This window comes from Lemur catta, chromosome 13, assembly GCF_020740605.2.
Source record: "Lemur catta isolate mLemCat1 chromosome 13, mLemCat1.pri, whole genome shotgun sequence".
In the NCBI taxonomy this organism is placed as follows: Eukaryota; Metazoa; Chordata; class Mammalia; order Primates; family Lemuridae; genus Lemur; species Lemur catta.
The window spans coordinates 83,430,369-83,710,802 of NC_059140.1; the positions used below are offsets into that span (position 1 = coordinate 83,430,369).

The following is a 280,434-nucleotide window of genomic DNA, read 5'->3' on the forward strand; positions in this document are numbered from 1 at the left end:
AGTGAAATGGCAGAGTAGGAGGCTCCTAGAGACGCCGGGAGCAAAGCTGGCTCTGCAATTCCTGGTGGAGCGTCAGCCCCTCCTTGTGCCTGGGAGGGTCTGCATGTGGTGCCTGCTCGGCCCTGCTGGTCCTCCGTGTCCCGGGCGCTCTGGCTCGGCCCTGCTGGTCCTCCATGTCCCGGGCTCTCTGGCTCGGCCCTGCTGGTCCTCCGTGTCCCGGGCGCTCTGGCTCGGCCCTGCTGGTCCTCCGTGTCCCGGGCGCTCTGGCTCGGCCCTGCTGGTCCTCCGTGTCCCGGGTTCTCTGGCTCGGCCCTGCTGGTCCTCCGTGTCCCGGGCACTCTGGCTCGGCCCTGCTGGTCCTCCGTGTCCCGGGCGCTCTGGCTCGGCCCTGCTGGTCCTCCGTGTCCCGGAGGAAATGCCTGGAAATGCGCGCGGCCGGAACACAGTGTGGGGGTTGGGGTTAAGAACAGTGGAATCTCGGTGTGGCCCTGGGAGCCTGGGTGGCTCTTGAGTGGCCCCAGGGAGGTGCCCACCTGCCGAGGGCCGGCGTGCTCCCTCGGGACCGGTCGTGCCGTAGCTGCTTCCCCGGGGCTGCGCCCCCACTGCCCTCCCAGCCCCCGGGGCTGGCAGGGTGCGTCTCCACAGCCTTTTGTGGGGCGTCATGGCTCGCTGGGGCCCAAGAGCACCCGTGACCACCTGCCCCCCTTGCAGACGAGGAGACCGAGGCACGGAGCAACCCACCAAAGCGTCTCCTGCTTCTGGCACGTTCCAGGCCAGACTGGACTTCGCTTCTTAAACAGAAAACACGGGGCCCAGCTGGGGCACCTCCTCGTTCTCAGAGACGCCGCCTGGGGCGGCCCGGCTCTGCGCCTGCGGCTCCCACCCTGAGTGGGGCAGGGCTCCGCGCCTGTCCTTGGTGGGGCCCAGGGAGCAGACCCCTGACCAGCCAGCGGGGGCAGCCCTGGCATGGAGCACAGGGTGGGTCTGGGTGTGGCTGGGGCAGGAAGACGACCTTCAGCCGTGGGTCTGCTGACCCCAAAAGCTGTGAGTGCCAAAACCCGTAAGGAGCCGATGATGCCGAACACAGCGTAAAGTTTTCTGTAAATATTTTATTTTCCATGTTTAGAGTCAGAAAGAAGCATTTGGTAATAAAAATAACAGCATGATGTCCTTCGAGTCTGCCCTGCCACGCTGTCGCCCGCGCCGGGCGGGCTCTCTCGGGCCCCCGCAGCGAGTGCGGGTGCAGGCCCCGTCTCACTATGTACAGGTATTTACAGGGGTCAAGCCCCTTCTCCCTCGAGGGTCCTCGGCAGAGGGGCGTGAGCAGTCCTGGCGGCAGGCCTAGGGTGTGCCGGGCGCGGCCGGGGGGCAGGAGTGGGAGGTGATGTCGCTGTGCTTGTATGCGGCCTCGTCCAGGTCCAGGGGCCTCCCGTTCAGCTCCAGCGTCATGCAGCCGCGGTAGAACGCTGTGACTGGCGCTGAGGTCACGGGCACGTCTGGGCCAGTGGGGAGAGAACAGACGGGCTCAGTGCCTACCACCCCGGTTCCCGCAAGGGCGCTGTCCCTTCCCGTTCCCGACCTGCCCACAGACGGGCGGTGCCAGCCCAGGGGCACATGGAGCTTGGACCAAGTGTCGTCTCCTTCCTGGCCCAGGGGTGACCCCACCGCAGGGCGCCCCGCTCTGATCCTCTCCAAAGCTCTGTTTGCTAAAACTGGGTGGGGTTCGAGTCTGGCAGCCGGGACAGACCCGCCGTTCATGGCAAGTGCAGACCTGTGCTGAGCTGGGCGCAAGGAGGGCGTCTCCCAGCTCCGGGCCCCGTGTGCCCTCCAGCACCCCTCGTGGTTCCCGGCCGTGGGCGAGGACACACTCAGCTAGACACAGGTCCCACCTGGGTTTGCGTGAGCCGGCAGGACCAGCAAGACATCCTTGCCGGACACGGGAGGGGCTGGCGGTTTCCCCGTTAACTGCCCACAGCTCCTGTCTAGCCCCCTGCTGGGCTGACGGGCTGGGAGAGACACGGGGAGGTGGTGGCTGGCTCGGGCCAGGGCCTGCCCTGGAAGCGTTTCCTCAGCCTCGGCCGCTAACCTGGGGCCATCAAACCGGGGCCTCATCATGGCCCGACGACCTCCCTCCCGAAACACCCCCACAGCATGGAAGCCCAGCCCTGTCCGGGATCGACTGGGGTGGGCGAGCCGGGGCCCTACCTGGCAGTCCCCCGGCAAAGGTGAGCACCGGGCCCCGCAGGTGCCGTCCGAGCGCGTCCAGCCTCTCCTGCAGCTGCGCGGCGCTGGCCTCGCTCCAGCCACGGGTGCCGTCCACCTCCAGGGCGGCCGCCCCCTCCTGCAGGGACACGGAGACCACGTGCTCCTGCCCGTCACACGCCTTGATCTCCACCAGCGCCAGGGCCACACTCTCCACGGCCAGGACCACCAGCTGCAGGGACACCAGGCACAGTCACGGCGACCGTGGGCTGCCGGGGGGAGCCCTGGTTCCGCGCTTGCCGACTGCAGGTGACCCCCTGCCTGCCTCAGTTTCTGCCTCGACGAGGGGCTGGCTGGGAGGGGCCTGCAGAGTGAGTACAGCCAGGGACAGGGAGGCCAGGCACTGCCTGTGCCGGCGTAGCCAGAGGGCGGCTGTACCCCCAATAGGGGCTGGGACACAGCCCTGGGGGAAGCCGGTGGAGCGGCCAGGCAGTGCAGCTCGAGGCACCACGGCCTGGCTGCCCAGCTCCCGACCGGGCACCGTGGTACCTGCCGCTGCTAGTTGCAGATGCTGGGATGGGCTCTGGAAGTGACAGGTGTGGGGCCTCCTCGGGGTCTTGCCAGGTGACCAGAGGGCTCCCACCCTCGGGGCAGGTGGACGGGGGACCTGGTCCCTGGCCAGACCTGTGTTTCCTCCTCTGCCGGCACCTGACTGTGACCAGGTTGACCTGCTCCTGGCCGCTGGTGGGCACGGTGGGGCAGGCGGGCAGGTGGGGCAGACGGGCACAGTGGAGCAGGTGGAGCAGGTGGGCAGAGCGCCGCCTGGAGACAGATGATGCTGGGGCAGGGGGTGTCAGCAGAGCTGACTTTTCCAGGGAAACTGGAAGCCGAGTGTGCAGTGACATCCCCTGACAGCACGAGCAGATTGCTGTGGGGAACCCACGCCCGGGCGCCCACTGTGGCCCGCAGGCGCCTGGCTTGTTCCAGACTCCCGTGGCTCAGAGGCTGGCTGTGCCAGGCTCGCCTGCTCGGACCCATCTGGGGCTTTGCCGGCTGGGACAGATCATGGAGGGCAGAGTCGGACGGGGGTGTGGGGGGGAAGCCCACGCAGGCCTCTGGGCGCAGGGGCCGCCGTACCTGTTTCTTGAGCTTCTTGGTGGAGTGGTAGTCGACCAGCGCCACGGACAAGGGCACGGTGCGGTTGTCGGGCGCCCAGAGCGCGAGCAGCACCCCCGTGTCTGTGGCGGGGCGGATCCGAGCCATGATCTTTATTTCCCAGGTGGTTTCTGTCCTGGCGTCCAGGGAGGTCCGCACTGCCATGAAAGCCGCGTGTCACAAGGGGGCGCGAGAGGCAGAGAGGCAGGCGTGAGCCGCGGGCAGGGAGGCTGCCGATGACTTGGTGCTGAGCTCTCCAGACCCACCAGCCATGTCTGTGTCTGGCGATGACAGGGACTCGCGCATTTGGGTCAGATTCCGCCCACAGCAGGCCACACGGCACCCGCTTCCCAGCGCCCCTCGGGGGCTGCCAGGCCACACGGCACCCTCTTCCCAGCGCCCCTCGGGGGCTGCCAGGCCACACAGCACCCCCTTCCCAGCGCCCCTCGAGGGCCTGACAGGCCACACGGCACCCGCTTCCCAGCACCCCTCGGGGGCTGCCAGGCCACACGGCACCCGCTTCCCAGCGCCCCTCGGGGGCTGCCAGGCCACACGGCACCCGCTTCCCAGCGCCCCTCGGGGGCTGCCAGGCCACACGGCACCCCCTTCCCAGCGCCCCTCGGGGGCTGCCAGGCCACAGGGCTGCCAGGCCTCACAGCACCCCCTACCCAGCGCCCCCTCGGGGGCTGCCAGGCCTCACAGCACCCCTTCCCAGCGCCTCTTGGGGGCTGACAGGCCACACGGCACCCGCTTCCCAGCACCCCTCGGGGGCTGCCAGGCCACACGGCACCCGCGTCCCAGCGCCCCTCGGCGTCTGCCAGGCCACACGGCACCCTCTTCCCAGCGCCCCTCGGGGGCTGACAGGCCACACGGCACCCGCTTCCCAGCACCCCTCGGGGGCTGCCAGGCCACACGGCACCCGCTTCCCAGCGCCCCTCGGGGGCTCACAGACCACATGGCACCCGCTTCCCAGCGCCCCTCGGGGGCTGCCAGGCCACACGGCACCCGCTTCCCAGCGCCCCTCGGGGGCTGCCAGGCCACACGGCACCCACTTCCCAGCGCCCCTTGGGGGCTGCCAGGCCACACGGCTGACATGCCACACAGCACCCGCTTCCCAGCGCCCCTCGGGGGCTGCCAGGCCACACGGCACCCGCTTCCCAGCACCCCTCGGGGGCTGCCAGGCCACACGGCACCCACTTCCCAGCGCCCCTCGGGGGCTGCCAGGCCACACGGCACCCGCTTCCCAGCGCCCCTCGGGGGCTGCCAGGCCACACGGCACCCACTTCCCAGCGCCCCTTGGGGGCTGCCAGGCCACACGGCTGACATGCCACACAGCACCCGCTTCCCAGCGCCCCTCGGGGGCTGCCAGGCCACACGGCACCCGCTTCCCAGCACCCCTCGGGGGCTGCCAGGCCACACGGCACCCACTTCCCAGCGCCCCTCGGGGGCTGCCAGGCCACATGGCACCCGCTTCCCAGCGCCCCTCGGGGGCTGCCAGGCCACACGGCACCCACTTCCCAGTGCCCCTTGGGGGCTGCCAGGCCACACGGCTGACATGCCACACAGCACCCGCTTCCCAGCGCCCCTCGGGGGCTGCCAGGCCACACGGCACCCGCTTCCCAGCACCCCTCGGGGGCTGCCAGGCCACACGGCACCCACTTCCCAGCGCCCCTTGGGGGCTGCCAGGCCACACGGCTGACATGCCACACAGCACCCGCTTCCCAGCGCCCCTCGGGGGCTGCCAGGCCACACGGCACCCTCTTCCCAGCGCCCCTCGCGGGCTGCCAGGCCACACGGCACCCTCTTCCCAGCGCCCCTCGGGGGCTGCCAGGCCACAGGGCACCCTCTTCCCAGCGCCCCTCGGGGGCTGCCAGGCCACACGGCACCCGCTTCCCAGTGCCCCTCGGGGGCTGCCAGGCCACAGGGCCGCCCGCAGGGGCCTCGCCGGCCTCCTCTGGCTGCTGCAGGAAGAGGCAGCTCCTCCCGCAGAGCCTGCGCCGCCCGTGGCCTGAGGGTTGGAGACGCAAACGCGCGGGAAGCTGGGCCGTGGGCTCCGCACACTCACTGCGTGCAGCCCTGCACTCTCAGCTGCGAGGTTTTGCTGTTCTGGGGCCTCAGCGGAGGGCTCCTCAGTCGTGCTGTGTGTGCAGGTGCATCACATACGTGTCTCACGCATAGTGCATCGGAATGAAGTGTGTATGTGACAGCCACGTCTCACACACACGGTCCCATAGGGTGTGTTCGGTACAAAGGGCCAGTTCCGGTTCTCCCGGGGCAGATGCCGCCACGACGGCTCCACACTTGAACCCCTGCCGACTAAGAAGCCAGAGCATGGCCCCCACGCCCTGGGTGCCAGGCAGGTCCCAGTCCTAAGGCAGGAGTGAGTTTAGGCAAAGTGACACTGAAGTGATGTTTGCACAGGTTTGTGCAGACACCGCCCGCCGGGGGCCTGTGCTCTTTCCCACTGACTAGAAGCCCCTCCAACCCAGTCACACGATGCCCTGTGCCTCGCGCACGTGCACAAGCCCACAGTCGTGCCGTCTCAACGCTTCCTGCAAAGGACCTTCCTGGACCACCCCCCCCCCCCCAGCCCGGGCAGCAGCCCGATAGGCACCTTCTCTGCACATCTCTGTCGTGTCTTCACAACCACGGGACACCAGCAGGGCCACCCTGAGCACCCGGCCTGTCCCCAACACTGCCCCGAGGGAGGAGGCAGCATTCGGGGCTGTCTGCTCATTTTAGCGTAAACTGGGGTGAAGGTGCAGCCGCGGCGCCTGCGAGACTCACCGTAGTCCAGGCTGTAGAAGGCAAAGCCGTTCCCGGGGTAGAAGGAGCCCCTCTCCGTCACCGCGAAGCACTGCATCCTGGCGTTGGCCCGCACCGTCTCCTGGATGGCCGAGTCCTCCCCGTTCAGCCAGTTCCAGCTCCGCATGCAGCCGTCCAGGCGCGGGTTTATCTGCGGAGACAGAAACCGCAGCAGCTTCCTGGGAGCCACACACGTGCGGGGCCACGCGGCCAGCGGGGTCTGCTGCAAAATGGGTGAGTCGTGTTTGCAGCGGTGGTTTCACAAAAGGGCTCAGAACACCCATTTCCATGCGGGGCTCGGCGGCTGTTGCTCCAGAAATGAAGCTAAATTCTGAATCTCTCCAAGGAAAAGAATGGAAAAACACGAGTCCAAGGTCAGACAGTGTGAGCTGTTTGACCAGACTGTGACACAGGTCACCCGATGTCCAGCACGGCTGTGAGCGAACCAGGTGCCTCAGCCTTTGCCTGCGGTCGGGCCGGTGTGAGCTGGGCAGGGGCTGGGCCGGTGCGGCAGGACTTCTGCCCCCAGCGCGGCCTTCGGGACCCAGAGGTGCACGCCCCTGCCCTGCTTGGTGTGGAAGCCACACTCCCGACACCGCGGGTTCTGGCGTGGGCGGCAGCGGGCACACGGAGACTCCCCGGTGCGGCACGAGGACTGTGGTGCAGGGAGGCGGGAGGCAGGACCAGCACTGGCCTCCCCGGCACCGTGGAAACCCTGGCAGGGTCAACAGCCTGACGTGTTCTTGGGAAAGAAACATCTAGAAAGTTGATATTTTTGGTGAAGGAATAGTAATTTCATTGTGTCTTATCTCTACTGCAGTGACATTTTTGTCACCAATTTAGATGAAGGCTTCAGCGAGTCTCATAACAAGAGGAGGTGAGGCTAACGCTGCGGCCCCTGTGCGTCTGCCGCACTCTAGGAGGTTCCCGTCCCCCGTCCTGTGCCCCATGGCCGCCGTGAAACCGTGAGGGCCCCATGCCAGCGCCCGGGGAAAGGGCGGGACTCACAGGCTGCACCAGGTCCTTCTCCTTGAAGGGGATGCCGCCCACGGTGAGGTTCAGGTGGTACAGGCCTCTGTCCCGCTGAAACAGGTCCCCGGCCACCGCGATTTTCATGACGGCGTCCTTGTTCACCTTCACCACCACGTTCCGCTCCAGCTCCTCCACCGAGATCTGGGAAGGACGGAGCTGTGAGGACAGGTGGGAGCCCACCTTCTGCAGGGGCAGCCCACCTGGGGGGCCAGGCTCTTCCCACCTGGGCCAGGAGGGACCTGAATGAACCAACCAAGTTGTTCAAAACTTTGCAAGCAGAAACGTCAGTCTGTCACTGTACAGTTGATGTATGTCCCTAACCTTCCAGAAGAATGTCTAACTCCTCTCAGCTGAAGTGGGAGCCGTGGGACCTGCTCTCACCTCAGGTGATGGACGAACGTGGCCTGTCTGGCTGACGGGGGCAGGGCCCACCCGTGGCTGTCCACGCCCTCTGGGAGGACCAGTGTGGGGCGGGCGGCCTGGGCTGCCCGGGTGACAAACAGAACTGTCCCCGAACACAGCCACGTGTGCCCTGGAACTGAGAACTAGGGCTCTGGCTCAAGGCCCTTCCCTGCAGGATCCTCACTTAGGGTACGGGGTGACGTCATGAGAGGCCCTGAGCTCCATACTGTCCCCTGGTCCCCATCCTGTCATGTGCGTCCAGCGTGGCACCCTGAGTCGCCCCCGCTGTCTAGCAGGCGTGTAGGAGACCTAGGCAGGATGCAGGGGCTGCACACTCACCGTCTGCCACGTGCCGTGGTTGATGACGGGCCCGCTGCTGGTGACGCGGCCCACGCCGCCGTAGCGCAGCTGCAGCTCCAGCCGGCCGGCCCGCAGCGCCAGGACGATCCAGGTGCTGTCCTGGTGGCCTCCGGCGAAGAAGAGCACCCCCTCGGGGTCAAAGGTCCGGAAGTCGAACTCAGCCACAAGTCTGGGCGCGCGAGGGGCGTCAGGGTCTGCACGGCAGAGCCCGGCCCCTCCCCAGCTGGGCACTCGGCGCTCAGGCCCCGCCCTGCCTGGCGCAGCCCCGACTCAAGGCCAAGGCACCTGCTGGGCCGGGACCCGCAAGCGGCCGCGGGGCGTCCACGTGAAGCGTCTCACCTGGTGGGCTGTAGCCGCTTGAAGCGCAGTCTGATCACAGGGGTCCCGCTGAACATCCGGCCCAGGTACAAGGACTTCACACTCTTGGCCACACTGAAGGGCACACAGGGCAAGATGTCCTGGGGACGGGAGGGGCCGCGTGAGCCAGACGCCCTCCCCCTCCCCCTCCCCCTGCAGCACCGTCCCGTACCCCCTCCAGTCCCAGGGACTGTGGCGCCACCTTGCGCTCCCCAAGCCCCGAGACTGTCACAGCCCAACCCGTGGGGATCCCAGGTGCGGGGTGGGGGGGGTTGCCCCTTAGGGTCAGAATCCTGCTGGGCTGCTCCGGGGCACCCACTGCTTCCTTCCCCACTAATTTCCACTTTGCCCTTACGTTTTAAACTACGAGACATTTCAAACACACGTGTAGGACAGTGTGCAGAGCCGTGACAAGCCACTGCACACTATCGTGAGGTGAGCTGCACGTGGGGGCCCTGCGGCCCCTGTTCTGGGCCGTGTGTGCTCCACACTGCCGAGGGAGGCCGGGCCAGGGCTGCTGCCGGGACCCTGGAGGGCCGTGTGGCTGCTCTGCCCACCCGGGCCGGCCAGGGACAGCGTGACACGCGGGGCCAGTGTCCCCTGAGCTGGCTGGATGCCCTGCACCTCTGGAGCCCACACCAGACGGCCACCGCGTCCGGGCTCTGCGACCCTGTGATCACCATGGCTACGTCATCTTCTTGAAGAGCCCTTTGTTTTGGTTTTTAGTGAGAGCTCACTGTACCCACTTCCCAGGCCAAGGGCCTCAGCCTGTCCCAAGGGAAAGGGAGGGTCCCCACGTCCCCCACGCGGGCACCACCATGTCCCCCAGGTGCAGCTGCTCGGGCCGCGCTGGGTCCCTGGGAGCCTGGCGGAGGCCAGGAACCGCGCGCCGTGCGTGTGACCAGGCTGGCCAGCCGCGGCGGGGGTTGCTATGGAGACTTGGTAAACACAACCAAACATCTGTGCACAGCAGACACGGCTGCACCTCGGGCCTGGCCGCCCGCCTGGTCCCCCAGCCCCTGCAAGCCCCGCCGGCGGTGGAGGGTCGCGGCAAAACGCAGCCAGCGGGCCCTGGCCGCCTACCTCGCAGGTGTCCATGTCCGGGGACAGCTTGAGGCCGCCGCGCCCGTCGCAGTGGCAGGTGTAGCTCCCCGGGGCGTTGACGCAGGCCTGCTCGCAGCGGCCCTGCAGACACTCGTCCACATCTGCGGGCGAGGGGCGCGGTGAGCAGGCCACGCGTCTGTGCCCTCCCACCCGCGACACCGCGGCGCTGGCCTCTGCTCTGCGCAGGCACACGCAGACCCTGAAGGGCGGAGCGTGGGCATCGCTTCTGCGCCAGGCGATGGGACCACAGCCCCCGGCCCTCCCGCCGGCCTGGGCCACCGCTCTCTCCCCAGGGAAGCCGCGCGGCCGCCACCTGACGGCAGCCCTCCCGCAGGCCGCGGGCTGGTGTGCGAAGCGCATCCGCAAAGCACCGGGCCCGTCTGTGCGACCAGGTGTCCCCGGGGGGAAGGAGGGGCCGAGGCGCTGTGGAGGGCCAGGAAGGACGGTCCCCGCACCCTGCTCCCCGCCCCCCTAGCTCTGCAGCCTCCATGCAGCGGCCAGGGGCCCACGGCTGCGGGGACACGAGAATGAGACGCAGCCTCACTCCTCTGCGGCGGGAAGTGGGGTCCGGGGCCCACCACAGTGGGGAGCCCCGGGGGGCTCAGCGGTCTCGCCTCTGCGCATGTGGGTTCACACGTGTGCACCTGTACGTGCTCCTGTGTGGACGCGTGTGCTGCACATGTGTATGTGTGCACCTGTGTGATGCATGTGTGTGAGCGTGCGGGCACGTGTGGGCATGGTGGTAGAAGGGGGTACTGCCTGGCTGGCACGTGTGGGGCTCAGTTTCAGGGACAGAAACTCTCCCGGAGGCGCCCTGCCTCCTCCCCCTGCCTCCTCCCCCTGTCTGTCCCGCCCCGCCCCGGGTAGGGGTGCACTGCTCGGGCCTGGGGACAGGGGGGGAGGCCCCCGCGGGGCTGGGCGCGTGCGTACCTCGGCAGGCCCTCTCCTGCGAGCTGTACGCGTAGCCCTGGTCGCAGAGGCAGGAGTAGGAGCCGGGCAAGTTTCCGCAGCGCGCCTCTCCGCAGGCCCCCTCGTCCGCGCACTCGTCTACGTCTGCAGGAAAACCGGGGGTCAGGAGGCCGGCTGCGCGTCAAGCAGGCGGGGACGCTGCGGCGGCTGCCGGGGCTGTGGCAGGAGAACACTGAGTGCCGCCAGGCTTGGTGCCAGCCAGGGCCCTGGGCCCAGCCGCCTGGCCAGGCAGCTCCGCGCCCGGGCGGTGGCACAGCTGACGGGAGACGCACGTGAGAAGGCAGATTTCAGACGCAGAGACGGTGGCCGGAAGGGCCCACCTGGCTGGTGTGGGGCGTGGCGTGCGGCGGGGGCGTGGCTTTCCTGGCGGCTGTGGGAGGTGGACAAGTAACCACCGCCCGGGCCGTTTCCCGCCAGGGTCCCACCCCAGGGAGACCCGCTGGCTGGTCTCAGTCGGTCACTCTTGTGACACAGCCCCCAGACCTGGCCCGCTACCCTGACAACCCGGCGTCCACTGCCTAGAGCCCAGGCGGACGCGCGTGGCACACCTGGGACAGTCCTCCGGCCAGGCGGCGGCTGGACCCCAGCCTTGCCTCAGCGCTCCCTGCGTGCTGGCGGTGGGCACCTGCCCCTGTGGGAGTCCTTCCCCTGCCCGCACGGCCGGGCCATCCCTCTCCGGGCCGGGCAGAGCCGTGACAGGAAGGCCCTTCCTGCAGGCGGGAACCCCGACTGCCGGGGACGCGGGTTAGCTCACGCGCCGAGAAGGGCACGGCGGGCACCACCGAAGTGGACAGAAACAGAAGCCGCTTTTTGACAGGGGGAGATCGGAACAGGGACCCTCCTATCCGGTTGGTTTGCCGTCCCCGCCCGGCGCACCTGCGGCCGCTGCAGTGCGGTGTTCTGGGTGGGCAGCGGCGGCTCTCCTGGGCAGGTGCCAATGTGGGGAGGGAGGAGGAAGGTGGAGCCCCGGAGTGGCAGCAGGGCTGCACACGGTCACGGTGACTTTGCCCCGTTCCTCCCTGGGCCCAGGCAGCCCCAGGCTGACCAGCAGCAGGGATGCCGGTGAGGAGGCCCGGCTGGCTCTGCTCCCTTCACGGACAGGAGGCTCGGTGGGTGCGGCTGGGTGGGACCCCGAGCTCCTGCAGGACCCGCCTGGGGAGGTCCTGGCTCAGAGACCACACGGAATCGGTCCAGCCCCTGCACAGCCTCCGGGGGCTGGAAGGGGTTCAACCTCGTTGGCTGGACTGACCCCAGCTCTCGCCCTCGGTCCCGGTGAGTCATCCCTGGCGGGCGCCCCCGGCTCCATCTGCGGCATGCCTGGGCTTGTGCCGTCTCTGCAGGACGCCCGACCCTTCCAGAAACAGCACCAGCCGCCACCAGCAGCGCCTCACAGAGGGGCCAACGTGACCAAAAGTAGAAAGGGGGAGAGAGGCCCGGGGAGGCCCGACCCCGGCCTTACCCTGGCAGGTCCTGCGGTCTGTGGAGAGCGAGAAGCCGCTGTAGCAGGCACAGTGGAAGCTGCCCGGCTGGTTTTGGCAGACCTGGCTGCAGCCGCCATTCTCCTGGCTGCACTCGTCGACGTCTGCAAACAGGGACAGGCTGCAGGGGTGCCGCGGCGGCGGGGAGGCAGCAGGCATGAGGCAGAACAAGCCCCGAGGTCCCCAGGCATTCCTCCCGTCCTCTCATGCCACCCGCCCCTCCAGCTCTCCCAGGGAGCCCCCACCCGCCCACCTGGGGCACAGCGGGGCCCAGCGGGGGGAGACTGGAGAGGGGGAGGCCCACTCCCCAGGGGCACAGCAGCGGTGGTGGCCCCACCTTTGTCACAGAGCCGGCCCCCCCAGCCGGCGTGGCACAGGCAGAAGAAGTTGCCCATGAGGTCCTGGCAGGCTTGGGCGCCCTCCTCATTGCAGGGGTTTGGAGAGCACTGGTCGGGCAGGCCTGGGCAGGGGGACACAAAGGAGCCGCCCTGAGCTGCGCCTGAGCCCCCACGCTGCTGGGAGCAGGGCCCAGGCCGGTGGAGTCCCCACCTCTGGGCAGGAGCCAGGCCCTGGGGCCAGTTCCAGGAAAACCCCGTCAGCTGGGAGGAAGCAGCTGGGCATCAACCTCGGCCGGGTGGGGAGGGGCCCGGGGGCCTCCCAGGGAGCAGGTGAAACGGCCCAGCTGACCCCAGGGCTTCCAGGCAGATGCAGAACATTGCACCTCCCTGGTGGAGCCTCCCCAGCCAGGCCCCCCGACCCTGAACACGCTCTTAGCGTGCACACGCTGACCACGGGCGCGGCCGGCACCTGCAAAGAGGAGAGACCAGGCCCCAGGCCCGGGCTGTGCTGGGGGGAAGGGTCCCGCCTGTGTCTCCAGGGCTTTAGGCAGCATGTCCTGCCTCCCCGCCCGGGAAGCAGCCACCTGGGCCAGCAGAGCTCAGCGTTCGCACACGGCTGCCACCTGCCTGGTTTCAGCCTGTTTTAGGGCCTGTGGCCACAGAAACACAGCTGCTTTCTGAGGAGCTTCTCACAGACACGGCTGAAGTTTCCGTGACACGGAGCTGGAGCAACGCCGCGGAGCAGGCGGGAAGCTCCCTGCATGTGCAGTTCCGCGACCCGGGGACTCTTGGGCTGGCAGAGAACTGCGACTACGCCCAGAGCTCAAAGAGCCCTTTCACGGGCAGCTGGCCGGGCAGAAGTGCCCGGCCGGGCACAGGCAGGACAGGGCCCACACTGGACGCCTCTCCATGCACTGCTCCCAGGGAGCCCATCCGGGGCTCGAGGCCAAGTGTCGTGGGTGCCAACGCACAGCCATTTGGGACATTTCTGGAAGGCTCCAAGAGACCCGGTGTTGCTGGCCCTCAGGGAGGTGCAGACACGGCAACGTCGGCCGAGGTATCCGGAGACTCTCAGCAAGCAGGACCGTCTCCTGGCCTCAGCTGCTTCATCAGACGCGGCGTCCAGGCTGACCTTGCGCGGCTGCCGCCGTCCGGTCTGTGAAGAAGGGCCCAGCTTTGTCTGTGGTCTGCCTTCCTCTCACGAGTGAACTGTTTTGCTCCGCAGATGTTGAATGTCTCCAAGTCATTCCTTTTCCTACTTCCTTCTCCTTCAAGGGTATGAATCTGCCCTGTCCAGGCTCACGGCCCTGGAGCGCAGACGGGGCCGGCTGAGCGCCTGTCGTCTGAGAGCCCAGCCCGCGAGACTCTGCGGGTGCAGACAGGATGCCCCAGGGCTGTCCGGGGCCCTGCCATGCGGGGCACGGTCTGTGTGACGTCCACATGCACACAGGACACCCAGAAACGCCAGCTCTACCGTGTGATCACGGAAACATGATGCCACTGATAAAGACTTAGGACAGCTGAGAAAAAACTTTTCTGACTTTAGCACAAACGGCTGATTTGCAAACTTTTGCAAACTGAGAAAAATGGGCAAAGTATACGAGCATAGTTCATGGGAAAATACATGCTTCTTAGAGGCACGAAGCTCAGCTTTACTCGTTAGTAAGAAAAGCGAACTGACGTAACTGCTGTCACTTTGCACCTGTTTGTTGGAAGATGATCAAAAAGTTAAAAAGCCAGGCAGGGTGGCTCACGCCTGTGATCCCAGCACTCTGGGAGGCCAAGGCGGGTGGATCGTTTGAGCTCAGGAGTTCGAGACCAGCCTGAGAAGGAGCGAGACTTCGTCTCTACTAAAACTAGAAAGAAATTATCTGGACAACTAAAAATATATAGAAAAAATTAGCCAGGTATGGTGGCGCATGCCCGTAGTCCCAGCTACTGTGGGGGGCTGAGGCAGGAGGATCGCTTGAGCCTGGGAGTGTGAGGTTGCTGTGAGCTAGGCTGACGCCATGGCACTCTAGCCTGGGCAACAGAGTGAGACTCTGTCTCAAAAAAAAAAAAAGTTAAAAAGACCCGTAGTCGGGCAGAAGTGGGGGAGGCGCAGCCATGGCCTCGCGGGCCGACAGTGACAGTGGCTCCTGGCAGAACGAAAGGTGAGTGCAGGTCTGACTCTGCTCCTCCCGCCCAAATGCCTGGGCGCGGCATCGCTCCAGTTTTGTTTGTGTTGACAGAGGTCGGAAGTGGCCTGGAAGTCAGCCAGCGCTCCGGGGCTACGCAGGCAGCTGCACCACAGCTGACCCGACCGAGGCTCCGGGACAGACGGCCGGGAAGCAGGGTGCAGCTCTGGGGCGGAGCCACCACCGTGCGAGGACAGACACAACCTCCCATGTGCTCAGGGTCTGGCGTCCAGGAACACTGGGAACTGGGAACTGCGGCCTCTAGCTACAGGACACGGAGCAGGGAGGTGCCCTGTGAAATGCTTAAATTTTGCTCCATGCACATTTTTTGTTGTTTTTAGAAAACCAAAATTTACTTGCTTAAAAAAGAGAGTTTATTGAAAAGGGAGTGGGCCTCAGGGAGGTGCTGTAGCTCCTAAAGACAATGGAAATGCCCAGGCCCCCCAAAAACCACAAGCCCAGAGTCGCCCAGGCACGGCGCTCTGCGGCAGACGGAGGAAACAGACTTACCCTGGACGCAGGCCGCGAAGTCCGGGCTGCGGGCGTAGGGAGAGCCATGCTTGCTGATGCAGTCTGCAAGACAGAAACCGGGGCTCGCTCGCCGCGGGCACAGCGGGCACAGCGCGGATCAGAGCGGCAGCTTCTCCGACTCTGGAAAAGCACCCCATTCGCTCCGCCCGGGGGGCGCCACGGCCTCCGGCAACGGCGCGGTCGGCTCTTGCTCACACAAAGCATTTAACACCGAGGGCGACCACGCCGCCAGGCGGGCAGCGCCCTGCACCCCGACGGACGCGTGGCCTGCGCCTGCCCTGCCCTGCACGGGAGGCCCACTGAGACCGCCGGCAGTTTTCTCACCGTGGTCAGAGACTTAAACGTCACACTCGGTGGGCCCCTGCTGGGACACACCATCCTTACTGTGGAAGCCCCTCCCCGCGCTCTGCCACGCGGGCACAGCCGGGCATGGAGGCTCCGCGGGGAGCCCAGGGAGGGACACAGACGACAGGGACGGCCCAGGCATGACCGGTGCCTTCTGCCCCAGTTACCAGACCCAGCACGTCGGGGCCGGCGAGCGCCTGGGATACCGGGGCCACCCACAGAACCACTCTGCCTGTTGCCAGGTGGGGACCCAGAGAAGGTGCCTCGCCGGGGACAAAGGCCAGCAAATTTACAAAACGCACTTTACAAAATGAAAAAGGAAGACCCAGGAACACACTTCCCTCCTCCTAAGTGATTTGCCTCCGAGGAACTTTAGAACGGTGCTATGTCCGCGGCTCCTGAAGGACGGTCAGGGCCTCCTTCGGGGAGCCGTGAGGTCAAGGACCGGGCGTCACTCGAGTCTGTGCTGTCACCCCTGCCGCGTGCGGTGACACGGCTGCTCTGACAGCCGCAAGCTCGTCTGCACTCGTGTTCCTCACACAGGAGCACGTTCCGTGTGCACGGATTTAATTAACGACACGCTACATGCCCGTGAATACAGCCACGGGGTCCTGCGACGAGGAGGTTCGGGGACCACGCCGTCCCCTTCCAGACAGGAGCGGGTCTGCGCACGGCGGCTCCGGGTGCGGCTGCGCGGACGCGGGCTGAGGTCTCGGCGCGACGCGGACGCGGAGCCCGTGTTCCGACCTGCGTGCGGGACTGAGCGGCCTTCTCTGCGGGAGCAGCTGGGACGGGGCTCGGCGACACGGAACACGCACCCCGCTGTGCCTGCGCGACAGCTGCGCCACGTGGAGCTCGGAACTTACCTAAGTATCGCGGGTAAAAGTAGTCCTGTGGGAAAGAGAGAGGCGGCGTCAGGGTCTGCTCGCCTGGGGCCCCAGCGTGGCCACGTCAGCCCTGCGCCGGCTCCGCGCTCCCTGCGTGGCGTGGGGGGGCGGGGCCGGGGCCGCGGGGCGTGGCGGGCGTGAGGGGGCGTGGCAGGGTGAAGGGGCGTGGTCGAGGGGCGTGGCAGGGGCGGGACCGAGGGGCGTGGCAGGGGCGTGAGGGGGCGTGGCGGGGCGCGAAGGGGCGTGGTGGGGTGGGGCGGGGGCGGGGCCGCGGGGCGGGGCCGAGGGGGCGTGGCGGGGCGCGAAGGGGCGTGGCGGGGGCCGCGGGGCCGGTTGTCCGCAGCTGCGCAGGAAGTGCCACCCCCACGTCTCGGGAAAGGCGCCCCGCGAGGGCTCTCGGGCCCGTGCGCGGGGTTTGCGTGGGTCGCGCGTGCGGAGACCCGGTGTGGGAGCCGGCGTGGGGCTGCGCGGCGGGTCTCTGCGTCCCGGGCACAGGGAGAGACCCCGCAGTGCAGAGGGGCTGGCGCCGCCGGGAGGGGCCCGCGCGAGACTCCTTCGGGACAGCCCGCAGACTCCTGTTGACGGCCGATCCCGCAGCAGTGTGGCCTAAACACTCCCTAACCGGAACTAGGAGGCCACGGTCGCGGCAGAAACGGCACCACCACCCACGCCGGCGGGTCCCACGGCCACCGCCCAGGAGGGTCTTCCGACCCCATTTTCAGGGATGAGGAAGCCGAGGTCACGAAGCCGGCTGCGCAGCTCAGGACCAGCGGGCCTGGCGCGGAGCAGAGTGACAGGCGCCTCCCTCCCGCACGCACGCCGGCCTCCAGGCCTTGGGCTGGAACAGCCTGGGGGGCCCTGGGGGGCTTCTGCGGGGTTGCTGGCGCTGTGTCTGCGGAGATGCGCCCGCTGGGGCGTGTTTCAGGAAGTCGTGCTCTCATGAAGGTGGGACGTCAGGGCCAGGGCGCGGTGGCACTGAGCGCCCAGGCACACGGACCCGGCCTCCCGCCCTCCTGCTCCACTGTGGTCACGGCAACGCCACGGCCGGGAGAGCCCAGCAAGGCCACGTGAGCGCCGGGGCTGCTGGGTGCAGCTCCCGCCGGACCACAGAGCTCTGGGTGTGGGGGCAGCAAAGCCACAGGTTTGTCCCGCGGGGGCTCTGGCTCTGCAGTAAAAGACGGGGATGGACACAGGGGTCCACTCAGGGCCAGGAAACCGAGAACTCACTTAGGAAGGAATTGGAAACAACTAGCAACTAGTGAACAAACTGCCTCGTTGTACATAAATGTCTGCCTTACCACAACTTTGCAGAAAGGCATATTCTATTTTCTAAAATCATAACTAGTTATACTAATTAATGTGTCATCTGTTTTGATGTTGAGTTCTGTTGTCACAAAAAGGCAGTATTGACAGAAAACCGTGTGGATCTCCCTTGAGTGCATGACGCCTCTGGGAACTGGGTGTCTGAAGCCACAGGGTCACGGTGTTCGGGGAGGGTGAGGCACGGAGCCTGGGGACCTGGGCGAGAGACGCTCAGCCCTGGACACGAGCAAAGCCGCGACCACGCCTAGCCGCGCTGTGTGCTCTCTCGACAGGAAGTGACGTTGCACATCGTCCTGAAAGTTCTAGCCGAAGGCAAAAGACCTACAGGAACGGTGGCAAAGGCACCTAATACGCCCCGATGCACAAAACCGTCCCAACCCGCCGGCACCAGCAGCTCAGGTGCACAACCCTTGGCCGCAGCCCGTGTCGGGGGCTGATGCACCCGGCAGCACCGCGGCAACACCCACGGCGCAGACTCCGCAGTCAGGAGGCCGGGGTTTAGAGCCGGGGACTGCGGCACGTGCAGACGCACCCTGTTTCTTCTCGACCCAGGAAGGGCAGGACCTGTGGGAATGGGCGGGGGCAGGGCTGGAAATGGAGCCACTTGTCCCCTGCCCACCCTTTGCCTGGGCCTCCACTCCGCTCCCACGGCTGGGGAGAGAAGGGAGCAGGGCTCGGCCACCACGCTGTGGGCCGAAGCTGCAGGGACAACTGCGCCTGGTGCCGACTGAACCGCAGAGGCCCTCGGGGGCCACGGTGAACACAGGGACAGAGCACGGCGGGACAGTGGAGCAGGACGGCGGAGGGATGAGGGGATGGGTGAATGAATGAGTGGATGGATGGATGGGTGGTGAATGAGTGAATGGATGGACAGATGGTGAATGAATGAGTGGATGGATGGATGGGTGGTGAATGAGTGAATGGATGGACAGATGGTGAATGAATGGATGGATGGATGGGTGGTGAATGCGTGAATGGATGGACAGATGCTGAATGAATGAGTGGATGGATGGATGGGTGGTGAATGAATGAATGGATGGACAGATGGTGAATGAGTGAGTGGATGGACGGGTGGTGAACGAGTGAGTGAGCAGGATAAGGGACAGAGGCCCAGGCTCCGGGCAGGGGACACCCTCGGGGAGCCCGCTCCCTCCCGGCCCCTGCAGGTGCCGTGTGTTGCAGCTCTGGTCCAGGGAGGAGGTAGGGCGGCCACACCTCACTCTGTGTCTTTGGGAAAAACAAAATCACAGATTTTCTGCGCATACAAAACCACAAAACCAATGCTCGACAGAGAACGTCCAAGCTCACGGCTGAGCAGCAGGAAACTAGGGGCCCCAAGCAGCCTCCCGGGCGGGCATTTCTCCAGGGCTCTGCTGTGGCCGGGCTCCCCTGGGAGGTGCCCATCACGGCACAAGGCACCTGCCCCTGGAGCTCCTGCCGGCGGCCTCCACCCAAAGCTGACCTGGACAAGCCCCTGAGCCGACTCCCGGCCTCGGTCACGGAGCATCGAACGAAGTGACTCCCGAGACTCCTGCCAGCCAACACACCCTGCGTTTCCGGGACAAACACTGTTGCAACATTCTTGTGTGTTCCTGGCGTGTGGAAGGACGGTTCCTGTGCCTCTCAGACCCAGGGAGAGCTCCGACGTCAGCCCGGGCCCACGGCTGCTGCTCCACGGACCGTGCGCGGCACAAGTCCTGGCCCAGCTGGTTGCGTCATCGAGCTGCCTGACTCAGCTCCACTTTGCTGCCACCTCACACACACCGTGAGCTGCGGCCCTCCCTCCCCAGTGGCCACCTGGCTGCTCCAACCCAGGCCGCGGAGAGCAAGGAACCGCCGCTGCCAGGAGCCGCCGACTCCTCTGCCAGCCCAGACAAGCTGCGGGATGTCCCCACCTGGTGCCAGGGGCTGAGCTACCTGCAACCAGAAGCCAGGACCATGGGCCCTGCACCGCCAACCCCTGCTGGGGACACGTGTCTTCAGTGACCTGGCTGCCACCGGCACCGCCAAGCTGGGCAGGTGGTGGGTTGTGCTTTCCTCTGGCCACATCAGTTCAAAGGCAAACAAGTTCACACTCAAGTTGAAAGGCAAACCCGCCATTTGTGACATGGACCTGCCCGGCCCTACTCGATGCCGGACGCACCCATTCTGACGCCCCCGAGCCTTAGCGCAGGCGCCAGCCCAGGCCTGCCGGCCACCTGCACGCCAGCGGCACGGCGGGGGCTGGTACCGCCCTGCTCCCCTCCCTGTCCCGGCGGCCGGGCAGCTACCGAGCGAGTGTGGGCTCTGCGGCTCGCGTGCCCGGGACACCTGCAGCTCCCGACAGGCTTCCCAGCCCCCCAGCGCGGTCTCAGCAGCCGTGAAACGGGACGAGGGAGCGGGGACAACAGCTGTCACTGAGCGGTTACGAGGGCTCGTGGACATGCGGTGGTTACAGCTCCACGCGTGTGGACACGGGGCGCCAGCACACAGGGTGTGCTGTCGGGATCTCTCAGACTGGCATCCTCAGAGACGAGAGGCCCGAGCACGGCTTGTCATCCCTCGGTGCTATTCAACTGTCACTGTCGAAATAACCTAGAGTCCGCCTGCCCAGAAACAGGCAGGGAACTGCCAGCAAGGGCAGGCAGGAAACGGCATCTTCCACCCGAGAAGGGGAAGGTTCCGGGTGCACACCACGTCGCCTCGCCCCACGCCGCGCCCGTCGGCGTCTGTGCGACCGTGGACCTGGCAGTTCTGAACGGGAAGCGGCGGAGCTGCCTCGCGCACCTGCGCCCGGCCGGGCCTTCTCCCCGGAACGCGGATTCCACGAGGCGGGGCTCACAAAACTGAAGACACGCGTGGGAAAACGTTGCTTGTCATCACTGGCACCGACACTGGAGGGAAACGGGTCACCTACAGCATGAGACAGAGCCCGAGGAAACAGGCGTGGCGCCAGCGGGCCGGAGGACATGCGTCTCCGCGGGACACGGGCTTCACCCAGTGCGGCCGCGGGAGCAGACGGCGCCTCCGTCGCGAGGACACGGAGACCACGTGGTTCTCAGCTCTTCCATGTCCAGCTCCTCTTTGAAAACGACTTGAAAGCTTTTTAAGTGAACTGTTTACTCTGTCAGGAGCGTTTGCAGTGAAGTCGCCGCTGGAGTAGCCACCGCGGACCACGGGCGTTCCCAGCTCCGCGCACCAAACCCGCCCGTAGCCGCACCCAGTTCCGCCCCAGAGAGGCGAGGGGAGGGGGCCTGAAGCAGCGCGGTGCCGGGCAGAGTGGTGACGGGGAGACCCCTCGCTCAGCACCCCAGCAGCGAGCCGTGAGTGCCAGCTGCTGAAAGGGCGTTCTGTCCCCGAGGGACAAAGGGAGACGTTCATGGTTTCCAGAGTGTCTTACTTAGTTTCCCACAGACGCCGAGCTCGCCGGCCGGGGTGAGGAGCCGTTGCAGGGCCTGGCACTCTGCTGTCACTCCAGGGAGCACTGGAGGTGCCTGGCACCGAGCGCCTGCGGGGCCAGGGTGGGGCAGAGGCCCACACCAGTGCAGGCACGGGAGCCCCGAGAGCCGGGGCCTGCCCGGCCCGGCTGGGGAGAGGACGGCTGGTTTGGCAACAACCCAGTGGTCCTCGACTGCAGTGACCGGTGTCCCCAAGGCCTCCAGTGGCAGGATCCCCAGAGAGGCTGGGCCAGGAGGACGGGCCATGCCGCAGGGGCAGGTGCAGGATGCTCTGGGAGGGGGACCCCAGCCAGGAGGGGCCGGGCCCCCGGCCGGGGGATCTTGTCTCACTTTTTAGTGATGCTGACGTTCTGACCCCTAAGTCATAGAAAAAAGTGTGTCTGTGTGTGTACATGCGTGTGTTCTGAGTATGTGTGTATCTGAATGCATGTGTGACTGTGTGCACGTGTGTGTGAATGTGTGCAGGTGTGTGTGCATGAGGGTGTGTGCACATGTATGTGTGTGCAGGGTGTGTGTGTGGGGGGGACGTGTGTGTGCATGAGGGTGTGTGTACATGCATGTGTGTGCAGGGTGTGGGCCAATGTCTCTGTGTGTGTGTGTGTGTGTGTAGGGACATGTGTGTGTGCATGTGTGTGTGTGTGTGTGTGCGCGCACGCACGCTGGGCCCACTGTCGAGGCAGGGCGGGGTGAGGGGCTGCCCAGGAGGTCTCAGCCTGGATGTCCCCTCCTGCCAGATGTCCCATGTCATGGGGATGAGTCTCAGAGGGTCCCTTCCCTCCTCTTCCTGGAACCCCCTTAGGGCACCTGCCAAGTAGCTGTGCCAAGGGACACTTGGAGACTTCTACCTCTCCAGGGTGCCCTTCCCAAGCTGTCCCCAAAGATCCCAGGCTCAGGGGGAAGGTCCTTGGGGGCAGGCGCAGACCAAGATGGGGCCAGCAGACTGTGGGCCTTTGAGACTGACCACACCCCAAAATCCCACGCAGAGAACGCATTGCCATTGGCAGGGCGGGGCCCCCACACCTTGGAGAGCTGGGGGGCAGGAGAGTGGGAGAGACACGGCTGGGACACGCGTGGCCCTGCACACTGCCCTACTGACCCTCCCAGACAAGCTCCTGGAGACCACCATGGGCCCCACCGCCACGGGCCCACCGTGAGGACTCAAACAGGCAAGACAGTGGGGTCAGCCTGCGGCCCGGACTTTCTTCCCGAATACAGGCCGGGGTCAAAGTGCAGGGGCGGCAGGTCTGGGCTGGACAAAGTCCCTGGTCCAGAATCCCTTCCGGAAGCAAAGGGTGATTACGGACATGGTATCAGGTGCGGCAGTGAAGAGGCGACTGCGGAGAGGGGCCCAAGGACATTGGCAGAGGTGACCGGCGCTGCCCACACCGGGCACGCAGCCAGCGGCGGCGAAAGGCCAGGAAGGGAGAATAACAACATGAAAAGCAAAACAAGATAAGGACAGGAGGGCCGGGCTGGCTCGGAGCTGCGAGATTAGAGGCCGCCGCCCGCCTGCAGGAATGTGGTGGGAGGTGCCGCCCCTCCCAGCAGCGCCCGGCTGGCAGTGCGATAAGGCGGGAGCTGGGGAGGGCCTTGTGCCCCTGGAGCTGCAGGGCTTCCCCGCGAGGTCTGACGGCGGCCCCGGCTCCCCACCCCCACAGCGTGGCCTCCCCCCAGGAGGGGCAGGTGTGCTCGCTGGACCCAGCAAGACGCCACAGACAGAAGCTGTCGGCGCCCAGGTCCCACGTCAGTCCCTGGCGGGAAGGGTAGTGGGATCAGTCCCTGCCTGGCCCTCGGGGGACACTTCCTGCAACCTGCTGGGGGGCCCGGCAGGTGGTCCAAGGACCACACGTCAGGACCTCAGGCCTGGGGAGGCAGGGACAGTCCCACAGGCAGGACTGGTGGCTTTTCAAGCTGAGGTCATGCCTTATCCTGGACCGCTCCACCAGCCTCGCTGATCCACAAACGTCAAACCAGCTGTATTTCCAGGCAAGGAGGACTTCCCAGTAACTCTAGCACAAGCTCCTCAGCAGGGTCCTGGCCCCAGGCTGTGGTGGGTGGAGGGCGCAGGACCCTGAGCACGGCACACCTGGGCCGCTGGGGCCCTGGGAGCAGAGCCAGCCGCCCGGCCCTGCCCAGCCAGGCTCTTCCCAGCATTCCAGCCTGCCGGGAAGCAGGAGGGAGAGCCGCCAACAGCCAGATCCGGCAGACAGGCGAGCTGCACCCGAAGGTGCAGCCGGCCCGACCGCTGCCAGGGAGGTGGGGGCTGGGTCCCGTGGGGTCGCTGGGAAATAAAGGGGAAATGTCCATACTGCTACTGGGGCAGGGGGCTGGGAAGAAGGACGGAATTCCGGAATATGAGAAGGAGCCCCAGACCTCCCAGCACTGAGGCACCGACGGTGCACAGGAAGGCCCAGCCCTCACACTGAAACAGGCGGAAACCACAGCAGTGGCGTTAAAGTCCCAGGTCGTGAGCACTTTTTTCTTTTTCTTGTCTTCACTGACAGCTTTGTAAAGTTATGATTAAAACAAAAAAGCAAAGTTATCAAGGGGCCCGGCTCTGGGGAGGTGGCACACGCCGTGTCCGAGGCGGCGGGAGGGTGGGCGCAGCACCTCTGGGGGCGCCTGGGCTGGGAGGGCCTGTGGCTCTGACTCTTATCACCAGCAAGCCCCACCCCAGGCTCTCCGTGCCAGCAGAACGCTCCGGGTGAGCCCAGGGCTGGAGGGATGCACCTTGCACCAGCCACACGGGCAACCCCGTGGGCAGGTAGGGACCTGGGGTGACCGGTGCACACTAGCCCCACGGCCAGGACCTGGAGGGCCCTTCTGCCAGCCGCGCGGCTCCCGGGAAACAGGACCCCAGGGAGGCCGAGGGAGCCGAGAGACGCCGCAGGGGAGGGTGGAGGCACCGGACACACAACCCCAACCCCATCCCGCCCGCCTCAGTCACTGCACCCGGCTCTTCCATAGCACCACGGCTGGTTTCATCCAGCCGACCGTTAGCATAAAAGGCAAAACAAAGGCCTGCAGGGGTCACCCAGCACCGCCTTCACTCTTACTGCCGGTGACATTCATTCCATCCCTGAAGAATGCTTTAAAAGAAAAATTTCCACAGAGCCAAAAACTGAGCCATGGAATCACCCTGACTTTGCAGCATAAAGTGACGTAGTGCACGTCCACACCGTCACTGTCAGGCCGGCAGGTCGCACCCGCGGCCGTCCTCAGCCCCACCCTCGGGCCCCCCGGAGCAGCGGCTGTCCCGGCTGCCAGGCCGGGACTCTCCAAGGACACTGTTGGCAGGACCGTGCCCCGGGCCAGCGCAGCGCGCGCCGCGGGCAGCCGCTGCCTCTCAGACGCACCGACCCGGCCCCCCGCGTGCACCCCCTCCCCGTGTAGGATCTTCGCACTATTCCTGTAATCGTATTTTTGGACCTGCTGCAGCAAGCGATTCCAGCCCTCAGATCTTTCAATTCCTCTTTCAGGAAAACCCTCCGCCCCCTTGAAGAACAGGGAGAAGCAGCCCCGGACCGCGGCCCTCGGTCCAGCCCGCGGCGGGAGCCGTTGGGGTTCTAACCATTGTGTTTCTTTCGCACTTTGAAAGCGGACTCCCGGCTTCGCCCCGGGCCGGCGCCACCGAGCACCCCCAAAGCGCTCAGCGTCTCCACGCGACCCGCCTCCCTGCGCAAGGGCACCTGGGGTCACAAGGGGGTGGGGCTCAAACGGTGCGGTGCGGAGGGGCCCAGGGTGGCCGGGGCTCGCGTGAGCGACCCTGACCGCGACCATCTCTGCGCAGAAGAAATCTGCGGCGTGACTGTCACGGGACCCCGGGAAGGGAGGTCGGGGCGCCGCAGAAGCCCGGGGTCCCCGCGGTGCGCTCAGGGGCCCGCGCTCACCGTCTCGGGGTCGTTCTCGAACACCTCCCGGGCCTCCTCTTTGCTGCACAGCTCCTCCACGCACTCCCTCTCCAGGTGCCCCTGCTTGGCCTCCTCGAAGAGCTGGTAGGCGCGACGCTGCCTGGGCCGCAGGAACTGCGCCGCCTCCCGCGCCCGCAGCAGCACGGCTGCCGAGAGAGACGCGGCCGCCAGTCGACCTGCGCCCCCGGCCCCGCGCGTCCCCGCCCCGCGCCCGGCCCGGGATGCTGCGGGGCCGGGGCGGGCTGCGGACACCGGCGCCCGATCGCCCCGCTCCCCCGCGGCCGTGGGTCTGGTGCTCACTGTGCGCGGACTCCGAGGCCAGCAGGAGCAGCAGCAGCGCGGTGCCCAGGGCGGCGGCGGGTGCGGGCGGCGGCGGCATGGCGGGGACCCGGGCAGGACCGGACCGGGGCGGGGACGCGGCCGGGAGCGCGCGCGGTCAGAGCGCCCGGGAGGCCGTGGGGAGCCGCGGGCGGCGCGGGGCGGTGGCTCCGGTCATCCTGTCCTGGCGGCCCTGAAGGTCACATCGCTGCGGCGGCGGCGGCTGCGGCACCTCGGGTGCTCGCGGCGGGTCTGGGCGGGCGCAGGGCGGGGAGCGGGGCGGGGCGCGGGGCGGGGCGCGGGCAGGCCTGGCTGGGGGGGCGCGGGGCGGGCGGGGCGCGGCGTCTGCGGGAGCCCGAGCCGGTTCTGGCCGGGGACATCCGGGCTGCCGGGCTGCAGGTCGCGGAGCGCTGTTGTCCCCGGGGCGCACACCGGTTAGACCAGTGTGACCTGGAGGAGGAGTTGCTCCCAGTCGGCGACCAGTGTCTTTGTTCCGGGTGGGGCAAAAGAAAAGAAATAATATGCGGTTCAACGCGAGCAGGTGCAATTTGACAGTTTTCCAGATACGAGATTTAAACCTCTTTTCCGACCCCTCCCTCCCGCGCCCACCACGCCCTTTTCGGATTCTTCATTCTCAGGCGCTTTTTCTCAAGATTTAAAACCCACCAAAGAAAAGATAAACTGAGGTCAAACCCAGTCCCCTCGGGGGCCGGGCAGTGGGATTAAATTATTTCCTCTTGTCATTTCTGATTTCTGTAATGATGACATTCAAAACCTTGAGGTTTCCCAGTAGATATTTAAGCTGAAAGCGACATTGTGCTTGTTCTCAGAGACCAAGACTTTATGTCTCCTGGGCCGTTTCGCAAAGTCACAGGCAAAACCCACAAACAAACAAAGCCGAGCATAGCACACCCCTGGCGGGGACAGGGCCGGGCACCCCCCGGGACGGGCCTGGACACGGCTCTCTGGAGATCTGCCTGCAGACCCCACCCCAAGAGCCCCGAAAAGTCCCCCTCCCGAAAGGCGGGCGCTATGCCTGGCCTCGCGCCTCTGCGCCTCTGTCACCGAGAGGACGAACATAATTGCTGGCAGAAATCTTTGAGGTCCTCAGTTTAAAGGTGGAGTTAATGAGCGCGAATCTGTTCACTTAGGGAATCGGATGTCCACAGGAACGACCTTCAAAGAGAAGTAAAACCCAACAGGTAAGTCAAATGCACCTGCGTCTGAACCAGAGCTGCAAGGCCCCGCCACGCCCCCTTCCCAAGGCGGCCTCTGCGGCCTGCAAACCAAGGCTGCTCAAAAAGCGTATTTATTGCATTGGTTTTCCTGCTTGCTCTTAAAGAGAAGCGCTGGCTTCAAACATCTGGGTGGGTGATACACTCTTCAGTCAGTATTTACGAGGCTCCTGAACAGGACAGAGCGTTCATCCGCCCGCGTGTGCCCGACGCTGCTCTAGGCACCACCGCTGTTCCCCGGGGCTCCAGGCCAGCCGCCCCTAGGTAGGCTTCAGAGTGTGTGAATTCCTGGAAATGGATCTCAGTTATTTTCTGCACATTTGTGTGGTTTTGGAAAGGAGAGTTCCAGAGTTCATGGAATTCCCAGAGTTATTTGATTCGTTTAAGAGGGGCTGTCTCTGGCGTCTGCACCGCCTCTGAGGCAGCCTGCGCCTGGGAGCGAGCACAGGGCGGCAGGTGGCCGCTGTCTCAGCGCGGCCCCAGGAGGGCGGAGCCGGAAAGGTCCCCTGGCCTCCTTGGGGCCTGGACCTCACCCCGCTTCCCCACGGTCCCAAATTCACCCTTTCTATTGAGTTAGTTTCCCAGTAATAAAAATGTCTCCCATTGGGTAGAGAGTCTTGGTTTAATAAAAACCCCTTCAGGTGCACGCGCTCATTTTGATTTTGATAACGGGGCACACAGAAGGCAGACATGGGGAGAAGTGGGGGTGTCCAACTCCAGAGGACTCCAAACGTTCTACCAGTGCAGAAAATTTGCTCTAAAGCAGACTTGGAAAATTAATAAGAAACAATTTGGAGAATGTGTTCCCAAAACGGAGAGAGTTGTCAGGCGCTATATTATACCCCTGGAAATAGCAATGGTGACGTTGACAGTTCGCCCCACAGGGACAGAGGGGCAGACCCAGGCGGGGGATGCCTGGTGTGGGTGGGTGGCCAGTCTGGCCGTGGGGTGGAGAGCTGGGGCTCCCCTCCCAGGGATACACCCGGGTGAGCTGGTGGAGGCGCGTGGGAGTGAGGGTGTCGGAAATGAGCTGTCTGTAGAGAAACGGAAGTTCTGCGTGTCCCTTCCGTCGTCACCCTTGCAAGTGGTGACTCTGAGGCAATAAGACGACTCATTCATTTATTCATCTGGCAAATGTGAGCTGAGTACCTGCTATTTTGCCTTAAAAGATGCCGTACTGGGCCAAACCAATGACACAATCATATTTGGTTTGGGGTTTTGTTTGCTTGTGTTGTGAATAGCATTACTGAGCTATAATGGACATACAGTAAACTGCACACATAAGATAGACTTCGACACATCTGTGACCTATGCATACACCTGTGAAACCATCGTTGCAATCAAGGAAATTCCTTCCTCTTGAGTGTCCCTGCCCACCCCGCATCCCCAGCCCCACGCGAAAGGCAAACCACTGACAGATTTCTCTCACTAGCAACTGGTTTGTGTTTTCTAGAACTTATGTAAAAGGAATCACACAGTACGTAGAAGACTTTCTGTTTCTTGTCTCGCAATGTTTTGCAAAGTCCTGAAATTTTTTTGTCTGGTTTCTTTCACTCAATGTATTTATTTTCAGAATCATCTACATTGTTGCATTTATCAATAATTTATTCCTTTTATTGCTCATATCCATGCTGTGGACATGCCGTAGCTAGTTTCCCATTCACCTGGTGATGGGCTTTTGTTTCCACGTTTTTACTATTACAAATAAAGCGGCTGTGAACATTGTGTGCATGTTATTGCGTGCACATACGTTTTCATTTACCCTGGGGAAATATCTAGGAAGCAGAGTGTCTGGATCACATGGTAGGTGTTTGTTTAACTTTTAAGAAACTGCCAAACTGTTCTCCGAAGTGATCGCACTACTTACGTTCCTGCCAACAGTGTGTGAGTTCCGGTTGCTCCTCATCCCCACCAATATTTGCTGTGATCAATAGTTTTTTTCTTTTTTTCTTTTTCTTTCTTTCTTTCTTTTTTTTTTTTTTTGAGACAGAGTCTTGCTCTGTTGCCCAGGCTAGAGTGAGTGCCGTGGCGTCAGCCTAGCCCACAGAAACCTCAAACTCCTTGGCTTAAGCGATCCTACTGCCTCAGCCTCCCGAGTAGCTGGGACTACAGGCATGCGCCACCATGCCTGGCTAATTTTTTCTATATATATTTTTAGTTGTACAGATAATTTCTTTCTATTTTTTTAGTAGAGATGGGGTCTCGCTCTTGCTCAGGCTGGTCTCAAACTCCTGAGCTCCAGCAATCCACCCACCTCGGCCTCCCAGAGTGCTGGGATTACAGGCGTGAGCCACCGCGCCCGGCCAATAGTTTTTTTCTTAAATGTTAGGTAGGTATCTCGTGTTATTTCATTATAGTTTAAATGTGCATTTTCCTACTAACTAATGATGTTGAGCAAATTTTATTGTGCTTCTTGCCGTCCGAATATCATGTTTGGTGAAGTGTTTGTTTAAACTTCATTTTCTGTCTTTTACTTGGGATGTTTGCTTTTCCAATTGTTGAGTTGTTTATTGAATTTTAAGAGTTCTGTAGCTATTCTGGATACAAACTCTTTATCAGGTGTGTGGTTTACAAATACTTACTTCCAGTCTGTGGCTTGTCTTTTCATTCTATAATATTAAAATTGTCTTTCAAAAAGCGGAATTCTTAATTTTGAAGTGCAACTTATTAATTTTTCTTTTAGTAAATTCTACTTTTAGTGCCATATTTGCCTTACACAGGCTCACAAAGATTTTCTTGCAGAAGTTCTACACATTTAAGTTTTACATTTTAGAATCACAACCCATTTTGAGTTAGTTTTTATCAATGGTGCTGAGGTAGGCATCAAAGTGCATAATATACATATGTTATGGAAAAGACTTTTTTTTCTCCACTTGCCTTTGCACCTTTGTCAATAATCAATTGACCCTATATATGTGTGTGAGTCTCTTTATATCCTCTCTATCCTGTTCCATTTATTTATCGATCTTTAAAAAATAACACCACACTATCTTGATTACAGTAGATTTATAAAAAGTATTACAGTCACGTAGTGTAAATACTCAAACATTATTCTTTCTTCTCAAAGTTTAAGGTTGTTTGGTTGTTCTATTTTTTGCATTTACATATGAATTTTAGAATCAGCTGTCATTTTCTACAAAAAGTCTGCTGAGATTTTAATGGGATGCATTGAATCTATAGATCAATTTAGAGATAATGAACATTTTGATAGTATTGAGTTTTCTGACCTGTGAACATGGTATATCTTTGCGTAGGTCTTCTTAAATCCTCTCAGCAATGTTTCATAGTACTCAGTGTGCAGGACTGACACATACGTTCTCAGATTTGTTCCTAAGTATTTCACTTTTTTGGTCCTATTGTAAATGGCATTGTTGTACATTTCAATCTCTGATTGTTTAAACATTTGATTTTTGCACCTTTATCTTCTATCCTGCAACTTTGCTTAACTCAATTATTAGATTTTTGTTTGTTTGTTTTTGTTTTTGAGACAATGTCTTGTTCTGTTGCCCAGGCGGGAGTGCATTGGCATCATCGTAGCTCACTGCATCCACACACTCTTGGGATCAAGTGACCCTCCTGCCTCAGCCTCCCAAGGAGCTGGGACTATAAGTGCATCCCACCACGCCCAGCTGATTTTTCTATTTTTTGTAGAGACGGGGTCTCGCTCTTGCTTAGGCTGGTCTTAAACTCCTGAGCTCCAGAGATCCTCCTGCCTCGGCCTCCCAGAGTGCTAGGATTACAGGCGTGAGCCACCCCGCCTGGCCTCATATAACTTTTAATGGAGTCTATTGTTATAATTGTTCTATTAGTTATGGTTGTTAATCTCTTACTGTGTCTAATTTATAAATTAAACTTTATCATAGGTGTGTATGTACAGCAACAAACATGGCATCTCGAGGGTTCAGTACCGTCCATGGCTCTAGGCATCCACTGGGGGTCCTGGCACGCACCCGCCCCCGTAAGGGGGGCCATGTGATTGTATCTGCAATGGCTTTACTTCCAAATGAAGTCGAATGCCTGGGTACTGGGGGCTCAGATCTTAACATTCTCGGGGGACACAGTCCAGCCCATAACAGGTGGCAGAGCGGGAAGAGAGGTCGTGGGTTGGCTGTCACCCCGCTGTTCCAGAGCTGGGATCCGAGCTGTGCAGCTCCCGAGGGTGGCAGCGGGTCTGTCTCCTGGACGCCCTGCGGGAGCTGCCCTGGGTCACGGTTGGTTCTCCCGTCTCGCAGGTCGGACAAAGTATAGTTTTTAAAACCGTGAACCCTGACTTTCATGCAAATATAGAACAAGCAAGTGTCAAAGGTTTACTAAGTCATTATCGAAGGAACCAGAATGCTGGTAGAGCTGGTTCCAAGAGTATTTTAAGGAACTGGGTGTTCACAGGTGTTTAAAGAGAAATGTGAACACAGACCACTCAGAGACCGAACTGGCCAATGTCCTTCAAGCCCAAAGTATATATTTCTCTGCACACACACACACACAGACACACACACACAGACACACAGACACACACAGACACACACACAGACACACAGACACACACAAACACACACAGAGACACAGACACATACACATGGACACACAGGGACACACACTCACATATACACACGCACAGACATACACAGACACACACAGACACACACACAGACACACGTGGACACATGGACACACACAGACACACACAGAGACACAGACACACACACACACACAGACACACATGGACACATGGACACACACAGACACAGACACACACAGACACACACACAGACACACACAGAGACACAGACACACACACCCACATATACACACGCACAGACAGACACACCAGACACACACAGACACACCAGACACACACACACAAACACAGACACAGACACATACACATGGACACACAGGGACACACACTCACATATACACACACACAGACATACACAGACACACATACATATATACACGCACATACACACATGCACACACATACACACGTACACTTATACACATATGCACACACATACACAACATACATATACACAGAGACACACATACACATGCACACATACACACATGCACACATACAGGCACATACATACATATACAACACATACACATGCATGCACATACACAACACACATACACAGACATACGTGCACATATGTACATACATATACACACGTACACATATACACGTGTGCACACGCATACACAACATACATATACACAGAGACACATACACATGCATACATACACACATGCACACATACGAGCACACACATACACACATATACAACACACATACACATATGCACACACACAACACACATATACACAGGCACATATGTACATACATATACACACAACACACGTACACATATACACATGTGCACATGCATACACAACACAGACACACATAGACACACATGCATACACACATACACAACATACACACATATACAGACACACACACATGTAGCTTTCGAAGTTACCTTGTTTGTGGACCCTGTGCGTCTTTGCCGGGAAGCCCGTGCGGGCTGACGGGCACCTTCCCAGAGTCCCAGCAGAAACAGCAAACAGCACACTCAGGCGGGGACCTGGTGCGACGAGGCGCAGCTGGAGTGGCTCAGGAGGGCGCCCCGGCGTGACGCCAGGGCACGCCCCGCACGCGCCGCATCTCCAAGTCTGGGACGTTCTCAGCAGGTAGCGAGGTCGCCCTACCCGCGCGGAGGCTGTTCAGGCCGCGCAAGGCCCTCTGCGCAGCCTCCGCACGGCGCGGGGCGGCATTAGCGCGCGGCTAACCTGCGTCCTGGATCGGCGGCTGCGCGGACGATTCTGGACGACAGCAGCCCGTTCGCGAGCCAGGCCGTCCACAGTGAGGTTCTTGATCGCGCAGGTCGGAGCTGAGCTAATCCGCTGAGCAGCCGGGCGGCCGGCCACGGGCTGCGCCCTGGGCACCGCTGCGCACAAAGGCTCCCCGTGGGCGACTGCTCGGTGCTTTCCAGAGAACAGGGGGTCGCGGACGTTTCCGTCTGGAAACCAGGGACAGACGCTCGGACCACCGCACCTGTGAGGCGGATCCAGGTGCGGCCACCGGTGTGGTCGGGTTCGCACCGCGATGGGCGGGGCGCGTGTGCCGGTTTCCTACACGGCCCTTCAGACTGGGGGGGCCGTTCTGCGCGCAGGTGTAGGGGCAGGGCCGCGCCTGCGCACCCAGCGCCGCGGGGGACCGCGCGCTCCACGGCGGGCCAGCGCCTCGCTCGGGCTCGGGAACTCTCTTGGCTTAAAAGCAAAGTGACCCCACGGAGCGGGGCAGCGTCTCCTGCTGTCCTCAGGGCGGAGCCGTGTTCTGGGAAGTGCCCGTCCGCTCTGTCATCCCGGGCTCGTTCCCCCGGGAGATGCTAGGTGTCCACCCGCCCTTCTCCCCGCAACGCGCGTGACCCGGGTCGCCGCCCTGCCTGTCCTCGCGACGCGGGCGGTGCCGAGCAGCTGCGGGCCGACCTGGCCGTGGATGGAAGTTGCCTCCATCGGGCTTGGCGGCGGCAGTCTCTGAACGGGCCGCGTCCCGGCAACGCGCCAGGTGGGCGAGAACAGGGCGGAGAAGGCCAGAGTCCGGCTGGAGACCCCGTCCCGTTCCAGGTCTCCGTGGGGGGAGCAGGAGCCATTCAAGCCTGCGCACAAACGGGCCTCTGCTAGCCTTTGTCACAGGGGGCACAGCGGCTAGCTGTGGTCAGAGCCGCCGAGCCCCCGCGCACCGCTGGCCCCGACAGCGCCGAAACCCGTGCGTCTCGGGCCGAGAGGGAGCCAGCGATGTCCCGGGGTTGTAGGAAGCAGGCGGCCTGTTGGAATGACACCCGTTGCATCTGCGACTCGCCGAGGGTGACATGGCAGCCCCGGGAGGCCGCTGCGTCCTGCAGGAGGGCGCGGAGTCCCAGCGCCAGTCCCTCCGCGGCGGCCCGAAAGGTCGGCCGCAAAGCGCCGCAGCGAACTGCACGTTGCCGAGGTCCATGGAGCAGGAAGGGCTTTAAAAGTAAACTTTTACTTTTTCCTGGAAACTGGGAGGGGGCGGGTGACCCGAGCCCTCGGGGAGCCTGTGGTGCCGCCCAGCACCTGGCGTTGGCGGCTGCCTTCTGCTGTTCACGAGGACCAGGAGGGAGGTCTGGCGTCCCCAGAGGGGGATGCGGGCCCCGGAGGGGCTGTCGTGCCTCCGCCGGCCGCGGTGGGGCCCGGGGGGTCGTGCCTGTCTGCTGAGGTTACGTCCTGGCCCAGCCTCCGGTTGTTGCCTCCTGTTTCCGTTCCTGAGATGGGGATGTCGCGGCAGAGCGGCGGCCAGGACCAGGGCCGGGGCCAGTCCCGCTGCCGTCCCGCCGTGCCCCGCACACGGCAGGAAGCTGTCCCAACACCCCTGCGCCTTCCCGGCTCAGGCGGGGGTCTCTGGCCAGGCAGGCCTGGAGGGCTGCGGGGGGAGCCCGTGGTAGCGCCCACCTGACTGTCGCCCGTCCCGCTGGGCGGTGGCGCCTGCCAGGAAGTGTGGCGCACACAGCCAGCCCCGCACAATGGCCGGCCGCACCCGCTTCCTCCCGGCGCTATTTTAAGCCAGTCCCAGACGTCCTGTGCTCGATCCCTAAACACTGCAGAGAGTAATTCTACACGGTAAGAACTCAAACACCCCACACGACCTCAGCCCCACATTACACCAAAAACAACTGACAGCGGTTCCCTAGAGCCACCAGACGCGCATCCCTGGTCATGTCGGTGTCTGAGCCGCGGTTTTCCCAGCACACGGGTGTGTCCCGCGAGCACGGAGCACCGTGTGTGGCCTCCGGGGCCGCCTTGGTGGTCGGTGCCCAGGTCCGTCCGCTCATCACACGGCTGCAAGGTGCAGGTGGTCTGGTCTTGTTGTTCCTCCTTCACTTAGTGGCTGTGATCCTCCTCAGAGAAGCGGGTTTTCCTCCGCACGTGGTCACCGGGGCGGCTTGTCCAGGAAAGGCAGGCTACCTGCTTGTTCCGTCCCGCATTTGCCAGTTTACAGCAAAACAAGTTGGTTTTCAGCATCTCCAAAGGCAAGTGACGTTGCCGTTGGAACTCCTGGATTTGCCATGTTCGATGCGTTTGCTCCTCCGAGGCACCGCTGCGTGTCCCCGACGTCCCCCGCCTGAGCTGTGAGGCGACTCTTTGGCAAGTTTGCGACGCCTGGTGGCTTTCCTGGTGGGTGAGGGTCTCCCTGCCTCCCTGGGATTTTCCTCCCTGAACAGAGCGCAGGCTTTGCATGCGCCTTCTCTCTTCCTCCCCTGCCCGGTTTCTTCCCACGCGGGCGCCACTCGCACAGGCCCCCGCCTTGGAGGGGCCCCCGGGCAGACGCACCGTTCTCCTGGGTTCTACTCAGCCACAGAAAACAGTGGTGATGTGGCACCTCTTGCATTATCCTGGATGGAGCTGGAGCCCATTCTACTGAGTGAAGTATCACAGGAATGGAAAACAAGCACCACATGTACTCACCATCAAATTGATATTAACCGTCCAACACTTAAGTGCACATACAGTAGTGACCTTCATCGTGTCGGGCAGGTGGGGGGGGAGGGGACAGCATATTCACACCTGATGGGTGCGGTGCAGCGTCTGGGGGATGGGCACGCTTGTAGCTCTGACTTGGGTGGGGCAAAGGCAATTTATGTGACCAAAGCGTTTGTACCTCCATAATACTGTGACATAAATAATAATAATAATACTTAGTCATGCATCTGTGACTTATGGTAAGGCTCGAGGTCAGGAGTTCGAGACCAGCCTGAGCAAGAGCGAGGCCTCGTCTCTACTAAAAATAGAAAGAAGTTATCTGGACAACTAAAAATATATATAGCAAAAATTAGCCAGGTATGGTGGCGCATGCCTGTAGTCTCAGCTACTTGGGAGGCTGAGGCAGGAGGATCGCTTGAGCCCAGGAGTGTGAGGTTGCTGTGTGCTATGATGATGCCACTGCACTCCAGCCTGGGCCCCAGAGCGAGACTCTATTTAAAAAAAAAAGGAAAAAAGAAACAAACAAAAAAAACCCAATAGAATGAAACTAGAAATCAATAACAGAAGCAAAACTGGAATAGTTGCAAATATGTAGAAATTAAACAACACATTCTTTTTTTTTTTTTTTTTTTGACACAGGGCCTCACTCTCTCACCCAGGCTGGAGTGCAGTGGCATGTCATAGCTCACTGTAACCTCTAATACCTGGGCTCAAGTGATCCTCCTGCCTCAGTCTCCTGAGTAGCTGGGACTATAGGTGTGCACCACCATGCCCAAATAATTTTAAAAATTTTTTTTGTAGAGACAGGGTCTCACTGTATTGTCCAGGCTGGTCTTGAACTCCTGGCGTCAAGCAATCCGCCTACCTAAGCCTCCCAAAGTGCTGGAATTATAGATGTGAGCCACTACACCTGGCCTTAAACAATGTATTTAAACACATTCTTTAAAAAATCAGTGGGTCAAAGAATAAATCACAATGAAATTAGAAAATACTTAGAGAAGAATGAAAATGAAAACACAACATAGCAAAATTTATGGATGCAGCGAAAGCAGTGCTCAGAAGAAAATTTATTTGTAAATGCCAACATTAAAAAAGAAGAAAGATCTCAAGTCGACAGCCCAAGTTTATATCTTACATCTTAAGGAACTAGAAAAAGAACAGCAAACTAACCCAAAAAACATCATAAAGGAAGAAATAATAAAGATTAGAGCAGAGAGAAATAATATAGAGAATACAAAAACAGTAGAAAGAACCAGCAAAACCCAAAGTTGGTTCTTGGAAAAGATCAACAAAAATCGGCAAACGTGGACCAGGAGTCCAGAAATGAGCTGTACTGACTAGGAAAAAAGAGAAGACAGAAATAAGTAAAATCAGAAATGAAAGTGAGCACATTACTGCCAATCTTACAAAAAGTAAGATTATAAAAGAATACTATAAGCCAACAAATTTGACAATATGTCCAGGCGCAATAAAAGAAAATGAAGAAAAGTCCAATGCCAGATGACTCTGTGACAAATTCTACTAATCACTGAGGGAAGAATTAACATAATTAAAAAAATAATCTTCAAATAATAGAAGAGGATGGAACACTTCAGAACACATTCTGTGAGGCCAGTATTACCCTGATATCAGAGCCAAACAAAGATACTTCAATGAAAGAAAACTACAGGTCAAGATCCCTGATAAATATGGATGCAAAAATCCTCAACAAAATACTAGGACACTGACCAGCAGCACATACAAAGGATTGTTCCCCGTGATCAGTTGGAATCTATCCCAAGAATGCAAGGGTGGTTCAACAGAAGAAAACCAATTAATGGAATACATCATATCGGTAGAATGAAGGGGAAAAACTACACAATCATCTCAACTGATGCAGAAAAGGCATTTGACAAAATCTTTTATAATGAAAGCACTGAACAAGCTGGGAACAGAAGGACAAGATAAAGGGCATTAACATGATAAAGGACATTGACCAAAAAACCCACAGCTAGCATCATGCTCAGTGATAAGAGACTGAAGGCTTCCCCCAGGGCTCAGGAACAAGACAAGGATGCCCCCTTCTACCACTGTTATTCAACATTGTACTGGAAGTTCTGGTTGGAGCAATTAGACAAGAAAAAATAAAAGACATTCAAATTATAAAGTAAGAAGTAAAACTATCTCTATTTGAAGATGACATGATTTCTTATATAGAAAATCCCAAATCATCCACAAAAAAAAAACCTACTAGAGCTAATAAACAAATTCAGTTAAGTTGCAGGGTACAGGATCAATATATAAAAATGAGTTGTGTTTCTTTATACCATCAATGAACAATCCAAAAACAAAATTAAGAAAACAATTTAATTACAGTAGCATCCAAAAGAATAAAATACCTAGGAATGAATTTAACAAAGGAGGTGAAAGATTTGTGCACCAAAAACAATTTCTTTCAATTTGCAGAAAGAAATTAAAAAAGACCTAAAAATGGAAAGACATCAGAAGTCTTCATATTGTTAAGATGGAATACTTCCCAAAGTGGTCTACAGATTCAGTACAATCCCCATCAAATTTCTAATATCTTCTTTTCAGAAATAGAAAAGCCATCCTCAATTTTATGTGGAATTATAAGGGATCCTGAATAGCTAAATGATATCAAAAAAGAACAAAGTTGGAGATTGTCTCAGTTCGTTCAGACCGCTATAACAAAATACCTTAGACTGGGTAATTTATAAACAATGGAAATTTATTATTCACAGTTCTGGAGACATGGAAATCCAAGATCAAGGTGGTAGCATATTTAGCGTCTGATGAGGACCTGTTCCTCATAAATAGTGTTTTGCCTTCTGTGTATGTACACATAGTGTAAGGGCACAGGGGCTCCCTCAATCCTCTTTTCTAAGGGCACTAATCTTCATGAGGGTAGAGGCCTCATGACGTAATCTCCCAAAGAGCCCATCTTTTAATACCATCAGCATGGGGGTTAGGTTTCAACATATGAATTTTGAGGGGGACACAAACATTCAGACCACAGCAGATACTTCATACTTCTCAATTTCAAAACTTATTACAAAGCTCCAGTAATCAAAACAGTATGGTACTGGCCTCAGTACCATGGACAGACATGTACATAGAACAATGGAATTAAACTGAGAGTTTTGAAGTAGACCCAAACATCTAGGCCCAGTGATTTTTATGAGGATGCCAAGATCATGCAATAGGGGAAAGAACAGGCTCTTCAACACATAGTTCTGAGATGACTGGACAGCCACAGGAAAAAGAATGAAGTTAGACCCCACCTTACTCTACATAATCAATACAAAATTCAACTCAAATGGATCAATGACCTTAATATAAGAGCTAAAACTATAAAAGTAGTAGAAGAGAATAAGGATAAATATTCATGACTTTGGATGTGTGGATGGATTCTTAGCTTTGACACCAAAAGCATGGACAACAAAATTAAAAAATTGATACATCAGACAACACAAAAACTAAGAACTTTTGTGCATTAAAGGGTCTTCTCAAGAAAGTGAAAAGACAACCTAGGACCTGGGAGAAAATACTTGCAAAACATGTATCTGATAAGAGTTAGTATCCAGAATGTATAAAGAACCTCTAGCAACTCAACAACAAAAAAACAAACAACCCAATTTCAAAATGGGCAAAAGACCTGACTAGATATTTCTCCAAAGAAATTATACAAATGGCCAAAAAGCACATGAAAACATCGTTCAACATCATTAGTCATTAATGCAAATCAAAACCACAGTGAAATGCCACTTCATACCCACGACGATGGCTGTAATTTTTCTTAAGTGGAAAAGGGCAAGAATGTGAAGAAATGGGAGCCCACGTATGTTACTAGTGGGGCTGTAAGTGGAGCAGTTGCTGTGGAAAACAGTTGGCGGTTCCTCAAAAATGACCCAGCAATTCTGCTGCTAGGTGGAGACCCAGAAGAAATGAAAACGTGTCCCACAGAAACTCGTACACAGATGTTTGCACCCACGTTATTCCTAACAGGCAAAGGTGGGAACCACCCACGTGTCCAGAGACAGATGAACGTATGAATGAACTGCTATGTCCACACGACAGAACAGCACCCTCTGTAGACAGGAATGAAAGACTGATTCATGCTACACCTTGGCTGAACCTCGAGAACACTGTTCTCACTGAAAAAAGGTGGACACAAAAGTGCACACATTGCGCCATTCCTTATATATGCAACATCCAAAATAGACAAATCCGCAGAGACAGAAAGCAGACTGGGCTGGGAGGAGGGGAGTGAGGAGTTATTATTTACTGGGTACCAGGTGCTTTTCTGGGCGACAACAGTGTTTTGAAACTCAAGTGAGGCAGCGGTTGTGCCATTGTGAATGCACGAAGTGCCCTGAACTGCACATTTCAAAACTGTTGGTTGCTTTTGTGAGTTTCACCCGAAAAATACGTTTAAAGAGAGTATTGTATGAGTGTATTTACGAATGAACCTACCTTTACACTGGCAAGGGCAAGTTACTGAGGGTATTTCGGTTCATGAAGCAAACGTTCCACTTTCCCTCCCCGGACGGTCCGTGTTCGTGTTCTCTGCCGCGGGCGGGGCTGCCTGGGGCCTGTCAGCCCAGAGGCCGAGGGTTGCTGGAGACCCCACCTTGCCAATCTGTCCCGCGACTCGAGAGATCTGACCTTCTCTGTCTGTCTACTCAGACCTCGATCTCGTGTCACTACTGCTGTTTCCGGCTTTCAAATGTGTCTGACAAAATGTGGCTCCGCTCACCTGTGGGGACCACCGCAGCCCCCGTGGGCCTCCCTGGAGGAGGACACCAGGCCCTGAGTGGAGCACATGGTCGGAGCGCAGGTACCGTGGTTGCGCTGGGAGGTGTGAGGAGCCCTGGCCAGAGAAGCCTTCGGCCCGGGCTGACGGACGGGCACCACTGCGTGCGGGTCGTGGCTCGGTGGCGCGGCTGTGCCGTCCCGTACGTAGTGCAGAACTGCCAGGCCTCTGGGGCTGCCTGGAGGGCTCTGGTCGCTCCAGGTCATTCTGTCTCCAGCCCACCCTCCCTTCACCCTCTTCCCTCCCCCAGGTCGGATTTCCCTGCCACGCGTGGCGTCTCCTCTGGTGGACACACCGCTGCCTGTGGGAGCTGCCTGGCACGTCGCAGTCACCCCTGCTCCAAGGAGACCAGGAACAACTGGTAACTATGACTAAGTGAGAAGGTTCGGTCACGTCTGCGTCTGCCAGACGTCCAGCTCCCGGGGCCAAGCGCAGGATCACGCTCAGGCCGCCGCGGAGCCCTGGCTCGAAGCCGCTACGCCGTAGCGCTGGCCTCTCTGGACAAAACGCCTTCCACGTCCAGGTCTGCCGATGTCCTGGGAGGACGCCCAGCGAGTCTCTCGAGAACACCCTGCGGCCCGGACCACGTCCGCTCCAGTTGCGCAAGGCCCAGGGCCGGATGCGCTGACAGAAGAATGCGGCCCATGCTCTGCGGTAACCCACAAAACTCCACCGGGATTCTTGGAAGAAAAACCGCCGTGTTCCTCCAGATGTTTTGAAATGTTAACCCTGAATGTGGCCCAGAGAATTTAGAGGAGAAATGGAATTTTGTTTATCGTTCTTGGCGGTGGTTACTTAGCACGTCCTGCGGCCAGCAGCACACTCAGCACAGCTCCCCGCCAGGCGAGCACAGCTGTGGGGGGTCCGTCTGGGGAGGGGCTGCATTCCTGGCCGTGGGGCTGGGCTTGGTCTTCACAGCCCTTTAAAGGGACGGGGCTGGAGAAGAAAGTGCGCACGGAGCCTTCTGTTGGCAGGAGTGGGGTGGGGACCCCGCGGGCTCCCGCTGCAGACGTGGCTGGGCACGCGGGGAAGCCCCGCAGACGGTGCCTGAGCCCCTGAACTGCCCTGCCCAGCGCACAGGTGACGGAACACTCGCCGGCCCGCAGCGTCCTGGGAGGGGAAGGGGTGTCTGGCCCCATGGGGACCACAGGGACCTGGCCCTCCCCACCCACGGACGCCGGTCGTCAAGCCCGCGGGGGGGTTCGGGACTCACTGACGTAGCTGTGGGACCAGGGCGGGCACCGCCCCTCTCGCAGCCTCAGTTTCCCCTCCGTGCAACAGAAGCAAAGCCTTCCCACCTCGCAGGGGGTCTCGGGCGTCTGTGCTGACAGAGAACAGCATAAGCTGCCGCGACGGCGCATCCTCACGCCGGAACGCGGAGGCCACGCTTTGCGAGAGCTCTGACGGCCTCAACCTCCCGCCAGGCCGTGTTTCTGCTCCCGCCTGGGTCCGTGTCTCCCTGTGGCCTCTGGTGCTGACAGGGGCGCCGTGTCCCGGGTCACCGTGCTCCTTTGCCGGGGCCAGCAGGGGAGGGCTGGCCGCCGAGGCCACCACAGGCTTGCGTGGGTGGGAGTCCAGGGCTGTGCCTCCGCGGGGAAGCCGGTCCGGCCGTGCCAGCCAGAGCCGCGGCTCGGCCAAGAGAGGAGGCTGGAGAGACGCTTGGCGCGGCCGCGGTGCCTGTCCCTGCTCAGGGCAAGTGCAGACGCCCAGCACAGCCAGGGAGGGGCAGGCAGCCTTCTGGGGTGACGGTCCTTGTCCCCCAGGCCCAGCAGAGCAGGGGCAGCCGCAGCCATGAAGCAGCTCCGCACACACAGTGGCGACGGCCAGGCGAGAGCTGTCGCCAGCACCGGGCACGTCGCCGGCCGAGCAGGGTTCCCAGCCCGGCGGGGGGAGGGGGGTGAGGAGGCTACAAACCCCCCAAGCACCGTCTTGGCGTCTCAGTGGTCCCAGCGGCCCCTGTTGCTGGAGGCCTCGCCTGGCTCTGAGTGCTCAGGCCGACGTGTCCCTTCTGCCCCGGGGATGCCCGGCAGGACGGGCGGTTTTGGGCCCGGGAGGCGCTGCCCATGGAGGGTGAGGGGTGAGAGTCGGCCGTGAGAACGTCTGGGGCGAGATCACACTGTCTCTGCAGACGCCTGTCACCACACAGGTCCCTGTGACCCTCCCTGGGCTGCCGGGTTGTGCGGCCGGCAGCCTCCTGGGATCTGGACCACCCGCATGACCTGTGTCCCGATGTTGCTCGGGATTCCCAGAGCGTCCTGAGTCTCCGTCGGACGTTCACGGGCGCCGCGGCCCGTGGGCTCCTTCTCCCCCCACAGCAGGCGCCTCTGACGGACCGCGTCCTGCTGCAGGCGCGAGGCTGACTCTGCCCTCGGCCGGTGGGGGGCGCGGCAGGAGGGGAGCGTGGACGGCGTGCGCAGCCGGAGAGGAGTCCTGGGTGCTCGGGCGCGTTCCTGGTGCTTTCGTGCCTCGCTCATCTCTGCAGACCCACCAGCCGGTGCGCCATGGGTGGCAGGAGGCTCCCTGCTCCCCACGTGGCCCCCGTTGACCACACACCGCGGCAGCGCCTGGAGCTCCCTCTGCCAGGCGGGCTCAGGACCAGAGATCCACACGCTGCTCCCGCGTGGATCCGGGTCGGGCCCCGCAGGCCTCAGCGGCTCTCGCAGGCGCGTGCGTGTGCTGCGGGTGATCAGGCACGGGAGCAAACCGCGCCGTGGCTAACAGATGTCTCTCAGTCCCCGGCACGGCGGCACCACGGGTCCTGCTGGGCTGGCCCAGTCCCGAGGTCGGAGCCCTTGGCCCCAGGGGGCCTTGGGACCCAGACAGCAGCCCCCGCCTGGCCCGGGCGCCCACACACTGCTCACGTCCCAGGCCACGTGCGGGGTGTCCAGCCTGGCTAGTGACTGACTGCCCCGGCCCAGGGGCACCGTCTCAGTGCAGTGACAGCAGTGCCCAGCGAAGGGCCTGACGCCACGGGCTTTACCCCAGGCCCCGCCTGGGACGGTCCCGGGAGGTGGTGCCCCGGCACAGAAGGACCCCAGGCTCCCAGCCAGGGAGCCGAGTCCAGACGTCTTGCAATTCCACTCAAACGCGACGACAGTGTGGTCCCAGCGCCCGGCCTGTGCACTCTGGCAATGTTTCAGAGTCACCGGCACGGCAGCCCTTTCTAACCTGGGCTGAGCTCTGCTGCACGGACGTGCCGTGATCTGTTCGTCACCTGTTGGTGGGCACTGGGCGGGCGCAGACAAAGCTGCACCACAGCTGTGTCAGCTGGACCCCGACATTCCCAGAACCGACGCGGCTCTGCGTGATGTTGTAAGAAGCTGCCAGACCACGTCTCAAGCGGTTATCCAGCTCCACGGTCCTGCCAGCCGCTGGAGTGTTCCAGCTGCTTCTCCTTCTTGCCAACACTTGGCATGGGCAGGTTTTTTTTTTTTAGCCGTTCTAGTGGGTTTGTAGCTATAGCTCACGACGGTCTCAATTTGCATTTCCCTAAGGACTAAATGACACTTGGCATCTTTTTTTGTGTGCTTCTCTGCCATCCATATATCTCCTTTGGTGAAATGTCCATTCAGATATTTTGCCTACTCTCTAATGGAATTGTCTTGTTATTGAGTTGTAAGACTTTTTACACATTCCAGGTAAAAGTCCTTTGTGGAATGTTACAAATGTTCCCCCTGCTTGGCGCTTGTCTGTTCATTTTCTTTGTACTGTCTCTTGGAGGGCAAAGTGTTAAACCAACAAAATTTAGCAGTTTTTTTCCATGCAGTTTGAACTTTCTGTGTCCTATTTAAGACATTTTTTCCAAACTGAAGGTCACTATCACTTTATCTTATATTCCTTCTAGAAGTTTTATTTCTTTAGAAGACGGCTAAGGGGGAGATGGGAGGGAGGACTTTTTTTTTTTTTAAATAGAGACGGGGTCTCGCTCTTGCTCAGGCTGGTCTCGAACTCGTGACCTCGAGCGATCCTCCCGCCTCGGCCTCCCAGAGTGCTGGGATTACAGGTGTGAGCCACCGCGCCTGGCATAGAAGTTTTATTATTTTAGTTCACACATTCAGATTTATGATCCATTTCAGGTTAACTCTTGCAGGTGGTGAGAGGCAGGTTTGAGGGTTACCGCTGGTTTGTGTTGCGTGTGGATCCGGCGCCGGTAGTTGGAGACCGTCCCCCGTGGAGCTGTTGCGTCCCGTGTCCACCGCCATTCTCCACACGTGCGTGAGCTTCTTTCTAGGCCTCTGTTCTGTCCCATTAATCTGTTTGCTTATTACCATGATGACATTTTACTCTCAATCGCTGTCGCTTGCCTTATAATAAGCTTTAAAATCAAGTCAGTTAAATTCCCCAACTTCTTTCTTTTTCATGCTTCTGCAAAGGAAAATAAAAATCTCAGCCCCCGACTCCTTAGGCAAAAGGGAGGGTCAAGCTGGAGGCTGTGCCCAGTGACACCCAGGCCGTGAGTGTGGCGCCGGCCGGACCCAGGCAAGGGAGGCCTCTGCACCCGAGGGTTGCCCCGCTGTTCCTGGGCGGAGCCCTCGTGGTCCTCCCGTCGCGAGGACGTGCAGACTGTGACTTGGGGCCCACAGGCCACGTGTAGCGCCTGAAATTAAAGTCTATTCCACACTAATAACGCAACAAGCTGATCTTCCCAGGCAAGGATGGAGACGGGGCGAGACCGGTCACTCTCCCACCTGCCCGGGGTCAGAAGCTCCGTCGCTGTTTCTCCTCCCACGTCCGCCTGGCGTATGGGGACAAAGCTGTCCTGGCCTCGAGGCCACCTGCTCCTGTCCCTCCAGGGTGCCCCCCAGCCCCGATGTCCCCACAGCCACAGGTGCACCCCGGTTAGTCCTCCAGGTGCAGACTCGCACTCAGCTCCAGGAGCCTCCGCCGCTGACTGAGACCTTCGCCGCCATCAACCTGCTTTGGCCTCTCCCAGTCCTTGTCATTTCCACGAGCTTTGGAATTAGCTTGCTGATTTCTTCCGGAAGAAGACAGGCCGGGACTCTGGCTGGGGCTGTGCTGCCGCTAGCGACTGCTCTGTGGGGAGGGGGCGTCCTCGGTGGGCTCCGCCCACGGCTGCCTCTCGGCCTGCAGCCTCCAGGCCTCGTGCATCTCTGTCAGGTTTATTTCTACGTATTTGGTGTTTGTGGTGTTGCATTTGAACTAATTATAGCTTCACAAGAAGTTGCAGAACGGTCCAGAGGGTCCCACACGCCCACCGGTGGCGTCTTGCACAACTCAGCGAACCGTCCACACCAGGAAACGGACCCAGCACAGCGCAGCTCACGAGACCAAGGCACTTGCTCGGGTTTCGCTAGTTTTTTATTTTGAGCATGTCTTCGTGCAGTGATTCTGTGACATGCTACCGCACATGTAGATCCGTGTGACCAACCGCATTCAAGACTCCAGTCTGGGCCGGGCGCGGTGGCTCACACCTGTAATCCTAGCACCCTGGGAGGCTGAGGCCGGCGGATGGTTTGAGCTCAGGAGTTCGAGACCAGCCTGAGCAAGAGCGAGACCCCGTCTCTACTAAAAAAGTAGAAAGAAATTAGCTGGACAACTAAAAATATATAGAAAAAATTAGCTGGGGATGCTGGCGCATGCCTGTAGTCCCAGCTACTCGGGAGGCTGAGGCAGGAGGATCGCTTGAGCCCAGGAGTTTGAGGTTGCTGTGAGCTAGGCTGATGCCATGGCACTCCAGCCCGGGCAACAGAGCAAGACTCTGTCTCAGAAAAAAGAAAGGAAATGGACCCACGCAAATATGATAAATTAATTTTTTGCAAAGGTGCATGACTATCCAATGGGAAAAGAAGGTTTTTGGCTGTTTTATTTTGTTGCATCGTGAGCTTACTGTGGTGAAACAAATTGTCCCCACAACAGCCACTCTGCAAGAGTTTAGAATGTGCCCCATAAGCATGTTCCTCACCGTCGCTTTCATAATCTTATTGCAAAGGGCTTACACTACGGGTCGAAAAGTTAAATCTGAGCATGTTACCTCGAAAAAGATCTTTCAACAGTGTTGGGTCCACTGGATTCCTTTATGGGAAAAAGCTGACCTTTGTTTTATACACTCCACACAAACGAAGTAATTCAGAATGGGTTAGAGACTTAGATGCAAACTCTGAAACTAGAAAACTTCTGCAGAAAAGACACAGGAGAAAACCTTTTTTCTGACACAAAGATTTCTTAGATTAAAAAAAAAGAAACCATGAAACCAGTTTTAAAATTTGTTCCCCTCTGTGGAATGTGGCCTCCCTCCCTGCCCCAGGGCCCCTCCGTGCTCCCTCTGGGGAATGAGTGCTCCCTGCCCATCCCAGGGTGTGTCAGGACACCCCACTCCTCCCCGGGGGCCCCCAGGCACCCTTAGCAAGGCCACTGTGGGCCTGGGGCGCAGGGAGGGAGGACCATCTACCCCCACGAGGTCCCAGGGCCCCTCCCGGGTCACCCGGGGGTGTCTGCCCACTGCTCTGTCCAGGGGTTCGCCCGGGCGCCACGCAGGGGTAGGGAAGAGGCTCTCACCCGGTTCCCAGTTAGGTCCCCTCGGGTCATCCCTGACCACCTTTCCAGGTGCCCCCTGCGGCCCGGCTGGAGGGTCTCTTCCCACGCAGGCGCCCCCCGGGCTCTCCCTGCCTGGGCTTGGGGCCCAACAGGGGACGGCAGCTCCCCCGGTCCCCGTGAAGCCTGGCAGCCGGAGAGGCCCTCAGCACCCCGGGGAAGCCCTGCACACCTGCGCTGGCTGCAGCCACCTGTCCCCCTCCGTGGCCCACCGCAGCGTCCCTGGGGGCGCAGGGCCCGGGCAGCCTCGGTGTCCATGTGAGCTTTGTTTTCGCCTCGTGTTCGTGCGCAGGTCGCGTGGGAAGGACCACGGGGGCGGTTGCCACACAGCCCCGGCCCAGGGCCGCATGTGCTGTGAGGAATTTTCCCACAGCCCAGGCGGGGCCGTGCCCCATGGGGTCTCCAAGGTGGGTGGGGCACCCAGCTGGGGTCCACACGCGTCCGTGTCCCCAAGTGCCGGTGCAGCCACACGTGTGCACTGTGGCCGGCCCACCCGCCGGTGATCGTCTGCAGCAGCGGCAGTGCCAGGGCCCGTCCTTGCGGACGGTCTGGGAGGTCCCGACTCCGGGACAGAAAGCAGAGCAGCTGGGACGTGGCCCAGGCCCACCACGTGGTGGTGCCAGCTGCGTGCAGCCGCCAGGCCAGGCCTGCAGAGCCCGGCGCCCACCGTGGGACGTAGCCACAAATCCAAGGCTGGGCGGGCACCTCTTTACCTCTGCCCTGGCGCCCCAGACGCCCTCCGGGGGCACAGCCCTGCCGCGCCCTGCCCACCTTCGTGCCACCCACCTGCCGTGGACGGTCTCCAGCCTCTGTCCTCAGCCGCACAGACGGACCCCAGGGCCGACCTCCTGGGGCCAAACGTGCAAACCCGCCCGGGCGGCCCAGCCTTGGCCACCTCAAGGGGGGCTGCCTGGGAGCCGGGGTCCTCAGACGTTTCCAAAACGCGGTAATTTTACGAGAGTCCGTGCGGATAAGTTAGATGCATGGAGTGTCTCCTGTCAGTGCCCCCAGGACGAGGCCCCCGAGCCGGATTCCCTCCCCTCGCCAGGGGCACAGCCCTCAGCACTGTGCCCAGCGCGTGGCCAGTGAGGCCGTGGAGGACGCTGGACAGAGGCTCGTGATGTTGCGAGACATGGGAAAGGTAAAAGGTCGTGGTGCCCTGTGACCCCAGTCTCACAGGAACCACCTGTGTGTGGCTGTCCACGTGCAGCTCCACCTGCAGACACTGCCGTGCACGGAGGCTCCAGGTGCAACAGTCCGCACGGCAGGACCGCACCGCAGGTCCAGGCTGCCGTGTCCACGTTACCTACCACAGGTGGGCTGGTGCTGCTCCAGCCGTGGCAGCCGCGCCCTGCAGGGTGGGCTCCAGGCTAAGCCTGTTGCCTCCCACCTCCCGGGTCTGCGTGGGCGGGGCCACAGGAACCAGGGAGGAAACTGCGTCAGGCTGGGGCCACTGGCCCCTCCTACAAAGCCACGGGGCTCCGTCAGCGCCCCCACGGGGCCCTCGGTGTCAGAGGGAGGGGCAGAGGGGCAGAGAACCCCCAGCAGGGCACCGGCTCCCTCCCTGAGCCTGGACCACCCGCCGGCCTCTGCAGGAGGTGCCCGCCCTTGGCCCCTGCCCGCCCTTGGCCCCTGCCCGCCGCTCCACCGGCTCCAGCCCTCCCGCCTGACCCACCTGCCCTGACTGCAGGCACCTGTGCAGGGGCAGCTTCTATGCCCCCGAGGGCCCTGCTGCCTTTGGGGCACAGAGTTAACTTGTGTGGGTGCTGCTCCTGCTGCCAGTGGGTGTCTCCTGGTGCCCATGGTCCCCCGGCCCGTCTCATGCCCACCAAGAAATGGGGCTTGGCCCACCTGCCAACCACCCTGCTGCCGACGGCCACTGCCCAGGGACATGCGCTCCAGCCCCAGTGCACCCAGCCCAGCTCCGGACCCCCAAACCCCAGACCCCCAGCCCAGCCCCAGACCCCAGCCCAGCCCCAGACCCCCAAATCCCAAACCCCAGACCCCAGACCCCCAGACCCCCAGCCCAGCCCAGCCCCAGACCCCAGCCCAGCCCCAGACCCCCAAATCCCAAACCCCAGACCCCCAGCCCAGCCCCAGACCCCAGACCAGCCCCAGACCCCCAAATCCCAAACCCCAGACCCCAGACCCCCAGACCCCCCAGCCCAGCCCAGCCCCAGACCCCAAACCTCAGACCCCCAGCCTGACCCCTGCTCCGTGGCTGCCCGACTGTCAGGCACCGCTGGCAGCACCCGGGTGGGACGAGCCCCTTCCTTGCTGGGAGGAGGCAGCAGTGCCGGCCGCAGTCCCCACCCCACAGATGGCACCTGCCCCGTGGGAACCTCCTGCCCGGGGAGGGCCCAGGAGCGCAGCGGTGGGAGCAGCAGGGACAGAAGGGACAGAATCACCCTGTGCTTCGAGGAAACCGGTTCGGAGCAGTCCAGCGTGTGTCGGTTCTGGGAGGTTCCCAGTTTAAACCAGTCACCACCGGGCTACCCACGTGGGCGAGCGGCAGGGCCTGCCGTCCTAGTGGCTTGGCCGACGCTCCCTCCACGCAAGCCCAGGGAGACGCCTCCTCCAGCCCGGCCAAGGGGACAAACCAGCTCTTTTCTGGAAGCTTCTCAGGGTGTCTTTGTAGCTGGTGACACAGCCAGAGGGCAGTGGCCGAGTTCAAACCTCCTTCCTGGCGGCCAGGGATGGTGGGCAGACCCTCGGGTCGGTCTGGCCGGTGCGGTGGGCACATTGGGGCCCCGGCGCATGACCGGCGCGAGGCGGCAGCTCACGGTGTGGATGGCAGGGAGCGCCGGTCCAGGGTCAGAGTGTCGACTGCCGGGAAGTGAGGACCTGGGGGAGACTGGGGGGCACTTTGTTCAGGGGTCCTGACCGACAGGGGGCGCTGGAAGCCTCCTCTTTGTCTGCCTAGACGGGCGGGGCCCAGCCGCTGCGTCTGCACCCTGGCACAGACCTGCCGACGCCGCCGAACAGCCCAGACCCCGCGTGGGACGTCTGGGGGCCTCAGGGACTCCTCCGTCTGGGACATGCTGCAGGCCGCCTGCCCGTGCCGTGCTGCGGGTGCCCGTGTGTGCACGCGTGTGCTGTGTGCACGTGAGGATGCATGTGTGTGCGCCAGCATGCGTGGGAGAGGTCTGAGGTGGGTGCTGGTGGAACACGTCTGCGGGAGTGAGGCCGGGCACGTGGTCGGGATGAAACTGCAGATCCTCAGCCCCTCGGCCCGCGGCTACGCGGGTTAGACAAGGCGCCCTCTTCCTGCACCTGCTCTGCCGCCTCCCCTTCCCGCGTGGCCTGGTGCCCAGTCCATCCCTGCGCACCACCCCCACGGCGCTCGGCGACGCCCCGGCTCCTGGACCCTCAGGGACCAAGGTCCGAGCGGCACGGGCTCCAGAGCACCGGCATCTCTCCCGGGTGGGACCCCCGGGCAGCACTGGCCGAGCCTGCCGCTGTCACTGTGCACAGAGCCCACCCAGCACCGGCCTGGCGGGAAGGACGTGGCTTCACCCGGCCCAGCCAGAGCCGTGGGCTCCGCAGCCCCACGCCCACTGGGGACCCTCCTCCTCCTCTGGGCCGGGGGTGCATGGCTCCCGCAAGGGCGGATCGCGACACCTGGGCTGTGATTTCTGTCCTCACCACGGCCCCTCCTGTGCCCGCCGCACCCGCTCTGCTCCTGGTTCTGGAGGACCCTCCTGCATGTGCCCTCCTGACCGGCACCGTGTTCCTGGGCACCGTGGGGGCTGTGTGCCCGTCACCACCCGGCTGAGCTGCTCCCGTGCCCGAGGCGCCTCTGTGCTCCCCTGACACACCCCAGCCAGAGGGGAGGGGCTGGAGCCCGGAGCTGGCCGGAGAGGAAGAGCCTGTTCCCCTAACGCATTTATTGTGTCTTCCAAGGACAGCGGGCAGCGGCTGTGCGGGCAGCGGTTTTTCGCAGGGCTCACGCCGCTGGTCATCCGCCTCAGGCCTGGCTTGGGGCAGGGCGGGGTCTTTGCGTGGAGGCCGCGTGGTCTGTACCGTGGCCGCCTGGTGTCCCAGGACACGGAAACGGGGCCTCAGTGCCTGGCGAGGGAGAGGCTGTGGGGCCAGTGGGTGGCGGCACCAGACGCCTGGCCTGCTGGCCCCGCCGCACCCTCTTCTCTGAGCCCGTACCTGCCCGGTGGCTACGCGCTGTCCTTCGGCCTCCTCTTGGCCGTGTACGGGATGCAGCACACCCAGCTGGTCCGCGTCCTGCCAGGGGTGGGGGGCGTGAGGGGTGAGCAAGGGCCCCGGCCGCGGCCACGCGCTCTAGAGCAGCCCCTGCCCCAGCGCCCGAGGTGCTTCCTGACTCCCACGCCCACTCCCGCACGTCCGCAGGGCGCCCAGGGCTCGGTGCCAAGGGGCGGCACACGCCAATCATGCCGGGGGCCCAGGCCACCCTCTGGGCCGCCCTGCCAAGGCCCGGGAGAGAAACCTCAGCAGGTCGGAGCAGCCCGGCAGCTGTGGGTCCAGGGGGGTGGGCGGCTCTGGCATCCACCAGGCCAGGCCCCCACCGGGCCCCAGATGGCCTCCAGGGGCCCAGGACAGCTCTCGCCGTGCCGGCTCCACCTGGCGGGTTCTCCAGGGCAGCTGAGTCGCAGGGCAGGTGGAGCACAAAGCCCCCAAGCTCCGAGCCACGTGGCAAACCCACCCCCGGGAAACATGAGAACAACACAGCTCCCCGCGGCGGAGAACCACCTGCCCAGGCCCAGTGCGGGAGTGTGACACACTCTGCCGTCCCGGGAAAAGCTCATGTGACCTGGTGATGTTAGGGACGTGGTCAGGGAACCTCTCAGGGGGGAGAGAATAAACCACCTCACAGAACTTCTCCCCCATGACATAAAAATCTGAGGAGACGGTAATGCCGTAACAGTATCATAGCAGCAACAATAATTCATCAATAACGGCCAAGCAGCTCCACGCTGTTCACGCTCAGGCCGCCGGTCCAGAGAGACGCCCCTGGGGACGGGCCCGGCGTCACTCAGCCCTTGCTCTGAGACGCGGAGACCACCCGCTGCCCCATCCCCCCTTCAAGAGGTGGGATTTGGGGCGAGTTTAAGACTTTCCTCTGTGTTGTGCTCGCTTACATTGTTTCAGTTATTTGAAATGACCGTGCATCAGTTTTATAGATTCAATAGAGCAACTTTCCTTTTAAAAAAAAACCTGTAATAAGTAGGCCAGGCCGGGGGTGGGGCTCACCACTGCGATCCCAGCACTTTGGGAGGCCGAGGCGGGAGGATCGCTTGAGCTCAGAAATTCGAGACCAGCCTGGGCAACAGAGCAAGACCCCATCTGTACAAAAAATTTAAAAATTAGCCAGACATGGTGGCGTGAGCCTATGGTCCCGGCCACTCGGGAGGCTGAGGCAGGAGGATGCTTGAGCCCAGGAGTTCAAGGCTGCAGTGAGCTGTGATGACACCACTGCACTCAGGCTGGGTGACAAAGACCCAGTCTCTACAAAAATAAAAATAAATAAGACACAAAACTTTAAAAATCTGTAGTAAGTCAAAATACTAATATAGCTACTAATTCTGAGTGGTGGGAATTCGGATCATGGCAATTTTCTTCCTTGTATTTCTCTGTATTGTTTAAAATAAAACAAAATGGATCCCTGGACCCTCGGTGGGCCGGAGGTGAGGGTCTGGCCTGCTCCCGAGGTCCCTCCTCCTGGCCGAGGCCTCAGGGCCTCGGGACGTCTTGGGGCTTCGCCGGTCCTGCATGGCATCTGCCCGGCAGGGAGAGAGCCGTCCGGACACATGTCCTCCCAACCTAGGGACCCACCTGACCACGACAGCGGCCACGTCGCAGCCCCCACTGCCCACAGGGCCCCAGTCCGTGGCCTCGGCAGCCAGAAAGCAAATGGAGGCCGTACCCCCGGCCACCTCTCCTTCCCACACCTGTTCCTTCGCTGGCCGACGGGTGGGCCGCGCCTGCTCTGGGGCGGGAGGTGCTGTGAAGGCGGCGCGGCCCCCAGAGGGCCGCGGCCTGCTGCCCCTCGGCCCCTCCAGCCCTGGCACATGCTCCGTCTCCGCAGGCTCCCGGGGAGCAGAGGGAGGCACAGGCGCGCGGAGGCCTCCACAAGTGGTGGAGGAAACGTCCCCGCCCCCCAGTGTGACCAGCCAGCGTCACTCACTCGTCTTCTGACGCGTCCCCCGTGTCCATCCAGGACCGCTTCTCTTCCATCGCGGCACAGGTGGCCACCTGTGGGGAGTGGCAGGACAGGTGTCAACCGCAGGTGCCGGGGCCGGACCTGCGACCTGCCAGAGGACCAGGGGCGCGGAGATGGGGCACAGAGACAGGGCGTGAAGACGGGGTGTGAGGTGCAGAGATGGGGTGCAGAGATGGGGTGTGAGGTGCGGTGTGGAGATGGGGTGTGAGGTGCAGAGATAGGGTGTGAAGATGGGGTGCAAGGTGTGGAGATGGGGTGTGGAGACAGGGTGTGGAGACGGGGTGCAGAGATGGGGTGTGGAGATGGGGTGTGAGGTGCAAAGATGGGGTGTGGAGATGGGGTGCGGGGACAGGGTGTGGAGACGGGGTGCAGAGATGGGGTGTGGAGATGGGGTGTGAGGTGCGAAGATGGGGTGTGGAGATGGGGTGCGGGGATGGGGTGTGGAGATGGGGTGTGAGGTGCAAAGATGGGGTGTGGAGATGGGGTGCGGGGACAGGGTGTGGAGATGGGGTGTGAGGTGCAAAGATGGGGTGTGGAGATGGGGTGCGGGGATGGGGTGTGGAGATGGGGTGTGAGGTGCGGTGCGGAGATGGGGTGCAGAGATGGGGTGCGAAGATGGGGTGCAAGGTACGGAGATGGGGTACAAAGATGGGGTGTGAGGTGCAGAGATGGGGTGCAGAGACAGGGTGCAGAGACGGGGTGTGGAGATGGGGGGATGGAGATGGGGTGCAGAGATGGGGCACGGAGATGGGGGCACAGAGACAGGGCATGGAGACAGCCCCAGATGACCTCCCACCAGACAGGACTCTGCTGAGTGGAAATTTCAAATTAGGGGCCCCTGACCAAGGAACTGCGCCCTTGACGTGGGCCTCCCTGGCCCCAGACTACAGACTGGGACACGTAGCCTGATCCTTCCCACTCTACCCTGGCTGACCCTCCTGGACTCCGCAGAACCCACGTACCCCAGGAGTGGCCTCGTGAGGCAGTAACAACCAGCTCTCCCCACCTTAGGGCAAAAGGGGTATCTGCAAAATAACCGACCCCAGGCAGAAGCCTAAACCTGCCAAGAAAGAACTTTAAGAAACCTCCAAAATGATGACTGTTTGCTACAGCTGAGAAATGGAGGAAGACATCCCAGATATCTGTGTTGGAAGGGCCCAGACAAGCCACCGGGTCAACCTCTTCTTTTTAGATAATGATGGTGATGGTGATGATGATGGTTATGGTGGTGAAGATGGTTATGATGGTGGTGATGATGGTTATGATGGTGGTGATGATGGTTATGGTGGGGGTGATGGTTGTGATGATGGGTACGATGGTGATGATGATGGTTATGGTGGTGATGATGGTTATGATGGTGGTGGTGATGGTTATGGTGGTGATGATGGTTGTGATGGTGATGATGATGGTTATGGTGGTGATGATGGTTGTGACAATGGGTACAATGGTGATGACGATGGTTATGGTGGTGATGATGGTTATGATGGTGGTGGTGATGGTTATGGTGGTGATGATGGTTATGGTGGTGGTGATGATTATGATGGTGGTGATGATGGTTATGGTGGTGATGATGGTTATGATGGTGGTGATGATAGTTATGGTGGTGATGATGGTTATGGTGGTGATGATGGTTATGATGGTGGTGATGATGGTTATGGTGGTGGTGATCATTATGATGGTGGGTACGATGGTGATGATGATGGTTATGATGGTGGTGATGGTTATGATGGTGGTGATGATGGTTATGGTGGTGGTGATGGTTATGATGGTGGTGATGATGGTTATGATGGTGGTGGTGATGGTTATGGTGGTGGTGATGATGGTTATGGTGGTGGTGATGATTATGATGGTGGTGATGATTATGATGGTGGTGATGATGGTTATGGTGGTGATGATGGTTATGATGGTGGTGATGATGGTTATGGTGGTGATGATGGTTGTGACGATGGGTACGATGGTGATGACGATGGTTATGGTGGTGATGATGATTATGATGGTGGTGATGATGGTTATGGTGGTGATGATGGTTGTGACGATGGGTACGATGGTGATGACGATGGTTATGGTGGTGATGATGGTTATGATGGTGGTGATGATGGTTATGGTGGTGGTGATGGTTATGATGGTGGTGATGGTTATGATGGTGGTGATGATGGTTATGGTGGTGATGATGGTTATGATGGTGGTGATGATGGTTATGGTGGTAGTGATGGTTGTGATGATGGGTACGATGGTGATGACGATGGTTATGGTGGTGATGATGGTTATGGTGGTGATGATGGTTATGATGGTGGTGATGGTTATGGTGGTGATGATGGTTATGATGGTGGTGATGATGGTTATGGTGGTGATGATGGTTATGATGGTGGTGATGATGGTTATGGTGGTGATGATGGTTATGGTGGTAGTGATGGTTGTGATGATGGGTACGATGGTGATGACGATGGTTATGGTGGTGATGACGGTTGTGATGGTGATCATGATGACGGTTATGATGATGATGGGTACAATGATGGAGGTGGTGATGGTGACATGATGATGATGGTGGTGTGACAGTGATGATGGCAATGACAATGACAATACTGAAGTGTTCTGAGTGTGAGGCTGTTCTGAGAGCTTTACAAAACCACCCTACTATGATGATCCCCATTTTATAGAAGAGCCAACTGAGGCACACACAGGTAAGAGTGGTTTGCACATTTACTGGCAGAGCCATTCACCAACGAAGACCAGGTCACCCGACTCCCACCCCAACGTGACCCCACAGGAAGTCCGGGGGGCCCACAGACACCCTGAGGTTGGCCTGGGCCCTGACGTCCCTGGTGGTCCTGGAGTGTGTGCAGGTTGGAGTGCGGGAAGGTGAGGAAGAGGCAAGGGTGTGCCCCGCCCAAGGCCCATCCGCAGCCCCAGGGACCCCTCCAGCAGCCGTGGGCCCCAGGCCTCTGCCCTGCCCGCAGCACACGCCTGTCACGGGGCAAGTTCCTGGAAAGGCCTCTCAGGCCCGGCCTGGAAAACGCAGGCACCTTCCCGGTGGGTGGCGTGACTTTGCGTGGGTGAGGGTCTCATCTTTACCTCCTCGGTGTGGTCCCGCAGATCGATCTCCACAAACACAGACGGCTTCTGTGAATGGAAACCAAAGAGGTGGGCGGCGGGCGCACGTGAGCAAGGAGGAAAGCAGAATGCCCGGGGGCAGTGGGCTCCCGGCCCGGGGGCAGCCAGGCCTGAGGACGCCACCAGGACCACCGGACACCGCAATGCTTCGCGGGGGCTCCCGGGGAGCGGGCAGAGCGCTGGTGGTGTGCGCACCATGAGGGGCCGTGGGAGGAGGACTTGGCGCTCTCACCCCACTCTCCTCCCCTCCCGCCAGGGCGCTGACAGCCGGAGGGCATCCTCTGCCTTCGCCGGGTGACGGAACAGTGCCCAGAGCCGTGGCGGCCCCTTCACCCCAGACCTGCTCGGCAGGGCAGCACCTGGACTCTGCGCCCCCCAGCCTGCGGGGCCACACCCTGCACTGGGTGGTCAAGACTCCCACGGAGATGTGAGCGCCCCGCGGCTCAGCCGCCGTCCTGGGCCTCCGACTGGGCACCTTGGCTGCCCAGACCATGTCCCCACCCAGTGGCAACACTGTGGTCAACTCCAGGGAAGTGTTTGGGAGGGTGAAGGGCTCCCAGGGCCCCGAACCGAAGCCGGGACCGTCTGCGGGACAGCCTGGCGGACGCGCCCAGCTCCACCCCCTGCACGAGCCGTGGAGGAAAACAAAGCCGCCTTCTTCATCGAGTGCCTGGGGGACCCACCCTGCACTGACGTGTCTCTGCCACACCTCAGGGCATGGGCTCTGGGGGTTCTTCCGGGCCACGGTCACACCGAGGTCCCCTCTGCCCAGACCCCAGGCCTTGCTGGTGGCCGCCCCGTCCGGCAAGCTGGGTGAGGACGCTGCTATATGCACAGGGGCGCAGAGTGTGGGCCCCTTTCTGGGGTGGGGCTCGGTCCAGCGCTGAGGCACGGCGCCCACGGAGATGGCCCCGGCCACAGTCACGGCAGGCTCGTGGCCCGTGGGACTCGCGCCTGGACAGGCCCCCCCGTCTCACTTCTGTCCCCGCGGCGGAGAGCGTGTACCTCTTTCTCCAGGTCGTTCAGCCCCACGGACTCCTGCTCCTGAAAGCCCAAAGACACCAACCAGGTAAACAGAGGCAGGACTCTCAGGCAGGGGACAAAAAACTCTGCCACGCTCGGGCGCTACCTGACCTCGGCTTCCCCGCGGTGGCAGCGCTCGCCCCGCGGCTCCCCCGTGGTGCTGGCCTCCGAGCCTCCCTTCTCGGGCTCCGGTTCCGTTCTTCCCGCCGCGGGGTCCGCCCGTCCAAGGCCACCCTCCTCCTTCTCTGCCGCGCCTTCCTCCACGTTCCCCTGGCTGCACGAGACGCGGGAACGCTGGTTTGGAAAAGGCGCCACTTGTGCCACACTGGACACGGGGCCACGGGGCTGTGGGCTGGGGGGGCCTCGCCGGGCAGGGGGGTCTGTGAGCCACGGGCCCTCCTGGCAGGACGGGCCTGGCCCCGCTGCCGCTGCAGCCACGTCTGGGTGGGAGGAGCCCGCCCTGAATCGCCCCCTGCCGCCCTGGCAACCAAGCTGTGCATGGCCAGGCCGGGCTGGCGCAGAAGGAGGGTCAAAGCTGGCTCTGGGGGGGAGACGTGGCCACCCTCGCGGCAGACTCCCGGTGTGGATGGGCAGTGAGAGCCGCCTGGCCCTGCCACTACTCATACCGGCCAGGTGTGCAGGGGACCGGCCACACGGGGAGGACAGCAGGACACCCCAGCGATGGCTCTGGGGGCTGCCAGCCCAACTTTGCCACAGCGAGCTCACTGCCGCGTGGTGCATGGAGGCCTCCTTGCCGGGCCTGCCCGCGGGCTCTCCAGGGAGGCTGTGCCAGGCTGGCCTCAGACACCGTCCTCAGACACGGGGGCACCTAACGCTCATCCACCAACTGCACCGGGGAGACTCCGGGGCCAGGTCCCTCCCTGGCTGCGCACAAGGGGAGCCATTTGCGAACCGGGCGAGTGGCCCCTGTGCTGCGAATCGGTCTGAGAAAATTCCTGGTGCCTCAATGGCCGTCACGTCCTCCAAGATGGCGGGAGGGTGCGTGGGCAAACACGGCCAGGGCAGGGGAAGGGGCCTGAGCAGGTGGGCGCCCACCCTCCCCAAAGCCACCAGAGCCGTCCCTCGTGACAGCCAACAGTGCCTGTCCCCAGGAGGGCTCCTCCCCTGACGCGTCCCTTCTCCAATACATCCCCAACCCCCATCGAGCCCCTGGGTGGGGCCTTCCCAGGACCCCCGGCCCCTCCAGGCCCCCCCCCAGGTCTCTCGCACGCATGGCCTTGTGCACTTCGGGTTTCCAGGGCCGCGCCAGGCCCCTCTTACCAGCCGGCATCTTCCGCGTCGCTCCGCCGGTCTTTCCCCGGATCCTCAGACTCTGAGAAGGAAGGACAGAGCGGTCAGTGCACCAGCTTCGCAGCCGCCATCGCCAGCGTGGTGCACAGCTCAAGCGAGCTCCCCCGCCCCACCACGTGCCCTGCTACTCGGCCCCCGCGTCTGTGGCTCCGACATGTTCCACAGCACAGCCCCACGGCGCCGTGCGCCCCAGTGACCTGGAGAGACGCACGGTGACTTCTCGGGTCTGGCCAGGCATGACCGGCCGGAAGCAGCAGAGCAGGAGGTGGGCGAGGCCCCCGAAACCTGAAACCACTCGGTTGTCCAGAGAATCCTCCGGTCATAGATTCCTCCTGGCTCCTCTGGGGGTGTCGCCAGGTGTTTCTAGTGGTCCTTTACCCAAAAAGAGCCAGCAAGGGTCTTTTCTTTTTTTTTTTTTGAGACAGAGTCTCGCTTTGTTGTCCAGGCTAGAGTGAGTGCCGTGGCGTCAGCCTAGCTCACAGCAACCTCAAACTCCTGGGCTTAAGCGATGCTACTGCCTCAGCCTCCCGAGTAGCTGGGACTACAGGCATGCGCCACCATGCCTGGCTAATTTTTTCTATATAGATTTTTAATTGGCCAGATAATTTCTTTCTATTTTTTAGTAGAGATGGGGTCTCGCTCTTGCTCAGGCTGGTCTCTAACTCCTGACCTTGAGCAATCCACCCGCCTCGGCCTCCCAGAGTGCTGGGATGACAGGCGTGAGCCACCGTGCCCGGCCTAGCGAGGGTCTTTGTCCTGAGGGTCTCAGGGGGGCTCCTGGACCTTGCCCAGGGGGCTGTGGAGCCGGCGGAGTGAACGTGGGGGTGGGATCCGCCACCCCAGGCCTTTCATCCAGCTCTGCTCCAGGCCCGGGCGTGGGAACCTCAGCAGGGAGCAGCTCCGGGGGGGTCCCAGGAGGTGAGACCAGTGGCTGCCCCTGGGGCTGCCCACGGGGAGGCTGGTATGAAGCCCAGGAGGTCATAGCGCGGAGGCATCGCAGGATGAACGGGCACCTGGGGCCGAGTGGGCTCAGGGCCAGGCCCACAGCAGGTTCTGGAACCTGGGCTCTCAGAGCTGCTCTTGCTGTCCCCCTCCAGAGCACCCTCTGCGTGTCCTCGGTGAGCCCGGTCTCCTGTGTCACAGCAGGGACTCAGATGCAGCACCTCGGCTGCCTGGGTGGCCGCACGCTCTCGGGGAACCGGCTCCTGGAACACGTCTGGGCCCCGTGCGGAGGGTCCCAGGACCGGGCAGGGCCTGTGGTGGCCCCCCCTCCCGCGCCGTCTGGGGAAGGCCAAGGCTCTGGGGCCGCTCTGGGACCTGCTTCTGTCCCTGCTCAAATCACCCTGAGCAGCCTTCAGGTCCTTTCTTTTTTTGAGAACTCTGCTCATCTCAGGCGAGCCCGGGGCAGGGGGATGGCAGCCCCCCAGTGGCTCACGGCTCCCAGACAGCTCGTCTTTGGTCTTCACGCTGTCCCAGGGCTCAGGGGAGCAGACGGCATGTTCCCCTGCCGTGTGCCGACCCCAGACAGCTGCGGACAGAGCCAGCGCCACGGTCTCTCAGCCACTCAGGCCAGGGCTCTGGGACGTGTGTGCACCGACGCTCCAAGTGCAACCGGGACATCGCACGCAGCCACCCCTGGGCCCCCACCAGGCCCCGTGTGGCGTGTTCAGGCAAGTCCTGGCGTGGCAGAGGCAGTGTGATGGGAGCTGTAGGCCCGCACGTCCCACCGTGTCAAAGCCAGGTCAGCGTCAGGCGTGACCGCAGGCACCCAGGGCTGTGCGGAGGGTCCCTGTGGCTGTGCCTGGACCAGGCCTCCCTGTGAACAGGCGGCCACGTCCCCAGGCCCCGGCCCTCCCTGTGCCCTCCTCGCTGCCGACGGCCCTGCTGCTCTGCTGCCTGCGGGCAGAGGACCCTCCCAGCCGGCCTCCGTGGGCTCGACCCATGTGGACCCAGAACATTCCGGCGCCGGGCCCAGCCCCTACCCGGCTCCTTGCGTGGCTTCCGGAGGCAGCTGGGAGGGTCACCCTTCTGGTGCAAGCTGCCCACGCTCCTGCTCCGCTGGAGCTCGGCCACCTCGCTGGCCGTCCTGGGGTGGCCGGGGGCGGCTCCTGCGGGCAGGGCCCCGGGGCCGGGCCGGTGCCTCCGGTGTGTGGCCGTGTCTTTCTCCATCCTGAGCGCGGGGCAGCGGGCGCCGGCTCCCAGCACAGCCTCAGCTGCGGCTCATGGCTGCCCGGCTCTCGGTCTCTGCTCTGCGAGAGTGGCCCAGACTGCGTCCGGGGGACCCCCTGTTGCCATGGGGCTGCTGTGACATCACTGCAAGGTCAGAGGTCAAAGGTGGGCCGGGTCCCGGCCCAGCATGCTCTCTCATGCAGGCTGGGGTTTGGGGTGTGGGTCTGCGTTCCCTTCATGGGCCTGGCCCAGCGTCTCCTGCAGGGCGGGTGGGCGGCCGGCCAGCCAGGACCCCGGCGCGGACGCTGGGCCGCACGTGGGAGCCCTCCCTGCCGCCGGGCATCTTCTTGGATATGAGACTCTCTCCCTGGTTTCGGGGGCGAGCTCGGGGAAGGGAGGGTGCAGGAAGGCGGTGCCCAGCGGCCGCCCCCCGCTCCGCGCCCCGCAGCACGCAGGACGTGGCCTGCCCCGGCGTGGGGAGGGCTCCCTGGGAAGGTGGGCGTGACGGCGCTGACAGGACAGCCACCGCTCGTCCCGCCCGAGTCCTCACACTGTGGGCGGGGGGACGAAGGCTGCGGCCGCGGTTGAACAACAGGAGTTCGTTCTCACATTCCGGGGGCCAGACGTCCGAGATGGGGGTCAGCAGGGCTGGGGGCCTCTCTCCCGGCGGGGGGACACGTCCCGTGTGTCCTCACGTGCTGTCCAGCACGTCCGTGTGGTCATCTCTGCTCAGAAGGACGACAGCCCGACTGGCCCAGGGCCCACCCTGGTGACCTCATTTTACCTGAATCACCCCCTCCTGCTCCAGATACAGGCTCTCTGCAGGTCCTGGGGTCCCGCGTGAATCTGGGGGCGTGACACAGCCCAGCAGAACCCCCGAGGCCCCCACCAAGGCCCCCGCTGTCCGAGAGCCCCACCCCCGAGTGTCCCTGGCCGGGCCAGGAACTAAACCACGTGAGAAGCAGCCCACGTTCCTGCAGGTTCCGCGTGGCCTGGGCACCACCTTCCACTCGTGGACGCTGGCGTGGGAGGAGCGTGTGGGAGGCCGGAGACGAGGGTGGGGCGCCCAGCCCTGCCCAGGGGACGCCGCTGTCCTCCCGCTGGGGCCTTGCCTTGGCATCTTGGCTCCTCTTTCAGGAAGAAGTGGCAGGCCAGAGCCCCGGCCCGCACGGGTTTTTTTGGTGCCTTTGTCTCAAAATGACCCTCAGGCCGGACGGCCTGTGCTGGGCGGCCTGCTCTGCCACCTTCCCGCCCGTCCCGAGTGCCAGCTCGCTGCGCGGGGCTCACCGCATTCGGGGGAGGCAGAAGGGCCCCCCAAACCAGCCCGGCTCCCTGCCCTCTCTGGGGTCTCCTTTGCACCTGGGAGGCCCCAGGTCACCTGCCAAGCACCCAGGTGGGCAGCAGCCTCTGCCCTGGGAACTACCGACTCGCAGCCAGAGACCGAGGCCCGGAGGTGCCTGGGCCAACCGGATGCCCGACAGCCACAGCCGAGAGGAAGGGGGGCAGCCCTCTCTCTGCAGTGGCCCCCAGGGCACCGAAAGCAGGGGGGGTCCGCCTCAGCCGTGCCCGCTCTGGCACTGGGGAGCCCCCGGGCCTGCTGCGGAAGCTCAGCCCCCAGCGGCCCGGCCAGCCTCACAGGCAGTGGGGGCCCCGCCCGGGGGGTTCACCCACCACCCACAGCAGCTCCCGGGCCAGGGCAGGCAGGAGGGGCCGGGGGGCCGGGACGGCACCTTCCTCGTCCTGAGCCCCGCCTGCCTGTGCAGCCCCAGCCCACCCTTGCACCCACGCCCTGCCCACCGCACCCCTGTGTGTACCGGGGAAGCGTCTGGCCCAGTGCCCCAAAGCCAAAGCCCCTGGATTCTCTCCTAACACAGCTGATGCGCTGGCATTAAAATAAAAAAAAAAAGGGAAAATAAAGAAATCAGGAACGTGTCGGACGTCCCCAGCCCTGCCACAGAGTCTCCACCCACAGCCCCCCTTGACCCTCAGGGCCACCCCATCTCTCCTCGGTGCCCCCGAGCTCGGGGACACAGCACGGTAGGGGCCATCTCCCAACACTCTGGAGCCGCACATGCCACGGCCCCCACGTGCCAGACCCACTGCCGTCCTGTGGGCGTGGCCAAGCTCCCACCCAGACCCCTGGTCACACTGCCTGTCAGCGTCACCACCTGTCACCAGAGGGATGTCACCTATCAGGTGTCACCCATACCAGAGACACCACCCGTCGTCAGAGATGTCACCTGTCAGAGAGATGTCGCCTGTCATCAGGGGTGTCATCTGTCACCAGAGACACCACCTGTCAGCAGAGGGATTCACCATCACTGGAACATCACTGTCACCAGAGGAATGTCACCTATCAGATGTCACCTATCAGAGGTGTCACTCATCACCAGAGACACCACCTATCAGAGATGTCACCTGTCATCAGAGGTGTCACCCGTCACCAGAGACACCACCTGTCACCAGAGAGATGTCACCATCACTGGAACATCACTGCCATCAGACCGGTGTTGTCCGGCGCCCCGTGCCTGGCACCCCAGCCCCCACAGGTGGGACCACCAGGGCGCCCCTCAAGAGCACGCCAGTCCTCAGAAAGAATAAAGTATCTGTTTTAATTGGCCAGTAAAATACGATGTAAAACATTAGTATTTTATAAACAGACGTGAGGTTACAAACCCATGTTGAAAGCCGCGGCACAGCGCAGCCTCGCAGCTGCGTCCCCAAGCTGACCTTTTACACTGTCCTCCACTATTTCTATGACAAGTGACATTACTACCTGCCATTGGGACTGAGCCTGAACGACCGTATTTCCCAACAGGGACAGGGAGAAACGGGCACAGGGACTCGGAGCTGAGGACTCACGCGCCTCCCAGCACCGTCTGCAGCCCACAAGGACGCGGCACGGGAGGGACCTGGGGGACTGACCCGCCATTCTGGGTCCCCCACCCCCGGGAAAGTGGCCTCGGGAGGGCGCCAGTCCCCGCAGGCCCGCGCAGCCGTCCCCCCTGCGTGGCCCTCCTCTGAGACACCCGGGCGCCTGGGGCCTGCGGCAGCCTCTCCTCCGCAGGTGCCGCTTTGGTGCCTGAGTTACTTCCCACCAAAGAGCTGATTCAAATGGTCCTTTAGAAACATTAAGAAAAACAGCTTGAAAAACGCGTGGATGCTTTAAACCCCATCAAAACGGCGTGTGCTGGAGCTGGGGTGCAGGACACCAGGCGAGAGCGGAGCCCACGCCCTTCCCCCGTGGCCCCTCTGCAGCGGGACCCCCACTCCCAGAGCACCCTCGGGCGGGACTTCCGTGCGGCTCTGCGTGTCCAGTGCAAAGCTGACCCTTCCGCCAGGAGCAAAACCACACCCAAGGCTGGCCGGGCAGTCGGCGTCCGGCGCGTGGCGTGGCAGGACGTTGGCGGGGCCAGGAGCCCCGTGCAGAACTGCGGGCGGCGGCGCGGTGCAGGCGGATGGAAGCACATGCTCTGCAGCGGAGGGCGGCGTGGGCTCCCAGTGGACCCCGAGCTGTGGCTGTCGACGCCCATGGCGCCACCGTCTGGCCGACCCCTGGGTCAGCAGAATAAAAACCAGCAACCGCACCTCCTGGGAAGGTTGGTGGGGTGAGTCCGGGCTCTGCCATGACAGGAGGCAACGAGGCCACGGGCAGCTTCTCGGTCAAGCAGCTTCTCGGTCAAGCGACGCGGCTCAGGGTGCGGCTGCTGGTCCCCAGGGAGGGGGGCAACGCGGACCCGCCCTCGCCCCCTCCCGGCTCCTCCCCACGTGGGCGAAACTTCAAATGGAATGTGCGGAGGTCTCCGGCTGCTGCCTGATGTAGCTCTGGAAGCTCTTGTCCCCGATCGGGTGCTCCCTGGCAGGAGAAGAGAGAGTGAGCACAGCCCCCGGCGTTCCCGTGGCCCCTCCAGGGTGCACTGCCGCAAACACAAACACCACAAGGGGAGAGCGAAGCTGCTACGCAGCCCTCTCTGGACGTGCCCACCACAGCCCTTGTCTGTTGTGCACACATGTAGGTCATGCGTGCAGGTGTGAAGCACGTGTGTACACACGTGTGCCATGTGTGGGGGCTGCCTGCACACGTGTGGAGCGTGAGCTCAAGGGCACGGTTCCGTCCATCTGTGTGCTGTGCCCGGGACAGCACCTGGCACATCGCGGGGGCCCAGTAACCGCGGTGCCCGCCTGTGAGAAGCACGTGCGTCTTCAACCCGCCGGCCTCGCGCTGTCAGCGAAGCCGCGTTTCTGCAAGGGGGGCGTCTCTCCCCAGAGGGTGTCTACGGCAGGACTTGGTGGTGTGGGTGGGGGACGGGCGAGGAACAGACACGTGGGGGCACAGACGGGGCCCCTCACCCAGGAGGGCTCACACGTGGTCCCAGGGCAGCCTGTCCAGCCGGGGTCCTGGGGACCTGCCGCTGTCCCTGGGCTCCACCACTGCCCTCCCCAGGGCACACCACAGCCTCCCTGGGGGTGGGGGTGGGGCAGAGGGAGGGAAGAGCAGGGGAGAGGGAGGGACAGGAGGATGCCAGCTACACAGGCTCCCTGGGCTCACCCGCCCCATCCAAGGTGGGCTCCACCCAGGTGGTCCCTGGGCACCTGCTCACTCCGGGCCAAGGACTATTCTAGCACTTTACCTAACTCAACCTCCCAATGACTCGAGAATCTTGCAACCCTCGGGCCTACGGAGCAGCAGGAGCTCGCTCAGCTGCCCTGTCTGCCCTGCAGCCTGCAGCCGCTACCCAGCCAACGTCTCTGCGCGCCCCAGCACCCCCTCCCGAGACACGAACGGCCAGTCCAGCTGTGGTGGGGAGACAGCAGGGCGTGCAGGACAAGGCCTGGGCCCGGGAGACTTCAGGCAACTGAGGCCAGGATGGCAGAGGGGCCAGAGAACACAGTCAGGTGCCTGCTCTGAAGGAGGGACCAGCACCAGGCACATGGCGGGCACATCTGGGGCTCTCCTGGTTGGGGGACGCACCCTGGGGCTGGGGGTGGGCCGGCCCCTCCCCTGCTGAGACCTTCCAGGCCTGTGGCCGAGGACCACCCTGGGAGCCGACTCACTGGCTTCCGTATTTTGTCTTCTTGAACTTGTCCCTCCTGTACTGGGCGTGCTCCTGCTCCAGGGCCCCGACCCCAGCAATGACCTGCTTCAGCGTCTTGTATGTCTCCTGGGGGTCGTCGATGACGAAGGTGGAGTACTCCTCCTGCTCGGGGCCGTCGTACACGGACTTGCTCCCGCAGGCCTCTGCGGACCAGGCAGGGCGGGAGGTCAGTGCCCCCGGGAGCCTGGAGCCCCGCACCTCTGCCCGTCCCTGCGTCTGCACAGTCCAGTGTCCCTCTCACGGCGCACGTCCCGGGACACCCTCCCAAACGTCCCCCTCGCGGCACACGTCCTCCTAGAGCAGCCTCCAGCAAGGCTGACCGCTCGCTCAGACGCGGGCAGAGTCCCAGGCCACTCCTGTGGCAGGCGAGTCCTGCCCTAAGGGAACCTGGGAAGCCCGAGGAGAACTGAAAACAGGAGCTCGCTGGCCGACGCTTCCGAGGGGCCCGCTGCCCCCGGCCCTCAGGCTGTCCCCAAACTCCAGGTAACGTTCAGAACGAGCCAGGGCCCAAAGGTCGGCCGGGGCAGAGGCCATGCCACGTGGCACGTGGGGGACAGACACTGCCCACCTTCCTTGCACGGTGCCTGTGGCGCAACACCTACAGGGTAGAGGACTGGATATGGGTGGAGCAGACCCGGTGGGGCGAGTATTGGGAGATGGAGTTTGGCTAATTCAAGTGCAGCATCTTGAAGAAATGAGAACTGTCTGCACCAAGAAAGCTCGGAGACTGCAAGCCTGACGCTGCTGAAGGGCTCAGGCCCTGAGAGAGAACCTCACCAGGTGTCCAGCCAAGCCAGTGTCCACAGACCCGCGCCACCAGGAGGGGTCCTTACTGGGAGGGGACTGAGTGTGAGAGCATTTCCACATGTCCACTATCATCCCTTTGCCCCTCCTATAACCACCCACCTGTCCATCTGCCCGTCTGTCCACTCACCTGTCCATCTGCTCACCTGTACACCTGTCCATCCATCTGTCCATTCACCCACCTGTCCATCTGCCCATCCGTCTATTCACACACCTGTCCATCCGCCCGTCTGTCCACTCACCTGTCCATTCACCCACCTGTCCATCTGCCCATCTGTCTATCCATGCACCTGCCCATCCGTCTATCTACCTGTCCCCGACCCACACACCCACCCATCCATCTGTCCATCCACCACCCACCCATCATCCATCCATCATCTGTCATCCATCCACCCACCATCCATCCACCACCCACCCATCATCCATCCATCCATCCATCATCGATCCATCCTTCCATCCATCTATCCACCACTCACCCATCATCCATCCGTCTACACATCTGACCAGCACACAGATGCTGAGCACCCTTCTGTACCAGGCCCTGGGACAGAGCCCTGTGCTCTGTTCCCCGAAGGCCACAGCATGTTGAGAACGGAGGAGAAAAAATTATAACTGCAATGACGGAGATGAACCCAGGCTGCTGGCTGGGGAGGTCAGTGCTCCCGGGAGGAAGGGACTTCCAGGGTGAACAAGGGCCAGCCTTCCCGAGGCAGGAACGCATTCCAGGCCGAGGCAGAGCAGCACCTGCAGTGCAGGTGCAGGGTACAGTGGTACAGGGCCAGCCCCAGGCCCTGGTGCAGGAGCTAGGAGTGGGTAGAGAGTCTGGTTGGCCTCGTTCCCGAACCTGCTCTCACGTGGTGGCCTCCCCTCTCCAAGGCTCGTGTCCTCCTGTTTGGTCACTGCTCTCAGGGGCCGGGAAGAAGGGGGCTCCGTTCTCTCTGCGCCCTTAAGGCCCAAGCAGCCGGCATGGTGCCCTGGAGCCTCAGACCCAGAGAGGATGCACGACTTGCTTGCTTGCAGAGAACATGCTACATGTGTGTGGTGACCCACGCACGTACACATGTGGTCATCTACGTACATGTGTGCACACAAGCATGCACATGTGAGCTTGTGTTGTGTTCAAGGGCCTGTGTGTTTGCCTTGCATGTGTGCAGGCACGTATACCTGTGTGCACAAACATGGCTGGCTGAGTACATATGTACGTGGCTATGCATATGTGTTGCATGGCACCTGTGCACACCCAGGGCGCGAGGGGCCCAGAGAACAGACGGCGGCTGCACACACACGGAGCAGGACTCGCATGGGGTTTCCAGGCCAAGGCGCACCTGGCACCTGCGGGTCAGAGCGGGAGAACATGACAGGCCATCTCCAGGCATGTTCTGCTGTTCCCGACTCTGGGGGGCTCAGGGGCACTGTCGGGTCACCCCTGAGGGGTCACCGAGATCTCCAGAGCTCGATGCATCCGCGGCACCGCGGCCCACCCCCATGGTCCCTTCCTGCGTCTGCCTCCCCTGAGTTACGGACCTCCAACTGCTGCTCCCCGTCAAGTGCTCTGCCCCACCGAGCTTGTCGTCTTCTAGTTCCATAAAACAAAGAAATGTCGAGGATGAAGAAACTGCGTATGTATTTAAAACACGCAGTGCGCCTGGAGATGGTGATTGTGCACACGTATGCACACTCACACGTGTCCACATACGCATGCATGTCTGGAAGTATGAAAAATTACGCACAGGGCCTTACACAGAGCTTGGCAGTGCGGAGGACGCAAAGTTAAGCTCCACCTAAACACTACCTGCACAACCGTCATCAAAGCACTTTCCCACAGAGCTTCCTGCCCCGCGAAGGGCCGTCCGCCTGCCGGGGCCACGGAGACGCAGGAGCCAGGACCCAGCCGGGCGCCCGCGGGCTCACCCTGCATCTGCTCCAGCCTGGCCATGTAGGTGTGGAAGAGGGAGTAGATCCGCTCCGTCTCACGGTCCCCGTCAATGTCCAGCTGGATGTTGGCCGGGAGGCCCCTGTCCAGACACAGTGGGGACAGAAAAGTAAAACTCTGATTTAAACAGTGCTCTGCAGTCCGTGTGCTTAGAGCTCCGGGGACTGAATGATGGTTGAACGCTGAGCACACACTTGTCACACAAGCTCGTCACTGCGTCCCCGTCATACGCACAAGCGTCTCACGGGCATAACTGGGCGAGGCCGGGCACCCAGGCCTCCTTCCTAGACTGGCAGAGGTGACCCCAGGCCCTCAGGGACCAAGAGAGGCCCGGCTGACGACACCAGGCCAACAACGGCGGCCGGGCAGTGTGCAGGGATGTGCCCGTGGGCAGGAAGCAGCTTCCGGGAGGTGGAATCCTGCCAAGCCCCTCTTAGAGAAACAGGACAGCACCCACCCCGGGCCCCTCTCTGCACCGAGCCCACCCACTCCCCCAAGGACAGCTCAGGAGGAGCCGTGAGAGCTCAGACCCAGGGGCTTCTGGGCCGGAGGCTCCTTGGCCAACGCAGGAGCATCCCTGCCGTGTGCAGCCTGCAGTCAGGGCCCAGCTCGGCCCTCAGACACACCCGCCTGCATGAGCACACGCCTCCGCTGTGCGTGGCCGCGCAGACCTACCCGGTGCAGGGCGTGCAGCCCGCGGCCGTGTCCGAGGAGGCCCTGCAGCACAGCCAGTGGCCGTTCAGGTAGGCGGACGGGTGGAAGACGCTGAGGCGCTTCTGGTTGCACTGGCTCACTTTGGTGAGGATGTCGATCCAGTCCTTGGCCTCCACGCAGTTGTTGGCCTGGATGTACAGCGCGCGCTCGGGCTGGACCACCTGGAACATCTGCAGGTGCGGGGTGTGCTCAGGCGGGCCACACGGCCACTGCAGCAGGCACGTGGCTGCGCTCACGGGACCCCCAGAGGGGCTCAGGCTGTGGCCCCAGGCCCTGGGGCGGGAGGCGCCGGGTGAGGCGAGGCTGGGTGTGCGGGGCGCCTGGCCAGGCACGTCTTGTCCCGGGGCCGTGGGTCTCCACTCCGGGAGCAGAGGAGGGCTGTGTCCCCAGGGCGCCCTGGAGCTGACCACAGGTGTCGCACATCGTGGGGCTTGCCCCTTTGGGATTCCCTGTTTTCTGAGCCAGGGTGCGCCGCTGTGCAAGAGGCTCTGGAGCTGGCTCTGCCCACCTTCCTGTTCCCAGCCCCCGCCTTGGGCCTCTGCCCCGCCCTTCTCCAGCCAGGTGTCGGTCCTCACGAGGCTTCCCAGGACCCCCACCAGTTCCACCTAATAGTCAACAAACGCGACTGAGTGCCAGGTACCTCCTAGGTCCTGGGACACTGTGTGGCCTGAGTCCCTGACCCTGTGAACGTCCGGCCAGCACAGCAGACAGAGCACAAAGTGCAGGGGCGAGGGGCGGGGAGAGCACGTGCCTGGCCCCCCAGCTGGCTCAGGCAGGCCCACAGGAAATGGGGTGGAGAAAGAGGGTGGGGGGCGGAGGGCACCCCAGGCGGGAGGCACAAATCCTGCGGTCAGAGGGGTCCAGGACTCCAACAGCACAGGCCAGGCTGCACCATTAGGCGGGGTGGGTGGGGAGGTGGTCACCTCGTGCACAGCACACTCTCGGCCCAGCCGGGGGCCCACCATGAGGAACAGGCCCCTTTCCGGGGCACAGAACCCCTCTGCGGGAAATAACCCCCTCCCCGGGAAACACGCCCCTCCGTGGGAAATAACCCCCTCCCCAGGAAACATGCCCCTCCGTGGGAAATAACCCCCTCCCCGGGAAACACACCCCTCTGTGGGGAACAGACCCCCTCCCCAAGCAACAGATCCCTCCATGGGGAACAGACTCCCTCCCTGGGGAACAGGCCCCTCCGTGGGGAACAGGCCTCTCCGCGGGGAACAGACCCCTCCACGGAGCCAGGGAGGGGCTACTCAGGTTTCCGAGTGGACAGCTGGGGTCTCATGCACAGGCCGGGAGCCGCCCCTGCACCCCCACATGCGTGTGCGCCGTCTCGGACCGCACACGGACCTGAGCAGGGCTGCAACCCCCCAGGGAGGGGCCTGGCCACCACCTGCCCGGCCCTCGCACGGGCCCTGCACAGCGCGGCCTTCAGAACGACGCCCACCTCGACCAGACACGGCACGGGGCTCCGAGGACGGCCAGGAACCAGGGGTCACTGAAAACCTAACTCAGGGCCTCGTGCTGCGTCCGGGACACACGGTGCGAGGGACGGCGCTGCCTGGCCAGGCGTGTCCATGCGGGGCCAGATGGCTCCACCACGGACGAGTGAGCCTGGCCTGCCAGCCTCCCGGCGGAGCGGCACGGGCCGGGGAAATGCCACGGCCACCCCACATGTCCTGGCTGCCCAACAGCCCCTCAGGCCGCCCTGGGCGCATCCCGGGGTCCGGTCCCGGTCCCCAGTGGGGAAGAGAGCCCACTGCTGCCAGGGCCGCATGTGCGTGAGGCACCCGTCCCCCACGCTGCCTTAAAGCCAGAAGACCGAGTATTTTAAGCTTTAACTATTGTTTTTCACTTATTAATCACAGCCTCAGCTGTAAGAAAGCTCTAAGAAAGACCCCAGGTCACTAAATGAAATGCATCCGTTGAAACAAAATACAGGAACATTCAGCAGGTCAAATGGGAGTAAAACACCCCAACCCTGGGAGAAGCAGGACATGGATGCGCGGGTTCCTGATGGAAAAAGCCAACCCGGAGGAGCCCGGCGTCCCTGCACGGCTGCCTCGCTCACCCCCAGCTGTCCCTAAGACTGTGGAGGGGGACAGACGCCGCTCTGGACGAGGACCGCGGTGAGACGCCCCCCCGCCCCCCGCTGCCTCGTGGAGCTCCGCCGGGCACCCTCAGGCAGGGCTGGGACTCCCGAGAAGGCGCTCGCGGATCAGCCCCCGGGACGCCGTGACCGCCCTTGCGCTGGTGACAGCAGGAGGACCCCAAGCTGGACGTCGCAGCCCAGCGGGCTCACCGCGCCCTGACGCAAGCACAAGTCAGGGACCCAAAGCCGACGGTAGCGTCTGGGTGTCAGCGGGGCCAGGGTCCAGCCTCGGCGCGGCAGAGCAACCCCTGCGCAGACACGGCCGCGGCCCCCCGGGGGACCGAGGACCCACCTACAGGCTGTGATTCCCAGGCCGGACCTGGACAGCCTGCACCTGGCAGGACTCCTGCCGCCGACCCAAGGGGTCTGCGAGTCACAGCAGCCGTGAAAACAAATCTGGGGAGAGGAGGAAGCTGCTCCCCAGAGTAAGCAAGAAACAGAAAGGAACCACGGAGTGGAAAGTCACCGGCAGCCCGCGTTTGAGAGGACAGGACATCTGAACACACGCTCGCTGGTGCATGGGAAAGGCCACGGCCACCGCACCAGCCACACCCCAGGGACGTCTGCGCAACGCTGGCACGGCCCGGGTGCCCCGAATGCCCAGGCTGTGAGCCACACGGGCCGAGGGACGCCCGCCAGTGGGGACCACAGAGACAGGCCCATCCAGGAACCGGCAGCTGTGAAACGCGTCCTGCACACGGCTGGCAACACGCAGACACACACGCGGGTTCCTGCGTGTGCAGCCCCAGAGCCACACGTGCCGGTCGGGCCACCACGCTGGGGCTCTGTGGGAGAGTGCCCCTGCTGTGGGAAACACGCTGCAGTATTTACACGGCTACACACGCTACACATGGGGCAGAGAAGGACAGTGAACACGGGACAGGAAGCGCACGTGACAATCCCCGGCTGGTTCTTCTAACTTCTCTGCGAGCTCAAAATCACATCAGGATAAACGGAGCTCCAGGAAGAGCCCAGCGTCCCCGCCTGCTTCTGGGCTCCCTGACAGGGTCCTGACCCCAGGGCTGCCGGGGGGCCGGCGGGAGAAGCAGGTTCTGCCTGGGGACCCCGGCAGGCAGAGCTGCTGCCTCGGGACAGGTTTGGACACAAAACCCAGGCGCCTGGGAACAGGCCGGGGACGCACAGACCCGGGGGCGCGGCACTCACGTTTTTCATCTTGAAGGACTCCTCCTCCAGCCTCTCCACCGCCAGGATGTTCTCGATGGGGATGCTGCACAGCGGCGGGTCTCCTGCGGCAGAGCCGGGCGGCCGTGAGTGCGGGGCCCTGGGCTCTGGGTGCCCAGACACGTGGCACCCCGGCCTCCCACGCTCTCCAGGCAGGACGGATGCCGTGCGCCCTGGCTGCCCTCTTGAACCCGCAGCATGGCGGTCAGCAGAGCACGGGCCACGCCTGCGCGGCGGAGACCTCTCCCAGCACAGCTGCCAAGGCGGCACGCGCACCCCCACGCCAAGCGTCACAGGCCAGGCCCGCGGACGGGAAGGACCTTGTGGCCTCGTCAGCTCTGTGTTCGTGGCGGGTTCTGAGGACTAACTTCCTGCCCGCCCCAGCACAGAGGGGTCTCGGCCTCCCCCGGCCGGGGCATCCGCCCACCCAGGACAGACCTTCCCTCCCTGCCCGCTCCCGTAGAAAGCGGACGCCGGCCCCTCGGGGCTCAGGCGAGGCCCAAGTTACCTTTGCTTTTCTGGTAGGTGAATTCGTGGTTCGTCAGGCGAAACCATCTCTTCTTAAAATTCTTCATCCCAAAGCGCTTTCTCCCTTGCGCCCTCTTAATCATGAACCTGTTGTGAAGAACACACGGTCCACGAGGGTCCTGAAGCGCGGACGTCACCCTCCCTGCCCCCACGGTGCAGACAAAATAGACTCCCACATCCCGTGTCTGTGACACCCCAGCGACTGGATCCGCACGGGGCAGCCAGCGCCTGCCCTGTGGAAAGCAGCCCTCCTTCCGCCTCAGCTCTGAGCTACGGGTCAGTGATGGCAGCGGATTTATCAGACCCCAACTCCGCCACCCCACACTGGCCTTCCACGTGCAACGGGAAGCCGAGGGGCTGGGACGGAGGACATGCAGGCCCCAGTCCCCCAGAGAGCCGCCTCCCCCAGGGCCAGCCCTCCCGTGTGGGCAGAGCATCCAGGCCTGTGTCTATCAAGGGCGTGAGGGGCAGAGACCGGGGGGATCTCCATAACCCCACTTCCGTGTGCGGAAGAGCCGGGCTGGTGTGAGGCACGCGGCCGAGGTTCTCCACCCAGTCCCAGGAAGCAGGAGCCCGCGGGGGGCTCGTGACACGGCCGTCCTCGTCCTCCTTGGCCGGAACCAGCTGTGCAGCACCAGGAGGAAGTGGCCGGGCGGAGCGAGCAGCGGGAGGAGGCAGCGAAGAGCCATGCAGAGGCTCTGGGTGGGGAAGGTGGCCGCCCGGGGTGGCGAGGCACACACGTCACTTCAGAGCACGTGAATGTGGACAGAAGCACTGAGGAACCGCAACCGGGGGGATTTCAGAAGATGACAATACACCAGGACGTGGGCCAGAGAACCACGCTGGCAGGAGCAGCCACAGGGGCGGGAAGCAGAGTTCACGGCAAGGGGATGCCCGGCGCCGTGAGCCCCAGGGATCCGCATGCGTGGGAGTCGGTGGGGAGGGCGGGCGGGCTCCCGTGAGGTGCGCTCAGGGCGGGCTCCGCCACGCACCAGGAGGGGCTGGGAGCTCATCTGAGGGTTTGATGATGATTCTTAAAAGGTCCTGGACCACGTGGCAAAGTAGAGGGTGGAAAATCTCCTTGTAAATGTGTTTGGTTATAAGATTTTACGAAAAATGCGATTTTCTCAGAGGCTTAAATATATGATGCTTTATGTAAATTTCCAGAACTTGGCAGCTGTGCCGGTGGAGCAGGGTTGCGTGGCTCTTCTCCGGGCAGAGCGCTGTGGACCACTTGCCACGAGGTCGGTCCCACTTCAGCCTCCAGGGGCGGCTGCTTGCTGGGAACCAACATGGCAGAGCAGGGCACAGCCTCTGGCTGAAGAGCAGCCGTCTGTCCCCGGAAGCAGGACAGGGAGCACCCACGCTGTGCACAACAGCAGTGCCCGAGGGACGAGGGCCCCGGTGACAGACCCGAGTCCTGGGGATGACGCTGTAGCCACTCTGCTCAGGGACACAACAGACTCGAGGTGCAGGAGAAGGAGCCTCAATTCAGGGCCTGGACACCTGAGGGTCTTAGTGGACCACAGCCTTAGCATGAATTGAGTGTAATTGTCGCTGGGAAGAGCTAGTGGGGCTTCACCTATGTTCCTGGGGCCCAGGAGGGCCAAGCCCCTGCACTGGCTAGTCACGCCCAGAACGTGTCCCTGTCTCTGGAACTGAGGTTCGCAAGCGCCTGGGAGCACCGCCTCACTCTGGGGACTGGAGGGGGAACGCATGTTGCTTTGAGAGTTGCAAATTTATTTAATGTGCAGATCACACGTTATCGGCCAAGATTTGGATGCGTTAGAAAGTGACGTGAAGAACATCAGCAAAGACAGAGCGCTGCGATCAGGGCGTGTCCACCGCTGACGCGTAGCGGCCGGTGCGAGCTGAGCCTCCCGGGAGGGCCGGGAGACCTGTCAAGCTACACAGGGAGGGACGGGCCGGGAGGACAGAGGCGGAGACGCTGCGCCTGCGCGATCACATCCACCGCCAAAGACCAGAGTGCTCCACAGAGGAACCGAGCTGAGCCCACAGGGCGGGTGCCCAAGGCCGCCCCCTGCGCCCCCGCGCCCCCAGCCTCCTGCGGGAAACCCCTGGGAGTGTGGGGAGGAGGAGGAGCCAGGAGGTGGGTGTGGCTGGGCCGCATGCCAGGATCCCCACCCTGGGGCCGTCCCGCCACCCCAAGGCACTTCTCCACTGTGCGGTCTGCCGAAGCCGCGGCACCCCCGCGGGAAGGGACGGGGAGGCGTCCCCAGCCAGAGCCCCACAGCCCTGGGCTGCCAGCCAGAAAGGGGCGGGGCTGCCCCGACCTGGGGCCGCCCTGCCTCGATGGGCTGCACCCACCCGCGTCTCCCTCTGGCCGCAGCGGGCGCCGGCTTACCCTTCCTTGAGCAGGAGGGGCTGCTCCACGCTCTTGGGGTCTCTTCTCCCCGAGGACGAGATCAGATCCAGGAACTGAGGTGGGAAAGCAGTCGGGCCATTAGCGGGGTGGCCACCTCCCGCACGTTCTCACACCTGGTGACAGCTGGGACCCTGCGTCTCCTCCGAGCAGGACTTGGGGAGGGGTCGCCCTGCGAAGACTGAAGACTGCGGGGCCTCCTGCTGTGCCCCCAGGTGTGAGGCCCGCGGTGAGGCCCGCGGCGAGGCCACGCTTCAGGTCACACCTGGAAATCCACCTGCCGCTCACCGGGGATGGAGCAGGACTTTCCCTTGGTCCCCAGAGCTGGCCGGTGGGTGTGGTAGGTTTTGGCGGGTGGGGCCTCCCCACCAGCCCAACTGCCCGGGACTCGCTGGGACCCTCCCACCAGCCCAGCGGAGGGCCGAGGGGCCGCGCCCCTCCCTCCCCCGGGCGCAGGGTCCCCAGTCCCCAGAGCGGCGCTCAGGGCTGCCTCTCAGCAGCGGAGAAGGGCAAAGCTCCAGGCGCAGAGTTTTCCCGTAACCGTGGCCCAGGGCACCACAGCCGAGGCGTGGCGTGGGCACAGCCACGACACACGCAGGTGCCCCGCGCAGGTGGCCGGAGGGAGGGGCCCAGACGAAGCGTGAGGGCCACAGGGCGGAGCCAAGGAGAGCTGAGCAGCCCCGTGGCCAGGGTGCCCTGGACCCGCAGAAGGGCGCGTGGGCAGCGCCGTGAGCCACTGAGACGTTTCGGGCCTTCATGCCCATTTTGTGTCGTGCGGATTTCACCCCAACTCAAAAGAGGCAGCACTGTTTCCCGGGACCAGCGTGACAGGGTGGCGAGCGGCGTCAGTCTATAGTGACACTTACGTTTTTCACGGCGTCCGCATATTTCTGCTCATTGAAGAATTCGTAGAACGTGGCCATGTACGACTCCTTGAAACTGGCCTGCAACGAGATCACCACGCACTGAGGGCTGCAAGCGCCTCGGCCGTGGCCCAACCCGGAAGGCCAGACGCCAACTGCGGACGCCGAGCCTGAACCGCGATAGTTGCAATGAGACCCAGAAACTGCCGGGTGCATGGCGGAGCCCACAGGGCCGGCCCTGGCCCAGGGGTGAGCCCAGGTGTGTGCGGAAAGGAGTCGCACTGGGAGCCTCCACCGACTCGGTTTCCTCCCCGTGGTCCTTGGGGCAGGTGTGGCTGCCCGGACGAGGCTGGGGTCACAGGCTGGGCGGCAGAGCTGACGGAGCCCACCACCCACCTGTGAGGCGCGAGGGCCGCCCTGAGCGGGACAGGGGGAGGCGGGGCCCCTCGCAGAGCCGCCAGGCCCGGCCGGCTCCAAGCCACGGCTGCTCCCACGGAGCGGTTTTCTGGGCAGGCAGCGCAGGGGGCTTGGTGCAGGCCCGGGCCTGGCAGTGTCCAGCCCATACACCCGGCCAGGCCGGGGATGGCCGTCAGCGCCCTGCCTGCCCGTGAGCATGTGTACCTTCTGTCGACTGCTCCAGAAAATCCGGAGGCTCCCCGAGGGACCACCCTTCTCCGCACGGGACCTGGTCCCCACGGCCTGACCCTGGCTGGAGGCCCCGCCAAGCTCAGAACACAGGGGGCCGGGGAGGGGCTGCCGCGGGTCACTGACCAGCCATTTCCAGACAGAACCGCGAGGGGCAACTTGGACAGTCTCGGCCGCCCAGAAAGCACAGGGCGCAGAGCCGGCCTGGGCCCCCCACGCGCACCCCCACCGGGACCGCTGGCCTCAGCATCGCCCTCCTCAAACCACAAGTGGCGAGTCACACACAGGAGCGGAGCCCACTCATGGCGGCACCGAGGCTCGGCCACCTCGGGCCCCCGCGGGTGAGCAGTGTGCACACACTCTGGAAAGGCAAAGAATGGCAATTCTGCAGGGCACAGACGCGCCTGAAAGGCTCCAGAATGTTCTATGTCTTAAGCTGGCTGGTGGGGATTTGGTGCTAGTTCCCCTTTTGTTCTTTGTCCTTACGATGCCCTAAAGCTGCCTGAGTGTGAGGGCTGCTAGTGCTGGCTCCAGGAGAGAGAAAGAGGCCAGCGTGCTTCATGAGAGCAACGAGGACGGCGTCAGACTTACGGACTTGGACTTGGACAGGCTGCCCAGGGTCTGGATGGCCTTAGAGATGAGGGTCAGGGTCCTGGACGTCTGCGGGTCCTGTCGGGCGAGAAGGCCCACGTGAGCTCTGCTCTGGGTGTGCAGAGCCTGCGACTGGTCCCCGCGTGACGTGGGGAGAAAACGAACATGGCCTGGGAACCGCTACGGCATGTGCACAAGCTCTGGGAAGACGATGAACGATCTGGAAAGCCTTTGCCGTGGAGCAGCAGCCACAGCCGCAGGCTCTGCCCCAAGACCCGCAACCTGCCTTTCCACGTGGTGCTGCGGGCTGCCCACGGGGGCTCGGACCCGGCTGTACACAGGCCTCTCCGCCACCGTGCAGAAGCAGCGTCTCAAAGTCAGACGCGACGCGTGGGGTCGGCCCGGCCCACCCTGCGTCTCCCTGGGTCCCTGCGCTGGGCCCCCGCGTCTCCCTGGGCCCCCGCGTCTCCTTGGGCCTCCATGTCTCCCTGGGTCCCTGCACTGGGCCCCCGCGTCTCCCTGGACCCTCGCGTCTCCCTGGACCCTCGCATCTCCCTGGGCCCCTGCACTGGGCCCCCGCGTCTCCCTGGGCCCCCGCGTCTCCCTGGACCCTCGCGTCTCCCTGGGCCCCTGCACTGGGCCCCCGCGTCTCCCTGGGCCCCCGCGTCTCCCTGGACCCTCGCGTCTCCCTGGGTCCCTGCACTGGGCCCCCGCGTCTCCCTGGACCCTCGCGTCTCCCTGGGCCCCTGCACTGGGCCCCCGCGTCTCCCTGGGCCCCCGCGTCTCCCTGGACCCTCGCGTCTCCCTGGGTCCCTGCACTGGGCCCCCCGCGTCTCCCTGGACCCTCGCGTCTCCCTGGGCCCCTGCACTGGGCCCCCACGTCTCCCTGGGCCTCTGAGCTGCCCCCCCACCCCCGCTTCACACAGCTTGGGGGCTTTAACCCAAAACCAACGAGGCATGGGCCGTCCTCCCAGCTCTGCCACGCCGGGCACGCTGATCTGCTGATGTGTGGTGACACGTGTCCCCACAGAACGGCCCCTCCCCAGGACCGGGGGGGCCTGGCACACGGCAGGCACCTGGCAACTGTCTGCTGACGGGATGGTGAGCGAACACACGCGAGGTCATACGTGCACCACGTTCTCCACAGGGAGGGAGGGAGCACAGTGACCAGCAGACACGGCCCTGGTCAGATCCCCCAGCGTGTCTGTGACAGTGTCAACCCTCCCACGGCACAGTGGTCAGGGGGCGTAGTGGTCAGGCAGGCCGACTCACGCAGACAGCTCGGGGAGCCCGCCAGCAACAGACCGCCAGGGCCAGGCACGTCGCGCCCACCTCCCCTCACAGCACCGCGGCAGCCAGCACAGCAGAGTCCCGACACCTTAGGGGGGCCGGCTGGTTTAGGGGGACTGGCTGGTTTAGGGGGGAAGGCTGGTTTAGGGGACTGGCTGGTTTAGGGGGGAAGGCTGGTTTAGGGGGCTGGCTGGTTTAGGGGGGAAGGCTGGTTTAGGGGACTGGCTGGTTTATGAGAACGAGCTGGTTAGCAGGATGGGCTGGTTTAGGAGGACGGGCTAGTTAGCAGGATGGGCTGGTTACCAGGGCGGCTGGGTGGGGCTGGCTCACTCACCGTGTGGTGCGGCGTGAGCTGGAAGAGGTTGGGGGACAGGATGGCCGGGGCGAAGAACCGCAGGAAGATGAAGCTGCTCACGGCAGTGTACCTCACGTCCGGCTCATCTGCACCAGAGACAGAACTGCCCTTTCCATCTGCACAGGCCGGTGGTGGGGCCTCGTTCTGGGTGTTTCTCTGTCCTCTGGGGTGTGAGGACGTGAGCTGTTTATTCCATCTTGTTCCAAAGAGCAGCTGGGCTCGGGGGGAACCTGCCCCCCTGGGCCACTGCTCAGCCTGGGACTCCCCCTGCTACCGAGGGCCGGGCAGCCGCAGGCCAGAGCAGCTCTGCTTGCTGGACGAGAGGGCATGGCGGGACGTCCAGGCTGCGACACGCCGGGCCCAGGGCTGTGCAGGGCGCAGGGCTGCCTGGGGGCTTTCGAGGCTGTGCCGGTGCCAGCAGGACACACCCAGGACCGTCCATAGGCTGCCCAGGGAAGGGAGGAGCAGAAGGAGAAGGCACTCGCTGAGCCTCAGAGAAGCGGCTTCAGAGCCCGTGTCCCGACTGGGGCCGGGCGCTTCTTCCAGGAGGGCATGCCCTGCTGGGCTCCTGAGCCATCCGCAGGATTCGGAAGCAGGGTTTCAGGTCACGGGAACCCCCAGCTTTAGGTGCTCAACAGAGGAAAGCCCTACCCAAGGCATCATCATCTCCGTGACAGTGCCCCTGTGCACAGTTCAGGACCCAGCACCTTGCCCCGCGTGGTCAGCTGCAGGAAGCACCCGCTGGCGGCTGGCGGTTTCCTGAGCAGAGCCCAGGCCAGGAGGACCGACCTTCCTCCCAAGGAAGCCCGGCCAGCTGCCTCCCTGGTCCAGGGCGGGGGCCTACTGCGGTCACGAATTGGGGTGCAACGGTTCTATGGCTGCCAGGTGCTTGGCAGCGGGTGGGAGTTCCGGGGGTCACGGGGAGCAGAGGGGGTTCTGCAGTCATTTCTTACCAGCACGGGTCTCCACGAACACTCACCTTGGAAGCGCTTAGCGGCCGCCTCTCGGAGGGAAAAGAAGATGTCGCACATGACCGTCGGGCAGCTCACCCCGGACGTGGTGATGGCGTGGAAGATGTGGTCCACATACTGCCGCAGGTTCTCCTGCAACAGGACACAGACCCACCAGCGCACATGGGACCCGGGCTCTCCCTGAGGCTCCTGTGTTGGCCGCGCTGAGCACCAGGTCTGTGCCCAGGGAGGGAGCAAGTCCACTCGGTCAGGGCAGACTCAGTGCTGAGGCAGCTCAACATATTCTTGTGAGATGGTTAAAAAAGCCAGCCCCCTTCAAACATGCTGAACAGATGCAATCGTCCACGTGGTATGACTACGACTCTCTGGTGTCTGGGGAGCCAGAGGGTCCCTCCTCTCTCCCCAACCCGTGAACTGAATGCAGAATTGAAATTCACTAACATGCGCCTACCCGAAGCCAAGAACTATTCTTTTACTTAAAGGTACGACTGAACCCAGCGTGATTTGTAGGAGGAAATCACATAAAAAGACTGAAGTGTTGGGAGGACGTGCAACATCAGGGAGCTTTGCTGTTTTAAAGAACAAGACTCAGTTCTGAGAGCAGCCCGAGGTGCCCGGTTTGCTGAGAGGACAGAGAACGGGCAGAGCAGACCGGGGCAGCTGACGGGGGCAGGAAGGGGCCTCTGGGAGGAGGCAGAACACCGGGGCTGAGGCCAGCACAGGTGACAGCAGTCACGTCTCCAGGCAAACGTTCCCGCCCGTCCTCCCGGCTGATCCAGGGCCCTGGGGTGAAACAGCGTCCACACGGCCACAGGCTGAAAAGCTCTCAAATAGGTGCCTGGCTTTGGATGGTGTCCTGAACAAAACAGAACTCACCATGTTGTTCTCGAGGTTTTCTCCGTCTTTTAACTTCACGGGGTCGATCTCACAAGACTTGTGGCTCTGGCATATCTGGAAACGGCGGTTAGAACACGGCTCTGAAAGGTGGGCTCTGGGGCTAGGCAGGGTGCGGGGCAGAGGCCTCAGGCCTCCCAGGGATGGAGACTGTGCCTCGTTCAGAAAGTTGCCTGGAGGCTCCTCACTCCGGCCCCAGCACCGAGCAGGCCCTGCGAGGCCGCCAGGCCCCGTGCCTGGCTGCAGGGGAGACACCCTGGTGCCCATCACAGACCGCTGGAAGGACAAGTGAGATGTCAGGTGGGAAAACAGCCCTCGCGGCCGGCAGACACACGGGACCCCTCAAGAGACCTGCATCAGTCCACGAGGGATGAGGCTTCATAGGGCTTGATAATATTTTCACTTCACAGTGTTGCCCTGACTTTGCCCACAGATAAAACCAGGACGTTATTATTTTATATTTTCTCACGCTTGCAAACAGCTTGTTTTTTGCGCAACTGTTCTGGGGAACGAGGCCTGAACAGCACCCCAGTGAGGGGTCTGACGGGGAACGCTGGGCCTCGTGAAAGGGCTGTGCACAGCCCGAGTGTCGGGCAGCAGGTGCCCCTCGCAGGGCCAAGTGCTCAGACCTGGGCTGGTGGAAGTCTCGCAGCTCCAGGCGCAAGGACTCAGGAACCCAGAAGTGTGTGGAGAGAAGGGGCGTCCTGAGGAAAACCAGGTTTTTGTTGCATGTCCTGCCTTTAGCAGAATAGCGGGTTTTTCTTAGGCATTTTTTTTTTAATTTGAGAAAATGAGAAAGATTCTGGAATACACAAGAGTATCCTCTCTACAAAAGCTAGAAAAGGACGTCCCTGCAGGGAGGTGACAGATGAAGTTGACATGAAAGCCACAGGTCTCTGCAGGCTGGATGGCCCCGAGCCTGCACCCGGCCAGCGCGTGGGTGGGCGGCGGGGTGGGGCCGACTCACCTCCTCGATGGCCGGCCTCAGCGTGACGTGCAGGTAGTGCATGCCCGCCAGCTTCATGGTCTCGTCGATGCACTTGGACGTCAGCGAGTTTCCTCGGAAGATGGTGTTGGGGTCCCTGGGAAACAGCATCGGGGACATTTGTCTCCCGTGACCCCAAAGCCCTCGCGGGAGCAGAGCCTGTCCCTGAACACCCACCACGGGACGCAGACGGGTCTGTTTCAGGAGCTTCCCAGGAGCCGAAGCTACAAGGCCGGCACAGCAGCACCACCCAGCCAGTCAGTCAGTGCCCGGGATGCGTGCGGGCCCCTTCCACCCGGGCCCCTTGCCCCTCTCTGAAGCGACTTTTTGCAGAGAATTAGCACTTGGCGCACCAAGGCCCGGGCAGTATATGCACAGCAGAGAAGCAAACGCCTCATTGCCAACCCCAGTGGGCACCTGCCGGACCCTTCCGGATCACAGGTGTCCCAGAGCAGCCCGCAGGTCCCGAGGACGCAGCACCCCCGTCACCCTGGACTCTAGGTCGTGGGCTCTCACAGCGGGGCCCCAAGTGCCGTGGCGGGGACTCCAGCCGTCCCCCCAGCCCCGGCCCTGTGCACCCGTCCCCTCGGGCCTCCCTGGAGAAACGGTGCTTTCTAGAGACCCGGGGACTGTCTGCAGGCACGCGCGACACGGCCCGGCCCGCACTCACTGTGTCCTCTGCACCTCGGCGCTGGCGATGGCGCTGACGAAGGCCACCACCCTGCCCGCGTGCAGGAGGAGCCGCGCCAGCGGGACGGCCGCCTCCTGCTTCTCCCGGCACACCTCGCCCAGGATGTGGGCCGCCGACGCGGACACGGGCTGGCGGGGCAGGGCGGGCGGTCAGCGCGGTGGCGGCAGCCCGGCCGGGCCCCACCGCGGTCATGAGAGCCACGAGGACGCTCCCGCACGCTCGCCCCCCGGCCGCGCTCCCCGCCAGCCCCGGTCTGCAGCCCGCCGAGCGCGCAGCCAAGGGCAGAGCCTAGCAAAGGGCCCGCCCGCAACGCGCTGCACGGATGGATGGCTCCCACCCCACCGCGAGGGGCAGCCGGACCTGCCGGCAGGGGCGGGGCCACAGGGAACAGGGCGGAGCAATGGGCGGAGTGGGGCCTGACAGGGGCGGGGCCGCTGGGGCCAGGGCGGGGCAGTGGGCGGGGCCAGGGCGGGGCAGTGGGCGGGGCCTGACAGGGGCCGGGGCGGGGCGGGGCCAGGCAGGGGGCAGGGGGCACCTGTCCCCCACACCCAGCCGCTTGGGTGCCCGACAGACAGGCCGCGTGCCCGGGCACACACCTCCACGTCTGCAGACTTGAGCAGCAGCTCCCGCAGAGGGCTGTAATAGTCGGAGGAAAACACGTGGTCCTCCGTGTACACCACGTTCAGCCGCAGGGACCCCCAGATCGTCCGGCTTCAGGCTCTTACCGCCGTTGTCCCGTGGCTGAAGGAAGTACCTGCGGGAGGACACGCAGAAGGGCGCGTGGGCGGCAGCACCCTCCAGGGAGCCGTCTGCGTCGGGTCTGAGGCGGTGACGGGGGTCACGGGGCCACCCTGCAGGACACCGGCAGGGTCTGGTCACCCACCCCAGCGCAGGTTTCCTACGGGGCTGGCCTGAATCCCGCAGGGGTAGGAGCTGATGGGGAAGGGTGCAGGGGAGGCAGGTGGTCCGCCACGAGGTGCCGCAGCGTTAGGGAGACTCTGCTGCTTGTCATGGTACCTTGAAGACTGACCCTGACAAGTCGAGCAAACAGGACAGAACTGAAGCTACTTTAACTGGCTGTGGGTGGCTTCTGACATCAGAGGGGACAGTGACCTTGTGCGGGCGGGCCGGGCAGGCCCTGGCACACAGTCGTTAGGGGCTGTTTTCTGACGGCCACGTCTCATCTTTGCAGCTACCAGGGCCGTGGACTGCGTTGGCCGGGGGTGTGACAGCTCGTGTGGACAGAGCTTGTGTTTGGGGCCACATGGGCCAGGGGCTTGCTGAGCGTGAGCAGGAAACCCGGCCGATTTGGGGGCGCATGCCAGCACCGTCTTCACGGAGCCCACAAGTTCCTGGCAATATAAACCGCCCTGGTGCACAGGCAGCGTGACACAGAGCACCCTCCAGGACACGTGTGCTCTTACACGGTGGGTCTGTCAGGGAGACGTGTGACTCATCGAGAAACAGAACGGAGGCCTATTGCTAATGCCAACACCAACCACCCAGAGAAAACAAGTAGTAGGCACCAGAGCGGCAGGACCCCTGTCCTTGAGGGGGTTCCAAGGCAGAGCCGACGCCCCTCACGTTTAGAGGCATAACGTGGAGAACTGCCCCAAATCACAGTGTCCCGGGAATCACAGGACAGGGTGGCAACCAGGCCCCGGCCGTTTCAGGGTCCAAGGCCATTGCCGCCCTTGCTTCCTTCCCCGCTGGGCTCCTCACACCTCCCCTCTCACCCAGGCAGAGCTGTGGGCACCAGTGAGCGGCCAAGGGCCAGCACACTGTGTCCTGGCTGCCTGGGGGCGGCTCGCGCTGGCTTGGACGTCCCCGTGTGCTGCACTTTGCCCCTTACCAGGCCTTGTGGGAGCCGGACTGACGCAGCACCTTCAGCGGAATCCGCAGTTCTCCCAGGAACTCGTCTCCAAACTTCAAGTTACTGGCGTTCCAGAGATCAACTCTGACAATGACAGAACACACCGATCTCACCAACGGGCAAGCCGGGCGGGGCCTGGTGCAGACGGAGCCTGCAGCTCCTGCCTAGCGAGCTTCAGCGAAGGCCTAGACTGAGCACGTTAAACCCGAGGCTCGTGGCTCTGGGACAAAGACTTCATTTCCTGGGTGCAGGGAACAGATGGCGGGGCAGAAGCAGAGCCTGTGCCCGAGGTCTGGAGGGGCCAAGACCCCCAGGATGTAGCCCCCCAGCGCAGCGACGGGAGGGACCTGCCAGGCCCTGCTATGTGTGCCAGGACGTCAAGTAGCTGCTGCCACTCTGGGTCGGCACTGTCTTCTGCTAGGGGCCCGGGAGCTGCCGGCTCGCCCTGGGCGGTGAGCTGGCCATGCTTGGACCCTGCGAGGTGCACCTCTCAGCTGTGCCCAGACCGGCCTGCAGCTCTGAACTGCAGGGCCAGCCCAGGACGATGAAGGCAGCAGGCCTGTGGACAGGTGCTCCTCTGACAGCCGGCACTCCCTGCTCTCACCTGACGAAAACCCAGTGCCTCTGAACGCTGCTCCTGCCTGCACTTGGAAGCTCACCGCCCCGCCATTGCATATGAACCACCAGTGTGAATCCCAGTCCGGGGCCAGCACCCACGGGCACCGTGGCTGGGTCGCCAACACCCAGAAACCACAGCACAGCGTGTGGCTCTGCGTGGACAGTGCGTGCCAGCACTCCAAAGAGCCTGCTGGCATCCGCTTGGCAGGGACCTCACGAACCCCATCCTCTCCAGGGCCTGCTCAGCGTCGCCCAGACTTGCAGCCGCGGATGGTATCTGACAGACACAGTGCGGGCCGGTTGGCAGGGTGGCGGGTGCCCCAGCGTCACGGCTTCGCCAGCCGTTACCCACGGAGCCCAAAACCCAGCACAGGCAGGTCTAACCATGCCGCAGCAGCCGGGCTTCACCATGGAGAGGACAGTGGAGAAGCCGGGTCTGTCTGTTGTCTGCAAATCCCAGCGAGAGCAGCTGCACCGTGGACACCTGGCCTAGAGGAAGCCCCGAGGCTCCCACGCGCTGCCCTGCCCTGCCCGGCTGCGGGAGCCCCCGCTGCGCACTCACCCCACTGCCCTGAGCTCTGGGGCTGCGGAGCGGCCTGGGCTGGTCCTCCCTTTCATGAGGAGGAAATAAACGCGAGGACCAGACAGGGAAGGTGAGCGCGGGGCCAGAGGCAGGCAGGTTCGCCGGCGTCCCGCCTGGCATCTCCCGAGGGAACAGGAGCTCACGGAGGCGCCATCACCCTCCCGCTCAGTGGGGGCCGGTGCTGCGCGGGCCGCCAGGCCACACATGGGGGCACTACAGCAAGGCCCTAAAGGCTGCTGTGACCAGTGTCTGCCGCCGCAGCCCCACAGGTTTCCAGCGGGCGGAGCCTCCAGGTGCGAGTGGCATGCGAGTTCTGACCCTCACTTCCCGCTGCGAAGTGAACCTAAGCCCGAGCCTGCCGGCTGTGCCGTCATCTCTGCCCAGCTGCGTTCCAAACGTCTGGGACGCTGACGACAAACACTCGCCTCAACCACAGCGTCTAACACCCTGGTGTCAGAGTCACCAGCAGCGTGGAGACCCATTCTGCCCGTGTCCCCGTTTCTAGAAACGAAAACAAACGGGCAACAGAGGTGAGTCTAGACTGAAACCGCCAAGCAGGAGCCTGAGCCTGGTTTTCTTACTCACCTGATTTCAAGCTTGTCCACGTCCTCCTCCTCGAAGTCGAAGTGGGACTTCTTGCTGTAGCTACAGGGTCTGGTCACCTGTCGGCAGAGGGAGAGAAGCGCTCAGACCACGGGGCTGGGCAGGGGTGGCCTCCAGGGGCTCTGGGAAGGAGCCGGCGCTGCGCACCCCACCTACCCGGCGGGAAGCGGAGGCGGGATTGGGATCCGGGCCTGGTCTCCTGAGTGCCTGAGTTTGGGGGGTGCCGGCACCACCCACTCACAGCACCCCTGCGGGGAAGACCCAGGGTCTCCTCCGGGCAGGCGGGAACATGCCCCAAGGCCACGGCTGGTTCTCGGCCACTGGGTACCTGAGCTGTCCCTGGACTCCCTGCCTGGCTGGCCCTGCTGCCCTTGCTCCTGACGCACCACGGGGGGGACAGAGGCTGCCACTGCCCTCGACAGCCCCAGCTCAGCTCCCTGAGCGTCTCAGGGCCCCGCCCTGCAGGAGACACTGGGCCACCCACAACCAGCCCAGCTGTGCCCTGGCATGTGGGGAGGGGTGAGAAGACCGAAAGACCAAACACTGCCATGTTCCTCCTGCTAGTCTAGGGACCACGAAAAAGGGCTGGGACCCCCCTCCCTGCCCCGCTGCCAACAGGGCCCCGGGCAGCGCCCAGCTCGGCTCCCGGAGGTCACAGGAAGTGCTGCTTTGAATCCCCTCCTGGCCATCCACAGGGCCAGGTGCCCCCCCAGGTGCGAGGTCACCCCGTGGGGACAGGAAGGATCCCTGCTGCCTGGCCTCCCCCCATGGCCCCATCTCAGGGGAGCAGCGGGGGGATGTTAATTTGGAAGTTCCCGTAGTCCCAGCGCTTTGGGACGCCGAGGCAGGAGGATCACCTGAGCCCAGGAGTCCCAGGCTGCAGGGGGCTGTGACGCCACTGTACTCCTGCCTGGGCAACAGAGCAAGACCCTCTCTCAAAAAATAAAACAAAAAAAGAAATTAAGAAAGAAAAAGAGAGAGGTTTTAGCTCAGAGTTCCAATCCAGAATTTGACCCTACGTCACGCTGCTTAAATCGCCTAAACTCTGAGCTTTGACTTTCCAGCCAGACACCAGCAACACACAGCTCTGGTGACTGAGGCCGCCCCGAGGCAGCTGTCCCCCAGTTCTGCAGCTGCAGACACCCCCCAACCCTGTCCCCACCCCAGCAAAGCCTGCTCCCGGCAGGGGCCGTCTGACCCCACCCGGCTGCTGTCCGTTCTGCCTCCAAAGCCCTGAGTTCTTTCTGCTCAGGCCTGTCCCAGCCACTGCCTCCAGCCCCCGGGGCCACACCTTCCTCCCAACGGGACCCCACCCTCAGCGTGCCCTTCCCTGCCTGGGTTGCCGGGCGAGCCCCCGCCTCTCAGCAGAGCACACGTGGCAGCTTCCTCACCGGGCCCTCGCCTGCAGCTGTTTCTGAAATGCCACCTCCTCCAGGAAGGCCCCAGCTCCCTGCCTGACACTCACTCTGCACAGTAGCCTGAGGTGCTACCACAGGGCTCATCTGCTCAGCCTGGCGGCCCCGGGGCTTGTCTGTTTCTTCCCGTCATCCCTCCCTCAGCAGCACAGAGCAGGCGTCCAACACGTCTGTCCAGTGAAAGAAGGCAGCTCTTACAGAGCCTAAAATGACTTCATTTAGATATTTAAGGGGCTTTTAGATACGTCTAGTTGTTTTCCTGGAGGAAACTGTTCTGGAAGCTACTTCCCACGGACACAGAATGTCCGTCTCTCCCCGGGTTCCCCCCGCAGGAGGCGCTGTCTGCCCACGGCCCGGGGGCTGCGCTCTCCCTTCCAGGCCGCCTAGTGAAGCCCGAGGACACGGGGACCCGCAGGAGAGCCCGGTGGCTGCTACGCAAGGTGGAGCTGGCAGCATCACAGGACGCAGACTCCAAACAGCTCGGACCATGACACCGGCCGGTCAGCAAGCTCCAGGCCGTCCGGAAGGACGCTCGCTGTCTGCGAGTCATCCGTTAATCCAGTCGGCTGAGACCCACATTCTCTCAAAACGCAACAGGAACAGCCGCATCCCAGGCCGCGCAGAACGCGGAGGTGGACACGGACGCCTGAGCAGACAGAGGCCCCGGGTGAGACCTGTTCCCCACCGAGCCCTTCCAGGCAGCCACAACACACGTCACCCACCCTTCTCCACCTCTGACCCGCGAGGCGGGGCCCGCCTCACCCCGCTCTGGTACAAACCATCCTCGCCGGCTGTGCAGTGAGGACCTCCTCCAGGATGGAGGGCGGAAACGTGTGGGCTTCAGGTGCCAGGCCCGTTCCACGCAGAAGCCCCCATCCCCCGCCACCTCCCCTGCGCACACGCGTGGCCCCACCGCCCGGGCCTGCCCGCCCCACAGGCAGCCACGGCTGGCTGGCCCTCTGCCTTCCGGCAGCAGGCTCCGGAGTCGCCCCTGGACCTGGCACAGGTCACACACCCAGGAGGGCGTCACGGACAGGAGCACACGTGACGTGTGCACACACTGCACAGCCCGGCTTGCTTGTTCTGTTTTCTTTTACTATTTTCTTGAGACAGGGTCTCGCTCTGTCCCACAGGCCGGGGCAGTGGTGTCGTCACAGCTCACCGCAGCCTCCAGCTCCTGGGCTCAGGGGAGCCTCCCGCCTCGGCCTCCCGAGTTGCTGGGACACAGGTGCCACCACGCCCGGCTAGTTTGTTTACTTTTAGTAGAGATGGGGCCTCGCGCCTGCCCAGCCTGGCACATCCTGCGCTAGAGGCTCAGCCCTCGTGCCTGCCGCTTACTAATCGCGGTGTCTCACGTTCAGCCAGGCGACCTTGTGTCTAAATCGTGCCCCTCACTGTTGCTGGTGACAAGCCCCCACCCTGCTCACCGAGGCCTGGCCGGGGTTGGGGGCAGCCGCAAAACCAAAGACCCAACACCTAACAAGCAAAACCCCGAAGCCCCGACTGTTTCGAAGGCATCAACCTGTGAGCTTTGAACTGAAACCCGGGTCTTTCTTTCTGGGGACAGGAAGGAGGTTCCCAGAGAGCCAAATGGGTCTGGATCCCAGGTCTGCCGGCGCCTCTCCCAAAACGGCTCCTGGAGACTCACGCCAAGGCGCCATGGTACCAACCTCAAAGTAAAACACCTCATCAAACTGGGGGTTGTTGGTCTTCTTTTTCACTTTTGTCTTCTTCGCTTCTGACCTGTCGCAAGAGAGGAGAATCAGGGTTAAAGACACCATTGACGCCAAATCTCTCGGTCTCAAAACCCAGCTCTCAGGCCGGGCGCGGTGGCTCACGCCTGTAATCCCAGCTCTCTGGGAGGCCGAGGCAGGAGGATTGTTTGAGCTCAGGAGTTTGAGACCAGCCTGAGCAAGAGCGAGACCCCGTCTCTAGTAAAACTAGAAAGAAATTAGCTGGACAGCTAAAAATATATGTAGAAAAAATTAGCCGGGCATGGTGGCGCATGCCTGTAGTCCCAGCTACTTGGGAGGCTGAGGCAGGAGGATGCTTAAGCCCAGGAGTTTGAGGTTGCTGTGAGCTAGGCTGACGCCACGGCACTCTAGCCCGGGCAACAGAGCGAGACTGTGTCTCAAAAAAACTCAGCTCTCAGATGCACAGGGACCTTGCTGCCTTAAGTAGCTCATAAACGTTCCTGTCTCCAGCTGCGTGTGTACAAACCAGGGCCCTTCGCTGAGCCAGACACCCAGCATGAGGACACATGAGGACATGTAAGGACACAAGGGACACAAAGGCTTTCTTTTCACACGGCTGCAGAGCAGCAGAGGGAGGGAGGGAGCTGGATCGGATGCGCCCCCTGTGGCCTGCACGAGCGCCAGCTGCTTGGGGCCCGCCCACCCAGGACCAGCCGAGGGGGCAACTTGCCTGAGTGGTCCTGCCAGCGTCACCGTGGCATAAGGGTCACACTGCCCGTTCACAATGGGGAGGCCTTGGCACTCGACGACGCTGGGGAAACAAGGGCAGAGGTCGGGGGGTACAGGTCACAGGCGAGGGCAGAGGTCAGGGAGACAGGGGTCACAGGTGAGGGCAGAGGTCAGGGGCGACGCAGGTCATAGGCAAGGCCAGAGGTCGGGGGGACAGGGGCCACAGGCCGGCCGGGACCAGCCTCTGTCCTGGCTCTGGCTTCCTGGAGCCCCGCCCACTGGGTGGTGACGGGCGCACGTGGCGGGGGCTGTGCAGGTGGGTTTGGCGTCCAGGGTGGGCAGCCCAGTGGGGGAGGCCCCGCCTGCGGGTCCCAGCACGGCGCCCTGACCCAACGGCAGCGCTGCGAGGCCCCGGCTTCCCACGGCCGGCGCTGCTCTGGCCTCTGCGCGCCTGCCTGGCTCTCCTGCAGCATTGCGGAAGCAGGAACGACTCTGTCCCATTTCACAGACAGGGAAACTGAGGCCTGGACAAGTCAAGGGCTCATAGGCAGCAGGAACCGCCACCCTCGCGGCCCCAGCGTGTCACACGGCCCTGCCTGGTCACAGACTTTACTCGTTCTCGGATTCCCACCTCTGGGCGGGGCGGCTTGCGTTTGCCTTAACGTTCCATCTGCTAGTCCCACCGCCGTGCCACTCCGCTCCCGGGGCTGTTCCTGCCGAGAGCCTTTTCTCCAGGTCTGGGTCACAGCGTCCTGCTTCCTGGTGCGTCGAGTTCCCAGTGGCGGCTGGACGTCGTGAATGCTATGGGCCCCGGGGTATTTGTCCCACTGCTGCTCCGGAGCTCCGCGGCGTGGCAGCTCCTGCCGCGCGTGTGTGTGTGTGTGTGTGTGTGTGTGTGTGTGTGTCCGCGGCGTGGCAGCTCCTGCTGTGTGTGTGTGTGTGCGCGTGTGTGTGTGCCGTGTGTGTGTGTGTGTGTGTGTGTGTGTCCGCGGCGTGGCAGCTCCTACCGCGCGCGCGTGTGTGTGTGTGTGTGTGTGTGTGTGTGCGCGTGTGTGTGTCCGCGGCATGGCAGCTCCTGCTGTGTGTGTGTGTGTGTGTGTGTGCGTGTGTGTGTGCCGTGTGTGTGTGTGTGTCCGCGGCGTGGCAGCTCCTGCCGTGTGTGTGTGTGTGTGTGTGTGTCCGCGGCGTGGCAGCTCCTGCCGTGTGTGTGTGTGTGTGTGTGCGCGTGCGTGTGTGCCGTGTGTGTGTGTGTGTGTCCGCGGCGTGGCAGCTCCTGCTGTGTGTGTGTGTGCGTGTGTGTGTGCCGTGTGTGTGTGTGTGTGTGTGTGTCCGCGGCGTGGCAGCTCCTGCCGTGTGTGTGTGTGTGCGTGCGTGTGTGTGTGCCGTGTGTGTGTGCGTGTGTGTGTGCCGTGTGTGTGTGTGTGTGTGTCCGCGGCGTGGCAGCTCCTGCCGTGTGTGTGTGTGCGTGCGTGTGTGTGTGCTGTGTGTCTGTGTGTGTGTCCGCGGCGTGGCAGCTCCTGCCGTGTGTGTGTGTGTGTGTGTGTGTGTGTGTGTGCGTGTGTGTGTGCCGTGTGTGTGTGTGTGTGTGTGTGTCCGCGGCGTGGCAGCTCCTGCCGTGTGTGTGTGTGCTGACTCCTGCCACTCTGGGAGGGCCGCTCCTCAGACTCACCCACGATGCCCTCGGTCTCCCCAACCCCGCGGCCCCTCGGCCGGGCTCTGCGAGTGCCTCTCCCACCACGGCGGGAACCTGCCTCCTGGGGAGGCTGCGCCTGGGAGGTCGGCTCGTTTGCTTCCCTTCCAGGGACACGGCTACGCCCAGAGCCCGGCGTCTGAGGGGCTCGTGCACACGGATGTTCCGTTGGTCACTTGTGGGGGGGTGAGAGGACCCCAGCGGCTGTCCTCCCATCAGGGCACAGGCAGAAGTCCTGCGGCAGGTTGTCTAGAGACGGAGAATCGTTCCTGCCGATGTCTGAGCTCCCGAGTCTCTCCCGCATCCCAGCAGGTGCGCCCGGAGCTGCCGCCCTCCTGGAGGCCCTCGGGCCCCTCTCTGAGCATCTTACGGAATATTCCACGTAGGCGTTTGTCTCCCATCCGCAGCACGTGGGGGCCGTGCCGCTCCCACGCTGGGGAGCTTCCCTGGAATTTCTTCCTCTCTACACTTTTGTACCATTTTTTCTTCCAGAAATCCTGCTGGATGCGGTTGGGCCTCCCAGATGGATCCCTTCTTCCTGCTGGCTTAACCCAGTCTTTTTCGATCTTTCTCTCTTCCTCTACTTTCTGGGATATTTCTGTTCTTCTCTCAGACATTCACCTGGTCTCTGGTCATCCTCCTCCCTCCACGCACGCCCCCCGCACCGCCCTGGCCCTGGCTGTGTCACAGGAAAGTATCTCGGAGCAAAAGGAGAAATCCACACCCCGGCCATTTGGCGCAAAACACACAGGCAGGGAGGGAAGCCTGGTGGGCCCCTCGGAGCAGCCCCCGCGCTTGGCAACGGGCCCACCCACGCCGTGCGGGAGCAGCCCACACGGGACAGAGCCTGCAGACACAGGAGGACACGCCACTCCACCCTCAGAGGAGCGTCTCACACCCTAAACCTAGAAACACACCAAGGGACCAACACAGCCAACTAATCTGGAACTTAAAGTGCAAGAAGCACAGTATGTTGTATTTATTTTGACATTTATAGGTTTTGATGTTTAATATAACCTTTAAAAATGGTCACAGAGTAACAACCTCATAGAGTAATAGCCCTGCAGACACTTAGCCCACAGGCCTGGCAGAATGGGCCCAATATACATTTGCATAACGTCCCAGACCTAGAAACGTCTGATCAATAAAACATTAAAGCATCAGAAAGTGCTGCAAGTTGTTATCTCATTTTATCAACGAGGAAACTGAGACTCAAAGATGAATTTACTTTCCCAAGTGCACATGGCCAGGGTTCAAGTCCAACTCTGACTGTCTCCAAAGCCTGTGCTATGTGCAGAACGGGTGGATGATGGGTGGATGAGACGAAGGATGGACGGATGGGAGGAAGGATGGATGGATGATGGATGATGGGTGGATGACAGATGGATGAGAGGAAGGATGGATGCATGGGTGGATGATGGATGGATGGGTGGATGATGGATGGATGATAGGTGGATGAGAGGAAGGATGGATGAGAGGAAGGATGGATGCTTGGGTGGAAGGATAGATGATGGATGATGGGTGGATGATAGATGGATGAGTGGATGAGTGAAGGAGGGATGGACAGGTGGAAGGATGGATGGATGGATGGATGGGTGTAAAGACGTATGGATGATGAATGATGGGTGGATGACTGATGGATGGATGGATGATGGATGACGGGTGGATAATGGGTGGATGGGTCAATGGGTAGATGGGTGGATGGACAGACAGACAGGGTGATGGCTGGGGACAGGCAGTGAGGAAAGACTTGTTTTCACTGGAGGCTGTGCTGGCCCTGGAGGAGGAGGAGCCGAGTGAGGCCGCCCATGAACCCAGGTCTGGTCTGAGCGATGAGTTAGGAGAGGAAGGCTCTGGGCTTCTAAGACGCTCTCGCAGAGCCTGGATGGACCTGCGTGGCAGGAGCAGAGCAGCCCCATCCCCTGCTCTTAATGAGGGGCCGGAGCAGCCTGGGAACGTCCCTGCCACTGAGGATGTGGGCCCAGACCCAGCCACCTCTGAGGGCTTCTGCCTCTGTCCTCACTGCCCCAGGCAGCAGCACACCCTCCTGAGTTTTAGCCTCCACGTCACAGCACAGGCTGTGCCCAGGGAGCGCCCTGGCGTCTGCACCCAGCTCCTGGCCTGTCTGCGCCACAGGGTGCGTCTGAGCCGCCCAAAGCTCCCCCGGCAGCACCTCCCTTGTGGGCTCTCCCAGCTCAGTGCTGTCCCTTCTCCTCCTCTGACCCCCAAGGAGCTGCAGTCCCTGGGTTGGAACCAGCCCTAAACCCATTAACCCTCCGTGGACGCGCCCCTGCTTCCTGCCTGTGCCACGCCCGCTCAGCACCTGTGTGCTGTGGGGAGAAGTCATCGCTCCACGGTCCCAGCAAGACACAGACAAGCCACCTGCTGGGCGGTTCCGGGAAGAGAGACTACACCACTGAGTTATAAATCTAACTTTATTTTGGTTCTCTGTGCCTTGACCCTCTCAGGGTCATTTACATGCCCAAACCGTCTCCCAAAAAGACGGACGCGCCCGGGGCTGCTGTGAGCCCAGCAAGGACAGAGGTGGAGGACACAGGGCGGCTATAGCCGACAGTGCCCACGCCCTGTGCCGGCTGGGAGAGCCCAGCAACCCGGTATCACCAGAGGCGGGGAAAGGTGGCTCTGAGTATGGACGATGACCAAGAAAAGTGCAGGGAAGAGACTTCGCGCACACGCGGGTGGCCTGCCCGGGGGCAGCAAAGAGGAAAGGCCTGGACAGAGAACTGTGCTCCAGGGACCCCAGAAGTCTGGGGGCTGCAGCTGAGGCGTGGCCCAGCGGGCTTTTGGGCTCCGGGCCTCCAGACTGTGGGGGAGCCCGTTTCTGTGGTTTATGCTGCCGGTGGGGTGGCTGGGCACCCACATCCCTCGGGGAGGGAGGACACGCATGGGCAGAGGCGGAGGGCTTGGGGGCCGTGAGCACAGCCTGGGCCATGGGACAGGAAGCCGCAGGGACGGGCCAAGAGGGCAGGAGGCGCAGAGCCAAGCCCTGGCTGCGCTGGCACCTCGCAAGGCTTCACACTCTTCCCACTGGGCGGACGAGGCACTGACATTTCTGCACAGACCAGCAGGAATGACGCCAGCCACAGCACGGCTGCTCAAGGCGGGAAACGCAGCCCTGCCCGGGTATGTAGGGACGTGGCCCCGAGGGCAGGCCTCAGCCGCTGCATGCGCCAAAGGCCACGGCTGGGCCGGCTCTCAACACGTGTGCAATATGGTGTGTGCACGTGTGTGCATCTCCTGGGGGTCCCCCACTTCCTGTGAATCATCTCAGGGGGCTGCCAACCCGAAAGGTTGAGAGCCCCACCATGAAGTGCTGAGGCCAATTCCAGAGCATGAGCAGCCCTCACCCTGTGCACCCCAAGCCCCATGTACCCCATGCCCTGTGCACATCACACCCCATGCACACTGAACCCCGTGTACACCCAAGCCCCGTGCACACCCAAGCCCTGTGCACACCCGAGTCCTGTGCACGCTGAGCCCTGTGCACACCCAAGCCCTGTGCACACCCGAGTCCTGTGCACGCTGAGCCCTGTGCACACCCGAGTCCTGTGCACACCCGAGCCCTGTGCACACCCGAGTCCTGTGCACGCTGAGCCCTGTGCACACCCAAGCCCTGTGCACACCACGCCCCGTGCACACCGCGCCCTGTGCACACCTGTGCTCTCTCACACGTGCCCCCAAGCATCGGGCTAGGAGCTCTGGGCTCGGCGGGAGACCAGAGTTCAAGCCTCCTGAACTGCCCTCATGTGTCTAGGCCAGGAGGGCCTCACCAACCACCACCGAGTGTGGCACTGAGCAACTGTGCCTGTTTGTAAAAGCCCCAAACAGCACCACTACGGGTAACATTTGCTTTGTTGAGAATATTAAAAAGAATGTTCTGGAACTTCTAAAAACAACATCATCTTGAAGATGACTTCCACCAAGTCTGGAAATTCTGATGTTTGCTTAAAAACAACCTGCTGTGCTTCCCGGGAGTCAGAGGAGTCACCAGGGCAGATCCGCCGCAGTGGGAAAGGCCTTACCGCGTGGCCAGCTTGTGGCAGACGACACCTGTGTCCGTGATGACCTCGCTCAGCCTCAGCTCCAGGTGGACCTGGCCCTGCAGGACACAAGGACAGAGTGTCAGGGTGGGATGCGCATCGGCTGCTGCACACAACCGCGGGGAAGCTGAGAGGCGCTGTGGGAACACCAGGCCACTGGGCTCCGATCCGGGACAAGGGGCGCGACCGGCCTTCCCTCGGGGGCTCTGTACCCCACGCGCCAGCCGGGAGCGCCGCCCGCCCGCTGCACCTGCTGGAATCATAAGCGCCTGCCTGCCCCTCAGTGCTGGTGGGGCTTCCGGTGAGTACCTGGCGCAGTGAACATGAGCCCACGATTTCCCACGACAGCCGTCCCTGCTCAGAGCAGACCCACGCCGCTCCCCTGCTGGCGGGGCCCCAGGGATCACCAAGCTCCCAAAGGCCACCGCCGGCCCTGCTGGCCTCCCAGGGCCCTGCAGGGATGCTGTCCCCGCAGCCCGCCATGCCCGCGACACGGGAGGCCCGGGGGGACCGGGCGGAACAGCCCACCCGGCTCTCCTGAGCCCCCGACAACTCGACGCAAGGGCCGGCACTGCCGGGCCAGAAACAGACACGGTGGTCTGTCCTCAGGGACTTTCTCCCCCACAGGGGACGCGAGGGATAGACAGGAGACGCCGACTGCTACCACGGGAACACCAGAGCCAAGGGCACCGTGCCCGCGTGACCCGAGGTCCGCCGGCGCCCTGAGCGAGCAGCTGGTCCACCCCGCGCAGGGTCTGCGCTGCGGGCAGCCGCGGGCGAAAGGGGCCGTTCTGTGCCGCGGCGCCCGTGCCTGGGCCTGGCCTTCCTGCCCGCGGCCGCCGGGGCCCAGAGCGAGTCCCCAGGGGCCACGGCTGGCGCCGGGCGGGAAGGGTCCGGGCCCGCACCGGCTCTGCGGGCAGCGGAGCACGTGCCCGAAATGGACCCGAAGGCGCTGACGGAGACACGTGCGCGGCCGGAGCCCGGGCGTCGCGAATCGTCGCTGCGACTCTCAGGGCCCTCAGGCTAAGTGGCCTTAATGCCGACACAGGACAGCCGAGCGCGGCGGAAGAGTCACCGAGAATTCACCACCGGAAGCCTCCGCCTCCGGCGCCCTCGAGACGACGTCTGCCGGGGACCGCCCGGCCCGCTCACCGTCGGGGGCTTCCGCAGACTCGGGACGCGGCGGGGGGTCCGCACCCACCTGGACCGGCAGGCGCCGCAGCCGCGCCCTCCCCGGCCGCCTGCCCTCCTGGGGGGTCGGGAGAGGGACGGAAGAGGATGCAACAGACAAGCGAAACCTACACGGCCCCGAAAGGCCTTTCTCCACCGGAAGGCTGCTCTGAACGAGGCTGACGGTGAGAAGTTCGGGCAGACGCGGACTCCCGCCGCCGGGCGGCGGTGCCTCTGCAGGCGGGGGACGCCACCCCGTCCCCTCCCGCGCAGGCGCCCTGGCCTGTCGGGAGCGGGGCAGAGGCTGCTCCCCGCGCCCCCCGCCCCGCGGAGCCGAGGTGCCCCCTGCTCCCCCCAACCCCCCGCCCTGCGGAGCCGAGGTGCCCGCCCCCCGCCCCGCGGAGCCGAGGTGCCCCCTGCTCCCCCCGCCCCCCCGCCCCGCGGAGCCGAGGTGCCCGCCCCCCCGCCCCGCGGAGCCGAGGTGCCCCCTGCTCCCCCCCACCCCGCCCTGCGGAGCCGAGGTGCCCGCCCCCCGCCCCGCGGAGCCGAGGTGCCCACTGCTCCCCCCCCCCACCCTGCGGAGCCGAGGTGCCCCCTGCTCCCCCCCACCCCGCCCTGCGGAGCCGAGGTGCCCACTGCTCCCCCCCCCCACCCTGCGGAGCCGAGGTGCCCCCTGCTCCCCCCCACCCCGCCCCGCGGAGCCGAGGTGCCCACTGCTCCCCCCCCCCACCCTGCGGAGCCGAGGTGCCCCCTGCTCCCCCCCACCCCGCCCTGCGGAGCCGAGGTGCCCCCTGTTCCCCCCGACCCCCCGCCCCGCGGAGCCGAGGTGCCCCCTGCTCCCCCCCACCCCGCCCTGCGGAGCCGAGGTGCCCGCCCCCCCCGCCCCGGCGGAAGCAGCCCCAGCCAGCCGGCGAAGCCCTGCGAAGCCCTGCGTGGCCGGAGCGTGGCGGGCGGCCTCAGCTCAGCTCTTGGAAGCCGCCAGGGTCCAGCGTAGCCGTGCATGTCACCAACGCGCCTGGCGAGGTGTGGGCGAGCCCTGTGTTCGTGACGAAGGAAACGAGGACAGTGCAGAGAAGATGCCGACTGATGGCTTTTCCGTTGTGATTTAAGGTGAACAAACATATGAAGAACTTACAAAAAGCAACTGGGATCTGAGTGACGTGTATAGACCGTGCAGGGCGGGGACCTGCGGTCTTACTGCCACGTGGGGCCTTCTGGGTCCCTCCCCGCGGCCCTGGGCTGAATGCAAACTTCACAGCCGGTGGACACAGGCGCCCAGCCACGCGTGGGGGTCCCATCCTGCCCAGCACTAACAGAAACCAGCAACAGGCAGCGCGGAAACCCCCAGATGCGTGGAGACTGAACAACATGCTTCTAAACAATACACGGCTCAAAGAAGGCTCAAGCGGGGGTTTTAAATATTTTGAAATAACAGAAAAAGTGCAACTGGTCGAAGTGTGAGATGAGCCGGGCGCCGTGGGAGGGGGATTTGGAGCCTTGAACACACGGGTTGGAACAGAGGAAGGATCCAAAGCCAACAATCCAAACTTCCACTGCAGGAAACTGGGAAAAAAGGGCACATTAAATCCAAAGTAAGTGGAAGAAAAGGAACAAAAAGTGGAACAGAAATCAGTGAAATTAAAAACAGGAAATCAATACAAAAAAATCGAAACCAAAATCAGACTCTGAAAAGATCAATAACATTGATAGCCTTGGCCAGACTGGCCGAGAGCAGAACAGAAAAGCCGCAGATGGAGAGGACAGGAGCCGGCGGGGCGTGGTACCCACGGGGCCTCCACGCGCCGGGCGCACAGCACGAGACCCCCACGCGAGCCGTGGCCTCGGTGGGCAGCGACTGTCAGCAGGGCAGGGCCAGAGCGGGTGTGAGCTCCCTGCATCCTCCACTCAGGTCTCCTGTGACGCTCGACTGTGCAGAAAATGAAGTGATTAATTAAAAAAAGAAAAGCAGAGAAGGCCCCGCGTGTGAGGTGTGGGGGCGCCAGGGTCCCCATGTGGGTCGGACGCAGACCCCACCGGGAAAGGCCGTCCTCCGGCGTGTCCTGGCGCCGAGGGCCGCCCTGGAGAGGCTGGGCCTGGCACCGCTGACTGGGCGGAGAGGAAAGAGCCTGAGACGCCACGGAGGAAACGGGCGCCCAGGGAGAGAGAAAGGCGGGAATGCGGGGAGGCCCGAGCTCGCCCGCCTCTCCTGAAACCCTCAGAAAGAGCCAGGTGTGGGCTGCGGCCGCGTGGCCACTGCGTGTGCGCGGGAGACCCTCTGCGCTGCCTGAATTCCCAGATGCTCTGTGGACAGGCTGGCCCTCCACGTGCAGCCACGGCCGTGACGTGGACGTGGGTGGCGTCTCTCAGGGGGCTGGCGGGTGCCCGGGTTGGCCCTCTCCTGAGCACGTGGTCATGTTAATACCCAGTTTGTGAAAACAGAGCTCAGCCACCAGCACTGCCATGACTCACCACGGCTGTGTCCACACCGGGAGAGGAAGCTGCCACCAGCCTGACCACTGCTCACCCCCTCGGCCGGGGAGGGCCAGAGTGACTGCGATAAAGCGATTGACCAAAGACCTTTACAGACACCGACGAATTCCGGGAGGACGTGAGACGTTGTTTCAACTGCCCTTTCCCAGCCTGTCACTCACTGGGCCCTCGCAGTGGCCCGGTCCAAGACATTGTCTTTGCTGACACGTGGCTTTCCTGCGTGACGCAGGTGAACTCAGGGAGCTACACCGCACGCTCGGCCTTCTACAAGCCGTCCCTGTGAGATTTCAAAACCAGCGCTGCGGGGAGGGAGCGTAGCTGCAGCTCCCACGGCCAGGCTGAGTCTGCCGGAGCCGCCCCGCCCCGCCCCGGCCACCCTATGGCGGGCAACTTCTGAGAGACCCCCAAGCAGGGCGTCCGCGCAGCCCGCCTGGCCAGCGCGTATTCAGTAGGCGCCAACTCCTCCTCCTCCCCTTCAGACACAGCCTGTAGCGGGCTGTCCTCGCTCACAAATTCCCAGGTCACAGGAAGAGTCGGGCCTGGAGGATGACACCAGTCCACGGGCGCACAAGCTGCCTTCCGGCATTAATTATGGAATATGCCGCCAGCCGTGAGGTCAACATGCGTGTTCCTATTTACACGCCGTGGTGAGGAAACAGTTCCGAACCTTGATGTGGTGCTGGTCACGCAATCCACACACGTGCTAAAGTTGCACAGGAAATCCCAACAGCCAAGGGCAGAGGCAACTCAGATGTCCACTGTGCTGAACACGCTGGAATATCACTCAGCCTCGAGAGGAGGGAAGTTCTGGAATGTGCCACAACGTGGGTGAACCACGGTTTTGAAAAGCCGGTCGCAGTTCCACTACAGGAGGTCCCCAGCGAGCTGAGACCGCAGACAGGGTGGGATGGTGGCTGCCGGGCTGGGCAGGGGTGGTGTTTAATGGGGACAGAGTTTTGGTTTTGCAAGAGGAGCGGAGTCCCGGAGACGGATGTTGGTGACGGCTGAGCAACAGAATGGATGTATTTAATCCTGGGCCACTAAGGTGGACGCTTAAAGATGGTTAAAGGGCAAATTTTATGATACATGTATTTTACTACAATAAAAAAATTAGAAAAATAAATCAAGTAGAACACACACACGTGTGCGTGTAAACTGGTGGAATCTGACTACAGTCTGTGCATCGTACAAACATGGCATCCTGCCAGGAGCATGTGCCAGTCACGCAGGGTGGTGCCAGGCGAAGACGGGGGAAGGGCCCAGCCCCTCCCGCGCTGTGGTCCTGACACCCAAATAGCAGAGCACAGATCTGCAGTTGTGCAAGATTTCTGTGACTTCCCGGGACTCTATGACCATTTCAAAATCAAATAAGTAAAAAAAATAAAAGGCAGCAAATAGGAAAGCTACACCTACTGGTAAGATCGACCTAAATCCGGGAACACACTGTGGGGAGAAAACGGAGTGGCCAGGCCCCCGTGGGCCGTGCGCAGTTTCACGGCACGTCTGAAACCTTGTCCTTCTGGGCAGGAGTTTCCATATCCTTCAGAGCAGGGCCCTGTGTCCACGGCCATCTCACGGCGAGAACCCGCTCTCTGGCCCCGAGGACAGCCACGGGCTCTGTCGGCAATCACGGCCCCTGCCGATGCCGCGGCGCATGGGGCGCCCCCAGCGCTCTCCCCCAGGCAGAGTTCGCCAAGCGTGCCGCACATGGGGACGTCCCCCAGGGCCACCCAGGCCCGTCCTGGTGCAGCCAGTTCACTTCTGCCGAGGCCCCCACCTCCCCACGCTGCGGACCACCCTTGTTTGGCCGCAGGGGTGTGCGCAACCCAATGCCCTGCCGTTCGCCTTAGAAAGGCGCAGAGGATGAGGGTCTGGACCTCTGACCCCAGACTGCCCTGGACACGCAGGCACAGCCCCGCCCTGCCGACCCCCAGAGCTGCTTCCGCTGACGTCCCAGGCAAAGCCTCGAGAGGCACCTATTTCAGGGTACCTGGCCGGCTCCAGAGCTCTGCGCGCCCACCTGGGCCCTCATCGCCTGTACCAGGGCCGCCCCTTCCCACCTCCTGTATCTGTGAAGCTGCCCCACCGTGCAGGACCAAGTGCGGCAGAAGCCAACGCAGCAGACAAAATCAATGAACCTATACGTAAGTCTCTGTGCACAAACACACAATTTGCGATCATTGTTCTCTGTTACGCCCCAGAGCCTGTGTCTGTTTCCACAAACGGAGCCCGTCCGCTTCCCAAAGGCCTCGCCTTCCCGGGGCTCCGCCGGGCTCTCACCTGCACTTCTGAGTCGGCGTCCACGTGCTGCAGCTGGAACCAGGTGTCCCTGTTGTGGTACTTCTGCAAGTCCTCCTTCCGGATGGCCACCTTCCCTGCGACACACGGGGCAGAGGGAAAGCTTCACACCAGGGAACAAATCCTCCGCCCGGCCTGGCTGCATCATCACCGCCGCCTACTCCAAACAGTTCAATTCAGGACGGACAGTCCCCCTCCCAGGAAGGCGCCACATCACACCCCACTCACACCCCTCAGGAATTAGCATCTCAGCCCTGGAGTGTCAGAATATCACCTGCGTTAGCTGCAGGAGCTGAGGAGGGAGACGGGGAGGGACAAGTCCCGAGCAGGCGGTGGTCACGGCCCCTCTGCGCCAGGATATCCTTCCTTCAGAACGCAGACGGGAGCAGAACTCACCTTGCAGAGTTTTTACGAGGATTTGATGGAAACGTGTGTGTACCTGTATAAGCTATAGCTTAGAACACGTGTGTGCATGTATGTGTACCTGCATGTGTGTACATGTGTGTGTTCAAGGGCAGCAGTCACCACAGCTCATGCGAGCGCTTGAGCTATTCCCAGCAGGACGGGCAGCGAAGATACGGCCGGAACGAGCCACAGAGGTGGGTCTGGCCTTGGGATCGGTGTCTCTGAAAGGGGATCAATGAGCTGCCTGGAGACCCCTGCCCCACCCAGCGGGAAGAAAGCAGAACCCCAGGTGTGGGCCCCAAAGTTTGGGGACATCTACTCTAAACAGTTTCGTGCCCCTTACACAGGCTTAGTGGAATGTCAACAATGCACACACATACACACATTTGTGTAGTATGTGTCTACCATGCAGATTCACAGTACTGAAATACGCACTGGTAACCCTTCCGCACCCACCAGTACATTCCCTCATTCCAGAAAAGCATTCAGGGCGGGCGGCAAACACACATCCACCTCACAGGGCACCGGGCTCTGGGCTACTTTGCCCGTTCCATTAAAAACATAAAAGATAGAGAAATAAATTCTTTTAAACGTGCAAGATATGTTGGCTGAAATCACAAAACACTGATGGAAGAAATTAAAGAAGACCTAAGCACGTGGAAAGATACACCACGCCATAGATCAGATACTCGATTTTGTGAAGATGTTAATTCTCCCCCAAATTATCTATAGATCAATGTAATGCCAATCAAAATTCCTGGGAGAATGCTTTGGAAATTGAAAAGCTGATTCAAAACATATACAGCAGGCCTGGCACGGTGGCTCACGCCTGTAATCCCAGCACTCTGGGAGGCCGAGGAGGGAGGATCACTTGAGATCAGGAGTTTGAGACCAGCCTGAGTACAAGCGAGACCCCGTCTTAACTAAAAATAGAAAAATTATCTGGGGTCTGGAGTGCGCCTGTAGTGCCAGCTACTCGGGAGGCTGAAGCAGGAGGATGGCTTGAGCCCAGGAGTTAGAGGCTGCAATGAGCTATGATGACGTCACTGCACTCTAGCCAGAGTGACAGAGACAGACCCTGTCTCAAAAAAACAATAAAAAATAAAAAAAAATACAGCAATTCAAAGGACTTAGAATAGCAAAACAAGTTTGGATAAGAACAAAGTTTTCAGTCTCACACTACTAACTTAAGACTTGCTACGAAGCAAAAATTAACTTGAAATAGCTCATAGCTCCGAATATAGCAGTTAAAGCCATAAGCTTTTTAGGAGAAAAATGTCACACCCTTGGGATAGAAAAAATTCCTTAAGACACCAAAAGTACAAATCAGAAAAGTAAATAATCTAACAAACTAGACTACATCAAAATTAAAAATTCTGCTCTTCAAAAAACAATGGTAAGAAAATGAAAAGTCACAAACTGGAAGAAAATATTTGCAAAACACCTGCCTGATGGGCTTGTATTCAGAATATATAGAGAGAGGAATTTTAAAACTCAGTAAGAAGGAAACACCCCAATTAAAAGGGCAAAAGATTTGAACGATTTACCCAAGAAAAGACAACGATGACCAAGCATACAGAAAACATGCTCAACGTCATGGACACGCACTAAAAACACAATGAGATAGCGCACACCCGTTAGAACGGCAAAATTTAATTAAAAGTAAAAACTGACAACGCCAACTGCTGTTGAGGGCACGTTGCTGCAAAGAACTCAGAACGGCGCTGTCACCTGGGAACACTGTTCGGTAGTTTCTAATGACGTGACCCGGCAGCCTCACTCCCAGGTGTCTATCCGCGAGTAAGAAACAAATGCTTGTCAACACAAAGGCCGATGTGAGGATGTTTTTAACCGCTTTATTCGTAACTACTAAAAATCATCAACAGCCCAGACAGCTGCCAAGCGGATGGCCGCACCGCAGGGCGTCGGCAGGTGGAACCGAGGCAGCCGTGGGGAGCAGCCGCGCCGGAAGGTGCTGTGTCATGCCGCAGAGCGAAAGACCCCCGCTTGGGTCGCCTCGTGTGGCCTGGAAAAGCCACAGCCGTGGGACCAGGCGCGGCTGGGGCAGGACACCCACTGCAGCGGCCTGAGGGGTGACTGGAGCGACGGAAACGCTCTTAACTGTGCGGCTGTTTACACAACTGTATACGCTGGTTAAGACCCAGCGCACTGCCCTGCTGACAAAGGTGGGCTTCACCACACGAGAACTGTATTTCAACAACCTGATGCACACACAAAGGCCCCACTGCACCTGCTCCCGTGAGGAGACCTTGGGAAGCCGCTAAGCCCGGGGTGGAGGGTGGTGGGCCACCGGGAGGCCGGGAGGAGGCTGCCCAGGGCCCCACCAGGCCCCTAACCGGAGCCCTGGCCGGAGCAGCATTCGCACAGGGACCCCCGGCTCGAGCTCCTCCTGCCGGATGGACTGGGACCCTCCCTTTGGCCTTGTCCACCTGCTCCATCCTGGGGTGCTGCCCTGTGGTTCTGGACCCGGGGTTGGCCCGCATACAGCCACTGGAGACGTTGGTGGGGTCAGGGCTTTTAGTTCCCAGGCCCTCGCCTGTCCCGGGCACGGCGCCCTCTGCACGCCTCGGCTGTTTCCTGGGTTTCCGATCTGCCCCTCCCACAGGCTGAAGGCTCCCGCCGCTGCTGCCGCAGGGGCTGCGCCCATCTGTCCCCAACCCCCGGCACACGCCTGTCCCCTGCGAACATGCCTTTATCTCCCACTGCCACCTGCTGCTGCGCCCTCGGTCCTGGACTGGAACTTGCAGCCGAGGGCACAGGCTTGGCTGCATCGAAGGAAACCTGGGGGCAGGTGGGACTTCTCAGGGCGTGGGTGCTCCCAGATTAGAAACCAGGAAACCGCAAGAACAGCACCGCCCAGCAGCCACACTCATTTCCACGACAGAGAGTTATTTCTTAGAACTTGCTCTTTTATTCCTGGTAACAACATAATTACTAGTCATGGCTTTAAATCACTACTGGAGAGCAGGAAGCCACTTGTTTTTACGGCTTTAAAAACGCTGGTGAGAGCAGCTGAGCCCAACCGTGTCATTACAAAGCTGCCAAGAACCCTAAGTCACCACGGGGCTGGTCATCTTTAAAAATAGCAGGTGCCTTAAACAGAATGAGTAATAAAGCACCTCATTGGATTATTTTGAGAGAAAATAACCTCAGAACTAATTTGATTCTGTTCTCTGATTAAAATGTGCAAAAACTTTCTTACATTTCTTTTTCCTTAGGGTTACCACTCAAAATTCTCACAAACCTCCAAGAATTAATCGAATGCCTCTTCGCTCTGGTGCACGGCCTGTGCGGACCACTCAGATCATACTGCATCCTCGTGTCTAGTTCCCGTCAAACGTGGCAAAGTGCGGACACCCAGCCGCACGGTCCAGGTGCCACCCTCCCTCCTCCCTTTCCAGGCGCCCTTGCCCTCTCCCTTCGAGCACCTGCTGGGTGCTGGGACGCAGCAAGGAGACGCACGCAGCCCCCTCCCGGGCCCCCAGACACACACCTGCTCCAGGGTGAGCACGGGCAGGCACGCACACTGAGTGGAGGCCCGCCCAGGCCAGCGGAGAGGGGAGGCCACTTCCACCAGCAGACCAGAGCCGTGGAGTGGATGTGGCAGCCACGCGGGAGTAGAGGAGGTGGCGCCCGGCCCAGGGGGCAAGAGGGAAAACTGCCATTAGCACTGGAGCTGTGCCCAGGGTGGAGGAGAGGAAGAGGGGCCCCTTCCCCAGAGCCCCTCACGAAGAACTCTGACGCTAAGCAGAGCGTTTGGGCGTCATCCCGAGGGCAGGGAGGAGCCCGTGTGGGCTATGAGCAGGCGGGTGCTACCATCACATGGGACAGACCTCTACAGAGGCCCGGCTTCAGCAAGACCCTGAGAGTGGGCCGGTTAACCCACCTCCACACAGCAACGTACACACGCTCCTCTGCAACCTCGTTTCTGGGCTAGGGCTTTTGCTGCAGAAGCTCCTATCACAAATCCATCTTAAAGTGCAGTCAAATGTGATTATCTGAGTCCCCATGAGATCCATACCCATGTACTTCCTGAATACACTCTGGTTATTTCTGTTTAAATCACAGAAGTTTCTAAGAATGACCAGTTGGTAGACTGAACAACAGTCCCCAAAGATGTCCAGCTCCTATTCCCCAGAATGGTGATACTGGATAGTACATGGTGGATGATGAGGGTGATGGTGATGGTGACAGTGATGATGGATGGTGATGGTGACGGTAGATGATGGATGGTGATGGCAGATGATGAGGGTGATGGTGATGGTGGATGATGAGGGTGATGGTAGATGATTAGGGTGATGGTGGATGATGATGGTAGATGATGGATGGTGATGGTGACGGTAGATGATGGATGGTGATGGCAGATGATGAGGGTGATGGTGATGGTGGATGGTGATGGTGATGGTAGATGATTAGGGTGATGGTGGACGGTGATGGTGGATGGTGATGGTAGATGATTAGGGTGATGGTGGACGGTGATGGTGGATGGTGATGGTAGATGATGGTGATGGTGATGGTGGATGGTGATCGTGATGGTGGATGGTGATGGTGATGGTGGATGGTGATCGTGATGGTGGATGGTGATGGTGATGGTGGATGGTGATGGTAGATGACGGTGATGGTAGATGATGGTGATGGTGATGGTAGATGATGAGGGTGATGGTGGATGGTGACGGTGGATGGTGATCGTGATGGTGGACGGTGATCGTGATGGTAGATGATGATGGTGATGGTAGATGATGATGGTGATGGTGGATGGTGATGGTGATGGTGATGGTGGATGGTGATGGTGGATGGTGATTGTGATGGTGGATGGTGATTGTGATGGTAGATGATGATGGTGATGGTGGATGGTGATGGTAGATGACGGTGATGGTAGATGATGGTGATGGCAGATGGTCATGGTGGATGGTGATGTGCACGATGGACTCTGCTATTCTCACCTGTAGATGCACCTTTTTCTCACACCACTGTGCTCACTCCTGTGGACGAACGGTTCTTCCCACACTGCTCTACTCACACGTGTGCATGCACCTGTCTTCCCACACTGCTCTGCTCACACCTGTCTTCTCGCATTGCTCTGAAAACACTGGTGCTCGTTCCTCTCCCAACGTACCAGGAGATGTCTGTCTCCTCAGCTCACCGCCTGGCAGCTATGCGTCCTCGGTCGAGTGTCTTAAGCTCTCTGAGCCCAGTATGTGTCTCTGAGAATGAATGGGAAGATTAAATGGCACGCGTTTGGGCCCGCGAACACGCCCTGCATGGAGCCTGGCTCACTGAGCGTTCGGGACGTGTTGGTTTCCTTCCAACTGTAACAATCACCTGCGGACCTAATCGAATTGTAGAATTCCAGGCCCAGCCCTTGGAGAATCTCAGTCCAAAGGCCTGGATGAGAGCCTGGGGGCCTGGATTTTAACACACTCCCCAGAAGTGCGGTGCAGAGGACCGACAGCACTGCCCTAGTCACAGAAGCAGATGCTAAACTTAAGAGGCCTCTAGAGTTATGATGAGGGCACACGGGCAGAACATCAGGTGGAGGCTGTGCCTGCACGGTGCACGTGTGTGGCTCTGCACACGTGTGAAGACACACGTGGGTGTGGTTACGAGACAGAGAAAGGCCATCATGGAATTTGAGAGGTTAAGTCCAGAACACTTTGGGTCAGATTATTAAAGGTCTTGAATGCTACTCCAGGGAGTACAGACTTCCTTCTCCAGGCCAAATCAGGTGGTAGGGCCTCAAACTTGGCAATTTCATCTTCTGTATAAATTGGACTCTAAAGTGAAAGTGTAGCCCCAGAAAAGGGTTTTTCAAATAGGAGATGATCTATAAAACAGCTCAACTCTCTAAAATGGAATAAATGTAGCGTGTGGAGGCATTTTCAGGAACTGTCATTCTGCCACCACTGGTGACCTCTTGTGCTACGACACCATGCCACATGCTTCAGAGACCCCACAATAGGCCACTTCTGGCCCCGACTGTGCTTGAACTTCGTGGCAGGTGCATCAGGACTCCAGGATGGGCTGTAGGCTGGGATAGATGATGGCGGCTCACACGCAGGACAACGGCACATGGCCTGCAGTGAAGGAAGGGGGTGGGGGCCGCGCCCGGGGCCTGGCAAGCACAGCCCACACAGGAAGTGGGGGAGGCCTGGGGTGCTGGAAAGAAGGGGGTACTTGCGGGCGCTGAAGCGCAAGCCGAGGGCCCAGGCCACAGCAGCCAGCATAGTCTGAGACGAGACAGCGTGGGAGCCCAGCAGGAGGCCGACCTTCCACCGAGGGCTCCGGAGGCTGCAGGAAAATCACCACAGAGATGGGGGAGGAGCGGGTCCATGTGGGGCCAACTGAGGTCTGGACAGAATTGCCCTAGTTGGCAGCGTGGCCTTCTCCAGAGCGGCCTCTGAGCAGCCCAGGCAGGCGCTGGGCCCAAGGCCCCAAGAGTGCGCAGCTGCCCGGGAGGCAGAGGAGGCCTCACTCGAGTGCACGTCCCACAAGGCCAAACGCCCCAAATGCCTCTGCCCCCAGGAAGAGCAGAGCTGCCACAGGACGCTACAGCCTGAGGCTCGAAGAGCTGCCACTGCGCCACGTTTGGCTTCTCAATCTCCACGTCCAGTACCACGGTGAACACGAGTAGGGCCTTCCTGCAGCAGACGCATGCTCCTTTGGTTAAGAAACCTCAGGAGCTCTCAGTGTGGAGAACATTTTTAAAAAGTCCTTGACCTAAAATTGGCTGTGCAGGGGGCAAGATGTTGAATTCCTAACAGAAGTCAGTGGATAATATTTTAGGAAAGAGATTACCCCTCTTATCCAATGATTCCCAACAAGTCAGTTCAGCTCAGAAAGCCAAAGCTCCTCAGAATTGTTTTCAACACGTTTTACACTCTGAAACTCCCTGGAAGCTCTGGTCCAGGGCACTGTTCCCTTTTCACAAATCCGGGGACGTGGGGACAGAGCCAGGGCTTCACCCAGGCAGGTGGCATCACCCGGCAACTCATGTGGCCCCAGGGGCTGCCTGGCAATCTGAGCACAAATAACCTTAAAACTGCAACTCCCAGTTTAAAATACACACGCCAAACCCCAAGTTTCACAAGAAAGGGCCCACCCAGACACTCAGCCGACCTTCAGAGTGAGCCGATCCACAGTCTATTTCAGCTGCCTTCATTTTTAGCGATTCCATCAAATCAGGCTCAAAATACACCAGTGAAGACGACTTCGGGGGGAAAACACACTCGCGGTGTGGTACACAGTACGAGGCATCGTGAATTCGCAGGCGTGGTGATGCAGGCCACGGTTTTATTTTTAAACATTTCACATTTCTTGGTATGCGCGATGTGCACAGGGTGTGTCTCCCAAGGTTAGCGGGAGGTCTCATTTCTCTAAGGTTTGGCCTTTTGCTCTTTTCCTTAAAAAGACTCATGAGTTTCTGTTACATTTGATTTCACCTCTTCTCACCCCTGGAACTGCTACTACACGCTGGGCAGACCTCGGCCGTGTGGGGTCCCTGCTGTGCCCCAGCTGCCCGCCTGCACACAGAGGCGCTCGGAGGGGCCGGGGGGCTGTCGGTGCTCACAGCCGAGACACAGCCCCCACCTGACCCACGCTGGCAGCACCACACCACGCTCTTGCCGGGGCAGGAGGAAGGTTCTTGGAGGTCCCTCTCCAGGGACACAGCATCCGTATCCGAGTAGTGCCTCATTCTCCCCAGGGGTCCCCGCTGGAATGCTGACACCTCTGAGAGAGCACCCCCAAACCTGACAGAGCACCCTAAACTTCAGAGCGCACCCTCCCCTCAGAGAGCGCCCACCCCTCAGAGAGGACCCTCCCCCCAGAGAGCGCCCACGCCTCAGAGTGCGCCCTCCCCTCAGAGCGCCCTCCCCTCAGAGCACCCTCCCCTCAGAGAGGACCCTCCCCTCAGAGCACCCTCCCCTCAGAGCGCGCCCTCCCAGACTGAGAGCGGACCTCCTGCACCCGAGTGGGCACTCCGCATCTCTGAGAGATTGTGTCCAGGCCGCAGGGCGCACCCCCACTGACCGCACCCCGCCCCAGGGGGGGCTGAGGTCTGGGCAACGCGGGCCGTGGCCCCACACCACTGCCTGTCGGCAAGTGCTGGCCCAGGGAGGGACGCCGCCTACGCTCGCTGCCCACTGCACACAGGCTGCACGCCTGGCTCGCAGGTCACCAAGCAGGGGACCGTGTCTGCAGGTGGGCACAGGCACACTCGCAAGTCACAACACACTTGTGACCAGGACACAATCAAACGCAGATGCAAACACAAAGGTGCCTGACCCCAGGAGCCACGCACAGAAGGGAAGGTGAGCAGCCGAGGAGGGACAGAGAGAATCCCGCCAGGACCCCTGAGGTCTTCCCAGGCTGTGCATCTGTGAGGCGTCCCATGCCACCAGTGGCATCTCAGCACCCATGTGAAACCTCGAGCAAACCCTGCCACGGAAAAGCCCAGACCCTGCGCCCTCCAGAGACCACAGGAACCACCAAGCCAAGTCCCCGAGGGGAAGCGACCCCTTCTCAGAGCACAGCCGTCCAGCAAAGCTCAGGTGCGTGAAAGACGGCAGATGAGGCCAGGGCAGATCACCGCCTGGGGTCTCCACACCACTGCCCCGGCCACCAGGACACGCACCTGCCCAGGGCGTCTCCCACGCAAAGGGCTTGGATGACAGACCATGGTCATCTTCAAATCCCACACTGGTTTGTCTTGGCACGGCCCCCATCGGGGCCGGCTACAAACATAGGCTGCTCGTTTGAGCTGAGGAACATCACGCTCTTCCTCTCTTGCCTGTCTCCACCCGGTAACACTAAACAGTGGGCCGGAGATTGCTAACAAGGGCAGGTGTGGGGTTTTCCCTGACCTTTGCTCAAACGGAGGGCAGAGCTGGGAAAAAAGATCTCCTGCTCCTCCAGCAGCTGCTCTCCAACACCCGCCAAGCCACTGTCAAAAAGCAGAACAAGCGAAATCCACAGGCACAGACAGGATGCAACACACACAAAGAGCACAGGATGCATGCACAGGAGTGCAGGGAGGACACGGGGCAGGGCAGGGTGCACACCAGAGCGGGGTGCAGGGAGGACACGGGGCAGGGCAGTGTGCACACCAGAGCGGGGTGCAGGGAGGACACGGGGCAGGGCAGTGTGCACACCAGAGCGGGGTGCAGGGAGGACACGGGGCAGGGCAGTGTGCACACCAGAGCGGGGTGCAGTCCCCTAGGCAGACACCCACACCCTGCTCAGGAAAGGGGTCAGGCCACAGATGCCCAGACGGGCTGCAGCCTGTCGTACCTCTGCATCGCTGCAGAAACACCCATGGAATCTTCTGGAGCTGTGATGTTTGGTCCTGGAAACCTCGACCCAGAGGCCTCACACTGGGTGCCCTCTGATGCACCTTGTTTGGCCCACATACGCTTTTAATTTTTAAGTGTGTTGCTAATAATGAAAAACGAGGATTCTCCAGGTGCTTTTGAAAAATCAGTAGACATGTCCCGGGGCCGCGCTGCGGGAGCCGTGTGGCCAGTCCTGCCCTCTGCCGTCCTTTAAGGCCAGCTGATGCACTGCCCGGCCCAAAGCTCTGGGCTCATGGGCACCGCCAGCCACGAGTAGCTCAACACCAGGCAAAGCGGGAGCCTGGCCAGGGGGACGCTGCTCTCCCCTGGCTGTCATGTGGACTTGCTGGCAAGCCCAGGACATGAGCTGAGCACAGACAGGAGCTTATCCCAGACCGTTCACACACAAACCAATCTCACGAGTTTTCTTTCCCTCATGTTGCGTCAGTGAGTATCGTCAGCTGCACTCAAATTAAGAAGTAAAAGGCTCATCCTATGCCATGCTCACATCCACAGACCACCAGACACCTGATGGGACAAGCTGGATTTTAGGGTACTGGGGCTCGCAGGTGGACCTCAGGTGATGCCCCCAGTCACAGCGACAGTGCGGCTGTGAGGCTGGCATGCTTCTGCAGCCCACGGCGAGCTGACGCTGAGGTGTGCCATGAGGAGGAGGTTTAAGATGAACGCAAGACAGAGCAAGCATTCAGATCACATGCACAGTGATTACAACGGAGCGAAACAGTCTCTACAAACAGAAGAAAAGACAAAGAACACACCTGTCAGAGCAGGAGCTGCAGACCACTACCCGTCTGTGGCCTGTCAGGAACCAGGCCACAGGGCAGGAGGTGAGCAGCGGCCGAGTGAAGCTTCATCTGTATTTACAGCCGTCCCCATCGCTCATGTCAGGGCATAAACTCTGCCTCTTGTCAGATCAGCAGGGGGCATTAGAGTCTCAAAGAAGCCTGTAAACTGTGGGTGCGAGGGATCTAGGTTTCGTGCTCCTTCCGAGAGTCTAACGCCTGAAGATCTGAGGTGGAGCTGACGCGGGCAGCGGTTGCAAGTACAGATCATCATTAGCAGACAGGTTTGACTGCACAATAAATGTAATGTGCCTGAATCATCCCAAGCCATCCCCCAGCCCCCAGTCCGTGGATAAACTGTCTCCCATGAAACCAGTCCCTGGTGCCACAAAGGTTGGGAACCACTGCTCCAGGACAACTGGCACTCAGCAAATATTCGCAGAATGACACTAATTTATAGAACAAGATGGGTGTGATGGTGTTGAGAAGTACAGGCGCGTCTGGTCTCTCAAGTCCCGCTTTCTTTCAATGCTTACATTAAGACTGCACGCACGTGTTGCTACATGTGCACATACTCACTCAGGTCCTGATGCCTTCCCTCAACACACCTCCCATGCGCCCAGCAGTCTTCTGGACGATGAATAAAATGAGCAAACCCTGTCCACAAGCAGCTCGCAAGCACTGGGATACAGACAGGGACAGAGCGAGCAAGCGGCCCTCGGGTCAGAGGCCGGCAAGCTCCGGACAGCGAAGCAGGGAGGGCTGGAGCTGAGACGCGGCGGTGAGCAGCAGTGTGTGGCGGAGCACGAGAAGTGAGGCGAGTGTGAGGAGCACAGTGAGGTCAGGTGTGAGGTGAGTGTGAGGAGCGAGTATGAGGCAGGTACGAGGACTGAGTGTGAGGCAGGGGTGAGGAGGGAGTGTGAGGCGGGCGTGAGGAGTGAGGGAGAGTGTGAGGAGTGAGGGAGGGTGTGAGGAGCAACTGTGAGGTGGGTGTGAGGTGGGTGTGAGGCAGGTGTGAGGATTGTGAGGTGGGTGTGAGGAGCAAGTGTGAGGTGAGTGTGAAGAGTGTGATGTGGGTGTGAGGACTATGAGGCAGATGTGTGGATTGAGTGTGAGGCGGGTGTGAAGAGGTGTGAGGAGTGACGGGGAGTGTGAAGAGGATGTGAGTGTGTGGGAGTGTGAGTGTGAGGCGGGTATGAGGTGGCTGTGAGGAGTGAGTGTGAGGAGGGTGTGAGGAGTGAGGCAGGTGTGAGGAGCAAGTGAGGGGGAGTGTGAGGAGGGTGTGAGGAACGAGTGCAAGGTGGGCGTGAGGAGCTGTTGTGAGAAGAAAGTGTGAGGCAGGTGTGAGGGGCCAGTGTGAATAATGAGTGTGAGGGGGGTGGGAGGAACGAGTGTGAGGAGCAAGTGTGAGGCAGCTGTGAGGTGGGTACGAGGATTGCGTGTGAGGAGCAAGTGTGAGGCAGCTGTGAGGTGGGTACGAGGATTGCGTGTGAGGAGCAAGTGTGAGGCATGAGTGTGAGGAGCGTGAGGGCGGTGCCCCCTAGCAAGCAGTGTCCCCATCTCTTATTGGCTTCCTACACCCTGGGCCCCTCTGCTGAGGCGTCCAGCTGCCTCTGCCCAGCCCTGGGCATGTCCCCTTGTGGGCAGCAGTGTCCCCCATCCTCTTTCTGGTCCTCATCAGAAAGTCAACCTAGACTGGATTCCAGCAGCCACAGGGGGACAAGGCGCCTCTGCCACTGTGGCGTCTGGCACAGCTGTGGCGGCCCAGACAGCAGAGGCCTCATCCCCAGGGGGCATCCCCTGGTCCCGGGTCTACATCATCCTCCCGAGTGGGGGGCTCTGGCCCTGCATGGCCCTGCTCCCTCCCTCGTTCTCGAATGAGTCACAGCAGGGTGCGGCCGACGTGCAGCCCCATGCCTGGTCCGTGAGGCCCACTCACACAGGGTTCTCGGGTGCATCTAGAAACAAGAGCCTCCAGCCGTCACCTGAAGTCGGTTCCTGGCAACGGCACCGCAGGTGGTTTGGATGACACGGCCTTGACATGAGCACCAAGCAGGAGCCGCCCGTGCGCCTGCCCCACCAGGACCCCCCTCGCTGCCCCTCACACGTCATCTTCCTGGGAAAGGGATGGTGTTGCCGCCCCTTTAACACCAGAGGGAAACTGAGGCTCAGAGATGTCAGCGGCGCATCGTCTGACGCAGATCTGCCTAGGCCCCAACCCTCTGGTTCTTCCCTGGTCCACACCGTGGGGCACACACAGGAGTCGGGGAAGAGCAGCCTGGTCGCGAGGAGGGAGGGGCCACATGTGCCGCAGACGGGCCCTGCGAGCCCTTGGGAGGCGTGTTCTGTTTTCTGACGTGAGCTCTTGGGTGTGAAGCTCATTGCTGCTGGGAGATGCAGGACCACTGCGGCCAGGCTGGCTGCTGTACCAGGCACAGGCACAACTGACCCGCGTGGGCTGCAGCACCCGTGCGGTGGCCCCAGGGAGGCTCTAGGCCGAAATGCCAACATCCCCTCAGATGCAGCACAGACAGGGGTGCATGGGGGAGACGCCCACCTCCGCCAGGATGAGACCCTGTGCAGAAGTGGCAGAAAAGGGAAGAGAACATCTGCCTGGGTACCTACCTATGATGGAATCCCGCCGGAAGACGTCTCTATCAAAAATGTAGAACGACAGGTGACGGAAACTCCGAGGAATCTCACAGTAAAAGTCTTCTCCGTAGAAGGGGCTGTACAGACAAGCAGAGGCACAGTGTTAGGGTGCAGGCCGCAGGCACATGCGTGATCTTATTTCTACACATGCCATAAAAACACATTGCGCTGCAGTTCACATATGAGACATGAAATCGCAGCTTCTCAATGGGGGTAGAAACGGACCGGCAGCAAGCAGACTGCAAAGCACCTCTGTGGACTCGCCCGGCACCCGCTCGAAGGCCTTGGGGCTGAACGAATGAGTTTCTGCACTCGGCAGTTCAGGAAAACCAGAGACCTCAATACCGATGGTGGCCGTGGACAAAATGGTTTCTACTGGGTCACTCCGGAACCCTCACGGTGCTTTGGAGGTGGCTGGTTTGGGGTAGGCGGTGGCTCACTTTGTGCACTGAAAGTAAAACACAGTGTGCCAGTTTCACACAAGCTCCTTTTCCCCAGAAATCTGGTGCAAAATCCTGACTGAGCGGCCATCCTCGCCGACCCCGTGTGCAGAGCCCACAGCTCATTCCACCCACGTGTGAGTCACCCCAGATGCAGCACAACACAGATGGAGACTGAAAATAAACTGCAAACCCTAGTCGAGAGGCACAAAGCCAGTGGGATTTCTCACCAGACAAACCTCCCTGTTGTTCTTGGCCCACACGGGCCGGGAAAGGAGAGGCTGGGTCATTGTGCCGAATGACACCACACCGGACCTGATCAGCTGCTTAGGAAATTCAACGGTGACTGCAGCTCACACACACCTACAAGCAAGAGGCAATCTGACAGAACGCATGCACATTCACAGCTGAGGCCCAAGCAGGAAACACGCGAGTCGTTCCTGTGGGAGGTAAAGCGGCAGCTCTCGCTTGGTCAGACGCGACAGGAGGATGGCGGGGCTGGCCGAGGGGGTGTCTCCACGCCAGGCGGCGGCTGTGGACACTGACTTCACCCAACACGAAATTAACTCAAACGGAGCACGCACCTAAATGTCAGGCTGGAACTACGAGCCTCTTAGGAGAAAACACAGAAATAAACCTGTAACTGGGAATTAGGTAAAGATTTCTTAGATATGACACCAAAAGCACAATTGCTAAAAGAAAAAGAATGGTAGATCAGACTTCATCAAAATTAAAAACATTAAAAACTTTTATGCTTTAAAAGACACCATTGAGAAAATGAAAACATAGACTGAAAAAAGTATTTGCAGATCAGTCATCTGATAAAGGGCTCGTATCCCAAATACATAAAGAACTCTTACAACTTGACAAGAGTATGACAATTCAATGTTAAAGTAAGCAAAAGGTTTGAACAGCCCTCTGGGAGGCCGAGGCGGGTGGATCGCTCGAGGTCAGGAGTTCGAGACCAGCCTGAGCGAGACCCCATCTCTACTAAAAATAGAAAGAAATTATCTGGACAACTAAAAATATATATAGAAAAAATTAGCCGGGCATGGTGGTCCCAGCTACTCAGGAGGCTGAGGCAGTAGGATCGCTTAAGCCCAGGAGTTTGAGGTTGCTGTCAGCTAGGCTGACACCACGGCACTCACTCTAGCCCGGGCAACAAAGTGAGACTCTATCACAAAAAGAAAAAAAAAAAAAAAAGGTTTGAACAGATGTATCACCAAGACGACAAATGGCCAAGGAGCACGTGAGAAACGCCACTGGGAATGCAAATGGGACCAGGAGACACAGGTGAGGCCTGGCCCTGCTGCCCCCTGGGTGCTAGAAGGGGCAGACCAGGGAGCCGACACAGCACCTGCCTCCGCTCTCAGACTGGCCTTGAGGGCAGAGAACTTTCATTTGGATCTCACTGATTTCATAATTTTTATAATTTGCTCAGAGAGTGGGTAAAGTTTACCTAGAAAACCACTTCTTTGTAATAAAAACAAAATCTTCAAAGGGAGACCTAAAATGCTTAGACTGTGTTTTGAGCACCTTGGGTACAGAGAAGTTTGCGTTTATATGCAACAAGGAACATTGTTTTATCTTTTGATGGAAGCAGAATGCCCAGACTTCCCAGTGACAGCGTCCCAGCTCAACAGGTTTAGCACGGCACAGTGGTGGCAACTGCAGTCCCAGCTGTGGTCCCGCCTGTGAACAGCCACTGCACTCCAGCCTGGGTGACAGAGTGAGACCTCATCTCCAGAGAAAGAACAAACGCTTACTATAAAATCACATTTCTTTTAAACATACTCTCTCGTGTGGCGTCTCCTCTCTGTGCTCAGACGAAGCTGCCGGACCTGCCTGACTGCCTGCACCTGGCCTGACAGACCCACCAGGAGGAAACGCCCTGCCACCTCCAGCTCTGCCCACGCCCTGCAGGACAAGCCCAACGCCTCACTTCCCGGTGGCTCTCTCTGCAACTAAGTGCCGTAAAACCCCATGATGGTCCATGGCACAGTCTCAAGGACAACCTGAGACTCTGGAGGGAACCGTGCGAGTGGGAGGGCGTGTGCTGTGTGTGCACAGTGGTACCCACACACACACAAAGGCACAGCCCTGTGTGCACATGCCCCTCAGCCCTCAGTACACGGCTCTGGTAACCAGGAGCCAGGCCTGTCCCCAGCCCCACCCTGTGTCAGGTCACAGTGCTGAGAGACGAACTGCGGAACACACATTCTCCCACGTGTGGGCTCACGCATGCTCCCAGGCAGAGCCTGACACGTGTCACTCTGGAGGGGGACAGGGGCTACAGGCCTCATACCCGACCCACAGGAAAATCCAGAACAGGGACCATGAGCAAGTGGGGACCCCTGGACACCCACATCCACACCCACAAGACCCCAGCGCGGAGGTGTCGGCCCCAGAGAACCACAAAGCCCGAACAGGATCACGTTACTACTTAATAGCAACTCATAGGACACTTGGGTTTTCCCCTGTCCCCGCGCCAGCTCTCAGGGGCAGCAACACTGAGGCGACATGGTGCCGCGGTTCCGGAACGTGTCAGAAGCCAGCCTGGAGCCTCCGAGTCCCGGTCTTCCTGGCTGGCTCCGGGGCAGAGCTCAGAGGACCAAGGGCCCGAGCCCCCACCCGGCCTTGCCGCGGCCCCTCGCCCGGAAGCTGGGTGGGAACGTAAACGGCACAGGCCTCAGCTCAGACATGCAACCAGAAGAGGGAAGTCGAACCTCCAGGATGGGCAGACGCCAGAACAACGGCCCCGGCGCACTGAGATGCGCGAGAACGGAGCGGCCCATGCTGGGCGCAGGTGGACACGCCACGACGGCCTCACAGCTGCCCAAGGCCTTGAGGCATCACCTGCTCACTTGTCCAGGGAGATGGTGTCTTGCTGCCTCCCTCGCCGGGCCGGTCCCCACTGCGCACACCCAGGACCCACTGCGTGGTCCGTGCCGGCCTCGCTCGGGGAACGTCGTGGGAGGGGAAGGGGAGCAGGGTCAACTGTGTGTGCGATGCGTGTGTGATGCGTGTGCGATGCATGCATGTGTGTGTGATGTGTGTGTGATGCATGAAGGATGTGTGAGGTGCAGGAGGAGGATGGCGGCAGGCACAAACCTCACACAAGTGCTGGGCACACGGCACTTGACCTCACAACACACTATCGCCGCCCCCAAAGCACAGGGAGGGAAACCGAGGCGCTGAAGGGCTAAGTGGTGCCCCAGGCCACACATGGGTGACAGAAGTGTCCCTCCGCACCGTGTTCAGCCCCGCCTCATGCCTCCGCCCGGAGGCAGCACCAGAGCAGCAGCCACAGCTGATCGCGGGCCTCCCAGGGTGGGCCGGCCCCGGCCCCGGCGCCACAGTTTAGCCACCAGGGTCCCTCCCGGGCCAGGTACTCCCCTCAGCCTCTCCGGATGAGCACCTGGGGGACACCCGCCTGTGCCGGTGACGCCAGGCAGGAGACGTCCCAGGGCCCAGGCCCTGCTCCCGGCCAGCTCGCTGAGGGCACCACACAGCCCTCCCCACCCGGCAGCCCCGGGACTCCCCACAGGACCACAACTCCAGGGGGCAAGATGCTCCCTCCAGCCCCCCAGGGACACCTCAGGAAACAGCCTCAGAAACCTCGTTCCTGCCCTGGAGGACGGGGCCGCGCACCCACCCTCTGCCGCCTCCCAGGTGGGCCCTTCCCAGAACGCGGTGCGGAGACGACCACCGAGCAGACCTGGCCTCCCTCCGCACGGGCCGCGCCCTGATCCATCCTGTGTCGGTTTCTGCGCTGGCGGCTGAGCCCTGGAGCCAGACTGTGGCTCAGACGCGGGAGGGAGGGAGCGCTGTGCTCTGCATCTCTGACCTCGGTTTCTAGTGCCTCCAATGGGCTGTTTCAATGCTTTTTCTCCTTATTTCACATAGTTTTTATATATTAATGTTAAACTTGAATTTAAACTAATAAAGTTAAGTATCTATTTAACCTGAGAGTCACCTCGGAGCGGCCGGCCCACCCGCCGAGGTGGGCCGACAGTGGGAGGGGCAGCGGCTGCACCCAGGAGACAGAGTGTCACACGATGAGGAACGTGGAATAGGGTCACCACAGAATAGGGTCACCGACTTTAGATTTAAGCAGGAGGGTGGGGAAGGCCGCTCGGCAGGGCGGCTGGTGCAAAGGCCCCGCAGCAGGCGGGACAGCAAGAGGGGCAGCTCCAGGGAGAGTGGAGGCCCCCAAGGAAGGAGCCTCTCCCAGAGTGACCCTGACAGAGCCTGCCTGAAACCCAAAGCCCACCTCACTGTGGCCAGGGAGCCCTGGAGAAACTTCTGGAAGAATGCAAAATACCCCCAAAAGAAAGCTCAGAGAAGTTACTGGGGCATCTCGTTACCTTTCCCAGACAATTAAAAATCTCTGAGAATGAGTCCATGGACTAAACCCACACCCGACCCTGCAAGCACAGCCCGTTCCCTGGGCTCCGGGCCGGAGGCGGGAGATGCCATGTGGACACGCGTGTGTCCCTGTGGTCCCCAGGAGGCAGGGCCCGGCAGACGGAGTCCGGGAGGGTCGGAGGTGAATGCAAGTCGCCTCCTGGGCGTATGTTTTCTTCACTTCCTCACGCGCTCGCTCAGGGTGGCGAGGGTGGCAAAACAATGGCTCTGAGCCCCTGCCCGGCCATCTGGGAGGAGTGACCAGGGCAAGAGGGCCCGGGCGGCCTGTCGGCTCTCAGACCTGCGGCTGGTGCCTGCCAATGCCCCACGGCTGCCGCGAGCATCGCGGGACTCACTCAGCCCCTGCCCAAGCTGCATTCAATCATGTGGCTGTTTCGACACCGTCTCTCCCACCCACACACCCGGCGGGAAAACAAGTCCCCAGGGCGCGAAGCTGGGCCCCACTGTGCACACAGCCACCGACCGTCTGTCCGCAGACCAGCCCTCCCAACCCTCTTCCGCCCACCCCACCGGCCAGCCTGGCCATTTGCGTCTAAAGGGATTAAAATTAAATCATAGGTGGAATTCAGTTCCTCAGTCGCTCAGTAGCCAAAACGTTAGCACATGTATCCCAGTAAGATATTAGTTTTCACCGTAAATTGATTCATAATTGGATTTATGTGCAAATTTTTACAATTTCTCTGTTTTTTTACTCCTTTATAATCTTAATTTTTTTTGTTTGCTTTAAAACAAGACACACTTATAGAAAACAATGTTTCTTTTCATCTTAAACAAAATCAAGAAATGGTTTTTAAGAGTGAAAACACACAGAGGAGGGGCTTACGTTGTCGACACAAGAACAGACCCCCAGGCTGGCTGTGCCCAGATGGGTGGACCCGCGTGGTGGGACGTGGGGGGGCAGCTGTGACCGAGCAACTGTGTGGGAAGACAGACATGGAGCACGGCCCCGCCCCACAAAGCGGCAAACACACGTGGCCCAGCGACCCCACCCTGGCACTCAGTTGAGTCCACATCGTCCCAGCAGCCCAGAGTAGGGACGACCCACATGCCCACGACTGACGGAGGACACACGTGGCCTGCCCAACACCGCAGCCGTCTCAGCTGTGAGAAGGAACAGAGACCGACACCTGCCGGGACGCAGCACAGCCCGGGAACACCGTGGCAAGGGAGAGGACCCAGACGCAGAGCCACTCGGGCGCCATTGCAGGAAATGCCGGAAGCGGCGAGGCCACAGAGAGGGCGGCTGCGGGCAGGAACGGTGGCAGCTGAAGAGCAGGGATTTCTTTCCTCTTGGGGACAAGAAAATGTTCCAGGTTGATTGCAGTGATGGCTGCACAACTCTGTGAACACACTAAAAACCACTGAATTGTACATTTTAAGTGGGTGGATCGTGTGGTTTGTGAATTGTAGTTCAAGAAAGCTATTTTTAAAAAAACCAAAATTTTAAAATACATAAAAAGTCAGAAAGTGAGATCTAGAATTAACATTCTAAGATATATATAGTCTCCTAGAGTGTTTTTTCCCTAAAGATATAAAATAGAATAAAATGTAAAATCATATTTATATATCTAAAATACGTAAAATATAAATATATTTATAGCATAAATATGCATATTGTAAATATACCATTTACAATATTATTTACATTATAAATATAGACAATATGAAATAGAGATACATATATTTTAAAATAAAAGCAGGATTACATTATATATCCTGATATATGGTCAGCTTTTTCCTTCAGCACCCTGCGTGGGCCACTTTCCACATAACCGCCCAGGACGTCAGTGGCCAGCGGCCCCGCCGCGGGTCCCCCTCCTCCATGCAGGCAGGACACGTCGCGGCAGGACACAGCGCGGGCAGGACACGTCGCGGGCAGGAGACGGCATGGCAGGACACGGCGCGGGCAGGACACGGCGCAGCAGGACACGGCGCGGGCAGGACACGGCGCGGCAAGACACGTCGCGGGCAGGACACGTCGCGGGCAGGACACGGCGCGGCAGGACAGGGCGCGGGCAGGACACGTCGCGGGCAGGACAGGGCGCGGCAGGACAGGGCACGGGCAGGACACGTCGCGGCAGGACACGGCGCGGGCAGGACAGGGCGCGGCAGGACAGGGCGCGGGCAGGACAGGGCGCGGCAGGACAGGGCGCGGGCAGGACACGTCGCGGCAGGACACGGCGCGGCAGGACACGGCGCGGGCAGGACACGGCGCGGCAGGACACGGCGCGGGCAGGACACGGCGCGGCGCGCGGACTGTGGCACAGACATCCGATGACTCCACAGAGCAAATCCCGCCTGGCGGGGAATCCGCGCTGGACTGAGGCCGTCGAACACGAAGCCACTGAACCCTCCAGAGAGCCTGGGCCAATTCGCACCCCATCACCCTGAGTCTGATTGATATTTTTAAACTTTGCGAAACTGATGGCAAAAAAAAAAAATCTGCTTCAATTTGCAATGTTTAAGTCATTGGTGAAGTTGAACATCGTGTGTTTACGCGCAGTTTTAAATTTCCTTTTCTCTTGAAATCCCCGGGGCCACCTTCTACGCGAACACCCGCCTTTTCGTATTCCTTTCGTGTGCGGGACACTAACCCACCGGGAACGTGTGGATTTCTGTTGCAAATTGAAAGAAATTATCAATTCACGGCACATAAGGAGTATCTTTTTGACTAAAAACACCAGCGATTCGTTAACAGCTTTGTCCTGAGCGGCCAGCGCGGACACAGGGTCCCCACGGGCCCCACGACCGTCCGCAGGGACGTCTGCGCCGTCTGTCCCGGCAGAGTCGCAAGCACGTTCCCAGGAGAGAGTGGAGGGCGACGTGGGGACGCCCGTGCGTCCTCAGACACCACCTTCTCTCCGGGGCCGCAGGGCCGCACAGCGCTGGGCGCCCCCGCCCGTCGGCGGCTGGAACTCGGCTCCCCGGGCCGCCGGCTCCGTCTGGCGCACGGGGAAGGCCCCGCCCAGGCGGCCCCGCCCTGGCCTCCGAGCCGCGTCCCCAAATAGAAACGCTGCCTTGGGGCCCTGCTCGCCCTGAACACCGCCGTCTGGCGCGAGGAAGCCAACGCGCGGCGCCATCCGCCTCAGTGACTCCGCCCGCGACGACCCGAGAAGCTCAAGTGAAGTGCCACAGGCTCCGGTGAACTTTCACAGCGAAAAGGAAAAAGGCTGCTGCAGAACGCAGAGCGGGCGTCAGGCAGCGCCGCGGGGACGGGGACGTCTGCGAACGCGGAGCCCGGGGAGGGCGCGGGGCGGGGCGCTCGGCCGCCCGTCACTCCCAGCGACTGCCCGCCCCCCGCCCCCCGCACCGCCTGGCCCCCCGCACCTCCCCCCGCCCCGCCTGCCCCACGCCCCCCGCACCGCCTGGCCCGCGGCCCTGACTCAGCTCGTGTTTCCCAACATCCGGGCGGGAGCTGCCGGCCCTTCCCAGGCTTGGGGAGCAGGCGCAGGGCAAGGACGCCGGAGCCCTCATCCTCCTGGCAGCGGCCCCCAGAGAAGGGGCGACTGCGTGGGAGAAACCGCCGCCGTCACCCGCACAGCGCTGGATGAAGTGCCGGCGACACAGGGCCCAGGCTGGACGGCAGGAGCTGCCCCCGGGGGCTGCACGGCCCCCTGTGGCCCAGGATGGCTCTGGCGGGACGGGTGGGGCCGTCTGTTTGGAAATGTTGGCAAGTGGAGCCAGGTCCTCCACCGGACACAGGACGTGGCGAGAAGCAGGCTGGGCTGGGTGGGACTGCGCTGCAGGCCTCGCGCCCCCAGACTCGGTCCCGCGTCAGCGCGACGCACCGGGAGAGCATGCCTGGGTGCTGGGTGGGCACCACGCGCCGCCCGCGCCGCCCCCAGGACGGTGGGGCTCAGCTCTGGCCCTGCTGCACCCCAGCCTCCCTCCCCACCCGCATCCCAGAGGAGCCACTGCAAGGCAGACAGACAGACACCAGTGCCCAGACACGAGGCCTCTCGGACCCCAGAACCTTCCGTGAGGCCCCTAGGGAGGAAGGTGTCATCAGAGAGGGGCTGGGAGCACTGAAGGGTCCCCTGCTCCCTCCCCCACAGCTCCCCAGGAGGGCTGGGCTTAGCGTCAGGGTCAGGGTCAGGGTTAGCTGCACGGGAGGGTGGGCCTGGCTCCTCTGCCCCTCCCAGGACCCTCGGAGCAGCCCCCAGCAACGGCCCCGCAGCTGGGCACCAGGAGAGCCCCTGCAGGCACCGCACTGCTGAGCCCCTCCTCGCCTGCACAGGGGTGACCGCTGTGTGCAGCAGGTGCTCAGTGCTTGCAGAACAAAAGCAAACTGGTGCTAGAGGTCTGCCGACCTCCGGAGTGGCGGGAACGCGCTGTCGGACACACGCGTGCTCCTGCGAGTGCAGAGAGAACTGGGGATGCTGGCAGGAGGGAGGAGGGAGGAGAGGCCGCGTGGGGTACACGGACAGGACGGGGCTCCCTCCCCGCTGGGCCCTCCCCGCCAGGGTCAACCAGGGACCCGCAGCCTCCCCCAGGACAGCAACTTCACTTGAACTTGCGAATCTACCCACGCCCGCAGAGGGAGGGCAGAGACCCGGCCACCAGCCCTGGGACTGACGGGCCGTGTAGGGCGCTGCCCACTGCCTCCTAAGGTGGAGAACATAACCCCACTCTCAGGCCCTGAAGGTGATGCCTCTGGGTCCTTCACGCTGACTTGCTGGGCGGAGGTAAGTGTACGTCCCGCCTCCCAGAACCGGAGGTGGGGACGCGGGCGAAAGGGCAGACGCTACCGCAGGTGTGTGCAGCGGCTCCCGCACGGAAACCAGGTGGGACCAGCACGAAAGACCCCCCAGCCTCCTTCAGAAAAAGGCCAAGTGCAAACAATAAACGTGTAAAGGAACACATCGGAGGACCCTGCACAACCCAATTCACAGAAAATACACAGAAAAACCCTCTTCATGAGACTCCCCTGTAAAAACATCATAAATCGTAAACGAGACTATGATTAGCAAAAATGGTCCTTTACATGAAACTCCATCTTGAACGTGGCATGAGGACACAGACTCTCCCAGGTGCCAGCACAGGCGCCGGCTCTGGTGGGACAGGTCAGGGTGCGCTCTGGGGTCTGGGCAAGAGGGAGGCGGACACAGCGAGGAGACAGTCCGCCCAGGAGCCACAGCAGGGGAGGACCCCGCTGGCGACTCCGGCTCACAGGGGGCCGCGGAGTGGGCTCCAGAGACGGCCCCACAGACACCTGCCAACCGGTTGGCCCCGCAATACACACACCAGCTGCTCAGCAGCCGTCACCTCTCCCTCGGACCTGGCCACCAAAGATGCCCTGCCCGCTCATCCCCACTCTGCGCCATGCCGTGGCCAGCGCCACCCACAGCCTCCACGGCTCCCAACTGCTGGGCTGGGCCTCCCCTCGCTTCCCCATTAGCAAACCCACCCCCCACACACACAAAAGCAAACCCTCAGTAGAGGGTCACCTCTGGACTCAAAGTGTAACACCGAAAAGGAACAGGCTCCCGTTCCCCAGTTTCAGACCAGCAGAAAGCAAGACCTGAGAACCCCAGAAAACCTTAAATGGGAGGAGGGCTACCACCAGGAGCACCCCAGGACTCAGAGAGGACTACCCTGCACCCGGAGCTCCCCGGGACTCAGAGAAGACTGACCCGTACCCGGAGCTCCCCGGGACTCAGAGAAGACCGACCCGCACCCGGAGCACCCCGGGACTCAGAGAGGACTACCCCGCACCCGGAGCACCCGGGGACTCAGAGGGGACATGGAATGTTCTGATTCACACTGAGGCCTCCACTTGTGTCCAACAGATTCTTTTTAAGGCTAAACTTCCCACACACGGCACACACACGATCCAGGGCTCCGGGCCACAGGCGTGGTGTGGACTCGGGCCGCAAACTCGTGCAGAGCCCGTCTGGGTCTCACGTGTGGGCACCAGTGGAGACAGGTTTTCTTACCTTCTGTCCCCGCATGGCAGGGCCCACAGTGCCACGTGACCCCCACACAAAAGGCCACATGCACCCAAATGCCTTAGGCTCTCAGAACTGTTTTGTGTGAATTTATCTCTTTCTCTGTGCAACTTCCTGCGGACGATACCCTTCCTTATCTGGCCTATCAGACAAGCACTCAGTAAATTAAGTAATCACTGAACTAATGAATAAATTAATACACAAAAGTAACTAAGCTCGCTAAGTGGCCTGGCCTGCTCCAGCCAGCCGGCCTCCGGGCCCCTCCACTCCGGCAGCGCCGACCGCCGACCCCACTGTGCACCTGCTGCGGCCGATTCCTGCCAGGGGCCGCGTGCCCTAGGCCCAGAGAGAGCCCGCAACTCCCACTTCCAAACTGCCCGAGGCACCTGGGCCCTTCCTTGCCTCCCCCGAGAGACCCCTCCTAGGACGGACCCCGCAGTCCTGGGAGCCCCGGCCTCGCAGACACAGCGGGTCGCAGACCATGGAAACGGAGGATTCTGCTCAAGTGAAGCCACGGAAGTAACCCCACGGGCACAGCCCCACTTCTTCCGTCTTCCTTGAGTAGGACGCGCACCCCCCGCCATCCTCATGCAGCCCCGAGAGACACCCCTGCAAAGCCAGGCTGGACCTCAGCCACAGTCCTCAGGCTTTAATTGTCTTTGACAAACTATTTCAGAGATCCTGGAGGGTGCATTAAAATAACGCAAACGATGCTACTACTCGGGCCGTGGGAGGCCGTCCTGGAGGGAACCGGAAGCTCCAGAGCGGCCACAGTGCAGACCCAGCGTGGCAGGGGAGACCAGCAGTTTTCCAGAGGTGAATTCACTGAGGCATTGGAGCGTGTTGCTTGGGTCGGGCGCGGCGGCTCATGCCTGTAGTCCCAGCACTCAGGGAGGCCAAGGCGGGGGCCGTGGGAGCCGGGGGGTGGGGTGGGGGGGGAGTGGTCAGGCTGCCGAGAGCTGTTACGTGATCGGGCTGCTGCAGCCCAGCTGGGACAACACAGCGAGACCCCATCTCTTTTTAAAAAAGAAAGAAGTGTTCCGTTCCTCTGAGAAGCCGCAACATGCAAGGACATAATTCATCTGCTAAAAAATGTTCCCTGAATCAACATAGCTGTTTGGTGAAACCACACAGCCCACGATTCCAGCCCTGCAGGTCGGGCACCAGCTGCGCAGAGATGTCTTCTTTGACCCAGCAGCCACTTCACCGTAAATGGCTCTCGTGAGACGCCAGCCCCGACACCAGCCCCGGATCCCACCCCACCTCCCGACACGCCTCCATGGCACAGCTCCCTCTGCTCCTCTCCTGCCTGGCACACACACTGTCGCCTCCCCGCGTGGCTGAGCCCGTGCCCATCCAGTGAGGATTCCAGCACCTCCGGAGCTTAGTGAAAATGTCAGTCCCACCACGGACACCCCGGGGTCAGCATCCATCTCCACAAGCCAAAGGGGAGCAGCCCTGGTGTACACAAACTCGCCGACTTTAAGACGAGGGTATTGAACCAAAACCAGGGTGAGGGCGAGGGTGAGGAGGGTGAGGAGGGTGAGGAGGGCGAGGGTGAGGAGGGTGATGGGGGGAGGGTGAGGAGGGCGAGGGTGAGGAGGGTGACGGGGGGAGGGTGAGGAGGGCGAGGAGGGGGAGGGAGTCCTGGAGTCAGGGTGGTCAGAGGCCACACCCGGATGGAGCCGGGACACCCTGACGGAGCCGGGACACCCGGACGGAGCAGGACACCCCGACGGAGCAGGACACCCGCTGCTCTGCAAGCCGGAGCCCGGCAAGCGCTTCCCCTTCCACGCTCAGACGCGGCAACGTGGAAAACGGTGAGACACACACGTGGGCAGGATCCTTCCCACACAGGATAGGAAAACCGTATCAGTGTCAGAAAGGTGAGGGGACATTACCAGAGTGACTTTTCCACGATTTTGGTCCTGAAAACCTCCTCCTGGTCGAGGTTCACGGTGCAGTAACAGTCCCTCATCTTGTTTGGCCCCGGGTAGGAGGGAAGGTTTTTGGCTTCACCTAAAAAGCAAAGGAAACACATGTCATCGTTCAGCAGGGAAGCGTCTGGTCCCCCTGCCAGTCACAGACTCATGTCCAAATGCCAGGCTCACGTCACAGGGACGCGCCTGCTCCGACCTCCCCACACTCACCGCGCCACGCCGCCAACACGCAGACTAACACACCAACCTCTGGGGCAAAGAGGGCAAAACGAGGGCCCGTCTGCCTTGGAATTGTTACCCACGTTAGGCCCTTTAGTTTTTTAAGAGTATGGTAAAATACACGTCACATGACGCTGGCCGCCTCACCCGTTTCTGAGCGTAAGTTCAGCAACGTCAGGTGCGCCCGTCTCCGCACAGCCGGCACCACCGTCGTCTCCCTGCCTTCCCGCCCAGCCCCCCACCCAGCCTGGCACCACCGTCCCCTCCTGTCCTGTGGGTGTGACGCTCGGGGGCCTGTCACCCAGCACAGCGTCCTCGGGGCACCACAGTGGAGCAGGACCGAGCAACACTCCAGTGTGCATTTTCTACCTGCTGCTTCTCTGCTTGTCCCCTGGGTCCCATTTTATCTTGAATTGGACTTTGCAGCACCAGGTCACAGTCGGGGCAGTGACTAAAAGAGCAGGCTGCTCCTCACCGACGAGATGGAACCGCGGCTCCAGCTGTTCCCGGCTCAGGGCCACCTGCCTGTGGGGAGGGCAGCCCTGGGGGGGGCCTGGCCAGGGTCCGCGTCTCCCTCCCGCAAGCCCCTTCCTGCAGAGTCGCGGGGAAGCATCCAGACACGTGTGCAGACGACGGAGGGAGTGTCGAGGCAGCCGGTGCCTGCTGGCCCCGCCAAGTGCCCGCGACATCACGGCCCCACACTTGGCCAGGGCTGTCCAGAGGTCGGGGCAAAGCCCCCTGCCAGCACCCCCTGCCGGAAGCACCGGCGAGCCCCAGCGGCCCGGCCCAGCCTGACATCACAGGACTGAGGGTGAGCAGAGACCGGAGCAGGCCCTGGAGCCGCGGCCGGCCCAGCACCCGCACCCGGTGACTGCACACGCCGCGTGGCCTCCTGGGGCCTCCGTTCTCTCCCCATCGGGGCGTAGAGTCGCGAGTGACCACACCTAGGAGGGGGAGCAAAACGTGTGACGCCAGAGCGAGGTTTCGGCGCATTTCAAACGCTACGTAAGTGTCAGCGATGCTGCTGTGACTGCTCACCGGGACGCGGGTCATGTGTGTCATGTTCACACGCACACGCCTGAAACATACCTGCAGAGGCCACGTGATGAACAGATGCTGCTTTGGAATGTAAACGATTAACGTGCCTCTAGATTTAAAAACAAATACCACTGTGCGATTTGCTTTGTTTTCTGACAACCCAACTCAGTGCCGGGCACGGTTTCTGGTCAGGCCTCGAGGACCACGCACGCCCAGCCTGCAGCACTCCCCCCACGCGAGCTCCCACAGCACAGGGCTGCGTCGCCTGAGACAGTCTGTCCCTCTGAAAGTGGGAACCCCCACAGAAGGGAAAGGGCTGAAGTGCCTTGAAGCCCCCAGAGAGCCACATTCTCCACCCCCCTGGTTTGCGGGTGGCACTTGCCAGATTTGCATGTTGCAAACTTCCAGGCTAATTTCCACAGGTGAAATGTTACCTGGCTACTAAAATCAATGAATAAGCATCTGGAAAGCAAAGTAGAGAAGACGTGTAAGAAATATCAATAAATAGGGATTGAAAACGTCACTGTGTGTGACATCGTAATTACTAAGCAACGTGAGTCTAAGTAACAAAACCCCCGGTGAGGACTCTGCTTCCTCTCCCTCCCACAGGGTCCCCCAAGCCTCCTGCTCTTTTAGGCTTTGTTTTTGGTTCACTGCACAGCAATTTGTAATAGGTTATCATTAAAGGGGTGGGAGTGAGAATTTCAAGGTAGCAGAGAAGAGTAGAGAACACGCAAGACAGAGATGGTAGGAGTGTTCTGAGGTTAAGAAGAAGCCGCAGAAAACTTGAGGTGAGGATTCAGTGGAAACTTCCAGAAGCCTGAGGAGGAGGATTTGAGTAAAACCTGCCCTCCCCGCACCCGAGGGCAGAGAGGCTGGGATCCCCGAGCAGCTGGACAGCACCCTGGGGGGCCCAGGAAGCTCGGAGAGAGACAGACACAGTCTGGCCCAACGGTCCACGTGGGCCCACAGCCTGGACGCCTTCCAGCTGTGGCCAGGAGGCAGCGGGACAGGGTGCCTGGGCTGGCCCCACCGCGGACACCAGCCCCACACGTGCACACAGCCTGCAGTAAACGTGTTGAGAACACGTGTGTGTGTGTGTGTGTGTGTGTGTGTGTGTGTGAGCACGTGTGTGTTGATTGGGAGAGTATTTGCACACCACACAACTCATGGCGTTCAGCACATTCTCAGGCCTGGGCAACACCCCACCTGGTAGAGCAAGCCCCCACGAGTGGGGTCCTGCCGCACTCCCTCCCCCAGACCCTGCCCCCACGAGTGGGGTCCTGCCACGCCCCCTCCCCCAGGCCCTGTCCCCGCGAGTGGGGTCCTGCCGCGCCCCCCTCCCCCAGGCCCTGTCCCCCGCGAGTGGGGTCCTGCCGCGCCCCCTCCCCCAGGCCCTGCCCCCTCGAGTGGGGTCCTGCCGCGCCCCCTCCCCCAGGCCCTGGACTCTGGTCTGCTTTTTGCCCTGTGGAGTCGCCTGCCCCAGACATTCATACAGATGGAGTCATGCGGCATTAATACTGGGTGTGGCCTTCCGTGACCGGCTTCTTCCACTGAGCGCGGCGGCGTCACGGTTCGTCCACGCTGGGACAGGAATCCGCACACCATCCTTTTCCCAGCCGGTTCACGCTCCGTCATGCGAACGCAGCGCAATTCGCTCCTTCCTTCAGCGCCGGCGGCATCTGCGCCGTTTCCAGCTCTCGGCCAGCGAGAACAGCGCCGCTGTGGCCTCCGTGCGCAGGTTTCGGGGTGAACCTGCTTTCACATCTCTCGACTGCACCTGGGAGTGGGGCCGCGGGCCACAGGGCAGCTCAGAGCTCACCCCTTCGAGGAACTGCCGAGCTGCCCCCAGGGCCGAGCCGCTGGCAGCGCGAGGACCAACGGCCTGCCCGTGCCCGCAGCTCGCGCTGCTGTCTGTGCTGCGGACTGTGCCTTTACTGTGAGTACAGAAAGGCCCGTCTTTATATTTTTTATGATGGCAAAATAGGGGGGAAGTGATGTTGGCAACAGCCCCAGGCAGTTACCGTTTCTGGCAAAAGACCAGGCAGATAAAGAAACCGTCTCTGGAGGGCACAGGCCGGGGCCCCTCCTGGCACAGGGCACAGGCTTGCTCCTCGCGACGCCCAGCGTGGGAGACTCTGCATTTACCCACCCGCCCAGCAGACACCCCCTGCCCTGGAGCGGAGCGGGCCTCCCCGCTGCAGAGGAGCCGGTGCGTGAGCGAGACCTTCTGCTTCCTCTGGAGTCATCAGGGCTGGGCAAGAAAAATAAAGTCAGTTCCCTTTTTCTCGGGAAGAGTTGAGGGGTTCTGGGTCCTGACCTGACTCCGGTACAGACCCTCACGTGGAGGGGCAAGGGGGTGCGAACATCCTGCTTGTGTAGGTCACCCTAGGAAATGTTTTTAATATGTAAACATGTCTGTGTAGCCCCAGGAATGCATCGCAGAAAACCTCCAGCTGTAGTGATCCAGGATGAAAACATGGGTCTCCCTGGAGCCCCCACCAGCCCTCCAGAAATGGCCACGGCCACTGAGTTCTGCTCCTTGTTCTTCCAGCAGGCGTCACACCCTCAAGTGACAGTCTCACTGCTGTCCCTGGGCTTGTCAACGTAAAAATCTGCTGTGAAAGACGAAGGGTTGGGGACACACGGATCCCTCACCTCCCTGCCGTCTCTGCTGTTGGCATTGTGGAGGATCTGACACTGTCATTCTGTCCTGTAATTCTCACCTATTTTTTATAGTTTGATTCTAAACATCTTTACCTCACAGAACGTCCTCTACAACATCACGGTGATGCTGGGACCGGCCCCGTCAGCAGGCGTAACTGGCCCAGCCTTGCGTGGAGCACACTTAAGGCGACGCTGAGACCACCGGGGTGTTGAGAACGTCCCGTTTCCCGACAGCACAGTTCACTGAGCAATGCCACCACAGCTCAGCCCTGGTGACGGCGCTTAGTCATTCTGCCTTTTGCTGTCATCAAGAACACTGCAGTGACTTGCCTTGTGTGGATTCAACTTCTTTTTTCTTTAATTTCAGAATATTACGGGGATATGGATGTTGTGGTCACGTGGATTGCTTTGTGCTGCTCAAGTCAAAGTCACAAGTGCGCCCGTCATGCAGCTGGGGACCGCTGTGCCATCAGGTGTGACTTCACCCACCCCACCCCCACCCCACCTGCACGACTCCCGCCGAGTTTCACTTCCGCCTGTGCTCGGGCGCTGACCGGTCAGTTCCAGATCAACAGTGAGCGCGTGTGGTGCGTGTTTCCATTCCTGCGACACTTCGCTTAGGACGACGGGCTCCAGCTCCACCCTGAATGTCGCAAAAGCAATTAATTCGTTTTCATGGCTGGGTAGTGCTCCACGGTACACAGGTTCCATTTCTGTATGATAAACACTGAAGGCCTCGAAGCAGAATTTCTAGCACAAGAGGTAATTCATACTTTTCATACACATTGATCATATTGCCAACTGCTCCCATAGTATCACAGCAATCTGCACTCCCGCCACCCTGCGCCCCGTACCCTGGCTCCTGCTGGGCCACGGAACTGTGGGTCCTCGCCAGGCGGACAGGTGAAAATGGGACGTTTGTGTTTCTCACCCTCCGCGTTGCCAAGAGCTCCTCCTGCAGGGTTCCCGTCTCACGCCCACCCCTTCCGTCCTCTCCCTCCTCCCGAGACAGGGAGTGGGTCCCAGCAGAAAATCCCCAGCAGAAAGTCCCCACCAGCCCGCCCCGCCCGAGCCACAGCCACCGGGAGCAGAAATCATCTGTTGCCAAAATCCTGACTTCTCCAGCAGGGGCCCAGCCCACCACTCTGGCTGACTGAGCACACCTGGCGCTGGTGGTCCCGCAGGGGCTGAGCCCTTGCCCGGCGCAGTGGGGTCCACATACCTCCCCACAGGGCCTTCCTGGTGAGAAGGCAACGGCCGAGTCACGACCGATTTAGGACCTGCTGTTTCTGTACTTGAACAGCAAAAATGTCTTCATATCTTGCTCTATCATTTTGGAGTCCAGAAAGAAGGACAATCTGGAAAATACGGAATTCGGGAGAGGCTGCAGGCGAGCTCTTGGCGCTCAGCAGCAAGAACGCGACAACGCGGCCAAAGCCCGGCGCTCCTGACCTGGGGGGAGGAAACCTTCCCCTGGGACACCTCAGTTTGCTTCTCAGAAACCACCCAGCGCACGGCTGCACCCTGCGCCTCCCGCCGCCGTACGTGGGCACCGGCTGCTTCTCCTTCCTTCCCCACGCCGTTCTCTGAACTGGCCCTGCCTTGAACTTGGGGAAGAAAATTTCTTGGATGTTCACAAAAGATTAGAAAAACCGTTTTCTTCCTCAGAACCTGCCCTTTAGACGCCTAACAAAAACACTGAATTCTAGAAAGACTTTATCTGACCCAAGGGGAAAACTGCCTAAATACTTTTAGATACACCATAAAGTGTCCCCAGCCCATGATTAAAACTCTCACGTGGGACCAGACATCTTTCCTGTTATTCTGGGGCTACAGGGGACCCCGAGAGGCCGTCCCGACCAAAGCCTGAACTTCTCACATGCAACTTGTCATCTCTGCCGTTGGCTGATTGCACAACAGGCCCGGTTTCTCAGGCCGTGCGCACTCTGTGGTCTTGGACCTCTGGGGTCTCCCCGAGAGGGAAGGCAGGGAGCCTGCGGTCAGCTTGCCATGAGACTCTCTCTCCACGTGCGCTCACAGGCGTGACGTCTGTGAACACGCACAGGCAGCGCCGGCCACTGCACCTGTGAGGCCGGCGTGGCCTGGGGCCCTCACAGTCCTCGTCCACTTGCAGAAAGCAGACAGGCCGCTCCCTCCTTGCAGACCACCACAATCCCATCCTCCTCTGCCTTGCTCTTGGCAGCCAAAGGACAGGGAGCAGCAGAGGAGGCAGATGAGAGCCGTCCAGCTGCCCCGCACACCGTGGCGCGACCACAGCCAAGCACAGGGGGTTCTGGGCCGGAAGTGGCCCCTGAGCACAGCACCAGGACCCCGCAGAGCTGGGCAGCACCCCCGCCCCGAGGTCAGCTGAGTCCTCTTCTCCTTTCCTCACGACAACAGGAAGCCCGTGTGCCCGGAGAGGAACAGACGGCGGCTCTTGAGGTCTTAGCAGAGGTCTCAGGCATGGCCAGGCCGAGCAGGGAGGTCACCACCAGAGTGGCAGAAAACTTGTGCAAACTGCGTGTCTGGTGAGGGTCTGGCACCTGAACACATACAGGGCTCTTACAACTCCGCAACACAGAGACTAATAATCCAATTTACAAATGGCCAAAGGGCCTCAACAGACATTTCTCCAAAGAAAGTACACAAATTGACAACTTTACTAGTCATTAGAAAAACGCAAGTCAAAAGCACAATGAGATCCCACCTCACCCCCCCGGGGTGGCTGTAATTCGGAAGGAAAGTAGCGAGTGCTGGCGGCGTGTGTGGAGGCTGGAGCCGCTGTGTGCCGCCGGGGAGTTGTGACGAGGCGGGGAACAGCCTGGCGGCTCCTCGGCAGGTTAAACGCCCACCGCTCTGGGTGCTGCAGCATTTCGACATCAACCTCCAGTCCAAGGCCTTAGGGCATCTGCCCATTTCTTTTGTTTCCTCTTCAATTTCTTTCATCGGTGTTTTATAGTTTTCCTTGTAGCAATCTTTCACTGCTTTGGTCACATTTGTTCCTACCTATGTCTTTGTAGCGATTATAAATGAGACTGTTTTCTTGGTTTCTTGTTCACATTGTTTGCTGTTAGCATAAAGAAATGCTCCCGGCTTTCGTATGCTGACTTTGTATCCTGCAACCTTACTGAGTTTGTTCATCAGTTCTAAGAGTTTTTAGTGGAATCCTCTGGTTTTTCAAGTCCAGGATTTCTGAGTTTTTTATTATTATTACTATTTCAATTTGCATGTTAAATTTCTCTGATAAATTTCAGAATTGGTTCTCTATGTTTTATTGAAGTTTGCTGGGCTTCCTTAAAACAGCTGTTTTGAATTCTTTGTCTGAGAGATCACACGTCTCCACCACTCTTAGGCTGGTCTCTGACACCTTATTTTGTGCATTTGGGGAGGTCCTATTTCCCCGAACGTTCCTCATGCTGTGGACTGACAGTGACGTCTGGATCTTGAGGCTCCTCCACAGAGACTTGGCTGTGGACAGGTGAGAATCCTTGTCACTGGAGGGGAGGTGACCGGTTCCCTTCTGTTCTGCTACTCAGCAATTTAAACAGAGCTACCATGTGGTCCAGCAATTCCACTCCCAGGTATATCTCACAAGAACTGAAAACAGGAATTCACACAAAAACACACTCGAAGGTTCACAACAGCACTGCTCACAACATTCAAAGGTGGAAACAATCCAACGTCTACGAACACGTGAACTGCCAGACGTGTGAGTGTGGTTAGCGGCTGCAGGGGAGGGAGAGGGATGGGAGTTGATCGAAGGGCACAGGCTGCTCTTCCGGGGTGATCACAAAGTTTTGTGTCTAGAGAGAGAAGACGGCCACATAACCGTGTATGAACACTGACTGCCGTTACATGTGCACGTCAGAATTGTTAGAATAGCGAATTTTATGTCATGTGCATTTTACAGCTTTTTTTTTCAAGGTGGTTACCTGGGCATCCGCGGAGGCCAGTGTTGGCAACCGCGACTGCTCACGGCACAGGCGCCACGCTCCGCCGGCATCACTGCTTGGAGCAGGAAAGGGCATCAATAAACACTTTGGGGGGAATTTATATTTATTATTTTTATTTACTCCTTTGGTTGGGCTGTAACATACATTCAGTAAATACAGCCCAGTGAATTCTGACACACGTGCACGGCAGTGTAACGGTCGCCAAGACCAAGGCGATGGGGCCCCGGGCCTCCAGCGTCTCGTCGTCCCTTCCCACCCAGGGCTCCACACGCCTGGGAACCCCACAACCACCCACCAGCTCTGCCCGTTTTCACATGCCCTGTAAGGCCACGCAGCACGTGCCTGTACCTGTCAATCCATCAGGGGCTGGAAGACAGTGCCGTTCGGGTTCTTCCCTCACTCTCAGGTACAGGTTGAAACTGCCGTATGATGAGAAGGTGCCAATCAGTGACCCACCAGTGAAGCTTCCACAGGGAAGTCAGGGAAACGCTTGATTCTCCCTAGAATTTACTGAGTTTTCAAATAAGGAACTGGCTCCCTATCATCCTGAGAAGGTGAATAACTGGGGGACTTTTTGCAATCAGCATTTACTATACAACTCATCCTCTTAAAGTATACAGTTCAGTGGTTTTTAGTATATTCACAGAGTTGAACGACCATCATTGTCAATTCCAAAGAATTTTCATGACCCAAAAAAGAAGCTCAGCGCGCACTACCTCCCCCGGCCCCTCAGCCCCAGCCTCGTGCCAGCCCCGGTGCCGCGGGCACAGCACGGAGCACACGCTGCACCCATGGAGCACGCACCCCTGCGGCCCCCACGGAGCACACGCTGCGCGCACAGGACACATGCTACGCCCACCGAGCACGCGCTGGGCCCACAGAGCACACGCTGCGCCCACGGAGCACACGCTGCGCGCACGGGACACGCGCTGCACCCACGGAGTACGCGCTGCGCGCACGGGACACGCGCTGCGCCCACGGAGCACGCGCTGCGCGCATGGGACACGCGCTGCGCCCACGGAGCACACGCTGCGCCCACGGGACACGCGCCGCTGGGGCCCCCACGGAGCACACGCTGCGCGCACGGGACACATGCTACGCCCACGGAGCACGCACCCCTGCGGCCCCCACGGAGCACACGCTGCGCGCACGGGACACGCGCTGCGCCCACGGGACACGCGCCGCTGCGGCCCCCACGGCATAGGCACCGCACCCACAGCCGCTGCCCCTGGGGTCTCTCCCAGCAGAACCTCCAGGCGGCAGAAACGGGCCCCTTCGCCAGACCCCGTGGTCAGGGCAGCGGCCCAGAGGGGGCGGCGACGGCAGGCGCAGCCGCACAAGGGTGGAACAGGCCGCAAACAGCGTCCGCGATCAACTGTCACCTACAGAGAGCCACGGCCGAGATCCCGCAGCGGCCGGAGATGTGATGTCTCAAAACAGGAGGAAACGGCACATGAGGCTTTGGTTTTCCCTCCTTAGTGACGGCTCAGCACAAGGCGGCCGAAGGGCCCCTCAGGCTCCCAGTGCGCATGCCCAGGCAGCGTCTCTCCAGGGGACGCGCCTCCCCCCCGCGGCCCCGCTGTCACAGACCCCCGCACCGGGCGGAGTGGCCACCGCGTGGTCCGGCCTCCATGCGGGGCCACGAACACGCTCCTGAATCCACCTGCCCCGGGACCCGGGGACGGACACCACGTCCTGCGCCCACGCAGGGCAGGCCCCGCCGGTCAGCGCCACCCGGGAACGAGGGGCCCTCCCGGTGGCGGTCGCCAGGGCCTGAAGAACGACCCCCACGCAAGGCGGCCAAGGCCCCGCCACTCCCACGGGCTCCAGCCTCGTCCCCAGCGGCCACCAAACGCCTGAGACACCTGTGCACCCACCTGCTCAGCCCGGCAACAGCCCAGCGGGGCTGACCCTGCGCGCAGCTGAGCCCCAAGTTTCCGAAAGACCGGTGTTCAGTGCGGTCACGTCACACAGAGCAAAGACACGACGTCCGACCACGGGAGACTCCGACACACGGGGCGCCCCCCGCCGACCCTGGGCGCAGAGGGGGCGCGGCAGAGCGGGACAGCCCGACCCCACGGTGCCCGGACGGGAGCGGAGGCCCCGGGCGCCTGCACCCACAGCGCACACCGCGCAGCCTCGCGACGAACCCTCGGTAACACGCAGAAAGCCTGGGTGTGATTTTTGAGGATAACGTATGTATGTTCATGCAGGTGTGTCTAACACCGCACGAGTGCACACGCACACGCGGCGACATGAGAACGAGAGGGGTGACCGAACAGAAGGACGGACAGCACAAACCTCTCAGGAGGGGAATGCCTCACTTTTCCTCATTCTTGACACAAACTGGCTTTTCCAAAGTTTCTACAAAGCATGCGTTACGTTTATGATTAAATAGAAATGACTGCAAATGTAATAGCATCTGAGATGCATTTAATTTATTTTAAATTAAAATGTCAGGTCTAATTTCTCTTCTGCCAACAATCCCTTCCTTTAGGGTAAATATTGACAGAACCAAATTATTATGTGTAATAATAAAGGCACTTTTGTCAATTAAGTTTAAATGTAAAATGAGACAATGTAATTCAGAACTTGTGCATAAATGCCCATTTTATTTAGCTTAAATTTACAAATTCACTCACAAATCCCACTCTGATTGGGGCGCCTCCCTCTCCAGAGTGAGTGCTCAGTATCTGTCTGGTGAGTGGATCACCACAGTTATTTCACTAATTAACCAGTGTTGGTTTAACTCCCAAACCAGCTGGGTCCAAACTGTGCCACATGCTACAAGATCACCTGTCCCACCTCCAGGTACACAGCAGGCACATAATCCAGCGCAAGTGAACTATAAACCTCGTCCCTTTTAGAAAACTCTGAGTATGTTTAAAATTAAAAGTCTTATTTTAAAGAAAACCTATTTTTCTCAGTTTTAAAACATTGTAATTACAAAGAGATCTCTGCTCCCTGCAGCAGTTACTCCCTGTGGGTGTTGGTGGGAAAGGCCGACCGTCTCTCCCGCCCTCGGCCCCCCGGCCCTGGAGCAGACCTTCTGGTGTGTTCACCGCCAGCCTTTCTCAGGCAAAGGTCCTTGTGTACGGGAGGGAGCCCGGAACTTTCTTACTGAAATTGGACCTTACGGCACACGCCACTCAACTGGGTTTTCCTCTTCACACTGGGAAGGAAATCACCCCGTCACGCCCTGTGGTTGCGTCCCAGTCCCTTCCAGGAACACGTGTTCCACAGGATGGCGGCACAGCACGGGAGATTCCAGCCCAGGACCCTGGCGGGCGGATCCGCACTCCAGCCCGGAGCCTGCGCCGGACGTCGGTTCGGAAAGCTCTGCCCTGAGAGCACGGGCGCTGTGCACTTACCAGGGTTCTCCACGGCAGCTGTGCCGAGCCCCGAGGGGCCTGCAGAAACCGACACCTCCACCCCAGCCCAGAGCCACCGATGCGTGCTCCGGGGCAGGACCCTGACACCTGCACTTCACAACTCCCAGGTGACGGAGGTGCTGCAGCTGGTGGCCCCACTGCGAGAGCCGTGGGCTGGGGTGAGGCACAGAGGACGGGCCGGTGGGCACCTGTGCCCTGCCTGGCACACCCGGACTCCGCACAGCCGGACAGAGGTCTCGCTCCCCCGGCCAAGGCTCCCAGATCCTGGATTGAGAATGCCAGGGTCCCAAGGACAGCTGTGGGCTCAGCTCTCGGCTCAAAGGGGTCCAGGAATAACCCGCAGCAGAGAAGCAGCCCTGCCCCGCAGGGAGCAAACCCAGAGCCAGCAGGAGGGCTGGGAGGGTGGGAGGAGCCTGGGTCAGCAGTGAGGCCTCCTGGCAGCAGAGAAGCCCAGGCCACCCTGGCACAGGCGGCCAGCACTGCGAGAGGACGGCCCGGGGTGGGCAGGAAGCTCTCCCGACCTGGGCAGGGTCCAGGGCATGGCAGGGCCCCACCGAGGGACACTCAGCCAGAACCCCCGCTGCCCCCTCCCCACGGGCTGTGTTTCAGGGACTGTGTGGCTGAATCAAGCCTGTGCTGAGGCACATCCCCCTCCGTCCTGGGGCACAGCCTCGGGCCTGGGCACCTGCCCCCACGGAGACTGCAGGGACAGACGGCTCCTGGGTGGACCCAGCACACAGGCAGACACCCCTGTGCCCCGAGACAGCCCAGCACTCAGCGCTGCCGTGTGTGCGGAGTGGGAAACGGGTCTCGAGTGCCACGCAGGCCACTGCTGAGTTCGTCTGGAACAACCAAATTGCTTTTGACTAACGTGCTAATAAAGCCAGATTGGCAGCATCTGCCACCTAAATTCCAAGATCGTAAAACAGCTGACACTGGAGTTTGTTGGCTTGCGCCTTATCCGCGAACCTGCCCCGCGAGTCGTCATCCAGCGCGCGCCAGGGCCCAGCGGACTCTGCACCCAGCGCTGGGGACCCCTCGAGGACGGGGGCAGCCCCCGCCCTCCACAGGCTGACATGTGATACTACAAACCACAAATGTATCTGCGGAGCTTAAAATGAATTTCTTCTTGTCATGTGCTAACTTTCTACCCTGGGGTTTCCTTTATTAGACTTGAGTCCAAAACTGTCTTGGAAACAACTCTGGGATATCTCAGCCTTGCACACTTGGGGTGAGGAGGGGGAGGGGAGACGGGAATTAATCAGCAGATGCTCCCTGAGGCCCCAGCTCTGGCAGCCACAGGAGCTCCGGCCCGTAAAAACCAGCCCCTCGCTCGCCGAGCAGTGCAACGTGGGCCCAGACCCTCACTCACCTGCAAACGAGTAGCCCCTTATTCTCGTCTGGCTCTGACATCGCACAGGCCCAAAGCAGTGGAACACTGTTATGGATTTAATTTACTGTAAAAGCAGCTTGTTTTTCTTCGTTCTTTACCAACCTCTGTCTGCTCTTCCCTATTAATGACACCTGGGCACGTTTCAGCGCAAACCTGCAGGTCAGACGTCCTCCCTCCCCCGCGTGCTGGCACCGCCCGCCGGGCTTAGGTCAGGTTGGATGCAAGTTAGCAAATGAAATAGAACCTTCTCACCAGGAGTGCTGGGGTTGGAGTGGCCGGCGACGCACGGAAGACAGGCTTGTCCTAGCGCGCAGGGGCTGGTCACAAGATCGCCTCCTGCAGTTCACAAGGCGGTCAACTGATTCCTCGTTGCCCACTTCCTGTCACAGGAGACCCGGCACAGAGAGACCACAGGACGCCAGGACGAGAGGGTCACAGCTCACACACGAGAACCAGCTGCAGCTGCCGGCTCAGGCCCACGCCCCGTGGTGGTGCCGCCCGCTGCCGTCCAGTGTCCCCTGTACGCAGGCTTGAATGTGTCGTCACTACACTAAATGCCTCGAGTGACAACTAGCACAGAAATCAGACAGCTCGGCCCCTCGGCTGCCTCCTGCGGGGGAACAGCCTGATACAGCAGCAGCCCACCCTCCTCAGCCACCGGTTCGTGTAAAGCCACATTTGCATGTGAGATCGTTCCTCCTGGTTAATATTTCACTTTAGAGTCATGACGAGCACGCTGGAAGAAGAAACCCAAACACACTCTGTGACCAGCACGTGTGTGCGCAGGGCCCACCTGCAGTGCGGGCCGGGGACGTTCAGGGGTCCCCTCGGCGGTGGCTGTGACCCTGACGGGCAGGCGGGAACCCTGGGCCTGGGGGCTGGCGCCGGGACCCGGCCCTCCCCGCCCTGTGCAGCCACAGGTCGAGACAGCTTTCCTGCCAGTTGTGAAAATGGCCCGCGGAGCCAGGGGCTGGGGTGGGCCCTGCCCTCTCAGCCACACGGGAGGGCGCGGGACCTGCCACCAGGATCTGACCAGTCAGCGCCACACGAACGTTCCAGAATCTGAAGCACTTCTGGACCCGGGCACTTCAGACGCGGATGCTCGGCCTGTGGGAATAGCCAGGCAGGTGTGCTCTGCGCCAGGCACGACACCTCCCTCCACACGCACCTCCCAGCCACCCCAGCACCTGCCTGTGGTCCCAGCTACTCGGGAGGCTGAGGCAGAAGGACGGCCAGAGCCCACGAGTTCACAGCTACCGTGAGCCGTGATCATACCTATGATCAGCCACTGCAGTCCAGCCTGGGCAACGCAGGGAGAACTTGTCCCGAAAAAACAAAACAAAACAAAACAAAATTGAGCACAGAGAGGTTGAGTAACCTGCCCGAGGTCACACAGCTGGTAAGCTGGTGTGGACCATGATGGTCCCTCGTGCCTGTCGCTCAGCCCCACACCCCAGACTACCAGGCAGTACCTACCCAGTCAGTGCCACTGGAGTGTCCTCCTCAGCCCACGTGCACGAGCCCTACCTGCTCTCTGCCCCAGCACGTGGCTGTCGTGCTGCACCTTCACACAGGTGCCATGAGCTGTGGCCAGACACACCCTCGGTGCTCACAGGTGCCCGACAGTCTGTCTCCAAATGTCTTCTCTCCCCAAACTGTGTCGTCAGGGGACGCCCTTACACAAGGGTGTCGACCCCGGGACCCCTGGCGTTTGGGGCAGGAGGTGCCCGGCAGGTGCTGAACAGCACCTACCCCCACCCACCCCACCTCCCCCAGGTGTGTGTCTGTGTGTGTGTGTATCCAGCTAAGTACCCGTCCCTTGGTGAACAGAAGCAGGCTGTGTGTGTGTGGGGGGGGGTGAGCAGCCGCGCACGTGCACACCCCCCCCACACACACACGGAAGCACCTGTGCGGTGACCGGCAGGCCAGGTTAATCTCAGTCTTTCTCAGCACAGTGCAGAGCTCACCTCCGCAAGGGACGTCAACATTCCCGTTGCTACTGTCATAAATCACGACCCCGTGGTGAACGTGTCTTATGTTTCCTTCAGTTTGCAAAGCCCTGGAAGTCGAGGGCTACGTTTCCCTCACACCGTGGACCTCTCGTGCCTGGTCTCCGGCCCGGGAGGCTCCTGCCGGTGGTGTCCACCCACACAGCCACCGCTGCTGCCGCGCTCAAACCACCCGCTCCGCACACCCAGGAGGGGAAGCATCAAAACCAGCTTTACTCCTATGAACCAGTGTTTGTGATGAACACATCAAGGAAAACTGAAAGTTCTTGTCTCTGCCTTTTCCCTGGTGACCCTGAAAGGCTATCTATCCCATAGTGCCTCTGGACTGTGTCCCATCCTAACTGCTCCCTGATCCCTAACACAGAAAACCAAAACTGCACCGCACACCGTGTTTGCAAGCCTCACGATGTTTCCCAGCCCAGATCCACAGAGAAGTATCTGAGATAGTTCTGAAATATTTCATTGGAAAAACAATGCTGCCGCCACTTTTAAGCCACAGTGCCACTAAAACCAGGACTAGCTCTGGCGAGTGGCTCACTGCGCCCGTCCACAATCTGTGCTGGTCTTAACCGACCAGGCTGGCCCACCGGCCTTCTCTGCTGACAGTCGGCACATGCGTCCGGCTGTGAAAACACCGATGTTCTTACAACACATGCACAAGGCCCCAAGGCCCGCCGCACCCGGCCTGGGGCGGGAGCCAGCGGAGCTCCTGGGAGGGGCCAGAACCAGGGTCTGGAGAGGAGAAATCAGTGACATTTACTCTGGATGAGACGTTTCCGTCCCCTCTCCCCCTGCACCCCCGGCCCCGCTCTCTCCACTGAAGGCTTCTGGGGCCCAGGAAGGGTAGGAGGACGGCAGAGAAGGCTTCCCCGAAGGAAACACAGAGACGTACTTCATAAAACAAAACAAAGTTCAAAATGAAAGTTCTCAGGCAAAACAGAAAAGTGTTTTTCTCTCCACACGGCCGTTATTTCCGCTGAGGATCCACACAGGCACATTCCTGGGTCCAAGCACGGCCCGCGGCCGCAGGAAGTGATGAGCAGAGAAAGGAATGCCACCGGCCCCAGACGTGGCCAGCTGGGACTAAGGAAACCACCCCAAGGCCTTTGGGACGTCACCTCCCCCCGCGGCCCCTTGATGGAATCGCTGTGGAACCACCAGGACCAGGGAAAAGCAGAAGCCACGCACCCGCCATGGCAGGAGAGGACAGGGTCCCCCAGGACACTCCAGGGCAGGGAGGCAGCCACGTCACGGTTGGCACCAAGCAGGCCACACACAGAAACCCAGGAGCCTGCTCGGAGGAGGAGGAGGCGGCGGCGGGGGCGGGGACTCTCCGTCTTGCCCCCACTCCCTGTGTCTGGGGAGAGGGAACCTGGTATTCCCACTTGTCACAGCTCGACCACCAGCGTTTTCTGAGGTTTTCTTCGCACGTAAATCTGAGAGGATTCACGTTTATCCCTGGAATGATGCCCCCCACTTGAACTCCGGCACGTTTTCCAAGCGGCACGGCCGGTGGCACTGGGACTGGTCTCGGGCTCCCCAGCAGGTCACGGACCGGGGACTCCACCCACCACACAGCCCCCTGAGAGGACAGGTCGGAAACAACCAGCTATAAGAGAAAAGTTATGGCCCTAAAAATGAGAATTTCTTACACTTACAAAATACCAAACATCAGGAAGGGCTGTGGGGACAGACGTCCAGCTGTGCAAAGGCAGGTGTGACACAGTAGGGGGACGGGGCGGGCAGCGCCCGGGGATCGCAGACGCCAAGTGCCTCGCAGGGTCGTGCGGGGCATGTTCCCAGCCTCAGCGTGTCAGGTGGGGAAATGAAAAACGTAAGAGCTGCTTGAGAAACGGGAACAATTTTTAAACTCTGTGCATCCTGCTCAGCTTGGACCTGCCCGTTTCTCCCGCCATGGATCTCGGCTAACGGGAAAGTCAGCGGGAGCCGGCGGGGGCCTCCCTCAGGCGTCTGTCCCAGAGGCAATGCTGCACTGCCCTGCAAGGGCGTGTGTGTGCGCGTGTGCATTTCTGTATACACAACCGTGTCACAAGATGAGGCCCTTCCTCACCCTGAACCCCCCTCACGGGCTCGGCTGGACCACCCGGTCCTGGGAGAGACTGACACTTCACTCCTCTGCAAGTGCTGGGGACACGAGGCCCAGGCCGGTCCCTGGACACGCTGCACCGGGCGGGCGAGTTTCCACGTGAACACCACGTGGGCAGAGCCTGCTGCCCTTCAGGCTCAGCCCTGCACAGTAAACACCCCAAACCGCCACAGCTATGGATGTCGCCATCGCAACCGGAGTGCACAGCAGGGGCTTCTCTGCCTGCAGGGGGGCTGGGGGGCTGCGTCCACCCACAGAACCAGCCCTCCCAGCAGGTGAAGGCTGTGGGACACCTGGGGCCCAGAGGCTCCTCCCTCGAGCAATCGCCCTACGAACCCCAGAATCTGCACAGCAGGAGTCCTGGAGGTCAGTCCGAGAGGGCGGGGACTTCCCGGGCCTAGAGGCAGAGCCCTCCCAAGCTGCTCCAACCCAGCGGCCCCTGGGGTCGGCCCCAGCCCAGGCCACCGCGCCTGCCAGCTGCAGCCTGAGGGATCAGGAATTCCCCGCAGAGCCCTCCTCCCAGCGGCCATGGGACAGCCAGCCCTGCCAGAGCAGCCTGCCCAGACCTCCGAGAGCCCAGGCTGGGTCTCTGCTGACAGCCTTGCACCCGCTTCACTTGCCTCGGGAAGGCCCAGCTTAGCCTGGGCCCAAATAAGGCAGCTGCCCCAAGGCTTGGGGTGCTGAACCCCCAAACGCCAGAGTTGAACTGCCTGCCCCTCACCCGGGGGCCGCCCGTAGCACCTGGACTTGGTGGGGAGGGTGGCCTCGCCCCCTCAACAGGCCGGAACCTCCAGGTGCAGAAGCCGGGGGGCTGGCACCGGGGTGCTGAGTGCAGAGCGCGAGCTCTGCCCACCGGGGTGGCCCCTGGCCCCGGCCTGCAGCTGTCTCGGGGGATGCTCAGGTGTTCCAGGTGGTTCAGGTGGAAAGTCGGTCTCTGGCGGGTCAGGCCTGGACGCTGTGCACCGTCCCTGCTGTGAGCAAGGACCACAGGCTCACGCACAGCCTGCCGCTCTGCTGAACGGGCCCGCGAGCACAGCGCCTAAAGGAACGCTAAGAAGGACGGGGCCTCTAGTGGGAGCTGAACATCTCTGTGTGCGGAAGTGACTCGATGACACACCCAGGACAGGCCATTCCTCGCTCACCACAGGAGCGCCTAGGCCGGGATGGCATCGTCACTCACAGCAACTCGGGGCCAGGTCCCTACAGCCAAACGCTGGCTTCCGCGCTGGCCGTGCGGAGACTCCTGCCGCAGGTGCGACTCCGACAGTCTCTTTGCTCCTGGGAGCCTCAGAGTGGGGGAGTTGAAAGTGTTTAGCCGGGCGGGGGGCTCACACGGGCCGTCCCAGCCAACAGCGCAGCCGAAGCCCCGGCGCGGGGGCCCCCCCCGCAAGCTGTGATCGCGCCCCAGCCTGGGCAACGCCGCGAGACTCCGTCTCCTAAACAAAATCTGTCCTGCGCACGGTCGTGACCAGCGGTGACGTGGCCTCGCCCTGCAAGAGCCACCTGCCGTTCGCGTGTCTTGTCCAGGGCCCGACCAGTGACCGATTCTGGTGGAAGGGAGTATGGGGGGAGGTACACAAAATCAAAGCAAATTAAATTAGCTGTTCTAACTTCCAGAACCATAAACAAAAACCACAAGCGCTAAAAAGGAAAGTGAAATTTTCTTCCTGGGAAGGCAGAAGCAAAGCGCAGAAAGCTGCAGAGAAGACTGGGGGCTGCGGACGGCCCTCAGCGACGGGGGGCTTAGCTGCGTGGGGTCGCGCCGAGTGGCCGCTGAACAGAAAAGACAACGGCCAGCAAACAGACGCGGAAACCAGCCCAGACGCCGGCCGAGCCCGCTCACACCCGGGAGACTCCCGCTCGGCACAGCTCACGGAACCGCGGGTCCAAACCAGGTTCCGGGGAGACGCACAACAAGGCGCCTTAAACTCTGCTGACTCTCCCAGGGAAGCCTCCGGCCCGGCCCGGGACCCTCCGCACCAGGCGGGCACAGGGAGAGACGACCAGGGTCTCCCGACCTGGCCCGTTCTGGCGCCCACGGACGGGTCTTCACGGCTGGTGAGGGGGCCCCGTGGAGGCCCAGAGCAGGGGACCTGGTCCCAGGCAGGAAAGGCGTCACCACCGACCCGCTCCGAGTCCCCCAAGTGGGAGAAAGACCCCGGCCTTAATTTGCCTTTGGAGTTCTGTCCCTTCTGCCATCCAGGCCCAAGGTCGGGCAACCCTTCCCGTTTTGAGAATGATTCAGGCAACACGGAAAGAACCCCGAGAGGAAGGAAGGGCCCGGGAGCGTCCCGGGCTGACCGGGGGCGCAGCGCTGACCTCGGCCCCCAGAGAGGAGGCGCCCCCACATCTGAGGGCGCTCGGGCTGGAGACGCACGAGCCCAGCCGTGTCTAGACCGTCAGGACACCGGCTGTCCCGAAGGCGTCAAATGGAGCCTTCAGTCCTGGTGACGGTCCCAAGGGTGAGGCTCGAGTGTACCTGAAAACTGGAACTACGAAGCCTCAGGGAACCCGCCGTCCACGCAGACACCCTCAGCGTCGTCAGACACTCACAGGACGAGGAATCGCTATTTTCGATAAAACATACACAAACCAAGTCTTCCAGACACTCTGCTTCCCCGAGGGGGGCCCTGAGTTTGACGTAATAGCCCTGGTGTGACAACCAGCCCTGGGGGCCCAGGACACGGCAAACACCCGGCATCCGGACTCGGCCTCACGCCTGGGGGACCCGACCGTCCGCTGCAGACGGCGCGACCGCAGGCTCCCTCGTCCCGCGCCGGGCGCCCTCGCCCAGGCCCCGCCCACACGCCGGCCCCGCCCACACGCCGGCTCCGCGCCTGCCCGCGCCCGCTCACGCACCGCCTTCCGCGGGAGGCCGCGTTAGTTCCCGGCCCGGGTGTCCTCCGCCGGACGTTGCTCTTCCCGTTTTTAAAGCTGGGATTTCTGAGCTCTTTGTCCCTCACTCACTCACTCACTCACCTGCACAGACGCACGACGCCACATCGACGCACGATGGCACGCCTGCGCACGATGCCACGTCGACGCACAACGGCACGTCTGCGCACGATGCCACGTCTGCGCACGATGCCACGTCGACGCACGCCAGACGCGCCCCGGCGTAGACGGAACAGACCCCTCCCGCCAGGTTTGCCCCCTGGCTGTCCACACGCGCGCTCCCACACTCCGAGGGACAGACGCCTGTGGGTCTTTGCTTTTGAATCTGCACAAACTTATCTGTGTGCTGTGATTCTGTCCGGGCCGACATCAGATGGAGTCTTTGCATTTTGCTTTTCTTTCTGATCAGACCCATCGCTTCCTGTAAGTCACGTGGTCTGGCCTGGGCGCGACAGGCCTCCCCAGCCACGGAGCAGTCACGCGTGGACGCCCCACAACACAATCACCCCCTCCGGCGGCACTCGCTTTGCTTTGCTCACTTAGCGCTGGCCAGGGTGCTGCCGCCGCGACTTCCTGCTCCCCGTCCTTGCCTCGCTCGGGGCCAGCGTCTGGCTGTGCGGCTCCCGCTTGGCTGCGGAAGCACAGACCCCGACCCTGGCCGGCGGCCCAGACAGAGGCGTGACGGCCTCCCCACCCGTGATCTCCCAACCGCTGTCTCGCCTCGCACCCTCCGGCCACCGGCACCTGCGAGGCGTGACGTCCGAGCCCCCACGTGGCCCCCCTCCCGCCCACCTGGAGCCCAGAGGCTGCCCACACGCACCACTGGCCGCCCCGGCCACCTTTCCCGCCAGCCCACCGAGGGGCTCAGACCCCCCCTCTCTCCAGGGCAGGCCCAAAGCCCGCACTGCCCACGGGCGAGCACTCTGGCGGGGTCTGCCTGCCAGGCCCTGAGAACGTGCCTGGGGGCTGCACGGCTGGCCGTCGACCCCAAAACCACGTCTTCCCAAGTCCTCTCCCCTCTGACTTCTGTCCCACCCACGCTGGTCGGTGCGCGTGTCTGACCTCCCAGGCCGATGCCCACCCACCCCCCAGCGGCCCCTTCCTCCCTGTTCACCGACTGCCTCGTGGCCCTCAAGTCCCAAGTCTCTCTCCTTCCCAGCCCTCCACGATCCGCCCCCCATTCAAGTCCATGGTCACGGAGAAAGGAAAGAGCCCTCTAAACCGACAGGGTTCGGGTGAGGACGGGAACGCCGGCGTCACACACACACACACGAGGGTTCAGATCCCAGCGTGGCTCCCACAGGCTGGGCGGCTCCAGCCAGGTTAAGTCCTACGAGTCTTGTTCCTCAGCCTGAATGTCATGGACTTGTGAGACCTCAAATAAAACACAAAAACTACACGCATGACAGCTGGATCCCTCCCCGGCCCCCACACGCCCGGCAGACCCACCCCCGATCCCAGGTACAGCCCAGCTACCCACTTTAGTCCTCAGGAGTTAAAAATAGCACAGGCAGCTTAGTTGCACTCGGTTAAGAGAATAGCCAAGTTAATTTTAGCATTAGGAGAGTCTAGGATCCCCGATGCCGAGGGCCGTTTGTGACCAGCAGGGCCTTCCTTACAGGGCCGGACAGACATGCAGGAAAAGCGTCACTGACATCATTCCCGTACACCCACAAAATGTTTCTCTTATTTGAGGTCAGCCTTAGCCCTGTGAAGACCGTCCTATGATAAGTATTTTAACTTTCTAACCAGATGCTGCTCCACACTTAGGGCCACCACCTGATTTGACACCTACAACAGCCCCGTGACGGCAGCTCCTGCCCCCCAGGAGGAGGAAATCAAGTGAGATCCCTCAACCAAAAGTTGGAGAGAGGCTGGAGGGGCCGCCCAGAGGTCTGCAAACGCTGTCAGCGCTGAGGTCCCACGTTGGACCCCGATGGCCACAGCCCTTCTACGTGGACAAGTTCTGATCTTGCCACAAAGGAACGTGAGAGCCCAGTGGAGCAGCCAGCGCTGACATCGAGGACGAAGAAGGGGTGCGGGGAGAGCCCAGGCGGCCGGACAACGAGGACGCGGGAGCAGAGCCTGGCTCCCACGACGCAGGGCCGCCGGCCACCCACGCCGTGATGGCAAATGAGCAAAGTCTCAAGAGTTCCAGAGGACTTTTCTCAACCTAGAATGCAAGGCTGGGATTTTTTTATTTTTTATAGATTAACAGAAGCATCTTTGTGTATTGCTCTTTATCGAACACATTTATCGAGATAAGATCACGCTTTGAAAACAAGCGGTAAACACTGTGGGAAGGGAAACATCACCGCAGGGCAGGGCTGGGGAGGGCGGCCCGGGCACTGCCGGCAGAAGTGCCCTCGCTGGGGTTCGTCCCGGCCTGACTCATGGGAAGTCAGAGCTGCACACTTCCTCAGACAGCGATCGCACAGGAAGTGTGTGCTCAGTCACACTCGGTACACTCGCTACTGTAAAAAGTCGTAACTGTTACCAAAGATACACAACGTGGAAGATTTTTCAGTGTACAGAACTATCTCTTTTTTCTATATTATCTCATTTGCAAAAGGTGGAAGGAAAAAGAAAGAGGGAGGGCAGAGGAAGAGACTCTCCCCACTCATTCCAACTTCAGCCTCCAAATGAGACCAAGTATCCTTATACGTTCCAAAACTATTTAAGAATTACAGGAGTTCGAGACCAGCCTGAGCAAGAACGAGACCCCGTCTCTACTAAAAATAGAAAAAATTAGCCGGGCATGGTGGCACATGCCTGTAGTCCCACCTACTCGGGAGGCTGAGGTGGGAGGATCGCTTGAGCCCAGGAGTTTGAGGTTGCTGTGAGCTAAGCTGACGCCCACGGCACTCTAGCCCAGGTGACAGAGCAAGACTCTGTCTCAAAAAAAAAAAAGAATTAAAAAGGCCAATACCCCTCCCATACATCTTTTAAAAAACCTTCCAAGCCCCCAAAAATGTTCTGCCTTTTTTTCTTAGCAATAATAGCATATTACTTATGGCATAACTTAGGGAGAATCTTTCTTTTTCTGGGCGTGAGGGGCAGGCACTAACCTAAGCCTGAACAAGCCCTGTAAGTTCCCACCAGACAGCAGACAGGAACTGCCTGCAAATGGAAAAACGAGGTTACGAGGGGAAGACGCTTGCCCCGGTCATCCGCAGACTCGAGCGCACAGCTGGCCAGCCTGGAGCCGCGCGAGGTGAGTGACCAGGAGAGGAGACTGTGTGCAGTGTCTGATTAACGCACATTTGCCCTCAAGGCAACTAAGCGCTACTGTCTTGTCTGCCTTCGGAGCCGGGCAAGGCAGGGCCAGACTTCACAGGAGCTCAGTGCTCCACCTACTGTGCCCTGGGCATCCTCCGATTCTGTCCTACAGACAGTCTTTCCCTCTGGGCCTGAGGTGTCAGGAGGGTGGGACAGTTAAAGGAGACTAAACCCCAAACCAGCTCACCCACAGACCAACTTTGGGTCTCCAGGAACAGCACACCCTGCACCATTCTCTGCCCAAACTCAGAGGGTGTCCTGCCTTTCTGTGTGCACTGCTGTGCTCCCTGCTGCTCCCAGCCACAGAGGGGGACACAGAGGTCCCTCCTGCAGCCAGCACTGCAGGAAAACACCCCCGGAGGGAATGTGGCCCCAACCAGGGAGTCATGCAGCTGGTGCATGGGCATTTGCGCCTCACTGTGGCCCCTAAACACTTGGGGTCAAAGGTTCAGATAATACCCAGTCCCCACACTGGATTAGAGGTCTAAGCCTCAGCTGAGCTAGTCCTCCTTGCTCGTTCAAAGTGGAGCACAGAGGGGGTGGAGTGAAAACAGCCTAATCAAGCAGCTTCTTCAAACCTTCTTCCTTCCACCAGCCTCCTCTGGGTGTGTTGGTGACAGACCCTCCCACGAACGCCGGATGTTAGGCTGAGCACCCTGGAAGGCCGGTGAAGCTGCTCCCTCCGTTCTACTTCCTATGCTGTCTGGAAAGAAGTGACTCTTTCTCTAAAACAGCACTGGGCCCCGCGGTGCTGAGGCTGGCTGTGCTGGTCTGAAACTTCAGAGCCCGAGACCCACCTGCACCTGCAGTATCATGGCCACACCCTGCCCAAGGTCCCCTCTGGTCCCCTGATTAAGGAAGCACAGCATTCCTCACGCCTCACCGGAATAATTCATCAAGCCAAGGGATGGGGCTGAAAGTAAACTGCGGCCAACTGACCCTCGGAGACACTTCAGGCAGAGCGCAAGGCTGGCTTTCCTGGTCTGAAAGTGACAACACATTTCAACCACATAAACAAGCGAGATCCTCCCCGCCCACTGCTCAGAGCTGAAGTGCTGCCACATCCTATCTGCAGGCTTCTGAGCCAAATATCAAAACAGTGTCTCAGCGATGATCTGTAAACCCAAATAAAGCCGACAGGAAACGACTCGCTGATTGAGGGTAGCTGGAATTCCTCAGGCGGCATCGAATGTCATCAACAACTGACTCTCCAACAGTCCCTGGTGCCTGTTCCAGGAGGCCTTTCTTCACATGGGAATACCCCAGGATGTGGGGCAGTTCCGCGGCCCAGGTCCCCAGCGCCCTCCCTGGCACTGACGGGCTCTCCTCCAGCACACTTGGGGCCTCATGCGCAACAGTCACTCGGGAAAGGACCTTGCTTGGGGGAGGGGGAGGACATCGCTCTCGCCAGATCAAACAACTGGGGAAAAGCACATCCCTCCAGATAAATCATGAAGTCCAGACGCAGCCTCTGTCTCCGGGAACTACTCCGGAGCCCAGTTCACAACCGCATTTCCTCTCCTTCCCCAGCTCCGCAGCCCGGGAGAAAGGCCACGGCTCGGCGGCCGGTTCTCAGGAAGGGGCTGGCGCAGGCGGCTCGGGAGGCCCCCGGCCCGCAGGAGCGCTCGCCACACACGCGCGCGCAGACACGTGCACACGCAGACACACGCGCGCACACGCACACAGACACGCGCGCACAGACACGTGCACACGCAGACACACGCACACGCGCGCGCGCATCCCCCCGGCCAGCCGCGCGCTGGCGACAGAGCGGAGGGCCCCACACTCCCGCAGGGCAGACGCGGAGACCCAGTGCCGGTGGGCCGGACACCCGGGTGCCAGCGCCCAAGCGGAGACGCGCGCAGCCCCGCGCGCACAGACACATGGACAGACGCCCCGCACAGGGGACCCACCGCCCCGCGCCGCGCGCCCCGCTCGGCCCGGCCGCCCCGCCCGCTCTCCCGCGAGCGCCGTCGCCCGCTGCGCCCCGCCGCGCGGAGGCTTAGGGTCAGGGACGCGCGCGGGGAGGGCGGCCGGGGCGTCCCAGCCGCGAGACCCCCCGCCCGCGCCGGCCCCGCGGGCACTCACCGATCTTGATCTTCACGCTCTGGAAGACCCGGAGCCCCTCTTCCTCCACCGCCATGCTGCGCGCCCGCCAGCCGGCCCGCGGCGCCTCGCCCCCCGCGCCGGCCGCAGCCGCCCGCGCCCGCCTGCCGCCCATGGCCCCGCCCACCGGCCGGCCAGAGGCCCCGCCTACGGAGGGCCCAGCTCCCCATTGGCCGAGGCCTGGGGGCGGGATCCGAAGGGCCAGCCCGGGCGGCGCCGCACGAAGGGGACCTGGGGCCGGGTGCGGAGGGGACCTGGGGGCTGGGCGCGGAGTGGGGACTTGGGGGGCGGGAGGTTAGGGGACCCGGAGGGGAGCAGGACGCTGGGGGCGGCCGGGGTCCGGGCGCTGGGGGTGAGGGCAGTGGCCGTGGGGTCGAGAACCGGGAGTGGCTGGGGTTGGGGACCGGGAGTGGCCGGGGTCCGGTCGCTGGGGGGACGGGCGCGGGGGTTGGGGGGAAAGGCCTGGTCGGGCGCTGGGGTGGAGGGCCAGTGGCCCGGTTCCGGGCCGGGGGCGGGGGGAAGGCGGGATCCGGCCGCACCGCCCGCCCGTCCTCCGTGGCCCTCGCCGCCGGGCCGCCGCTGCCTCCGTGCGGTTCCGCGCGGGCACACCCCGGCTGCCTGCAGGTTCCGGCCGCACCTCGTTTACCGCTCTGTGCGCTGCCCAAGGTCTTCTTCTCCTTGACCTCTTGTCTGGCCACGCCCAGGCCTCCACTTCCCTCCTCTACTTCGCAAAACTGCGTAGCCCCGGACCCTGCACACAGGCGGCATGCGCTGGAGTACAGGCTTATGAAGATACAGGCCTATCTTTTTTCACTGTTTCATCCTCCCTTCCTAAAAATACAAACGGTTAGGTGTGTTGAAAGAGTTAGTAACCATTCTCGGCCGGGCGTGGTGGCTCATGCCTGTAATCCTAGCACTCTGGGAGGCTGAGGCCGGCGGATCGTTTGAGCTCAGGAGTTCGAGACCAGCCTGAGCAAGAACGAGACCCCGTCTCTACTACAAAAAAAAAAAAAAAAAAAAATAGAAAGAAATTAGCTGGACAACTAAAAGATACAGGAAAAATTAGCTGGGCATGGTGGCGCATGGCTGGTGGCTGTAGTCCCAGCTACACGGGAGGCTGAGGCAAGAGGATCACTTGTGCTCAGGAGTTTGAGGTTGCAGTGAGCTATGATAATGCCACAGCACTCTAGCCTGGGTGACAAAGCAAGACTCTGTCTCAAAAAATAATAATAATAATAACACATCCTGGGGGAAACAGAGACCATGCTGCCCTGAAAGACCCTAAGGGGTTATGTAATTCGCCAGTCCAGCTTCTGATAAGCCAGATCGACTTTGGAGGGTGACAGGGGACAACCACACAGTCAACCACGCAGAAGCCCTGGTTGCCACCGCGGGGCAGGACAGAGCAGCACAGCTTTTACCCCGAGGCACGGCCTCCTTTGCAGCCCGTGGGGAGGGAGATTCGGAGAGGTTTGCAGGCTCAGGCTCAGCCTCTAGCACACATCACCGTCTTGCCCCCATTATGGGCATCCTGCCCTGTGTTATAAAATAGTCCAAAGACACCAGGACCATCTGGACAGTGTGCAGGTGGTCAGTGTCATTTGTTACGTCGATGACATTGTCTAAATCACATCACTACTTCTAATCAGGAAGTTGGCAGTTCGTTGAAGGCTTTGACAAGATGTGTGCTCAAAGACACATGTGCTCAGAGGGTAGGAAATAAACTTATAAAGATTCAAGTGCCCCCACATCAGTGAAGTTTTCAGGGCTCCAGTGATCTGCGGTCAGGACATGCCTGCAAAGTACAGGACAAGTTATTGCATCTCACACTCCTCAACACAAAGAAGAAGCCTGAGCCCTGGTTGGTGCCTTTGCATTCTGGAAGCGGCATATTCTAAACTTGGAGTCGCTTCTCTGGCCCTTCTCCCTGGGACCCTGAAGACCGGCCATTCTGGGTGGGTCCCAGAACAGAGAAGAGCCCTGCAGAGGGCTCAGGCTGGGTGCAAGCAGCCCTGCTGTCTCAGTTGTGCAGCTCCAAGACCCAGTGGGCGTGGTGCTATCACACCAGAGTGAGCTGTGGTTGGAAAGGACATGGGTGGAGCTGGAGGAGGTGTAGTCTGCACCACCTGGGCCCTGCAGAGAAGGGGCGCCTGTCCATGGGACGTGGGTGGCCACCATGAGCTGTGTCACCCATTATGGGAAGGGGATGGCACTTCTGGGGTCCAGGCTCCACTGTACCAGCTGGTGGCCCAGGCCCAGGATGTCTGCAGGGCTGGAGCAGAGCTTTTCTGGGCTCCTGCTGGCAGCTGAGATCCACAGCCAGCATCAGCCCCAGCAACAGAGTACTGCCCTCCCGAGGTACAGAGAAAGCACATTGCTCCTGGCCCCACTCCCGAACCCCTCCGCAGAACTTCACTAGGCCAGGCTAGGATCACACGTTCACTCCCAGACCTTGGGGCTGGGTCGTCCCTACCACACCACAAGAACCGTGGGCGGGTAGAGGGCAGAGAAAAGTTTGTGCTGCATAAGTGGACATTGCCCAAGACCTAAGAGTGCCCCACAGACGGTCGGTCACTTGGAGCCTGGGTGCGTCTCCACGGTGTTCCTGGCACCGGTCCCCGGCGCTTAACCAGACACATCAGACCCAAGGTGCCCGTGACAGCGGCTGCCTGTCCCCCTGAAGCGCAGAGGCTGAGCACACCCAAGACCCCTCCTTGACAAAACCCAGTGCCTGGGACTGCTCAACCAGCAGCCGTCCCAAATTTGTGTTCTGGACACAGGGACTGGCCATTAGCTTTCTAAACCACGATGCCCTACAGCTGTGACAATAAAAGACAGCGGACATACTGAGGGGCTGTGGGGAATGATGACAACTTAACAGAAAGTCTCCACAATTTCTTTTTTTCACTACTCAGCATTACATTTTGTTCTCTTTGATAAAATCTTCTTCTCCCCACCCAAAAAATTTCTTAAGAAGTCTCGATCCATCAAACAACAGGATATTTATTGCTAAAACAGCATGGTTAGGTCATAATACTCTGTATAAAAGAAAACCCTTTCTTTGTTCTCTGAGAGCATATCTTGGTTTGAAAACTATCCTCTGAAATAAAGCCTCTTTCCTTTTAAAGGAAGTCTTTTTAGTGGACTTGCTGACACATTTAAGGTGGGCACAGCCACGGCAAGGCACATGGAGCTCGGCTCTGGGCTTCCTCATGGTCAGGTTGAGTCTTGAACAAGACATTCATCTAATGAAAGTGTGTCACTTTTTCAGAAAAGACAATATTTTAGCCAACAAGGCAACACAAGAAATTTTTTAGGGAATTCTTTTCAAAAGGAGTATTCCACAAGTTAGGGAAGGACATTTTCAATGTCAAATGACACTCACTACCGTGCCTGGAACATATCATAGTAAATGCTCAAGGAGGAGTATTTGTTGAATGAATGTGGTGGCTTCTCAGATTGTTTCACCAAAAAAAGTTGGAAATATAACATTAAATCCTAATTCTCTGATAAAATTACTCAGGCACTTAGCAGTCAAGGAAAGTAGCTTTCTAGCCATCTGACAAGCTACAAGGGAAAACACTTGAGCATCTGGTACATCACAGAACAATCTTTCTCCAGTACTAGTTACCTAGGTCACGTAATGGAGAGAAATTGGACAGTGAATAGGTCAGCACCAGGTTCCTTTTGGACACGCGATGCCCAGGTGTCCTGTGTGCTTGGGAAAGGGACACAGAGCAGGGGGCCGGGTGGCCTCACTAGTGTGCCCCAGAACCCCACTCCCATCCTGGGCATGAGGCCAAGAACTCTGTGCCCAGAAACACAAGTGGAAGTGACTACACATCTGGATGGAAGCTGAGAACAGCCACTGCGGGATTCCCAGTCCCTCCTCCTGCTCTGGCAGCTGAGAGGACACTCAGTGCAGGGAGGGAAGATGCAGCCTGGGTCCCCGAGTCACCCCCAGGGGACAGCCGTCCCGGAAGGCACCCATCTGTAGAAGAAAGTGAGATACAAACTTACATTATGTGAAGCCAATAAAATCTGAGAATCATTGGCAGAGCCCAAGCCCAGCCTCTGCTCACTAATAAGGAGCCTTAACTGAGTTTTATATGGCACATAGAAATAATCCCAACCTATCTGTCAATTTATGTTAAAAGTCAAATAAAACCCCACATATTTAAATGGACTTACCTGTTGAGTGAGTTTGTGCAATGACTTGATTGTTAACTGTGAAAAACATTCTCCCAAAATGACTGTTTTTGATCATAATGAAGTTAACTCATTATTTTTTACCCTAATTTGCCAAATATCCTAGTACTTTTTGAAGACACTCCTGAAATGAGCAATTAACTGGAGTTTAAATCTTATCTTCTTAGCCATGGCAGAGGTATATATTTTTTCCACCTAAAATCGTCATCAGATTATCCCAGAGTGAGTTTAAAAGGAGAAGGTACCTGATTCACATAATTTGGGCTGGGAATTCTCTGTCAGGCCCCGGTTCTGACACTTCAATCTCACTGCAGAGCCTCATACAACTCTGAAGGGTCATACAAGACTTGGAGCCGTGGGAAGTCCTGCACCTGCCACAAGAGACTCAGAGCCCTGGGAAGTCCTGCACCTGCCACGGGAGATCCAGAGCCGTGGGAAGTCCTGCACCTGCCACAAGAGATCCAGAGCCCTGGGAAGTCCTGCACCTGCCGCAGGAGACCCCGGAGCAGTGGGAAGTCCTGCACCTGCCACGGGAGACCCCGGAGCCCTGGGAAGTCCTGCATCTGCCACAAGAGATCCAGAGCCCTGGGAAGTCCTGCACCTGCCACGAGAGTCCCTAGAGCCCTGGGAAGTCCTGCACCTGCCACGAGAGTCCCCAGAGCCCTGGGAAGTCCTACACCTGCCACGAGAGACCCGGAGCTGTGGGAAGTCCTGCACCTGACACACGTTTCCCATCAAAGGAATCAGACACTGGAGGCCCAGCAATAAATGCAGCAAAAAAGCCCCAACTACCTAAGCATTGTTGAAATCAGGCAGAATAGATTTTATCAATGGCCAGTAAGAGCTGTTCCTTTTGTAAAAATTAGATTGAGGGATCCAACAGAATAGTAATAAAACTTTACAAGGGCAAAAATGCACTTGTGTGTCCACCACTATAACCCAAGTATTTTTATTTCTCCTCCTTTCCTCCTGTGTTTTATCACAGCTTTACGCAGAGGTCATGCAACGAGCTTGAACGAGCATTTGCTGTGTTTACCAGTTCAGTGTCTGACAACCTTAGGCTGTGTCTGTCCGCCAGGGCCGGCCTGGCTTTCCAAGGACACCTGACCCCGCACGCACGTCACCTGTCCACTGGAGAGCCTGCCCCTCTTCCTTCTGCGAGAGACACGCACAGAAGAGAAAATCCCAAAGCAGGTGCAGAGGCCAGGGGCTGCACCACACAGAGGCCGACAGCTGTCCCCAGGAGGCAGTGCTTGGGGACAGTGGCTTGGTGGTGGCCTGTCTGGGAGCACACACTCGTGCAGGCCCAGTCGCCAGTCTTCGGGGAGGGGACCCTGGTGGCACAGACCCGCAGGGTGCGGGAAGGCAGAGTGAGTGTGGCCTATGCTCCCCCTGCCAGCACGCCCCGGTGGGTGACCCCCAAACCTGCAAATTAACAGCAAGTCGACTGACACGATCTCGCCACATCTGTGGTCTGCGACACACCACTTAAATTTCCTTTTATTCCTTCAAATAATTTGTTGTGAACATAGCTGTTCTCCAGATCAAATTCTTTGTCTGTGGGACGGGCTGGCAGCGGCGCCCGCGTGCAGGGCGGCGGGGCCTGGGCTGGCGCCTGGACAGTGCCTGGCACGAACGCAGCAGCCGGTCAGCAAAGCTCTTCTCACCGTTACTTTCCCCGACAAGGGCGACGCTTTCCTCTCTCGCACCCTCTTGACCCTCCGCGCCCGGCCGAGCACCAGGCAGATTTGCAGACGGAAAAGTCTCGGGGCGCGCACACCAGGCCATGGAGAGGCTGCGCCGGCGCCCTCCCCGGGCAGTGGGGCCCGCTCCGCCTCGCCCTCCTGGCACGCCGCCCCCACGCACCACGACGGCCCCCTCTGCCGCTCTGCACTGGGGCGGAGCTCCGTTTCCCGCCAAGACCCCGCGCCTTCACGCGGCACAGTCGCGCCGTGATCTGTCCTCGCTCTGCAGGGGAAAAATGCCCTTCAGAAGTCACGATGCCAACGAAGCCGCAGGCGTTCACTCACTGCAGCTTTATTACCGAGCGCCGAAAACTGCCAACGCCTTTCAACAGCTAAACGGTTAAACTGCGGTCCGCTCTCGCTGCCCGCCCGAGGTGCCCGCCCGCGCCAAGGGACACCACTCAGCAATAACAAGGAACAACCACTGACACGTGCAGCAGCTTGGACGGGCTCAAGGCTAAGTGAAAAGAGAATCTCAAAGGTCAAACGCTGGCGGGGCGCGGTGGCTCACGCCTGTAATCCCAGCCCTCTGGGAGGCCGAGGCGGGTGGATCGCTGGAGGTCAGGAGTTCGAGACCAGCCTGAGCGAGACCCCCCTCTCTACTAAAAATAGAAATAAAAATTATCTGGAGAACTAAAAATCTATATAGAAAAAATTAGCCGGGCATGGTGGCACATGCCTGTAGTCCCAGCTACCCGGCAGGCTGAGGCAGGAGTATCGCTTGAGCCCAGGAGTTTGAGGTTGCTGTGAGCTAGGCTGACGCCAGGGCACTCACTCTAGCCAGGGTGACAGAGCGAGACTCTGTCTCAAAAAAAAAAAGGGGGGGGGTCAAACGCTAAGTCTGTTTTCACACCACTCTGGAAGGGACAAGGCTACAGAGATGGGGACAGATTCGTGGCTGTCAGGGGCCAGGGAAGGGCAGGGAGGTGGCTGTGGCAGGAGGACCCTGTGGGACGGGACGGTCCTGCGTCCTTGGCAAGACCCTGCCCTGGTGCTGATGGGGCCGCGCGGTCAGGACACACCTGCACCTGCCTCGGCGCCACCTCCGCGGGTCGGTGGGTTCCGTCAGCGGCGATTTCCTGTCTCTGCCATAGTTTTGCGAGACGTTTTGCGGGGGGAACCGGGTGGGGGACACCCAGGATCGGCGTTACTCCCCACACTGTGTGTGAACCTACAATTACCTCAAAATAAAAATGTTTTTAGAAAAGCACGGTGCGGCGGTGGCGGCCCGCTCACCGCCCCGCGGCTCCGCCCGCCCCGTCCGCCTGCGGCTGGGCTGCGGGAGCGCAGGCCCCTCGCACAGGAAGGGCGCGACCTGCTGTTTACTCACCCGCGAGGGCACAGCCCTGGGCGGGCGGAAGGCTGAGGTCGGAAGAAGCCCCAGTCCTGCGAGCATCTGCCCGAGGTTGGTGGCAGGAAGGGGCACAGCCCTGCAGCCCGGGCTCAGATCTGCAGCTGCGAGGGACGGGCTCTTCCTATAGACACTGTTCTCTAAAGGGCTCCTTTTCCAGAACCTTCTCCACCTCAGGGCCTGCCCGTGCCTGTGCCCCTCGGCTTTCTGCAGCCCGGCGGCCGTGCTGTCACCGGGTCACCGCTGCCCACGCGGCCGGGGGCAGAGGAGAAGCCGGCGAGGATTGCGCAGGTGCGCGGACGTCTACGTAGAGCCACAAAAGTAAACGCGGTTCAGGTCACGGCCGATTCACGCAGACACAAATGTATGAAGCAGCTTTTTCTGACTAGATACGATGCATTCTGACATTTCATATCCTATTCTAGCTTCACCCAGGCTAATCTGGTTCGTTTAATCCTGAAAGATCAATTCAAGGACCCGCAGTGAGGCAGTGAGCCCGGGGGGCTGCAGGGACTGGTGCGTGAGACCCCATCGTTAAGTTTTCAGGAACTTTGCAAGCTGTTCGTCACAGAGCCGGTATCGACAAGTAAATCGTACGCGCTTGCGGAGTTTATAGAACTGTACAGACACGTGCCCCGGCGGCCGCCCGTGTCCGCCACGCGTGGAAACGGCCGTGCACCCCGGCCTCCCGGGTGCGGGTCCCGTAGGGCCACAGCGAGGCGTCTCGCTGAACCCCTCCTAGGCTTGGGCGCCAGACACACGGACGCGGCCGTGTCACGCCCACCTGCGGGACGCGCGCCGTGCGTGGGATCGTATCACGCATCTCTTCCCAACTGAAGTGTCTACATGAGACCACGGGGACGGGCGGGTGCCACACGCTGGCCTCCGTGCACCGCCCAGTCGGCCGACAGGCACCTGCCCGCATGCCGCGGACACGGCCGGGCTCCAATGCGTGACCTTGTCAGCGCCCCGCCCGCCTTGTTTCTTCCGTGAAGACCCGGAAGGAAGGGTCAGGGGTCACAGCAGCACGGCACGTGGCTGGCAGCGCTCCGGCCGGGGGTGCAGCCCACGTCCGCGTCTGGCCCCAGCGCCGTCACCGCGCAGAGCTCTGTCCCTTAATGCCCACGCCGGTCCCACAGGCGCCCAGACAGGACCACGTGGAGGACGGGGTCAGGTCCCCTGCTCCGGGCACAGGGACCGCAGGGGACCCAGCAAGGGCCCGGCCCCGCCCCCGGGGATCCCTGCTGTCCCTGCCGTCCCCGGCATGGCCTCGTCCTCCAGCGCTTCCTATCTGCCCTTTCAAGCTCACTGGGAAGCTTTGCGGGGGTGGGGACGCGGGCCCTGCCTGCCGCCGCTGCGGCGCCCCGACCCGGGAGCCACCAAAGCCGAGCGGGTGCTGGGCGGGGTCCTTCCCGCCCTCGCAAACGCGTGGCGTCGCAGAGCGTCAAAGGCGTCTTCCCCTTCACCACTTGCAACGCCTGTTAGAGCTGCGTTAAGGGGAACTCGACACAGTTCACTCCTAACCCACCTCCCGCCCCGAGCCGTCCTGCGTGCGGCTGCGTTTCCACGGGCGCGACCAGGGCCTGGGCAGCTTCGCCCCCACCACCCCGGGAGCCCCCGTGCATCTCCCCCACGTCGCGACTGAGCGGGCACCGAGGGTCTGGGGGGACAGCCCGGGGCTCCTCCGCACACTGGAGGGGGACAGGCTTAGCGTGGCCGCTATTTCTCTCTGCCCCGCATCTCAGGTGTGAGCAGAGCCGACACCATTAGTGGGGCCTGCGCTCCTCTTGGAACCTCCGACCGCAGCGCACCTGAACTGAGATGGCGCCCAGCCCGTCGGAGGGGGCCTGGCTGTCGGGCTGTGGAGACAGGAGCTTCCAGCAGCCGGCAGAGGGGACCGGGACGGGGACGGGGAGGCAGCCGCCGGCGAGCCCTGCGGAGCCGGTGGGGCCTCCTGGGCCGACGCGCCGGGAGCTGGGCGAGCAGGAGGGCACAGGCCCCCTGCGGGTCACCCTCCGTGATTCTGAACTAGATGCCAACATTTAAACAATGTGTTGAGAGGCACAACTGTGCAAATATTAGCTTGAGGCTCTCTTAAGATAGTCCAGATGTCTAAAGGCTTTGCGCTCACAGAATTTTTTAAAGCTCCAACCACAGTCATAATTGCCTGTTAAAACCTGACTGTTCCGTGGGACTCTCGAGCCAACCGGCAAGGCCCAGCCGGGCCGAGCGCTGTGCCAACTCTGCAGCGCTGTTCCGAGACGCTAATTCCTGGGCACCTTCCTAGAATGAGCTGCAATACTGTTTATTCAAAACCGGGAGAGGCGCGAGTTACTGCTAATTCCAATTTCAACTTTTCTTCCAGAATGGCGGGAGGTGGTGTGAGCAGCTCCGCTGGGGGCTCCCGGGAAGCAGCCCCGGCAGGTGCTCAGGGGAGACCCGCGCGGCTCCATCCGGGCCGGAGAAGCCGCTGCGCCCTGGGCTCCCTCTACCCCGCGTGGCCGGGCTGCTGCGTTCTGCTGGCCACTCGCGGGGGTGTGCGGAGCGGCCCCACAGTCAGGTGCCACAGTCGTTGTTCTCTGCTGCTTTTTCAGAGAGACTCGTCCCCTGGGACCACAGACGGCTGCTCCTGGAATTCATCACAGGCCAGCGTCACTTGGAACACTTCTCAGGTAGAGGAAAATAACCTACAACATATGGCTTTTATTTTAAGGCAACTGTGAAATAATAGGGTCCCAATACCAATGTATAGGGCCATTCTCTTTAATTTGTCTCAAATTTTCTCCCTAAGAAATAAAACAAGCGATTCATTCCTGGTCACTCACACGTGCATGTCACCGAATCATCTCACCTTCCTCTCTGCTCTGGTGAAGCTATTTCACAGATTTTTAATCAGGACTGGACAGCATGAGCGTGTCACCTACAGAGCACAGTAAATTCTAAAATGTGGCTAAATAAACAGCTTCTGAATTTCAGAAAGCCATCCTTTTTTCCCCTCAAAAAGCATCTGCTTGCCACTCTCCGTGTTTCTGGAGCTGAGCGCTCCGCGATCACACGCCACCCTCCTCGAGCACAAATTCAGGCCAACTGCAATTTCCCTGCAGCCCTGCGGACGGCGTGATTGGCTGCCAGCACTTTGCAAATATGTCACACCTGGTGCTTCGGTTCCTAATGCAACCACGGGTTCACTGGATGTTCTGACAGGAGCGACCCGCAGGTGCCACCTGCTGGAAACACCGGCAGCGCCGGGAGTGAACTGAGCAGGTCACCCGAGTGGCTGGAAGAGGAGGGAGCTGAGGGCCCCCCAGGCCTGCTGCGAGTGGCGCACGGGAGAAGGCCCTTCCCGCGAGTCCCTGCAGCAGGAAAGCAACAATTCATCTTCCACCGAAGACCATTTATGTCGTCGAAACCAAGATATCTACTGTGTCTACAGAAGGAACTAAATTACCACCAATGAAATGCCGCTGGTGCATTCACCAAGATCATGGAAACACAAGGGTTTCCGTCGAGGGACGTGTCACTGGACCAAGGATCGAAACACCTGGGTGCCAGCACTGTCTCTGCTCCTGACCCCCGTGCAGCGGGGCCAGCCGGGCCCACCTGGTTGGGACGAGCAGAGCATCACTGAAGACTGGGTCTGAGCACCATGTGATAATGGCCACTTCTCCTTTAAAAAATAAAGTGGGCCCGTGCTGCGGTGGCTCACGCCTGGAATCCTAGCACTCCAGGAGGCTGAGGCGGGAGGATCGCTTGAGTCCAGGAGTTTGAGGCTGCTGTGAGCTAGGTCCACACCACGGCTCTCTAGCCCGGGTGACAGAGTGAGACTGTCTCAAAAAATAAATAAACAAATAAATATAAAAAATAAAGTAGCCCAAGAGTGGCTGTGGCCCAAGGATAAGAAGACTACAGAGTGCTTTTCTAACACTTAACTGTATTTTTGTCCTGGAAGAAACAAGCTTTGAGAGCTTATCAGCTTGCTATTAGTGCAGTGATGACCAGTAGGACCGAGTGTGAGAGATCTCGGGAGAGACCCGAGTCCTGTTTGTAAAGTCCACGTGACCATGTGAACCAGCGTGACTGTACGTGGCTGCACCTCAGCGTCACTGGGCTTCTGCCTGGGCGGCTGCTGCCGTTTCCAGATCTAACTGAGCGATGGCCACAGCCACCCAGCCCCGCAGAGCACCCGAGGGCCAGGAAGGCCAAGGCACTTTAAAATTCTTCACGTGGGCACATGAGCTTCAATACGTTGCAGATTGTTCCCGGTTTTTGTGGGAGTAAAAGAAAATGAAGGAGGTCAATTAGAAATCTGAATTTTTCCATTAGAGAAGGTGGAGGTGACCGTTTCCCGGGAGCACAGATATTGCCAGAGCATGAACATAAAACTATGTGCCTCGTTGTCTTAGGTTCTTCAGGGTGGTCTCTGTCCGCTCTGGACAGTTCAAGACAGAAGAGGAATTTATTAGAAGATTCTAGAGTCTTCCATACATGCAAGGGATGTGGGGCTTTGTGCAGATCTATAGTCAGTGCTGGGAAAGCCACCAGAGCCCTCTGGGCTCCCAGACCCCCGCTCAGGCTGCCCCCCGCGTCCACGCACGGGCACAAGTCGGCCCCCATCCACCTCCAGGCTCCTCGGGGTCTCAGGGCAGCCCCTGCTGACACCCACCAGCTGCGTCCAGATAGGATTTCCCGCTTCTGAAGAGACGATGTCATTGGTCGTGCGGTGACAACACGGCAGGCCCGGCAGGCGAGGGCTGCGTGAGCTGAGGAAGACACCAGGTGCCTGCACTGCCCGTGTATCACAGGGATGGAATCAAAGGAGCAGCGGTGAGAGCTCCTTCCACAGAGCCGGGAAAGTGTACGCTAGAAGTGCAGACACCGCCCAGCCCAGAGCCTTGGGAGCTGAGCTCCCTCAGCAGACCCCACGCCCTCCCTGGCAGCTTCGTTGTCGAAAAATGAGGCCCACTGGGACTCACGACCTACCCGACCATTCACACCGACCACCACGTCAGACCCTCTCTCCCCAGAGGACAATTAGCAGTGTCTGGAGACGTTTTTGGTTCTTAGGTGTGGGGAGGGGCAGGGGTGCTGTCCGACGTCCTGCGGTGCACAGGGCAGCCCCCACAACAAGGAATTGCTCGGCCCAAAATGTCAGTAGTGCTGAGGTTAAGAAACCCTGAATTGGACCCTTTATGTAGTTACCTTGCTTGGATTTCTGCCCATTGGCGACAGGCAGACCCCCTAAGGCAAGGGAAGTGTGGGGGCAGCCTGGGTGACTTCAGTCAGAGAGCCTTCCACCGGGAACATCTGCCGGGAGTCACCCGACATCCCAGCAATTCTGCGGGAAGGGGGAGGAGAGGGAGGGGGAGAGGTCTTGGTGTAGCACGAGGCATGGTAAGCTGGGACAGACTGAGGAGCTGCAGTGGCTGGTCTGGACCCAAGAGGCGGCTGCGCGTCCTCAGGCTGGCCGGAGGGGAGGCCTTCCTTCCCGCCTCCCGCTGGGCCCGTGAAAATGCACACGCGGGACCACAGGGACAGCCCCACGGAGAAACACAGCCCGGCAGCAACTTCCTACCTGGGACGTCTGTCCCTCTAGAGGCCACGGCCCTCGTTATTAATCAGGGGAACATCTGCACTCTTCTCACAGTTCATTTCCCTTCTCGACTGGAGGAGAGGGTGTAGTTTGTACTTCAGTTGCATTTTCTCCTTTTTCTTGAAAGGAAGGCTATATTGCCAAAAACATGCATGAACTGCTGCCTTGTTTTCGTGATGGATAAAGTGGCTTATTTATTTTACAATTGTATCCGCATTAAAATGGCAACAAGGGGCAGTGGAGCTAAGAGCCTGGCCCTGTCCCCTGGTTGCTGTCCTCCCTGGTTGCTGAAGGACGTACGGTGTCAGAAGGTCTCCCGGACACACTCCCCGGGCTCAGACACACACACATCCTGTTCAGCTGTGGCCCGAACTCCAGGGGCTGCTGAGACAGTTCAGCACACAGGATCTGAGCGACCGCAGCCGTATCAAAGGCTTCTGTGATGTCGCCCCGGCCCTTCCTGGCAGGCCATGCCCTGGGTTCCCCTCCGGGAACCGCTGCTCTGCTGAGCCAGCCAGTCCCAGCCTGCACCCCACTCAGAAGGGACCCTGCCCTGCAGATGACATGCGCTTTGCCCAGGGCCAGACTTGAGGACCAGTAACTGGGGACAAAAATAGCACAGAAGCTATTATTGTTCAGTTCTGAAAGTCTTACTGCATTCTACAGCCAGATAAAAAAGAAATTGAGGTGCAGACCCCGGCGGGACGTGGTGCTTTTGCAGACGATGTGGGAAGCGGCTGCCGCCAGCTCTGGCCGGGCGGGTGTGGAGCTGCTGCCTTCTCTCCGCACCATGAGCTCTCAGCACGGCCGTCCTGGTCCCCAGCGAATGCTGGCTGAGCGTCCAGTGCCTGGCCTGGAGGAGGGAAGGAACAGCCGCGGCTTCCTCCCCTGGTGGTCTCTCTGCAGACCGTGCTGTCGCAACGCAAGGGGGCTTGGGCCTAGGTGGGTTTGCTTGTCACACAGAGACCCATTGAGACAAGGGGGGCGGCCGAGGGAGAAGACAGACGTCTTGCCTCCCGGCTGACGGGGATACCGGGCCCTCAAGGCGGCAGCTGACAGAGGCGGCCGCAGGGCAGGCTGTGGGCCGTGGATCGGGGTGTCGAGTCCTCCCAGGGGCCTTCAGAATCCCAGCCCCTTCGTCCTGCAGAGAATCCACCATTTCCGGGAAACAGCTCCAAAGGTCTGGCAGTTACTTAAGGGAGAGGATGATTGAAATGACACATAGGGGTCACTGAAATCTGTTCTTGGGGCGGTTACAGCTGCCCCAGCCAATGAGAAGATGTGGGAGCCCGGCAGGGCCCGCTCGGACTCAGGGGCTGAGGGGCCCCTGCCGAGAATCTGTCTTGGGTGGTGGTGGGGGGGCAGAGGGGCCAGGAGGAGGCGGCAGCTGCGTTTGATGTGATGGGGCCTAATTTGCACATCAAAGAGATTGTTTTTTAAATTACCCCACACACAAATATGATAAAAAATTTTTTAATTTTTAAAATCACTTCCTTCCCACCAGTAACAGTGAACTTTTCCAGAGTGTCTTCTAGGCCCCGGTTCTCACTTGCAAGAGGAGTAATTTTGTCCTTGCCTTCCTGGGTTTGCAGTTTCTCCAGTTGTCGTGGGAACGGCTGGGCTGTGCCTGTCACAGCACCCGCGAGGCCTGGCCAGGCTCCCCCGGCGGCGGCGCAGCTCCAGCGGCTGCTTTTCCGCTGGCAGCGAAATAAATGACACTGACATTCGTCTGTCTGTGCACACAGCCTCTCCACACTGCGGGGTCAGTTTCTTAAGAACGTTCCCAGAGCAAGATGACAGACCTAAGGGCTGGGGTTCTTGAGACAAGATTGCGTAACCGAGGCTACAGTTAATGCTCATCACCACCAATTACTGGCAAATAGAATTCCTTGTGTTCTGCGAAAGCTGCTGGTACCAAGAGAGATTCACGTATGTCACACCCCGTCGGGTGGTGCCGGGAGGCCGTGACGGGGAGCCCTTGTGTGTACACGTCTGTAACAGGCCCTGTCGCCAGACGCACCTGCTCCAGTGCACGTTTGCTGCGGGCTCTGTGGGGACTGCAGGATTCCAAGCAGGGACACCTGCCCAGTAATGGCCGTCTCCTGCACCAAGCCTTGCAGCCAGTGACCCTTGTTATAAAACAGTAACTTCTTCTCTTTGTCTGTAAGGGTCTCCCTTTTGCCCCCAAGCCCCTCAGAGCTGCCCGGGCCCTGGCAGAGCTTGCAGTCCCGGCGCTTCCCACGCGAACGCTTCTCTGCCACAGAGCCTCTCTCTGGTTTTCTGGTTGACAGTTCAAAACACCTGATAAATGTATCCGATTAACCCTAAAAGCACCTCTTTAATAGCAGAAGGCCACAGTGACATCCCTGTCTTGTTCCTGACCATGGAATTGCTTTGCTTAATTTCCAAACATACGAGATCTCCCGGTTATCTCTGTCATTAATCCCAGCTCCCTCCTGCTGGGAACATCACCCGTGTGGAGAGTCTGCCCAGGGCCTTTGAAACGTGGGGAGACTTTTTCACAGTGCAGCACAGGGTCAAATTTTCTGTACTGAAAACTTTTACGGTTTCCTATACCCTGCAGATATTTCCAATTGTGTCATTTTCCTTAAAACCTACTAAGTGCAGTTGTCCTGGAATCTGCGTCTCGGGACTTCAATACCCCCGTCTCTGGGTCTGTCTCTGCCGGTTCTGGTCGCAGCTTCCTTGTGTGACCGATTCACCTTGCAAGATGCTCCATGTCACTGAGGCCTGAAAAGCTGGAGGCCTTCAGAGGAAGGGCCGTCACCTTTCTCAGCATCATGAGGCGTCATCAACCTGGGGCCACGTTAACCTAGTTTCACTTTTTGGCTGCGTCGGCAACGTGAATGTGGGCTGCAGGAGCCTCTGCCCTTCTTGTCCCTGCTCCGCGTGACCTGGCAGTTGTCCGGGGGTTAGGAGTCACCTCCGCCTCCATCCCCACCTGCCTTCTCTCCCGCAGAGACCCCCGACTCCCCAGAGCCTCGAGAACTCCCAGGAGGAGCCCTCTGAGTGCAAGCTCAGGGCCTCACAGATTTCCGACCACAGCCTCGAAGTCCCTGACCACTGCTGACAGCTCAGCTCTTCACTGTATTTAAGGCGGTTTCCAGGGTTTGCTGTCCTCAGCGGCAGGCCTGGCCCGAGTGGCCCAGCCACCGACCCTGGCAGCAGGTGGCTCACACGTAACAGAGGGTACTAGTGACACTTTTATTTTTCCTGGAAATCAGTATCTGTGAGCACCTTTGCCCTCTGAAAGTTGAATAAACCGGAGGCAATTGGAGAACTACACTCTTCCGCAGAGTAAGAATGAAGTCAGTACTTGATTTTGACGCTCATTGCCATTGTGGGAGGGCAGGGCACAGACAGACCAAGGCTGGGACTCGGGTCACAGTTGGGGACACAGGGACAGAACTGTGGGTCTACAGCCACACCACTCTGAACACGCCCGATCTCGTCTGGTCTTGGCAGCTAAGCAGGGGCGGGCCTGGTTAGCACTTGGATGGGAGAAACTGAATTATGAATATTAAGGATATAATTTATGGGTGTTACAGACCAAAAACTTTATATATTATACACAGTATACTAAGCTGTTCTGGGGAATACCTTCACAGTTCAGGCATCAGCTGGTCACGTTCCAGGGCATTTCTAATAAGCACAATAGTAAAGTTCCTATTGGGCCAAAACACTGGTTAAGGCTGGAGTTGATCATGCAGGTATTGTCTGGATAATCAAAGCCAAAAATAGGCTTTGGTATTTATCTTCTGTGGAGTGTAAGTAGAAACTGTATAGTATCAAAATCAAACCTAGCCCAATATAAGAAAAGCTCCACTTACTGTAAAATTCACAAAACGCAAGGTGGCACCACGGATCAGGTCCTGGAGCAGAAGTGCGTCCGTAGAAACCAGTGCGGTACTCACAATTGCATCAGACTCCCAAGCTCCCATGTTCATGCGTGATTCTTTGCTGCATGTGAATCCGTGTCAGTGTCCCGGATTCTGTCCTCAGGGCAGGCTCCCAGGGCTGCCGGTTAACTGACCTGCTGGGTCGTGTCTTAAGAACCAGAACTTGAGTTGAGCCTGGTGGGTGCCCCGGACGTGTAGCTGAAGGTGGTCCTTGTGCTTCCTCAGCAGTTTGTCCGATTTTCCCAGGGCCCCCACCCCAGGGCCCCCACCCCAGGGCCTCCACCCCAGGGCCTGACACCCCAGGGACCCCCCCACCCAGGGCCCCCACCCAGAGCCCCCACCCCAGGGCCCGACACCCCAGGGACCCCCCCCACCCAGAGCCCCCACCCCAGGGCCCGACACCCCAGGGACCCCCACCCCAGGGACCCCCCAGCCAGGGCCCCCACACCAGGGCCCCCACCACGTCACATGAGACAGCAGGGGCTGGTGGAGCGCTTAGTGGGTGGGCAGCGGGGCCAGGCGAGCAGGCGCGAGGCTGGGCTCCCCCCTGAGCTCACTGCTCCGGGCGCGTGTGAACAGCGTGTGCGTCCCAACCGCTAGGACACCACACGACAAACTCAAACCTTCCCACAGTGCACATGCTGTCCGCTGTGCCCTCAACTCACCCCTTATCCACGCAAGTGTCAGAAACAGGACAGAACACGCTCTGGACGCCGTCAGAGTTTCTCGGCAGGAGACACGTGGGCGGGAGACATGGGTCAAACAGGTGAGCCCCTGTCCCAGCAGAACCGCAGCTGCCAGTCGGCACGGCCAGTGCCGTCACCCCAGCCGTCCCCTCCGCGGTCCCCACCGCCGTCCCCACCGCCGACCCCACCGCCGAGCCCAGGTTCTCTCCGGAGCACCTGCTGCTGAGCCCCAGGCGGGTTCTGGCTGTTTCTGACCAAGGACAGTGACACAGTGAAGGAAACTAGTTACTTTAAGAGAATCTGTCTGAAGGTGACACACAGACTTCATAGGCCAAAAGTCTTAATTAAGCCTTGCCTTAAGGTGCTGGCTGTGTTTTCAGATGGTAACGCTCACATCCGTACTCTACCGTATATGCGTACTTAAAAGTCAATACTTGTGAACAGCTGTGGATGAAAATAAATTTTTTCTTTCAAAAACTTAGGCAACTTTTAAACTTAGGCAACTTTCAGGACATCAACCATCTCACCAGCCTGCAAAGCCCTCTGCCAAACTTCTCAGGGTCATAAAAGCAGCCACCGGCAGCGACAGGGGGTCGGCCCGGAGTTGATTCACGTCTTGTTATTTCCCAGTCTGACCTCTGCAAGTGCGGCTGACGTTCCAGACCCACGGCCGCCGGGCGCGCTGACACGCGGACGCTCCTCACGGCCGTGTCCACTCGCGCCGTGGACTCGGCACCACGCGCTCACCCTGTGCTGGAACGAAGACTAGAACCCTGAGAGCAGACAGCCGGTCCTCTGATCAGGGTGTCTCCACACCTGTGCGTATGTTCCAGCCACCGTGAAATGGTCCCACGACTGTCCTAGCACCATGCTTACCTCACGTGTCCCAGGAAAACCCGCCACAGCCGGATTAACCTTCCCACAGCTAGTCCTCACCTCCCCTGGAAACAGGAGTGAAGACCTGCCACCTAACCTGCAGATAAACATGGTTCGGTGCTGTCCAGATTATTATGAATCATTCAAAGATAGGAGAGAGAGGGGGCAAGGAAGGCGTAAAGAAAGGCAGGAAGCAACAATGAACTGGAGACAGGGAGGGAGGGAGAGATGGAAGGAGGGAGGAGGGTGGGAAGGAAGGAGAGCAGGAGGGGAGGAGGGAGGGAGGGAGGAGGGTGGAAGGAGGGAGGGAGGAGGAAGAGAGGAGGGAGGGTGGGAAGAGGAAGGAGGGGAAGAGGGAGGGGGAGGGAGGGAGGGAGGAGGGGAAGAGGGAGGGGAAGAGGGAGGGGGAGGGAGGGAGGGAGGAGGGGAAGAGGGAGGGGGAGGGAGGGAGGGAGGAGGGGAAGAGGGAGGGGAAGAGGGAGGGGGAGGGAGGGAGGGAGGAGGGGAAGAGGGAGGGGGAGGGAGGGAGGGAGGAGGGGAAGAGGGAGGGGAAGAGGGAGGGGGAGGGAGGGAGGGAGGAGGGGAAGAGGGAGGGGGAGGGAGGGAGGGAGGAGGGGAAGAGGGAGGGAGGGAGGGAGGAGGGGAAGAGGGAGGGAGGGAGGGAGGAGGGGAAGAGGGAGGGAGGGAGGGAGGAGGGGAAGAGGGAGGGAGGGAGGGAGGAGGGGAAGAGGGAGGGAGGGAGGGAGGAGGGGAAGAGGGCGGAGGAGGGAGGGAGGGAGGGGAAGAGGGAGGGAGGGAGGGAGGAGGGGAAGAGGGAGGGAGGGAGGGAGGGAGGAGGGGAAGAGGGAGGGAGGGAGACAGTAGTTGGGGGAGAAATTCTTTGACCTGACTCTGCATATTTCCTTCCTCTGCATCTGAGCAGTGGTCTCACAGTGCAACACTAGCTACTCAAGAGATCTTGAGAAGATACCGATTGGAGCAGAGGAGTCACTGTCTGTTACTCTTTGTTGCTGGAAACGCCCACAGGCTCTCCTGGCTGCTGTTCTTCTCTCCTCACTCTGCTCGATGACATGGCAACTGCCTCGTGATCCGCAAACACAGCCGTCTCCGCTGCCAGGCGCAGCCTCCTCTGCGTGCGAGGAGCCGGAGGCTTTCGTTGCTGAGATGGAGGGAGCCCCCCGGCCCCTGCGCCCCCGCGGCGGGGAGCACCTGCAGCGTGCGTGGGAGAAAGCCTACCAGGACCACAGGAGAAAGGTAGGGACGTCCCCGGGCCCGGCCGAAGACCACAGCTCAGTGCCACGCGGGCCCGCACTTTCCCTGAGGACCTAGAGGTGATTTTCTTTTCAGAGGTAGGACGTTGGAATGACATTTCCTAACAAGGTTTGTCATACGTGTTGCCATAAACAAAACCCCGTTAAACAGACCGTGGTTGGCGTGTGCCGCGTTTTAGGGCCACGCCGTGTCTGACGGCAGCGTGTTTGCACAGTGCTGACCTTCTCCAAAATGACTGGAAAGCCTCCTAATGCACAAAGACCTGAGGTTCCTTTCACAAAGCATGTGTTTCACAGGATAGAAATAATACAATGTCTTCTCTTAGACCACAATGGAATTAAACTAGAAGTTAATACAGAAAGATAATTGGAAAATCCCAAAACATGCACATATTAAGCAACACACTTCTAGACCGAGTGCGGTGGCTGACGCCTGTGATCCCAGCACTCTGGGAGGCCGAGGCAGGAGGACCCCTTGAGCTCAGGAGTTCGAGACCAGCCTGAGCAAGAGCGAGACCTCAGTAATGAATTGCAAATCTTTGTCTGGAGCCTGAACAAACTTGCTTGTAGAAAGCTCCGCATAGGAACCTTATATTAAACATGCCCAACTCAGAATTCGCTGACCATGCCCCAAACCTGCTCACTGCCTGAACTCTGTCTTGGGGTCCCCAGGTATCCAAACTGGAAGGGGGTGTTCCTCCCCCTCCCTGCCTTCCCCACACCCCACAGACACACCTCAGGTGGCCGGACTCCTGCCCGTCTCCCTCCCGAGGACCCCGGGCGCTGGGCACGCCTGGGCCCTGGTCTCCTCCACGGATGGCCACGCAGCCTCGGTGGGTCTCCCTGCTGCGCCATCTTCTTTCACTCACAGTGACGGGAGTCTCTGAAAGGGCATGTGATCCCGTCACCGCCCTGCCCGTTTCTCGGTGGTCCCCTTTCCCCTCGGGGGCCGGGGGCCAGCTCCTGAGTGTCTCTGCCTCAGCCCCGGCCACGTCTCCCGACACCTGGCTGCGTCGTCACATCTGCTGCGCCGTGCACCTGCGTGTGGGTTTGAGTCCCCAGACTGGCTGTCACTTCCAACCTACTCCCGGTTGACTCCTCAGCTGGGGGCTCCCCAAAGCTGTCACCACCAGCTCATCAGCTCACAGGTCCTAGTAGTTAATGATCTAGGAGCAAGTATCTAGAATACAAGGGGATTTCTTTTCATGGCAAGCAGTAACACATTTAGACCTTGTGCATTTAACCTATCACACTTTAAAATATAATTTTTCCCTTATTTGTACATTTTCTAATAGAAAACTCAGCAGCGACTGTTTTGCAGTTAACTAATGTTTGAGGCTCATTCTTGAAAATGCTGTTGGAGGCTCAGATGTCAAGGAGAGGTGGAGGCCGGACGCAGTTCTCTGTAGAAAAGGCCTCTTGGCACTTGAGTGCAGAGTAGAAACGTCACCTGCTGGCTGGCGCTCGGTGAACTCTCACCTGTGCCCACTTGATTCTCTACTTTGAAAGGGTGACGGGCTCATCTCTGACGACTGCCGGCCCCACAGGGGACGCACAGAGTCTCTGTCACGTCGCGACCATCGTTCAGAACTTTCTGCCACAGGCTGGTTTGGAGTCTCTGGTGCCCCCAACAGCGGTTTATGAATGTTCCCAGCGCTAGTGACCTGGCAGTACAGTCTAAGCTCACGCCAGTGATTTGCCAGGCTGTCCTAGTCACACCGCCTGCTCTGTGCCACAGGTCCAGGCCGCCAGGCCGCTGGTGGACGCCGGCGCCCCACGACCCTGCCTGCACCTGCAGCTGAAACTCAAGAGGCTGCAGGTACGTCCTCGGTTCCGTCTCTCAGCTAAGGGACTAGCTCAGGAGAACACGCGGGCTTGAAACCCAGGAAAATGGAAAGGCAGGCTCAGGAAGAAACAAACAAGTCTCTCGTCACAGACGAAATGCTGTCCAGGCCACCAGTCACCCCTGTCCTGTCCCAGGGGAGCGGGGGGGGGGGGGGCGGGGGTCGCAGCAGAAACTCACGTCTCGGGTGGGGGCGGGTGGGGGCGGGAGGGAGTCACAGCGGCAATGGATACAGCACAGCTCTGCAATAATTCGTTAGCGTATTCCTTCAAACTGAACCATTTTTTGACAACCTCAGAATGTTTACTTGTCGAAGGTTAAGCCGTGTGGAGCGAGAGTTTCGTGGTTACAGTACATGCTGTGAGAATTCCATAGCAACGCCTCCCAAACGGGAGGCTGCGTGCTTTCCATGTGCTTGTTAGGCAATGAGTAAAAACTAAGTCACCAGTCTTGAGCCTATCAGGAGATCAATGCATTTAAAAACTTAAAACAAGAGGCGTGTTCTTTTCCTCTGGGCTCAAATATTCTGTGCAAAATATCTCTTTTATCTCTCTTAAAACGTAAAACGATTTCCTCACGTCACTGCCACATGTCAGTTTTAGACACTGTCTCTGCTCACGGTTACTTTGTCACTTTGCTGCTCCCCCTAACGTGTCCCAGTCCGGCGGTCACGGCTCAGACGTGCTGCGCACCCCCCTTGGCGTTGCTGGTCCCCCAGGTGGCAGAGCTCGCAGGGCGCCCAGGATGGGGGACCCTCTCTCTCTGTGCACAGCCGCAGCCGTGCCCTGCCGGCCCCTCCTCTGTCCACAGCTGGAGCAGGAGCGGCTCTCGGTCATCGAGAGGGACAACCGCCTGCTGCTGGAGAAGGTGGCCCGTGTCATGAGGACCCGGGGACAGACGGACAGCAGACACGACTCCACGCACGGGAGGTACGGGGGGCCCTGCACCCTGACGTGGCTGGGACAGGGCGGGGACACGGAGTGGAGGCCTTTCTGCCTCCCTCAAGAGAGCCCCGTGTCAGAGAAGCGCCCTCTTCCTCAGTGGTTTATGGGTCCGAGTTTTACTCGAGCCTCCCGGGCTGTTCCCTGACTCACACCACAGAAGGGGCACGGAGTGTGGCCGTGTGCTTGCCGTGGCCGGGCACCGTTCCGGCCCTCGGACTCGGGTAAATCCTAACCCTGACAGTGGCGCAGCGAGGCGGGGGCTATTGTGCATCTCATCTGCACATGGGGAGACTGAGGCGCGCTGAGTGACAGAACTCGGCCGAGGTTGCGGCTGGGAAGTGGCGGAGCCCAGGTCCTGCCCGGGGCCACACTCGCGCGGCTCTCAAAGGTGTCAGTCTGTGTTCGGGGAAATTGTGGCTGGTTCCAGAACACTGCATCCTTGTGGGTGCAAACGGCGTAGCCGCAGCGAGCCGGCCGGCCAGCCAGCGGCAGCCAACGCTGCGGGAGAAGCCGCCACTATGTATGCGCCAACAGCTGGACTTTCCCTCCTGAGCAAACGTCTCATGTCTTTACTGAGATAGATTGGCAGGCGGCAAACATACATTTAAAGTGTGCAGTGTGACGGGGTTGTCACACGACACACTCTGGAACCCTCCGGAGTCGAGATAACTAGCGTCCATCACTCCTGAGTGTCCCTGTGCCACCCGCGGGCACCGCCCTCCGCCATGTCTGGGGACGAGCTTGTGCTCCCCAGGGCCGCGGGAACGGCGTCGCCGGGCTCTGCGTCTGCTCCGACTTCCACTCAGCACTGACGATGAGTGCGTGACAGACAGACGGTTCGTTTCTCGTCGAGCGCAATCCCAGGCTGTTCATCTGTCCACCTGCTGGTGAGCTTTCGGGTGGTTTCCAGCTTCCCGCGAACAGAAATAAGACGGCTGAGGCTCAGAATCCAACACCCCAAACACGGTGCCTTGTACACAGGGAACTGGGGCTAGAGCCGCAAGGCCTCCCTGGCCTCCCCACCGCTGCCTTCCCCGAAGCGCAGGATGAAGCTGTTCTCTGGTGTTCGCTCATCTGCCTCCAGTCCTGACCCCGCAAAGAAGAAACTGTTACCTCCGGTTCCTTCCTCGAGTTTCCATCAACTGAACCCACATCGCAGGAAGGAAGACGGAAGTCACGCAGCAGACCTGGGCAGACTTTGTCCCAACCCTCGTCGGTTCTGTGGGCCCAGCAGACTCTGCCTGAGACCACTGCGTGTTCTGCAAGCCGCGGACTTCTCCCCGGTGACCGCTTGCCGCCCCTCGACAGAATCCTCCTGTCTCCACGCCACAGCCTGAGCGCCAGGCCCTTGCCCTGCTCTCTGTGACCTCGGACGGCACACGAGCGTCTGCAGCCCCCAGGGCTCCCAGGATCCCGTACAACTGGAACCAAACACATCGGTAGGACTTTTCTCCAGTTAGTCTGGCTTTTGTGAATTGATTTTTCAGCGAACCTTCAGAGGGGTAAGAGAAAGTTTTTGCCTTCACCATTACAGCTGCAATGAGCATTCATGTAAAAAGAAAATCAGACACTTCGGGAGGCCAAGGCGGGAGGATCGCTTGAGGCCAGGAGTTTGAGACCAACCTGGGCAACACAGCAAGACCTGTGTCTACAGAAAATAAAGAACAACAACTTAGCCAGGTGTAGTGCGCACCTGTGGTCCCAGCTACCCGGGAGGCTGAGGCAGGAGGATCGCTGGAACCCAGGAGTTCGAGACTAAAGTGAGCTGTGATTGCGCCACTGCGCTCCAGCCCGGGTGACAGAGCGAGACACCCTGTCTGTAAAAATAATAATAATAATAAAAAAATTTAAAAAAGGAAGATATTCAACAACAAAAGTGAATTAACAAAAAAATTATCTGATTATATGAACAGGCATTTCTCCAGACAAGATACACAAGGGCCAATAAGCGCATGAAAAGCTGTTCAAGGTCATCAGGTAAATGCGAGTCAACACCGCTGGAGATGCCTCTGCACACCCGCCGTCCTGCCCAGAACAAAAGGGCAGATCGTGCCAAGTACTGGGCGGGGGGGGGGGTGGGGGGGTGGGGGGTGGGTGGAATGAGAACCCCCACACGCTGCTGGTGGGAACGTAGGACGGCACAGCCACTGCGGGGCGAGGGGACACTTTCCTTTTCCCTGGAAGGTTCGCTGACAGATCAACTCACAGAAAGGTAGATGAGTAAGAGAAAGAGGTTTATTCGCGGTGCGCACAGGGAGGATCACAGAGCCATCACCCGGCCCCCCACTGGGGTCCAGAGTTTCTACCCTCCCCTTGTAGAGGGGCGGGACACGGGGAACGTAGGCCACTTTGTTTAGGGGCAGTAAGTGGCTACTGGGGAGGATGAATGGACGGGGCGGACAGAAGGACTTGTAAACCAGTCTCTGTGCGAGCTGAATTGCCCTGAGAGGCAGGTGTCATGTTTAAAACAATGTGGGCCGGGTCTGGCTGCACCTTGATCTTCCCTGCAATACGGTGAGGTAGCAGGGAGGGAAAGGAAGGCAGTTCTTTCTGATGGGTCCGTCTGGCTTTGTGCAGGTAGAGAGAAAGCCCCGTCCAAAGCGTGTTTATCTCGAAGGGCCTTCAATTCAAAATACTCTTTATACCTAGGAGTCATATATTGGGGTGAAATTTTCTGAGCTCCTTCACCGCTTCGGAAAGCAGTTTGGTAGCTCCTCAAAAAAGTTAAACAGAAAGTCACCATATGACCTAGCCATTCCGCTTCTCGGTGTATACTCCAGAGAACTGAGAACACACACATTCTTATAAAACTTTAAACGTCTGTGTTCATAGCAGCATCCTACATAACAGCCAAAGGTGCAAATAACCCCAGTGCCCATCAGCTGACGAGTGCATAAACACCATGTGTTACACCTGTGCAATGTGATAACGCTCTACTGCGAAACAGAGCGAGTTCTGAAACACGCCACATTGCAGGTAAACCTTACAGACTTCAGGCTCTGTCAAAGAGCCAGATACAGAAAGACGCTTATTGTCTGATTCCTTTTATGTGAAATGATCCAGTACAGGGAGATCCATAGAGACAGAAAGTAGATCAGCAGTCGTCAGGGGCTGGGGGAAGGGAATTGGGGAGAGATAGCTAAGGAGTATGGGGTTTACTTGGGGAGTGGTGATGATGAAAATGTACTAAAATTAGATTGTGGTGAATATACCAACCCACTAAAATAGGCACTTTAAAGGGGTAAATTTTAGGGCATAGAATTATATCTCAATAAAGCTGTTATTAAAAAAGAATTATGGCCGGGCGTGGTGGCTCACGCCTGTAATCCTGGCACTCTGGGAGGCCGAGGCGGGAGGATCGCTCGAGGTCAGGAGTTCGAGACCAGCCTTGGCAAGAGTGAGACCCCGTCTCTACTAAAAATAGAAAGAAATGATCTGGCCAACTAAAAATATATACAGAAAAAATTAGCCGGGCATGGTAGCACGTGCCTGCAGTCCCAGCTATTTGGGAGGCTGAGGCAGTAGGATCGCTTAAGCCCAGGAGTTTGAGGTTGCTGTGAGCGAGGCTGATGCCACGGCACTCACTCCAACCGGGCAACAGAGCGAGACTCTGTCTCAAAAAAAAAAAAAAAAAAAAAAAAAAAAGAATTATATGTTTAATTCTAAATAAAGAATTGACGGTTGGGCTGGGCACAGTGGTTCTTGCCTGTAATCCCAGCACTTTGGGAGGCTGAGGCGGGAGGATCGCTTGAGCCCAGGAGTTGGAGGCTGCAGTGAGCTGTGATCGTGCCACTGCACTCCAGCCTGGGTGACAGAGTAAGACCCTATCTCAAAAAAAAGTCAATGAATTGAATACTCAATTTCCCATGCTTCTAGTAAGTTGGTATATTTTTGTTCTTAAGGAAAATGTTTGTTTCAAATATGTATTTTTGATCCAACAGGAACTGAAACTGAAATTTAGCCAGGGCACCACCAAGCCTGGGCCCTGAAAGAGAAGTGGGGACGGTTCAGAACATGAGCTGGGGAGGCAGGCGTCCGCGAAACGGTGGCGGAGAAAACCAGGAGGGCCACCAAGGAGCTCCCCGGTGGCGATGCTGACCAGCGGCCCCCACTCTCCTCACTCTGCCGCTATCAGCCCAGAGCAGCTGTGCGGTGCCCATGGCCTAACCGCATGTTTGGACAATGTTCTTGGCCAGATGATGCAGCACAGCTATTTTTTGCGCCGCTTGGGCTGATAATGGAAAACAAATTATGCAGAGTAATATTCAGAGTTAAGGGATTTTGCATTCGATCTTTTTCCTCCGGCTATTAATACTTAGTATGTGGTACCGCGTTTGGAGCTATGGGGGCTTTGCTCATCATCCCCGGATGGTTTTGCATAATTACCTTAAAACCCTCCGTTGCTTTAACAAATATCCCAATGAATCAGATTAAAATTTTCCAACATGACGAAGTTATAGTTCGACTCTGACTCTGACATAACCTAAGACGTGAAAAGGACCCAGTGAGTCTTGGTGAGGGAAATCACGGGCCCATCTGAGCTCTGAAGACCTGTTTGTTTCCTCCACCAGCCCCAGGTAAGATCACGTTTCAACTACTGTTCTACAGCAATGAACATCGAACCTAGAGTTAATGCCTCCAAACAATGAGTTAAGAGACGTACGCACACCTCCGTTTATTCATCCAACAAGACCTGCGAACGTGTCTGGGACTCTAAGCTGGGGAAGGTGCACGGAGGCTCCACAACGCCACGCATCTAATTGCTCTCCGCCATGCTTAACCCGTACTGATTCAGGTTGAACTTAAAAAAAAAAAAAGAAAGCAGCAGCAGCTAATTTCATTCCTTTATGCACAAAACCCTTCAAAATCTGCTTGAAGATCCATAGTGAGTCTCCCCTGGGGCTCCTGACCTCTGGGCGGAATTCAGCTCCCTACATCCTTCACTGCTCTTCCCTGGCGGCCTTTTCATCAGTGGTGTTGAAATTGTGGATGCTAGGCCGGGTGCAGTGGCTCACGCCTGTAATCCTAGCACTCTGGGAGGCCGAGGCGGGAGGATCGCTCGAGGTCAGGAGTTTGAGACCAGCCTGAGCAACAGCAAGACCCCGTCTCTACTAAAAATAGAAAGAAATTATCTGGCCAACTAAAAATACATATACAAAAAATTAGCCGGGCATGGTGGTGCATGCCTGTAGTCCCAGCTACTCGGGAGGCTGAGGCAGTAGGATCCCTTAAGCCCAGGAGTTTGAGGTTGCTGTGAGCTAGGCTGACGCCACGGCACTCACTCTAGCCCGGGCAACAAAGCGAGACTCTGTCTCAAAAAAAAAAAAAGAAAAGAAAAGAAAAAAAGAAATTGTGGATGCTGGAGGCAGACAGGCTGGGATGTGAGCTTGGCGCTTCTGCCGATTTGCTGCATGACTTTGAGCCGCTACTCAGCTCCCCTCCCTGTACGGCAGGGGGTGCTGGAGCCTGCCTGAGACGCCTCCTCCTGGGAGCTGCCCGGCACACGTCTCTCCAGGTGATCGGAGCTCCCACCGGGCACAACACCTTTACTAACAGTCTGCCTCTGTGGCGGAAATTCGATAGAACGATGATCTCTCAGCAGAGACTATATCCCTGGTTTGCAAACTTCATCTCTGCACCTCCCTCCGTAGGTGGCAGTGTAGGGGTGACAGCACTGTCTCCTGAGAGGAGGAGGAAGAGGGAGAGGGGAGGAGGGAAGCAGGAGAGAGCTCGCAGGCAGGTGTCCATGCAGGGTGCTGTCACCCGGCTGGTCCTGGGTGGGGAAAGGGACGCCTGCCACAGAGCAGAGGAGCTGCCTTCGCGTGTGCAGGGCCGGCTCTGCGCCAGGGCCTGGGTGAGCTCCCGCCCTTGAGGCCCTGTCCCCACCCTGCAGGGGCACAGCCAGAGTCGACCAAACAGTAGCCACTGTCCATTTTCTCAAGGACAGCGAGACATGAGCCTCACAGAAATCTGTGCTCTTTGGAGCCATTCTGTCAAGTTTTACATCACCCACCCTCCTGTTTGCTGCGAAATCAAAGATCCCGAGAGGATCTCGTGGGGCCACTCCCAGGACTCCTGGACCTCATTCTGTCCCAGAAAAGCATGAGGTCACTACAGGAGGGTGATTTCCTGTCTCTTGGCCTTAGGGTGTATGTAGGCCCCTCTGGTTGCCAAGTGGATAGAGTTTTAAATGTGAGGGAATATTCTGGAAATGCAGATGTGGTCAGCTGGGTGGAGTGTCCAGGCCCTCCCAGTGCCAAAGTGGTATTATCACTTTTCACTTCCAGGAACGGTCGTCAAGCCTGGAGGTTAGACTTGCTCAGCAGAGGAAGCAAACTCCTGTGAGCCAAAGCTGGGTTCAATAGGTTGGGACTGGTAGAAGAACACAAAATAAAACATAATTAAATCTAGAAACTTGTGACATGGGCTTGAACAGCACGAGACAAAAGCAGCAATTCTGAAGATAACAGATGTGTCTGTGCTCTCGGGTCTCGAGACGGATGGGGGCCACATGACATGGGCTTGAGCCACCTGGTGAGGCCTAACTCTGGTCACGTAACCGCCATGGCTCTTGGCATTTACCAACCAGGGTTTTTCTTGTATGAGTATTTAATTGCTGTCCCTTCTCAATGTTAACCGTGATGTCATGAAACACTGTAGACAATAAGTACTTCTTTAAGGACCAAGTTAGTTTTCGTATAACCCACCAGTAGAGGACAAGAAACCACAAATGGTACTGACCCTCAAAACAGTGGCTAAAATGGAAAGAACCTTAGGAGCTCTTAAACTGGGGCCCTTAAGCAAGCAAAACTCTCATTGGTTGTGAGTCTATGATCTGGCGACAACCTTCCCACGTCCCTAGCCTGTAGGGAGCACGTCTGGTCAGGGACTTCCAGGAAAATGAAATGCCCTAGGCCACCGGCACCCAGGGCCCTGGAGGCAGCCCAGGGATGCGTGGAGAAATAGTGCCCACTAGTGAGTGCAGAACTGTCACCTGCGACTCCCGCAAAGACGCCACCAGGGAGCCAGAGGCCGGCACAGCCGCGGCGCGGCCCAGCCGGCCAGCGGGTGAGACCTGAGACAAGGGCCCATGGGCACAGGGAGAGATAGCGCCCACCCCGGAACCAAGGAGCCCAGGCAATTAACCAGACGCTTCAAGACGCCTCCTAAAAGTTTGAGGAGAAATTTTAAAGAGCCACAATGCCAGCTCCCTTAACTGGCACTCTTCGTGTTTCCCCAACATTTTCATCAAATCATAAATTGTAGCAACATAATCATTCTCAGCTAAACCTGTACTAAGTAACCCAGAATACTGAGGACTGATCGAGAAGAACGCGTTCCATCGCTAGCAAAATTCTCTGAAAAAAATGTGCCGGAAAGTGCAGGAAAGGGAACTAATCCCATCGAACAGCTCGCAGACCCCAGGAAAATGCCCGCAGCATAAGAGGCAAGTGCTCAGAGCACGAGAGCTGGGGGTTTTATAGCCCTAGTGCCCACTCAGGTTCCCAATCAGGTCCACTTATGCAAATGAAGGCTTGAAACCTGCCTAGTTCTGATTGGTGGATGCAGCTGAGCGTTGATTGGTCCATTCAGTCCCAACGGTAAAAAGACGTGTGGTTGGGGGAACTCAGAGTACCTGTGTGCGCTGTGGTCGGCAAGTGGCCACCTGACTCTAGTTCAAATTTAGGCGCAGTGAGGCGCTTGGGATCCCCCTTGACGGACTGGCTCCTTCAGATTCAGGTTTGCTCACACCTGACATCAGCAGTTCTTAAGCACAGCTGTATTGGGGCTGTTTCGTAAGATTCTCCAAGTGATGACGTTCGATTTGGGGAAATATTAGATTTCTCAAGAATCTTAGCAGAATCATGTTTAAGAAGCAGTGCAGTGCGATCCTTACCTAAAACCCAAGCAAAACAGCACTTTCACATCAACCTGACCTCACGAGCGACGCTGCCAGTTAGAAGAGGATTCAGACCGCGGAGAACAAGCAAGGAAACTGTGTCTCCTCCTTCCGGTGTCCTTCTTTATTTACATGGTAAGTTGCACCATTGGCACGATGTGAATTTTCTATATATTCAAGGTCAGGATTCGATTGGTCACAGAAGCTACTGACAGTCCCTGCCCACTGTCGCGTCTCATCCTCTGGAGCACGAAGGCCTTTGGTTTTTGTGGAATTCCTAGGCCACTGCTCAAAGCATCTGGGCTTCCCCTTCCGCGACAGAGTGGACCCAGCTGCCCACCCTCCCCTGGGCGTCCTGCTCTCTGCTCCCGGCAGGCCGGGCTCGCCACCCTCGCACGTACTGGCCGTGTGGGCTCCCTCCTGCCCGGCCCACGTCGCAACCTGACGATCCTCTATCCTCCCCCTAACTTTTCACTTCGCGTTCCAGCTGCCTCTTCCTTTCTCTCTTCGTTTCTCTCTTCCTTTCTTTTCCTAGACTGTTTAGAATCCCCTTCCACTTCCCTGGGCAATTCCACTCTGCTCTCAGTTTGCACCTCGCACTCAGCAAAAGCAAAGTCTGACCACAAAGCTGAACCCACTGCCCTTCTTAGCAACCATCCTTTTGTCTTCCTAAATAGGACCCCTTCGGAACTTCCATCATACCCTGAGTAGCAAAACAAAGTATTGATCCAACAATATATACATATGAGAAAATAGCTGAGAGGCCAGTTGTGGTGAAGGAGAAATTCTGCTGCTAACGAATTAGCTTTTTTCTCCATCTTGTCATATCCCAAGAGAGTCAGTACATGTAAATTTTGCCAGGTTTTCCTTAACTTGTGAGATATGATCATATACATATAGGTATGTACAGGGTGCGTATGTGTGGTGTGTGTGTGCGGTATTTGTGGTATGTGTGGGGTGTATATGGTATGTATCTATGGTGTGGAGGGTGTGGTGTTTATGGTGGGTGTGTGTGTGCTGTGTGTGGTAGGTGGTGTGTGCTGGGTGCTGGGTGTGGTGTATGGTGTGTGGTGTGTGGTAGGTGGTCTGTGGTGTGTGGTGTGTGCGGTGTGTGCTGTGTGTGGTAGGTGGTGTGTGCGGTGCGTGGTGTGTGTGTAGTAGGTGGTGTGTGCTGTGTGCGGTGTGTGCTGTGTGTGGTAGGTGGTGTGTGCAGTGCGTGGTGTGTGTAGAAGGTGGTGTGTGCTGTGTGTGCTGTGTCTGTATCTTCCACTGTAAATGGTTTCGTGCCTTTCTCAGCGACACCTGCTGTAGCTGTACAGTCATCCTCGGCACTGGCTTTGAACGGTGGTGACACTGGTGACACTGACAGGGTGCCTTGGCCCGGGCGAGCTGGGCGGGAACAGAATTCTCTCAATCCCAGGCAACAGCCGCAAACGTCCCACTGGCCGGCCCGGCACGTGACTGCCGGGAACAGCTCCCTCTTCCCGCAGGGCCCTGGCACGCTCCCTCCCGCCGGAGGTTTCTTTCCATTCCGGGAACACGCTGGGCTTCCTCTGGCCCCGCGTCAGTGAGCCAGGCCACCTGTTTTCCATTTAGATGTCCCTTTCTGACCGCCACTCTGGCCTGCAGAGGCGCAGCCTGTCCTGGGCCTCCGGGGCTGTCTCTGCCTTGCGGGCTGCAGACTGCGTGGCTCTTCCCGCCTCCCTCCTGCACAGCGCGCGCCCAGACTGGACAACCGGTGAAGGAACGAGTGAGAAGGGGACGTGCCTTCCTGAATGTGACATCGGGATTGAGACCCATGACCACCCTCTGGGCTGAGGAGGAGGCTTGTATCTGCCCAGCACAAAATCGAGGCATGACTCAGTTAATCTGAGACAGTTAGCTAACCAGGGAACCATCTGGAGAATATGTTTCTGGATCGGCTTCTGCCCGCGTACAAACCTCCAGGGCCCGTGTCTGCAGACTGGCAGTCTTCGCGAGGCTGCCCGGGAGCTGTGTGCAAGGACTGGGCATTGTCATGTCCTGCAGACGGCGTGGCAAGATGCCCCGGTTGCCAGGAAGAAAACGTACCCAGAACCAGGTGCTTTGCCCAGACGGCCTGGCTACAGGCGGCTTCGCAGCTATATTGACGCTGCACTGTCAGCAGTGGCGGCCGGGCATACACGGGGCCTGGCAGGCCCCTCTGTAGGCTTCCCTGGACCGGGCAGAACTTCCCCTGCACAGGCAGAACACAGTCACCCTGAGGGCATCGTCCTGAAGCAGCAGGGAGAGTGGACAAGCTGCCCCTTCCCAGAGCAGGGCCCAGCTGATGCCTGTCCTCGGGGCTCCCCACAGCAAGAACGCCTCGCAACGAGGTGCTTGTGTCCTCAAGCCTCAAACCCAGTGCCCCACAGGGCAGCTCCCAAGCAATAGGTGGGCAACTGCCGAAGCTTGTGCAAAGCCCTGATGCCTGTTGTCACAGAAACGGGGTGTGCCCCAAATCACATGACCCCTAACTCTGACCAACTGAATACATCAATAAATAAACTAATAGTATTCCATAAAGGAAATACACTGGAAATAATAGACCTCTCCCGTCCAGCAAAACGAAGCAGCGGATTCCCAGTGAGCACCTGGTCCCAGAAGCAAAGCAGTCGGTGACAGTGGAGAGTCTGCGATAGCTATTTGCCCCGGAATGTTTTCCCCAGAGCCTGCTTTTGCCTTAAAACCCCACAGGCATAGTCACTGGTGGGTTTGACAACCAAGAGGCCATTGTTCTTCAATGTCTTGGTTTCAGTTGTGGCTTTGTGTCCCTGCTAGGAAAGTTACCCTGGCTGGGACTCATTTTCCATATCAGTAAGTGCAACAAAGCTTAATATTTTTAAACCAACACAAAGCCTCAATTTTAATTAACAAACATTTATCAGACTTTTTTTTCTGGATAGAGGTTAATTCAAAGGAAAGCTATTAACCTAGAAGATGTTGTTTTCCCTTTAAGAGCTTTTGTCCCTGGGTTAACCAGCAGAGCCTTCTTGTGGGCCACCATCTGGGCAGCGGGAGGGCTCGCTTGATGCCTTCACCAGGCAGCCACCCCCAGGGGCCAGTGCCCAAGCCGTGCTTGGAGCAGACCCGCGGGCAGCAGTGCTGCTGCTAGCAGAGCAGGGCATGGAGAAATAAACACAGAAGTCAACAGAGATTTGATGTTTGGACAGAGGTTAATGCCAAACTCATAGAATTGTCATAAAATGACAACAAAGAGATGTTTACAAATCATGGACTTCTTAATAATTGTTTTTGTCCTTTCAAAGCCTCGATATTTTAACCAATTTCAGCCAATGGTATTCTCTTACTTCTTGGATTGCTCTCCTGTGGTGACAATGTCACACTGCCCTCAACCCAGTGAGAAGGATTATTGTTCTCTTTTCATTTCAGAGTCATTTACATTCTTGAGAAACAACCTGGGATGTTTAATATTCTAGTCATACTGAAAATCCATGCCTTGTTTTCCCGGCTGTATTTCACAGGCTAGTTTAAGGAAGGAATGATTTTTAAGAACAGCAAAACACAGATTTTTACACACTCAAATTCATAAAATTTAGTGTTTCCCAGCATTTGGCTGACTTCAGATTACTTACATAGGAAAATCATGGGTCAGGTCAGAGATTTAGAAACCCTTTGATGATAATTTATTATTGTTCAATATAACTCATGACTTGATTGTTGATACCAATGTTTTCTTTCTTTTTTAATTTCAAAGTATTACAGGGGTACAAATATTTTTGGTTACATGGATTGCCTTTATAATGCTTGAGTCATGATTATAATTGTGCCCATCACCCAGATAGTGATCACTGTACCTGTTAGGTAGGTTTTTACCCGTCCCTCCTCCCCACTCCCCCCTGCTTGATTTCCTATGAGTTTTACTTCCCTCTATGCACATGTGTGCTCATCTGTTAGTTCCAATTTAATAGTGAGTACATATGGTGTTTTTTTTTCCCATTGTTTAGATACTTCACTTAGGATAATGGTCTCCAGTTCCATCCATATTGTTGCAAAAAGCATTAAGTCATCCTTCTTCATGGCTGAGTAGTTTTCCATGGTCTACATATACCACATTTTGTCAATCCACTCATGAATTGATGGGCACTTGGGTTGATTCCACATCTTTGCAATTGTGAATTGTGCTGTAATTTAACATTCAAGTTCAGGTATCTTTTTGATAAAATGATTTATTTTCCTCTGGGTAAATACCCAGTAGTGGGATTGCTAGATCAAATGGTAGGTCTAGTTTTAGTTCTTTGACATATCTCCATACTCTTTTCCATGGAGGCTGTACTAATTTGCAGTCCCACCAATACTGTATAAGCATTCCTTTCTATTTGCATCCACGCCAGCATCTACTGCTTTTGGATTTTTCAACAAAAGCCATTCAAACAGAGGTAAAGTGATAGCTCATTGTGGTTTTAATTTGCATTTCCCTGATTAGTGACATTGAGCATTTTTTCATATATGTTTATTGGCTATTTGTCTACTTTCTTTTGAAAACTTTCTGTTCATATCTTTTGCCCACTTTTTAATGGGGTTGATTTTTTTCTTGCTGATTTTCTTGAGTTCTTTGTAGATTCTGGTTATTAGCTCTTTACTGGATGTATAGTGTGTGAATATTTTCTCGCATTCTGTAGGTTTTGTATTTGCTCTGTTGATTATTTCCTTGGCTGTGCAGAAGTTTTTAAAATTTAATCAAGTCCCATTTACTTGTTTTTGTTGTTGCTGTGATTGCCATTGGGTCTTCTTCATAAATTCTTTGCCTAGACTGATATCTAGAAGAGTTTTTCCAACATTTTCTTCTAGAATTCTTAATGTTTCATGTTTCATATTTAAGTCTTTTATCCATCTTGAATTAATTTTTGTGAGTGGTGACAGATATGGATCCTGTTTCATTCTTCTGCAATTTCCCCAGCACCATTTATTGAATAGGGATCCTTTTCTCCAGTGTATTATCATTGTCTGCTTTGTCAAAGATCAGTTGGCATCAGTATGTGGATGGTTTTATATCTGAGTTTTCTGTTCTGTTCCATTGGTCTATGTCTCTATTTTTGTGTGAATACCCTTGCAGTACAGTTTGAAGTGTGGTAATGTGATGCCTCCAGATTTGTTCCTTTTGCTTAAGATTGGTTTGGCTATTTGGGCTCCTTTCTGGGTCTGAACAAAGCATAGAATTATTTTTTCTAGATTTTTGAAATATGAAGTTGGTATTTTGATTGCACTGAATCTACGAATCACTTTGGGTAGTATGGACATTTTAACAATGTTGATTCTACCGATCCATGAGCATAATATGTTTTTCCATTTGTTTGTATCATCTGTGATTTCTTTCCTGTTTTGTAATTCTCTTTGTGGAGATCTTTTACTTTCTTGATTAAGTATATTCCTAGGTATTTTATTTTCTTTGTAGCTATTGTGAATGGTATTGAGTCTTTGATTTGATTCTTAGCTTGATTATTATTGGTGTACAGGAATGCTACTGATTTGTGTACACTGATATTGTAACCTGAGACTTTGCTGAATTTATTTAACAATTCCAGGAGTCTCCTGATGGAAACTTTGGGGTTTTCTAGATATAAGATAATATAATCAGACAAAAGCAATAGTTTGAGCTTCTCTTCCCAATTTGGATACCCTTAATTTCTTTCTCTTGCCTGATTGCTCTGGCTAGGACTTCCAGCACTATAATTGGCATCTTTGTCTTGCTCTAGTTCTTAGTGGGAATGTTTTCAACTTTTCCCCATTCAGTATGATGTTGGCTTGGGACTGTCACATAAGGCTTTTATAATTTTGAGATATGTTCCTTCTATGCCTAGTTTGTTTAGGGTTTCTTTATCATGAAAAGATTCTGAATTTTGTTGAATGCTTTTTCTGTATCTATTGAGATGATCACATGATCTTTGTTTTTGCTTCTATTTATGTGTTGAATCACATTTATCAATTTACGTATATTGAAATTAAAGAAGCAGCACAAATTCGTATTTTATTAAGAGTTTTATTTAGTAAAAGAGCAACAGTTACATTTTAAGGGAAAATAAAATTTTCATATTAAAAAAATTAAACTGCCTTTTTAAAGGGTTATTTCTCATGAGTTTTATTTAACTTTTATTATATTATGCAGTATCATAATACAGTACAGTAAATCATAACCATCCATAAAATATTTTTCCCACACTGTCATGAGAAAGAGGGGAATAACGAAACAAAAGCATCATCATAAATAATTTAGCAAAATGCTTTAATAGTATGGCCTGGGGTCCGCATATGTTTGGTTCAACTTGTTGCACTTTTCCCCTTCGACCTGTTGTAACCTACAGCCACATCAGCTTCACTGATCCTAGAGTGATGCTCCTTAGGCTTGTCAACATCAATAATGAAATTCAGAAAATGCAACTAAGTGTAGAGTTTATTTAAGCTCAAAGCTTGAGGATGGCCAACACTGGAGGACAGATTTGAGTTGCCCTAAATATACACTCCAATTAGCAGCAGTTACAAGTGGGATTTTAAGGGTAAAGGAAGAGGCAGTTCCTAAACTGTTTACCAAGAATTTACATTAAAATAACATAAGCTATTGATTGGCTACACATTGTTCTTATATCATAAATTCCAGGAACATGATGATAACAAGTGAAGCAACTAGTCCAGAACAAAATACCTTTGACAATTGTCCCCCCATGGGGTGAGGGTGGGGGAGTGACTGAGGTCCCATACTCACATCTCTCACCGTTTCTCTTCTCATTTCTCCCCTTTTCATCAAGAGTTTTCAAGCAACATCAAGGATGAAATCATGCAGTTTTGGTTCCTTTTGTGCTCAGGAGTTAGTTCCATGTTGCTAGGAATGCCATTCTGGGATGGCCCTGTCCCACGTGTCGGGGGGACAGGGTAGAGGATGCGTCTCAGTGGGGAACATACTCCAAAAGATGTATTGGCATGGCATCGCAGGGTGGTAGAAATGAGACCTCAGTCAAGTCACTGATTTATATAGAAATCTTCTGAATACCACGAGTTTAGTTTATTCAGAAGAAGTAAAACAGTGAGAGATACATAGAAATATAAGGATTAAAATTTTAAAAACCTGTATGCCAGGATGAAAATACCCCTGTCCCACTGGTGAGTCAGTTAAAAACATCATGAAGAGAATTAAAACCTGGCCCTCCTTTAGAGATTTGTAGCCAGGAAATGATTCAGAATTTAGTCCAAATTGTAGAAGAATAACAAAAACTCAAAAACAATGTCCAGGGCTGGAATCTATTACCAGGTGTGCTACAGTTTTCTTCTGAAACATATTTATTCTCCCTCCAGTTCCCCTTTTCTAGCAAAGATAAATCTTAGTAGGACCAATTTACTTGCAAAATAAGTTTTAGTATTATACTTGGCCTGATTATTTGCATAAAGTGCAACAAGAATAATGAATGGCCATATAGGCTCTTTTAAGTTGGGGTTGCTGGAACTTTTTTATAAGGAATCTCACATTAGACTTTCCAAAGCCTCCTCAGGGTAGGAAGCCAAGACCAGGATTCACCGCAGACTGCAGTACACGTGCGACTTGGGTGAATGCCTCTCTTCTCAAGGTTCCAGACTGTCTAGAGGGTCCCGGGCCTGTCAGAAAGTGGCGTTCCTTACTTACCACAAGGTCAGGAACCTTGAAAGGGAGCTGTGTGTTAGGCCTGTTTTTCCAAGAGGCTTTTTATCGGTTCTATAAAGTCAACCTCAATTCCTCAAAGCAGTCTGGCCATATATGTAAATATGCCATTCCTGTCAAAGCTTTAGTAAAATTACCACAGTGTCTCCAATGTACCTATGACAAAAGAAAACGTACTCTTATTGAAGTTATACAAATAATTATATTGCCATAAAATAAGAATACTACAAATAATTTCCAAATTCTGGAGAAATCAGGTAGAGAGAAAGGTGAATGTTATTAAACTGGCCTTTTACCTCCTGGCTCCTGGCGGGCTCTGGCTGCTGCACGGTGTTAGCAACAGCTGTTCAAGTGGAAGAGGGTGTCGCAGCCTCCAGCTGGCCCTTCCTTCTGCATAAGGAGTTGGGGTGGGGGTGTCCTGAGATTTTTATTTTCCTTTCCATTTGATAAAGAAAGACAAAACATAAAGATGGAATATACAAATGATTGCTGTATATAGGAATATTATTAAATGACAGAAGCAATTAGAAATTTGGCTTAAAACATACCTTGCCACACACCTGCCTCAAGTTAATGAGCACAGGGACGATTACCTCCCGTTTGCACAGAAGGAGGGAGCGGAAGGAAAGGGAAACATACAGGGGGATAATTTTTAAATATAATTTCAAGATATTACCCACTCATATATGTATACACATACCTAGAAAAGAACATAGCAGACCACTCACAGAAGTGATGAGAGAAGAAATTTTGAGTGGGTGGGATTCTTTAGGGGAAGTTTTATATCTTTTGGCTCACAAAAAGAAAATCAAAGTCTCAGGGCCACCCCTCAACCCCTTATGCAAAAGAGAAGGTAAAAGCCTCAAGCACCTATAACACATGTAAAGGTCTGAAAAAGGGCAAAGAAATGTTTCATGTGTTGTCTCTTTAAAACTCCCTACCCTTTTTGGGAATTAAAACCTGCATTCCTTCCTGAGGCCAGTAATCAAAGGGGCAGAAAAATGTTCTTTGCAGTTTGTTTTCTATAACAGTGTCTTAAACCACAGGAGATGGCTCAAGAGAATTGTCACAAGATCATAGTCAACAGAGATAAAGTCAATGGAAACCACCAATTATAGCTAAACAACAATAGTGCAAAGCCACGTGGGACACTGGTCATGTAGCCCTGAGCACAGACGCAAGAAGCCCCCTTTAAAACGCCTTGTTTCTCTGCTTAAAGACAGGATGGTAGTCTTTTGAGATGCTAGTCTACTGCCCTCCTCATTTTGCCAGCAAATTAACAAAAAATTCTCTTTCCTTTTCCTTCTTTCCACTTGTCCTCATTCTTCATTCTCACTGATTCAGCCTCAGTGAATTTCTTCGGTAACACAACTGTGGAAGAACTGGCTCCACAGATCATTGATTAAGGAAATCCCTTGCTAACCTCCCACAAACAAGAACATGCAAATTGTATGTAAATCTAGCACCTAAAACTAAAACCTATGTGATTCCACACTTCTTGTATGGAAACTGTAATCTCCTGTCTCCGCCCATATAAGTGAAACCTTAACTCCCCCACTTTCCACACTAATAATGAATTACAAGTTTATCTTACAGTCAGCAGAACTGGAGACAAGACAGAACCAGACATTATTCCACCTATCCAGGGACATCTACATAATTGATGCTTCCTCCACTCCCTTTTTCCCATATTTTTTTGTAAAATGTAGATTCCTTGGGTCTCACAAGAATGCAACCACTTTGCCTTATCAGCCCCCCACCCCCCACCACCTTTTTCCTTCTCTCCATGTCTTTAAAATGCTGAAGGTTCCAATTTCCCATTCAGAAAAACAGCCATAGCTTGTCTGTGGTTCGTGTTTTTCCCTGGTGTGTCCTCAAAAATCTTGGCTTAATAAACCTCCATTAACTGAGATTTTTGCCACAGTCATTTATTTGAAGGACAGCCTGCTCTATATTTTATTTCTTACATTTTTATATTTATAAAAATTACATTTACTTTTAAAAGTGTCAACTTTAAGTAACGAGACTCGGAAAACATGATTAAGTATAGAGTTTGAGTGCAAAGCTTGAAGACAGCCACGGGAGGAAGCACTGACTTCAAACAAATGGACTCAACATTGCAAAGGGGGGAAGTTAAGGTTTCACTTCTACGGGTGGAGACAGGAGATTACAGTTTCCATACAAGACCAGGTGTACATGCCATGGCGATTTGATTGGATACAGACTGCTACACTCCAAGGAAGATTACTTCCCCACTCCTTGAGGAGGGGTGGTGATCTGAGGGGGTCTTGTCTCTGGTGCAATTTGGTCCTAATTGTTTACAGGAAAAAGATGGAAGAAAAGGCAGAAGTTGTGGCTGCGTGCTGTGTGGCCCAGGCAGCACAGCCACATCCTTTAAGGCTCAGGATAAGTTAAAGTTCTAACAGCTTTAAGTTCGATTTATTTTAAGTTTGAATTATTTAATTTCACAAAAGGTAATACATGTGTTCATGGATTGAAATTCAAAAAGCACAAAACATCATCCAGTGAAGCATTTCTCCCACTTCTACTCTCTTATTTCCCAGTACTCCTCCCAGAAGGCACTGCGCCATGTCAGTTTTCCCATCTGTCTTTCTATGGCTAGGTTAAGGATCCTTCTACCCAATCTTTTGTTAATTTTCTAGTTTACCCACATGGAAGCATATGCTAAACACTGTCCTATACTTGCTTTTCCCAACTTACTATATCTTGGAGATTGTTACACATCCATACAAGAGCTGCCTTGTTCTTTTAAACAGCCACCGAGTATTTATTCCATTATACGAGTATACCATGACTTATTTAATCAGTTCCTTACTTGATGGGTCTTTAAATTGCCTGCAACCTTTTGCTATTAATATTGCAAATGGTGCTTCGATGACTGTCCTTATGTGCAGGTCACTTTGCATACATGCATATCTATAGTATATTTCCCAAAATTAGAATCATTAGAGCATGTAAATTGTTTGTTTTGACAGGTAACTTGCTCATCAGAGTATACCAATACCGCTCACAAAAACAATGAGTCTGCCCGTTTCCCCACCGTCTTGCTAACAACCTTTTGATCTTTACTGACACGTGAAAAATGGTACCTGACTGTAATTTTAATTTTTCTTATTATGAATTAAGTTGGGGCTTTTTTCATATGTTAAAATCCATTTGCATTTCTTTCCCAATGAACTGTCTTTTCAGGTCTTTTGCCAATAGCTTGAGCCACTGGTCTCTTCACATCGCCTTATTGCATCTAAAGGACTTACTGGCTCTACATCTAAAACTATTACAGTTTTGTGGTAGGCTTCACATTTTTCCCTAGCTTCCCTCTGACTTCATTGGCTGTTGGCGTACACTCATTTTTTTGTCATGAGAATGCGTTACTTTTATCAACAAAGACAGGTTCAGCTTGCGTCACGTCCGTCTCCATCGCTCACAGGCCACCCCGCACCCTGCGCGCCTCGCATCCCGCACCTGCGCCCGCGCGGTTTCGGCCCCTCCAGCTCCGCGAGCCCGCGCCAGGGCGGCGCGGCGGAACGGGCGGCGCGGCGCGGCGCGTGTTTCCCTCGCCAGCGGGGACGCGTTTGCCGCGGCCTTCCGGGGCGGGGCGCGTCTGGAGCGGAAGAGCCGGGCGGCGCGCGGCGTCCGGCGCGTCTGGGCCGGGACCGGGCCGCTGGGCGCGGGGCGGCGGCGGGCGAGGGCTCCCGGCGGCCGACCCGGGGACGGCGGGCGCGAGGCGCGCGCGGGGCGGCGAGTGCGGCTGCGGGAGACGGGAGGCTGCCCCCGCCCCGGGCCCGCGCGGCCATGAACCTGGAGCAGCTGCGGAAGCGAGTCCGGCAGTACCTCGACCAGGTGGGCGGCGCCGGCCGGGAGCGTGGGGCCCCGGGCTGCTGCGGCCCGGCCGCCCGGCTCCGTTTCCGCGGGGCTCGGGTCACTGCCGGCCCGGTCGTGGTGAGGCTGGATCGCACCGGCCGTGGGCCTTTGCCTGGGGCGCTCCCTGTCTCCGCCTCGCCCCGAAGGGGGTCCCGGCCCTGTGCGGCCAGTGCAGCCCGGAGGGTGGGGACCGGGAGGGCGCAGGCGTGAGGTCCCGGTCCCAGCTGCAGCCGGCCTGGCACCTGGCGCAGAGCAGGTGCTCAGCAGACAGTGCAGCATGGAAGTTGCAGGATTATTTCAGAGGAAAGCTGCAGGGTGGTCTTAGAATTTGGCAGGCTAATAGAACGTTTTCAAGAGCTTTAGTCGTAATTCTTATTAGGCTGAATTTAAGTGAATGAAGTTTAAAGTTGTCTCCAGTCAGTACTTTTAAAAATTCTTGGTAACTACATCTGCATCTCCTGCACTACCCTTAAGTGAATAGCAAAGAGTGTTTAAAGAAAGAAGTGACTTCCACGATCAGCCTCAGTTTCATCTATGGTGTCGTTTAGTTTTTATTAAAATACTTGCTCTCCCAGTAAGTTGGAAAGGCAGGAGGGAGGGAAGAGCCACGTTTAATGCAAAGTGTTCTGAATTGGATGCTAAATGATGTGGCCAAATGTTTGCAGTACCTTGGAGCGCTGTTTTGTTTACTGTAAGTCAGCTGAATTCATTGTTTTCTGATCACTTTTTCTTTGGCACTGGGATGTAGTGAGGAATATGACAGGCCTGGTTTCCACACTCCAGGAGCCTGTATCAAGCCAATTTGTAACCATCCTGTAAGCATTCCTCCTGCCCCTGGCAGTAGTGTTCCTGGTTTGCATTCAGGAGAACTGAGGCAGAGATTGCAGAAAGGCTGAGAGCTAGAACAGAGACTACAGCTAGCCGTGGTAAACTTGTGAGTGGCTTTCCATTGTCATCTGCTTTATTTTTGTGTGAATTGGCTAGAGGAGGTGAGTTTTTTCCCATGGTTAGTGAAGCTTTGTGTGTGTGTGTGTGTGTGTGTGTGTGTGTGTTAAATTTGACTGGTGTTAAAATTACAACTGTATTATATGGGGTGTTTGAATAGAGTGTTTTATCTACTAAATTACACTTTGGATTCATTAACAATGTATAAATATCAGCACAAGAAGTGCTTATGACTAGATATTGCAAAATAAGTCATTTGAATTACCTGCTGTTTTAGATACTTGCTGATACATTTTCACAGTATATGAGGTTTTTAAAAACTACCTTCATGAATTCTGTATACAAAGATCTTATAATAATGTTTTCATTTTACCATTGAACTAAAATTCACCCTAGCTGAGGTATAAGATAGATGCTTGATGGGCCCCTATTACGTGTAAAAACACTACTGTATTGAGACATTGATTTATTATCTAGCATTCTAATTATATCAGATGTCTGTTTAAAACTGTCGAAACGAGAGCAGTCAACCACTTTTTTTTTTTTTTTTTTTTGTATAGCAACAGTATCAAAGTGCTCTATTTTGGGCAGATAAAGTAGCTTCACTCTCTCATGGTAAGTGACAAAATGCTGATTTTTTCTGATTAATCCTTAGAAATTTTTCTATTTCAACTTATGCCTCTGACCATCTATGTAATTTTCTCTCCAGAGGAGCCCCAGGATGTGTATTGGTTGGCTCAGTGCCTCTACCTGACAGCTCAGTACCACAGGGCAGCCCATGCACTGCGGTCCCGGAAGCTGGACAAAGTAAGTAATTGCATGGACTTCAGAGCTCTTCCAAGCTGTAAAAAGAAAAGTCACTGGATTATTATTTTAGGTGTATATTCTATTCATGTCAAAATTATTTAAAAGGATTAAATTTTTCTTATTGAGTGTGAAGGTAAAATGTCTTATACCTAATCTCAGTCACCTTGTTTTTGCCTTCCTCTCCCATTCCACATCTAGTCACTAAGTTCTCAAAATTCCGTTTTCTAAATAGCTCTGAAATCGTGGGTATTCCTTTCCTTTTCCTTGCCACTCGTGTGTATCAGGCCTTTAATTTCTTGTCTGTTCTGTTACAGCCTCTCTTGTCTCTTTTGTCCAGTAACAATTTCTCCCTTCCCAAAACACAGATCTGATTATATCACCCACAGAGTCACTCAGTGATTTTTCCATTAGCTGCAGGATAAAGTCAGATGCATCAGTAGGCACCTGGGCCCCTCCTAGATTTCTCTCCAGTCTGCGTTTAACCCACCACCATGCGTACGTGCAGCATATGCTGCAGTCATGTTGAGCGGTCAGTTCCTCAACGTGCAGCAGTTAGTCACGCTCAGTGCTGGGAGTGTTGGCCAGCACTCCTCCACTGCCTGGCCCTTCCGCACTCATCCGCTCCCCTGCAGATGTTTCCCTCTTCAGCTGGTGCTTTTTACACCCTTTTGTAGTGCTCACTGCATTGTGCTGTCTTTGTGTCTCCCCTCCTGTCACCTCCTGAGGCAGGTCCTTACTCCGTCTTGAGTCCTTGGTGCCTAGTAAACGATAGGTTCTTGATGCATGTGGGTTAAAAAGACTGGATTTTTTTTTTTTAACTGCAAGAGTAAAAGGAGAAGTTATGAAAATAACTCCATTGCCGTTTTCTTCTAAAGTGAAGATAAATATTATTTTGGCTACTTTTAAAATATACTAATTTCCTTTCTAGTTATATGAAGCATGTCGTTACCTTGCAGCTAGATGCCATGTAAGTGTGCTCTCAGTTTCATTTTTATGTGGTGAAAGTTTGGTTGTGTGAATGTTATGCATCCCTCATCTATGTGTGAGGAGCTTGGCCGGTTAGTAAAGTGTTTCTTAAGGAAATATTCTTTTCTTTAGTATTACTTGCTGTAAAATATTGATCCTTCTTTTACTAAAAGTGGGCACGCATAAAGAAAATTCTACCTTAGACATTTTAAAATTTAACTAATGGATAAAATATTTATTGCCCTTTAAAAATCTGGAGCATGTGTTTTAGTGTTGGAAGTCCCGGGTGACGAGCAGTATTTCTGATTTCCACGTAGTATGCTGCGAAGGAGCACCAGCAGGCCCTTGACATTCTCGACATGGAGGAGCCCATCAACAAAAGACTATTTGAAAAGCACATAAAGGATGAAAGTGGCTTGAAAGACTCCTCCAGTGACTGGGAAATGTCAGAGTCCTCAGTAAGTAGCACTGTCAGCCTGCTTCAGTAACAGCACTGATAACTGCCCACATGACATGACAAAAAAAAAAAATGACCTCTTTACTTGAGTGTTACTATATTAATTATGTTGCCATCTTTAATTTGCCTACCAAAAACCAAAAGGTGACAGAGGAAGACTCTGTCTCAAAAAAATTTTTTTTTTCTTGCGTAAATGCATAAAACGCATTTATGAGGGTGTTTGGTACTATCATTATTATTTTAGGACCTCTCATCTATTAACTTAATCTGCTAAGAAATGCGTGATTTATTTCTAATGCATTATTATTTTATGAAATTTTTTTTAAACAATTTATAGGATACTGCCTAGGTATAAGATTCTCGCATAATGTTCACTGTTATTTAAATTTTGATTTATAAATCTCCTTCATTTCCTTAATGATTTTGGCTGCCCATCTCTGGATCATCCTTATGCTCAGTTATGTGTTTCTTGAGGTTCGGGGCCTGGAACAGGAGTCAGGTTTCCACATCCTCTTGTTAATGGTAGCAGCGAGATGTCTGTCTGTTGAGCACCTTACCATGTGCTAGCACCGTAGAGATACTGGTATCTCTGGTCCACACAGAGTTCTCTAAGCTGGATAGTATTTTCCCCTTTTTACAGATGAGGAAAGGAAACTGAGGCCAAGAGAGAGGTTCAGTCACTTGTCCAAGGTTCCAAGTAAGTGGCAGAGCTGGGATCTGAACTCAGGTCTGTCTGGCTCCAGTGAGCCGTGCTCCTGAGCACGTGACTGCTGTGCTACGTCGCTGGCAATTCCTAATCGTCACTGAGGCCTTTCATTGGGGGCTCCCTATCCAACTTTCTATCTTAAAGTTTGATTTTATACACACTTTTGCTGTCTCTAAATCATCGCGCTATTTCCGACAAAGCAAATGATGAACTAGTAGCTGTGCATGTGCGTTAGTTCTAAAGATCTGCTGGAGCCCATGGAAGATAGACTGAAGAAGCTTTTATGTTTCTGTTAATTTACGTCTTGAGAGTTGGGATGAACCAAATCTTTTTAGATGTAAGAAAAACTTTTCAGTATTCTAATACATAATTTTTGATCAAAAATTAAGTTTAAAAGTATTAGTGTATGACTCATCATTTTTTCAACAGATAAAGAGTTCTATTTGTCTTCTACGGGGGAAAATCTATGATGCGCTAGATAATCGAACTCTAGCTACCTACAGCTACAAAGAAGCTTTGAAGCTCGATGTCTACTGTTTTGAAGCATTTGATCTTTTAACATCACACCACATGTTGACAGCACAAGAAGGTTTGGAAACTCAGGTGTTTTGTGTTTAGCAAAATTAATGTTAGGATTTTTTCCTCTGAAATCTATATAATAATCAAGAGCAGGCTATGTAGGCTAGGTTTAAATAGACCTACTAACTCTCTTAATGTCTTCAAAAATATGAAGCACATTACAAAACGCAGTGTTGTGCAGTGCCTTTTGCCATCCACATCTGTGGGAATTGGGATGTGATGCAGCCACCCTTTCAGCATGTAACTGAGGTAGTATGAACCAAGATTTGAATATCTGATTCAGTGATTCTCAACCTGGCTGCACTTTATTTATTTATTTATTTATTTGAGACGGAGTCTCACTTTGTTGCCCTGGCTAGAGTGCCGTGGCGTCAGCCTAGCTCACAGCAACCTCAGACTCCTGGGCTTAAACGATCCTACTGCCTCAGCCTCCTAGTAGCTGGGACTACAGGCATGTGCCACCATGCCCGGCTAATTTTTTCTATATATATTTTTTAGTTGGCCAGATAATTTCTTTCCATTTTTAGTAGAGATGGGGTCTCACTCAGGCTGAGTGGCTGCACTTTAAATCCCTGAGGAGCTGTGGCTTACAGCTGTAATCCTAGCACTCTGGGAGGCTGAGGCAGGAGGACTGCTTGAGACCAGAAGTTGGAGACCAGCCTGAGCCACAGGGAGACCTGTCTCTACAAAAAAAAAAAAAAAAATAGAAAAATTAGCTGGGCATGGTGGCAGACACCTGTAGTTCCAGATACTTGGGAGGCTGAGGCAGGAGGACTGCCTGAGACCAGGAGTTTGAGTGAGCTCTGATGACACCACTGCACTCTAGCCTGGGCGACAGAGCAAGACCCTGTCTCAAAAAAAAAAAAAAACAACCAAAAAACATCAGTGTCAAACCAGTTCAGTCAGAACCTTCAGGGTGGGGTCCTGTCATCAGATGATTTAAAACTCCCTGGTGGTCCTAACGGCACAGGGACTAAGGACAGTGTCCAGCTGGGATCCGTGGTGATGTGAGGTGAGTAAACAAGAGAACCAGAGAACAGGGTGGTTGAATTAAGCGGAGTCAAACATTTTATTTCATGTATTTTTTTGAGGTAGAGTCCAGCTCTGTTGCCCAGGCTAGAGTGCAGTGGCACCATCATAGTTCACTGCAACCTCAAACTCCTGGGTTCAAGTGATCCTCCCACCTCAGTATCCTGAATAGCTGGGAATACAGGTGCACACCACCACACTCAGCTAAGTTTTCTTTTTCTTTTTCCTTTTATTTTTATTTTTTTATTTTTTTTGTAGAGACAGGGCCTCACTCTGTTGCTTAGGCTGGTCTTGAGCTCCTAGGCTCAAGCAGTCCTCCCGCCTTGACTTCCCAAAGTGCCGGGATTACATGTGTGAGCCACTGCGCCCACCATCCTCCGACATATTTCCCCCTAGGGCAGTGATTCTCAGCCAGGGTGATTTTGTGCGCTCCCCGCCCCCCAGGGACATTGGGAATGTCTGGAGACATTTTTCGATGTCACAACTTGGGGGCAGGTAGGCAGGTTGGAAGGTTGTGTTGGTATCTGGTGGGTAGAGGCCCGAGATCCTGCTAAGCATTCTGTCATGCACAGAATACGGCCACAGCAGTGACCCATGCAGAGTGTCAGTAGTGCTGGGGCTGATGACAAGAACCCCCTGGAAGCCTGGCCCCAGCCGTGGAAGAGCTGCCTCTGTCCTCCAGGTAATTCTCTCCTGGGCTTGGAGACCACAGTGTCAGCTTTCTGTAGTACATTCTGATCTTGTTGTTTTTCTCTTTTGAGTTTGATTTACTTAGACCAAGAACTATAGGAGAATATTTTTAGTTGCTGGTTTTCTTCCCTCTGTAAATATTATGAGGACATTCATTGATTTTTTTTCTCACCATTTTTAAGAAAAAGAACTTCTCGAATCGCTACCTCTTAGCAAGCTCTGTGCCGAAGAACAGGAATTGCTACGTTTTCTGTTTGAGAACAAATTAAAAAAGGTAAGTAAAAAACAAAGATAGCATTTGCTTTATGTAAATATCTTATTTCTTCTAATAAATTTGGCTTCTATTTTTTATTGAATTTTTAAAAATAATTTTATTAATTTAGTACATTTGCAAGACTAGAGTTAGATTATGTAAAATATGTATGATTCCTAAAAAAGCTTCCAGAAATATCTTCCTCCCAAGAACTCCTTATACTGAAAGATTGAATAATCAAATCAGTGGAGTGGAGTTGCATTTTCTTATGCTACCTGAACTTCTGCTTTGGGAAATACTCCTGCCGTAGAATTCTGTGATAAACTTGGGAACAAAATTAAACTTACTGCTAGGAGTGCTGATAAAATGTGAAGGTAAAAAAGTTTTCAGGGGCTCACATATGTCCAACAAAAATATTTTTAGCTACTTGGGTCAAACATAAATTGAGTCTGCCTTTTGACTTGTTATTGTTCATTGAGTTTATGTTTAAATTTCTCTGTGTTTCAGTATAATAAGCCTAGCGAAACTGTCGTCCCTGAGTCAGTAGATGGCTTGCAAGAGAATCTGGATGTGGTAGTGTCTTTAGCTGAGAGACATTATTATAACTGTGATTTTAAAATGTGCTACAAGCTTACTTCTGTGTAAGTATATCTACCCATTTCTGTGTAGGAACGTGAAGTTCAGTCTTTCTTAGCTAAGTAGTTCACGGACATGCTCTCCGTGTAATCTTGAACTGGATGATTTCCGTCTGCCATTTGCGGAGTACGGAGCAGGGTGCTGCCTTAAAAGAGCAGTTTATGGACACAGGGGCATGCATATTTAGAGCTTTACTATGTTATATATGTGATTCCTAAAAAAGCTTCCAGAAATATCTTTCTCCCAAGAACTCCTTATACTAAAAGATTGAATAATCAAATCAATGGAGTGGAGTTGCATGAAACTTGGGAGGGATATACATGTTCCTCTTCCCAATCTTGATAATTTGCAAGTTTGAAAATACCATTTTGGCACGTAGTTTTATAAAATCCCTTCTTTATTGGAGACTGATACAGTCCTGCAGATGCTGCTCCGTCCGCCACACTCACTAGCTGAGCCGTATCCCCACATGCCAGGTTTCTAGTGTACACAGTTTAAATTTGTCCTTTAGCTAAATTAGATCCACTATTTTTTGTGGATCTTTTGAGTTGCTTAAAATCCTTGAAATCACAGAAATTTTAATTGGGAAGTACCAGTGATCTATTTATTATTTCATATTGTTTTTGATCCTTTAATTGGATTACTTATTTTACGTATTACAGTTCTCTTGGTTTAAGGTAATCGTATGTTGCAATGTTTATTTTTATCCTTACAAATAAACTAGAATTTTTCCTTTCGTTTATAACCTCATCGTTGCCTAACTGAACCGACCTGAAGATGGTGGAGTGAGGGAGGTGGGAAGTGTCAGAACCCGCGGTGAGGCACACGTGCCGCGGTGACTGCGGGTGCGGCTAATGGTCGTGAGTGCTGTCTCTACCTGTTTCTGCGTGGTGATGTGTGGCTTTAACTTCCAGAGTGATGGAAAAAGATCCTTTCCATGCAAACTGTTTGCCTGTGCACATAGGGACGCTTGTGGAGCTGAATAAAGCAAATGGTAAGACTGTTTTTTAATTGAAATAATTTCTAAGAGAAAAATAAATTTCTGTAACTCTTGAAATTTTGTCTCGTAAGTCCTAGCTAGTTGAGACTACGGGTAACGACAACATAAGTTCCACAGTAGAAGTAACAACTGGGGAAGAAGCGTGTATCTAAGTGACCAGTGGTCTCTTCTCTTTCCCAACAGAACAATTTATTTCTTTATCCCTGCTTCCTTTTCTCAAATGTAATTTATGCGTCAAGGTATGTTAGCTTTAAATTGGTGGGAGTCAGTTCTGCCTTTTTTCTCCTTTTCTATAAATTCCGTAAGAAAACTTGTAAGAGTCAATAACTTTAGAAATTGGAAGGGAACATACTTTTTGCTCATGTTTTCTGTATTTTGACATTTCAGAAACACTGGGCTGTGTTTAGGCTATGTTTGTCCTTCAGTCCTTTACAACTGAATAGTGAGCTGTCAGGAGGAAAAATTGCCAAAGCTCGGACTCCTGGTCCCTGCGGCTCACAGTGGTCTGAGGGCCGGCAGTGCTGCATCCCGCGAGAGCCTGTCGGAATGCAGTCTCCAGCGGCCCCAGTCTGCACCTGGGGAATGGCATCCCAGAATACTAGCGCTTACACTTTTCTTAAGGGACAGTAACCTCAGTGGTTTGATAAACTTGAAACCTTGGTCCACCCTATCTGCCCGTGGGTGGTTAAGATGGTCCACAGTGGGGCTGAGGCGTGAGAGGCCTGAGTTCCTGGATGGGGGAGTGCTTTGCAGCGACCTTGCTGACCTCGCCGACCTCGCAGCAGGGGAGCGCTTTGCTGGGTGGCGGCTGCCCCCGCCTCGCCTGCCCCCGCCTCGCCTACTGTGTGTCTCCCGTCACCTTTCCAGTCACTCAGGAGGTGCCCGGTGCCCACTGTGGGTCTGGCACTGGGTCTGTCTGCCCGGTGGAGTTTTTATACCTTATTTTGTATCTAGAATGAAATAGAAGTACGCAGTCATTTCTGTGAGAACAGAATTTTTTTTTTTTTTATTCTTTTTTCAGCATATTGTGGGGGTATAAAAGTTTAGGTTACGTATATTGCCCTTGCGCCACACCCCCCCCAGTCAGAGCTTCAAGCGTGTCCATCCCCTAGACAGTGCACATCACACTCATTATGTGTGTATATACCTATCCCCTTCCCCCACATCTGCCCGACACCCGATCAGTATTATTCCTGAATGTGCTGTTAGGTGATGATTGGTGAAACCAATTTGATGGTGAGTACATGTGGTGCTTATTTTTCCATTCTTGTGATACTTCACTTAGTAGAATGGGTTCCAACTCTTTCCAGAAAAATACAAGAGGTGCTATGTCACCATTGTTTCTTATAGCTGAGTAGAACTCCATGGTATACATGTACCACGTTTTATTAATCCACTCATGTATTGATGGACACTTGGGTTGTTTCCACATCTTTGCAGTTGTGAATTGTGCTGCTGTAAACATTCGGGTGCAGACGTCTTTGTTATAGAATGTCTTTTGTTCTTTTGGGTAGATGCCCAATAATGGGATTGCTGGATCCAGAATCTGTATGATTGTGAAGAGTTGTAACTAAGTCATACCTTAAATTGCATTTCGTGTGAATAATTGTATCCTTTTTTTCTTTTTCCCTAATGTAGAACTTTTCTATCTTTCTCACAAACTGGTGGATTTATATCCTAGTAATCCTGTAAGTAATATAAATCTCTTTTATTCTTACAGTGTTTTTTGCTTAGCTAAGCTTTAAGAAAATATTTAGTATTTGGACAGTAGCTTATTTTTAAGTTTGAGCAAATAATGTTTTATCTTAAAGTGTTAGAGCAGAATCTCCTAGTGCTTAAGATGCTTAGCAGCATTAACTGTTTCAATCCAGTAAACTGAAGCAATAACTTAAAACAAAAAAACTTTTATTTTTTCTGAACTAGAATATGTGATACAGAAAGGTCTAGTCTATCTTCTTTCTAGCCTAATTTGTTAGAGATTCCAATTCAGGGTTAAGCAATCTTTGGTCATGGTTAATTTTGAACTTTTTAGGTGTCTTGGTTTGCGGTGGGATGTTACTATCTCATGGTTGGTCATAAGAATGAACATGCTAGAAGATATCTCAGGTATGGCCTTATTTCCTTCCTCCCTCTGGAGGGAACCTGCAGGAGGGGCCTTCTTGCTCCGAGGCTTCAGTGCAGCCGTTAGGGAGTGCTCTGAGGCAGCGTGAGGGAGTCAGTGTTTTCCTCAGCAGGTTCAGTCCAGTTGCATCAATTATTTACCTTGCTCTTTGTAAGATGCCATGAGGGGAGATAAAAGAAATCAGTGGTTTAGACCTTGTTCTCAGGGAGCTTATATGTTTTTAATTTTATTGATAAATGAGATAAATATGAAGCAAAAGAGAATGATATAGTGTGAAAGGCTCTTTTTTTCATTTATACTGTTAACCTTTTACTTTTAGGACTTCTTTTGTTAATAGTTGTGAAATTATGTGAAAGCACGTGAGATTGGGGTCCCTAAATGTGACTGTAAAACAGAATCGTGGCAGAGTGAATTGGTTCACGTGAGGATCCACCATGGTTTTAGCTTAAGGACAGACATTACAGCCCAATCAAGCATTTAACCAGCATTATTCAAGTCTAGGAAAATGTCTAATACATGAAGAATTACTTAAACACTTTAAATGTAGTAATTCCCGTGCTTCCCTCTATGCAAACAAAATACTAGTAGAAAGTGGTCTCTGAGGGAAAGAGGATAAACTTTGGAGTCAGACTCGAATTCTGGTGCAGGTTTTGTGACTTACCGACTGAAACTCCTTGGGAAAGTAAGTTTCCCTGACTCTCTCCTCCAAAAAGGGGGATGATGCAATATTTACATCTCAGCATTGCTGGGAAAATTGATAAGATGACCCGAAAGGGCCCTGCACTAGGAAGAGATAGAAGGAGCTCTCTGGTTGGTTGTGTGCTCAGTATTTTAGAAAAACTCGTGAGAAGGAAGATGATTTGTGTTGTAAAAGTTCTTTTGAACTATGCTTCCTTGATTGACTGTGTGATTCAGTAATGGACTCTACACGAAACAGGGACCATTTAGGGGGAAGAAAACTTAGAAAATAAAATGCTGGGAAGTAGGATATCACCTATTGTGTTTTCCGTGTTTTCTGGTCTATTCCCTTTGTTCCTTGCTGTGGATTAGTCATTACGGTGTGTTCACTGACTGAAGACTGTTCGTGCCCAGTCCAGTTCCTGTAACCAGGGTGAATCTCTTACCACCATCTGCAGGATATCACTTAAACTCTCAAGCCTTGCTGTACTTGTCTTTAAAATATAAACTAGTTTATCTGGCAAGTTGCCAGGATGAAAGCACACGTCTGAGGCGTCTGACGGTGCCTGGCACAAAGCAGACCCTTAGTTAATGGTCGGTGCTGTTACAGGATGGAGCGCCCGGACTAAGTCACATTGTAAGCTCTCTACAGAATGCCGATGGGTTCAGCTACAGTACTAAAAAGTGGTGGACCTCTCTCCTGGAATTTCTTGAAATTTTGCTTATACTATTAAATATTGTTTTAGTTCAAATGAACACAGATGTTACATCAGTGTTCCAATATATTGACAACTCATTTATTAAATGAAGGTTAGTGTCTTTGAGGCAGTCTGCTGATATAAAATTAACAATTGAGGAACAAATATCATATTACTTGAACGACCTCTTTTGTTTTAGCAAAGCCACGACGCTGGAGAAGACCTACGGGCCCGCGTGGATCGCCTATGGGCATTCGTTTGCGGTGGAGAGCGAGCACGACCAAGCCATGGCCGCCTACTTCACCGCAGCGCAGCTCATGAAAGGGTACAGCACAGCCGGCTGGGCACGCTCCACGAGAGCGTTCTTGGCTAACAAAAAGAAGTGAAATTTCTATTGTTAATATTATTGCCATTTGATTGTTAAACTAAAACACATTTTACTTCTCATCTAGTAGCTTATGCTTATAAAATAACTATGGAAACAGAGGAGGAGAGAGGCTGGCATAGTGAATTTGCCTGGCAGTTTATCTCAGCCGGGGCAGGAAGAAGCTAGGAGGTGAGGCCAAGGGAAGAGATGAGTACAGAAGCTCTTCACCTGCTCGTGCAAGAGTAAAAGTTATTGTATCTCATCTGTTACCAGAAGGTACTTGAGGTGGCTTAGTGGTAGTGCAGGACTGCATTTGCCAATATGCTAGATTTACGTCCATACCAATTCTATTGATATTGAAATAATTAACTAATTAAGAGTATGTTACTTTGGGGACAGAGTATTGCTGTTATTCCTGCTGACTCTTTGGTCTCACCGTCGGTTAGACCTGGCAGAGTTCTTTCACGTGGATCGCTTCTGTGACGATAACTCCGTCCGTGTGGAGAGGTAGTGCGAGTGTGTGGTCCAGACGGTTGGTGTGGACTCGTGCTGCCTGGACTCACTTCCAGGCTCTTCCACTTAGAGCTACGTGATCTTGGGCAAATCACTCAGCTTCTTAAAAAAATAGGAATAACAGCAAAACTTGCTCATTGGCTTACTGAAGCACTCAAAGTTAGCTACCTGTGTTTACTCATAGTGTTTAGGGGTGGAGTCGTATATTTATCTATATTGAATTTCATCGTGTTAGATTTGATCTGCCTTTTCAAACTATTCAAACTCTTTTTGACACTCAGTTCTGCATCCAAATTACTTACCAACTGCAGCTTTTTATACTCATACTAAACTTGATAAGTATGGCTTTTATATCTAATCATCCCTGTAAATATTGTGAAGGATATCGCTCCCTAGCTGTGTTAGTCGGTAGGCTGCCATGACAAAATACCACAGACTGGGTGGCTGGAAGGACAGGAATTTATTTTCTCACAGTTCTGGAGAACGGGACATACGAGACCGGGTGCTGGCCCACGCAGGTCCTGGCCAGGGCTCCTCCCGGCCTGCAGACACGGCCACCTCGCTGTGCCCTCACCTGGCAGAGAGCGAGCTCTGGTATCTCTTCCTCTTCTTGTAAGGACACGTTACTATGGGACGAGGGTCTTACTCTTACGATCATTTAATGTTTATTTCCTCCTTGCAGGCCCTGTCTCCAGGTACAGGCACGTGGGGTTGGGGCTTTAGTGTTGGCACCTGTGGGGGGCACAGCCAGTGCACAGCCCTGACGCAGGATTGGAAGTTGCCCTCCCGGTAGCAGTTGTCCAGCCGTCATCGATCTGCCTAGACGGTCCTTGCGCTGAGTCCAGGTCTTGCCTCCTTCCACCAAGGCGTGTGAGACCCTTTCCCGTGTTTTTCTGACGCTCAGCTCCAGTTATCTGCTTATTTCTCTTAATCTATCTGATAATTTGTTAGGAAAAACAATAGCTTCCTATGAGTTGTTTCTTGTGAGCACACGTGAGAGTCTGGTAATTTTTGTTGGATGTTCTGTGTGCTCACAAACAGAATAGTTATTAGTTCCTAGCTAAGAATAAAAATCAGTGATAATGGCTGGGTGTGGTGGCTCATGCTTGCAATCCTTGCACTTTGGGAGGCCGAGGCTGGAGGCTCACTTGAGCCCAAGAGTTCAAGACCAGCCTGGGCAACATGTTCAGATGCTGTTTCTACAAAACAAAAGAAAAAGAAAAATTAGCCAGGTGTGGTGGGTTGTGCCTGCAGTCCCAGCTACTCAGGAGGCTGAGCCAGGAGGCTCGCTTGAGCCTGGGAGTCGGAAGTTGCAGTGAGCTGTGATCACACCACTGTACGTGATAGAGTGAGACCCTGTCTCACAAGGAAAAAAGAATGATAATAATACAATTAATTAAACACCTTTAGTGTTTCCTAGTCTGACAAACTTTATATCATTGAATTCTCACAGCTCATCAAGATAAGCATCATTTTCTCTCAGTTTTACACCCCCGTCAGAACAGGTTTGCACTCTCTTAACCGACCTGTGTTTGGATAAATGTTTGAAATTGGATAAATATTTTTAAGTTTCCTTTGTGATTTCTTTTTTGAGTCATTAGTTATTTAAGAGTATGTTCATATTTAATTTCCACATATTTGTGAATTTCCCAAATTTCCTTCTGTTATTGGTTTCTAACTTAATTCTGTTGTAGCTGGAGAACATACTGTGTATGATGTCGGCCCTTTTAAATTTATTGAGGCTTGTTCCATGAGTGAACATAGGATCTGTTGTAGAGATTGTTCCAGATTCACTGGAGAATTCTGCTCTTCTTGTGTGGAGTGTTCCGTTGATACCTTTTAGGTCTAATTTTTATAGTGTTCTGAAGTCTTCTATTTCCCTGTTGATCTTCCACCTAGTCACTCTCTCCACTGTTGCAGGTCTGGCATTGACGTCTCTCTTAGTGTTCAGTTGTCTGTTTCTCAGTTTTTTTTTCTTTTTTTTCTTTTGAGACAGTCTTACTCTGTTGCCCGGGCTTGAGTGCCGTGGCGTCAGCCTAGCTCACAGCAACCTCAAACTCCTGGGCTCAGGCGATCCTCCTGCCTCAGCCTCCTGAGTAGCTGCGACTACAGGCATGCGCCACCATGCCCAGCTAATTTTTTCTGTATATATTTGTAGTTGTCCAGATAATTTCTTTCTATTTTTAGTAGAGATTGTCTTGAACTCCTGAGCTCAAACAATCCACCCGGCTCAGCCTCCCAGAGTGCTAGGATTACAGGCATGAGCCACCGCGCCCGGCCCCAAGTATATACTTCTATCCTTTGTTATATTAACCTTCTTTATCATTTTTCATTTTCTTCATTTGTCCCTGTGGGTTTGAGGTACCCTCTGGTGTCACTTTCTTTCGTTCTTTTTTTTTTCTTTTTCTTTTTTTAATGAGATGAGATCTTGCCCTGCTGCCCAGGCTGAAGTCCACTGGCACAGTCATGACTCACTGCAGCCTCTAATTCCTGGGCTCAAGCAATCCTCCTGCCTCAGCCTCCCAAGAAGCTGGGACTACAGGCACTGCCACCACCACACCGAGCTCGATGTCACTTTCTTACTCTAACACAGCTTTGCTCTCACCTCCTTCCTAATCTGTTATTGGTGAACCTTACATTTCTACGTATGATAGGCCCAAAATTGCAATTCCAAGTGAGTTTGCCTAATCTGAAAATTTGAAATCTGAAAGTTTTTGACCACTGTCATGACACTCAAAGTAAATGCTCATTGGAGCAGTTCAGATTTTGGATTTTCAGACTAGGATGCTCACCAGTAAGTATAATGCAAATATTCCAAAATCCAAAAAAAGTCTCAAACCCAAAACATTTCTGGTCCCAAGCATTTCTGATCAGTTAAGAGAAAAAAGAAGACGTATATTTATACTATCTTTTATAATTATATAATTATCTTTACTAGTAGTCTGTTTTTTCTTTGAATTTGCATTACACTCTGGGGTACTTTGCTTTCAGCCTATGGAACATCCTTTAGTATTTCTTGTAAGATGTGTCTGCAGTAAATGTTCTCAGTTTTTCCCCAAAAAAGTGTCTTAATTTCACCTTCATTTTCAAAGGATAATTTTTCTGGGTGTGGATTCTTGGGGTAGTTGATGAGAAGTCAGCTGCTAATCTTATTGAAGGTCCCTTGTGTGTTATTACTTTTCTGTCACTGCTTTAAGGATTCTTTTTTTGTCTTTTTCAGTGGTTTGACCATGATTTGCCTGGGTCTGGATTTCTTTGAGTTTGTTCTTGGCATTCTTTGAGATTTTTGGAAAGCTTTTGGCTGCTATTTCTTCAAATATTTTTTCTGCCCCTTTCTTCCTTCTCCTTCTGGGACTCCTGCTGTACATGTACTGGTGAGCTGGAGGGCGGCTCTACTCACTTTTCTTCTTTCTGTTTCTCCGGCTGGATAATCTCAATTGACCTATCTTCAAGTTCAGTGATGCCTCTGTCTATTCCAATCTGCTCTTAAACCCTCCTAGTGAATTTTTTATTTCAGTTATTATACCTTTGAACTCAAGAATTGCTATTTGTTTGGTTTTTTTATAATTTATATCTCTTTATTGCTATTCTCTGGTGAAACAGTATTCTCATACTTTATTTTTGTGGACATAATTTCCTTTGGTTCTTTGAATATTTAAAATAGCTTATTTAAGGTATTGTCTTATAAGTCTAACATCTGAGCTTTTCCCAGAACAGTTTCTATTGACTGCTTTATTTCCTGTGTGTGGGCCATACTTTCCTGTTCCTTTGCATGTCTATTTTTTGTTGAAAGTAGACATTTAAAGTAATACAGTGGGGAAATCCTGGAAATCAGATTTTCCATCCCAGGGTTTGCTGTTGTTCGTGTTTGTTGAGTGGCTTTCCATAACTAGTTCTGTCGTCTGTATGAAGTGTCGTGTGGTGCCACGGAAGCCTGTCTCTGGCTTTGGGGTCTCTCAGACCAGTGAGTCCTGCACCCTTTGTCCAAGGACTCTGCTCCTGCCCCGGGCACGCCTCCAGCCCTGGGAGTTGCCATCCCTGCCTTAGCCCTCGCCTCCTCCCGCACAGGGCCTCAGGGCTGACCGGAGGTGAGAGTTCAGGGCCTTCTCAGCTCTGTGCAGGGCGTGCATGTGGCCCTGCATGTGTGCGTGGCCCGATCCCCAGAAATGCACTGGAGCTCTTCCAGAGGCCCCGTGGACATCTCCTTCCCTGGTTTCCTTTTAAGTTCTGGCCAGCCTCTCGCTTCCCCGAGGGATGGTAGCTGCCGCCTGTTCAACAGATGCCCTGGGGGTGGAGCTGTCTCAGGAGTGAGCTCTGAGGGCGGATGGAGACAGGCTGTGAGCCAGGCCAACCAGTGCGGCTCTCTGTGGGTGCTGTGGGGACTCCACGCTCATCCTGCCCTCCAGCAGCCAGGAGGCTGACGGTCTCCAACTACTGTGGCCGTGAGGCTGGTGCAAAGCTGGGGAAGAGCGGTGGGAGTGGGGCAGGCTGAAGCACTGGAGTTTGCTGCTCTCACTGGGATTCGGCTGTTTCTCTTGAATGTATCCTCCTCAAATTGTTGTAAGCCCTTGCTTAACTTCCAAGGTTCTGAAAAAGTTGATTTTCGACAATTTTTGCCAGTGTTCTTGTTGCTCTGTGGAGGAATAGAGTTTTGAAGGCCCCTACTCTGCCATTTCAAAAGTGCTTCCCCAGATAAATACTTTCAGGTGATTCTCATGACCTGTCTGTAGATGATAGAATCTTTTTTTTTAATTGTCCCCCCAAAATCCATGTTGAAAAGAATCTTAGTCTGAGTCATGACTCTAGATTAGAACCAAGGTCATGCCAAGCAATCATTATTTATTGATGTCTAAGATCATCTTCAAAGGATCATCTTATTACATTTGCTTTAATGTGGTCAATGATGCAGTAGTGTGAGCAGATAGATGGAAATTCAGTTGAAAAGCAGTTAGTGCTGACTGTGTGCCTAGAACTCTCTCAGGATGGGAAAATAGAATTAATACACGTGACATTATTTATTAGAACTCTTCTGCGCAGAACTGGTAATAATTGATTTTACTGGGAACTCACAGAAAGGAGAGTTTTTAGGTTCAGAAAGTCAGAGGAAGCTTCCTAAAGGGCAGTGGGACTTGAACACAGACTTGAAGATGAATAAATAAGTTGCTGATTGATTCTAAAAGTGGCGGCTGATTAGCCTAAAAGCCTGTTAAGCATTCATTAAATATTAGTAAATTAAGAGTTAGAAAAAAGTAAACGTTGTGTTTTGGCTACATTTAAATTATTTTGCAGGTCAGTTTTGAAGTTGACAAATTAGTTTCTGCTGAATTACAAAGTTTCGGGTATTGAATGTGTGACATTTTCCAATGTGTTTAGGTGTCATTTGCCAATGCTGTATATCGGATTAGAATATGGTTTGACCAATAACTCAAAACTTGCTGAAAGATTCTTCGGCCAAGCTCTGAGCATTGCACCGGAAGACCCTTTTGTGATGCATGAGGTGGGCGTGGTTGCCTTTCAGAATGGAGAGTAAGTATGAGAGACCACAAGTCCTTCTGTCACTCTGTAGGCAGCGTGACACCTCGGTTCCTAGGGGTTAGCTGATCAGTGTGACTCTTCAGGAGGTTTTTATTTTTAAATGTACTATTTTAGGAGGGGATAGTTTAAAAAGGCAAAGAAGCTGTTATCTTGGATTTCCTTAAAAATTCTAAACCCAGGTCCTGGTTGTCCTTTGATCTGAGCTGCACAGGTTTCCTCACGTCGGTGGACAGCCGGGTCCCAGCACTCCACATCGTGGCCTGAGGCCTGTAGCACCTTCGTTATCTCTGTGGATCCGCAGTTAGATTCATGTATTTGAGAACAATTTTCTACAGTTTTTGAAACAAAAATGTTTCCATTTAGTGACTAGTAAATCAGAAAATTAAACTAATTAGAATGACCCAATCTCTGAGTCTCCTGGTCAGTTGAAGCTTTAATGTAACCTTGATTATTTATGGAATGAGTGGTTCAGTGTCACACTCAAGAGAGAAAAATATCAATTAATATAATTCTTTGCATTCAATTATATATAAATTTTAAAACAGTAAATTAGTACTACTGTGATGTTTGTGGTGTGTGTGTGTTGTAAAAATTGGGTTATCTAGGTATATATAAAAAAATTTGAAGCTTTAAAAAAATACATAGTAATGACTTAATATAATACAGTCATCAATTGTCAGTATTTACAAATTCTGTATTTATGAATTGTCTCCTCACTAAAATCTATCTGTGACTCCAAAATCAGAACTTGAGGTGCTTTCGCAGGTGTCGGGAGACACAAGCAGGGAGACATTAGTCTCCCGACGCCCATGTCCCTCGCCGAAGTCACACGAGGCGATGCTCCTCCGCTGTGTCTCAGCCCGTGCTCTAAACCAGTGTCCTTTTGTGGTCTGTTTAGTACCACATTTTTCATATTTTTGTGCTTTTCAACTGTTTAAAATAATCCCCCAGCTTAGTGCTAAAGTGCTGTCTAGTGTTTTCCAAGCATAGGAGGCTGCCATGTGCCTTACAGAGGAAATACATGTGTTAGAGAAGCTTCATTCAGGCACGAGTCATAGTGCTGTTGGCCACGACGAGTTCAATGCCAGTGAATCAACAATACATATCAAACCAGATGTCTTTAAACAGAAATACACATAAGATAAGGTTATGCATTGACCAGGTGATGAAAATGTTGTGACCAGACATTTGCAAAGAACCTGCCGGTCTTTCCCCTGGGACCAGTGGTTCAGTATTTGCAAAGCCAGTGTTTGCAGTGACTGTCCAGAACATAAGCACTGCAGGTAATGAGATTCTACCGTTAGAGCTCCGCAAGTCTTGGACTCGTATGATGTCAATGCCGTGAAATCAATCATTTATCCGATTTAACTTGGAATTTTAATAGTTATCTCCAGCAGTTTAACCATTTCATTTTAGTACTACTAGAAAGAGACATTCAAATTTTTCTTAAATGTTTATGCTTGCTAATTTTGAATAATCTGCAACCTCTTTTTCCTTTATTTTAGATGGAAAACAGCAGAAAAATGGTTTCTCGATGCTTTGGAAAAAATTAAAGCAATTGGGAATGAGGTATTCTATGTAATATCTGCAAATATGCAGACACACCACTGAGTGTGTTTACTGTTGAATGAGGAAATAATATAGACAGTCTCTCTAGCCTGGAAGATAATAACCTAATATTTATCCTAACAAATGGCTTCTTAATGTTTGCATTGTCAGTTAACTGTTTTACCACATGATAAAAAATAAGTTTGTTTCCAATTAAGATGGCAGGTGTCACTTAAGAGGGCTCTGGATTTGAAATGTGGAAATAATCAGAATGTATTGGATGATTATTTGAAACTGGGAATATTAACTGGCGAGCACTGTGGTGTCTGACTTAATACTCCTCTAGAGCTTCCGGGAGCCTCGTCTTTGACGAGAGTGTAAATACAGGGTAGCAGCTGATCCCTCTTCTGCAGGGGCAGGGATGGGGACAGGCATCATTCAAATTCAGACCTTTTGTCGCGGTTCCTTACTGTGTACTGAGTATATGAATAGACTCTCAATGTTTGGGATATTTGACTAGATTCTGTTGTATGAAGATGTACCCATGAATTGGTGTTCATGAGTTAGCCTTCCAACTAGCAAGGATTTGTGTGTGCTGGTATTATTTAAAAATAGTTACAGTTGGCCAGGCCTGGTAGCTCACGCCTGTAATCCTAGCACTTTGGGAAGCTGAGGTGGGAGGATCGCTTGAGGCCTGTAGTTCAAGACCAGCCTGGGCAACAGAGCACTTTTGTAGAGACCCTGTCTCTACAAAAAGTGGAAAAAAAAAGCTGGGCATGGTGGCATGCACCTATAGTCCCAGCTACTTGGGAGGCTGAGGCAAGAGGATTGCTTGAAGCCTAGGAGTTTGAGGCTGCAGTGAGATATGATTGTGCCGCTGTACTCTAGCCAAGGCAACACAGCGAGACCCTATCTCAAAACAAAAAAAAAGAGGCTGGGCACAGTGGCTCACGCCTGTAATCCTAGCACTCTGGGACGCTGAGACAGGAGGCTCTCCTGAGGTCAGGAGTTGGAGACCAGCCTGAGCGAGAGCGAGAACGGGTCTCTACCGAAAATAGAAACAATTAGCTGGGCGTGGTGGCACCTGTAGTCCCAGCTACTTGAGAGGCTGAGGCAGGAGGATCACTTGAGCCCAGGAGCCTGAGTTACGATGATGCCACTGCACTCTAGCTGGGGTGAGAGAGCAAGACTGTGTCTCACAAAAAAATAAAAGAAAAGAAAAAAGAACACTTTTAGATACCGTAAACGTCTGTAGACAAGGGACTTCCATGTTTCCACTCTTCTAATTCCTGATTCTTTTTCTTCATACCTGTTCAGTTTTGTTCTGTTCTGAGTTTCACTTCTCAGCTTCATTCTGTTCCTGTTCATGCGTCCTTGCCCAAGCTGCCTTCCTCCTGCACTGTCAGCTCTGCTCTTACAGACACAGCCCTGCCAGCCCAGTGGCCATGCCTGTCCCCACAGACACGGCTTTGTTCCTTTTAGTCTCTCATTATTTGTCTTCTGAACCTACAAATGCTGTATTTCTGTGTGTCTGCACATGTATGTGTTTAAAGCAGGTTCCCCCTCAGCTGAGTCTCGGGGGCTTCTGGATGATGCACGTGCTCTTGTCACTCTTGGCGTCACATTGCCACTTGCCAGCCTGTCAGTTTTCCACACACTGAACTTGCTCTCAGCCTATCCCAGCAGCACCCGTGTCACGGGAAGCTGGTTGCAGTGCAGAGTCTCGGGTCTGCTAAGTCAAAGTCTGCAGTTGTAGCAAGATCCCCAGGGATTCTCAGGCACAGAAAAGTTTAAGAAGCACTTTCTTAAACTACACTTAAAGTTTAAGCTATAGTCTTTGATGATTCAGAGGAACTTTGCAGTCCTGACGAATAAGTAGGAAAGTACACTACTATTTAAGTATCAAAATATCCAATAAAAAGTTACATGAAGGGGAAGGTACTGTGGGAGACTCTAGTTATCAGGTGCAGCAACTGTCAGAGCAGTCACAGAGCAGCAGTCCTGCCTAAGAGTCGTCAGACGATTGGTTCTTCCCTACGTGGGCTGTGAGAGAATGTGGGTCAGGTCTGCTTGTTCGTTTGGCTGACACACGTTTAACTGTGCTGATCATTTCCTACACTCTGCGGTAGGCGCTGGGCTGCACCAGGGAACTAGTTGCCCTCAGATCTTCTGGGCGATGTCAGCAACTGGCTCGGCAATGAAAACAGTGCAGCCGAGGGAACAGAGGAGCTCGCAGGGAAGGGCCGTTCTCGCAGATGTGCAGGTGCCAGGAAGGCTTTTGGTGACGGTACACACCTCGGTCCTGAAGAGGGTCAGACACTAGCCAGCAAAAATGAAGGGGAGGGTGTTTCAGGTGTGCAGAGTGCTGTGTGCAAAGATCGGAGCTAATGCAGTATGGCTTGGATTTTGAGTTGACAGAGCACTTCGAGAAAGGGGGCAGGAGGGTTAAATGTGGGTCACTGAGGGCCTGTAAATGGTGTAGGAGAGTTTGCACCTTACCCTGAGGAGAGAGAGAAAAGAAAGTGACAAACAGTCAGAGGCTGTGACTGGGGAGAGTGAAGAGTAAATGTGTGGGACTCGTGCCCAGGAGCCAAAAGGAACAAGCCATGGTGTTTCCGGAAAGGGTCAGGGGTCTTGGGGTGCCGTTTACTGACGGGGAAGGTGCTCAGAAGGGCTGAGATCGGGGAGCTGAAATGGCAGTGGAGAGATGAGCTTGGTGTGTGGCTCACTGAATCTGAAGCACTTGTGGCATTTCTAAGTAGCAGTGTTTGTAGGTGGACGGATGTAAAGGTCTGGTGTTTCAGAGAAGGCTCTGAGCTTCAGCTACAAAATTTGAACTTCTCCACCACGGACGGGCTCTTTGACAAAATCGTGCCGATGACCACAGAGTCCTCAGGAAGCTTAGGAAAGAAAGTAGGAAAGAAAGGCGGATGAGCCGGCAGTGCCCCTGCTCCTGCTGCGGTGCAGCCGCCAGGGGGACGCGAAGTGATTCGGTGCAGACACGTCAGGCTGAACAGTGACCTGTGTAACTCGTGGGCTTGATGTTGCTGTGTTTTAGGTGACAGTTGACAAATGGGAACCTTTGTTGAACAACTTGGGGCATGTCTGCAGAAAACTTAAGTAAGTGAAGCAGAGCATTTTCAGAAATATACTTTGTGACTAAAAGTTTACTTAATTTTAATTAGCCTTTTGCATGTTTTCATTTCATGAGATCCTCCAGTTTTCTTCCATGTGGCTGCGCAGATAATAATAAACATCAAAATCACTGTTTTTATTATCTATTTCTGTTGGTATAATTTTATGTTAGAAACATTGAAAATTATAGTAACTTTTTTTAGATTAAAATTTTTAGTGTTCAGAATTATTAATAATTTAGAAGAATTGGGAGAGTAGGATCTAATTAAAACCATATCCATATATATCCTAACTGTTTTCTACTGGAGGTTTTGTGGTGTGATACACAGATGACAGTTGAAAATGGGTTCTTTGGTTAAAGAAGAAACTCTAGGTTACTCAGGATTTAACAGGTTTTGCCATTGCAGGATTTCTTTGAGTCAGTACCATGCATTAGGAGCTGTAGCATTTCCCAAACTTTAATTGAGCATAAAACCTTTTTTTTTTTTTACGAAAGACGTTACAGGGCAACTATTCCAGAGAGCTTTGGGGAACACTTCTAGGTAACTTTTTTGGACCTTAAAGCCAAATTCCTTGGCTGCTTTTAGACTCCTGGTGTGGGAAGTTCACCATCACATAAAAAGGTGGTGTAATGAGGGCCCAGGCTGGGGACTGGGCTGTGGTTCAGCGTCCTGCTGAGCGTGACAGGAGCGCGGAGTGGCCGTGAGGAGTGCCCTGTGGCTGAGGGCGCTGCTGGGAAGGTGGACCCTGGGGAGGTGCTGAGACCGTGAAGGTGGGGGTGGAGGACAGCTGCCAGTCTGGACTACGCTCTGACGTAGGGAAGGGTCTCTCACGCGTTTGCACAGACGAATACTCATCTCAGACTTAGGCATTTAGTGCTCTTCCTGTACCCAGTAATTGTTTTCTCTCTTTTTCCCCCTTCTCGGCCTCGCCCCCCCCACAGAAAGTACGATGAGGCCCTGGACTACCACCGCCAGGCCTTGGTGCTGATTCCTCAGAACGCGTCCACCTACTCCGCCATAGGCTACATCCACAGCCTGATGGGCAGCTTTGAGAACGCCGTGGACTATTTCCACACAGTACGTCCTCTGTCTGTGCCTGGCGTGAAGTCTGGTTCACACTGACCACTTCTGTTTTTGAAAATACCTTTTCTAGGCAATGTTTGTTTCTTTACTGTTTTAAAATTCTTTAGGCAACATCATGTTTTATTGTGAAACGTGTATGTTGTGCAGTGCCCATCCAGTTAGAACAGATGTGGGGCGCGTCCTCAGTGTTGGGGCACCGTCTAGGCAGGGAGCACAGAAGTGTCTGCTCAGAAAGCCCTCAGGCAGCCCCCCGTTTTCACCCCTTAGATAACTGCAGTAATGGGCGAACCAGTCTGTGTTCGTCACAAGGGAAGAGTCTTTCCTTGATCCCAGTGCCACAGTTCCTCAAGCCTAAGACGCCGTTAGTAAGCGAGGTGGCCACAGAGAAGAAAGTGCTGACAATTAAGCTGTAACATAATTCTTTCCTGTCACTTCATTATTTTGTACTTAGAGAAAGTACTCTTGAACATGTGCAGACATAGATTTCTATCACTGTAGTACATGCACAAAAAAGAATGTATGAGTGAAATAAATGGGTGTGATATTCAGCCCAGTGTGTCAGTATCCTTGTTTTCCAAAAAAAGGACCCTGGTCCAGTGCACACACCCAGCTGTTGGCTTGGGTTTCCTCTAGGCCGCAGACGCCTGCTTTGCAAATCCTCCCAAGTCCCTCTCAGTCTGCGAGAGTGTCCGCAGGTTTTCAGACACCACAGTTCACTGTCTCCCTTAAATGCTCCTCGCGTGGTTTGTCGTCCAGTCCGGGCGGGATGTCCGGGCTGCCGCTGTGCGGGCTGTGACGCTGCACAGTGAGAAATCTGCGGATGCAGCCGGAGCAGGAAACAAGCAGCTGTCAGATATCCTCTGTCAGAACATCAGAATTTGAGAAAATGTGGGTCTTAGAGTTGACGAACTAATGGTATTTAGAGAAGGAGATGAAATATGAGGAAATGTAACATTTCAAAGATAGATTCATGAGTAATAGGTTCATAACTGATTTTTAAAGGTTAAAGATTTTCAGACTAGATGAATTCCTGAAGGTGTCACTATGGTAACCAGAGTACTGAGCCTGTTAGAAGTTTGAACTAAGCAAATTTTCTAGTCTTGCATGATCTTTTAAATATGTATATTTGGATATTGTGTAATTTACCTCTCTTCTGTGATGTGATTAACACAGAAGGCTCATCTCTGAATGAGATACAGTTTTCTAATCTTTTGTGGGGGTGTATTTTATTTTAAGCATAAGAAAATAGTGTGATGAGCCGCCACGGCCATACCCAGCTGCAGCCACCAGCTCGTGGCCAGTCTGGTAGCTGTCGCCCCCCTTACCCTGGGCACCCTGGACTACTTTGAAGTGAATCAATGTGGGAATGTTTTTAAATGAAAGGGAAAGAAATGCATTTAATAACCATGCTGAATCTTTTTTGGCAGGCCCTTGGTCTTAGGCGAGATGATACATTTTCTGTTACAATGCTTGGTCATTGCATCGAAATGTACATTGGTGATTCTGAAGCTTATATTGGTAAGATTGTAATTATTCTTATTGATACTGTATTCAGTTTTTTCGATTGTATATTTCTGTTTAGGTTTCTCAAATTCTCATCTAAGATTCTGAGTTTATCTTTCTAACCATTCTAACTGCACTAATGTCAGGGAACTCCGTTTGAGTAGCCTAATGCCGCGGGAGTTAGCACGTCATCAAGTGTCCGTTCAGCTTAAAGTTGAGTTCTTGCTACGTGCAAAGTACCATTACAGGATATGTGCAGAGCACTGTATTTATGGAAGAATCGTTCTAATTGTATAATGGAAAGAAATCTCAGCAACGCTTTTCTAATTGAAGGGGCTCTGGTCTTATTTCATAATGCAGAGTATAACACGGTATCAGTCTTCACATTTCAGTGGAGTGTTAAGATGCCTCATATTCACATAATAGTAATAGGCAATGGTGAAATGTTTTAAATAAGCGATCGGGTGAGTTTGGATGGAATTGCTATTCTTGGGCATCATTCAGGTACAAACAAGCAGTAAGGCAGATAGACTGAGGTTAAATCTTGAGATCTGGACCTTGCAGTTGGCAAAGATTTCTTTGACAGAATGTGAAACCCATAAGAGGACAAAAATGATAAATTGGACTTCAATGATACTAAGAACTTCTATTTATCAAAAACACTATTAAGAGGGTGAAGGGCATGTCATAGACTAGGAGAGGTGACTCGGTATTTACACTCGTCAGAGAACTCCTGCGTAGAATACAAAAAGTCGTGCAAGTCAGTAAGAAAATGGGCAAAATACTTGAGGAACATCACAAGAGAGGATATCCAGGTAGTCATGAGCCAAATAAACGTGTTCAACTTCATTCCTTATAAAGGAAATGAAATTAAAACCATAGTGAGGCCAGGCGCAGAGGCTCACGCCTGTAATCCTAGCACTCTGGGAGGCCGAGGCAGGTGGATGTTTTGCGCTCAGGAGTTGGAGACCAGCCTGAGCAAGAGCAAGACCCCGTCTCTACCAAAACTAGAAAGAAATTAACTGGACAACTAAAAATATATAGAAAAATTAGCTGGGCATGGTGGTGCAGGCCTGTAGTCACAGCTACTTAGGAGGCTGAGGCAGGAGGATTGCTTGAGCCCAGGAGTTTGAGGTTGCTATGAGTGAGGCTGACGCCACGGCACTCTAGCCTGGGCAACACAGCAAGACTCTGTCTCAAAAAAAAAAAAAAAAACTATAGTGAGATACCGCTGCACACCCACCAGAATGGCTAAAAATTAAAAATACTCATAGTATCTGGTGTTGGTGATGATGTGGAGCAACTGGAAGTCCCGTATATTATTGATGATTGGTGGCATTATAGGAGGGTTAAACCTCTTTGGAAACCTCCTAAGTTTAAATAAGCCTGTGGCATCAGTTATCTGTTACTGCCCAGTAAACCACTCCAGGCCTCGGGGGTCAGTCCAGCAGCTGATTCGCTGGTCTTGCCAGGTTTACCCATGTGGTCACCAGATGCCTCACTCGCAGGTGGGGAAGCCCAGCTGGGATCTGGGCCTTTCGTGGGGCTGTTGTCCTAGGCTGCTCCATAGCATGGTGGTCTCAGGGTTCTAAAGGACAAGAACCCAAGCACTGGCCAGGAAGGGACACAGGGCAGCGTTCTGCGTTTCTGCCTGCCGGTGGCTATGTGAGTGGACGTGTGTGTAGGATTTGTCTGCAGTGCACTTGAGGAGGAAGCACACTGTGCTCCTTATTTGTTGTAGTTCAGTTAAAAAAAAACAAAACAAAAACAGGAACTTGAGCTCTGGCGCTCTGACGACCCCGTTGACCCCTCAGCTCTGCTGTGCAGCAGCCTTTGTAACTTAGGGCAAGTCTGGGCCTCAGTTTCCTCACTTGTTCAGGAAGTTGTAAGGCTTAAATGGGAAGCTTATGTACAGCTAAGTAAGGGGTGGGGATGCAGTAATGACTAAGGCAGACATTTTCCCTGTCCTTGCAGAGGGAGACTTCCAAATTTGCCGTTCATTATGTTTTTTATTTTTAGGAGGTTTGCATGTCATAATCTGCCAAAATACCTATTACAGAAAGCTGTTAATTTGAACTGTGTAAATTGTCATTGTGCTTGTGTCAGAAATAATTGAACCTAATACATCTGTTCAGATCTGTTCAAATATACATTCTTGAGGTTTTAATATGTGGAAGATGTATTTCTTTTCATTATGGCTTCTTTATGCCTAAAGATGAGTGGCTGTACCTGACAGGCATACCACAGACGCTTGTGTGCAGCAGCTGAGAAGCATGTTGCCCCCGGGCCTCACCAGTAACTAAGCAGGCGGCAGGAGCAGGTGACTGGAACCGCACCAGGGCTGCGGCCACACGGGCCTCTGGAGTCTCTGGCACCTGCCCTGAAAACGGCGGAGAAGATGGAACACTGTTTTCCTTCTGATCTCTGCTGTGCTCTTAAAAGTACAGTTTGACTTAAATGATAGAGACAGTGTTATGTAATGATGGAAATGACAGCTACACTATGGAATTGCTCATTTTATTCTAATTATGGTGTTTCTTTTTAGGAGCAGACATTAAAGACAAATTAAAATGTTATGACTTTGATGTGCATACAATGAAGACACTAAAAAACATTATTTCACCTCCCTGGGATTTCAGGGAATTTGAAGTAGAAAAACAGACTGCAGAAGAAACGGGGCTTACACCATTGGAAACCTCAAGGAAAACTCCAGATTCCAGACCTTCCTTGGAAGAAACCTTTGAAATCGAAATGAACGAAAGTGACATGATGTTAGAGACATCCATGTCAGACCATAGCACATGACTCCAGACAGTGGTCCTGCCATTTGTCCCCTGTAGTCAGTGTTCCCTCACCCCCTTGCCAGGCCTAGGGATCCCCTTCCTAACAGGAACCCAAATTACATCCCTGCGTGTAGGAACAGAGACCTGTCACACGCCTTTGCAACAGACATGTTCTCATCCTCTGAACCCACAAAATAATTGTATGTAGTGGAATAAAGAAGGTAAACCATCTCTTAAGTCTTTTTTATTTTTCAGTAAAGTTTTATTTTGGACTAATTTTAGATTTACAGAAAAATTGCCGGGGTAGTACAAAGAGCCGTGTGCCTGTGTCCTGGCTCCCCACTGCTAACGTCTCATGTTACTGTGGAACGTGTGTCATGGGTGGGAAACAAACATCCGTAGCTACTGTTACCAGATGCCAGACTCCATTTGGATTTCACCAGTTTGTCCCAGGATCTAGCCCAGGTACGTGCTGCATCTAGTCTCCTTTGCGTTCTCCTGTTTGTGACAGTTTCTGACACTTCCCTTGGTTTTCATGACCTTGACAGTTGTGAGAAGTATTGGTTGGGCAGTCTGTAGAATGTCCCTCAGTTTGAGTTTGTCTCATGCATTCCTCATGGTTGAACTGGGATTATGGAATAATATACCACAGAAGTGAAGCACCTTTCTCATCACATACGGCCTTTCTTATTTGTTATTCCATTTATAGAGCACACATGGAGTAGATAGAGCATAACTCTGAAGGGCCCTGGGATTGTGAGCATGGTCAGTGAGCACTGGCTTCGACCCAAGGTCGCCAGCTGCACTGGCCCCTAAAGAGTCCGCCTTCCCTGCGAAGCCTGCAGCCAGCATTGAGGTCTGCAGCTACAAGAGTCCTGGATGGCACCTTCTTCCCCTAGAAGCCTGTTTCATCTACGCTGAAAATCTGTTGTTAGTGTAGCCACCTTCATCACTGATCTTAGCCTGATCTTCTAGATCAGTGCTCCCCAGCCTTTTTGGCACCAGGAACCGGTCTCATGGAGGATAATTTTTCCCTGGATGAGGGGAGGTGGAGCTGAGGCAGTGAGTGAGGGACGGGGAGCGGCTGTGAATACAGATGAAGCTTTGCTCACCTGCCACTCACCTCCTGCTGTGCGGCCCAGTTCCCCAGTTTTATGGAAGATAATTTCTCCATGGCCAGAATGTGGAGGGGCCTGTGGAGCTCAGGCAGCCCAGGCCCCGGACTGGTGGTGGTCTGCAGCCCGGGCCTGGGGGACTGCAGTTCTGGATAACTTGCGGCAGCTTTCCCATCAGCCCTTGCTGCTTTATTTTCACCTTTATGCTATGGAGACGGCTTCTTTCCTTAAACCTTATGAACCAACCTCTGCTGGCTTCCAACTTTTCTCTGCAGCTTCCTCACCTCTCTCAGCCTTAAGAGAATTGAAGAGAGTTAAAGACCTTGCTCTGGGTTAGGCTTTGGCTTACGGGAATGTTGTGACTGGTTGATCTTCAGTCAAACTTTCTTCCTATCAGCAATAGGCTGTTTGATTCCATATCGTGTGTGTGTTTACTGGAGAGAAAGCACTTTGAATTTCCTTCAAGAACTTCCCCTTTGCATTCACAACTTGGCTAACTGGGCAAGAGGCCTAGGGTTCTGCCCATCTTGCTTTCAACGTGCCTTCCTCATGTTTGGGCCATTATTTCAAGTTTTTTCAGCCCCTCTTGCTCTCTCTTCTCCTCTTGGGATTCCTGTATGTGTCTGTTGTGTTTGGTGGTGCCCCACAGGTCCCTTAGGTTCTGTTCATTTTTCTTTATTTGTGCTCAGACCAAATAACTTCAGTTGCCTGTCTTCAAGTTTGCTGATCTTTGTCCTGCCTCAAATCTGCTGCTGATACCTTCCAGTGAAATTTTTAATTTCAGCTGTTGTATTTTTCAGTTTTATCATTTCTATCTCTGTATTGACGTTGTTTATTCATATATCACTTGCCTGGTTCCTTTCATCCTTTGCCCCTGGTTTCTGTTAGCCCTTTCAGCATATTTAATATAACTGATTCACATCTTTGACTAGTCAGTCCAACATCGGGCTTCCTCAGTGACAGTTTCTGTCAAATTCTTTTTTTCCTGTGATTTATCCATATTTTCTAGTTTGTATGCTTTGTAATTTCGTATTGAGGACTGCACACTTTGAGTATCCTCACGTGGTAGCTCTGGAAATCAGATTCGCCCTCAGGGACTGGTCGTTACTTGCTGAGGGCTATGGTTGTCCATTTGCATAGTGAAGTTTCTGAACTACTTCTGCAAAGTCTGTGTTCCTTTTTGTGTGGAAACTGAAGTTCCTGTTCTGCTGTCTGATTTCCTTAAATGTCTGGATCTTTTCCTAGAGATTAAAAAAGTGTGTATGTCTCTAAATTTTCTGACTGTGCTGCTGGGGAGATTGTGCTGGTCCCTCAGGTAACTACCAGCCTGACCACAGTGCACAATGCCAGTTCTCAAGGACACGTCCCACCGAGAACAGGCTGCGGCGGGTCGGGGTGTCCACACACACCACCTCTTAGCAAGGGGCTGCAGCCTCTCCAGCACCAGCCCTTCCCTTACTTGCTTTAAGCATCTGATTAGGTTACCGAGTTACAAAATAGTTGATTCTGGTAAGTTATTTTCCAGCTTAATGGTGATTTTGGTGGAGAAAACAATCCCTGGAGCTTCCTGCTATGCTGCTTTCTGTGACTCCTATGTCTTTTAAAACTATAGCGAGATCTGTGAGTATTACTGTGATAGATATTAAGAGAGTCACAAAATTGTTTACAGTTCTTAACAAAATTAGAGTTTTCAAAGATCATAATAGTATTTAAGCTAACAATCTCAGCTAACTAGCAAGTACATTTTGTGATGCTTTAAAAAACCAAAAGAATTGAACAGATATTGATGCTAAATTATAATTTTGTTCTGCAAAATAAGTGTGATTTACTATTCTTTATAAATTCTACACCCTATCGTGTATAAGATGAAGAATTTTGAGTTTTACCTACTTTCTCACATGCGAATTTGATGACACATCCTTTTTTAACTGCTGGTAAATGTTATAGGCTTTTGGCCAGTTTTTATTCAATCATTTTAGCATCTTTTGTACTTTTCTCACATAGTAATAAGATTGAAAATCCATATGATATAAGCAGGTGATTATCAGTAATGATGTATCACTTTTACTATATCGTGGCTAGATTAATACTTTATGGGAGCATCTGAAATCAGTCATGGCAGGACCGACGGAAATACCCCATTTGTTGAGGTCAAGAAAGAAAAGTTCTTACACAATTTTACACATTTGACTAGTGATTTGAGAAAAGGCATGTTAAAATTTTTGCTTTTGAAAAAGCTTGTATTTTAATTTTACTAAATCTCTAGTATTTCAACTTTTTTTACCTCTTCACTGAAATTAGCAAAAGCATCTTGCTATAATTCCAGATGGTAACTGTATTAGCAGGGAACATTCCCTACTCTCTTATTCTAATGAGACAGGATTTTGTACTTCATTTGTTGAAAATCCTTTCTTTCAAACTCCTAGTCCTAACTTCAAAGGACACACTATCCTACTTTTTCATAGAAAAAACTGTTGTATAGTTATTACAAAACATTTATTCACAGCATCATTAACAAATAAGGTGTTATACAAAAATGAATTTTCCAGGCAACTGAAATGCTCCCTTAATCAACAAAACTTTTTATCTTAACCTATCTAAAATGTGTTCTATATATTTCTACCTTCCTAAGCAGAATAATAATAGCTCTCATTTCTTGAGGGCCTCCACATGTTAACTCTAAGTCTTTTGAGGAAGGTTCGTTTCCCCCGCACAGATGAGAAATCTGAGCCCTCAGGTGGTGTGTCCCAGGCTGGATTCAGACCCTGCGCTCTGTCTCAGCTCATCGTGGCGAAGGTCAGGTTCTCCGTTGGAGTTTGATGCAATAATGCACTGAGACACCATGAGTTGCCCAGTGGTGTTTAGACTCAAAGTAGTGTGTTTTGAGTTTTCATCTTTCTTTTTCAACGGCTTTTATTTTTCTGTCTGTCCTTTGTCAGGCACCACATGTGCTATTTGTAATGCCTCCCTCTGCTTAGCTGGGGCTAGAAAATCAAGAGACTTAAAACAATTATTTTGAAAATAACTAAAATGAAAGTATTCTATTAATGAAGTGCTGAGGTTTTCCATATTTGGCTTGTCAGAACAAAAAGTTGTTTTTAGTTTCCTCATTAATCACCTGGTATGGTCTTTCAGGTTTCTGGGTGAGCGAGCCATCACCGCATTGACAGCGCTTTAAGACGAAGGGAAAAAGGTTCAGACACCGGATAAGCTGTAATTCACATCAGTGTTGCCAACGAGTAGGCTTCAGAGAGAATAAAGGAAAGGTTATCTCATTCTCTAGTTTCTTTCGTGTGTTTGAAGTTCTTGGGGGAATAGGTGCTACAAACGAAAGCACCTTTGAAAGCATACCCAACAAGAATAAAGTACAGGAGAAAATGGGCAGGGGAGCGCTATTCAAAAATAACTTCCGTATAAACTGTTCGCACTGGAAGTGTTACTGCCTGTACGTTTGTGGAAGAAAACTATACAAATGTGAACCGGGTTTGGATGCCGCCCCAGTAATTGAGAGCCTTAAAGACTAGCTAAGAATTACACAGCCGACCCTCGGACAACGCGCCAGGGTCCTTTTGTACGCGGAGTCTTCAACCAGCGCGGACCCCACGGCGCGGATTCTACGGGGCACGGGCCGCCCTGGGCTGGGCCCGCCCGGCCGCCGGCTCTCGCGTGGCTCCTCTCCGGGAAAAGCTCGCGCCCGGCTTCACCGAGCATCGGCGCGGCCGTCCCGCGCTCCCCGGGGGTCTCACCTGACCCCGGGCGGCCTCGGCACGTCGCCCCCCGCCTGAGCGGCCCAGCGGACCTGGGAACCCTGGGGTCGGGGTCACGACCCGCGCCCCGCCGCGCGCCCCAGGCCCGTTGGGCCACTGCGACCAGGCCCGCGGACGGCGGGGGCGCGCCGACGTCCGAACGGGGCCGGGGAGGAGCATCAGCCCCCGAATTCTCGCGAGGTTTCAGCCTCGCGCTGGCGGCAACGGCTACGCGGCGGAAGCTTGATGCGGTCTCAGGAGGGGGTTGGAGGCCCGGGGACGGCTGTTGCTGCTCGGGGCCCGAGCGGGAGGGAAAAGCTGCCGGCTCTAGAGGGCCAGCTCCGCCATGAGTCGCCGCGGCAAGAGCCTGAGACCCCACCAGCCTCATCTTCGGGCAAACATCGCGAGGAGAAGACGACGGCCCTGAGCAAGGTGGGAAACATCGCGAGGAGAACAGTACGGTCTGGGGCGAGGTGGGACGGGGCGGCGAACCAATGGGCGGGACGAGGACAGCGCTTAAGGAGCGGAGAGGCTAACGGACGGCGAGGAGGGGGGCCTAGGGCGGGGCAGGAGGCCGCCTGCGCCTGCGCGGGGAGGCGGGGCAGGGAGGGGCGGGGCCAGCGCGGGCGGTGGGAGGGGCGGAGCGGCTGGAGGGGCGGGGCCAGCGCGGACGCGGCGGCCTGGCTCTCCGCAGGTGGTCGTCCGGCGACTGCCCCCCGGCCTCACCCAGGAGCAGCTGGAGGAGCAGCTGCGCCCGCTGCCCGCGCACGACTACTTCGAGTTCTTCGCGGCCGACCTCAGGTGCGCGGGGGGCGGGCGCCGCAGGGGGCGCGACGGAGGGTGCCTGGGGCCAGCGCGCCGCGCGGGGCTCCGTTCTCGCGTCTGGGGCGTCCGTGCCTTAGCCCTGGAGCGTGCAGTCGGTCGAAGACCATGTGACGACAGCGGAGCCACAGAGGTGTCCCCCGGCGAGTTTCAGCAGCCCCTTGCACCGGGGCGGGGCTTGGCCCGTGCCCTTCCGCGGCTGGCGACACAGTGACCGCGAGGACGTGCCCTTCACTGACAGGTCCCCCAGCTCAGACTGTCGCAGGGGCCGTCTCGCAGCGTTCATTTGTATTATCTTCGTTGTCGTTTGTTATCCTCGTCTTCAGTGTCATGATTTCCACTCACGCTGGTTGTATAAACTTTCGGGTTTTTTATTTCGTTATTTTTATTTTAACTCTTTAAATTAAATGGGGGGGGGGGGGTCTCGCTCTTGCTCAGGCTGGCTTTGAACTCCTGACCTCGAGCGATCCTCCCGCCTCGGCCTCCCAGAGTGCTGGGATTACAGGCGTGAGCCCCCGCGCCCCAACGTTCTTTTAGAATAAATATGTTTCAACAAAAATGTCAGTCCATTCAAAGTAATATCACTAATTAGTAAACATAGATACGGTTATAAAAAACCTTACAGATGATTTTCAAATGACTGGAGTTTGGAAAAACAGGTACAGAGTGACTTGGGTTGGAGTTCCAGTCCCACCTGGTTACTTCCTGCACCCTCCCAAGTGCCGGGGCTCCGCTCTCGTCTGTGAAGTGGGAGTGAAAGTTCCTGCCTGAAGGGAAATGGGGGCGGTGAGGGGAGGAAGGCTTAGTTCTCTCTGTAGACTCCGCGCCCTGTGCCACAGTAAATACTGCTTTAAAATACCTAAAAGTGTTCTCTAGATCAATAAACAATCTCTTTTACAGTATAGGGTTTTCTTCTATGAGCAAGTCATGGCTAGCATTGCATTGCGGTCACCATGCATTAGGAATGACCCTTGAATAACCTTTCTTTGAGTTTTCAATGTCTGAGCACTGTACTCGCACCCTGGCTCTGTGCAGAGAAGCTAACCTAAATTATTTCTCTCAAGTAATTAAAAAGGTCTCAGTTAATGGTGGGTTTGTTTTTGCTAAAGAATATCCAAATTGTTATAATTAACTAAGAGGTGATTCTGTAGTATAAACGTTTTACCTGAAGTAAATGTTGTTGTATCCAGAAAAGGAGAAAAAAAGGCTAAATTAAAGGAGTGTTGTGTTTCTTACTAACCATCACTGTTCTCTCTTATTTTAGTCTTCATCCTCATCTCTACTCAAGAGCATACATTAATTTTAGAAACCCTGATGACATCCTTCCTTTTAGAGATCGTTTTGATGGATATATCTTCATTGACAGTAAAGGTTGGATCATTTGTTTTTTAAACTCTTTCTTATAATCTGTAAGTATATTAATGAAGTTTTGATGGAATATTTGTGAGTTTTAATTGAGAAGTTCTCAGAGGCCGGGCGTGGTGGCTCACGCCTGTAATCCTTGCACTCTGGGAGGCCGAAGCGGGAGGATTGCTCAAGGTCAGGAGTTCAAGACCAGCCTGAGCAAGAGCGAGACCCCGTCTCTACTAAAAATAGAAAGAAATTATCTGGATGACTAAAAATATATATATATAAAAAATTAGCCTGGCATGGTGGTGCATGCCTGTAGTCCCAGCTACTGAGGAGACTGAGGCAGGAGGATTGCTTGAGCCCAGGAGTTTGAGGTTGCTGTGAGCTAGGCTGACGCCACAGCACTCTAGCCTGGGCAACAGAGTGAGACTCTATATTAAAAAAAAAAAAATAAAAGTTCTCAGAGACTAAAACAAGATCATAAATTTTGATTATGTTACTGTAATTATGTGCTTATAATTAAAATTTAAATTATATATAAACCAAAAAATTCCGGAAATTCTATGTAATAGTGACAGCCTATTGATGTATTATATTTATATTTTCATATAAATGAGTTTTCTGGATATGACCTTTATCTTTTTATGTTCCAAAACTAAATTATTTTACCCATGTCTGATAGGAATTCTCTAAAATGTATTGTACACTTACATCTGTGTCTTCATGGTTGTACCATTCCTTGGTAACATGGGGAAGAGGATGCAATCGTGAACCTTGGTCACCGGCAACTGTTCAGTAGCGACATTTACCTCTGCTCTGTGTGTTTCCAATTCCCTGTGCTTCTGCCGTTCTGCTTTTGATATTTTTCCTGTCTCCTCTTCACCACCATTTTCACTGCTGTTAAGTCTGTGTACCTCTCACAGCAAACTGTTTTGTGCCCTCCCTGGCCCTCCCCTGCCAACCTCTTCCCACTGCCCCCCGAAGTGTTTTCTTCTCCACTGAATGATAACAAACTAGAAGAGATTGTAAAAGAGTGACTAAGTTGAGGGCCAAGACATTTCCTGTGAGTAAAATCAAGTTCAGTGCTTAAACTATTTGACATTTCTGTTGATTGCTCATTTATTCAGTAATATATTCAGTTGCCTTTTTTTTAGTTTTAAAAAATATTGGCAACATATGCGTAACATTTACTGCCACACTGTTTTCCACAGCAACTGCACCATTTTCTGTTCCCACCAGAGCACACAAGGGTTCCAGTCACTCCACATCCTCGTCAGCACTGATTTTTAACATTAGCCAGCATCATGGGTTTAAGGTGATATCTCACTGTGGTTTCCATTTGCATTTCTCTACCCGTTATTGATGTTGAGCATCTTTTCATGTGCTTGTTGACCATTTGCATATAATCTTTGAAATATCCATTCAAGTCCTTTGCCCATTTTTTAATTGGGTTGTTTGGTTGTTTGGCGTTGAATTATAGACGTTCTCTGTACATTCTGGGTATTAACCCCTTATCAGATGTATGATTTGCAGATATTTCCACCCATTCCATAGGTTATCTTTTCACTTTGTTGATTGTGTCTTTTGATGCCTGGCAGCTTTTAATTTTGATGTAGTTCAGTTTATTTATTTTCACTTTAGTTGCCTGTGCTTTTGGTGTCATATCGAGAACTCATTATCAAACCTGATATTACGGAGATTTTCTTCCATGTTTTATTCTAAGCATTTTATAATTTTAAGTCTTACATTTAGGTTTGATTCATTTTGAGTTAATTTTTGTATGTGATATTAGGTAAAGGTCCAAATTTATTTTTTTGCATGTGCATATCTAGTTTTCCCAATATCGGTTTGTGAAAAGACTGTCCTTTTCTCATTGAATGGTCCTGGGACCCTTGTTGAAATCATTTGACCATGTATACAGGGTTTTTCTGGGTTCTCTATTCTGTCCCACTGGTGTATGTGTCTGTCTTTATGCCAGTACCACAGTGTTTAATGACTGTAGCTTTGCAGGAAGTTTGAAACCAGGGAGTGTGTTGATTGCCATTCAGTGAGTGTCTACTACATGCCAGGCATTGTGGACGCAGCGGTGAGCGGACGCTTTGCTGCCGTCCAGTGCCCTGCTTGCCTCCTGACTCTGGACAGTCAAGGTTGACACGAAAATGTCTTCCAGATAAATGGGAGTTACATTGTCATGGTCGCCTGACCCTAACTGACAAGTTTAAAAATAGTTACTCAGTGGGTTTAGTACTGAGGTAGAAATGTTCCATTTGTTGATTAAGCATATAGCAGATTCTCTTAGTGAACGTTTCTCTTGTGTTTGTTTCCCCACCATATAATGACAAAATCAGTTTCTAGTGACTTCCATTCTCAACTTTTACACTGGAAACCAATTTTACCTGGAATATTATATATACCCTTTGAAGCCCCTCCTTGAGCCATGGGTCTCTTCTGAGCAAAGTAATTTTCTTAACTTATGTAATAGATTGATAACCTCTTAGAAAGTTTAAGATGGAACTAAGAAACCTGATTATGTAAAGGTAATCCAGTGTTAAATCATTTGATGTAGGGGGTAGGGAGGTCAGGTTTATTGAGGTGTAAGTTACATATGATAAAAATCATACTTTTAAAGTGAAAAATTTGATGGATTTTGAGTGTATTCAGTTATATCACCACCACATGATGAATTGTTTCATTTAATAAATAATTGCTCCTCCTACCACCAGTTCATACTTTGTTTAAATCTGGAGTTTGACATGCTGAGGTTGCAGGTGCTCGCAAGCATGATTGAATCGTAGTTTAAGCAGCAGCAAAGCACGGCATTGTTAAACCTAACCCTTAAGCAAGCTGGATCATAATTTTCGGAAATGGATGTAATGGAATTTCAGAACGGTTTGGAATGTGTTTCCTGTTCAAGGCCTAGAGTATCCTGCAGTGGTGGAGTTCGCCCCGTTCCAGAAAGTAGCCAGGAAGAAGCTGAAGAGAAGAGATGCCAAGACCGGAAGCATCGAAGATGGTAAGCCCTTTCCAAGTTCCAAGTTAAGTGCACTGATCCAGTGTAATTCCCTGCTGTAGTTGGGGAAGGTTATGCTTATTTTCGTTTTCACTTTTTAAAATGACAGATCCAGAGTATAAGAAGTTCTTGGAAACTTACTGTGTGGAGGAAGAGAAGGCCAGTGCCAACCCTGAAACGCTGCTGGGAGAGATAGAGGCAAAGACACGAGAACTTGTTGGTCTGTGCACTCGTTTCTTCTCTTTTCCTTATTGAGATGTTTATTTATAGAGTATGTATTTATTTCTTTTTCGTGATTATGACAAAAATTGAAACTTGTTATAGGCTTAGCAGAAATGTAGAGTATTTTCTAGTTCTGACAAAAGAGTGGCAAGATAGCAGTTTGGGGAAGTATTTCTGAGCGTTTGTTGAGGGAGAGCACCTGATTTTGCAGTGATGGTCATGTTGTTTTGAGTTACATGGTGCTTCTGAATGAGCAGCGGCGAGGACAGGGTGAGCACTCTGCACCTGCCGTGTCAGGGAAGGAGCGTTGTGCCCCAAAGTCACAGTCAGTGCTCTGGGCAAAGAGCAGTGTCCAGGATGCCTTGGGACCCCAGAAGAGTGAGACTCTGCTCACGTGTGAGGTCACCCTGCTGCCGTTCAAAAAAAATTTCCGAGCCCCCTGAGCAAGCCACACAAACTGAGGGAGTTTGCACAGCCAGGCAGAGCGCAGAACCCGGTGTGAGTCCAGCCTTCAGCCCTGCTCCTGCAAGTGGTACTTTAGAAACGGTTGTCTCCTCGTAGCAATGCCCCAAACTGAAGCATAGACAGGAAACTGCACTGTCATCGGCAGACTGCTGTGCTTTTGTCCCAAACACACCCGGCAGTGTCTCTCCGCTCTGTCGCTCTCTGCTCACCCGTGGAGGCTCATTGACATGGCAGTCATGCTGTTTATAGTTTATCTTCTTGTTTGTTGATCTCCCTCTGTATAAACTCCTCTCTCGCGTCATGTCTCCACTTCCCCGGGGGAACTGTGTTTTCTTCTTTGCAGTTGTAGCACAGAGGAGTTTAGGAATTAGTAAATGTTTGTTGAATAAATTGGTAAGAAAGGTTAATGTTATTGAAATAGTTTACTAATATTCTTCTGTAGTCTAGTAATGAAGTTTTTATGTTTTATAACAGCTGATTTAATATGTGGCTCAAAGTGGTTTGTTTGTTTGTTTGTTTGGTTTTTGAGACAGCGTCTCACTCACAGACTAGAGTGGCGTGGCGTTGCGTCAGCCTAGCTCACAGCAACCTCAGACTCCTGGGCTCAAGCGATCCTCCTGCCTCAGCCTCCCGAGTAGCTGGGACTATAGGCATGCACCACCATGCTTGACTAATTTTTTCTATATATATTTTTAGTTGTCGATATAATTTCTATTTTTAGTAGAGATGGGGTCTCACTCTTGCTCAGGCTGGTCTTGAACTCCTGAGCTCAAACAATCTGCCCGCCTCGGCCTCCCAGAGTGCTGGGATTACAGGCGTAGCCACCGTACCCGGCCTCAAAGCGTTTTTAATCACTGCGGTAAATACTGAGCTGTGCTGAGGATGCCTGTTGCCTGGGCCCTGCTCTGAGCGTGGGCGAGAGGCAGCCGGCAAACAGCATGCGGAGGCCTGTGCCTTCTAGCGGGGATGGCAGGTGGTCACTGCGTGCGGAAGTAATCCAGCCGGAGTGTTTCAGTTTGTGCTGAGTGCCACACATGCAGTGCAGCGGCATGAGGGGGTAGAGAGTGGCCAGGAGATTCCCTCTGAGCTGTGGTGAGCTGAGACCACCGTGCGGAGCGGTGGAAGAAGGAAGCCCCAAATGCAGGGGCTGGGCCTGGTGCTTTGGGTGTGCAGGACAGAACGCAAGCTCGTGTGGTTGGCGCGTGGGCAAGGGGCAGTGCGCTGGAGGCCAGGTGGGCGGGCTGGGTCAGAGCTCTGGATGTGTTCCAGAAGTGACACGGTTTGGTCGTCTCGTCACTCTGGTTGCCCACCCAGAATGGATTGTGGAGCCCAGAGAAGAGGCAGGGGCTGGTGGGGAGACGGCTGCCGTGGTCCGGGGAGGGTCTGTGCCAGGCTGGCAGAGGTGCAGCGCGCTTTGGGAGCAGACTGGGGTGGGAGTGAGGGACAGGAAGGATTGAGACTCCAGGGTCTGTCTGGAGCGGTTAGGGTTGTGGCTCCATTACACATATGGGAAGATGGGAGCAGGATGGGGCAAAACCGAGCTTCGCTTTAGAACATGTTAAATTTAAGAAGAGCTGGAAAAGTCAGGTGAGACATTATTCACAGAACTGGCCTTCCTGCCCCACCCATTTCTTCCTCACGTTGTTTTCAACGCCCCTTTGCACAGGGGCGATCACTTCAGGGCCAGACTGGGCTGCGTCCCCACGGAGGGGTGCGCCTGTCCTGTGTAAACACCAGCCAGGGACAGCTGTGCCTTCTGGGAGCAGCTGATTCATCCCAGGACTAGGCTGGAGAGCCTGTTTCTGTGACTCCTGTTTCTACCCACTCAAATCTGAATCTTAGTGGGGCAATTCATAGCAAATGGCCCTTTTCTTTCTTAGCTCTTAGCCTTCAGTGGGTTCTTAAGAGCAAATCTAAGAAGTGAGAGATCGGCCAGGTGAGGAGGTGGCTCACGCCTGTAATCCCAGCACTCTGGGAGGCCGAGACTGGAGGGTCACTTGAGCTCAGGAGTTCTAGACCAGCTTGAGCAAGAGCGAGACCCCGTCTCTACTGAAACTAGAAAAATTAGCCGGGCGTGGTGGCGCCTGTAGTCCCAGCTACTCGGGAGGCTGAGGCAGGATCACTTGAGCCCAGGAGTGTGAGGCTGCAGTGAGCTGTGATGGTGCCACTGCACTCTACTCAGGGCCACAGAGCAAGACCCTGTCTCAAAAAACAAAAAAAGCAGAAGAAGTAGTGAGGGTTCTGTGGAAATACTAGTAAACTCTCAGTGGCACTGGACCTGTGGTACACACGCAGGGTCCTCAGAGACTTACCAGCCTCGTGGTCTCAGCCCCGTAGCTGTCCTGCACCTGTTTCCCTGTGTCCTCGTAAGTTCTTGTGCGATATTAAGTCTAAAGCGATAGTACAGTGCCTGTGTGCCAGAGTCCTCTGTCGGCGGTAATGGTTACGACTCTTGATTAAATTAGCACTCTGTTGCACGGTTGTGTGTGTTCTATCTGATAAATAATGTACTTTTGTGGTGTGTAAAACGCTTTCTTATACAAGGTGTCATTTATGCTTTTTATGAATCTGTGGGTAGCAGGGCAGATTTTTGTTTTTTTTTTTTGAGACGCAGTCTCACTCTTTCGCCCTGGGTAGAGTGCAGTGGTGTCATTGCAGCCCACGGCAGCCTCCAGTGCCGGGCTCAAGCGATCCTCCTGCCTCAGCCTCCCACGTACCTGGGACTACAGGCACGTGCCAACACACCCAGGTAATTTTTCTATTTTTAGTGGAGATGGGGTCTCACTCTTGCTCAGGCTGGTCTCAAACTCTGGAGCTCAAGTGATCCTCCTGCCTCGGCCTTCCAGAGTGCTAGGATGACAGGTGTGAGCCACCGAGCCCAGCCAGAGCAGGTGTTTTGTAGGAGAGGAAGGAAGGCAGTGGAGTCTAGGGTCAGCCTCCCCACCCTCACAGGCCATAGGTCATCCAGGGTGGTCTTGCACTTTTCCTGGCTGACAAGTCCAGGCCTTCACAGAGCAGAGTGGAACCCTGGTTCATTTGAGATGATTTGCCCATTACCAAAGGCCGACCTTTGACTTCAGCCAGTCAGCTTTGCTCACCCTGAGCCGGAGCCATGGTCAACACAGGAGCCACGGGGGGGGGGGAGAGCGAGTTCTCCACGGGCACCGCACCTGCCTGAGACGAGGGCACCGTCCCCACATCCCCGTGCCTGGGCCGGAGCTCCTTTAGCAGGGGCCGTTTGACACATGTTGCCAGAGGTCCTTAAAGTTCCAAGGTGGGGGTCCCTGGCCCAGGGCTCTCCTGTAACTCCTGACTGGTTCCTAACCCTCAGAATTCCAGACACATCCAGAGATTCTTCCCAGCCCCGTTTGATCTGAGTTCTTAAAGACCTTCAGAATAGACCCAAACCAGCTCCCCCCTTCCCACCTTGTCCTCCTGTCTGTGGTCCTGGGTCCCTCAGAGGCAGCACCGTCGGGCCTGCGGCTCGCTGGGCACCCAGAGTCCGGGTCAGATCAGAGGATGGGGCACGAAAGGTGAAGGTCAAGTTCGAGTCTGTGGAAGTGTCGATTGCTTGGTAGTGGTGCCTTTTTGATGAACAGGACCAACAGTGCCATGCAGCGTCACTTTCCAAACTACACAGTTTCTGTGTCACCCTGATTTTTATGGAGTGTGTATTATATGACATTACAGGAATCCAAGTTGCTAAAAACCATTGTCTGGAAAGTAGAAAAGGAAAAAATAGAATATGTATTGAATCAAAGTGAACATATAAATACGTTATTTAGTGATTTAAGTAAGGTATCTGAAAAACTGTGAAGAAGAGATGCTCATAACATTTGGGGAGTTTAATGCATTGTACTCATTTCACTTGTATATGGTCTTTGTAAGTAATATTTTAAGACTCCCTGAAGAATCAGGAATGACATGTCTACTATGTGTAAAATTGCTGGTACCTTCAAATTACTTAACTTCATAGTAGTGAAATAAAAACTTCCCTGGATACAGTGTTGCTCGTGTAAATTTAAAAGATAATAATATTGTTCCCCTAATTATTTTAAGGATTAAATTGAAAACAAGAAAAGAAATTTTATTTTTAGGAGTTAAATATTGCATTACCATTTTTGTGTTTTAGCTAGAAGAACCACACCTCTTTTGGAATATATTAAAAACAGAAAATTAGAAAAGCAGGTAGGTCTGGCCTTTTTCCTGTTGAACACCCTTCCTGCCTCTGCCACGTCCACCCGGGTGGTTCCTACATGTACTTTTCCACGTCCTTAGAGAATTCGAGAAGAGAAGCGAGAAGAGCGGAGGAGGAGGGAGTTAGAGAAGAAACGCTTGCGGGAAGAAGAAAAAAGAAAAAGAAGAGAAGAAGAAAGATGTAAAAGGAAAGAGGCAGATAAACAGAAGACTACTGAGAAAGAAATAAGGATTAAGGTAATTTTGAGGAAACATTTCATTTACTTTTTCCAAAAATAGTTGTGCTATACTAATTAATCCTGTTAGGTATTTTAGTTCTTTAAAATTTTAAAAACATTTTCGATTAATCCTTTGTTATAGTTCCTTTTTTTCCGTACTACAATGGTAGTTTCCAGATTGTGTTTCCTGAGCCCTAGGAGTTCCTGGGACGAGCCGTGGGAGGCCGAGGTGGGTGGGCGGTGCGGTGCCGAGCTGGGAGCTAGGAGCGGGCATAGCCCCGTGGGCCCCACATTGCTGTTTGCCAGGCTTCTGCTTGCATTTTCCTAACTGAAAAATACATATTCAGAACCCACTGGCTCGGCTGACTCACAGAACTGAGTTGTGTCATTTATTTTTTGGCAGCGACAGTGGGGCTCTGTACCTCTTGCCCACTTGCACGTGTGACAGATGGATTTATTTATGAGGGTGGTGTGAAGCATAGAGGGAATTTTGCTCTGTGTAAGAGGTGTTGGCCAGAATTGGGATCAACCCTTAGCTTCTTAATACCCTGCTCAAATGAGCTTATTAAATCTAGATTTCAACCTAACGTGTATTTTACCTCACTCCATGAAGGATTTAAAGTACCTTATAGGGGTTCAATAAAATCATACAATATAAGGAAAAAATAAAATGTGAGGACTTGGAGAAAGACAGATTAGAAGAGGAAAGGGTGGGAAAGAGATCATTGAACTATAGCTTTGTTTTTGATGTTCTCGGCAGTCAAACAAAAAAGTTGATCAGAAACATAATTTGCTTTACAAAGAGAAAACATATTAGTTCTTCAAGGAAAACAAAGATTTTTCTAGGGCTTTGCTCTAAAATAATTTTTCCCACGGAGTTCACTAGCAATGGCGAGAACAATTTCTTTCTTTCTTTCTTTTTTTTTTTTTTTGAGACAGAGTCTCACTTTGTTGCCCAGGCTAGAGTGCCGTGGCATCAGCCTAGCTCACAGCAACCTCAAACTCCTGGGCTCAAGTGATCCTTCTGCCTCAGCCTCTTGAGTAGCTGGGACTACAAGCATGCTCCACCATGCCCGGCTAACTTTATATATATGTATGTGTGCATATATATTTATATTTTTAGTAGAGACGGGGTCTCACTGTTGCTCAGGCTGATCTCAAACTCCTGAGCTCAAACAATCCGCCCGCCTCAGCCTCCCAGAGTGCTAGGATCATAGGTGTGAGCCACCACGCGCGGCCTACAATTTCTTAACAATACCCCTACAGGCTGGGCACAGTGGCTCACACTGTAATCCTAGCAGTCTGGGAGGCCAAGGCGGGAGGATCGCTTGAGTTCAGGAGTTCAAGACCAGCCTGAGCAAGAGTGAGACCCCATCTCTACTAAAAATAGGAAAATTAGGCGGGCATCATGGTGCATGCCTGTAGTCCCAGCTACTTGGGAGGCTGAGGAAGGAGGATCGCTTGAGCCCAGGAATTTGAGGCTGCAGTGAGCTATGATGAAGCCACGGCACTCTAGCCCAGGCAACGAGTGAGACTCTGTCTCAAAAACACACACGCACAAAACCAAAAAACAATACCCCTGTAAAAACACACAACTGTTTGTATCAGTTAGGATTGGGTAGAATATGCTGCAATAACAAATAGTCTCAAAATCTCATTGGTTTAGCTTAACTGAAGTTCGTTTGTTGTTCACGCTGTGTATCCGCCGTGCACTTGCAGAGAGTGGTGCCAGGGCAGTCGTTCCGTGCCCTCAGCTGACAGGCTGTGTCTCGGCATTCGCTCCCACGGTCTGTGTGACTGTGGGCAAGGGAAGTGCAGCCGGGTGGAGCACACGGGTTCTCAGTGCTTCCCTGTGGAGGTGACGTGCCCTTTCCGTCCGTGTGCCATTGGCCAAAATGAGTCCTGTGGCCCTGCTTAATGTCACATGGGCAGGGGTGTGCCCTGAAGGAGAACCTGAAATGTCTGATGAACAGGGTAAGGAATAACACAATTTCTGAAGACTGTTTCTTGAAATGTCTCTTTTTAAAGTATAAGGACATTCTTTTGAAATACAACTTCATGAAAGGTGTGGGACAGGAACCAGGTAATGTTTGTGAAGCACATTTGCTTCAACGATAAAAAATAGATGTGCAAGATGAATAGGTAAAACTTTTGTCCCCAAAACAGTCATCCAAAGTAGTTTCTTTTAGGTTGGCTTTGATAAGAATTGGCTAGAGATCTATATAGTTTTAAAGTTGCATACTCTGATTACACTGATGAAACGGAGGAACCGGCCAAGCCTGTTAAATGAAGATGACCCCCCGCCCCCCGCAGCGGTAGGGACCTGGTGGTGGGTCCGGGCTCCTCTCCGGGAAGCTCTGGGAACAGTTTCTGTCTGTCCGTGTTTGTCTGCGTGTGCAGACATCTCTTCATGACAAAATTGCGGCATATTATTCCCTATAACAAAACGAAGATTAACAAAGTAATACCTTCGTATCATAGGGCAGGTTTTTGTCATTGTAGAAACTCATCTTTGTCATGTCATGACTAGGGACAAAATAGGTGTACATTTTTTTTTAATAGTCATGAGAGTGCCAATGTTGTCTGACCTTCTCAGTTACCTTTTTAACAGAGTAATGCCCACTGCTTTACATTCTCAGAATCCCTTTTGTCAGCTGCTTTTTAAACTGAGAATTTTTCGGAAAGAACCATTGAACTTGTTGCCTATAGTTTTTAGTGGGACTTAAAGTATTTGGAATGTAGCACTTTTTTCTATACTTTTGGGTATACAATTAAAATCCACAATAAGCCTAAGAAATAAAACAGATTTCGGTCAGTAAAAGTAAGTTTGGTATCCTTCATATAAAAAAACAGAAATCAGAACATAAACACACAGCAAGAGAAGGGTTAGTCTTGTCCAAAGCTGATAAAACGAACTCTTGGTGGCAGATTGAACCCAGTGACAACGAGTGATACAGCACTTGCTCCGCAGCTAAGCAATGAGCCCAAGTTGAAATACGAAGTTAGGATACCAAAGTTACAAATGAAATTTCTGAGTATATACGTTGTAGGCTGTAGATGATATTGTCTAGGAAAATTGTGTGATCTTCCACATAAAGCTTTTTTTAAGTGTTTGTGTGTCACCAGGTTATGTGTGTGTCGTGTGAGCACAGGCGAGGGGGTGTGTGTGTCACCAGGTTACGTGTGTGTCGTGTGAGCACAGGCGAGGGTGTGTGTGTCACCAGGTTACGTGTGTGTCATGTGAGCACAGGCGAGGGTGTGTGTGTGTGTCACCAGGTTACGTGTGTGTCGTGTGAGCACTGGCGAGGGTGTGTGTGTGTCACCAGGTTACGTGTGTGTCGTGTGAGCACAGGCGAGGGTGTGTGTGTCACCAGGTTACGTGTGTGTCGTGTGAGCACAGGTGAGGGTGTGTGTGTGTCACCAGGTTACGTGTGTGTCGTGTGAGCACAGGCGAGGGTGTGTGTGTGTCACCAGGTTACGTGTGTGTCGTGCGAGCACAGGCGAGTGTGTGTGTGTGTCACCAGGTTACGTGTGTGTCGTGCGAGCACAGGCGAGGGTGTGTGTGTGTCACCAGGTTACGTGTGTGTCGTGCGAGCACAGGCGAGGGTGTGTGTCACCAGGTTACGTGTGTGTCGTGTGAGCAGAGGCGAGGGTGTGCATGTGGCGGGCTGCATGGGTGAGCATGCCAGGCGGCTGATGGCCGACGCTGGTATGCAGCTGCTGGGCGGGCTTCCCTCTGCCTGAATCCCTGGGCCGAGTCCACCCCTGCCCCCGGCCTGTCTTCCTCCGCGGGAGCTTTCCCCAGACACACGTGGCTGCGTCTCGCCGTTCAGTCTCAGAGTCTGTCTTGCCTCTGCGACGGGCTCCCCCACACTCGTCCTCTGCCCTCGCCCCCATCCCTGTGCCCCGGGACCCCGTGTGAGCAGGTGTTCGCAGCGTTCAGTACTACCTGAGGTTATCTCGTTCCTTTGTTTCCTTTTTAGTATTTTTTTCACTGTATACACTATTCCCTTCCCACGTGTCCACTGCTGCCTCAGTGAGGATGTCCGTCCTGACTCCCGCAGCGCAGGGGTGTGTCTGTCTCATGCCCGCTCCCCGGGCCCCGTGCAGGGTCTCAGTCCCTGGTTCCTGCCTCACAGCCCCTCAGCCCTGTGGCATCTGCAGTGACAAGCGTCTCACTTGCCGTGAGGTAGCTGAGGGCTGGGGCCTCCCTGCACAGCTTCGGGCAGGGACTGGCCGCCAGAAAGCCCGAGGCGGGACTGGAGGGCTGGAACTCGCAGTCGCACCCGGTCTCCAGGAGAGGGGGCTGCAGATCAGGCCGATCCCCAGTGGCCGGTGATTCAGTCAATTGTGCTGATGTGATGGCACCTCCGCAAAAACGCCAAGGAGCTGGGGCCCCTGGGCTTGTGAGCGCACCAAGGTGCCAGGGTTTCAGCCTGGAGTCTCCGAGGCCCCCATGCCACCTGCCCTGCCCTGTGCGTCCCTTCCGTGCGGCTGCTCATGAGTTACGCCCTTTATAGCAAACTGGCAATAACAAGTAAAGTGCCTTCCTGAGTTCTGTGAGCCGTCCTAGCAAATTACCAAACCAGAGGGGGTTATGGGAACCGCTTGTTCAGAAGTACCGGTGACAGCCTGGACTTGGAACTGTCATCTGAAGTGGGGGCTGTCTCGTGGGGCTGAGCCGTCACCCGTGAGGTCTGAGGCTGGCTCCAGGTCGCAGTGTCAGAGCCGAGGGGAATGAGGACACCCAGCTGGTGTCGAGGACGCTGCGCGTTTGGCGTCCGCGGTGTGGGTAAAACACTTCCAGGTGCACAGGACGGTTTGTTAAATGAATGGCCACGTAGAGACTCCTGCACTTGCCCGTGGCCTGCGTGGGTCACAGCTGTTACTGCTGTGAGAAACAAGAAAGGTGGACACGATCTGAAAGGGAATGTTCAGGTCCCAGATGCCACGCAGGTGGGCGAAGCAGCGGATGAGCCTGGGCTGGCGGGGGGTGCGCAGCGGTTGGCCGCGTGTGCCCCTCCTTAGAGGGACTCCCCAGCTCTGCTGTGTGTGTGTAGTTTTGCTTCACTGTAATTTATTTATTTATTTATTTATTTATTTATTTATTTTTTGAGACAGAGTCTCACTCTGTTGCCCAGGCTAGAGTGAGTGCCGTGGCATCAGCCTAGCTCACAGCAACCTCAAACTCCTGGGCTCAAGTGATCCTACTGCCTCAGCCTCCCGAGTAGCTGGGACAACAGACATGTGCCACCATGCCCGGCTAATTTTTTTCTATATATCTTTAGTTGACCAGATCATTTCTTTCTATTTTTAGTAGAGACGGGGTCTCACTCTTGCTCAGGCTGGTTTCGAACTCCTGACCTCGAGCGATCCACCCGCCTCGGCCTCCCAGAGTGCTAGGATTACAGGCGTGAGCCACCGTGCCCGGCCTGCTTCACTGTAATTTAAAACATCCACTTTCGTAAGTGAGAACAGAATTCTCAGAGGTACTTCTTCCCTTTTGAAAGCTATATTCATTCTAAAAGTCATCAGTATAAAACAACCTTTTAAAAAATGTTTATTTTTTCTTTATTGCAAAAGTAATACTTGCTTATCTTAGAAAAACTAGACCCCGAAGTTGAAAGGCAGCGAGGATCCGAGCTCTGCACCTGGAAGTCATCGCTGTAGGTGCAGCGCCGCCGAGGCAGGAGCGGAATCGCCGTGCACGTTCTGTTTTGTGGCCTTCTTTGAGTCACTGGGGTATAGCGTCTTTTCGTCACGTTGGCCATCCTGTGTGGTTCTCTGTGACAAAACATTTTTTTGACTGGATGTTCCATGTGTGTTAAACCAAAGACCTTGGTTCTGGACCTTTAGCTTGCATTCTTTTGCTGTTCAAACATCTGGGCTCAATGTGGGTTTATATGTTTAACTATTTGTTCAGCAACTTCTTTTATAATGTGCTCGAGGTAACATTTTACTAACATTATAATTTCTCAGCTTCTTAAGAAACCGGAAAAGGGAGAGGAGCCAACCACAGGGAAACCCAGCGAAAGAGGAGAGGACGTTGACTGTGGAGCGGGAAGCCGGAAAGCGTGTGCAGTGGTGAGAGCCAGGCCCCTGCAGAGCTGGCTGGAGGAGCTCGGGGCGAAGTGAGCGTTTGTTCTTGTGCGTGGTGGCGTCGGGTGGCGGTGAGGTGTCCGTCGTCAGCGTGAGCGTGTGCACCTCGCGTTCATCTCAGGGTCCGAGAGTTCGGCCAGGAGCTGGGTGAACCTATGCAGTCTGCAGTTTCCAGTCTCCAGATCAGGGAAATTTCCTTCTGTTACTTGCTTAGCTGTTGTCCTCTCCTCCTCCTCCCTCCTCCCTTCAGCCTTCCTCCTGGGCCCTGTTGCTGCTGTCCGGCCTCAGGGTCTGTGTGCGCAGCTGCCTTGTCTGCCAGTTTTCCCTGTGTTGTGCTCGCCTGTTGGCTCCTCCAGCGGCCTTCAGTTTGTCCACAGAGAATCCTGTCTTTCAGGGCTGGCAAGTCTTTTGTGATACAGAATTTTAAGTTTTAAGCGCTGCCATTGTTCACGCTGTGCACATGCTGGCCGGCTGTGTTGGTCCCGGGCCCCTTTGGGTCTCTCCTCCCGCTTTGCCGCTGGTGAAGAGTCTCTGGAGGGAGCTCCCCCCTGAGCCGGCAGACAGCGCGGGGCGGGGGCGCCCGCAGGGCTGTCAGTGCTGCCCTCTGACCTGGGGTCCTGCCCCCTTGCGTGGCGCACCCTCAGTGTCCTGGTGCCTGGGGCCACTTTGCTCCCGGGGTGCTGGATGTGGGTTCTAGTTGGGAGGGCGGGCGCTGAGGTCGTGGGGTCAGCTGCCAGCTTCCCAGAGTCACAGTGACCTGAGTGGGTTCTCACCGCCTTTCTGACAGCGTTGCTGAGAAAATATTGTTCCCTTTTTTGGGGGGTTTTGATTTATTCGGTTTCTTTGTAAAATTAATTTACATCTGATTATCAAATCCACGACCTCAGAGCACTGTGTTTATGCTATAAGCGTTTTCTCTTGTTATTGATGACACAGCAGGGCCTGCGGCCGTATTCCCGGCGACCCCTGCTTTGCCCAGCTGCTCCCGCAGGGGGGTGCGCCCCGGGTCACCCACAGCTGTGGCAGGAAAGGCTTTAAGAACCAGATGAGCTAAGCAGCCGTTTATTTATTTACTGTTCGTGTAATGTCTTAGCGTGTGCATGAGCATAATTAAGCTAGCATTGTTGAGTTTCAGTTGGCTGCAGCCATGCTTGGAGCAGAAAGCTAAGCAGTCAGTACCAGGGCTGCCTTGTGCCGAGCGACCTGGGCTCCCGGCCAGTCACTCAGCCCGTTAGTCTCGTTTACTTCATCTGTCAAAAACAGGAGGGGTGGGTAATATTTACTTTGGAGGGTTATTGAGAATTAGAAAAATAAGTTTATAAAGTACCTGAGCAGTAAGGCTTGGCTGTCACTCGAGTATAGTGGCAGATGCTGTTGCTGCCGTCACTGCTGACTTATGTGTCTTTCTAACAGTTCTGTGCCGAACGCCTGCGAGGCACCGTCACCGCGCAGCCCCGTGTGCGGCCTGGGCGCGGCCGACACCGGCCCGGCCTTCTGGAGCGCACAGCCTAGGGAGGAGACAGGCATCGATGCGCAGTTACGCCAGGTCTCTGATCGTTTGTGTTGAATCACAGGTCGCAAAATGACGGTGACAGAGAGCACAGGGACACGGAGAGACGATCTCGGGAAAAAGAACCTGAAGCGCAGAGGTGCCACGCGGATGCCAGAAAGCACAGAGCGCACTGCGAGCCAGGCAGGCTTCCCAGGAGGACCGATGCTGAGCTGAGATCGGGGAGAGGGTCTGCCCCGGACGGAGGGAAGAAGGGCGGCCAGGACGGCGGCCCCGGGGAGGCCGAAGCGCGGACGGGAAGAGGGCAGAGGTGTGAGGACAGCCCGGCACCCCGCAAGGAGCCGCGGGGAAATAAGGTCTTTATTAACCCGGAAGGAAAATCTGTCCCGGTGGCGTGTCGGGGGTTGCACCTATGGTGTGAGGGGGAGCTACTGCTTCGAGGGTCAGTGTTTACTAGAGCAGGTATTCCTGGAAGTCAGATCCCAAAGTGAAACCAGCCATTGTTTTTTCCCAGAGAATCAGTTATTTTTCCCCAGGGAAAGGAAGTTTTTATTTAGTGTAAAACTAGTACATTTATACCATTTGCCTGAGAATAAGGTAAGTTCACACTCACCCTTAAGACAGTAAGGAAAATACTAATGAGCTTTGTTTTACGTTATATAACAGCATTCTGATTATTAATGAATAATCAGATGGCTCATAAACACCCATAAGTTAGTTCTGCACAGACAGTGAACCCACTTAGCCCAGAAAACAGCTTTTCTTTCAGAAGCCTGCAGTTAGTGTTGCTGGAATCACACTTTCCCAAAGCAGCCTCGTAGGTGATGTCCTCGCCCCCTGGGGCCAGGCCCAGCCCGGCCGCCTGCCCGCAGAGAGCCGCCCAGCGCTCAGCACACACTCCCTCCCGGTCCCTGAGCCCTGGCGGCCACCGTCCACTCTGCCTCTGATTTTGTCGTTCCAAGAATACTTTCTACGTGAACTAAAACAATGATTAGTGTTAGTAATAAGCAGTTTCCATGTGGATTATTCCTGCCTCCATCTAACAGTGGGGAACCGCGAACTATCTTCCTTTTAGAAAACACTAACCCGCACTTTTATTAGCTCCTAGAGGTGCAGGAATAAAAACGAGGACTGATTACACGGAGAGAGTGTCTTTGGGGCCTGAGGACTTCGTCTGTGACCGTTGAGGTTGGCCCTCCTCCTCAGCCTCATATATCAGTAATGTTCATTTTTAAAACGCTGTGGTGAAGGTGAGGCGGAAAGGCAGGGAATGGCCTTCTCATCCTCGCCCTTGACTCCTCTCCCCCCAGCACTCCAGGGATTTCGCGGTTGCTAATACCGCAGCCTCAGGGTCCATGCGCTACCACATGGGTCTTCTTGGTGGGAGGATTGTTCACATGAGCACTTGTTTTTCAATTGTCTTTTCATTTTTGCAGCCGTGAATGATTTGGGTGTTTGCACAGCTCTAGGTGGGGGAATGCTGCAGGATGACTCACCTCCCTCAGTTAAACCTAACAGAACCGCGGTGGTACCGAGGTGCTCTGTGTGCAGTAGCTCCTCTCTGCTGAGACTGGGCGGGGTGCAGTGTCCTTGTGAGATCAGAATTCATGCTCAGTCTCCACACACAGGTGTTGGTTGCTTGCTGAGGAGCCAGGCTGTGTGTGTTGGCTGCAGGTGACCGAAAGGTTCAGACGCCTGGGGCTGCGGAGCCCTGCCCCTAGACTTCCCATTTTAAGTAAAAGAAAATTAAGTTAAACCCCCTGGCAGTGGCCTGCTGGGGCTGCCACACTCAGTCCAGGAGTCCAGGAGTGGGTACAGGTGAGCGGGTGGGGTGTGCCCACATCAGTCGTCCTTGCAGTTCACGCCTGGGCTCCCTGTGGTGGCCTTGGGAGGCCAAGGCTGCTGCCGAGCGGGTGGAGGAGCTGTGCTGAGGCGGACAAGGAAGTGGAGAAGGAAGCTTGCTCCAGCTGCTGGTGACCTGGGGCTGGGATTTGCCGCTGGGGCTGGGATTTGCCCCCACCGGCCCCCTTGGTGCTGGGAGCAGCTGTCCTCAGCCTTGCTGTTGACTTGCCCCCGGGTCACTGTCTGCTCCCCTGGCTGCCAGCAGCCCCCCACTGTTAGATGGGGGCAGGGATGAGCCCCCTGGAAACTGCTGTCACTGATGCTGCTGGTTTCAGCCCACACATCTCACGGCCGAGGTCCACGCCTCGGTTTCAGACTCAAGGACTAAGATGAGCACGTCTGGGCCTTCATCTCTCCAGCTGGGAGGACAAGACCATGGCTGTGCGAGTTCCACAATGCTCTTCATTTGAGCAGTAACAGCGTCCCAGAAAACCAACTTCTTTTAAATATTAACTTTCTTTTCGTGGCTTTTTTCCACTCACAGTGCCTGGTTTCTGAGATAGTGCTGTGCAAAGGGCTGGTTTTCAGCTGTCACGTTGATGTTCTTTAGACAGTTGGTACCATGAGGCCCTAGAAGTACAGAGAGGGGTCGGCCCCCGGCCTGGCTGGCCCTGGGGGGAGTAACCGCCTCTGTCCACTCCCACAGGACCGGCTGGCCTTGCAGCTGCACCAGCCAGGAGCTGGTCCCCGAGCCCCCGGGCAGGGACGTGCTGGGCAGACCGGGACGGAAGACCCCGCAGGGGCTGGTCCTGCACGGGGGGAAGAGGCGGAGTGAGCCGTGTGCGCCTGCTTGGTGATGCAGGTGAGCGATGAGAAAGGCATCCCAGAAGTGCGTGAGTTACCCTGGAGCGTACCCTGAGAGGTGAATTGACTCCTTCGAAGGAAACCAGGAGCCAGAAATGTAGAGGGAGACAGAAACTTCCAGAAACCATTCTTAAGGGAGAAGTGATCTTTTTTAAATTGAGCAGAATTTTCATAGATTTTGCCATTTCTTGTATAAACTAGTATTTATGATTTAGCTACAACAGGAAATGATTTCCATTGGAAAGTAGGAAAATATGGAAGTAAAACACGGAAGAAAATTAATATTGTATTAGTGTGAATTCTGAAGCAGTTCAGTGTGTTGTGAGAATAGCATCCACTTTAGGTTTTACCACATATTTGAGCAAATGGTCTGTCAGAATCTGCGTTTCATTGTGAGCCACAGTGTCGAGGAGGGAGCAGGTGCGGTTCCGTCATAACCTTGTGCTTCCGACACTTCTGCAAAGCTGTTGTGCGTCGGTCCCTCCAGCGGGAGCCCCCACGCTGTCAGCCCTCGGCGGCCGCGGACGGGGAAACTTTCTCCGTCTCTTGGTGGACATGCTCCTCATTCATGACCCTTGTGGTTTAAGGGGTGCCGAGATGACAGGATTCGCCTTTATTTGGGAAAGAAATAACCGAGGTACAGCATTTAGATCTGTCTCTTTGAGCTTTGGGCACTTTATTTTTAAGTAATTTAAAGTAGCTTTCTGAAACTATGCCTTATGTAGCATGGGGTATTACGCATATTCTTTGCAGTGAAATTTTTAAATGTTACTGTATTTTTGACACTACGCTTTCAACTGTTTATTAAATAAAAATTTTGTTGCTATGAATTTTAAGCCCTAAAGTTATAGCACTTTTCCTATATAGGATTTTACGTACTAAAATATTGCTTTTTAAAATGTGGCTTCAATTACATGAATATTTTGCTGATTATATCCATTCCTTGTTATTGTGAAATATTTGTATTTATCAAAAACCTAAGAATTCATCACTTGTTGATAAAAAGCCTGTGACTGTTGGATGTGGAATCAATCCATGGCACAGCTGTGCTGTCACTTGTGACTCCCTGGCCCTGAATCGCGGGGAGCGGGAGAGAAGGCCTTGCTGGGGGTTGAGCAAGGCCCGCGCCACGCAGTGGGGCAAACCGAAAGGCTGGGTGTGAGTATCTGGGGCTTTGCAGGCCACGCGGACTCTGCCACCACCACTCGCCTCGCCACGGCATTGAGAAAGCACCCTTGACGGCATGTGGCCGAGTGCATGAGAGACTAGTCTCAGCAGGGCTCCATCTGGCAGGGACGCTGGGACACGTGGCCCAGGCCGGCTCTCCCCAGTCGAGGCCGCTGTGGTCCTCACGGCACGTTTGCCTCGGTCCTGCAGACTCGCAGACCCGGAGTCCGGGACCAGCTGTGTCGGCTCTGAGCCCGCCTCCCGGGCTGGCTGGCCTGCTGGCACGTTGGCACCTGGCACCTCACGTTCCCTGGAGCTCTTTCAGAAACGCCAGTTGAAAACAGTGGCTATACCTTCTGGTCTCAAGATCCCTTTTCATTCTTAAAAGTTATTGACAACCCCAAAGAGCATTTTTTTAATCAGGTGGGTTAAATTCATTGATGTTTCCTATATTTGAAATGAAAATAAATGCTCTCACACAATCTGCAAACACACTGTCATTTAGCTGTCAGAGTGACAACATCACCACGCATCACGGAGCCTCTGGAAACGCCACTGTTTGCTCACCAGAAATTCAGAGTAAAAAAATGCAAATAATGTCCTAGTCTTAAAAGTAGTTTTGACCTTGTACACCCCAGAGAGGCCCCTGAATCCTCAGGGGTTTCTATAACTCACTTTGAGACCACTGGTTTAAAACAGTAATACATTTCATAATGGCTTATTTTGTTTTAAAAATACTTCCATTTACCTTTCCCAATTTAGGGTTAGACTCACTTTTAAAATTCGGCAGGACACACGTAATCTTTTCATAAATGAGGAACAGATTCAGAGATGTCTGGCAGCTGGTGGCTGGTACGATCAAAGCTGTTTACATATTTGTAAAACTTTACTGCCCATTATGAAAGAAAACACAAAACTGAGTTTATCGCATGTCTAAGAAATGGTTTAAAAAAAAAGGTGAGGAAAAGGTATCTTTAATGTGGCCACGTGGGAAGGGACTCAGGTTCTCAGTGTGACCAAGGGGCTGTGTAGGGATTGGCCTCACATTTCGATGTTTAGTGATTCCATAGCAAAACTTTCTTTTAACATTTTCTGTTTCTGATTTTGGATTCCAGCCTTTGGTTTTATTTAGCTAGTTAGCAGTTTCAGTAATGGTGTTTTACGCGCACACAGCGAAGACGAGGAGCTAACTGCCACCACTGCAGGTGCTCCTGCCTTGCTAGTGGACGGCAGCCACCCCCCGATGGAGGCGACCCCCAGATCCCACGTGGGACAGGCACCCGACGAATCGCACGTTGTCTCCACGTGCTTGGTGACAGTCTTTTCCCGTTGGGAGCCCCGCGGCAGTGTAACACTCGGGGCAGATGGGCGGCTCGGGGTACTGGGTTCTTCACAGCAGCCAGGATGTTCCCACCATGAGAAAGGACAAGCTCTTCCCAGAAAGTGGGGCTCACTTCTGCCAGCTGCGAGCACTGCGTGGGCACTGGCTTTGGGGTCGCTTAGGGTCGCGTCCTGACCACACCCCTCCTGCCGTGAGTGGAGGCTGCAGGGAGACCACCCGCGGAGAAGGGCCTGAGTTTCTTTAGGTGACACTCTGAGAAAGGACTTTTTATTTTCATCTCTGTCATTGAGTTTTCATGTCAGTGTCTTTTCATTTTGATGAAAGGAGATGGCATTCGCCTCATTCTCTAGGATAGAACGTGATACGTACTTTGAGGAGATTTGCTTTTTGTTCTGTTCTTCCTCTCTTTAAAGTTAAGGCTGTGTCAGAGATTAAAGTGGAGAATTAAATTATTGTTTGATCTATGTGATCTGTGTTGATAGATTAATAGCAAAACAAGAAAAGGGTTTGTTTTGAGAACAATATGGCAGAGTCGAGGGTTTTTTAAAAACATAAATTATCGTAATTAAATTCAGCAACTAATTGCTTCAACCTAGTGTCAGCTATAGGCAAAGTCTGATGACAGTAATGTGCTATATGAAAATGCAGTTTAAGTCATTTTTTTTTTTTTTTACTTCAGTTAAGTTTAGAAAAATGCCCTCTGTCTTCTCTTTGTGCATTTCTGTTGGGCTGCATTTTGGTGGAAAGCTAGCAGCTTTTGTAAATGGTTATTCTTCTTTTTTGTATCAAAAGCATATTTATCCTGGAAAGTTCTAAAGTTCTTCCAGGCTTCTTCACTGGTACATCTAAAAGAAAAATAATTACATAAGTAACCTTGTATTACAAAAGGTTGATAAAAAGTGTCTTGGTCACTTTAAACACAAGCAGTCTACCACGTGAGAAGAATGGTACTTTTCAACGGTAACAGCATTTTGGTAGAATAATTTTAAATTACTATCATGCAGAAAAATCAATGTGCAAGGCAAGAGCAGCATGCCTACATATGTTATCCATGTTAGACGGTCACGGAGCAGCCGTGTCCTGCATCACTGGGACCATACTTTTCTGAACAAAAAATGGAACAACTGATTTGACAGGGGATTCCTGTGCTACTCTGGGGCACGGGGGCCAGTGTAGAAGATGCTGTTTGGATACCAGACTGCTGACATTCCTAGGGTGTCTCAACAGATGACAGAAAACATGATGTTTGGAGTCAGGCTTTGCTGTGGATTGAATTGTGTCCTCCCTAAATTCACATGTTGAAGTCCTAGCCCCCCCTGTGGCTCTGCTTGTAGTAAGGAAGTATTTGAGGTTAAATGAAGTTATGAGGGTGGGTCCCTGGTCCCCTGATTAGTGTCCTTGTAAGAAGAGACTCAGAAAGGTCATGCTCTCTCTCCACCGTGTGAGGTGAGAAGGTGCCGTCTGCGAGCTCGGAAGAAGGTCCTCAGCAGGAGCCAGGCGGGCCAGCACCTCGATCATGGACTTCCACCTCCAGAACCGCAAGAAATCAGTATTGTCTAAGCCAGCTTGTCTGTGGCAGCCCACGTAAGACTAGGACAGGCCTGTCCCAGAAACCGGAGGACTGAGAATGAACAGTATCTTAGGGAATTAGTTTGGGGGAGCAGGAAGCTGTCGCATGGTTCCTTCTAGACGCTCAGCCTCTCCCTCTCTCTGGGTTGTTGGCATCCAGCTGGATTTGGTAGCTGTTCCGAAGGAAACTCCTCAAGCAACATCGCTGTAGCTGTCGAAACATAAAATGGAAATTATCCTTAGACCCAGCATTTGAACTTCTAATACTACGTCCTGCAGATACACCTGCATAAATGCACAAAATAAAGACACCAGATTCTCATTTACAGCCCTGTTGTAATGGAGGAGAAATGTATCAGTGGGGGATGATTAAATGATAGTTCCACAGTACGCAAGGTCGCGATGTGTATAGAGTTAAGAGTGTGGGTTATGCGGTGAATCTACATATGCATAGGCGATGTCTAGGGAGGTGAGCACCAGTTACGAACAGTTGGCAGTGGCTGGTTATAGAGATTGGGTCATGGGGGTAGAGCTTTTCCTTTTTATTGCATTTGTAAGCCTGTTTTTAAAAACGGTCTTCCTGGAGCGGGCCCTGTGCTGCCGTTGGGCTCTGCGCTGGGAGGAGCAGCCTTGCCTGCAGGCCGCCCGTCCCTGTCGCCGCCGTTGTCGCCGGCGCTGTCGCCGCTGCTGGGGGGAGAGGGGGGGCGCCCAGGTGATTTTATACATCCCCGTGGCTTAAAACACCACCATGGGCCCCTGTCTCCCAAATTGGGTTCTCAGCACCAGGCATGGTTTGCCCTCTGGGTCCGCACACCTGCCTGTCCGCTGGGCTACTTCGCAGATGTCTAGAGGTAACAGGTCCTCCCTAAAAAAGCTCCATCTTCTTGTCTTGGAAAGTGGCACCTCCAGCCGGTCACAGGCCCGGGCGCTGCAGGGCGCCAGACGCCTGCTGGCGCGGTTGTGCGCGCCGTGCACTGCGCACCTGCGTCTCCTCGCGCCCCGCCCCCCCCGGCTGCACACGGTGGCGGGGCCGTGCCAGCTTCAGGTCCCCGCCACGGTCCGAAAGGCCCGTGGGACCCTGCCCCGTCGAGCCTGCGCCTCATCTCGTGCCTTCTGCCTCTCCCTGCGCTCCGCCACCCACCTGCAGGGCCCTCAGACACTGGTGCCTCAGTTTACATATCACTTCCTCGGAGAGCGCCCTCTGTCCCCCTCCCGTAACGGCTTTACTGGGCAGCTGCTGGGCTTGTCTACGCCACCCGCCCCCTAGGGAGGGGACCCCACGGCGGGGACTGCGCGTCCCCGCGGACCGCCGTGAACACCCTGCAGGTCGCGGCCCCTGGCGGGGACTCGGCATAGGCGTCGCGCAGTCGCACGAGCCGGGAGAGGACCGAGCCGGGCCTGCAACCAACCTGCTGGTCCACGAGTAAATGTATCTTCAGGCCGGCGCGGTGGCTCCCGCCTGTAGTCCCAGCTCTCTGGGAGGCCGAGGCGGGAGGATCGCTTAAGCCCAGGAGTTTGAGGTTGCTGTGAGCTGGGCTGACCCCACGGCCCTCACTCTAGCTAGCCCGGGCAACACAGCGAGACTCTGTCTCAAACAAAAAAAAAAAAAAAAAAGAAAAAGAAAATGTATCTTTAAGCCAATATTACCTTACAAATAAAATGTTTTATGACTAGAATTTCTGACTAGCTGGATATTTCATTGTGTATTTTGGGTTTGAAGCCACTTAAATCTCATAGTGAAATATCTTTAAAAATGCTCAAGTATTTAGGAAAAATACTGGCAGGAAATATAGCAAACTTCAACAGCAATTGAAGGTAGGGTTAAGATGGTTTTTAGTTTTATTGGGTTTTCTTTCTAAACTTTAAACAATATGTATAAAAAAAGTAGGTAAACATTATATCTCTTTCCAAATGGATTCAAAACTTGGTCATTACCAAATATGTAAAAATAACTGAAATAATAACCCTAAAATGAGAAATTTGAAAACATATTCTTTCCCCAGAGATCTCTGTTAATCTCCTACCAATGTCCCTGTTGAAGGACAGTGGAAAAATCTGCATTTAGGAATTCCTATGTGATTTTTTTCTTTTTTCTTCTTTTATTTTTATTCGCCCATGTTCAAGTATGAGTGGAAACTGTGTTAATTCCATGAACTAAAATAAAACCCTAAGCCCCACCGCCGACTGAACAGACTCCTTCTTGGCCAAGGGGACTCCAGAAAAACCGTAAAACTGAGTTCCTGGATGCGAAGGAAAGGGAGGCTGGACAAGCCGCCTTACACCCGCTCCCTTTGGAGTTTGGATACACTTGACCAGCATCAATGTTAAAACAAGACCGTAAGACTGACAAAGATTTTCTGTGACAAAAAGATACTAAATTATTGACAGGACCTAAGGCTACACAGGGCAAAGTTTAGATCCCTTGGAGGCCACCAATTTGCTTAACAGATCACTGGAGTCTGAATATTGTGGCTTGTCTCTGAGTAACAGACTTCCTTATGTTAACTTAAGACGCTCCAAGCCTTTATACAAAGCTTTTTTTCTTTAACCAATTACTGATCAAAGAATCTTTAACCCACTTATAACCTGTAAGCCCCCCCCCAAGGTGTCTCACCTTTTGAGGCCAAACCAGTGTACACCTTCCATGTACTGATTTATGATACTACCTGCAATTCTTAGCTCCCTAAAATGTGTAAAACCAAACTACCTGGACCACATTGGGACCACTTGCTCAGGACTTCCTGGCTGTGGCTCCTGGGCCATGCGCATGCATATTTGGCTCAGAATAAACCTCCTTAAATTATTTTACAGAGCGTGTGTTTTTCAGTAATAATACTATTTTTAACCATTCTCTCTAACAGTTGTCTTTTTTCTTAACATCTAGTTTACATTGAAATGCAATATGGTGGGTGTCCTCTTGCTATAATAACTTTCCTCAGGACCCTTGCTGACCTTCTCTTTTACAAGTGACCAATTTTTAAAACTTTTAGTAAAAACAAAAAGAACCACAACACTATATCATTCATTCTCTCTACTTACGTTACTTTTTCCTCTTGAGAGATAAATTAGCCAGTTCCTTAGGTCATATGTAAAAAATCATTTTATTGTCATCATATGAAGTTAAGATTCTCTAAATCATCGCCTTTCTCTTTGAAATTCTGTGTAATATTTGCCAGTATAAAAATATTTTAAGGTCTTGCCTTTTGGAATTTTTTGCAGGATTTTGACAGCTGCCTGATGTCATCCAAATCAACAGGAGATCTGCATGATTATATTGTCAGGCATTTGAACTAACAAATCAAATTTTCCCTGACACAGATTCAAATAATAATCCAATACTTCTTTACCAAACATTTTCTGCATCTGCACTAAATATGGGGGGAGGGGCTAGGTAATGCAAAAGAAAATGAAAGTCTCAGGGGCCACCCCCCCAAACACACACACACTCCTTAGGCAAAGGGAAGGGAAGGCCTCGGGCAGCTGTGAGGGGCTGGCCGACCCCACGACTCCTTCTCAGGGGAAGTCCTTGCCAGCCCCCGTGAACAAGGACGTGCACCTTGTACTTGGTCTGCAAAAACCAAAGTCTGCTGGATTCCACACTGATAATGAGTTACACGTTTATCTTCCCAGGCGCAGGACAGAGACAGGACAGGATCATCCTCCCACCCACCCAGGGACACCTGGGTCACTGATGCTTCCTCCACTCCCTTCTCTTCTCACGTTCGCCTTGTCACAGGTGAAGTGTGGGTTTTCCTGGGTCTCACAGGAATGTAACCATTGTGCCTCACGAGCCACCCTGCCTTTTTGTCCTGTCTGCCCTGTCCCCTCACACACTGAAGCCCCCAAATTCCCTTTGGAAAACAGCCACAGAGTTGTCTGTGGTTTGTGTTTTTCCGAGGTGTGTCGTCGGCTTTGACTCGATGGAGAACTTCGCCTCAGTCACGTATTTTAGGGTGTGAGTTATGACAGACAAATGTACCCCGTCCGCTCTCAAAAAACCCACTGGGTTTTAAAAGCACATACACCCATGCTTCTTCACAAAGGGTGCACCTGTCTTTAAAATAAAGCCATGTTCCCACTGAAAAGTTAGTGATCATCCAGAAATCCTAGATTGCAGGATGTTCTCTGCATTTTCCCTGGCAAATGCTCTTGGCAGAAATGGTGGTTGTCACCATCTTTGACAGTCATCTGTCCACTGTCACTGAATACTCTTCTCTAGGCACTGAGCAGAACAGACCCGTCCCTAATGTCACAGGGCTCACACCTCCTTCCACATCGAAGGAACCGAAACCCCCAGCAGGTCATGGTCCCTGAGCTCTTTCCTACAAGTCAGGAATTCCTAACCCAAAATCCATGTCGGGTGTTGTTGGTATTGTTGTTCTTGTGGTCATTCAAGGTTTCCTAAATTAGCATTCACAATATTATAAATAAGTTGAAGAAAATTAGAAATATTTTATCCCAAAATATGTTTCTTTGGCCTAATTTGACATGACTGCCGGGGGTCTTGCAGACAGAAGTAACGCTGCAAACTGTCTTGTGGGGGAATTTACAGCCTTAGGGCATCTGCGTTAATACAGCCAGCTCCATCTTTTCCTAGGAAAGATTAACTGAGACTCTGGCTCCTTTAAAGTTCCGAAAAGAAACATTTACCATCTATTCTTTCTTAGGGCTGCTACCTGTGAGGTTCATTGAGGTAACAAGACCACCTTGGAGCCAGTCCAGCCTCTTCCTCTCCCCCTCCCAAAACCTGTTTTTCTGCGTTGATGTCTCCATGCTTTAAAAACGTCTGTGTTTCATCGGGGAATTGAATCTTCATTCTGAGGGGTTCCCATGTGCACATGTTAAAATAAATCTGTGTCTTTTCCCTTCTTCTAATCAATCTGCCTTACATCAGTGAGTTTTCAGCAAACATAGGGAGGCGAGAGTCCTACAGGGCGTATCACACGTTTTTCTATGGAATGGTCTATGTTACTTTTCATCAGAGATGGAAAGGAATAATTGTTAAAAAGTTAAAACTTTTACACGTCATGCAGTCGGTAATCCAGCACTAAATTGTTTTTGTAGTCTCTCGCCAGCCATAAACTTAACACGCAACAATTCACTATCATAGGCAGAAACTACTGCCTGAAATAAATAATAGATACTTAAAATGTATTCTCCCGCCACTGCAGAGCGGTGGCGTCACTGTTGCCTTGGAAACCAGGGGCTCCTTCTTTCTCCTGCAGAACCTCCCCCCCCCCCAGCCTGCCTGACTGGGGACAAAAGCCGGTCTCAGTGGGTCCAGTGAGCTCTCTCCTGCTGTGTCATCAAAGAGGCACGAGGGGATTTGCCTTAGAGTGGAGCCAACAGCGTGGACGAGGCTGCGGAGACAGACATAGGTGATCAAAGCAAGTATTAAAATAGTTGATAAGTAAACATAGAAAGTAAAATAGTTAGAAATACATCTCCTTGAATTAAAACAGCAGTATATTGACAACTGTTAAAGCTGATAAGAGTCCATTATTGTTACCCTCTCTCCTTCTGTGGATGTTTAAAATTTTTAGTAATACAGTGTTAAAAAGAAAATTCAGCTCAGATAGATGCGGATTTTTTAAATTGGTTTATCAATGGATGAATACTTTTACTAATAGAATAAGACAGTTCCATTCTAGTTTTCATTTTTATTGACATAATTGGAACAGTGGAGTTTTGTTATATTAACAGGACTTAATTCTCCAAATTTCTTTGAAGTTACATGCCAAAATGTTCATAGTTATCTATAATCAAAATTACTTCTAGTGGCCTACTATCTGATAGCTTTTTCAGTTTTATTGAGGGCAAATAATTGGAAACCACCTGAACTTCCTTAAATTTTGTGATTTGTTGTTCAATCACTAGAGTCATCTAGTTTTCTCAGTTTTTAAAAAATAAAAAGGTTTCCCAGGACTTATCAGCTAACTACAAGAAGTATCTAACTAACTAACATATCGGCTAACTACTTGGAGGGAAATTGTTTAATCTGATACTCAGAAAGCCTTGGGGAAAAAAATCAAAGCAGTAATTTCAGCACATCTTTGCCAGTACAATATTTTTATGGAGTGTTTAAATATATGTTTGTCAAAGCCGTAGACTGCAGGTTTAATTCATCCTATTTCTGGAAAATAGTCACCATGTAATCTTTACCAGTTAGTCATCATCACACCAATCAGTCAAATCAGGCTTATTTTCTCAGAAAAGTATAACTTCATTTTTCAGATAAATATAAAATATATGTTTCAATATGAGGACTTACTTGTTTAAAAAATTAGGGACACACTCTTGTAAGATATTACTAAATGCAGTAAAGTCAAGATTAAAATTATGTAGAGCAACTAGTCTCTTATTACCTAATTTAAAACAATGCAATGTAACATTTAGCTAAACATTAATCACTGATGAAGCAACAGTGTGGCAGTGTGGGGGTTGCATCTCTTAGCGAGTATGTGTGCACGGGGCTTTTGGGAATAATGAAATAAGATCTACTTAAAAACGCAAATAATTTTTACATCATGACCAAATATTTTGTATGTATTTAATAAAATATTAAGTGAGCCCCACTGCCCGGGCACCCCTCCTTCTCCCTCCAAAACTGGGGCTTGTCAAAGATCCTCAGGCTATGATTTGGCATCCAGCTCCTTTTCCTAAGGTGGAGGGTATCTGCCTGGCCCCAGAGCCCTGACCCCCGTGGTTGAGACCAAATCCCTCCTGCACAGCCCCCGAGAGGGTTGACCCCTGCTCTGTTCCTCAGGGCAACCCGGAGTCCTCCGTCAGCATCACCAACCCGTCCTGAGGATGCCAGCCCAGATGCCAGTCCTCCTGCCCTCTCTACCTCAGCACCAGTCCCTGGATGTCCCAGTCAGGTCGGCCTGTGCAGGTGACTCAGATGGCCATCTCCTCGGGAAAGCAAGTCCACTTTTTTCCATTCAGCCCTGCCTGCCACTCGCTGTCTCCGTTCCAACAGCACCCGCAGAGGCCTCTGCCTGCCAAGGCCAATCTCACTCGCTGGCAACGCGGCCCCCGTCAGCCGACTGGCGGCGGTCGGAGCACAGCAGCAAGTCTGTTTCCATATAGATGGGCTTCCTCGGTTTGTTGGCTGAGCCAGCACAGCCGATAGCCTGTGAGAAAAAGGACAGAGATGGCTCCTTTGTCCTCACAATTCACTTAGAGGATGCTAACCAGATTTTGGTAAGTTTCTAATAGAGCAGTTAAATAACTATATTGAGAGCCAAAAGGTAATGAAGTTTCATCTCCTAATTCTTATATAAGTCGGGGCTGGTGGGTGGAATTCAGAGCCAACACCCCTGAGCTCTGCTCATGCCCTGGCACTTAGTACCCATGCAGACGTGGACAGACGCTCTCGGTTTTAGCCTGGAGATAACGTCTCAGAGGATTATTTTAGTGAGACGCGTTAACAGCACTGGCTAACGTGTTGTTATAAGCCTGGAGTCTTCAGATTGGCACACGAGGGCACAAGAACGTCTTCCAGGGACATACTCATCATATACCCTTATTGACATTAAATGCACTGGGAAAGGCTTGATAACCATGTTGAAAATATTAATGGACTTATTTTTATATTTCATTCTTATTTAATTAATCCTGTTAAAAAATTGTCCAGAACTAGGAAATAAGCCAAAAAAGTGATTGCATGGCTTCCTGTGTCATGTCTGACAGGCTAAAGATTATTTAGTGTTCGACCAATTATTTCTTATTGATTAGGGAACCACACACTGTGAAGTCACATATTAATTTATAGATTTTTGTCCAGTAGAGAGAGAAAAGATAGCCTCGGAGGTTACCATTTCATTGCCCTGTAGGATGTTAACACTTTTGTATCTAACTAGCCATCTGATTCCACATCCCTTCTATTGACTATACATGCTCAATTTTATGAATGCTCGGAACTAGCTTTATCTTCCTCTGGATTCTGCCATTAATAAGGTAAATAAGTCTCTGATAGGTATTCACTTTATATTTGTGTGAGAATCATGTTTTTAACTTTTGAAAACTATACTTTGACATTCCCTGAAGCCCAACACCAAAGCTCAATACACACACACACACCCCCACACACACACGAGGAATAGCATTTTGTCATACGTCTCATAAATAACATTTTAGTTAACATTATTTTGCATTGTTATAAATTAAGTAGAGATAGAATAGGTTTTTTTTAATTGTTGTTTTTTGTTTTTTTTTTAAATGAGACAGTCTCACTCTGTCACCCGGGCTAAAGTGCCGTGGCGTCAGCCTAGCTCACAGCAACCTCAAGCACCTGGGCTCAAGTGATCCTTCTGCCTCAGCCTCCCGAGTAGCTGGGACTACAGGCATGCGCCACCATGCCCGGCTAATTTGTTCTATATATATTTTTAGTTGCCCATATAATTTCTTTCTATTTTTAGTAGAGACGGGGTCTCGCTCTTGCTCAGGCTGGTCTCGAACTCCTGAGCTCAAACGATCCGCCCGCCTCGGCCTCCCAGAGTGCTAGGATTACAGGCGTGAGCCCCCGCACCCGGCCTAGAATAGTTTTTTATTACTAATAAAGTGGATTAGTTAATTATATTAGATCTATATTATAATCTGAACTTTTATTGTTTTTACAGGAAGAATTTCCTGATTTATTTCTCAGTCATTCAAATTATATTAATATTTCTTGAAATGTGCATTAGTGCAGTAATTTCAGTAGAAAAATTGTCTGGCTTTTTCTGCAGAAATCCAGCTGGTTTTGGCTGCTTCCTTTGACAGTGTGAGCCTGTGTAGGTCTGAGCATGCGCACATGCCCAGCATCCTTGTTCCCCACAGACGTGGCAAGGGACAGAGCCGGAGGCCATCGCAGGCTGAGACTGGGCCCCTTCCCAAAGTCTGTCAGGCTGCAGTTGCAGTTCACCTGCCTCCACCCATTCCCCGATCCAAGTTTGGCCCCTGAGATCTAGTGTAGATTCAGAAAACATCCAGATAAGCTATTGAGAAGTATGTATTCAATACAATCTTAAAAATGTTTGAAAGCCTAGTTTGAGAGCCTAGTTTTAGTACAGTATTTCATGAGCGTTATTTCTGCTTTCTGTGGTTGCTTTCAAGTTTAGGCCAATATACTGAGAGACTTTCAAAAGACCACGATTTCAATAATTTGGAGTTTATTGCATTATTCATCTTGAATTATTTAATATTCTATAACTACAATGGATTTGTTTATATAATTTCAATTCAAAATAGTGGCAGAGGGTGCTTGGTGTGTTGTTATTTTGTTGTTTCTTCTTCGCAGAAGAAGCATCAATGAAAAATCCCCAGAGTTACTGCCCCATGACAGTCTAGACTGTGGCTTCCAAGAGTTGCCCTATGTTAATGGTTTGTTCACAGTTTAGTTGGGACAGGGCTTTGGGATAATGAACTCACTCTGACACTTTAGAAAAAAAAACTAGAGGAGCCATTCAAATGTGGTCCTGCAGCCACAGTGAACCCTGTTTCATGTCTCATGCCCTCAGAAGTTCTTGATCTCTAAAACCTTAAAGTTCAGAGAAAAGTAAAATAGTGTCGTGTTTTTACATTTAACATTTACAGCTTACAAAGTGTTTTTTTTTTGTTGTTTTTTTTTTAACAGATGGCGTCTCACTGTGTTGCACAGGTTGGACTGGAACTCCTGGGCTCAAGCAATCAGTCCTCCCACCCTACCCTCCCAAGTAGTTGGGATGACAGGTGAGCCACCACATCCAGCAACAAAGTGTTAGTATTTGCATTTTAAAAATCTTTAATTATGTTGATAGGTTTTTTTTTTAAAAAGCTATTAAATCGGCCGGGCGCGACGCCTGTAATCCTAGCACTCTGGGAGGCCGAGGCAGGTGGATTGTTTGAGCTCAGGAGTTCAAGACCAGCCTGAGCAAGAGTGAGACCCCATCTCTACTAAAAATAGAAAGAGGCCGGGCGTGGTGGCTCACGCCTGTAATCCTAGCCCTCTGGGAGGCCGAGGCGGGTGGATCGCTCTAAGTCAGGAGTTCGAGACCAGCCTGAGCGAGACCCCATCTCTACTAAAAATAGAAATAAATTATCTGGACAACTAAAAATATCTATAGAAAAAATTAGCCGGGCATGGTGGCGCATGCCTGTAGTCCCGGCTACTTGGGAGGCTGAGGCAGGAGGATCGCTTATGCCCAGGAGTTTGAGGTTGCTGTGAGCTAGGCTGACGCCACGGCACTCACTCTAGCCCGGGCAACAAAGTGAGACTCTGTCTCAAAAAAAAAAAAAAAAAAAGCTATTAAATCAAATTTAATGAATCACTTTTGCTGCAAAAACAAAAATGAGTAAATAACCTAAAATATCTACTTTTAATATTGAATCCTAGAAAACAGAATTACTTCAGAAATTAAAGAATGCAGGATCCTAAATTTGTCATGAAAGGGAAGATAGAACAAGAATAGTAGAAAACAGACTGGAAATGCCTGCACTGAGTTTGAGAAGATGCTGTTTGCTCACCCAGGTGAACCTGCTCAGATGGAGTGGAGTAGGATCATAGGGTAAAGGTCTGTTTGTTCTATGGTAACAGGGTCTAGCTGGCATTCTGGGGTACACAGAATCTGAAAGATGGACTCTCCTCCTTGTGCGGCACCACCTCAGTGCCAGGCACTTAGGACCTAATGTGTCTCTTCACTTCAATAAAAGAGAGAAAGAAATTGAAGAGAAGGAGGATTCTGGGAAGATAGCAAAGTAGAAATATGTCTGATGTAAATATTTTAGAACTCTGGAGTCTATTGAAGTCTTCTAACTTCCAGAGTAAGGCTTGAATGGTAAATTGTGGTTAATTACAGTCAATTCCAACTTTTATCTCAGCAATGGCTGCCCATCCTCTGCCACTAGTTCCGTGGCAGGCAATATGCACGTGTACCTGGAGCAGCTTGCACGTGGCTTACAGGGTGGGCAAAAGGACACAGTCTATAAATATCAGGGATCTGTGCTCTGATTGCTGATTGTGCTTCTGATCAGAGAGGTGCAGGGAGCCACTGTGTCGGCCCTTGTTGCAAGCTCCTCCCCTTCCAGCTGAAGTGACATCCAGGGGATTTTTAAAGGGCTGGCCCTCCCTTTCCCCCCTTTCATTGTTCTTTTCCCCCTTTTTTGGAGCCATATCTGAAGACTTGGAAATTAAAAAACAACTGGATATATAGAGAAAATCAGAAAGTGACCGTGCATGCTCAAGTGTAAAGGCACAGGCTCAGAAAAGACCTGAGAAGACCTTAAGTTTATACCCCAGGCTGATCCCCGGCACAGAGACAGCCTATAAGAATCCAAAAACAAAACCCAAAATCACCACAACTGGATAAGGGGGGGGATCTGATTCCAGAGTTATCACATTATTATATTCAAATGATCACTTTTCAACAAAAAAATCACAAGGTTGGCTGGGCACGGTGGCTCACGCCTGTGATCCTAGCGCTCTGGGAGGCCAAGGTGGGAGGATCGCTCAAGGTCAGGAGTTCAAGACCAGCCTGAGCAAGAGCAAGACCCTGTTTCTACTAAAAAAAAAATAGAAATAGAAAGAAATTACCTGGACAACTGAAAATATATAGAAAAAATTAGCCAGGCATGGTGGTGCATGCCTGTAGCCCCAGCTACTTGGGAGGCTGAGGCAGTAGGATTGCTTCAGCCCAGGAGTTTGAGGTTGCTGTGAGCTAGGCTGACACCACGGCACTCTAGCCCGGGCAACAGAGTGAGACTCTGCCTCAAAAAACAAACAAACAAACAAACAAAAAAACCCAGAAACTTTCCCTGAAAAAAATCTGATGGCAGATGAACTCAACAAAGACTTTATAATAACTGTCTTAAATATACTTCAAAAACTAAAAGGAGATGTGGAGAATGCCAAGAAAATGATGTATGAGCAAAATAGCAATATCATTACAGAGATAGAAAACCTAAAAAGACACCCAAGAGAAATTCTGGAGTTGAAAATTACAATGACTGAAATGAAAAATTCAGTAGAGGGATTCAAAGGCAAATTTGAACAGGCAGAAGAAAGAGTCAGTGCGCTTGAAGATGGAACAGTTGAAATTATTGTCTCTGAGGAACAGAAAGAAAGAAAGGAAAAAAGTGGACAGAGCCTGAGGGACCTATGGGATACCATCAAGTGGATCAACATAAGCTCTGTGGGAGTGCCAGAAGGAGAGTAGAGAGCAAAAGGGATAGAGAGAATATTTGAAAAAATAATGGCTGAACACTTCCCACATTTGATGTAAGATTTGAATGTAAGCAAACAAGAACCTCAAAGAACTTCAAGTAATATGAAGTCAAAGAGACCCACACCGAAACATAATCAAGCTTTCCAAAGCCAGAGACAAAATCCTGAAGGCAGCAAAAGTGACTTATCGCTTACAAGGGATCCTTAATGAGATTATCTTTGGATTTCTCATCAGAAACTTTAGAGGCCAAAAAAAGCAATAGCCCAATTTGTTCAAAATGCTAAAAGAAAAAAATCCTGTCAACTTAGAATCCTATATCTAGCAAAACTGTCTCTCAAAAATGAGGAAGAAATTAAGACATTTACAGATTCAAAAAAAAAAAGCTGGGAGAGTTCATTATCACTAGACCTGCCCTGCAAGAAATGCTTAAGGGAGTCCTGCAGGGTGAAATGAAAGGACACTGGACAGTATCTTCAAGCCAAATGAAGAAATAAAGATCTCTGTAAAGGTAAATGAAGAGGCAGTTATAAAATTATAAAACCTAGTAGTATTATAACTACAAGTTGTAGCTCCACTTTTTGTTTTCTATATAAGAGGCTAATGCATTTCAAAGAGTTATTATTAATAGTTTGTGTTTTGGGGCACAGAATATATAAATATGTAATTTTATAAAATCAACAACCAAAAGGGGTGGGAATTGAGCTTTAAATGAGCAAAGTTTTTGTATGCTACTGAAATTAAGGTGGTATGAATTCAAACTAGAATGTTATAACTTTCGAATATTAAACATAATCCCCATTGGTAACCACAAAGAAAATAGCTATAGGATATATACAAAAAAACATGAGAAAGCAATTTAAACATTTCACTACAAAAAATCTACTAAACTCTTTTTTTTTTTGCAAGAAATGAGGGACAACAAAGCTATATGGCATATAGAAAACAAATAGCAAAGTGACAGAAGTCCCTCCTTATCAATAATTACTTTAAACATAAGTGGATTAAACATTCCAATTAAAATACAAAGACTGGCAGATGGGTAAAGCATGATGCAACTATATACTGTCCACAAGAGATTCACTGTAGATCCAAAGACACAAATAGATTGAAAGTGAAAGGACGGAAAAAGATATTCCATGAAAACAGTAACCAAAAGAGAGCAGGGGTGGCTATATGAATATCAGACGAAATAGACTTTAAATGAAAAAAGGTTACAGAAGACAAAGAAGAACATTATATATTAATAAAAGATTCAAGGCAGTAATAATATATAATAATTATAAACATTTACAAACCTAATGGAAGACCGTAAACATATATGAAACAAAAAATCACAGAATTAAAGGGAGAAACAGACACTATTGAAGGGGAATATTGTCTCAATTATGAATAGAACCAGCAGACAGAAGGTAAGGAAATAGATTAATAATAATAATAAACCAACTAGATCTAACAGACATAGGACACTCTACCCAACAATAACAGCATACACATTCTTCTCAAGTGCACATGGAACATTTTCCTGGATAGATATGTTACATCACAAGTCTCAGTAGATTTAAAAAGCTAAATATCATACAAGGTCTCATCTCAGACCATGATGGGATGAAGTTAGAAATCAACAACAAAAGCAAAACTGGAAAATTCACAAATTTGTGGAAATTAAACAACATACTCAGAAACAACAAATTGATCAGCAAAGAAATGACAAGGAAAATTAGAAAATACTAAGAGACGAATGAAAATGAAAACACAAAGTACCAAAATTTATGGGATGCAGCAAAAGTAGTGCTAAAGAGGAAGTTTATAGCTGTAAATGTTACTGAGCCCAAAAGGAGTCTTGCCTAGATCTGCTTGCTTACTGAACAGAAAGTCAATTGCTGAGACAATGAGGATTGCTGAGAAAGGAAGAAAGAAATTTTTAATACAAAAGATGTCAGTTGAGAGAATGGGGAAGCAGCCCGTAAATTCATCTCCCTGACTACCAGAGAATGTGGGCTTTTTAACAAGGGGTTACATGCACTGGGGCAGGTTGCTTTGAAATTACTGAGGGGTTATGTGCATTGGGGCAGGTTGGTGAGGGACGGTGAGTCTTGGTGTCAGGAAGAAAACCACTGCAAGCCCAGGGGCCCTGGGAATCTCACCTCCTTTGCTTTGCAGAAATTCCACCATTTCTGGGAAACAACTAAAAAAGGTCAAGTAGTTAGTCAAAAATTACAAAGTTCTGGTCATCAAGCCCTACTAACCTGAGAATCTAAAACATGAGAGGAAGAGGATTATAAAAAACACATAGAAGTCACTGAAATTTGTTCATAGGGCTGGTTACATAAATACATTAAAAAAACAGGAAAATCTCAAATCAACAACCTAACTTTACAACTTAAGGAACTGGAAAAGAAGAACAAACTAAGCCCAAAGTTAGCAGAAGGAAGGAAATAATAAAGATTAAAGCCAAGATAAATGAAATAGAGAATAGTAGAACAACAGAGAAAATCAGTAAAACCAAAAGTTGGTTCTTTGAAAATATCAAGAAAGTTGACAAACCTTTTTAGCTAGATGGGCTAACAACAAAAAAAAAAAAAAAAAAAAGAGAAGACTCAAATTACTAAATCAGAAATGAACGTGAGGATATTATATCCATTTCTACAGAAATAAAAATTATAAGAGAGCACTATGAACAACTAGGACTAACTAGGAGCTAACTGTGAACTAAAAAATTGTTACCTAGATGAAATGGACAAATTCCTAGAAACACAAAACCTACTAAGATTAACTCACAAAGAAATAGGACACTTATAACTAGTAAGACTAGTTATAGACTTATAACTAGTAAGCAGATTAAATCAATAACCAAAAATCTCCAAAGAAAAGCCTTGCCTGATGCCTTTACTGGTAAATGCTACGAAACATTTAAAGAAGAACTAATACCAATGTTTCTCAAAATTTTCCAAAAAATTAAAGAGAAGAATCACGTTGTACTCATTTTTTTTTTAAAAAATGAAAGAGGAAGGAACACATCCTAATTCATTCTATGTGGCCGGGGTTACCCTGACACCACGGCCAGGCGAAGATCTTACGTTCAGGTCTCTGATCTGCTTTGAGTAGATTTTTGCTTATGGTGTTAACTAAGGGTCCAAAGTCATTCTTTGGCCGCGGTATCAGGGTAATACTAGCCACAAAGAACGTATGGGGCAGAGCTCCACCTTTTTTGTTCTTCTAATAAATTCATTCTTTTAACAACAAAACTAAGAGAGAGCAGCCAGGAGGCCGCAGGCCAGCACGAGCACCGCCCACCCCGCGCCGGCCAGCCCGGCGGACGCTTTCCGGGGCTCGCTGCGCAGGCGCGCGGTGGCGGCGGAGGCGGGGCGGGCGCGCACCGAACCCCCGAGGCGGGGCAGGCGCGCAGTACTTCCGGCCCGAGGCGGGGCGGGCGCGCAGTACTTCCGGCCCGAGCCGCTCGTCGCTCCTGCGCACCCTCGGCGCAGCCGCGCTGTGCGACCAGCGATCTGATTGGTCCGCGCGGGAGGGCGCGCGGCGCCAAACTCCCTTCCCGTCAGCCCCCCCGTCTGTCGCGCGGGCGCGCGCACGTTCGCGTGTCCGGATCCCGGCTGCTGCGTCCCGTCGCCATTCGGCAGGCCGCCGCGTCGCAGGGCTCCGCGGACCCGCCCGCGACCCCGAGCCGGGCCTTGCCCGCCGTCCTTCGCCCGCCTTGACGCCGTCGCGGCCGGGACGGTGAGGAGCAGGAGGGGCCGGGGAGGGGCGTGGTCGGGGCCGCAGACCACGGGCCGGTGTCGGCCGCCGACCCGGCCGGGCTTGGCTGGCCCCGGGGGGGAGGCCGTGGGTTCGAGGACACGGGGGCCCGCGCCGGCCGCTGCCGTCCCACCCGCCCGGCGGAAGGACCAGCGCCCGGAGGCCGGGCGGCAGCGGCGCGGGAGGGCCCCTTTGTGCTGGGCGAGTCGCGGGGTTAATACAGGGTTAATATCTACACTATTTAAGGAAGTGCAACTCAGCAACAAAAAGCAACCCAATTAAAAAATGGGCAAAGGATTTGAATAGATTCTTCTCTAAAGAAGGTACACAAACGGCCAGTAAGTGCGTGAAAAGATGCTGAGCATCACTAGCCATGAGGAAAATGCAAATGAAAACCACCGTGAGCTACCACCTGACACCTATTAGGGTGGCTGTTAACCGAGAAAAATTGGAAATAGTGTCGGGGACGCGGAGAAATTCGAACTGTGGTGCATGGCTAGTGGGAAGGTCGAGTGGTGCAGCAGCTGTGGAACACAGCTCAGTGGGTCCCCACTGCCACTCGTATACCCCGGGGACTGAAAGCCAAGGTCAGGTACTTGTTCACAAATGTCCACAGCAGCGTTATTCACCATTCAAATATCTGACAAGAGATGAATGGAAGACAAGTTGTGGCACATACATACAATGGAATATTATTCGTCCTTGAAAAGGAATGAAATTCTTATACATGCCACAACATAGATGAACCTTGAAAACGTTGTATTAAGTGAAATAAGACACAAAAGGACAAATACTGAATGATCTCACTCAGACACAGACAGTAGACTAGAGATTACCAGCTGGTGGCAGAGTGGAATGGGTAAAGAGTTTCTGTTTGTGGTGATGAAAAGTTCTAGAACTTGGTAGTGGTAATGGTTACATGACATTTTTAATGTACTTACAATGTCACTAAATTGTGCTTTTAAAAATGGCTAAGTGGACTAGCCTGAGCAAGACCCCGTCTTTTTATAGAGACCGTATCTCTATAAAAAAATAGAAAAAAAATTAGCCAAGTTGGGGAGGCCAAGGCAGGAGGATCGCTTGAGCTTAGGAGTTTGAGGTTGCAGTGAGCTATGATGAGGCCACTGCATTCTAGCCTGGGTGACAAAGTGAGACTCTTTGCCTCAGAAAAAAACAGAATATGGAAAGGCAAAACCACCGTAAAGAATTAGTAGTGGTTGTGAGGAGCTTGGGGAAATTTTGGGGCAGTGAAATTATTCTTTACCACACTGTAATGGTGGATACGTGACATACATTGTGAAAACCCAGAAAACTACAGCCTGAAGAATGACTCCTCATGTAAACTATGGAGTTAATAATAATAAATGAATATCAGTTCATCATTTGTAACAGATATCTCACATTAATGCAAGATGTTAATATAGGCTGAGTATAGTTTATCTGAAATGCTTTGGACCAAAAGTATCTTGGATTTCGAATTTTTTTTCAGATTATGAAATATGTGTATTATAGTTACTGGTTGAGCATCCCTAATCTGAAAAACCAAAATGCTCCAGTGAAAGTCATATCAGCACTGGAAAAGTTTCAGATTTTGGAGCATTTCGGATTTTGGATTTTTGGGTTAGGGATGCTCAATCTGTAATAGGAGAAACTCTTGGAGAGGGTGAAGGAGATATATAGGAATTCTTGTATACTGTCTGTTCAATTTTTCTTTAAAACTAATCAAAAATGAGTGTACTTTTAGAAAATCAGCTAAAGTGAAAAACAATGCTAGTGTGTATATAGACTAATAGAACCCATTTAGCTTTAAACATGCTCTGTGTATTGAATTTTAATCTAAAAATCTGTACATCAAATGTATTTTAAAAGACAATCAATAATGTTAGACTTCAAGAAACAAAATTGAATGGGAAATGGAAAATAGGTGTGATTAACCATGTAACATAGCGTTTGAGTTGGAGCATACTGGGAGATGGGTTGGCAGAGCACCAGTGGTCAGAACTTAAATTTTTTAGAGAAAACATGCAGTCTGTGGAAGCAAAAAGTAGAATGAGAAATTTTTATTAATCTGAACAATTTAGAGTTACTTTTATAGTTAGGGTAGGAGCTCTGAAATTTCGAAAAAAAGTTTGCTAGAATCTTAGAACCTGAAAGGTATCTCAGCTGTCTAGGTTCTGCGTAGAAGCTGAAATCTGGAACTCAATTCTGTAACATCCCTGTAGATGATGCAGCTACTGTGGGAAAGAGAGCACTGTATTACACCAGAGACCCAGAATCAGGAAAGTGTGGTCTTCTGTTGCTTCCTCCAACTTCGTTGTTGTTGTGTTCTTTGACAGGTCAGGTCTTTCCCTCTGCATCAGTTTTTCAGTTGTAAAGTGAAGATGTTTGATTCAAATCCTCTGAGGATCCTTCTAGTCCTATACTGATTATCAGCTTCTAATCGTGGCTTGTTCCTACCTGACGAAGTGTCTCGTTCAAGTTCACGGTGGAGCAGGTTATAAAACTGTGTGGAGCTGAAATCAGTTTTGCTGCTGGCTTCTGCTTGTTGCTTCTTGGACAGCTTCCATATAATCCTTAATTCTTCCCCTTGTGAAGTTAAATGTATTCATAAATGGCATGTTTTTAAAGGCTGCCTGCCGCTGTGCTTGCTTGCTTTTGTATATTCTCTGGTTGGTTAGGGACTCTCATCTTAAAAGTGTCCTTCTTGCCCAGAGCTGGAATAGTGATCACTGGGTTACTCTGCCCAGTGCGGAGTATGTGATCCAGTTCTCTGCAGTCCTGTGTTTATCCTGGTAGTGTGTGGGTTCTAAATGTTTCAGTTTCACTTGTTGATTTCAAGTTACTGTACAGGCTTTTAAAGATCTCACTAAATTCCACTGTATTAGTTTAGTCATATTTAGAAAGAACCTGGGCAGATAGGCAGAACTTTTTCTGTCATTAGAAGCTGATCATTTGCTTGATCTTTGACAGACTATTTAATGTCAAGCTTGAGTTTCTTCAACTATAATTTGAAGTTTTAAAGTAGATCGTCCTTGAGGTCTTCTCATGCCCCCAAATCCTATGACTCTGAGAGAGGTGGTAGCTCATGTTCTCTGGTTTTAAAATCCTGTGAATCTAAGGTTGAGTCTGCAGTCTTCATGAGAGAATGTTAGAATTGATGGATACTCTCTGAGCACATACTGTGCCAGGGATGTGCAAGGGTTACAGGGGTGAAGAAATGGATGGTCTCTCCTCTCTGAAAGCACACAGCCTGTTGTGGAGTCAGGCTGTGGTGCCAGAGGGACGACTGCTAAACCAGAAGTGTGTACACAGCTGGGGGTCCAAGGGAGAACGGGAGGGAGCAGGGAATTGACCAGTACAGTTGACCCTTGAACAACACAAGTTTGAACTATGCGGGTTCACCCAAGGGTGGAAAATACATTATTCACAGGACTTGAGACCTGCATCTACGGAGGCTGATGCTGTGTATTCAGATTCCACAGGACAGACCGTGGGACTTGAGTATGCCCAGACTTTGGTGTCCTTGGGTGGTCCTGGAGCCAACCCTGCATATACCCAAGGACGACTGTACTTAAAAAGATGTCCTGCCTGAAGGATGGAATTTGCCTGGTGGCTGCGTGGTGAGACAGGTAGCACAAAGGAGAGAAAATACCTTGTGCAAAGACCCAGAAGCTTGAAGAATCTGGGAATTACATGTGGGTCAGTATTTTGAGAACGCAGTCTGGTTGTGGGCCAGACTGTAAGAGCTTTATATGCCATTTTCTAATTTATGCTGTATGTATTTTGAGGAATTGTGAGCAGGAAGTCGAATTAGGCGTTTACATTTGGAAGATGACATTGGCAGCAGTGTGACAAAGGGGTTGGAAGAGGGGAAATCGGCAAGGAGATCAGATGTCAGAACTGAAGCCGTGACAAGGTGTAGGGAATAGAGGGAGGGGTAGGTAAGTATGCTGAAGCTTATCGGAAGTGTATTGTGAGCTGTTGTCTGGCTTGTGCATGCCCAGTTTATCCATTCTGCTCTTGTCAGCAAACTTACCCAGGCCATGGTGCTTCTCTGTGACATGCATGCAGGCAGAGAAGAGGCCAGAGCAGTCGCTGTAGCGGATCTCTTCATTCCTCCTCAGTGTCAGGACACCACCATCCCCTTCCTCCCACAGTCCTTTTTTTTGCACCTTGGTCCTGTTGATTGTGTCATTTCTTTGGCCATTGCATGTTAATTTGCTACTCTGCTGTGTAACATTGATCATTGACAGAAGTCAGCTGTTGTTAAAGTCGGTAGTCACACCAGTAGTCTTCGCAGTGCTCCTCAGAGAAGTAAAAATGTAGGTTAGTGTACCGAGACTGTGTGAGCTGGGATTGGTTACGTACGTGGGCGTGATTCTATGTGGATTATTAAAGGGAAGTTAGACAGGGATGGTATCAGGAACGGTATCTGTTGCAGTCTTTGGTGTCATTTCATTGAAGTAGCGTCCAGGCTTTCACTGGACCCTCTCACTGTTGGAGGGTGGGATGGTGAGAGAAACACACAGAATTCTATTGTAGGGCACAAATGATCAGAGGTGCAGTTTTGTGTATCTTCCCTTTGTTTTTTTTCAGGTTCAACTTCTCATCTTTGTTGTTCTTCGTATGCTGTAGGCTGTTTTCTGTGCCTTAGTCAAAAAGCCATGTAGACTGCCTGCCCTTTGAAGACGTCTTCTAAGGTGTCTAGTAAGACAACTGGTAAGTCTAGTAGGGAAAGCATGTTCTTTGTTTCTTCCCCACTTTAAAAGCATCAGTCCTGGACTTACAAAGTGTTACTCTACTAGCATTTCTTTGCATGTACTTTTTTTTTTTTTTTCGAGACAGAGTCTCGCTCTGTTGCCCGGGCTAGAGTGCCGTGGCGTCAGCCTAGCTCACAGCAACCTCAAACTCCTGGGCTCGAGCGATCCTCCTGCCTCAGCCTCCCGAGTAGCTGGGACTACAGGCATGTGCCACCATGCCCGGCTAATTTTTTTCTATATAGTTTTAGTTGTCCATCTAATTTCTTTCTACTTTTTTTTAGTAGAGATGGGGTCTCGCTCTTGCTCAGGCTGGTCTCAAACTCCTAAGCTCAAACCATCCGCCCCCCCTTGGCCTCCCAGAGTGCTGGGATTACAGGCGTGAGTCACCATGCTGGGCCTGTTTGCATGTACTTTTTGTTTGCTTTTAATATTTCTCATTTTCTGATGCTTAGGAGAATATGATGAGAACATTTTTGAAATTGCCTGGAGTTCTTGAAGAAAAACTCTCTGTAAAAGCATACATGCCTATATATAGTAACATCAATGTGTGCTAGATATGCATATTTGTGAGAGATTTGGGATATGAGAAGTAAATTCTGTAGCATTCTTTTTAGATTTTTTTTTTTTTTTTAAGTATGAGATTGGCCTGAAGAATTGGTGGTAGGTAGAGGACAGTGGGAGGGGTAGGGAATGATACATACCCCGAATGCCTGAGCTCTTAATCTCTGTTCTAATGCCTATCCAATATATAACGGTGCCTGTTTAGTATGAGCTTGGCCATTTATTGCCACCTGTGGCCTGATGGGCTTATTGAGACACATTTTCCATTTTCCTTTAAAGTCTTCTAGTGTTATTGAATATTGGGCTCTGAGGTGGATGGTTAATCCATTATTTCTGCATGTATTCTTCATTATGTTTGTAAGTGAAAGATTGTTTTTAGAGATTTTTCTTCAGTACTAAAATACTTATTTTTCTTTTGGGGCCTTCCAGCCCCAAAAACAGTATTTTAAAAGACAGGATAACTACTGGGTAACTCAGGAGTTAATACTTTCTGAAGAAAAAGCATTTGTTTATTCAACTGTCCATCACCTTTTTAAGCTTTAGAGCAAAAAAGGGGGGGATGGGGCAAATGATATAACACTTATACAGGTGATAGGAGACAATATCGTCAGTAACAACATCTTTAAAAACAAGTTGGCAAAATTAGAAATGTTATTAAATTTTTTTAATTAATGTTTTTGTAATTAATAAAGGGAGATCGTTTAAGTGTATTTCTGATCTATGCTATTCTTTGAGGAAATATCGTTACTTAAGTTATTACTGTTAGCACAGAGCACATTGCATGCTCTCAGAAGTGGTTGGTACTTTAGGTAAATGGAGTGTAATTTAATGAGAATTTGCGATCCACTTGGTGAGTAAATTCAATATGCATATTAGTTACCGAATCTGTTTTAGCATTTGTTGGATCTCAGGCTGAGAATAGCATGCCTGAAATGTGAGATGGAAGAGGGGGAAGTTGGTAGGAAATAGAAATGGAAATGTTGAAGAATAGGGGAGAGTCCAGAGTAGAGTCCATGTGTGTGAAATTCAGTAAGTGCTAAAGAGAACATTTCACAGCCATGAAGAAAAGGGTTGTGTAGTCAGTGTTGTTGAGACAACTGATTTGGGGTGGAATAAATAAGCTGGATTCCTACCTTACTCTTACCACATGGATTAAAGGTACAAATGTTAAAAAAAGAATGAAATTATCGGCCGGGCACGGTGGCTCACACCTGTAATCCTAGCCCTCTGGGAGGCCAGAGCGGGTGGATCGCTCGAGGTCAGGAGTTCGAGACCAGCCGGAGCAAGAGTGAGACCTCTACTAAAAATAGAAAGAAATTATCTGGCCAACTTAAAATATATATAGAAAAAATTAGCTGGGCATGGTGGCACATGCCTGTAGTCCCAGCTACTCGGGAGGCTGAGGCAGTAGGATCGGTTAAGCCCAGGAGTTTGCGGTTGCTGTGAGCTAGGCTGACGCCACAGCACTCACTCTAGCCCGGGCAACAGAGCGAGACTCTGTCTCAAAAAAAAAAAAAAAGAATGAATTATCAAAATCAGGAAAAACTGCTAAGTGATCAAAAAAATAATGAAGTAGGAAAGCATGATTTAAAACCCGGAGTCATAAGGGAAAACAGTTTTAAGGTTTTAATTTTTATGTAAACCAATTGAATGTGGTTTAAAACAAAAAACACACTCCCGCCAAAAGGAGCTACCATAAACAAAGTTGAGACAAACGATAAAGTGGGAAAATATTTTCAATAAAAGGGCTGATTTGTTTTATATACAAAGACTGTTTACAAATCATTAATAAAAATGGATAAAGAAAATGAACCAGCACTTCATGGGAAAAGAGGCAGATGGCTAATAAGGGAAAGTATTCAGTCTTTCTCATTAAAGAAAAGCATATTAAAACAATAGTGAGATATAGTGTCTTTCACCCAGGTAGTAGCAAGCATTAGGAGTTTAGTTATGCTCGGTGTTGGCGAGGGAGTTAGGGAATTATCCCTTATGTTTATACTGTTAGTGTGCAGTAGTACTACAGCTTCTTGAGAATTTGGTAAAATGTGTCTGTGTTAAATGCAGCGGCCTTTGAGCCAGGTAGTCCACTCCTAGGAGTTTTCCCTGCAGAAATACCCTCACCGGCAAAGATGGGTATAAGGAAATGTAGTGCTTACTCCTTATGTAAAAATGTCCCAGGTAAATTTTTAAATGAAAGCAAGTTGCCAAGTAATATGTTTAATATCCCACTTGTGTGAAGTGTGTGTGTGGGTTTGTATATGCCTAGAACATTTCTTCAGTGACAGATAATTACAGTGGCTACCCCTGGGGACTGATACTATGTGAGTATCTGGTACTGTGTGAATGAGTGTGTTTTTAACTATGAGCTTCTGTTACTTTTACCATAAGAAGACTGGCTTAAAATTTTAAAAATCATCTTTTCTGGCAACTAAGTTCCAGCTTCAAGAGTGTCCTCTCTGAATTGCCCTTTGCTAGGTCTGTTCTTTCACATCATCCAGGATCTATGCTGGAGTATCTTACTCAGAGAGGCCTTTCCTGATAGCTTCTCTGTGTGGCTCTTCATACTCTTGCCTCTGCAGCCCATACAAACACCACATCGCAGGGCATTGCTTTAAACCTGAGTGCTTAGAACAGACAGGACATAAAACTATTTATTAAATGAATGGATAAAATAGTTTCTATTGGAATGGATAAAACATTACTAAATATATTGGCATAAAGTCAAGCCAGCATCATGTTAAGAAAAAAGCCATCTTTTCAGAGCTGGATTTAGTTTACTAAGCAGTTTCTCAGAAGTGTTTAAAGTTTCTTGCTCTGCCTTCTATAGCTGAGATTTAATTTTGATATTTACTCATCTTTGTGTGCTGATGACTTGTGGATTCAGGGTTTGAGAGTCAAAGTATAAAGCACGTACGAGAGATGATTCTAGAATCAGCCTTGAGCCACCAGTAGCCCTATAACCTGGACCAGAGAAGTTGCTTCAGTTCTCTGGACCTCAGTTCCTTCATCTGCAAATGAAAATAATACTCGAATCATAGTACCAAGAAGATTAAACAAGATGATATATATAAAACTCTTAGCAGTGCACCTGGGACTCAGTTAAAAATTAGTTCCATGTTGTCGTTCTCTTCACAACCTTTATAAATAAGAGACATTTTCTAATAAGACACACCATTCTAGACTTAAAAGTTGCAGAATAGAGTGACAGCATTTTATGAAAAATTGTTTAATGAAAATAATTTATTTCTACTTCATTGCAGCAATATTGAAAGTTTTAAAGACTATAAGCGTGTGTGTTGTAGTAGAAGGAAGAATGGACGTATTCCAGGAACTTCGTAAACCATCAGCACGTCTGGAGTGTGACCACTGTGGTTTCAGAGGCACAGATTATGAAAATGTGCAGATTCACATGGGCACCATCCACCCAGAATTCTGTGATGAAATGGATGCTGGTGGGTTAGGTAAAATGATATTTTACCAGAAAAGTGCAAAGTTATTTCACTGCCATAAATGCTTCTTCACCAGCAAGATGTACTCTAATGTATATTACCACATCACGTCCAAACATTCATCCACAGACAAATGGAATGATAAACCAAAACATCAGTTGAACAAAGAAACAGATCCTGTGAAAAGCCCTCCTTTTCCTGAACACCAGAAAATGCCCTCTCATTCAGCGGAACTCCTGAAACCCGTACCTGCCCTTTCCATAGAAACACAGAAACTTGGCCCAGTTTTGTCTCCAGAATCACCAAAACCTACTCCTCTTAGTCCCCTGGAGCCTCAGAAACCTGGCCCTGTTGTTTCTCCCGAGCTACAGACACCTTCTCTTCCTTCTCCTGAGCCTTCAAAACCTGCCCCTGTTTCTTCTCCTGAACTTCCGAAACCAGTCCCTGTTTCTGAATTGCAGAAGGCTGTCCCTGTTCCTTCTCCAGAATCACAGAAACTTGCCCCTGTATCTCCTGAGCCAGTAAAAGCTACTCTTGTTAATCCCAAATCCCAGAAACACTCTCATTTTCCAGAAACATTGGGGCCACCTTCAGCCTCATCTCCAGAGTCACCAGTTCTAGCTGCTTCTCCTGAACCTTGGGGGCCATCCCTAACCGCATCTCCAGAATCTCGAAAGTCAGCCCAGACTACCTCCCCTGAGCCAAGGAAGCCATCTCCATCAGAGTCTCCTGAACCTTGGAAGCCATTCCCTGCTGTGTCCCCAGAGCCCAGGAGACCAGCCCCAGCTGTGTCACCAGGTTCTTGGAAGCCAGGACCACCTGGGTCCCCTCGGCCTTGGAAGTCCAGTCCTGCAGCAGCATCAGGACCTTGGAAGCCAGCTAAACCGGCTCCATCGGTATCTCCTGGGCCTTGGAAACCAATTCCTTCTATATCCCCTGGACCTTGGAAACCCACTCCATCTGTGTCCCCTGCATCCTGGAAGTCTTCGTCAGTCTCACCTGGCTCCTGGAAATCTCCTCCTGCATCTCCTGAGTCTTGGAAGTCTGGCCCACCAGAACTGCGAAAGACAGCACCCACGTTGTCACCTGAACATTGGAAGGCAGTTCCCCCAGTGTCTCCTGAGCTTCGCAAACCAGGCCCACCACTGTCCCCAGAGATCCGTAGTCCAGCAGGCTCTCCAGAGCTCAGGAAGCCCTCAGGGTCACCAGACCTTTGGAAGCTTTCTCCTGATCAGCGGAAAACTTCTCCTGCTTCACTTGATTTTCCTGAGTCCCAGAAAAGTTCCCGTGGTGGTTCTCCAGATCTCTGGAAGTCTTCCTTTTTTATTGAACCTCAGAAACCTACTGTCTTCCCTGAGACCCGAAAACCAGGTCCTTCTGGGCTGTCAGAGTCCCCCAAAGCGGCCTCGGATATCTGGAAGCCGGTTCTTTCTATCGATACTGAACCTAGAAAACCTGCTTTGTTTCCTGAGCCTACCAAAACAGCCCCGCCTGCTTCTCCTGAACCACGAAAACGTGCTCTTTTTCCAGAGCCCCGGAAGCACGCCCTTTTCCCTGAACTTCCCAAATCTGCCATGTTCTCAGAATCTCAGAAGGCAGTTGAGCTTGGTGATGAACTACAAATAGACACTGTAGATGATCAAAAGTGTGATATTTTGGTTCAGGAAGAGCTAGGTACACCTAAGAAACTCTTAGAAGACACTTTATTTCCTTCCTCAAAGAAGCTCAAGAAAGACAACCCAGAGAACTCAGATGCTGAGCTTAGTAGTAGTGAGTATATAAAAACAGATTTGGATGCAGTAGATATTAAAGGCCAAGAATCGAGCAGTGATCAAGAGCAAGTTGATGTCGAATCCATTGATTTTAGCAAAGAGAACAAAGTGGACGTGACTAGTCCAGAGCAGTTCAAAAATGTACTACAATTTACTGAAGAAAAAGAAGCCTTTATCTCTGAAGAGGAGATTGCAAAATACATGAAGCGTGGGAAAGGAAAGTATTATTGCAAAATTTGTTGCTGTCGTGCTATGAAAAAAGGTGCTGTTTTGCATCATTTGGTTAATAAGCATAATGTTCATAGCCCTTACAAATGCACAATCTGTGGAAAGGCTTTTCTTTTGGAATCTCTCCTTAAAAATCATGTAGCAGCCCATGGGCAAAGTTTACTTAAATGTCCACGTTGTAATTTTGAATCAAATTTCCCAAGGGGCTTTAAGAAACATTTAACTCATTGTCAAAGCCGGCATAACGAAGAGGCAAATAAAAAGCTAATGGAAGCTCTTGAACCACCACTGGAGGAGCAGCAAATTTGATTTTTAAACACAGTGTGAATATTTGCTATACAAAGTTGTTTGTTGAAACTATTCTTAGAAAGTATAGCTTATTAAATAGCTTAGTTGGGTCAGTAGATGTTGATGTGTATGATGTACTGTGTTTGTTTTAGTTGTGTTACAAAGAATGAGCATTTGGTTATTTTTCATGGTCTTTGTTTATGTGGCTATCTTGTAAATCAGTAAATTTCTACTGTATATTCCAGATGGATAAAACTTTTTTTAAGTATATTTGAAAAATAATATGAAGGGGTAGGCATTCCATTTAATAATGAAGAGCAAGTTGTACTAAACATGTCCAGTTGAAATATCCATGTGTGTGAAACTAATTACAGATAATAGAAATTATTAGTTGGAATGAATAAGAATTAGGCATGAAAAATAAATTTGAGAAAAATTTTGTTCCCTTCCTTTAAATGTATTTTTAAATCATAAGAATTATTTTCTATTTGATCATGTAAAATTAGTTTATAAATCTTAAACAGTTTTAGGTGTTTATTAGCTGTTATGTCATGGAAAGTTGGAGTCTCAGGGTTGCTGATTTTTGCTGAGGAAAATTGAGTAAGTCTTTAAAATACTTTGGTTTGCAGCCTTCTCCTATGGGAGACTAAGGGAAGATGAGTGTGATTTTAGTTAGGTCTTTCTTGTCGTTTGTTGTTTTCAATGGAGTCTTCCATTCTGTATCTTACTTTAAGATCTGGCTGGCCATTCATTTCCCTGCCAGCTCACACTAGTAGATGATCCTTAATTGCCAAATGTGTTAAAGCTTGTTTGTCCTACTCCTGGGGCCTTACATGTCACCTGTTGGGGCTTTAGACCAGGGTGATGAGTAGGAACTGAAAGTCTTCCAGATTCACAGTAGAAAATTTTATAGTTATTTCTGTTTGAGAAATATTATTAATTTTATGTTTTTCACAGTTGTTATTGTAAATATCTTGTTCCTGTTTATGGATTATTTTATTCTAAAATATTTTGTCAAATGTGTATCAATCAAATTAAAAACAGACTTTCATGTCAGCAGCACCTTCCTGTGTGTTTCCTTTTGTGTAATTTTTGTTATACAATATCTAAATTGCATTATTATTTCCTATTTCCACTTATTTTCAACATACTAGTTTTTATAGCTGGAACAGCATTTTCTCTGAGTTCTGTGGTGATGTTAGGGAAATGTGGTATACCAGGCACTCCAAGTGGAAAATCTCACCCATGCACATTAGCATGTTAAAAAAGGTGGTTTAATCCCAGCAGTTGAGATCATGCCTGTCTCTTTTTTTTTTTTTTTTTTTTTTGAGACAGAGTCTCACCTTGTTGCCTGGGCTAGAGTGAGTACTGTGGCGTCAGCCCAGCTCACAGCAACCTCAAACTCCTGGGCTCAAGCGATCCTACTGCCTCAGCCTCCCGAGTACCTGGGACTACAGGCATGTGTCACCATGCCTGGCTAATTTTTTCTATATATATTTTTAGTTGTCCATATAATTTCTTTCTATTGTTAGTAGAGACGGGGTCTCGCTCTTGCTCAGGCTGGTCTCGAACTCCTGACCTCAAGCAATCCACCCGCCTCGGCCTCCCAGAGTGCTG

At 54.7% G+C, this 280,434-nt stretch overlaps 7 protein-coding genes and 1 long non-coding RNA gene across 15 annotated transcripts; 4 read left to right on the forward strand and 4 right to left on the reverse strand.

Annotated features, from left to right (window-relative positions):
• Positions 1–1,089: 1,089 nt before the first annotated feature.
• Positions 1,090–25,223, reverse strand: GAS6 (growth arrest specific 6). Of its 3 annotated transcripts, XM_045566712.1 has the most exons (16): positions 25,114–25,223; positions 24,793–24,959; positions 16,122–16,146; positions 14,890–14,952; positions 13,335–13,358; positions 12,202–12,324; positions 11,846–11,968; positions 10,348–10,470; positions 9,397–9,518; positions 8,296–8,414; positions 7,936–8,125; positions 7,171–7,335; positions 6,145–6,313; positions 3,340–3,515; positions 2,206–2,434; positions 1,090–1,496 (listed from the first exon to the last, which is right to left on the reverse strand). In XM_045566712.1, exons 1-16 carry the CDS (start codon positions 25,190–25,192, stop codon positions 1,342–1,344), a joined length of 2,052 nt encoding a protein of 683 aa, XP_045422668.1. In that variant the 5' UTR covers positions 25,193–25,223; the 3' UTR covers positions 1,090–1,341. The 3 variants fall into 3 exon arrangements, with proteins under 3 accessions (XP_045422668.1, XP_045422669.1, XP_045422670.1); XM_045566713.1 differs by lacking the exon at positions 13,335–13,358 and having other exon boundaries at positions 25,114–25,222; XM_045566714.1 differs by lacking the exons at positions 13,335–13,358; positions 14,890–14,952; positions 16,122–16,146; positions 24,793–24,959; positions 25,114–25,223 and adding an exon at positions 12,830–13,328.
• A 241-nt stretch (positions 25,224–25,464) lies between these two features.
• Positions 25,465–42,484, reverse strand: LOC123648830. 3 transcript variants are annotated; one of them, XR_006738799.1, is made up of 4 exons: positions 39,348–42,484; positions 31,853–31,957; positions 26,530–26,654; positions 25,465–26,307 (listed from the first exon to the last, which is right to left on the reverse strand). It is a non-coding gene; the product is annotated as an uncharacterized LOC123648830 (long non-coding RNA). The 3 variants fall into 3 exon arrangements; XR_006738797.1 differs by lacking the exon at positions 31,853–31,957; XR_006738798.1 differs by lacking the exon at positions 39,348–42,484 and having other exon boundaries at positions 31,853–33,876.
• Positions 42,485–50,120: 7,636 nt separating this feature from the next.
• On the reverse strand, positions 50,121–60,110 carry C13H13orf46 (chromosome 13 C13orf46 homolog). Its single transcript, XM_045566717.1, has 7 exons — positions 59,860–60,110; positions 57,848–57,899; positions 56,678–56,840; positions 56,549–56,587; positions 55,505–55,552; positions 52,397–52,464; positions 50,121–50,475 (listed from the first exon to the last, which is right to left on the reverse strand). The coding sequence occupies exons 1-7, from the start codon at positions 60,044–60,046 to the stop codon at positions 50,409–50,411; spliced, it is 624 nt and encodes a 207-aa protein (XP_045422673.1). The 5' UTR covers positions 60,047–60,110; the 3' UTR covers positions 50,121–50,408.
• A 2,529-nt stretch (positions 60,111–62,639) lies between these two features.
• On the reverse strand, positions 62,640–152,455 carry RASA3 (RAS p21 protein activator 3). The gene is given in 25 exon segments (XM_045566716.1): positions 62,640–63,902; positions 65,102–65,285; positions 67,858–67,961; positions 68,555–68,763; positions 71,910–71,992; positions 72,436–72,542; positions 74,821–74,894; positions 75,705–75,782; positions 76,938–77,015; positions 78,562–78,668; positions 79,562–79,685; positions 80,430–80,504; positions 81,415–81,529; positions 82,103–82,251; positions 82,720–82,821; positions 82,823–82,877; positions 83,976–84,080; positions 85,783–85,859; positions 88,886–88,958; positions 89,640–89,720; positions 95,372–95,448; positions 101,330–101,424; positions 114,531–114,634; positions 127,275–127,392; positions 152,354–152,455. Coding segments are annotated over 25 exon segments (2,505 nt in total). The 5' UTR covers positions 152,409–152,455; the 3' UTR covers positions 62,640–63,826.
• A 19,369-nt stretch (positions 152,456–171,824) lies between these two features.
• CFAP97D2 (CFAP97 domain containing 2) lies at positions 171,825–179,361 on the forward strand. Of its 2 annotated transcripts, none has more exons than XM_045566720.1 (4): positions 171,825–172,002; positions 173,758–173,838; positions 174,673–174,791; positions 178,748–179,361. In XM_045566720.1, exons 1-4 carry the CDS (start codon positions 171,913–171,915, stop codon positions 178,752–178,754), a joined length of 297 nt encoding a protein of 98 aa, XP_045422676.1. In that variant the 5' UTR covers positions 171,825–171,912; the 3' UTR covers positions 178,755–179,361. The 2 variants fall into 2 exon arrangements, with proteins under 2 accessions (XP_045422676.1, XP_045422675.1); XM_045566719.1 differs by lacking the exon at positions 178,748–179,361 and adding an exon at positions 176,720–176,783.
• A 14,770-nt stretch (positions 179,362–194,131) lies between these two features.
• On the forward strand, positions 194,132–222,520 carry CDC16 (cell division cycle 16). Its single transcript, XM_045566718.1, has 18 exons — positions 194,132–194,233; positions 195,760–195,814; positions 195,909–196,006; positions 196,935–196,973; positions 197,290–197,430; positions 198,565–198,724; positions 200,616–200,707; positions 201,194–201,327; positions 202,237–202,316; positions 203,961–204,010; positions 204,355–204,428; positions 206,020–206,145; positions 212,074–212,226; positions 213,741–213,804; positions 216,842–216,903; positions 217,862–217,997; positions 219,431–219,521; positions 222,052–222,520. The coding sequence occupies exons 1-18, from the start codon at positions 194,186–194,188 to the stop codon at positions 222,309–222,311; spliced, it is 1,863 nt and encodes a 620-aa protein (XP_045422674.1). The 5' UTR covers positions 194,132–194,185; the 3' UTR covers positions 222,312–222,520.
• A 4,845-nt stretch (positions 222,521–227,365) lies between these two features.
• On the forward strand, positions 227,366–248,579 carry UPF3A (UPF3A regulator of nonsense mediated mRNA decay). 3 transcript variants are annotated; one of them, XM_045566722.1, is made up of 10 exons: positions 227,366–227,582; positions 227,845–227,951; positions 229,237–229,343; positions 232,237–232,335; positions 232,442–232,552; positions 237,152–237,207; positions 237,298–237,453; positions 243,414–243,565; positions 245,108–245,399; positions 247,592–248,579. In XM_045566722.1, exons 1-10 carry the CDS (start codon positions 227,397–227,399, stop codon positions 247,718–247,720), a joined length of 1,395 nt encoding a protein of 464 aa, XP_045422678.1. In that variant the 5' UTR covers positions 227,366–227,396; the 3' UTR covers positions 247,721–248,579. The 3 variants fall into 3 exon arrangements, with proteins under 3 accessions (XP_045422678.1, XP_045422677.1, XP_045422679.1); XM_045566721.1 differs by lacking the exon at positions 247,592–248,579 and having other exon boundaries at positions 245,108–246,047; XM_045566723.1 differs by lacking the exon at positions 247,592–248,579 and having other exon boundaries at positions 243,414–243,518; positions 245,108–245,160.
• Positions 248,580–267,616: 19,037 nt separating this feature from the next.
• Positions 267,617–279,879, forward strand: CHAMP1 (chromosome alignment maintaining phosphoprotein 1). Its single transcript, XM_045566725.1, has 3 exons — positions 267,617–267,741; positions 272,356–272,478; positions 276,341–279,879. The coding sequence occupies exon 3, from the start codon at positions 276,394–276,396 to the stop codon at positions 278,836–278,838; it is 2,445 nt and encodes an 814-aa protein (XP_045422681.1). The 5' UTR covers positions 267,617–267,741; positions 272,356–272,478; positions 276,341–276,393; the 3' UTR covers positions 278,839–279,879.
• The last annotated feature ends 555 nt before the right edge of the window (positions 279,880–280,434 follow it).

Excerpts from the sequence above, each read along its gene's own strand:
- GAS6 (XM_045566712.1), bottom strand. The coding sequence starts at position 25,192 with ATGCCGCCGCCGCCCGCACCCGCCGCCGCCCTGGGCACCGCGCTGCTG. Across the intron at positions 8,415-9,396 it reads CGGACATGGACACCTGCGAG|GACATCTTGCCCTGTGTGCC; the intron begins GTAGGCGGCCAG and ends TCCCGTCCCCAG. Across the intron at positions 1,497-2,205 it reads CTTTGCCGGGGGACTGCCAG|ACGTGCCCGTGACCTCAGCG; the intron begins GTAGGGCCCCGG and ends CCACTGGCCCAG.
- C13H13orf46 (XM_045566717.1), bottom strand. The coding sequence starts at position 60,046 with ATGGAGAAAGACACGGCCACACACCGGAGGCACCGGCCCGGCCCCGGG. Across the intron at positions 56,841-57,847 it reads GACGCGGAAGATGCCGGCTG|CCAGGGGAACGTGGAGGAAG; the intron begins GTAAGAGGGGCC and ends CGTCTCGTGCAG. Across the intron at positions 50,476-52,396 it reads GGGGACGCGTCAGAAGACGA|GACGCGGACCAGCTGGGTGT; the intron begins GTGAGTGACGCT and ends CACCCCTGGCAG.
- CHAMP1 (XM_045566725.1), top strand. The coding sequence starts at position 276,394 with ATGGACGTATTCCAGGAACTTCGTAAACCATCAGCACGTCTGGAGTGT.
- CFAP97D2 (XM_045566719.1), top strand. The coding sequence starts at position 171,913 with ATGGAGGGAGCCCCCCGGCCCCTGCGCCCCCGCGGCGGGGAGCACCTG. Across the intron at positions 173,839-174,672 it reads TGAAACTCAAGAGGCTGCAG|CTGGAGCAGGAGCGGCTCTC; the intron begins GTACGTCCTCGG and ends CTCTGTCCACAG. Across the intron at positions 174,792-176,719 it reads CACGACTCCACGCACGGGAG|GCATTTCTCCAGACAAGATA; the intron begins GTACGGGGGGCC and ends TTATATGAACAG.
- CDC16 (XM_045566718.1), top strand. The coding sequence starts at position 194,186 with ATGAACCTGGAGCAGCTGCGGAAGCGAGTCCGGCAGTACCTCGACCAG. Across the intron at positions 194,234-195,759 it reads TCCGGCAGTACCTCGACCAG|CAACAGTATCAAAGTGCTCT; the intron begins GTGGGCGGCGCC and ends TTTTTTGTATAG. Across the intron at positions 202,317-203,960 it reads GGAGCTGAATAAAGCAAATG|AACTTTTCTATCTTTCTCAC; the intron begins GTAAGACTGTTT and ends TCCCTAATGTAG.
- UPF3A (XM_045566721.1), top strand. The coding sequence starts at position 227,397 with ATGCGGTCTCAGGAGGGGGTTGGAGGCCCGGGGACGGCTGTTGCTGCT. Across the intron at positions 232,553-237,151 it reads AAAGACACGAGAACTTGTTG|CTAGAAGAACCACACCTCTT; the intron begins GTCTGTGCACTC and ends TTTGTGTTTTAG. Across the intron at positions 237,208-237,297 it reads ACAGAAAATTAGAAAAGCAG|AGAATTCGAGAAGAGAAGCG; the intron begins GTAGGTCTGGCC and ends CCACGTCCTTAG.